The sequence below is a fragment of the Ranitomeya imitator genome, chromosome 4 (genome assembly GCF_032444005.1).
Source record: "Ranitomeya imitator isolate aRanImi1 chromosome 4, aRanImi1.pri, whole genome shotgun sequence".
In the NCBI taxonomy this organism is placed as follows: Eukaryota; Metazoa; Chordata; class Amphibia; order Anura; family Dendrobatidae; genus Ranitomeya; species Ranitomeya imitator.
In genome coordinates this window covers 40,988,629-41,276,986 of record NC_091285.1, presented here as the reverse complement: position 1 = coordinate 41,276,986, position 288,358 = coordinate 40,988,629, and the positions used below count along the sequence as shown (strand labels likewise).

The 288,358-nt window shown below is 42.1% G+C and overlaps 2 protein-coding genes across 2 annotated transcripts; both read right to left on the bottom strand.

Moving 5' to 3' along the window:
• Positions 1-20,913: 20,913 nt before the first annotated feature.
• On the bottom strand, positions 20,914-83,933 carry CSF1R (colony stimulating factor 1 receptor). Its single transcript, XM_069763588.1, has 21 exons — positions 83,714-83,933; positions 69,486-69,731; positions 67,714-68,001; positions 65,690-65,823; positions 64,851-65,016; positions 63,240-63,429; positions 62,220-62,335; positions 61,852-61,960; positions 53,606-53,784; positions 48,971-49,086; positions 39,706-39,832; positions 38,254-38,358; positions 36,061-36,171; positions 35,132-35,288; positions 34,601-34,680; positions 33,626-33,741; positions 32,972-33,094; positions 30,445-30,556; positions 29,794-29,893; positions 28,603-28,708; positions 20,914-26,561 (listed from the first exon to the last, which is right to left on the bottom strand). Exons 1-21 carry the CDS (start codon positions 83,760-83,762, stop codon positions 26,454-26,456), a joined length of 2,838 nt encoding a protein of 945 aa, XP_069619689.1. The 5' UTR covers positions 83,763-83,933; the 3' UTR covers positions 20,914-26,453.
• Positions 83,934-97,354: 13,421 nt separating this feature from the next.
• Positions 97,355-229,947, bottom strand: PDGFRB (platelet derived growth factor receptor beta). Its single transcript, XM_069763587.1, has 23 exons — positions 229,497-229,947; positions 158,264-158,327; positions 157,801-158,088; positions 156,805-157,071; positions 155,085-155,215; positions 153,876-154,041; positions 148,863-149,052; positions 146,719-146,834; positions 145,028-145,151; positions 143,337-143,557; positions 142,325-142,419; positions 137,757-137,889; positions 121,343-121,447; positions 121,143-121,253; positions 118,084-118,237; positions 116,374-116,537; positions 115,698-115,816; positions 115,342-115,464; positions 112,927-113,038; positions 110,760-110,859; positions 105,718-105,823; positions 105,329-105,558; positions 97,355-99,798 (listed from the first exon to the last, which is right to left on the bottom strand). Exons 2-23 carry the CDS (start codon positions 158,283-158,285, stop codon positions 99,654-99,656), a joined length of 3,222 nt encoding a protein of 1,073 aa, XP_069619688.1. The 5' UTR covers positions 158,286-158,327; positions 229,497-229,947; the 3' UTR covers positions 97,355-99,653.
• Positions 229,948-288,358: the final 58,411 nt, after the last annotated feature.

Genomic DNA, 288,358 nt, shown 5'->3' with positions numbered 1-288,358 from the left:
CACTAGGAGGCTCACCCTATGCAGACAGTTAGCTCCTCCTCAGTAGTGTACACCCCACCGAGTGGGGCCAAGCTGGTCAGTTTTGCTTAGTGTCAGTAGGAGGTGGACACGGATCTTTTACTAGTCCCAAATCTAACCTCAGTTTTCATCGTTTTTCCCTTTTCAGATGAATCTTCTTACCTCCTGGAGGGATACGGTGTGAACAGTCACACTGTACTCCCACGTAGAGACTATGGGGATGGCGTGTACGGCCACCCCGTATCCTCATATGTCTAGCCAGCAGGGCCTCAATCTGTAACACATGGAGAGTGTTTAGGTGATCCGAATATCGGTCCTGGCCCTCTGTCTCCTGCCCACCAGAGCCTGTCGGTTTCAGGAGGCATGGATGTCCACAACCCCATGAGGCTCGCCTGTCTAAGAATGTTCCTGACTACATCAGGAACGTAGAGGTACTTCCTTTTCCTTCCAGAGGTACTGAGAAAAAAAATTAAGGTTTTCTGTTTTCCCCCACCTCTTCCTCTGTCTTTTTCTTCATAGAGTCTGAGGGTTAGAATAGGCCTTTTAGTCTTATACCTCTTGGTTGGGTTTCCTTGTAAAGGGACCCAGAAGGGTAATTTAGACTTTTTTGGTCTGTCGGTGCCTGTGTGGGAATTACTTGAGGCAGGATCGGTGGGCACAGGGTTTTTTTCGCAGCATTTTTAGGCTCTGCGCCACCCCCAGCCTTAACGACTTTTTTTTGCTAATTTTGGCCCCGACTTCTATGCAGCCTAGTTGCTGCGGTTAGCTCCGCCTTCCTTCTTGGCTTTTTTGAGTGGGCTTTTCTCCCGCCCGTCGCAGGCACTCCTTCCTCCTTCAGTGTCGCGGAAGCTTTGCGCCTTTTTTAGTTTGAAGGCCATCCTCTTCCTCCCTATGGTCGGCATCTGCCGGCACCTGGACCCGAAAGGTGGCGCTTTCTCTAGGTAACACAGGCACTCCTCCTGCAGCCCCTCTTCTAAAGATGACATTACACTGGTCTAGGCAGAGAGGTGAGCTGCTACTACCCCTTTACTACTGCAGTGTTTGGGTCTGACTTCCATTTGTTAAAGACTGTATCCTCCAGCAGTGTCTGCTGTGGCTCATTGGACAAAAAAGCTGATCACAAAATGCAGGCTCAAGGGTTTGAACCCAGGAGAACGACAGAGAGTAGAATTTAGTCTCCCTCTGATCCCAAGCTTGCTGCTCTGCCTTCAGGAGAGATGACCGGACAGGATTTACTTCAGAAGAAAAGATTTTAGCGTGCACTCAGTCTGAATAACTATGAGGTGCTGGTGTAACAGACCAGAAGGACGAAATATAGATTAATTAAAGTTCACCGCACACTCTTGTGGATTATCTTTCACAATAGTATAAATTTTATTATATGAACAATCAGGGAGCATAACAGAAATATGCAGTGGAAGCGATAATTAGAGATGTTTCAGCTCCACCGGAGCCTTAATCACATAATCGCTTAGTCCAATGTCAAGTAAAGGGAAAGGATGCAGTGTGAAGGGATAAAATCCCTGTAATGCTACACAAGACCTCTATCACCGTTCCATGGTGATACAGCACGCACTGGGATAACGATTTCTAGCTAGCCTCTGTTTTTTGGCTCCCTATGATTTTTCCCATAATAAAATTGATACTGTTGTGAAAGATAATCCACAAGAGTGTGCAGTGAACTTTAATTAATCTAGGATATACTTCAGGACAGACTTCGCGGTGCAGCTTACTACACGGCTGGACGTGGGACTGTTATTCTGCCTAATGCCGTCAGGTATCCAGACCTATACCGCAGCACAGAATTGTCTCTACTATACCCTTTCTCCCGGGTTTCTCTTCACGGTGAGTCAGTCGCTGGATACTGAGAGCTGATTGCAGCACACCTACGAGGTACAGTACGGTAGATTGAAACTCATCTTTTCAGTGCATTAGACGTGTCTTGGGTTGACTACCTCAGTGGTACTGGTGTCCAGTATCATATTCAGGCGAGTCAGAAGCACTCTCTTTAACGTTCAATTGCAGCAGTACTCTATCCACTATTCAGGATTTAGAGGCTGCACCTTCTAGGTACATTTAGTCGATATCTGCCGTCTTTCCAGTGATTCAGACAAGCCTGGGGTTGATTGCTGCATCAGTCCCGGTATTCTGTCCCATTGTCAAGTGAGTTAGAAACCCCCTCTATCATTTGCAGCATCTGCCTATGCTCCCTTCTATTCACCACTCAGTGAATCAGAGGTGCCTGGTATTCATCACCTCTGACTGGCTGCAGCAGCGGTATTAGTCCGCTTTCAGGTTAGTCAGATGCACCTTCTACTACGTGTCTCGTGGTCATTAACATCTGTGGTCTTTTTACAGTGAGAGAGACATTCTACCATGTACCACATGGTTGTTCACAGCGGCAGCATAAGTGGCCAGTCCACTTTGAGGTAGGTCAGACACGCAGGTGTCAAGTACCGGATGACCAGCCGTTTTCTTTCGGCCATGCACTGGGCCCTGATTGCGTTCGCTCCCCAGGTGCCTTTCCTCACCATCTGGTTATTCGGGCCTACCGCTAACTATCCAGTAGGTCAGTTTACAGTGCTGTCCTCAGGCTGTCATCACTATCCAGTGCGTTACACCTACCATACATGATTTACCAGTTGCAGTTTATACCTTCTGGCTATCTCTTGCTGAGTCAGATCCTATATATACCATGATTCTCATGACTGTTCACTGCAAGATCCTAGAGGCTCTTTCCTACAGACACCAGATAAAGCCTTGAGCACAAGAGTCCATCAGCTCCTGGATTTGATTTCCGAACAGTGCAGGAACAAGTTCCCCCCTCTGACTGGTATTGGATCTTACTCTGCGCAAGTATCGACCAGTGTACGAAGGCTGCTCCAGGCCTGGATCCGATGAGCGTTACGATAACAGGTTTCTTCCTTCGGCAAGCATCGTATCCTTATCAGTATTTTGATAACTACATTTTCACCGTTATCTTCGGTTGTGTTGTGACTCATACCTAGGGTCCACTCACTAGGATCCTCACCCCCGGTCCCAGATGGTTGACAGGCAAGGGATTGTCTCTTCAGACGGTTCTTTTTCTGAGCCGTTTGTTGATGAAACAGAGCCTACATCACTCTGAAGAGATCCAGGGTACTACATGAGGTTCCCTTCAGTATGGATTCAGCGTTTTGCTCTCCAGCATGTTCTTTCAAGTCTTTCCTTGTTATTTCAATTTAACTATTCCCGTCGTGCTAGTGATCCGCAGCATCCAAACTTCGGTTCCTCCAGTCAAGGCTTAAATACGATCTACGCAGGGAATCCTTTTATTTGCACCTTTCTTCGGAGAAAGAGATTTTATGGTAAGAATCCCAAATCTTTTTTTCCTTTAAGAGAAGATTCACTTCCTCAGGTGCTCTTCTTCATTTCTTCATCATGACATAGGAAAATTTCACCTTTCAGCATGGATCCTGAAAGGCAAATCTTAAGATCTATAGGTCTTTCAGACCAGATGATATCTATTATCCAGGCGAGCGGGAAACCAGTCACCTTGGCTATATCATTTGCTTCCTCCCTGCCCAGGAGCTGTGGTATGATCAGACCATGTTCCTGCACGGTCAGACACATGTATTACACAGTACACAGCAGGGGCACATTTATAAGATTATCTCGGCACAGGAACACTTTTTTTTTTTTAAAACACATCCAATTGCGGAAATTACTATTCAAAGATCTATTCATTAAAATGTTAATTTAAATGAAGTTTGTTCCTGGGAAAACTCATTTAAAGGATCATCATCTCTTAGGACAGAGAATTATTATAGTGGAATAAAGAACACAATCCACACCAGCGCTTTGGTATAAAACTATATGTCTCTTATTTACAATATTTACACTATATAAAAGATATATAAAAAAATATTCATAGAATTTATATAAATAAAAATAAATACATAAATATAATATAAAAGTCACTAAATCTAAAAATAACATTGAATGGTGGAAATTATGCATAAATGCTACAGGCAGAAGGAAATTAGCTGTCGATGTTCCTGTCGGGTGGAAGTATCGCCATAGATGGTAACGGCATTTGGAAATTAACCGTAGATGAAGGTGGCAGGTGGAAACTAGCCGTAGATGGTACTGGCTGCTGGAAATCAGCCATATATGGTATTAGTAGGTGGATAATAGGGGTAGATGTTACTGGCAGATTGAAATTAGTCCGTACATGGCACTGACAGGTGGAAATTAGCCGTAGATGGTATTGACAGGTGGAAATTAGCCATAGATGGTATGGGCAGATAGAAAGAAGCGGTAGATGCTACTGGCAGGTGGATATTAGGGGTAGATGTTCCTGTTAGGTGAAAATTCACTGTATATGGTACTGGCAGGAGGAAATTAGACGTATATAGTATTGGCAGGTAGAAATTAGCTGTAGATGCTACTGGCAGGTGTAAATTAAGCGTGGATGGTACTGGCAGGTGGATATTAGTGGTAGATGTTCCTATCAAATGGAAATTAGCCATAGACGCTCCTGTCAGATGGAAATTAGACATAGATGGTACCAGTAGGTCGAAATTAGTCGTAGACGGTCTGGCAGGTAGAAATTATTTGTAGATGGTACGGGCAGGTGGAAGTTAACCTTAGATGGTACTGGCAGATGGAGATTAGCCTTTGATGGTACTGGCAGGTGGAAATTAGCTGTAAATGGTACTGGCAGGTGGAAATTAGCTGTAGATGGTACTGTTAGGTGGAAGTTAGCCTTAGATGGTACTGGCAGGTGGAAGTTAGCCATAGATGTTCCTGTCAGATGGAAATTAGCCATAGATGGTACCAGTAGGTCGAAATTAGCCATACATGGCACTGGCAGGTGGAAATTAAACGTGGATGGTACCTGCAGGTGGATATTAGTGATAGATGTTCCTGTCAGGTGGAAAATAGCCGTAGATGTTCCTGTCAGAAGGAAATTAGCTGTAGATGGTACCAGAAGGTCGAAATTAGACATAGATGGTACTGGCAGGTGAAAATTAGCAGTAGATGGTACTGGTAGGTGGTAATTTGCCGTAGATGGTACCGGCAGGTGGAAATTAGTTGTAGATGTTACTGGCATGTGGATATTAGTGGTAGATGTTCCTAGCAAGTGGAAATTAGCCATAGATGGTAACGGCAGCTGGAAATTAGCGGAAGATCTTACTGGTAGGTGGAAATTAGCCATGCATGGTACTGGCAGGTGGAAATTAGTCGTAGATGGTACTGGCAGTTGGAAATAAGCCGTAGATGGTACTGGCATGTGGAAATTAGCCGTAGATGGTACCGGCAGGTTGAAATCAGCCATATATGGTGCTGGTAGGTGGAAATTAGCCATAGTTTGAACTGCCAGGTGGATATTCGCCTTAGATGGTACTGGCAGGTGGAAATTAGCTGTAGATGGTGCTGGCAGGTGGAAATTAGATGTTGATGGTACTGGCAGGTGGAAATTAGCTGTAAATGATACTGTCGGGTAGACATTAGCTGTAGATGGTACTGGCAAATGGAAATTAGCAGTAAATGTTATTAGCAGGTGGCAATTAGCCGTAAATGATACTGGCAAATTGAAATTAGCCGTAGATGGTACTGTGAGGTGGAAATTAGCCGTAGATGGTACTGGCAAATGGAAATTTGTAGTAGATGATACTGGCAGGTGGCAATGAGCCATAGATTGTACTGGCAAATGTAAATTGGAAATTAACTGTAAATGGTACTGGCATGTGAAAATTAGCCGTAGATGGTACCTGCAAATGGAAATTAGCAGTGGAAATTAGGCTTTAGTGGAGCTGGTGGACAATAGGTATAGATGGAACTTGCTGATGGATGTATTAAAATATAGATCTCTTATTTATAACATATACAAAACAAATATGGGGGGACAATACAAATATCTCGCTGAGGATCTGTTTATACCAAGGAAGGTGACGGGCACAAGGGGGCATTCTTTGCGTCTGGAGGAGAGAAGGTTTTTCCACCAACATAGAAGAGGATTCTTTACTGTTAGGGCAGTGAGAATCTGGAATTGCTTGCCTGAGGAGGTGGTGATGGCGAACTCAGTCGAGGGGTTCAAGAGAGGCCTGGATGTCTTCCTGGAGCAGAACAATATTGTATCATACAATTATTAGGTTCTGTAGAAGGACGTAGATCTGGGTATTTATTTATTATGATGGAATATAGGCTGAACTGGATGGACAAATGTCTTTTTTCGGCCTTACTAACTATGTTACTATGTTACTATACATAGAAAAAGTATAAATACATTTTAAAAAATAACAATAATTCTAACTGTAAAAATAAATGTTCAAACATTAGTATAAAAATAACGCTGGTAATATGGAGGGTGGCCGGCAGTTGCTCTTGGTGTTTAATGGCAGCTTGTAGGAGTTGTTAATTGCAGGTGATCATGGCTGGTGGTCATAGCTGGTTGTGATGATTTTATGGGGTAGTCACCACCTAGAACAAGAAAACCTAAAAAGAAAAACAAAGTTTAGTGAAATCTTCATTCCTTTCAGATATATAATGATGGTTCTTTGTATCATTCCTGGCCATTGGGATGTGTCGGCCTTTGTTACGATATGTAGCATGTCATTATCTTACGTGTTTCCCAATCACTCGTTCTTCTATAGACTCATTCTGTTCATATTGCTGTTCATACTGTGAATATTTTGATGCAACTACTTTCCCCAATTATTTATCAGTCTAAAAGTTCTGAGGTGGTGTGATCCCCTTTGCCTTCCCCTGCACAGGAATTACATCATCGGCGCTCTGTGTTACCGTATTACTATTTGCTCTCTTTTGATCTTTTCTTGGTGGACGGCTTGCTGGTCTTATCAGTTCTTCCCTTTCAGTTGTTAATTTTTCGATTTTCTGCCCTGAAAATGAAAAAAAAAAATCCTGCCGTTCTACATGTGTAACGGACAAGAAATAAGATCTTGAGATTAGGTAATAGCGTGAGGCTGGTTCCATCACTCATTGTAACTCACTGGTCAGTTTCTCTGAGCTCCTCACATTTTCTTGATAGCTCCATAAGCGTTATTTCTCATCTCTATTTAGATTAGTCAATGAATACATTAGGGTTAGGTGTACACTTGGCTCAGGAGTAGCCAATCACTTTCAGTCATGGGTCTGACATCAGCAAATGGGCATGAAACTATCTTTTAAGTGACCGTCATGTTGGTGGCACCATTGTTATACATAGTGCATGCATGGAGCATCTTTGGTGTCCTGCACTCTTGAATGTTGTGAGGCAACTTGATACAACTTGTAGTAGACAAATGAGCCAATAACAATAAGCCTAATCGTAGCTTAGTGCAATATATTCTGGACTGAATTCGAGCTATAGCCATTTACAATGAGGGACATTAACAATATAGATGATAGCTGGACCCTCATTGTGCGCTGTCGTTGACTGATAGGGCCAATAATGCCATATCCCAAAAGATATGAGTTAGGGCAATGACTCTCACTGTGAGGGACAAAACGCTCGGACTGAAGGGACATATCGTAAATGAGATGATGCTCTTCTTATGCATTTTCATTTTCCATGGAAATATACCCACTGATATATTATATGGATAGTTACACGATCAGTCCAAAGTTGTCCGATATACTATGGAAGCAGGATCACAGAGACGATAAATTGTCTGCATAAGGGGCATTAATTAATTGTGATCTTGCCTTTAATGCTGGTATAGTATGGTGGGGTGAGGACATTCGGATCAGAAATGATCTATCCTTTCACCACAGACAGTAACTGCCTTGTTGATCTACTTGAGTGTCTGATAGTTATTAGTGGACACCGACATACTCGCCTATAGGATTATTGTGGCTTAGGTGCTTTAACACTAGATCCTGTACACACATGTGTTTTAGGATGATGTTTTAGGGTTTTTTACGATAGTCTCCAATATTGTAAGAGTTTAATGATCGTCTTAAAGGAGTTGTCCATTCAAAACCGATAAGTCTGCAGTCAGTCTGTGTGACTGCAGACTTATGAATCCCCACAGTATATACACTTTGCACTGCAGGGATTCACCAGTTTCAGACCTAGAAATGGGTGGTATGTAGGAGTTATACATGCCAGTGGGCACTCGTATTTAGCCGAGGCCCCACCCCGGCCAGTGATGCAGACGGCCAGTGGGCGTGTCATACTAGAGGGCATGACCTCTCTTCATACACTTGTCCAGTGACGTGGACAGCCAGCAGGCATGTCCGACTAGAGGGCACGGCCCTGCTCCATACAAGTGTATGGAGAGCGAAGCCGTGCCCACTGGCCAGGGGAATGTATAGCTCATTTATACCCTCCGTTCCCAGGTCTAAAACTGGCGAATCCCCGGAGCATGTAGTGTATGCGCTTGCGGGATTCATAACAAAAAATATATTCATGACAAAAAGTATATTGACTTAGAGGCATTTTAGGGAGCGTTGTTGCTTTTATGTTCACAATCTATGAGGCCTAAGAGATGTAGGAACCGAAAATTTTTATTAATGTATGTATCAGTCATCTCCTGAGTGGCATATTGTGGAATCAGGACTGGTAGTACTCTAGTGCACTAATTGTCTATTTACTGAGGTTGTTTAACCCCTTAATGACCGCCAATACGCCTTTTAACTGACCTGAGATATAAGAGCATAGCCTCCCCATACAGGTGACAATCCAGCAGCTGTCGGCTGTCCACTATAGCCAACAACTTGCTGCATCAGCCACGATCAGTGTTTGCACCATCCATATCTGTTTAACCCCTTAGATGCTGCTGTCAATAGTGACTACATCATTATAAATGGCTAACAGAGTGTGGGGGCTTCCTATTTATCCCAATTGGTGCCCTCAGATCTTGATTTTGTGGTCCTGATGTTTGCCATGGCAATTCATGACCAAATAGTGGCCTTAGAGTCTGACGGCTGTAGTAATCTGTTCAGAAGTTAGAGACATTTAGGTGGTAAAAATGCACATTTTCATTTCTGTCATGCCACTTTGCATTAATTCCTGTAAAGCACCTGAAGGGTTAATAAACTACCTGACTGCAGTTTTCAATATGTCAGGGGGTGCTGTTTTTAAAATGGTATCACGTTTGGGGGTTTCCCAATATGAGACCCCTAAAGTCACTTCAAACATGGATAAGTCCCTAAAAAAATACATTTTGTAAATTTCCTTGAAAAAAATGAAAAATTGCTGCTACATTTTTAATCCTCCTAAAATGCTAACAAAATAAAATAACATTTTACAAATGGTGATGCTGTAAAGCCGACATGTGGGAAATGTTATTTATTATGGTTTGCTGTGATATGGCCATCTGGATTAAAGGGATAATCATTCAAAGTTGGAAAATTGCTAATTTTTTAACATTTTTCTCAAATTTTTGATATTTTTTATAAATAAACACAAAACATATTGACATAAATTTACCATTATCATAAAGTATAATGTGTCACGAAAAAAAAAATCTCAAAATCACTGGGATTTGTTGAAGCGCTGCAGAGTTATTACCATATAAAGTGACACTGGTCAGATTTCAAAAATTTGGCTCCGTCACTAAGGGGTTAATGTTGTAATGATTAAAAGTAAAATTTTACCCCTTACTGTGTAACGAACAAGAAAAAAGATAAGATTAAGTTATAGAGTGAGGCTGGTATCATCACTGAGTGTTAAGGTACCGTCACACTCAGCGACGCTGCAGCGATATAGACAACGAGCCGATCGCTGCAGCGTCGCTGTTTAGGTCGCTGTAGAGACGTCAAACACGGCAACTCCAGAACGATGCAGGAGCGATCCAGTGACATAACGGCGACTCACTTATCGTTCTCGATGGTTGTTAGCTCCATGTAAAACATTGATGGCATCGTTGCTTTTGATGTCAAACACGACGATACACGCCGACCTGACAACCAAATAAAGTTCTGGCCTTCTAGCTCCGACCAGCGATGGCACAGCGGGATCCAGATCGCTGCTGCGTGGCAAACACAACGAGATCGCTATCCAGGACGCTGCAACGTCACGGATCGTTGTCGTTCTCGTTGCAAAGTTGCTGAGTGTGAAGGTACCTTAAGTCACTAGTTAGGTATTCTTTTCTCCTCAAATTGTCTTGATAGTTCCACAAGCCCAAGCGATCCGTCAGCCTCATCTCTATTTAGAATAGACAATGGATGCACTGTGAGATTTTGCACTTTATATATAAAAAGACAAGACTCCTTCTATCCCTGATACATGGACATAAAAGTAAGTGAAACATCAGGTACAGGACAATGCAAATGGTGACTTCCGTTGTGTACAGTCTGCAGTCTACTTCTGTATCAGGCTCTCCGATCTCAGGGAGTACAGTGACCTGTTCTAGGATGTATGTTAGTTCTCTTTCCTACTGTAGATATGTTGGTTCACTATCACGAATAGCTAATAGTGGAGAAAATGGGGAATATTAGAATTATCTGTTTAGGAAACTATAGCAGCTGATTTGGCGTTTTCATTTTACCTTGGACTTTCCTCCAAAAGATTTTCTCCCCTTATCAATCAGTTTTATCTATTTGACTAGGAATATTGGTGGTAATAAATATTAGCAAATATCTGTTAATCAGCACTTGTCAGGCTGCTCTTATACCATATTAAAGGGAATGTGGCGCTGAATTCATTCTGCACAAACCACGTGCAGCATGAGTCAGCCTGCGCAATTCCATCCAGGTATGTTTTTCTCTATAAATGCTGAGGTGTTTCAGAGAAAACATAGTGTGAAGATCCGTCCATCACTTCCACAGTAAACAGTCAGCGCGCTGAATTTTCAGAATGGGCAAAGCAAAAATTGGAACAGGACCCTCCTATTACACAGTACGTTATGTTCAGTGATGAGGCAAACTTTTTTGGGTGGGCCATTTATATGGATACACCTAAATAACATGGAAATGGTGACAGTTTTCTTGCATAGGGTGTCTTGCATTGATATCTGCTGCAATGACCCGAGTACTGCGTTCACCAGACATCAACACCATTCCTATCCGCTCCTCACGTGTTAACCTCTGCGACATGTCAATGGCTGTAAACAAAGAGAAACTTGTAAATAACTCATGAAAGAATAAAGTTATGTTAAAACCAAGCACACCATTATTTTCCTTGTGAAATTTTCAATAAGTTTGATGTGTCAAATGACCCTCTTCCCTTTGGAAACAATAAAGTTGGATCCTAAATGGCCGATTTCAAAATGGCCGACATGGTCACCACCCATCTTGAAAAGTTTTCTCCCTCCCATATACTAATGTGCCACAAACAGAAAGTTGATATCACTAACCATTCCCATTTTATTTAGGTGTATCCGTATACATGGCCCACCCTGTACATCAGCCTTATCAGGGCTAAGATTAAATATTGCATGCAGTTTATATCATGAAATCTGGTGACAGATCTGTTTTAGTGAGTTGGATGTATTGAACTTGCTGTTCTTCGCCGCCTGCATCTGCTCACATGCCAGTTCTTCTAATATATCTGTCTCCATACATGTTTGACAATATATTTATTTATTGTAAAGTGGCAGCTGGACAGGTAGTCGACAGGAGGTATGTGTCCCCGAGGTGCCAAGCCTCAGTGATGTAGGACCTGGAGAAGCAGGCTCCAGCACACAAAGTTCTAAAACGTGTTTTTATTGGCCCAAATTATGGGTCTAGGTTTTACGAGCAGCTGAAAACAGCCGGGGGGATCGGCTGCTCACTAACCTCTCCAAGACACGGACAGGTGGTTTATTAATTGTCCATAAACCGTCTGGTTAACAAAATAAAACAGCCTCTTCTGGGTACAAAAAGATATAACAGAACAAAATTGGAAAATAACCAGTCCACATAACACACAGGCTCACCCATTTAAATGTACACTCAGACACCAGCAGGTTCTGAGCAGCATATACAAGGCCTCGCTGTGCACACACAGACCAAGTGAGACAGCACAAGCTGCCCCTGTTTTTTTTGGTTTTTCCTCCTTGCTACCTGTCTGACTTTATGTAATATATGTACTTGATTTTTTACTGATGATGTTTAAATAAAATTTGTCTGCTTTTAACTTCCTCTTTGGTTTATGGTTGCTCCGTTTTCCTTTGTTTTTTTTCATAGATAATTCTCGCCCAGATATCCCTAGAATCTTAGACTTTTTATAGGCAGGATTTAATAAGGGGCTAAGACCAAGCACGTTAAAAGTTCAGGTATCGACCTTGAGTGTCTTCTTTGATTTTCAGTCAGTACCTCCGTGGGATCTGAATTTACTGCTTATTGCCCAATGCAAATCACCCTACGAACCTAACGGAGATATAAGCATTAGCAAACTTTCTTTTAAAACAGCATTTTTAGTGGCTATCGCCTCCACTGAAAGAATAGGGGAAATTCAAGCCTTATCTATCCAGGATCCGTACCTTCAAGTTTTAGAGGAGCGTATAGTGCTCAGATTTGATCCAGCATTTATTGCTAAGGTGGTTTCTACTCCAAACATGAATCGGGAGGTTATCCTGTCCTCGTTTTGTCAACATCCCAAAGATCGGAATGAGCAGCTTTTTCACTCTTTAGTAGTGTTGAGCATTCCGATACCGCAAGTATCGGGTATCGGCCGATACTTGCGGTATCGGAATTCCGATACCGAGATCCGATACTTTTGTGATATCGGGTATCAGTATCGGATCAATAGGGATGTGTAAAATAAAGAATTAAAATAAAAAATATTGATATGCTCACCTCTCCGGCGGCCCCTGGACATCACGCTGCTAACCGGGAGGCTTCTTTGTTTAAAATGCGTGCCTTTAGGACCTGCAAATGACGTCCCGGCTTCTGATTGGTCGCGTGCCACCCATGTGACTGGCACGCGACCAATCAGAAGCCGTGACGTCATTCGCAGGTCCTCAATTCCTAGAATTAGGAGTTTAGTGAATGAGAATGACGTCGCGGCTTCTGATTGGTCGCGTGCCGCCCATGTGACCGGCACGCGACCAATCAGAAGCCGCGACGTCATTCTCATTAAAAAAAAAAAAACTAATTCTAGGAATTAAGGACCTGTGAATGACGTCGCGGCTTCTGATTGGTCGCGTGCCGGTCACATGGGCGGCACGCGACCAATCAGAAGCCGGGACGTCATTCGCAGGTCCTAAAGGCGCGCATTTTAAACAAAGAAGCCGGCCGGTTACCAGCGTGATGTCCAGGGGCCGCCGGAGAGGTGAGCATATCAATATTTTTTATTTTAATTCTTTATTTTACACATCCCTATGGATCCCAGGGCCTGAAGGAGAGTTTCCTCTCTTTCAGACCCTGGGAACCATGAGAATACCTTCCGATACTTGATGTCCCATTGACTTGTATTGGTATCGGATATCAGTATCGGCGATATCCGATATTTTTCGGGTATCGGCCGATACTATCCGATACCGATACTTTCAAGTATCGGACGGTATCGCTCAACACTACTCTTTAGATGTTAGACAGGCAGTCCTGTCCTTCCTGGAGGCAGGACACCAACCTTTTCATTCAGTAAAGAAGTAAAAATATAGGAAAGGAAGCATCAAAAGCCTATTCATCAGAAAGTTAGATCTCCTCCTGAGGTCATAAAAGCTCATTCAAGGTCCACCTCCTGGGAAGAGAGAGTGGGGGCTTTTGTAGATCAGATTTGCAGGGCAGCAACTTGGTCCATCCTGGGCACTTTATGTAGACACTATAAATTGTTATGTCAGCAGACTGTCTTTGATAGGAAGGTACTCCGGGCAGTTGTCTTGGCCTAATACCATGCTCTGGTATTCTCCATTGTGCTGTCAGGAGGTATGTACTGGAAAAAGGGGATTAGTCCTACCAGTTATGTTTCCAGGAGTCAATCCTGACAGCACGGTTATTTTCCCTCTCTTAAGAATTTCTAATGCTCATCCGATTTAACATTTGTATGGGAAGATTCAATAAAATAGCGTTGTATCCATCCTGGTGGGATACTTGGAAAAGACACTAAGGGGCAGAGTAGGAGGGGCCTTTCAACCTTTCGTGTATTTCCTGTCCTTCTAAGGATAAGAAGGACTACCTCCATTGTACTGTTAGGATGAATTCATGGAAGTATAATTACTGGTAGGACTATTCCCAATTTTCTGCCTAGTTTCTCGAATGACATGGAAATTGACTTGGATTGTAACTTGTCTACAGACTTTCCTGCATTAATCTCAGTGCTCCAAAATAAAAATGACTTTTGATGGTCAAGTTTTCTCCAAATACCGGTGTACGTGACTTGACATCTTTGAAGAACTGCAAATGCCTGAGCTCCAGAAACGTTCCCCACTTTGTGCTATTCTGCGTGACAGCTTAAGCGGAGAAAGATGTCCAACAAACTTTATCGCAGACCAGAAGGCTACATCAAGCGTTAAGAAGTAGTGTCCTCCTGAATCTTAGGAAGAGCCAGTCTTACTTCCAGCTGACACCCAAACATCCACTAAGGTTTTTTCCAGGTCACCACCTGACAGCACCATGGAGGACGTCCTTCTTATACACAGTGGGACAGGAAACACGAGAGTTTAAAAGGACCCTCCCCCTTCCACCCTTCAGTGTTTTTTCCTGTCCCACTGTGGATAGGAACGACAAGAGATCGTGTCCCTACAGAGCGTGCGGATCGGGGGGGCTCAGCCTCTTCCTTCCCATGGCCGAAACTCTGTATCGCCGACACCCAATTTATTGGGTCCCTCAGCGACGCCGGTGTAGCGCTGCTCCTGGCTAAAAAGGTCGCTTCCCCCTGGTGGGGGCTCTCGACCTTGGATGGCTACCCCAAGCGTACCTGCGTGGATCTCTGCAGGGTGGTCCCTTTGCAGACAGTCCGGAGGAGGGGCAGGTACGGCAGAGCACTCCGGACTCCACGTGTCCAGGCCGGAAGGAGTCGGCGGTAAGCGCACATTGGACTTCCGGTTTACCGCTGCCGCGTCACTTCCGGGTTGCGGCGGCAGCAGGGGGGCGGCTTTCCTCATCGCTCCTGTAGGAGCACCGGAACACAAGCAAAGGATAAAAGGTAAGTGAGATTAGCGCTAGGCACCGCAGCCAAAATGGATTCAGGCTCCATACCAGCGGTCAGCATAGAGACTACGGGGAAGCAGGATTCCATTGCACATGTGAGTCCTCATTTAAAGGTGCACTTCGTATAATCCTATTAAAGGTACTAGTGGTGGTCCCTTTATATATTCCAGGGGCGTCCTTCATCTGGGGATAAGAAGACTGGTAAAACCAGGAGAGGCCCTATATGTGCCTCAAAACTTAATGCCTTATGTCAGAAGCCTCTGTGCGAGCCCTGCACCGCCCGCATTGTAGGAGAGGAACAGGCCTCTCTAATAACAAACATGAGAGCGATGGTTAGAGAAAAAGTGCAGGCTTCTATATCTAACCTATCTACCACCCAGCAGTTCCAGCCTGAGGTCCAGGATCTCCGCAGGTCTAGGAAGAGACAGAGAGAGTCAGATTCATCTTCTGACAACAGTCAATCAGAATCTGACATAGAGGAAGAAGTGTGTGGAGATTCCCCTCAGAAGGGGAAAAAGTATCTTTTTTTCTTCCAATGATATTGACGAACTACTGGGAGCGGTCAGACAGACTATGCAGGTTGAGGAACCTTCGACCTCTCTTTCCGTGCAGGACGAGATGTTCGGGGGACTTCGGTCACAGACTTCAAAAGTCTTTCCAGTTAATGCACACATTCGGTAAGTCCGAGTTCAGCCTCGGCTTTGCTCAGAATTTGCAGTTTTTGACCCCTCCTTCACCTCTTCCCGCAGTTCAATGATTTTGGAAGAGTGGGAGGAGGCAGAGAAGAGGATATCAATACCGAGAGACTTTAGGCTCCGTCTTCCCTTTGACCATGAAGAAGTCAAAGACTGGGAGGATGTACCGAAGATTGACATCCCATTAGCGAAAGTATCTAAGAGAACTGCCATACCATTTGAGGACTCCTCAAACTTAAAGGAGCCCATGGACAGAAAGGCAGATGGACTTCTTAAAAAAGCTTGGGAAAGTTCGGCCGCGGTGATCCGCACAAATATTGCGGCGACATCCGTGGCAAGAGCTATGCATCTGTGGGTTGATGATTTAAAGGATCAATTGTCAGCCAAAACTTCTAGGGAGTCTATCATTAGTGCTATTCCCTTACTTAAACTAGCCACAGGGTTTCCTGCAGATGCTACGGCAGAATCTGTCAGGTTCACAGCCAGAGGGCAATCGCTATCTAATGCAGCCCGTAGGGCCATTTGGTTAAAAAGCTGGTCGGGGGATGTTCCCTCTAAGAACAAACTATGTTCCATTCCCTTTTCGGGTGGCCGAGTTTTTGGCCCTGTATTGGATGACATTCTGGAAAAAGCTTCTGATGAAAAGAAGGGGTTTCCAGAAGAGAAAAAGAAAAAATTCCAGCCCTTTCGTAGACCCTATTACAGTCAGAGATCAGACTATAGGGGTAAGGGTAAACAAGGGAGATGGAGTTACCAGAAAGGGGGGGATAATAGGAACCGAAATAGAGATCCAGGTCCCTCAAATCCTAGAGCTGAGTTCCGGAGAAAGTGACGCCACCAGAATAGGGGGTCGGTTGTTGAATTACCTGAGGGAATGGGAAAAAATTACCTCAAATCCGTGGGTCCTTCAGGTTATATCTCGGGGCTACAGGATAGAGTTCGTATCTCATCCCCCAGAAAGATTTTTCATCTCCAACGCCCGTCTCTCTTTAGTCTCCCCAATGTGGTCAGACATTCAGGATCTCCTCCGGATGGAGGCAATAACTCCCGTACCTCCTCACCAAAGGGGAACAGGTCACTACTCGGGTCTTTTCTCTATAATAAAACCATCAGGAGAATCCCGAACTATCATAAACCTCAAACCACTAAACAAATGGCTATCGTACAAAAGATTCAAGATGGAGTCCATTCGATCCACAATTCCCCTATTAGGGAAGGATGTGGTAATGTGCACTTTGGATCTAAAAAGTGCATACTATCACGTTCCAATTTCCTTGCAACATCAAAAATTCCTAAGATTTGCGATAGAGAAAGACGGTTCAGTCTTACACTATCAGTTCCATTGCCTTCCGTTTGGTCTAGCATCAGCTCCAAGAGTTTTTACAAAGCTCATAATAGAGATCGTATCTTTTTTAAGGAAACAAGATATCATTATAATACCATATCTAGACGATTTCCTGTTAGTGGCAGACTCAGTATCCCAACTCAACATCGATTCTCAGTTAGTGATCTCCACACTGCAGAAACTAGGTTGGGTGGTAAACTGGGAGAAATCACACTTAACCCCAAAATCAAGACGTCAGTTTCTGGGGATAATTCTAGACTCAAACATCAGGAAGTCCTTTCTTCTTGACATAAGGCGGTCAGATTTGGTAAAGAAGATTCGACAGTTTGCAAGAGCTCGGGTGACAATACGAGATGCAATGAAGATCCTAGGCCTGATGACAGCCTGTATCCCATGTGTCAGCTGGAGCCAATTCCATTCTCGTCAATTACAGAGAGCGGTTCTAACAACATGGGACAGAAGACAGTCTTCGTTGGACAGACAGTTTGTCCTATCCTATCGAGTCAGGGAATCCCTGCGATGGTGGATGGTGTCAGAGAACCTTCAGGTGGGGGTCCCATGGATCCAGACCCCAGCAGTCACGGTAACCACGGACGCAAGTCAACAAGGTTGGGGCGGCCAGGTACTCGGAAGATATTACCAGGGACAGTGGAATTCGGAAGAGAGCAACAATTCCTCAAACCACAGAGAGCTACAGGCGGTTTGAAAGGTTCTGTGTGCAGCCCGGTCCCTGTTAAGAAACAAACATCTGAAGATCTTATCGGACAACACGACGGAGGTAGCTTTTCTTCGCCATCAAGGGGGCCCGAGACATCCGAAATTACAACGTCTGGCGGATCAGATCTTCAAATGGGCAGAAAGTTCGGTGCTTTCAATTTCAGCAGTCCACTTAGAAGGCTCAAAGAACCAGGTTGCGGATTTTCTAAGCAGAGAAAAACTATCACCCATAGAGTGGGAATTGAACAGCGCAATTTTCGATACCCTGTGTCAGCGCTGGGGAACCCCGTCCGTGGATCTTTTTGCGACCAGAAGAAATACAAAGATAAGGACCTTCTTCTCCCTAAATCCCCAGGAAAATCCAGCAGCGGTGGATGCCCTTTCTCAGTCGTGGAGCTCGGGTCTGCTATATGCTTTTCCCCCTCTCGCATTAGTACCAAGAGTACTCAGGAAAATTTGCGAGGACAAAGCTCGAGTGATCCTGGTGGTCCCCTTCTGGGCCGGAAGGAGCTGGTTTCCTCTTCTGAAGAAGCTGGCAGTGGACAGTCCTTACCATCTTCCAGTCAGGGGGGACTTGCTGTCTCAAGGTCCGATCCTCCATCAGAACCCAGGAAAGTTGCGGTTAACAGCTTGGATCCTGAGCGGCAGATCCTAAGTGCAAGAGGCCTTTCAGAAGGAGTAATTTCGATTCTACAAGCAAGTAGGAAACCGGTGACTTCAGCAATATACCTCAGGACATGGAGGAAATTCTGCAGTTTTTGTGGAGACACAACAATCGATGTTGATCACCCTAACATACCCAAGATTCTTGATTTCCTACAGCAGGGGTTTAGTATCGGGCTCAAACCAAGTACCTTGAGGGTTCAAATTGCAGCCCTCAGTGTATTTTATGACTCTTCCCTTGCCGCCCACCCTTGGATTGCTCGTTTTTCTAGAGCAGTCTCGAGGCTGAAGCCTCCAATCAGAAAATCTGTGCCCCCATGGGACCTAAATTTAGTCCTTAATGTTCTATGCAAAGAGCCCTTTGATATAAACAAGGATATAAATATCGCTAATCTGTCCCTAAAAGCAGTGTTTTTAGTAGCTATTACATCAGCCAAAAGATTGGGGGAGCTTCAGGCCCTTTCCATCAAAAACCCTTATCTACAGATATTTGACGATAGGTTGGGTTTGAGGCTTGACCCAGGGTTTCTTCCCAAAGTAGCCTCTGTATCAAACATTAACCAAGAGGTCGTTCTTCCGTCTTTTTGCCAATCTCCTAAAAACCAAAAAGAAGCCTTCTTCCATAACTTAGATGTCAGGGAGACGATACTGAAATACTTGGACATGACTAGGGCCTGGAGACAAGATAGTAATCTCTTTGTCCTGTACGGGGGTCCTAATAGGGGAAAAAAGGCATCAAAATCCACTATTGCCAGGTGGATTAGATCCACTATTTCCACGGCCTATCAGATACAGGGAAAAGATCCTCCAGATAGCCTTAAGGCTCATTCATCTAGGGCTATGGCCACATCTTGGGCCGAAAAAGGGGGGGCCTCAGTAGATCAGATTTGTAATGCAGCATCTTGGTCTAACATTAGCACTTTTTCAAAACACTACAAATTAGATGTAGTTTCTTCTCAGTTAGCCTTTGGCAGGAAAGTGCTTCAGGCGGTAGTCCCACCCTAGGTCTAGGAAGTTTCCTTTGGTACTTCTCCATGGTGCTGTCAGGTGGTGACCTGGAAAACGGTAATTAATCTTACCGATAATTGTATTTCCAGGAATCCATCCTGACAGCACGGATAGTTCCCTCCCTAATGTAAACATGTATCATACTTATGTGAAGTAACATTGATGTTGATCTTGTTATGTTCAAAATAAATTTTTCTGTTTGCATCCATCCAGATGTGTTACTTTGGAAAACCACTGAAGGGTGGAAGGGGGAGGGTCCTTTTAAACTCTCGTGTTTCCTGTCCCACTGTGTATAAGAAGGACGTCCTCCATGGTGCTGTCAGGATGGATTCCTGGAAATACAATTATCGGTAAGATTAATTACCGTTTTTTCCTTCCAATGAAAGGCCAACAAGGAGTTGTAGATAGGTGAAGAACCTGATGGCTTCACAAACAAAATGTACATCCATAAGAGCAAGATCCAAGATCTGTTACCAAAGATCCAAGTGGGCACATTCATGAAAAGTGAATATAAAAAATAAATGTTTGCTCTGTATATGACCTGGACATCAGAACTGAATTATGAAAATTCCTTAGATTGGTCTAGCCAGAAGGCCAGGCAAAAATAGGGGTGTTCTTTACCCTCACCACTGCAGGAAAAGATACTGGTTGGCTGGATGATATCTCTTAAATACAGCTTTGGGAGGGAGGTATTGACTTTCATTGAAGCGATGTATGGATTGTTCAATTGCCTAAACTGAGACAATAATGTCCCACACTCATAATGTGACTCAGCAGTGTGTATGTGCATGCTCCTGCTGAGATGGTGTTCTGAGGAATCTCTCCACACGTGGATCAGGGCTTTGTGAGCTGCAGGGCAGTTTGTGGTGCTACTTTTTGGAGTTAGATGTTCTGATAAATAATGTCCCAGAAATTGTCATTGGATTCATGATGATGATCCCTTTTCCTTGCACTATTTTCACAGATCTACAACCAGAGTCACTAAAGTCTTTTAACCACTTTTTACGTCATGTAAGTGATGTACACATAGTGTGTAGCCCAAGAAGAGCTCGCAGAGTACACCCAAGTTTATCTATTGGGCTTTGATATCGGATGGAAGCCAAAAAAGTCTATTTGGGCTGAATTATTCTATAGGGCAGGATAGAGAAGACGAAAAATAGCACAAAGTACAGTATAGACGCCTTTACAATTGGACTCTACAGATGACATATCCAGTCATTGGAATACATTACAGTCTTCCATTGTAAGTTACCGTCTAGAGCTTTTCTAGGCGTACAAGTATATGTCAAAAAGAGAGCAATAGCATGGTATGAACATGGCCAAATTTATACTTTTCCTCTCTTTTAGGTCATTTCTAGCTTTGACTAAAAATGACAGTCCCATTACTGTGCTAAATAAGGTATTATTTCTTACAGTCCAACGGTCCCACATTTGCATGTTAAATTAAATTAGTCGACATTCATATACATTTTGTAAATGAAGAATTTATTTTGAATAAAAGTAATACTGTTATTGGCTTCTTACAAGTCTTATACAGTTATACAAGCACAATCTTAATTATATTCGTTACAAAAAGGAACATAAATTAATAATAAACTTTAGCTGAACTCAAATTCAAATTCCATGAGTTACTGCTAGGAAAAAAAGCAAAAATATGGTGTTATGGTCACTGTATAGTGAGAGGGGTTCTCCCCGTGTACATGTTTTTAACCCATAAACTGTTCTTTACTTACTTTCCCCAGGTCTAGTGCTGCCCCAGTTTCTGTTGCTTGGCTGTAACGATGATGTCCCGTTCACAGCGCTGCAGCCAATCGATAAGTTCAGCCAATGCAGATAGCACAAGCTGATGAGCTAAGTGATTGGCCGTTGCACTGTTGATGTGATGTCACTGCTGAAGTTGATCCTCGGGGATTGGGACAGCAGCGGAGAGGCGGCGCTAGACCTGGGAAGGGTAAATAAGGCTCAGATTGTTATTTTACATATCTCTAAGCCTATGGGCATAAAATAAGTGAAAATGGACAACATTTTAAAAGGGACAAGCCCATTTTCAGAGCAGTCAGATTAGTGATGACCAGGGTACATGTTTACACCTACAGGTATGAAATGTTATTTCATGGAAGGCTGTAATTCTAGGGTAACTGAGCAGTACCAGGAGAGGCCACACAGTTTTAATTTGCCTTATATGTTGATAATGCTATTAGGTTGCGATCATTAGAGGGTTGTTCTCATTATGAATCTTCAGAACGCCGCTCCCCACTTGTCATGGACACTCTGCACTCCTTATTAAAAGTTTGGGCTGACAGCATGGATCCTACAGTCCGACCAGTTTCAGAGCAAAACTTGCAAGTTCTGTAGCAAAGACCCTTGAAAAGCGAGCTCTGACCACTGCTGATAGACTCCAAAGGTAGGTCTTAACCTTTGCAACAAGCTGTACACCATAAAATAAAAAATCCCCCTGTTCCCGAGGACAGAGAGAATTTTTAGTATGAGGGTTTTTGCAAAATTGCTTGGTTTTACAAGCACTTTGCAATTTTACCCATTTATGATGATGAGACAACCCCTTTAAAGACACGTTTTCTCATTGTAGACACCCCCTTTAATCCAACAGGCATTGCACACCCCATGCAGCATATAGATTTACTAGGATAAGGTTCATCAGGATATGCTTCTCCACTACAAAGGCTGCTGGAGGTTCCCGCTGTATGACAGATAGTGGCCAATTATACGAACGGTCTTCCATGGAATACTTGGATGTTTTGGGTTCACCAGAACAAGAGCCTTTCCTTGCCAGTGGCTCTCTGATTAGGCTCATGGAGTAGGGCATAAAGACAATGGTTGTCCTCATTGGACAACTTAATTACAGGAATTTATAACCACTCTTGGTTTATGCAATGTCATGCTGTAGCTACGGTCACTTGTTGGCTATTGTGATGTTGTGTTGGAGGACACAAGATCATTACATGACAGCAGGAACCAGAGGGTGCAACCCCATTCTGTGTTCCATATTCAGCCATTAGAGAGGCTGTCCAAGGAGGCCATTGTGAATAATGGTAGCTGCAAGGAAACTAAGTGGTCATTATCTGTCTCCTCCCTAATTCTCTCCTCCCTGTCGCCTCCCTAATTCTACAAATGGAAGCAAAAAATGTGATGTTGTTTGGTAGGCTCGGTGTAGCATTATTAATGAAGATAATTAGAATGTAGAATTATCCCTTTTTATTGATTCTACCAGTTAACACTCGTCTAATACTAATTACAACTACGCGTAATAAAAAGTTAGAAGCTCCAAGCTGATTGTCATGACTATATATGTAGCTGTTAGTAAGGAAATACAATCAAATGTGAAATTAAAAGGGACAGCTGATCCTTTACGAACATTCTATCAATAGGGGGCAGGGCTGATCTTAGGATAAAGGGTGACCACTTTGGTATCTTCTATTGACCCCCACATTCCGTATGGTTAACCAAATAGTCCCCAAAGAATATAGTCACACAGTCCTCAAATAACAACATTGTCACAAGGTGGTCTGTTTAGAAAGTTGACAAATTTAATATTATTCAATGGCTGTCAATAGCCTAGTGCGCAAAAAGTGGGAATTGATTTGCAAGTTTTAGGAGCCCAAAACCACCAGTTGCTCCTCTTTCAGAGGTGACATAGGATAAGCTATGTGAAAATTCAAAGATGTACTTCCCTATGGCTGAACGTGAGAGGAGGATTTTCCATTGTTGGCCCTCATTCCCCAACTATAGTATAGGGGAACCTACCTACAAATACCATCTATCCCTCTGGAGGACCAGGCATGCCCTCAACCAAGGGACACCATGAAAATTATTTGGGACTTCTTACGTATAAATGATTAGGATCCACTGTGACTTCAGTTTTTTATTGTGAGATTCTTCTAACACAAAAGGGTTGTCGTAACTGGACTCACCCTTTAAATTTATTAAAAAGTTAAACCCATAACAAATCCTGACCGTTACGTGACATTTTATTAAAGGTTTGATAATCTCATTCATGTTGGAATTACGTTTTGACATAATACTATGCGAACTTATGCTTAGTTTCTCTATATGAATATACATAGGATATATGTAATAATACTGTAGGCGCTACAGAAGTAATATATGATCACTTAGCTTTGTACTGATAACTGCTGCCTTAAACATCCCAATATGACATATACCAAGATAGCTTATAATGAATGGTTTACTCTTGTATAAAATTCCCTTTTCATCCAAATAAGGAATTTAAGCACATATAGTAATTCAGTCTAGCTGTAATATATTAGTATTTTTCAGAATCATTATTCACAACCTGATTATCTCCAAATAAGAAAAATGTGTCCAAGGAAACCCCTACAACTAACGCATCCCTACTCTAAAGAAGACAACTAGGGATATAGGTGACCCAACATCTGACATGGTTGAAAGACCCTTTCCAAATGTTATAAAAGTGGGGAACCCGGCTACAAATTTTACATTTAGGACCAAATTTCACCTCCAACCTTTACCATCTTCTGGGGAACCCCTATCCATTTTTTAAGGTTCACGAGGTTGATTATGAGCCACTGTGACTGCTTCCGTTTGGAAACTGTGTAAGGATAGGTAAAAGTTAATACAAATCAGCAAAGCAATCTTGGCAGGACTAGAAGATCTAATGTGTATGAAATACACTGCTCAAAAAAGTAAAGGGAACACTCAAATAACACATCAAAGCTCAAAATGAATGAAATATTCTCATTGAATACTTTGTTCTGTACAAAGTTGAATGTTCTGACAACAAAATCACACAAAAATAATCAATGGAAATCAAATTTATTAACCAATGGAGGCCTGGATTTGGAATGATACTCAAAATCAAAGTAGAAAATCAAATTACAGGCTGATCCAACTTCAGTGGAAATGCCTCACAACAAGGAAATGATGCTCAATAGTGTGTGTGTGGCCTCCACGCCACGTGCCCGTAAGACCTACATACAATGCCTGGGCATGCTCCTGATGAGGCAGTGGATGGTCTCCTGAGGGATCTCCTCCCAGACCTGGACTAAAACATCCGCCAACTCCTGGACAATCTGTGTTGCAACATGACATTGGTGGATGGAGCGAGACATGATGTTCTAGATGTGTTAAATCGGATTCAGGCCTGGGGAATGGGCGGGCTAGTCCATCGCTTCAATGCCTTCATCTTGCAGGATTTGCTGACACACTCCAGCCACATGAGGTCTGGCATTGTCCTGCATTAGGAGGAACCTAGAGTCAACCGCACCAGCATATGGTCTCCCAAGGGGTCTGAGGATCTCATCTCTGTACCTAATGGCAATCAGGCTACCTCTGGCAAGCACATGGAGAACTGTGCGACCCTCCAAAGAAATGCCATCCACACCATTACTGACCCACTGCAAACAGGTCATGCTGAAAGATGTTGCAGGCAGCAGATCGCTCTCTACGGCATCTCCAGACTCTGTCACGTCTGTCACATGTGCTCAGTGTGAACCTGCTTTCATCTGTGAAGAGCACAGGGCGCCAGTGGCGAATCTGTCAATCCTGGTGTTCTGTGGCAAATGCCAAGCATCCTGCACAGTGTTGGGCTGTGAGCACAACCCCCATCTGTGGATGTCGGGCACTCAGACCATCCTAACCGTTTGTGCAGACATATGCACATTTGTGGCCTGCTGGAGGTCACTTTGCAGGGCTCTGGCAGTGCTTCTGTTCCTCCTTGCACAAAGGCTGAGGTAGCGGTCCTGCTGCTGGGTTGTTGCCTTCCTACGGCCCACTCCACATCTCCTGGTGTACTGGCCTGTCTTCTGGTATCGCCTCCAGCCTCTGCACACTACGCTGACAGACACAGCAAAGCTTGCCACAGCTCACATTGATGTGCCATCCTGGATGAGCTGCACTATCTGAGCCACTTGTGTGGGTTGTAGAGTATGTTTCATGCTACCACGAGGGTGAAAGCACAACCAACATTCAAAAGTGACCAAAACATCAGCCAGAAAGCATTGGTACTGAAATGTGGTCTGTTGTCCCCACCTGCAGAACCACTCCTTTATTGAGGGTGTCTTGATAATTGCCAATAATTTCCATCTGTTGTCTATTCCATTTGCACAACAGCATGTGAAATTGATTGTCAATCAGTGTTGCTTCCTAAGTGGACAGTTTGATTTCACAGAAGTTTGATTTACTTGGAGTTATATTCTGTTGTTTAAGTGTTCCTTTTTTTTTTTTGAGCAGTGTATTTAGCCGTCATTTGTTCGGCATATGTTGAGGGTGAAATAAAGATTGGGCATGATGACTTTTAACAAGCTTGATAGTATTTTCTCTTGGCAGAGATATCTTAAACTGAACTCAGGAGTTTGTTAGGAATACCTGTCTATTAGAGATGAGCGCACCCAAGCTGTAAACTTTGGGGTACGTACCAGACACATCCACGGGCTGCTCATGTCTACTGTTGATCAATTAAGTGCTAATCAAGAGTGTGGCAAAAATAACTTTTACAGATGTGATATCAATAAGCCACACACGGTTTCAATGTAGGAACCCTACTGTTAATGCAAACTCAGATGGCGTGCAACTTGTATAACTTGTAGTTAAGAAACAAATATAATGCTGTAAATATCTGCTTTTCCAATTACAAATGTCAAAAGTAAAAAAATATATATTTGGTAAAAACAAAAGTGCCCTCCTTTCTCTGTTTTTGTCACATTTTGTTTTCTTGATTCCCTAGTGGATACTAATAATTTCTGCAGAGATGCTGGTCAGTTGAGGGTTGTCAGTAGTTCATCAAATATTTGGTGAATCCTTCCATATCTGCTTTTCCAGTGCTACCATGTTAATGCTACTTTTACCAATCTCCCTATAATTCTGATAATAGAGAGATTGTTTTACGTCTTAGCTTAATAACTATGAAAATAATGCCCCAATGAATATTTCAGATAATTAATTGTGGCGGTCCTTCCATATAATTCCAACGCTACTACACATCGGAATAGTTTTGTCAAAGTCTCCGATTAGCAGAACTGGTAGTTGTTTCCTTTCATGAGAGGCTGCAGGGAATCGGCACACTTTGTATCTGCACAATCCTCTTCTTGCTGCCCTTGAAGGATGTTTGCATAATCCTTTAAGATAAAAAAACAAAGTTGTAAATGTGTTGTGAAATGTGAAAAGATATGGCAACCAGTCAGAAGATATATTTCAGTAATGGCATTTTGTTACTTTATGATTTTGGTGGTGTGACCTCTGGTATCTCAACTTATCTCCTCAATGTAGGGCAATACAGAGGACTACTTGGAGTGAAGAGCACCCAGTTGCTAAAATCTCAATGGAGGTCCACTGGTTCCCACTATCATCATATATCAGTGTTCCCCAAGTTCGGTCCTCAAGAGCCACCAACGGGTCATGTTTTCAGGATTTCCTTAGTAATGTCCAGGTGAGAACTCCATGATCTAGACAGGCAACAATTCCATCACCTGGGCCATACTAAGGAAATCCTAAAAACACGACCTGTTGGTGGCTCTTGAGGACTGGAGTTATGGAACACTGCTATATTTGAAGCCTGAAGTATGTTGCCCCGGGCAGCCCCTTTTCAATCTAAGACTCTTCTACTGGAGGTTAAAGGGCTTTCCCTTTACAGTGTCCATAAGTAGATCGAACATTTCTTATAGAGGTTGTCCAGGGTTAGAAAAACAATGTTACTTTCTAGAATGCATGACATCTGTCCTTAGTTTGCAGCTCATGGATGGACAAGGTGGAGCCGTAATACCATTCCTAGTTAGCGATAACTAAATCCACTCTAAGGATCCTGGTCCACCGGCCGGATCATTATTCCATAGATGAGAGCCCTGCCCAAACCGCCTCCTACTTGCCAGCATCCCTGACTCCACTTTTGATTAGCCAGCCTGGTGTGATGTAATCGCTGCAGAGTGACACCCACACGATGTGGCACCAGGCCAGCTAATCAAAAAAGGAGCAGTCAACAGGAGGAGTTTCGCAGCTGCAGACTACTAACCCAGCAGCAGGGCACATGTGTATCTGTTTTTTGGAAGATAGCAGCCATGTTTTTGAACCCTGGACAAGTTTTATCACCCAGTAGGAACCAGAATGTGAGTCTTTCTAAGACTACAATGTACATACGACAGCACATTTGGGTCTTTGACATCTCAATGACAGCAAGTGCAAGCAATTACATGGGTGTTTTCCATTCTGTTAGCACATACATTCTTGGGGTCCATTTACACTGGCTGATAATCAGGAATGAGCATTCATATGAATTCTCCTTACCTACCGTATTGGCCAATCAAACCACAGGCTAATAATCACATGATGAACGAGCAAATAACTGGTTTGTTAGATGAAATTATGTTTAGGATTCATTCACACTTGCTTATAAATTGATCACATTCTCATCCATGAGAGTGGGACGATTTTTTTTCTCACCTGTATTTTATGTTATGTCCGTATACAATCAGTATTTTTAACTTGCCAGCTATTAATGTTTTACGGGACCATTTACAGTTTCTTAAGCTGCAGAATTGTAATGTATCCTTAAAAATCTGATTCCATACTGATGGTCCGTATGGCATGCAATTTGTTTCTTGCATTGTCCGATTTCCGGAGTGAAATCGCAGCATGCCGAATATCACTGAGAAAAAAACATGCAGATCTGCACTGGCTCATTATAACATTGGTCCGAGTGCAATCCGATTTTTTTTTTTTTTAATCGGATTGCATTTGTCCAATTTATACGCGAGTGTGAGCTTAAACCAGTGGTCCCCAACTCCAGGCCTCGAGGGCCGCCAACAGTGCAGGTTTTCAGGATTTCCTTAGTATTGCACAGGGGTTGGAATCACCACCGATGCAATACTAAAGAAATCCTGAAAACCTGCACTGTTGGCGGCCCTCGAGGCCTGGAGTTGGGGACCCCTGGCTTAAACATTATTATTCTCGACGGCAAAACATCCTGTGTGAAAAGGACATGTGTTGCCAAGAATGATGATATTCTGTGTGCACAGAAAAATTGTATTAATGATCTTTCTATGAGCATGGAAGTGCGGTTGGCCTGTTTAAACAAGTTGTCAAACGACTATTTATTCGACTTGCATGTAGTCAGTCGTCAGTCTGCTCAAGACTTATTGTTGGCCTGTTTAAATGTGACCTTACCTGGTTTGTGAGTAAATTCATTTGTCTGTTGATGAGATCACTGATCTGGTTAAAGGTTGGTCGACGAGTAGGCTCCAAGTCCCAGCATTCTTTCATTAGGCGATATCTAAGATTGTCAAAGTGAATATATCATCAACAACTGCCATATTACTTAGAGCGGTTGTCCAATGAACAAAGTACATTTGATTCAATAAATCTTGGAAAAAAATTAAGTTCCACAATCTAAAATAAAAAAGTAGTTACACGTGTATGCTGTGTACCCTGTAATGGCTGGTACAACTCCTATTGGGTTACTTTTGCTATGTGTTCTTTGCCTCTGGCTGTATTAAGATATTGATGACCCATCTTTATATCTGGCTCTGTAGTCTGTGTATTTCTGGCCACTACTTGACCTAGAACAAGCAGATTGGTCGGGTGGCTAAACTAGGGATAGTTCATAAATATCTTAGTCCTTTCCACAGAAATGTTTGACTAAGACCTCTTTCACACTTCCATTGGGCTGACGGACGTTGTGAAAGTTTTGCATGACGTGGGCAGCGGGTGCAGTTTTTTGACGCACCCGCTGCCCATTCTGCAGTCCGGGGAGGACGGGGCGGAGTTTTGCCGCACATGCGCGGTCGAAAATGGCGGATGCGACAGACAAAACACATTACATTAAACTTTTTTTGTGACGACTGTCTGCTAAAACACGACTGATCCGTCGCACGATGGACGCGACGTGTGGCCATCCGTCGCGCTCCGTCGCTAATACAAGTCTATGGGCAAAAAACGCATCCTGCGAGCACATTTGCAGGATCCGTTTTTTGCCCACAACGACGGATTGTGACGGATGCCAAATGACGGAAGTGTGGCCTAAGACTGTGCTACGTGTGAATTTGTAGAGATGGGCAGCCCACCTAATCTAAGAGTATGGGCATCTGTAAGCCAGACACTGCGCACTACATCCATGTGACTGGCGTCCTAAACAAGTCTTATCCATGTGCAATTCTAACACTAAGCAACCAACTCCTCCATGAATTGGTAGGAGTACGAGTGGTTGTTTGATCAGTTTGTGTCTTGGTGTTGATAAGTCTGGCTGCCATTTTTCTGTGATTTTTTTGAATTGTATGTCCTTTTTGTTGAGTTGGCTTGAGTTTACTGCTTTATGTTATTTAGGCACCGATGTATTAGCTAGATCTTACTCTCACTTACAAGTCCAGGGGAGCATAATCTGGGCAGTCCATCTTGCATCCATCTTTTATCATCTTGTAGAATTTTCGGTTGACAATAACCCCAGGATATGGACTCCTGCCTGTAAGAAAGAAGCAGCAGTTTATAAAATAGGGTATTATGAAAGGTATTGATTGTCGAAAAAATTATCAAAACTAAAAAGTCATGTCAAACAACAAAACGCAAATGTGTAATTCGCACTATTTGTGACTATAGAATTACCAGATGTCCACATCTTCTATCAAAGGTACGTGACTCATGCAGTCACATAGGACGCATCACTTGTTTTAGGTGAAACATTAGGGGCTGACATGAATCCCGATGGCATGGGCACCTAGAGCTTTTACCCCAGACCTCACCTTTTATGCCGAAACCTATGCAAAGGCAGCTACGCAGTGTTTACAGTTACATCCCATAGGTTATTGATTTCACAGGGTTATTTTGGCACCATATGGCACATCTTATGTTAGGGCATCCGTAGATGGTAATGCACAGGACTTGTATAAACTCGGGTTGTACTGTGGATAATCAGGCCCACTTCTGGTACTCTATACAAGTCACACTCAAGGCCATTGTTTGACTTTTCAAATATTCAGCTGTCAACGGAGTTGGTCTTCAATGATCTAGACTCACCAAGAGAAAAGATCTCCCACAGAAGGATTCCATAGGACCAAACATCACTTTGCACTGTGTAGATACAATCAAAGATGCTCTCGGGGGCCATCCACTTCACTGGGAGTCGAGCCTTGAAGAAAAAAACAATTTTTTAAATTGTACATTAAAATAGCACTGAATTGTGCCTTGGGTTGAATATTATAATGGTCTATATTAAGGCAGTCTGAGTGCTAACATTTGCTCCATCCCTTACGGCAGCACATGGAGGCTGTGCAGCTACCACAAATGGGTAGTAAAGGTTTGACGCATGCAGCTGGCTAACCACGTGGATGCATCCTCACTTGGTACATGAACACCTTTAATGCATTTGTACTATTCTACATATTTAATTTTGTAAAATAGGGAAATTTGCCACATAATAGAAAACTAGAATTAGTGGTAAACAATCAGTGTGAAGTGAAACTGTTGACTCCATTGTAATAAGATACCAAGGATGCAATAGTTCCAGTAATGCAGTATCGAGCTTAGAGCGCACGTACGCTTTCAGTGTTGCTGGCACAAGGAACACATTGTTCCTCTTGGAGTCTGCACATTTAGGAGACATCGAAAGCAGTTTTTCTAAACTGAAAATTATCAACAAATAAGTAATCGCTGATCGTGAACTAGGCCTAAGAATCAGGAGTCGTTATATGTGAAACATTACCTTATGTATGAAGAAGTGTTGTCCAACAACCAACATTTATCATCTATCTACTGCTTCATTTACAGTTGAGTGTCATCGGTGGTGTGTCCATTTCTCCTGTATACTGGGAATAAAGCCTTGGCCACACATGCCCACTACTACCCCATTCACACTTTTGTGTTTCTATGGAAGCGGTAATGTTTGACCGCTAAAATTGGTGTGAATCGATTTGCAGGGCCCAGTCCATCGTCCACATCAGTAATTTGTATCTACTGGACGCAAGCCATGAGAACCACCTTTCATCTGATGGCATCTTTAGCTCCCTTTTCATTAATCGGTGTGGCGCAATGTCATTGTTGTGGCATGATGCACAAGTGACATTGCCCCAGGCCGGCTAATCAAGGGAAGAGCCATAGGTGCCAACAGATTCTCGGGGGTCCCTATCCAGCTGCTGATGTCGCTGATGGACCAGGTCATGCAAATTGATTCACACCATCTCCAGTTACCACTGCTCCCATAAATTATAATCAAGTGCACACTACCACTATGTTCACACTGGAGATACAGGACTGCAGTTGACATAAGGGTTCATGAAACTCGGTCCGAGCATGGTCCGCGATTCATGGACTGTTTGTAGGTCTCTTGACCTGAGCTCAATATCCTCAGAGTTGCCATGTTCAGGTCGGGAGACATGCTGACAGTCCATGCATTGTAGCTCGTACTTGACGTTTGCATGTGCCCTGATCGGTGGGAATCTGGAGGTTTGGCACTATTTTTTTAAAAAAGGATATAATTAAAATAACACTCTTCCCGCCAGAGGAGAGTGGTGTATGGTGGGGGATTAAAAAGTAATTAATTTGGGGAGTAGGGTGGGAAAGTTTCCATAGGTGGAGAGGGGATATAGAGAATGGAGGCGTGCACATAGATATTTTTCTTTTTGCATATGTAAAATATGATGCATGTAAAGGTTGCAGTGAATGCAAACGTACGTATATTGTGAGCTCCTTTATAGCTAAAAAATAATTACAAATTTGGAAATTATTTAATCATGTACGCTGTGCATGAAAGTTTTATTTGGACATTACATAGCAGGATTATTCAATATTTATGTCGGATATATGGCTCCATTTCTTGGGCATGATTTGATAATATAGAAGTCTGGGCAACATATTAGGCTACTTTCACACTGGCGTTTTTTGCCAGACGTCGCAATGCGTCGTTTATGGCAAAAAAAGCATCCTGCAAAGTTGTTTGCAGGATGCGTTTTTGCCCCATAGATTAACATTAGCGACGCATTGCGACGCTTTGCCACACGTCGCAACCGTCGTGCGACAGTTGCGCCGTGTTGTGGCGCACCGCAGGGAGCAAAAAATGTTACATGTTTTTTGCTCCTGATGGACCGCTTTTTCCGACCGCGCAAGCGCGGCCGGAACTCCGCCCCCACCTCCCCGCACCTCACAATGGGGCAGCGGATGCGCCGGAGAAATGAATCCGCTGCACCCGTTGTGCAGTGCGTCAAACGCTAGCGTCGGAATCTCTGCCCGACGCATTGCGACGGGGAGATTCCGACGCTAGTGTGAAAGTAGCCTTAAGAGAGTAAACTGTATAAACTTTGAATGCTTTTATGCAGAATGCACAATAATGTAAATTACTATATGGAAAAAAAGGCAAAAAAAATTCCACTTGGGTTTTTTTTTTTTACCATAAATGTCAGGCATACATTTTAATCCACCCATAGGGTCCAAGTACAATTTCATGTACAAGCCACGTATCAAAAGGTTGTAAACTCTTTTGACTGTGTGTAGTTAGGCATCTATTTAAGAATATTCACTATTATTTGGGGGAGAAATATGGAAGACTTACATTGCCTTTGACAACATAGTTGCTGTCATTCTCGATGTCCCTGGCCAGGCCAAAGTCACAGATCTTGGCAAGGCGTCCATGAGTTATTAATACATTTCTCGCAGCAACGTCTCTGTGAATGCACTAAATGGTATGTAAGAAATATTAGTACATGGCCAATATAATACATCAATGAATCAACAGTGCATATAAAAATTCCAACTGTATTGCATTGTAGACCACTTTGCTGCCATTAATGCTAGAGATGTCCAGTCTGTCACCAGATTTTGAAGGCAAATTAGATCTTTACTTGAGTTGTCAAACTTCGAGGACTTTTTTTTTTTTTTACTTAAATGCATGTATTTTGGGATGAAAATAATTTTTGCAATTGGATTAGGTTAAAAATTTTCCACCATTTGCCTTCTGTAGCCTCTGTGTTGCACCGTCTATTGCTGGCTGCAGAATAAGTTAACCGACAATCCATCAGTCAGCCCACTAGGACAGTCTAACAGAAAGTAGTAACTCTTTTACCTGTCTTTTTCTGAGCTGATTTATGGCCACAGGCTACATCAAAGCAAAATAGTGCAAAATTCTTAATGATACCCAATGGAAAAATGATTTTTGAGGGCGCAAAAAACAAGTCCACGTGATAGCGGTGGATAAATGGTGACTTACATTTTTAGAGGCCAAGAATGACATTCCTTGTGCTACTTGGAGTGAAAAGTTTAGAAGGTCATGCAGGTCCAGTGGTAAATGATCATCCATGTCTTCTTCTACTACCAGTGGGTTCTCTAAAACACAATATAATCCCATAGTCGAAAAGGAAGAAATCACAAAAAATCAAGAAGTTCTTAAAGCATTTTTTTAATTTTCACACCCAGAGTGGTGTGACTAATGTATGTTTTCTGCCTGTAGTTAAATTATTACCAGTTGCCGTCTTCTGCTGTTCTCAGTGCAGCTCTAGTCATCTTCTCCAGGTTGTTACCTGTCGAATCGCTCCAGTGTTTGCTTTGCTGCACGGACTGGTGGTCACTTCTCGGTGTAAGTCCATGAGAGCCAGAACGGGGCCCTCATAGACTTACATTTTGAGCTTGTGACCATTACCTCCAGTCGGTCAGAAGCTGCAGTGACTGGTGGAACAGGACCAAAGCGGTGTTGGAAAGAGTAGCAGACGGCGCCTGAGAAGTATTTCACTACTGGAAGGAATCGAGCATTACTGATACCACTCTGGCAGTTAGGCACCACTTCTGATTTTTTTTAATCTAACAGATGCATCGATAATAGATCAAGACGTGGCTGGTAAGTGTGAGACTAAGTGCAGGGAACTGCACCAATCCAGTGGTAAAGTAAAAAAAGATGCCAGGCTAGTGCTTTAAGGATACAGAAGAACCCTAAGAAAGTGACTATATTCAACCTTTAGGTACCATACAGGACATAATTTAAGACTTTTGTTGAGTCCACATTGGGCTTGAACCCTACGTTCCGTGCAAACACCAGCAAAACTAATGGCACTTGCACAAAACATTTCCATTGGGCTCCATTCACATTGCAGGTGTCAAAACAGTGTCAATTGGGCATTCTTAGGGTCACTGAAATTATTATTAGTGTAAAAGTTGACTATAAGGTAATAAGTAAGCCCCCATGACATACCTGGTGCAGTCCCCATGTTGGTAGAGATTGGTTTCATATCAATATAATTGTCTTTGCATTTACTTCCTAGTCCACTGTCACTGGAAATATAATATCAATCTTCAATATATGTATATTTTTACCTAGTCACCACTAGATTAGACTTCATTACTATTATACAGTTGGACTGACTCTCAGGAGAACCAGGAATCTTCCAGAGGTCAAGAGCTCTAAGACAACAAATTTCCCTAAGGGTCTGACCCATTTTATAGTTGACTTTGCAGTCGATTTTATACCACTATGATGTATTTCTTATGGGTTGATTCACAAATAAAATATAAGATCTTATTGATGAAAAGAATCTTCTCATCTGGTAAACCCAAAAAACCTCTGATGCCGCACATAAAGTCACTGACTTCATTTCTAGATAACTTCAATTTAATTGGTGGATCTAGTAAAAGGTAACCTTAAAAACATAAAGGCTTTCCAAATCCAATGAAGCCACAATCTATGCATTTGGCCTGTGATGATTGGTGGTAAAAATGGATTTACCTTCCCAAATACTTTCTGTCTACCGCCATATTTTTGTAGTCTCCAGAAGAATTTGCAAGACCGGCTGTAAAGTTATTGTTCATGATTTCTGCTTTTCTCCTTAAAAAATTCAACAGGTCTCCGTGCTGACAATATTCTGTGATCACCAAAATTGGGCCTGAAAAAAAACACAAAAAAAAAAAACATTTTAGGCAATAATCTTATAGGTAATAAGGCTTATTGACGTTAAAGGTATATAATTTTGTGAGTTTGCTGATATTCAATTTATTCAGGCTTCATGGTGAGCTCTTAACCTGGCACCATCTGTATTGAATTTTGGAAAAAAAAATCATTGACATGTGCATTTATGTTTTTTGCAAATATGTTTTCCAGGAAAAATGGCCCAAAATGTTAGATAAGTCATTTTTCTGTATTGAAGAGGAAGGAAAGAAATGCAGCATGCCCGATCCTTTACTCACCCCCTAGGCAATTAACAACCTAAAGAGCTGTCCATCAGTGGGTTATTTCCATCTCCCAAAAAATAAACATCTAGTCTTGGTTGTGTGCACATTTTCACGGTGGAGTCAGCACAGAATGGTAAAGTCAGGAGAGATAGTTGGAGAGTTAGGCGCTTGAGTTATTGGCTGATGGTCAACTTTAGGTCTCGTTTCGACAGGCAATGTGCTGTCACGGAGGACAATGGACCACACATGGAAACCACACTGACCAATGTTAGCCTAGATGCTAGTGCATATGAGCAATTTTCTACACTGACCTTAGGTCTGGGTGGAAAAATTTGCAGACCATTTTTGCACCCAGAATATTGCATGCAATGGCAGGCAGTTCCTATACCTGTTCACTATGCAGACAGGTGCACCTCTAGAGCGGCACATGGTGCCTGTATTGAGGATAAAGTACATATGATTTAAGAAAGTATAGAAGCCACTCACCTCCACTTGTACAAGCACCCAGAAGGTTCACAATGTTTCCATGATGGCCCAAGTGGCTGAGAATTTTAAGCTCCGACATCAATGCTTCCTTCTCGTCTGTGTGGGCACTGGCTACATAAATGGAAAAAAAAACTCTATAGTAAGTGACTAAAGATATTTATTGTTTGTAAAATTTTGTCCCGTAAGAGGATGTCCATACAAACATTTCTCCTAGACCATGACCAATACATTGTGTGCAGAATTATTAGGCAAGTTGTATTTTAGAGAATTATTTTTGTTATTGATCAACAACTATGTCCTCAATCAACCCAAAAGACTCATAAATATCAAAGCTTAATATTTTTGGAAGTTGGAGTGGTTTTTTTTTAGATTTGGCTATCTTAGGAGGATATCTGTTTGTGCAGGTAACTATTACTAAGCAGAATTATTAGGCAACTGAATATAAACCAAATATATTTCCATCTCACTTGTTTATTTTCACCAGGTAAACCAATATAACTGCCAAAATTTGGAAATAAACATTTCTGACATGCAAAAATAGAACCCCCAAAAATTAGTGACCAATATAGCCCCCTTTCTCTATGATGACACTCAACAGCCTTCATCCATAGATTCTGTCAGTTGCTTGATCTGTTTACAATCAACATTGCGTGCAGCAGCCACCACAGCCTCCAGACACTGTTCCGAGAGGTGGACTGTTTTCCCTCCCTGTAGATCTCACATTTTATGAGGGACCACAGGTGAACAAGGGGGCCATGTCATTATTTATTCTTTGAAACCTTTAATGGTAAGCCACACTGTGGAGTAGTTGGAGGCATGTGATGGAGCATTATCCTGCATGAAAATCATGTTTTTATTGAACAATACCAACTTCTTCCTGTACCACTGCTTGAAGAAGTCTTCCAGAAACTGGCAGTAGGTCTGGGAGTTGAGCTTCACTCCGTCCTCAACCCGAAAAGGTCCCACAAGTTCATCTTTGATGATACCAGCCCATACCAGTACCCCACCACCACCTTGCTGGCGTCGGAGTGGAGCTCTCTGCCCTTTACTGATCCAGCCTCTGGCCCATCAAGAGTCACTCTCATTTCATCAGTCCATAAAACCTTTGAAAAGTCAGTCTTAAGATATTTCTTGGCCCAGTCTTGACGTTTTATCTTGTTTCTTGTTCAAAGGTGGTCATTTTTCAGCCTTCCTTACCTTGACCATGTCCCTGAGTATCGCACACTTTGTGCTTTTTGTTACTCCAGTAATGTTGCAGCTCTGAAATATGGCAAAACTGGTGGCAAACGGCATCTTGGCAGCTTCACGCTTGATTTTCCTCAATTCATGGGCAGTTATTTTGCACCTTTTTTGCCCAACACACTTCTTGCGACCCTGTTGGCTATTTGCCATGAAACGCTTGATTGTTCGGTGATCACGCTTCAAAAGTTTGGCAATTTGAAAACTGCTGCATCCCTCTGCAAGACATCTCACAATTTTGGACTTTTCAGAGCCCGTCAAATCTCTCTTCTGACCCATTTTGCCAAAGGAAAGGAAGTTGCCTAATAATTAAGCACACCTTATATAGGGTTTTGGTGTCATTAGACAACACCCCTCCTCATTACAGAGATGCACATCACCTGATTTACTAAATTGGTAGTTGGCTCTCAAGCCTGAACAGCTTGGACTAGGACAACATGTATAAAAAGTATCATGTGATCAAAATGCAACTTCCCTAATAATTCTGCACACAGTGTAGTTCTGAATACTAAATCCTCATATTTTTGCTGCAGAAAAGGTCACCCAATACATCATCCATCCAAACAACCAACTTGCCATTACTTCCAGAACATCTAGTTGACTCTCCGAAAAAATAAAAAAAAGGGAGAGCTACAGAACTTCTGAAAGAGTTGACAAATAACAGGAATCATCTCATAAAGCAGCGCTTTTAGAAGATTTAATGTGCCTGGTACTTGGATGCTCCATCATCAAATGGACTCTTCGGCATAGACGCACATTCAAGGAGTAGAAAATGGTAGCATGACCTAGAGAAGATGAGTTATTCTGCCAAAAATATTGCGTCAGACATTTGGCAGTTATGGTGTATGTACCGTAATTTTGGGGACTACACTTTTGTATATTTGCCTTGCTTCTACTGAAAGTTTCATAGAGGTTGGAGATTAGATAAAGACAAGCTTGAGAAAGTTTACTAACGTTTTAACATTTTCACAGCGACTCTGAGGGCTGAGTCATCTTTCCCCATCCCAAAAGCTGTTGCTTCCATCACCTTTCCGAATGCACCTGCTCCGATCGTCTTTCCTGTTTGTGAAATGAAACATTTTAACTTTCAACTTTTTCGATGACTGCACAAGTTCTCCTTTATGAAAACCACAAGAAAGCAAGCAAAGCACAAATGTGTGGCAACACTTGTCTGCTAAGCAGGAAATGAAAGGAGATCTAACGTAGATCTGTTACTAGACAGTGCCAGAGGCCATGGAGGAAGTGGTAATAGGGAGCCATATGGGAAGAATCTACTGAGTAGATGGGATTTTATGCAGCTGTCAACTCAGGCGTAGTCTGACGTGGGCGACTTCTAAAAAGTTGACCATATGTATCTCGCTGTTAGTTGAGGACATAGGAAGGTCTGGTGAAGATATAGGTTCCGCAAATGAACCTGCCTCCTGTTTGAAATACTGCCCTTGCGCAGTTCATGTTGTGATCTTTGGGGAAAAAAATTTAACTACAGCAAAATGGCACCAGCGGCGGCGCATGTGCAGTAGCATCTATCGGCAAACAATAGAGGCCACTGCGCATGCGCTACCACTGGTGCCATTTTGCTGTAGTTAATTCTTATTTTTCTAAGCCCATAATATAAACTGTACAAGCGCAGTATTTAAAATAGGCGTAAAATAAGAGTCATTTAAGCCCATATGAATTAATATGAGAAGAACAGAGCACCAAAAAAAAAGATCCACCAGCAGGCCGCCCCAAAGCGCCGGTCAGCCGGAAAGCAGAGCGGTGACGTCACCGCTCTGCTTTCCGGCCGCTGTGCTCACAGCCAGACCAGAGAAGCAGAGCGCCGAGGACAGACAGCGGTAGATAAGTATGTAGCGGTTGTTTTTTTTACTTTAACGATGGTAACCAGGGTAAACATCGGGTTACTAAGCGCGGCCCTGCGCTTAGTTACCCGATGTTTACCCTGGTTACCAGTGAAGACATCGCTGAATCGGTGTCACACACGCCGATTCAGCGATGTCAGCGGGGAGTCCAGCGACGAAATAAAGTTCTGGACTTTCTTCCCCGACCAGCGACAGCACAGCAGGGGCCTGATCGCTGCTGCCTGTCACACTGGACGATATCGCTAGCGAGGACGCTGCAACGTCACGGATCGCTAGCGATATCGTCTAGTGTGACGGTACCTTAACTGTCGTTAAATTTTGTTTCTTAAATCAATAGTGCACGTGAAAATAAGCAACTGTGTATTATATCTTATCAGATAAAATCTCTTCGTCCTCTGCCAGAATTGATCAGCCATTATCAAAATTCTCAATTCTGAGATAAAATCTGTTTTCAGTGAAGACGACTTTCCCATTACTGAGATAAAAGATTACAAGACATTTGTTGGTCATTGTTTTCTAGAAGTACGACCCGTCATGGGTTACATACCAAACTGCAGATTGGCTCTTGGAAACTCCCATCTCTCATTGTATGGCAGTTGGGTTGGGTCAATGCATATGTACTGATTGCCATCAGACATCTGGACCATCTGCCAGCGGACCTCATATTTTGGTTTCTGTAATGAATAAAATCAAAATAATTTCCTCTTTAGCTTTCCTGCTGAATAAATACAGCTATAATGCCCTTAAAGTGAATTCCACAATGTAGATTTTAGGTTCAAATTGATGTGCCAATTTCCTAAAATATCTTGATAGCTTTAAAGGGAACCTGTCATGTAAAAAAAATGCTATTAACCTTTAGATATGGGGTGGATCTGCAAGTTAATAGAGTCCTGAAGATCCCTGGACACCACGCTAACAGCCCAGTTGCCGGGGGGGGAAATGAACTTTATTCCTCCCGGCAGCCTTGGGCTTTCAGTCACAGGGGTGGCGTTGGCATGGCAACAGTCACTACTCAGTGTATAGAGAGCGACGGCTGTAACTACGCCCCCCACACTGACTGATAGCCGGCTCTAATGCAGTGACTGAAGCCACACGAGCCGTGCCTCTATGACTAAAAGCTGGAGGCTGCTGGGAAGAATAAAGTTCATTTCCTCCCAACAGCCTCATATCTGCAGGTTATTTATTTTTTTACATGACAGGTTCCCTTTAAATGATGACATGATAGTATACTGCAGCTTAAGAGCTTACTGCATACTGTCCTATTTCTTAATTGATTGGCTGCATCGGTCACATGTGTCAACACTTCTCTGGAGGTGGATCAACAGAGACAGGTGGGCAACCCAGGAAAGTAGTGAATCTTGATGACGAGCAAAGGTGCTGGGATAAGATGTTATCCGACCATGCTCGGATGCTAACCGAGTGATTTCAGGGTGCTCGAAAAATATGTTCGAGTCCCCGCGGCTGCATGTCTCGTAGCTGTTCGACAGCCACATGCAGGGATTGTCTAACAAGGAGCTACAATGACACGGACAGGCTAAGCAGCAATGCCTGTGGACAAGAGTGATGATGACTTTGGAAGAATCCAGCCGTATTTATTAAATGGTGTACAGCCTCCTTATAATTACATGCTACAGACTTACACAACCTTTTTTTCACTTTTTGCTATGCATTTCTGATTTTTGAGTACTGACATTTCCCTTTGTTTCTGTTCCTATGTTCATAACCAGTACGCTGATTTTTTTTTTCTCTGTAGCTGCAGAACAAACGCTTGGCTGAGATTTCTCAACAGTTCTGACGATAGGCTTCCTGTTTGGGTTCTGACCACACTTTTTTGGCTTCTTTTACGTAAATATAACTGTAGCGCGCAACTGTATAGTAAGATCACAGGTATCCATATTTCCTACTAACAGAAAAAGAAAACTATTGGAAATCAGGTCTCTTTGCTCCGACATTCTGCTGAAGTTCTAGTGGATTCCTACTCAAGAGAATAGGAGCTGATCTGCAGTACCCGGCAGCGGCTGCTACACAAGCTCCATCCAATGTTTACGACCCGCCACCACTAGAGCTGATGAAGATTGCCTTGCGCAGGCGTGTACTACGGAGGACATAGAATTATCTTCAATCCAATATTGCGGCCAGCATGCAGTCAGCGGGTAAGGAAAGGGTGAATCAAACATCCGAAAACTCTACCCATATGACCGAAAACCGGTCGCGCCAAATTCAGGTGACAGGTTCCCTTTAAAATTTCACTCACCGCCATCTATCCTTACCCTAATCTTGATAGATTGTATGGATCTGAGTGTAGGCAGACTATGGGGGGAGATTCTCTATATGTTGATTGGTTCTTTGTGGGGGCAGGTTCTATGTACAGGCTGGCTCCCTAAATCAAAGGGGTTTTCAACGTTTAGAATAATGGACCGATCAAAAAGTAGTAAACAAATGGAGATGGCACTCACGCATACTCGGCCTAGCACCAGCTCCCCACTCTGTATTTTGGTCATGATGCTGACATCACAACTACAGTGCACATCACTGCTGCAACCAATCACTGAGCGCGCCAGCCTGTGCCGTCAACAACAGCTGAGATCAGTTATTGGCAGCAGCGGTGATGCGCACTGTAGTGTGACTTAACCCTTCAGCCAAAATACTGACACTGGAGCAGTGGTGGGGATGCAGTGCTGGACCGAGGGAAGGTGAGTACTATCTAATTGGCTGGGGTTCAAATTTCTAAAAGTGTAAGATCTGACAATTCACATGGGAAGTGTTTTTTTTTTGTTTTTTTTAAGAGTCTCCTTTTGAAATTTAGTGCATAAGACCAAATCTTACTTAATCTTAATGTTATCTTAAGCAGGTGGATCTTGCAATCCTCTATTTTTTTGTCATATATATAATCACTGAAACATTCAGGTTTGAGTGCATTTAATCCCAAATTATTTATCCTCTTGCTAAACCAGGGCTCGTACGTGTCCAAAAATACAGCTTTGGCCTGCTGTATGTCCTCACTCTTTGGAACTGCTCAAAAGGCTTCTCTGCGTTCAATAGTCCATTTTTGCTCCCCAACAATAGGTTGATCACAGCTAGACCACCAGTGATCTGCTATAATTTCCTGCAGCGCCACCCCAGGAAAAATTAAGCATTACACTGTGACAACAGACACATACATTATCCTGTCCTAGTCTTATTCAAGAATATCAGACTCCCCTCCTGTCTAAAATCACTTCTTATGGACAATAATAGGTAACATTCGAACCCATGGAAAATACAGTTAGGGCCAGAAATATTTGGACAGTGACACAATTTTCGCGAGTTGGGCTCTGCATGCCACCACATTGGATTTGAAATGAAACCTCTACAACAGAATTCAAGTGCAGATTGTAACGTTTAATTTGAAGGGTTGAACAAAAATAGCTGATAGAAAATGTAGGAATTGTACACATTTCTTTACAAACACTCCACATTTTAGGAGGTCAAAAGTAATTGGACAAATAAACATAACCCAAACAAAATATTTTTATTTTCAATATTTTGTTGCAAATCCTTTGGAGGCAATCACTGCCTTAAGTCTGGAACCCATGGACATCACCAAACGCTGGGTTTCCTCCTTCTTAATGCTTTGCCAGGCCTTTACAGCCGCAGCCTTCAGGTCTTGCTTGTTTGTGGGTCTTTCCGTCTTAAGTCTGGATTTGAGCAAGTGAAATGCATGCTCAATTGGGTTTAGATCTGGAGATTGACTTGGCCATTGCAGAATGTTCCACTTTTTGGCACTCATGAACTCCTGGGTAGCTTTGGCTGTATGCTTGGGGTCATTGTCCATCTGTACTATGAAGCGCCGTCCAATCAACTTTGCAGCATTTGGCTGAATCTGGGCTGAAAGTATATCCCGGTACACTTCAGAATTCATCTGGCTACTCTTGTCTGCTCTTATGTCATCAATAAACACAAGTGACCCAGTGCCATTGAAAGCCATGCATGCCCATGCCATCACGTTGCCTCCACCATGTTTTACAGAGGATGTGGTGTGCCTTGGATCATGTGCCGTTCCCTTTCTTCTCCAAACTTTTTTCTTCCCATCATTCTGGTACAGGTTGATCTTTGTCTCATCTGTCCATAGAATACTTTTCCAGAACTGAGCTGGCTTCTTGAGGTGTTTTTCTGCAAATTTAACTCTGGCCTGTCTATTTTTGGTATTGATGAATGGTTTGCATCTAGATGTGAACCCTTTGTATTTACTGTCATGGAGTCTTCTCTTTACTGTTGACTTAGAGACAGATACACCTACTTCACTGAGAGTGTTCTGGACTTCAGTTGATGTTGTGAACGGGTTCTTCTTCACCAAATTAAGTATGCGGCGATCATCCACCACTGTTGTCATCCGTGGACGCCCAGGCCTTTTTGAGTTCCCAAGCTCACCAGTCAATTCCTTTTTTCTCAGAATGTACCCAACTGTTGATTTTGCTACTCCAAGCATGTCTGCTATCTCTCTGATGGATTTTTTCTTTTTTTTCAGCCTCAGGATGTTCTGCTTCACCTCAATTGAGAGTTCCTTTGACCGCATGTTGTCTGCTCACAGCAACAGCTTCCAAATGCAAAACCACACACCTGGAATCCACCCCTGACCTTTTAACTACTTCATTGATTACAGGTTAACGAGGGAGACGCCTTCAGAGTTAATTGCAGCCCTTAGAGTCCATTGTCCAATTACTTTTGGTCCCTTGAAAAAGAGGACGCTATGCATTACAGAGCTATGATTCCTAAACCCTTTCTCCGATTTGGATGTGGAAACTATCATATTGCAGCTGGGAGTGTGCACTTTCAGCCCATATTATATATATAATTGTATTTCTGAACATGTTTTTGTAAACAGCTAAAATAACAAAACTTGTGTCACTGTCCAAATATTTCTGGCCCTAATTGTATACACAAGATACATTTTAGTTTACATATGATGTTGATTGTGAGGATGGAGAAACTATAAAAGGACAATTTTTCTCACATATAAAAGGTAGCTCATCAGCAATATTCTAATTGTCTTATTTCATCCCAGATTGGTTACATTGATGCACATTCCCTCCTATTTATTATTGGCAGCTGTCTGGTATGATCTCCAGTCTGACAACCATTTCAGTACATGCTCTCATCTGCAGAAAGGAAGTCCGTTTCTGACTTCTGGTGAACTACACAATGACATCATCAACTATCAAATACCTATTGACATTTCTCAGACAACTTGCCACACCAAGATCTGCTTTGTCACTTTGTATGACCTCCATGTAGCTAAAGATATTATTTCTTCTTTGTATATGAGGACAATGATATACTGTGCATTGTAGTACCAAGATATCCATACAATGATTAGTTGCATGGTTATAAAACACAACTGGCTCACTCTGTGTATATTTAAAAGCTGTGGTGAACAGAGTCATCTGTGTATTTTTATAAGACCTGACAGAGAAACCTATCACAAGCAGGAGGCATGGGAGACAGGCTGAAGCTGCATAATATGGGATATACTGAGATTCTACAGTATAATCAGGAGACAGCGGTTCTAGGTAGCAGGTCAGGGGCAAGTATACCATTGGTGCAACCTTGGCAGCGGCACAGGAGCCCAGGAAATAAGGGGGCCCGCATCCACATCCAAATCAGGTGAAATTGTGGACTATGATGGGCTTTTGGACTGCAAAGGACCCATGTATTGTTCTTGCACGTGAGCCCTATTCTGTCTGTGCCTGATCCAGTCGCAAATGCATTAATGGCTGTCATAAAATAAGAACAAGAGCAATGTGATGAGACCATGACTCCCTCTGCAAAACCAGAGGCATCATGGGAAATGTAGGTTGCATTAGGAAAACCATATAAGTGAGCAGGAAGAAATCTAGATGGCAAACAACCCAGAAATGGCTTTTTAAATAAAACTGATTTACGCAATGCATACACCGGAGCCTTTACATTAATCTTTAAAGAATATGTCTAATCAAAAAATGTCTTTCCTAATTATGTAAGTAATGTAGCATAGTGTATTAAAACGCTTACCGATCATCGCCTTCCCCAGTTTCCAGCACTGCTCCTGTCCTCTTCTAGCTCACATGACTTGAAATCAAACTAGCCGGGTCACACAGGAGTTCAGATCTGGACCAAAAGTCACTTTCTCAATGTAAAACCATGGGGTATTCTTCTGAGTCTCATACACTCACATTGGAAAAGCAGAACTGCTCCATAAACTGTAAACCAGCAAAGGTGAACAGAGGTAGTGTAGGCTAGAAGAGGACCAGAGTAAGACTGGAAACTGGGAAAGATGGCGACTAGTGATGAGCAAGTGTGCTCGTTACTTGAGTTCTCCAAGCATGCTCGAGTGTTCCCTGAGTATTTTGGGCGTTCACAGAGATTATGTTCGAGTCGCCGCAGCTGCATGATTTGCGGCTGCTAGACAGCCTGAACACATATGGGGATTGCCTGTTTGTTACAGAATCCCCACATGTATTCAAGCTGTCTAGCAGCAGCAAATCATGCAGCTGCAGCGACTCAAACATAATATACGAGCACCCCCAAAATACTCCGAGAACACTCGAGCATGCTCGGAAATCTCGAGTAATGAGCACACTCGCTGATCACTAATGGTGTTCTGCCCATTAATGTTCAGTAAGCCAATTCACAATGTAGTACCAGTTGTCACCATTAGAGGTCATTAGGTACACATTTATCCTGTTCCTGTATTCAGGAACATTTCGCTTTAAGCCCTGTGTTCTGACTAGAACTGCCCCCCTAGTTTCCCGGGCAAGAGTAGCCATTTTTCCCCAGACCTTGAGTCTTACACATGTGTTCCTGGCTCTCTTCCTGCAGATCATAGCTCCTGATAAGCAGATTCCGGTGTATTTGCATGTGTGTGTTATGTAAGAATCAGTATATGCAGCCACCGTGCAATGTACTGTGTAGTTAGGTATATTGTGCAATGTATCCTGCACTTTATTATAATGCCCTTGCACTGCTTACAGATAGATTGCATTTCTGTACAGAGCAGAACAGTGTTGCAGCATGTATTTGGCTTAGATAGATATAACTGCATTCCTGTGTTGTAATGTTACTGTGCAGCCTCTGTAATGTGAGTAAGGCTATGTGCACACGTATAGGTTTTTTTGCGTTTTTTTCGCGTTTTTTCGTGCTAAAAACGCTATAAAAACTAATTAAAAACGCATACATTATGCATTCTATCATTTAGAATGCATTCTGCATGTTTTGTGCACATGGATGCGTTTTTTTCCGCGAAAAAAAACGCATCGCGGTAAAAAAATGAGCATGTTCATTATTTTTGCGGATTTTCTGCGTTTTTCCCGCAATTCTATGCATTTGGGAAAAACACACAAAAAACGCACCAAAAACGCGTCAAAATCGCGGTAAAAACGCATGCGGATTTCTGGCAGAAATGTCCGGTTTTTGTCAGGAAAATTTCTGCAAGAAATCCTGACGTGTGCACATACCCTTACTGATATAATTGCACTCTGTATCATGCTTTTGTCTCTGTTATCTGCCAGTACTGATACACTGTTTATTCCCTTTGTAGTTTTTTACCCATTATCGTCCACTGTTCGTCATCTCAATAAATATAGACTTAAGAATTCATACAGTCTGTTTATTGGGAAGTGGATGAGGTTTAGCTGTATGCTGAAATCCACATGGCACCATACGTGGAGGAAGGCAGAACAAAAGGCAACCTGTAAATATTTTAATACATTTACATTACGTTCCATACATAATTAGAAAGGATTAGGGGGAAAAAATGTTGCTGAGACTCCTTGTGTAATAATAGTCTATATGGCACTATGTAGGCAAAAATATTGGCTGAAGTTCTGCTTTAACTTTGCACTGGCTTCCCCAATCTTGATAGCGGGGCTTTTGGGTTATTTCTTCTCAGAATAAGCATAGCAGTGTTTTCTTTTTTTGCTTTCACTTATTAAGCTTTTGTATAAAATGTATTAAAATATTCTGAAATAATATATATTACAGTTATATGTAATTCATTACATAGGGTATGTGGCACAACGACTTATTCAGGCAAGCACTCTCTGTTACCTGTCTTTTGAGTATTGCATCAGGTCTCTAAAGGCTCTATGTGCTTAAAAGAAATGACCTGACCATTCTTATGGCTGTTCACTATTTTATACGCACATGTAATAGAATTATTGAAAACTCATCTAAAAGATATTGTGTGCACATACACTTGGAAATACAGCTGTCTGTCTACGTACTGTGAGAGCAGGATTTATATTGATCTATCCTGACTCCATCTTTGTTTCTTTATACATGCATCTCTTTACTTGCAAGAGCAAGTCTATGATCAGATAAGGGGGTCTTAAGCTGGCGTCACACATAACGATATCGTTAACGATATCGTTGCAACGTCACGCTTTTGGTAACGTAGCAACGATCCCGCTAACGATCTCGTTATGTGTGACAGCGACCAACGATCAGGCCCCTGCTGGGAGATCGTTGGTCGTTGGGGAATGATCAGGACCATTTTTTTGGTTGCAGATCACCCGCTGTCATCGCTGGATCGGCGTGTGTGACGCCGATCCAGCGATGTGTTCACTGGTAACCAGGGTAAATATCGGGTTACTAAGCGCAGGGCCGTGCTTAGTAACCTGATATTTACCCTGGTTACCATTGTAAAAGTTAAAAAAAACAAAACACTACATACTCACATTCTGATGTCTGTCACGTCCCCCGGCGTCCACAGGGTTAAAACTGCTTTCGGCAGGAGCGCCGGCCGTAAAGCAGAGCACAGCGGTGACGTCACCGCTGTTACTGCCGGTGCTGACACAGTGCAGGGAAACTCTCGGCAGCAGCGCGTGCATTAGCAGCACTTTTGCCGAAAGCAGTTTTAACCCTGTGGACGCCGGCGGGGGATGTGACAGACATCAGAATGTGAGTATGTAGTGTTTTTTTTTTACTTTTACAATGGTAACCAGGGTAAATATCGGGTTACTAAGCGCAGCCCTGCACTTAGTAACCCAATGTTTACCCTGGTTACCCAGGTGCTGCAGGGGGACTTCGGCATCGTTGAAGACAGTTCCAACGATGCCGAAGTCGTTCCCCTGATCGTTGGTCGCTGGAGAGAGCTGTCTGTGTGACCGCTCCCCAGCGACCACACAACGACTTACCAACGATCACAGCCAGGTCGTATCGCTGGTCGTGATCGTTGGTAAATCGTTTAGTGTAATGGTACCTTTAGGAATGTGTTTGTCTAATGGACTTAGAGAAAAACATAGCAAAGTGGGAGAAACAAAACTAAGTAAGAAACACACCTAGACTCTTCTGATGGATGTAGGCAGAATTAACTTTAACCAATGAGATGTATGTATGCTAATGCCAGCACATATTTAGAAATGAGCTAAGCCAATTATATTGCTACAATGAATGTCCAAGAAATGTCTACATAAATGAGTGACTGATGGTGTAATAAAGAGAGATTTGCTTTGATGCTCAGAGTATCAGCGTGACTCTTCCGTGCACATATTTGAATTTTACAATTTAATTTGGAGCAGACACAACGTCTCAGAATGTCCCACATTATGTGGCGACGACAGTACCCATATGATATGATGTCTCTATTTGCCTTATCAATCCCTTCTATCCCAATCTCACAGATATCATGGATCTCTCCTAATTAGCAAGTCACTAGAAGCTCCTTACTCCATTCCTCAGAGTTCTCATATTGCTTTTTAGAAATATTCTGTCTCTTATGAGTATTCCATGGGACCCATCTTTTACAACTACATTATTTATCATCATAAAAAGGCAGAACACCGGCAGTTACATACCTGCTTGTACTTGTAAAAGAAGAATGCTGAAAGCAAGAGGAAGAAGACTCCAAAAACTGCCACCGCTATCATCATAGGGCTGAATTGTTGGGGCTCAGTCCTGCTCTGACTCAGCGCTGGAAACAATGGGAAAATGACCAAAAATGAAATCATATTTAAAAATGTGATAATTAAATCACGTTATTGTATCTTCTACCATAAAGAGGAGGAGGTCATCCTTCAAAATTATTGTTGTCTGTTTTTTTGCAGACCCCCGAATCCCTGAAGTTCCATATTATAATAACCAAAAGGACATTTATTAACCCCTTGAGCCCCAAGGGTGGTTTGCACGTTAATGACCGGGCCAATTTTTAAAATTCTGACCACTGTCCCTTTATGAGGTTATAACTCTGGAACGCTTCAACGGATACTGATGATTCTGACATTGTTTTCTCGAGACATATTGTACTTCATGATAGTGGTAAAATTTAATTAATATTGTGAAGAAAAAAAACCATTTGGTGAAAATTTTTAAATTTTCAAAATTTGAATTTTTATGCCCTAAAATCACAGAGATATGTCACACTTAATACTTAATAAGTAACATTTCCCACATGTCTACTTTACATCAGCACAATTTTGGAACCACATTTTTTTTTTTGTTAGGGAATTATAAGGGTTAAAAGTTGACCAGCAATTTCTCATTTTTACAACACCATTCTTTTTAGGGACCACATCACAATTGAAGTCATTTTGAGGGGTCTATATGATAGAAAATAACCAAGTATGACACCATTCTAAAAACTGCACCCCTCAAGGTGCTCAAAACCGCATTCTAGAAGTTTATTAACCCTTCAGATGTTTCACAGGAATTTTTGGAATGTTTATAAAAAGATGAACATTTAACTTTTTTTCACAAAAAATTTACGTCAGCTCCAATTTGTTTTATTTTACCAAGGGTAAATGGACCATAAGGGTATGTGCACACGATGCAGATTTAGTGCAGAATTGGTGCAGAACTGCAGCAGATTTTTCTGCTGCAGAAACGCTGCAGAACTGCACTGTGATTTACAGTACAATGTAAATCAATGTGAAAAGAAAAAAGCTGTGCACATGGTGCAGAAAAATCTGCGCAGAAACACTGCAGATTTCAAAGAAGTGCACGTCGCTTCTTTTGTGCAGTTCTGCAGCGTTTCTGCAGCAGATTTTTCTGCACCATGTGCACAGCTTTTTTCTTTTCACATTGATTTACATTGTACTGCACAGAAACTGCATAGAATCTGCACAGAAACTGCACAGAAACTGCACAGAAACTGCATAGAAACTGCGCAGAAACTGCATAGAAACTGCATAGAAACTGCACAGAAACTGCATCAAATCTGCAGATGCAGATTTAGTGCAGAAAATTCTGCACCACATTTCCTGCGTGTGCACATAGCCTAAAAGTTATTGTACAATTTGTTCCGAGTACGCCGATACCCCATATGTGGGGGTAAACCACTGTTTGGGCGCATGGGAGAGCTCGGAAGGAAAGGAGCGCCGTTTGACTTTTCAATGCAAAATTGACTGGAATTGAGATGGGACGCCATGTTGCGTTTGGAGAGCGACTGATGTTTTCTGTTGTTTTTTTGCAGGACGAGTTGTCATTTTTATTGGTCCCATTTTCGGGCACATGACATTTTTTGATCGCTTTTTATTCCGATTTTTGTGAGGCAGAATGACCAAAAACCAGCAATTCATGAATTTCTTTTGGGGAAGGGGCGTTTATACCGTTCCACATTTGGTAAAATTGATAAAGCAGTTTTATTCTTCGGGTCAGAACGATTACAGCGATACCTCATTTATATAATTTTTTTATGTTTTGGCGCTTTTATAAGATAAAAACTATTTTATAGAAAAAATAATTATTTTTGCTTTATTCTGACGACTCTAACTTTTTTATTTTTTTCGCTGATGATGCTTTTGTCGGGACAAGATGACGTTTTCAGCGGTACCATGGTTATTTATATCCGTCTTTTTGATCGCGTGTTATTCCACTTTTTGTTTGGCTGTATGATAATAAAGCGTTGTTTTTTGCCTTGTTTTTTTTTTTACAGCGTTCACTGAAGGGGTTAACTAGTGGGACAGTTTTATAGGTCGGGTCATTATGGACGCGGCGATACTAAACATGTGTACTTTTTTTATTATTTAGATAAAGAAATGTATTTATGGGAACAATATTTTTTTTTATTTAGGAATTTTTTTATTTTTTTACACATCTAAATATTTTTTTTTTAACTTTATAACGTTGTCCCATGGGGGGACATCACACTATAGTGTCAGATCGCTGATCTGAAACTTTGCACAGCACTGTGTCATATCAGCCATCTGAACAGCAGGGCTGCAGGCTTAACGGTGCTTGTAAGCCACCTCCCTGCAAGACCCGAAAGTAGCCCCGCTGCCATTTTGGATCCGGGGCCTGAAAGGAGGAGACGCTCGGTACAAGGTGAGCACATTGCCTTGTACCGAGGGTCTCAGGGAAGCACACAGGGAGCCCCCTCCCTGCGCGATGCTTCCCTATGCCCCCGAAACGCTGCAATCATGTTTGATCGCAGTGCTTCGGGGGTTAATGTGCCAGGAGCAGTCCGTGACCACTCCTGGCACATAGTGTCAGATGTCAGCTGCGATAGTCAGCCCGTGAGCACGGCCGATTGCATATGACGTACTATCTTGTCACTGGGAATTAAGTCCCAGGTCACCTCGACAGGATAGTACGTCATATGGGGATTAAGGGGCTAAAGGGCTTTTCACAGCAGATACAGTATATTACCAAAGTGAGTACACCCCTCACATTTTTGTAAATATTTTATATCTTTTCATGGGACAACACTGAATTTCTGACACTTTGATACAATGCAAAGTAGTCAATGTACAGCTTGTATAACACTATAAATTTGGTGCTCTCTAAATAGCTCAACACACAGCCAGTAGTGTCTAAACCACCAGTAACAAAAGTGAGCACTGTGGCCAAGATCAGACAGCAGTTTAACAAGAACGGTTCCACTCAGAGCAGGCCTCGCCATGGTCAACTAAAGAAGTTGAGTGCGTGTGCTCAGCGTCATATCCAGAGTTCGTCTTTTCAAAATAGACATTTGATTGCTGCCAGCATTGCTGCAGAGGATAAAGGGGTGGGGGGTCCGCCTGTCAGTGCTCACATGATACGCCGCACACTGCAGCAAATTGCATGGCTGTTGTCCCACAAGGAAGCCTCTTCTAAAGATGATGCACAAGAAAACCAGCAAACAGTTGCTGAAGACAAGCAGACTTAGGACATGAATTACTGAAACCATGTCCATGGTCTGATGAGACCAACATAAACTTATTTGGTTCAGATGGTATCAAGCGTGTATGGTGGCAACCAGGTGAGGAGTACAAAGACAAGTGTGTCCTGCCTACAGTCAATCATGGTGGTGGAATGGTCATGGTTTGGGGCTGAATGCTGCCGGCTGTGGGGAGCTACAGTTCATTGAGGGAACCATGAATGCCAACACGTACTGTGATATATAGAAGCAGAGCATGATCACCTCCCTTCATAAACTGGGCCACAGTGCAATGTGATAACGACCCCAAGACCACCACTGCCTTGCTAAAGAAATGGAGGGTAAAGGTGCTGGACTGGCCAAGCATGTCTCCAGACCTAAACCCTATCGCGCATCTGTGAGAAATCCTCAAATGGAAAGCGGAGGAGCGCGAGGTCTGTATCATCCACCAGCTCCGTGATGTCGTCATGGAGGAGTGGAAGAGGATTCCAGGGGCGACCTGTGAAGCTCTAGCTAACTCCGTGCCCAGGAGAGATAAGGCAGTGCTTGAAAATAATGGTGGCCACACAAAATATTCACCATTTAGGGGTGTGCTCATTTTTGTTGCCAGCGGTTTAGACACTAATGGCTGTGTGAGTTATTTAGAGGGCACACCAAATTTACACTGTTATACAAGCTGTACTGACTCAAAATTGTAATTAAATACTTTAAAAATGTGAGGGGTGTACTCACTTTTGTGATATATTGTATAAACCCTTTTAAAATGTGGCTTATTTTACTGTGACAAGTCGCACTTAGCCCATCATTTCCAGTGTTAGAGAAAATCCAAAGGAAGACGATCTTATCAATCCGATGTTTTTCAGGTGGATACCGCTTGAAAAAGCGCTCAGAAAATGCTCCATTGATAGAACATATACATGTCTATGCAAAAACGTTGTGTTATTAAATTTTTCAGGCTTTTGATCATCTTTTAACCCCATCAGGTTTCAAAAGATTCTATGTGGCTAAAAGAAGTGACCTGTCCATTCTTCCGGTGACTTCTGCTTGGAAGACACTATATACTTTATATCTTTTTTTAGTGTTTCCCTGGTGTTTTTGCTTCATGATTTTTTAGTGTTTTTTTCATTGTTGCTTGAAGAAAAAAAAAACATTAAAAAAAGATGATTCAAAGACGACCAGAAAAATGCTTAAAAAAGCACTCATGAAATGACAAAAAAGGCGTAAAAAAAGACAAACAAATGCCGACATGTCCCGAAGTTTCTTCCTCTTAAAAAATTTGAGTTCATCTGAGTTTAAAAGATGTCATAGACACATAAAAAATTGACCAAGAGACGTGTGACTATAGGTTACGACTTACTTGGCTGAATATTTGTGAATAACATCTTTGCAGATGTGGTCCCGGCATTGTTAGTAGCTGTACAGAAAATAGTGATATTACTGGGAATGTCACTCGGCCTCATGACACTGATCACTTGATTTTCCTGTATATCCTGGGACTGCTCGCCTCTTAAGGGAACTTTTTCTTCATCTGAGCAACTAGAAAAGAACGAAATTTGCTGGAAAAGGTGAATAGATATTCATTCGCCACGTTAGAAACCTAACTCCAGTCAGGCACTGGAGTAAGATTTGTGGTGTCATAAAATTAGCCTCCACCCCTGCTGTGCCCCGTTTTGTAGAACTCGGAGATGTTAGCGTGAAAACACCAAAATTGCAAAACTTAGACAACTCCGAATTGCGCCTAAAGTCTCCTACTTTGCAAAACGTTTATGCCAGAATTCTGGTATAAGAGCTTTGATGAATCAAGCCCTAGATTTTTTTCAACCTTTGAACACTGTTCATAGTCACTTATTCTGCTATTAGAGAGCAAATGGTAAAGAAATGAAAATCAAAATAAATAGAAAAAAGTTGGCTAACTTTTCATGATAAAACGATTTTTTATTTTTAAAGACCTCTTTAAGTACTTAGATTAAAGCAAATCTGTCAATATAAGCTACATACAATAATAAATAGATATCTTAGACTTGACGAGGCGGGTGTACTTACTTTGAAAATGTATGTAAAATAACTGTGTAATCCTCTTTTAAAGTTTATCCCCTGATACAAAAATTTGCCTTTTATTCTTAAAAAGGTTTTGTTAATAACAGGGTTATACGGCCATTCTGATATGGATTTTCCAAGAAATTGCACCAATTTCAAAATGTCTAAGATCCATTTAATAATGTACAGTTTACAGTTTGTAATTGTGAAATCTGGGGACAGATCAACTTTAATATATAATAGAAGTATAGTGAAGCATAAACTCCAAATGTTCCAGATCTATAATGTTACTCAGCACCGTCCTGCTTGTGCCCTATGTGTTCTGCATTGGATCCTAAAATGAAATACCAACTTATGTTGAATGTGGAAATATACAGCCTAATGTGGATCCACATACCCTGATATATATATGATGTACAGCACTGAGGGGCAGTTTGCCTGGGCAAAAGTAATTACTTTGAGCTCAGTCGGTAATAGCTATTTGAGCAGTGGATGGCAATCTTTATAATATTGCATCATATACATCTCATCTCATATGTCTGCTGAGTGTACTTTACTGTTTTCTTGTACTTTGCTCAGTGTACTTCACTGTTTTCTTGTATTTTGCTCAGTGTACTTTACTGTTTTCTTGTACTTTGCTCAGTGTACTTTACTGTTTTCTTGTACTTTGCTCAGTCTACTTTACTGTTTTCTTGTACTTTGCTCAGTGTACTTTACTGTTTTCTTGTACTTTGCTCAGTGTACTTTACTGTTTTCTTGCACTTTACTCAGTGTACTTTTTTTTTTCTATCGCTTCATTGGGGGACACAGGAACCATGGGTGTATGCTGCTGCCACTAGGAGGCTGACACTATGCAAATAAAAAAGTTAGCTCCTCCGCAGTGTACACCCCACCAACAGGAAGTAGGATATTCAGTTTAGCTTAGTGTCAGTAGGAGGTGGACACGGGTGTTTCATTAGACCCATATCTATCTCAGTGTGCGTCGTTCCTTTTCAGGTACCACAGAGGGATACAGTGTGAATATTCACTACTGTACTCCCACATACAGATTGTGAGTACGGCGTGTACTGCCACCCCATATCCTCATACGTCTAGTCGGCAGGACCCCAGCCCCTAACACAGAAGCGTGTTGAGGTGATCCAATTGTCGGTCCTGCCTCTGTCTCCCACCCACTCGCCCACCAGAGCCTGTTGGTTTGAGGAGACGTGGATGTCCCACAACGCTGGATTATCGGACAACTGACCTTTCTTGGATGGGGAGGTACTTTCTCTCTCCCCCCAGGTGCAGCGAAGAAGATAAGAAGATCAAAGAAAAAAGACTAATTTTTCCTTTATTTTAATAGTGACCACGCCTCTCCCCCCATGCTCTGGCGGTCATCAGAAGTAATCTAGGTCCTGGCTTCTCCCAGGCCTAGCTGCGGAGTTGGGCATTAGGGACCTTTCCCACCTTAAATTTTGGGGGTATTAGGGGCTCCAGGCATTCTTTTGCAACATTTTTAGATCCTCCGCACTGCTCCCCCATGCTCCGGTGGTCACCAGCAGTAATCTAGCTCCCGGCTTCACTCGGGCCTAGCTGCAGCGCTGGCTCCACCCGCCTTCTTCCTGCTCTTTGGGCGGGCTTTTTTCCCGGCCGTTCCTCAGTTCTTCCTGGCCTGTGTAGTTTGGCACACCTGGCCTGCTATAGCCCCACCCCCCTCGGCTTTATCTCTCTGCCTCTGAGCCAGGGCCATCTTTAGCCTCCTGAACCCGGCGCTTGGCTCTGCCCCTCTTCCAGGCCTGTCAGTCTCCTTATACAGAGTGGGGGTTTTCAGCGTGCATCCCTGTAACGCGCACTTTTATCCTCCGGAGCCAGGGCATCCTTTCACGGCCACCATTTTCCGCCTCCTGGGACCAAATGGTGCCTTTTCTGTGGGACCTTCCTCTTCCAGCTGTCCTACAGCCTGTAAGCTGAAAACAGGAAAACTACTGTGAGTAGCTGCGCTGCAGAATTATCTCTGTATCTTCACTCTAACCTTCTGGCACCTGCTAGTGCACAAGCCAGGCACAGCGAAATAAAGCTGAGGCACAGCACTATCTGCAGGCTCAATGGTGAGAGTAGCCATCAACCCAACGGGGATGGCATAATATCTGCTCTAGAGCAGTGCAGTGACTGGGGTAATAAATGCTCTAGAGCAGAAAATGCAGTCACTGGTGTATTATTTGCTCATCAGCCGTGCAGTCACCGGTGTATTATGTGCTCTTCAGCCGTGCAGTCACCGGTGTATTATGTGCTCTTCAGCCGTGCAGTCACTGGTGCATTAAGTGCTCTTAATCCATGCAGTCAGCAGCATTGGGTATGGCGGTGCACCCCACGCTGCCGTCATCTGTATCCTTGCCCGCTCTGCGCCCTCCATAGGGAGATGGGCATTAGAAATCCTGCAGTATGCTGTTTGCCCTGAAGAATGTTTGACTTGCACGTTTTCCGCTACATCACACTGCTGTTGCGTGTTTCCCCTAGTACATGTCTGTGCCTTGGTTTCAGCAGAGCAAGGTTCAGCCATTACTCTAAACACAATGATTCTAGAGCTCTGGCATATAGCAGAGAGGGGAGCTGCTCCTTCCTCTTCACTTCTGTAGTGTTGAGACCAACCTCCAGCTGGGTAAAGTCTGCATTCTCCATCATGGCCTGCTGTGGCTCAGTGGGCAAAGAAGCTGAACACAAATCGCAGGCCCAAGGCTCTGAACCCAAGTGCACAACAGAGTAGAGTTTAGTCTCCCTCTGTTTCCACGCCTACTGTTCTTCACTCAGGAGAGAAGACAGATTAGGACAGGCTTCATGGTGCAGCTTACTACACGAGACTGTTATTCTGCCTAATGCCGTCAGGTACCCAGACCTAGACCGCAACACAGAATCTGCTCTCTCCGATACCCTTCTCCAGGGTTCTCTCCATGCTGATTCAGTCGCAGGTACTGAGAGCCGATCATAGCAGCACTCTATCTGCCATCCAGGTTCCACAAGCACCACCTTCCAGGTACTGTACGGTATTTTGAAACTCGTATTTTCACCAAATTAGATGTGTCTTGGATTGACCGCTGCAGTGCTACTGGCGTTCTGTACTGTATTCAGTGGTTTAGACGTGCCCGAGGTGGATTGCTGCATTGGTCCTGCTAATCTGCCCCAGAGTCAGGTGAGTCAGAAACGTCCTCTATCACATACCTCAGGGTCTTTTGCAGCATCTGCCTAGGCTCCCCTCTAGACACCACTCAGAGAGAGGTGCCCGGTATTCATCACTTCTGGTTGGCTGCCACAGCGGTTACAGTGCGCTTTCAGGTGAGTCAGAGGTGCACCTTCAGCTGCGTGGCCAATAACATCTGTAGTCTATTAACAGCTGAACAGAAGTTCTACTACGTACCACAGGATGGATCTCCGTACCACAGGGTGGATCTCAGCGGCAACATAAGTGGCCAGTCCACTTTCAGGTAGGTCGGACACGCTGGTGTCAGGTACCGGATGGTCGCAGTTTTTTCTTCAGCCACGCACTTAATTGCGTGTTGTTCCCCAGGGGCCTTTCCACACCATCTGGTTATTCGGGCCTACCACTAACTATCCAGTAGGTCAGTTACAGTGCTGTCCTCAGGCTATCTGCACTATTCAGTGCATTACTCCTATCATAAATGATTTACAGTTTATACGTTCTGGCTGTCTCTTACGGAGTCAGAGCCCATATAATATCTTTACTCTCATGATTGTTCACTGCACTATCCTAGGGGTGTTTGAGCTACCTCAGTACCAGAGCTCCTTATTCATTTGTCATTACTTACCTTTTCTTTCTTACAGACACTGGATAAAGCCTTGAGCAGCTCTGGGATTTTATTGCTGTTTGTGGCAGGAACGAATTCTCCCTCCTTGGACAGGAATTGGATCTTACTCTGCGCAAGCATCGCCCAGTGTAGAAGGCTGCTCCAGGCCTGGATCCAATGAAGAGTTTTGTGATAACACGTTTCTTCCTTCAGCAGGGTTTGTATCTTTTTCACTGTTATCCTCGTTTGTGTGGTGTCTTATACTTAGGTAAGTAGATCCACACACTACAGTCCTCTCCCCGTTCCAGAGGGTCCAGGAAGGATAGGTTCTCCCATGTCGTCATAGGGAAGGATCTTCCTTTTGTCAGTCAAGTTTTCTTCGGGGGCCTGTGTACTCGTTCCTAGGGCCAACTTTCCAGGTTTTCCCTTTGTCCTCCTCCTTCATCTGCTCATATTCTATTGTGCCTCCCAATGCCCATCTAGACAACTTTTTCCATAGTCCCTTATAACCATCTTCATCCCTGTATGCTTAAGTTTAGCTTCCTGATTGATCTGAGTCTGCGGAGTCGTCCGGTAGTCTACGTTCTATATGCTTAGACGGGCAAGAGGTTGCCTCTTCAAACGGTTCTCCTTTTCTGAGCCATTTTGTTGATGTAACAGGGCCTGCATCGCTGGGTTTAGATAATAATAATAATAATAATAATAATAATCTTTATTTATATAGCGCCAACATATTCCGCAGCGCTTTACAGTTTAACAGTTTCAAACACAAAAGTCATAAGTAACAACGTTAACAATACAATAATTAAAGCAAAATAACGACCCTGCTCGTGAGAGCTTACAGTCTACAATGAGGTGGGGGAGATACAAAGTACAGGTGTGTATTTACAATGATGTATTTACAATCATGGTCCAGCCATCTTCAGGAGGTGGGAGGTAGATGGGGATAGTGAATGGGCTACACACACACACACAAACATAAAATGATTTTGATTAGTGAACGTGATAGGCCGCTCTGAACAAATGTGTTTTGAGCGAGCGCCTAAAACTATGCAAATTATGGATGGTCCTAATATCTTGGAGTAGAGCATTCCAGAGGATAGGCGCAGCACGGGAGAAGTCTTGGAGTCGGGAGTGGGAGGTACGGATTAGTGCAGAGGTTAATCGAAAGTCATTTGCAGAGCGCAGTGGTCTGTTAGGCTGATAGACAGAAATGAGGGAGGAGATGTAAAGGGGTGCTGCACTGTGGAGAGCTTTGTGGGTGAGAACAAGTACTTTGAATTGTATCCTGTAATGAATGGGTAGCCAGTGTAACGACTTGCGAAGAGCGGACGCGTCCGAGTAACGATCCACCCGAGGTCCCCTTCAGTACGTCCTCAGCTTTTTCCTCTCTAGCAGGTTCACAGCACCTTACTCTCAAGTGTTTCCTTGTCAATTCAATTTAATGGTCTTTCCTTGTCATTTTCTGGGAATCCTTAGTCCAGCCGTTTCCAAAGAGGGAAGCATCTCGGTTTTCTATATTCCCTCTCTCCTGAGTTCACTGCGAACTGGACCACTTCTGCGTCTATGGACCCTCTGGTTTCCAGATTTTCCACCAATTCAGTCCTCCTCTCCCAGAGAGAGCATCCCTCAAGGATACCAACGGCGGACTAATAGTCCTTGGCAAGGTCAACCTTGAAGTGTCCACCGTTACATTGTGCCCTGCCTTTGTCTCCACCTGGGCAGCAAAGTTTATAGATACATGGGCTAAGCGGCTCCATCTGGGCTTTTTTTCTGGAGTCCTATCGGAGGAAATGGCTGTCGTCGCGGACCAATTTACTCTTGCAGGGAAGTACATGATATCCGCCTCCTCGGATGCCGCTGCAGGTGCTACTTGGACATATAGCAATATTGTGGCCATCCAAAGGACTATTTCACTTAAGGCGTGGCAGGCGAACTAATCCTCATAGAAGTTCCTCGCCAACTTGTCTTTCCAGGGTTCCCGTCGGTTTGGCTCCAAGTTGAACCAAATTATTAAGGAGGTCACCGGAGGGACAAGCTCTCTTCTTCCTCAGACTAACCCTCATCGTTCTCCTGGTGTGTTTTTTTTCCTCAGCGTGACTTGACGGGATCTAACGGAGGAGTCCATCCTTGTCTTTCAGGAAGAAATCTCTTCATTCAGTAATTGCTTCCTGGGAACCACATGTGTTTTCCTTTGTCCTATGGAAGCCTTTATCCAGGTCGTCTTTTCTTCAGGACATCGGAGATTCCTGCTTTTTTGTGAGGGGCAGGTCCATTTTCATTTCATAACTTACCCTTCGTGCTCCCAAACACTCCCAGAGTCTTGCAGAGTCTGTGGCAGCAGTTTTGCACATTCTGTGAATCACAGGTTCAGTGCTCTTCCCTTACCTTGCCGAGGTTCTCCATGGCTCTGTCCATCATTCTTGATCCCCTTCCTTTCGTCCGGCTCGGACTCATCCTTTGTAGCGTTCTCATCAGGCTACCTGGCCAGGGCAACGTGCTTCTATCCAGCTAAGGCTGCCCCTCCCCTTTTACAGTATACCGGCTCGGCATAGAGAGGCCCCCGGCCTCCATGTCAACGAATGCTCGCTAAATCCAGTCAGCAATTTTTAGGTTTACCAGGTCAGAGCAGAGCTCCTTCTTCCGGGTTTAAGGCGCCCTCTACCCAGGCAATGGGCGCCTCCTGGCATTTCACATAGGACCTCCGCCCTGCACTTCTAGAGAGCGATGATCGGTCCTCCACATATTCACAAAAAAAAAATTCAGAGTCCATGCCTGGCTTCGGCGTATGCCGACTTAGGTAGAAAGATCTTGCAGGCGATGGTGGTGATTTTCTCCTATCTGATTGGCATTGACTGCTGTTCCCTCACCAGGGACTGCTTTGGGATGTCCCATGGTTTCCTGTGTCCCCCAATGAAGCGATAGAGAAAACAGGATTTTTGGTTGCTTACCGTAAAATCTGTTTCTCGGAGCCTTCATTGGGGGACACAGCACCCTCCCAAGTTGAACAGGTCTGTTTATTGTGTTATATTGTTAAAGTTTGAGTTTTCTTTCTCTTTTATATGTTGCTTCTCCTACTGCTTTCTCACTAACTGAATATCCTACTTCCTGTTGGTGGGGTGTACACTGCGGAGGAAGAGCTAACTTTTTTTTTTGCATGGTGTCAGCCTCCTAGTGGCAGCAGTATACACCCATGGTTTCCTGTGTCCCCCAATGAAGGCTCCGAGAAACAGGTTTTATGGTAAGCAACCAAAAATCCTGTTTTTTTGTGCTTTTCTATTTTCCTACTCTTCTGTTTTCTTGTACTTTTCTGTTTTCTTGTGCTTTGCTCAGTGTACTTTTCTGCTTTCTTGTGCTTTGCTCAGTGAACTTTTCTGTTTTCCTGTTCTTTGCTCAGTGTACTCTTTTGTTTTATTGTACTTTTCTGTTTTCCTGTACTTTGCTCAGTGTACTTTTCTGTTTTTTTTTGTGCTTTGCTCAGTGTACTTTTTTGTTTTTCTGTACTTTGCTCAGTGTACTTTACTGTTTTCTTGTGTTTTTCTGTTTTCCTGTACTTTGTTCAGTGTACTTTTCTGCTTTCTTGTACTTTTCTGTTTTCCTGTGCTTTGCTCTGTGTACTTTTCTGTTTTCCTGTAGTTTGCACAGTGTACTTTTCTGTTTTCTTGTACTTTGCTTGGAGTACTTTTCTGTCCCTCTGTGGCTTTCACAGAAATACTGATATGTTTACTGCTTTATGACTTTAAATAAATCTATTCAATTGACATTTCAATACTTTTTAAGTTCTCACCTCATATCAAAGCATTGAAACCATTCAATGGTTGGTAATTTATACCCCTGGGATATGCATCTTATTTCCTGGGTACCATTTACAGTATTGATGTCAACAATTGGAGGACCTGGAACACATAAGTAGCAGATGAGTACAGCATTGAGCCTCATTCCGTATATAACAGGCAGAGGGAAAACTAGATGGGTAGGGGTCTGATATATTTGGCAAAATTGTGCCAGCTTGGGTTATAATAATATTGTACTCTTCTGTACAGCCTTTTGAGTGAACAAAGAGGTTGTCGGGAGCTGGACCACCCCTGATCCATAGTATGTGTAAGTGGGATATTACATATAAAAAGCATTGTATAGGATACAATAAGAACTTACTGTACAGCAAGATTTCGAAGGACAAGGAAGCGCTGGCTTCTGAATTGTTTATGAAGAACGTGTATGTACCACTCTCCTTTTCATTCAGGCGATTCAGAGTCAGGATACATCTACGTCTAAAAAAAATACAAAAATTGTAAAATCGCACATTTTGTTTTCAAGGAGGAAGGTAATGCCAAACCTCCTCTGCTTCTGCTATGTATAATATTGCACATCCATAAAGCCATTATGGCAGCACATGGAGGCTTATGGCTGCATAATCTAGAGCAACATGACCCTTGTGTGCTGCCATGTGGTGCGTCTGTACAGCACATTATTATAAGGAGTTTATCCACATAAAGCCATACTTTACTTCTAGGAACAAATACCTTTGTAATATAGTATCAGATGTAAAGGGCCATATATTATATATCTGCATGTAAGGCATTCTCTTTTTGCTTTATACTTTGGAAACAAATTAAAATTGGTTTCGTTTCGGGAAAATCTGGAAGATGTCTAAAAGAAGAGGACACATCTCCCAGACTTTTGGAAGAACCAGAAATTCTTCTAGGTGTCATGTCCATTGTAAATAATCACTTTTCCACATTTAAGAGGTCCTTTTCGCTCATAGGCGCTGGCATTGACAACTTTCCTACATGGTGGCTGGGGCCAGAATGTTACCTATGATACCACCTAGGAGATCTCCAATGTTATCTGGGGTCTGTATTTGTTCATAGGGTCTAGTTTTGATCTCTATTTCTTTAGGGGAAGTGTGGAGTTTATTTATTGTGTCTATTCAGGGGTCTTTACTTCTTTAAATGGATTGGTCTTGGGTCTGTAATAGTTTAGGGGATCTAGCTAGGGTTCTGTATGTGTTTAGGAGGACATTATATTTTTTTTGGGGGGGTCTCATCTTGGTCAGTTTTGTGCAGTGCTGTCTTCTTGAAATCTCCCTTGTGTCAATTCTCAAAAGTCATCAAGTTTGTCATCAGGTTGGTCATCAAAACTTCACGATCATATCATTGTGCATTGGACACTAACCTGTAAGGTTCCTTGTCCTCACATTTTGATAGAGGACTAACATTCTTTATATTGCCGGTATTGTTGTGTAGCCATTTCCAGGACAGTTGAATTGGGTAAGCTTCGATATCTACTATGAGTTGTATAGTGCCACCCTTAAATAATGTGTGACTTCTGTTCTGTGATGATGAAACATTCACAAAGGCTTTTTCTGGAAAAAAAGAATATGGTTGTTTTTATTGACAGAATCAGAAGAACTGGCCTTTAGGTATTATCAGTACTGTTAATATTTAGGTGGGGTCTTATAGGCCTCTCCTCTTGGGCTTAAAGAACATTAGATTTACTTCTAGGCCCTGGGAACATGTGGCTGCTAAAGTTAAATTCTACATATGTACTGAACATTCTGACTTTCATGTTAATTGGTATCTTTATATGCTAAATAGGTACTCAGATCTATGGGACTGAGAGGACACATCAGTTTTGGGAAGGCTGCAGATAATGCCAGATGTTTTCAGGAGACTACTTCAATGAACTACTTAATTTTGTAAGAAGAGATATTTGAAAGCCAAACATAAATGGGCTTTCTCATAAAACATATATCACCAATCCACCGAACAGAAGATTAATGAGAACCTTTCAACTGATTCATGCTGCCCGAATCATGAATCAGAGCTTGACTGCATGGTTGACTGGTCTATCCCAATACACACACTGGTGGGAACTGTCAATCAACTAGGGTAGTGTGGGGAGAAGCCTCCCAGCTGGGGACTATAGTCAGAGATGAGACTAGTCCAGCGCTGACCCTGGCTGGCTTCTCCACTCAATGCTCTAGTTGATTGACACGTCGCTACCATGTGTTTACATTGAGAAGGACCTGACAATTACTTGGAGTGGTGCTGGGAGAAACCGGCCCTGGGAAAGTGGCACCAAACTAGTCCAGTCTCCTGGCAGGATCTTCAAATTGGAGCATTTTAGTGAAAAATATACCTGCCTTCAATTTTTTTTAGCAAAGTTCTGATTCATGCTGCTTGTGGTTTTGGCAGAATGAACCAGCTGACATGTTCCCTTTAATGTAGGAATTTAAATTCTGGAATCTTCAGAAATCCTGAGAATAGGGGTGCCAAAGTCTCCTATGTAAATGGAGTGGTAGTGTACATATGTGACTATTGCTCCATTCCTTATTCTTGACCCCAAATCCAATGGCCAGTACATATATCTGGGATCACGCATGTACACAACCACTTCAGTCACGTGAGGAACTTTGAAATCGCCATCTTCAGGATTGATGGAGATCCCAAAATCCCTTTCCTGCTGGTATAGCTTGTACATGTTGTCAATACGACAACACCTTCAACGTGTGACCTCGGTAGGTGGATTCTAAGATGCTAGACAGTATTAGATGTAACCCTCCGTCTAGGAATGGCTTTTTAATTTTTAAACTTATAGGTTGCCTTCACGTATCAAATTGTATATACAGTATGTTCCTCAACTATGTTTACATGGGGGATATAAGAATGGAGCCCATATGTGAAAGTGAAGGTTTCCTTTGTCCATCACTGTCTGTAGGATCCATGTCCCACGCGTACAATGTGATGTGTGTCTTCTGTGTGATAGTAACTCTTGTCCCAGTACCTATAACTTGGAGGCTTGCTGAAGTACTGTTAGATCCCCCATCGTTTTGAGCACTGCAGGTGTAGTTCCCGCTGTCTTTGAATGTCACGTTTGCAATAGTTAGATTGGAAGTTTTAGTCCAAACATCATCTACAGTATCAATATCTCCTGGTTGTCTTTGGGTAATCTATAAAATAAAACATTTTTATTACAAATATCATTTTTTTTCTCTGAATTTAGGCAAAATAGTACAGTCTTAAATAGAATATAATTATTTAGTCACCTATATAGCGCTATCATATTCCACAGCGCTTTACAGTCGGCATCATCATTTTCCCCATTGGGGCTCACAATCTACATTCCCTATCAGTATGTCTTTGGAGTGTGGGAGGAAATCAGAGAACCTGGAGGAAACCCCCGTAAACACGAGAAAACATACAAACTCCTTGCAGATGTTGTCCTTGGTAGGATTTGAATCCAGGACTCCAGTGTTGCAAGGCTGCAGTGCTAACCACTGAGCCACCCCACGCTGCCTATTTTTCACTGGAGTAAGATGAACCACATTTATTAATTCTTGCTAAACTTGGCAATTTAACATTCGGTTGAAAAAGACTGGCACTTTAGCTAAATCCTGCGCAATTTTCTCACCACTTTTAAGAAAATGCCAAGAAGAAGAAAACAGTAAGCAAAATAATATTAACAAAAATAAACATATTCGTGCAAAAATTGCATGTGCCAAAATCTGTGATGACTTTGTGATATAAAAATGGCAAAAATAGGCACTGCTTATTGCCTCTGTATATTGCTTATCTAAAAAATTCCATAATGTAGAAAAATAACATCGCCTGGGGTGTACTTACCTTTGCTGTGTTGTGCACCCATGTGATGAGAGTTGACTTAACGTTACTAGTTGCAATGCAGGTCACAATGAAGTCTTCACCTTGAATTCTGATATTTTCATGGGATCTCAGAAAAACTGAAGGTATGATCGGCTCTAAACAGAAAGAAAACTGAAGGTCTGATCTCGTCTAAACATAAAGCTTTTGGAATCATTTAAATAGCTCCGTGGGAGACATGGTGGGCTTCTAAGGCTAGGGAATGATAGGCGATATTGGATCCCTCTGACCTCAAAACTTCATAGAAATTTACAAAATTTACAGCTATTTCAGTTTGGGTCACAATCCCGGGTGAAGTTGCTTTAAGGCTAAATTTTCCAAACTCATGATTCTGAAAGTCAATATGGTCCGAAAATTGAGAACTCAGCCTATACTATGCATTTCACTTTGTACAAACCATACATCAAGAATTCAGATATGAAAATTGCAGAAATTCATTATTCATTCATTATTCAACTATTTGTAGTTTTGCTTAGTGGCCCTCATCTGCCTGGCACAAACAAGTATATGTATATAGGCACCATTAAAGAAAATCCATCACTTGCCATAAATAATTTGTTTTTAGCGGATGTAAATGCCGCTGTTCTGCTGAATCTGTCATTGTTTTTCTTTTGTCTCTACGCCTCACCATTCCTGAGATATGACCCCCTCTTCGTTGTATTTAAATCTAGCCATTTGAGTCGAGAGGGTGTGGTCTTCAGCTTTTCTCTGTGGGTGTTTTCTTGATGACCACACCCAGTTACTTAAAGAGACTACATTTACATAGAGGAAATAGATGGCCATATCTCAGGAGTGGAGAGGAGCAGGAACAAAATAAAAACAACACCGGATTCAGGAGAACAGCAGCTTTTACACCAGGTTAAAACAAATTCAGTTTATGGTAAATTATAGATCTCCTTTAAAGGGCTTCTCCAGCTCCTCTCACCTCCTGATGTGAAAGACTTGTGCTGTGCCGGCCAGATTGCATGTCCTACACATTAGGATGCACATGTACACTCTCTGCCAGCATTGTACGCATCCTGAGAGACACTTGGTGACAGCATCTCTCGCCTGACAATGTGGCAGTGAGAGGCATCGGAGAACCCTTTTAATATCATATGATGAATCATTTTGGTTCTTTATGCAGTTAAATCATTTCCATCTATTATCCACAAGTAAATGAGTGAAGAAAAGGATTTTTTTTTTTACAAGATTTCAAGAGAATGCTACAGAGATGAATGTGTCTCCTATATATTGCATTTCATTAAGGGAGCTGTCCCCTAGTTATAGGTCTAAGCTTAAAGGGGTCAGGGTGGTTAAGAAATTAATAAAAACCTATACTCACCTCCTGCAAAGACTCCACTCCTTCTCATAATGTGCATTGATCTCCACCAGTCTCATGGCATCAACTTCCAGAGAAAGGGTTATATGACCGCTGCAGACAATCAGTAGCACTAGTGATGAGCGAGTGTGCTCGTTACTCGAGATTTCTGAGCATGCTCGGGTGTTCTCCGAGTATCTTGAGCGTGCTCAGAAATTTAGTTTTTGTCCCCTCAGCTGTATGATTTGCGGCTATTAGACAGCCTGAACACATGCAGGGATTGCCTGTTTGTTGGGGAATCTCCACATGTATTCAGGTTGTCTAGCAGCCGCAAATCATGCAGTTGCGGGAACACAAACTAAATCTCTGAGCACGCTCAAGATACTCGGAGAACATCCGAGCATGCTCGGAAATCTCGAGTAACGAGCATACTCGCTCATCACTAGTAGCCACTGATCATTTGAGGCTGTAGCTATTGATTGACTTCAGTAACCATGTGATGTCCCCTGTTAGATGTTGATGCCAGGAGACCAAGTCTCAGGAGCGGTACAGATCTCTGAGGTGAGTAGTTTTATTTTTCATTGTTTGGCTCCACCCTGGACACATTAAGTTTAACTTTTAAAGTATTCTAGAACCCCTTTAAATTAATCACTGTAATTAAATTTTTGGACTATTTATATTTTTTTACTTTTCCTGACGTAAATCTTCACTCGGTTGCTGTTCTTTGTAGTGCCGTTCACTTCGGCATTACATGTAAATATATTTCCATTAAGATCTAGCTGAACATCCCAGATTGTAAATCCTTTCTTGGCGTCAAATGATATATTTAGTTTTTTTTCAAAATTAGTTGTTGGCACAAAGGAAACAGCCGAGTCTGGAACTGAAGGATCTGTTAACAGACATGGAATAAGGACATCCTGCCCTTCATAAAGATTTATATGGTATCCATGTAGGGCATTCCAATAGTTGGATGGATCTGTGAAATGAAGAGAAAACATGAATGATATTTAAATGTGTTATATGTAAGAAATGGGACTACGTGTCCGAATATAAAAATGTTTTTTTGTTCTAATTTCATACAACCCCTTTGAATGAAAACTCTAATTGCTACATAATTTTACATGGACTCATCCCCATGTGGTTTGAAGCATCACTCCAGTGTTTTTTTTCTAGCTCAGGGCTGGAGTGGTGCCACTAATGTCATTTCCTCCACCCAAGTTATATACTTACCAGCCGCTGTCTTCAGCTCTTCTTGGCGCCACTCCGGTCTTGTTCCGCTATCTTGTGACCACAATTTGTGACTTTCCAGATGTCAGAGGTAGTGGTCACAGGCTTTCAGTCATAGATGCATGGCCAGCACAGTTTCTGTCATCGCCCAGTATATAGCGGCTGTAACCATGCACCGACACTGACAGTCGGCCTAGCAGTGCATCAGTTTAAAGCCGGCTGTCAGTCAGTGCCGGGGCGTGGTTGCAGTCACTGCTCACTACGTACTAAGCGGTAAGCGAAGCCACGCCTCTATGACTGAAAGCCAGATGCTGGTGGTATGATTACTGTAAAGTTCATTTCTCCTGGTAGCCGGGGCTTTCAGTGCAGCGTCCAGGCAGCTTTGGAATGCTATTAACCTGCAGTTTAACCCCATATGTACAAGTTAATATCATTTGGGGACATGACGGGTTCCCTTTAAAGCTCCTGGTTGCAATATTTGTACCCAGTTCCCAAACCATCGTGCGGTCTATGTTTATTACTGATAAAGGGATCACCGGGTTTATCATGTACCAGGTTCTACAGTAGTTGTAAGTGCTTCCTCCTCACCCCCTATTGATATGCCCATGCTTAGCACTTATTACTTACATTGCCTTCATTTGTCTATCTTTGTGTAAACTGGATTACATCTTCTATAGGTTAGGCAATAAAATTGCCGATTGCTGAGAGCCTTGTATAAGACAACCAATTATAATGAGAGCCCTGTTCTTGACTATTGCTTTCAGTCCCATAAACATTAAATGGAGAGGTGGTGCCTATTAGGTTCATGTTCGAGTTGGAACTTCCATTGATCATTGGTGGAGAGAAGAAAAGTTGCAATCTTGATGCAAACACTTTGCTGTTCTCATGTGTAATCATACTTGCCAACTTTTGCAGCGCTCATCAAGAAGTTAGAAACCTTTTTTCACAATTAGACCCTCATTCTTAACCACTACATGTGCGTTTGGATGATGGAGCTCTGTCTAATAATGGAGAACTGGCATTATGAACATGAAGCCTTCATGAAGCATGGAGCTCAGGAGGCTTTGCCAGTACCTTGGGGTTTTGCCAACTCTTCTGCGAGGATTGGAAGACTTTAGGAGAGTTGTCAAATATCTACATAATGCCACCAGTATATATCTCAGTTTAGCTGAATTAAATAAATATTTTTTTCCTAATAGAGAGAGTATTATATTCTCAGTTGAACACTTTTACCTTTCACGAAGAGATGCACTGATGCACTTTCTGTAGAGTTGGACGAATCGTACACACATGTGTAGCTTCTCGTATCTTTATATGTAGCTTTTGCAATTTCAATTACATCATCGTTATTATTATTGTTTTCCTTTCCTTGAATAATCCATTTCACAGTTCCATTTCCAATGCATTTTAAATTGATGCGACTGCCAGGTTCTATAACTTTTTCACTCCCAGCTGGTACAAAGTCTTGGTTTTTTGAACCTGTGCAAACAAAGAGACATTATATAAAAGGTGCATAATGATGGGCAGCATGGTGGCTTAGTGGATTGCACTATTACTTTGCAGTGCTGAGGTCTTGGGTAGAGATGGTAGTATTGATTTGTAGGACTTTGGTCCATCAGCCAGATCAGATATCTGTGACCACTGGACAAGAGGCCTGTGAGTCTTCTTACCTTCCAGCATTCTCGGATCCTCTGTTGATTAGCCTGACTGACGCGATGTTGTGTGCATATCACACGGCAATGATGACTTTGTGTCGACTAATCAAAAGTAGAACCGGGAATGTCGGGAGGTAAAGAGATTCATATCCAGCAGTCCGATAGCCCAGAGAACGTTAATCCATTTTCCATCTCTAATCCTGGATTCAAATCCCACCACGGACAACATCTACATAGAGTTTGTATGTTCTCTCCATGTTTGTGTGGGTTTCCTCAAGGTTCTTTGATTTCCTGCCACACTCCAAAGACATACTGATAGGGAATCTAGATTGTGAGCCCCCAATGAGGACAGTGATGACAATATGTTGGTGCTATATAAATAATATTGAATATTGCAGTTCTGTTCAATCCAAAGGAGGTGAAATGGTTTCAGTCTTGTAGGAACCTGGGGTAGAATTACCTTACAATTGTTTCCTTTCTAACTTGTTGATTATGTTGCCGAGTGTGACGCTAGTCGCTACTCACGGACCTACCGTGAGGCAAGATAGTCAAGAGGTTCGTGGTCAGTAACAAGAGGGTTCGTAATAGACAAAGGGAATAAACAAAAGCATAGTCAAGTAACAGCCCGAGGTCAGAGTATCAAGTAGGTAGCAGATGAAGACAAAGGGGTAAGTCAAGCGGAAAGTCAAAAAGGTAATCCTAGGTCGGCAACGGAGATCAGAATACAACTTTGAGTGCAGAGCAAGCACACACCTCTTGAGAAAAGCTACAATCAGCAATGGTCTGACAATTGTCAAAGTGCTAAATAGTCCTGTAATTACCTAGAACAGAGGACATGTGAAGGATATCCCACAGACCTAGCCCGATAGGACAGCAGAGCTGTTACTCAATACACAAACACCACTGCTTCAGACTTGGCAGCAGACCCCCCAATCACAATCCTGACTGCTCAGCCAGTCCTCAATCCATCCCATAGGGCAGCAGAGTTGACATTCACAGCATCCCTGGGACACTACAAATGGTGGAATCGTGACACTGAGATTGGGATTGAAGGCAGAGCCTGATGAATGTTACTGGAGACCCCCAAGGTAAAAAAAATTGTTAAGGATTCCTTTCCAATCTCTGGCACCCAGATTTTATTTAAGGTTATGGTCAGACAGCAATTGATGCTCTCATGTGCGAGAATCGGGCCAATTATGTTAACGTCACTCAGATCCAAGTGTGATCCAATTTTCTCACATGAGAGAATCTTATCACAGGTGCGAAGAAGACTAAGAACTTAACCATTTTCTGAGTCCACGGAAATCGGACTGCATTCAGAGGACAAGTGCAGTCCGATATGTTACTTGTCTGGGTGCTAATGGTCTGATTATTGGATGCAGTGACAGTAGGCCGCGATTATTTTCTCATGCACTGGTCGGGCACTGCCCTATTGTAGAACATTGGGCTGAGTGCTATCCAATATAACATCAGGTAGCACCCGGCCGTGTTATACGCTCATGTGAAGGAACCCTAGCACTCAGTATAGAAGGGTCCTTACCTGTGAAGTGATTTCTAAACTTACCAGTTTTGTTCGGACAAATCCAGTGCCGCCGGCTACAGGCATAAGACATGGTAGTTTTGATATATGCTTTATATTCAATTAATTATTCTTTTATATAAAAAAAAATTGTATGGCAAGAGCAGCAAAATAAATGCATTTTATGGCAGATTAAAAGAACAGGGTATATGATTGAAAGACTTATAGCATTGAAATCTAAGAAAGGGGAAAAGAAAAGTGGGGTGCAATAGGCACCACGGTAAGGTTTTTTTACATTTAGTCATACAGTACTGTACAAAAGTTTTAGGCAGAATCCTTTCAAAAATTGAAGCATTAATAGTTTATTTTTTTTGTCAATTAAGAAAATGCAAAAAAATGAACTAAAGAGAAATCTAAATCATGTTAGTCTTTGGTGTCACTGCTCATTGCCTTTAAAACAGCATCAAAGCATCAGTTTTTCTAGCTGTGCTTGCGCACAATTTTTGAAGGAAAATTGAGGTTATTCCAAATATCTTGGGAGAACTTCAATAAGCATAAACGGCCAAAAATGCACAACAGAGGACACAATGACTCCATCTGCGCTAGTATGGTCAATGTCCCTGTCGGCGAATACACCCAAATCCCATTTTGGGTTCCCACGTGAGCCTGACGGGGCCACAGAACGTAGGTGAAAACGTATTGTGAAAGGGTCCTTGGTTGTCGCTCAATTCCCCCGAATGGGACAGAGACACGAAGATCTAAAAGTTTATGGCAACATCAGAGTGTCGCACATTGTAAAGTTTTCTGTCCTACTTAGGTCTCGTAGTGTTACACGTCAGACGATATTTTGCAACATTTACAAGAAAAAAACCACAACTTCTGAGAAGAAGCATTTTTGATAATTCAGCAGAAAACCTCCTACTGGTAGAGATAAGGAAGTGAAACTTGAGGGGCAACGTAAAAGTGGAGAGAAATGGTGCGTGTACTGCGAGGACACGTCGTAAAGCTCAGGAAACATGTTGCATAAGGAAAATGGTTTTCTTCCCTCTTGCATGAACACCCACATATTTACTGGTTGACTTCTTCTTTCACATTGTTGATACTGATGTTTTAGTGTTAGGTCTTAAGTCCTAGCACATGTAGACCTCGAAGTATCTCAATCCCTTCAACTGACTTGTTATGTATTTTTTGGCATATTTGCTTTGATCAGCTTTTTTATCAATGTACCTGAGTAAACAAAAGTCACATAAATAAAAACAATGATGCCACGATTAGCCATAAGCCTCATCAAAGCCCAATTCCAACATTAGAAGATGTCAAATCGTGCACCATCTCGAACCATTTGATCTAATTTTGTTTTGAAATCATTTTATTTTTCTTAATAAAATTACATTTTTCGATATACCTTGTTAGGCTATACGAATGTCGTCAGGGGCAGATTAAGAGTAGCCAGGGCTATGGGGAGCTTAGAAGGCTCATGACATGTCACATTATCCCCTTGATAGATCGTGTGATAAGTGATGAGATTAACACACAGGAGCTCTGGGATACATCTATAGAAGCTAAGCAAGAAAGATGTCGGCGCATACATAACATAGCGCTGTACATAATAGAGCAGGGACAAACACATACTGAACGTAGCAAACCATATACATCAACTTAAAGGGATCAAATGAACCACTGTGTGGGAAGGTGACAAATTTTTACTTAGAAGATGAGTGGCAGATCATTCAGAATAGAACTGAAAACCCAAAAGGAGAACACCGAACATATGATCAAAGAAAGATCTGGAATGTAAGTCAGAAGGATAACATACCGTATCTTTATCACACAGTATATGGGATATAGTGGCACTTGCATAAAGAAAACAAAATATTATTTATATAGCCAGCGTCGGACTGGAGCACCTTGGGCCCACCAGAGAAAATCATTCTTGGGGCCCACTATGTAGTTACATAGAAATAAATACAAAACCACCAATTGTGCGGTAAAACACGCTAATATAAGGGTATAATATAAGGTAGTTCACATCTTAATGATATAGCAGGGGTTGGGGTAGCCCCCTCATAGAATATAATGCAGCCCCCTCATAGAATATAAAGTAGCCCCCTTCATACAATATGAAGTAGCCCTCCTTATAGAATATAATGTAGCCCCTCATAGAATATAATGCAGCCCCACCATAGAATATAATGTAGCCACCTCATAGGGTATAATACAGCCCCACCCACAGAATATAATGTAGCCCCCTCAGGGTATAATGCAATCCCCTAATAAGGTATAATGCAGCCCCCCATAGAATATAATGTAGACCCCTCATACGGTATAATGCAGCCCCCTCATAGGCTATAATGCAGCCCCTTCATAAGGTATAATGCAGCCCCCTTCATATAATATACCTCATATAATATAATGCAGCCCACTCATAGGGTATAATGCAGCCCCCTCATAGGGTATAATGCAGCCCACCCCCACAGAATATAATGCAGCCCCCTCATAGCTCCCTCATTAGGTATAATGCAGTCCCCCTCCTAGGGTATAATACAGCTCCCTCAGAGTATAATGTAGACCCCAGGAAGAATCTTGGCATTTTGAACCTTTACTAAATATGGTGAAGTAGGGTTGTTTAAGTTTTGTGCCACTTTTACTTTCAAAACTTTAGTGACTCATTTTCACCTCCAACCATCAATGCACAGGATGTACATGTGAAAAGGGTAATGAGGTCACATATGGCAGGGCCGCTTCCAGGTTTTCGTGGGTCCCAGGCGAAAGATTCTCAGTGGTCCCCTTTAACACATACCATGATTCATTATGCACAGATGAAATATAGGTATAGTACAATGCCAAAGGTTTCACTCACTTCTTACATTACAAGAGTGATATCTATTGTAAATTTTACAATAGCTCAGAAACTGGCGAGTCCTCACAGTGCACAGTGCATGTCTTGGGGGTATTTAAACTTCAGCAGTCACACAGAGTGACAGCAGACTTTTCATTATAGATCGGATAGTATAGTCCTCCATACAGTATTATGGGCACCACATAGTCCTCCATACAGTATTATGGGCACAACAGAGTCCTCCATACAGTATAATGGGCCCCATATATTACTCCATACAGTATAATGGTTCCATACATTACTCCATACAGTATAAAATGGGCCCCATATATTACTCCATATAGTATAATGGGCCTCATATATTGCTCCATACCGGATTATGGGCCTCATATATTGCTCCATTCTGTAAAATGGATCCCATATATTGCTCCATACAGTATTATGGGCCCCATATAATGCTTTATGCAGAATAATGGGCACCATATGTTGCTCCATACAGAATAATAAGCCCCATTATACAGTATTGTTCCGTACAGTATAAAGGCCCCATATATATTACTCCGAACAGTATAATCTGCCCCATATAATGCTCAATAAAATATATTGTTCCATACAGTATATAATGGCCCCATATATTGTTCCATACAGTATAATGGCACCAATATTTCTCCATGAAGTATATAATGACCACATATATTACTTCATACAGTGTATAATGGCCCCATATAATGTTCCATTCAGCACATAGTGGCCCCATATATTACTCCATACAGTATAACGGTCCCATATATTGCTCCATACAGTATATAATGGTATCATATATTACTTCATACAGCATAATGGGCCCCATATATTGCTCCATACAGTATAATAGGCCCCATATATTGTTCCATATAGTATTATGGGCCCCATATATGCTTCGTACAGAATAATGGGCCCCATATATTGCTCCAAACGGTATAGTGGGTCCCATATATTGCACCATGCAGTATTATGGGCCCCATATAATGCTCTATACAGAATAATGTTCCCCATATATTGCTCCATACAGAATAATGAGCCCCATATATAGTATTGCTCAATACAGTATAAAGGCCCTCAGATTGCTCCATACAGAATAATGGTTCCCATATATTGCTCCATACAGAATAATGGGCCCCTTATACAGTATTGCTTAATACATTATAAAGGCCCCCATATATTGTTTCATACAATATAATGTGCCCCATGTAATGCTCCATACAGGATATTGTTACATGCAGTATATAATGGCTCCATATATTGCTCCCTACAGTATATAATGGCCCCATTTATTAATTTATACAATATATAATGGCCCCATATAATATTCTATAAAGTATATAATGGCCCCATATATTGCTCAATATTGTATGTTGGCCCCAAATAATGCTCGATTCATAAAAAAACTAAATAATAAAATATCTCTCCTCGTTGCTCCTGTCTCCGCTGCTTCAGTCTCTTCACCATCTTCTGGTTCTCCGTACTGCTCAGCATAGAGGGTGCACTATAGTGATGTCATCAAGCCCTCTGCCCAGAGACGTCACAGAGTCAGAAGGCAGTGAAGAGACCGAAGCAGCGGAGACTGAGGAGAGGTGAGTACTTTGGGGGGTGTTCTCCTCCAACTCATGGCCATCATAGCATGCCGTGTTCCCAACTGCGAGTGGGCCCCCCCATTCGTCCAGGGCCCCGGAACTTGCTCTGGTGCTCCGGGTGGTGTCGGTGGCCCTGATAGGGGGACACCTATTTATAGATGAAGCTCATGCTTCTTTGTCAAAATGGTCTTGTAAGTAGACATGTGTGAGGGACACACATGTCTACTTAGCAAAGATTGTTCATGTGACTATTGGGCATTATTTATTTTTTTATTTATTGGTAAATGTAAAGCAGGAAATTGAATGCAACGCACAGGAATCTCAAGGCAGGATCGATCAATAACCAGTTTCATTCTTTCAAATACAGCAGAGATTCACAGTAATGAGGAGACAGTTAATATCAAACAGTGCGAACAGCAAAGAAACATTAAGCAATACAATTAGAATAACAAGGAAAGTCTCTCAAGAATTGTGCTAATGTTCTTTATATAAGGGTGGTACTCCCATTGTTGGGCGTTGCCACATTAGCTCTTTCTGCAACAATTGCCCTAGCAGAGGTATCCGGGTTTTCCCACTAGGCTGCATGTCCTCCTAACAAATTCTAACCCAGGCCGACCCCTGCATCATATGTTATGGCTGGAAGTGACGGCTCTGGTTACTCGTATCGACCATCTGTAACCGCAGCCGTCCTACTCTGGTTGACGTCTCCTCGTGGATCCTTGGTGCTTAACTCTCGAAGGGTGTGGTCTGGCCTCTGTAATTTGACTGGCGTGGGGTGAAGGTTCTGGTCTGATCCAGCGCAGCCTAGTCTCTGGACCTTAACTGGCATAGTTGGGTCTCTCGGTCTTGTCTGGCGGTGACCAGCACCCTGCTGGTGCATGCATTCCTCTGTGGCCTGTCACACTTTCTTCAGCATCGTCTCTGGCCCTTGTCTGCACTGCTCCTCTCCTTGGTGCCAAATCCTCCTGCGATTTGGCGCTCAGGGCTTTTTGTCATACAAGTCACCTGACCAGGTAGCATACAAGAACTAGCTCCCCTTGCAATTTTTCTGGTGCCAATTGGTTCTACCTGTTTTCATCCAACCAGCAGATGTCACATCATGCAGGGACTCTTCAGAGGCACCCACGCTTCCTCTTACATATTGAATGAACACCTGCAATGTTTCTTGATGCCATAACACACCAATGCAGCATCATAAACTAAAAAAGGGGCTAAAGATGGGAAGTAAAGCAATGTGGCTGACACTACATGGAGTGTATTAGAAAATGACAGTGATGAGTCAGTAGACTGTTGGGTGTTGGCCACAGGGAGCTGACTCAAACAAGCCAAATCAGAGGCTGGTCAGCGGAAGGAAGCGCCATAGAGAACCAAGGAGTATGCAGTACGGAGTGGCAGATATTAAGGTGACTAAGTGAATAAAGAACTGGCCACAGAGAGAGTAGGGCCTAACGAATTCTATTATCAAAGATGGTGTTACTCTTGGATTCCTCTAGCTTTCCTTTAACTTGGCTGTATACTGTTTGTAATTTATACACCTTGTACTATTATTTTACTGGCTCAGCTCCCCTCTTGTGGGTAGGATATCAGCCTGTCAACTGATGGAACAACATTGACCTAAAGCCATGCCTATGACATTTGTGGGAGCTTTCTTGACGATCTGCCAATGTTGAATAGGTTCCACTTGCTAAAACACTCTGGTGAGAGAGAATTGAGTGGTTGTCCAGCTCTGCGGTGTCACTCCATAATAGAAGGCAGAACTAGCTCTCCACACTTTGGAGGGAGAGGCAAGGAATGTGGTACTGCTGTTTTTTGAAGAAAAGGGGAAGAACTTTGACCATATATCCCTATATCATATATCCCTATATTTTTTTTTCTGCACCCTCACGATACTCACACCCTGTGGTATGACATCAGTCGTTTTATCAGCGTCTATATGGCATGATGGCTCCAACACACTTCCAGCTTGTGTTCGTCCAGGCGTCCCTCGGATACCAGGGAGATGTGGCTATGTTGCTCGGAGCTGATCGGATAACTCAGGGGTGCCCCTGGCTTTCATTGCTGTGATGTCACTCCTGGCTACTGATGTGCATATGTCAGCCTCCAGCATGGAACATGATGCTCACCTGCGGCATAGAGTACGTTTACATTGCTTACGTTCCTGTGTGCGACACCTCCTCCATCCTGATTGATTGTTACAGTCACCGGTAATCAATTTTTTATCTAAATCTGTGTATATATATATATTGTGTGTACTAATAAACCCTTAACACCTTCCCGGATGAAGCTGTAGCTAACAGCGATATGCATGGTGTGTCTGGGTGCTGACCTGACTCATGGGCTGTTATTGGTGATATCACTTACTCACTTGCTTGCATCCTGGCTATTACCGTATTTTGCTCACCTTGGGGTATTACACCTTGGGACCATTTCTGAATTGCATCGACCCTGGTCCTTAGGGTTGTACTTGCCCTTAGGGTGATCAGCTATGTGGGTGGCCGCCTTAGGTGAACTTTTCTCTGGAGGGACAATATGTGTGTAAGCCATACTTAGTTATTATACTGTATTTCATTAATGATACAGTCTTATAGGATACTAGTACTGTCTTTTATACTAATATATCATGCAAATTTATCAGTTAGTGGTCTACATCTATTACTGCCAGCATTGTATTATCCCTGTATTTTGATAGGTACATATGATGTATGTAACATGCCGTGACATCATGTTTATTGCAATAAGAGACTTTGAGATATGCATTTTGTGACATAGACTGCATTCTCTTCTTCTTTGACTATTTTGTCGGCCCATTGTTTGCAACTTTTTTGTGTATTTCAAGTCTTGCACCTGTATTTTATGTTTTTTTTCATGATGACTGTATATTAATAAAGCTTTGAAATGTTTTGGGTGTGTACATCACTCTTGTATTTCTATTCTTTTCTCTTGTTGACCTGTGACCAGATGTCCCAAATCAATCCAAAAACTTGGAAACAGTAGTGGTGGATGTTCTGATTTTATCTGCACCTTTAAAAAGTAATGAAAAACTGTACTTCTTCAACTGTGATGCCATTTCCTTGATCTACCATCTGTTTCGGGGAAGACACATTAATCTGCCTCCTTGCCGGGCTGACGTAAAGAGAAAGTGGGCAATCCTAGGTGATTGGTCACCAACTACCTAGATGCTATGGGCGTTGTGCCCCCTCGCCACTGCTGGCAGTGTGGCCCACTTGGTCACTTGAAAGTACGGTACATCTGAAGACCAACCTTGGAAAGGTTACAAGACTCCTAAATGAAGCAAACTACCAGGTGGTTTGAATAGATGCTACTTAACAGAATGATTTGCAAGATTGCTCCTTCACTCAAAAGAGGAAAGAGTAGTGGTCATTGACCTAAAACAAAAAAAAAGAGTCATTTTTTTCAGAACAGAGTTAAAAATCATTTTTGTAATTGGCTGTCATTAAAACATTTTGGACCTTTGTCTCGTCCAATTCAAATCCTCACATTAGAAAACTGCTTTTCTATTGGAGAAGATTAATAGATAGATGTGGTCATATGCTCCTCCACCGGCAGCCATTGCATGGACTGGTGGAGTGGAGAGATGATTTTACCCATGAATTGAGAGTAAAAGATTAGCTGAGGAGGAGAAAGAAACAGATTTTTCTGATAAGATATATTGCACAATTTCTTACTTTCATCTGTACTACTAAATTATGAAATAATAATTTAAACATCAGTTACTCTTTAAATGGAAACTACAGAAGGAATCAGGGAGTGCAGAACAGTGAGTGGCAGACTGTCAATTAACCTTAGGTAAATTGTGTATATGTACAGGCGAGGTAGCGGAACGATCCTAAGAGGAAAAACTGAGGCAGAGTCAAGCAAACCTCCAGAGAAACGTCCAGTGGTCGTATTGTTTAGAGACTCTGTTACTATTGGATTACAATTTACAAAGATCTTGTTGCTTTTAGATAATATCCCCTGTAACATTGCATTACCAATATTTGTCCCATCACAGTTCAATAACTGATAAAATTGTATTAAAATAATATACAAGATACATATAACTGCATGTGACCAAGGCCTGTGTGGTGTTTTGATTTTGTAATTGGTTCTAGTAAGTCTTAAGAAATATCACATTTCTACACCTTATCTTGATTGATTTTGTAATGTTTCTGACATCTGTGTAGTTTCGAGGCATTTCTAAAAATTCCGTGACTGTCAAAAACTCTGTTCTGATTCCTCCAAATGATAGACAAGATTTATTTAATTGGAGGACATATCATTGGTTGAACCTGGGGCCCAAGAAGTAAACCGGCCACTACCAACTCCAAAGCATTTGGAATTGTGCATTGTGATGAACTACTGGACTGCAAAGGGTCCATATACTTCTCTGGCACAGAAAACATCTTTTGTATGTGTCCCTCACTGATCTTTCCTATGTGTCCTAAAAGTTGCATGAGGTTCCTCTTAACTCCAAGCAAGCCATCCAACAGAAGCCAGTCAACGCAAGATCATTTAGAAAAAGGTGTTACCATCTAACTACTGTTTATGGGGACTTTTCTCAAAAATAGTGAACATTTCCTATTTTTTTGAAGAAATAAATGAGGCTTACCTCTATTTTGTCAGGCTAGGTTGAGACATTTCTACCCTACCATTACCCAAAGGTTTGGTGGGCCCCAAAAATTGCCTGCTTTTAAGTAGTCAACCTTAGTTAATTATTAGTTGGTTTCAATGGTGCCAACAGGATTTGATCAATCGAATATGTATAAAGGCAACACAACTGGCCATTGGTATTTGATTTTGAAGGCACGAATCACCCTATGTTGGATCCGGGGGCAGATTTATCATTGGTGCAACCTGTGTGGCCGCACAGGGGCCCAAGTGATAAAGGGGTCCACTACCACCTCCAAACCATCTGTACTTGTGCATTATGATGCACTATTGGGCTGCACAGGGCCCATATATTGTTCTTGCCCAGGGGCCCTCTACTGTCTCTGTCCACTAGTGTGTTGAATAATGCTTTAAGTGGCGATCCATTGGTGTCTTATTCTTATGGTGTGCTGTCATATATAACCTTATCAATCATTAGTCCATAGAAACAAGTTTTAGAATATTTGGTGCTCAGAACCACTGCCATATGTTATCTAAATAATACACCTATACAGCACCTTAACATTACAAGAATAGTGCCGTAGAGTACATAAATTACAATTCCAAAAAATATCTATACAAATCTCAAATAAAACCAACTCACTGCCCAAATATCAGTTCCATATAAATTTTAATCTAATATTAGTGTTCTACTCTTTTCCATTGACTTTTCAAGCTGGACTTGATTGACTTGATTGACTGATCTCCACCTATTTGTGTATAGAGCTCATTGAGGCTGGAATATTCGCGATAGTAGCCCCTTATCTCTGTTCTCAAATAATTTGAAAAAGTATGGGCCCCTGTCAGGAGGAGTGGAACTGTACCAATGACAGGTTCCCATGTGAATATGATATTATTAATCTGAGCTTCTGCAATGATGTTAATAATTTTCATTATTATTATTAGTAGTAGCCACCATATTAATTGTCCAAGGAAGGATCAGAGAAAACGTTTGGGCGTGACTGGTTGAAGATGTCACGGCAGGAATATGAGGAGGGTCTTGCGGAATATAGTATTAATATATGCCATATTAAAATATTATTCCAACATAAATAATTGAATAAACATTGAATGTTAATCAGGGAAAAGGGGCAAAAAACATCTAAAAAGTGCAACGCGTTTCAGTGTCTTACATCAGGCAGGCGTGATGCCGAAACGTGTTGTAGCCGTTGTTTTTGAGCAAATGCCAATGAAATTTTCCCTCTTTAATTTTCAAACTGTTATCAGATTAATCCTGAAAATGTATTTAATATGATGTAACTCAAAGTAGTGAATATGTATTGGGTGATTATAACCTGGAATTTTTTTTTTTAGGAATAAATAATATTAATACACATCTCCATGCTGACTTATCTTACTGCACTGTCTGTAAAATTTTTGAAATAAAGATATCATAAATTTTGATGAATGGGGGACAAATGCGGAGACCCACCACAATTACTAAAATGAAGGAGCAGAAGAGCTCAGCTAATCCCTTTATGGGGGTTGTCTTTTCATAATGAACTGTTTGTTTTTTGTTTGTTTGTTTTTTATTTTAAAGCCCAAGTGAAGCCCAGCTTCGAAATGTAACAGGAGAAATTAAGACTTATATGTTGGCTATTAATCCGTTCTGTTCTGTGGTGTAAGTGCTGAATTTGGTTAAGACTCAACTCTATTACACCCAGATGCTCTATTAGAACATATAGAAAAAAACATTCCAAAATCTAGAATATCACAATTTTTATGGGTTGAGTCAAAAATAACCTATTCATTCTCTTGATTTCTGTATATATCCTGTGTATAACGATAACTATGAAGATTATTAATATCTATGATACTAATAACGGACGTCTATATGTTCTGTATAGATGACGGGTGGACCTCAGCAACTCTTCCACCAGGCAAACATTGTTATAGACCATGTACCTACCAACTGGTATCCACAGTTGGGCTGACCTACCAGTGTTCCAATGTTTTTGCCTAGAGGTCCAGCCAGAGTCAACTCATTACGAAGCTGATTTGGAGCTCAACATGTGGTGCTATGGCCAATTCTTAAGGGTCGACGCACGTATAAAATCTTTTTTATATGTGTGATCACAACATTGTCGCTATCTGATACTGTTGTCATCCAGTAGTCTTTTATATAATACAGATTTATATGCTAGGTACTTTGTGAAAGGTTCTCACATACAACACCTCATTATTCCTCTTTTAAATTCTCTCTTCTTCATTATTGCTCTTAAATCCAATGTTAATATTAGATTCAATCCCAAATTGCCTTGGACTGGCAACCAGGACATGAAACAGTTTTTGTACAGTGATCCAATTTTGCAATTTTCTTCTTATCTCCTTGTTTCATTTTATTTCTTTTAGTATTCCAGTACATTCCAGTATGTAGGACTAAGGACATACACTGGAGTCAAAGGATGCTTAAAATCGGGAATTCTTCCTTTTTCGTATGGGCTTTTGGATAAAATATATTGGCTGCTTCTTAGGGAGCATCCACACATCCATGTGATGTTATTTTTTTCTCGGACAAGACATGGACCCATAGAGTTTAATTGCTCCTACGGGTGGCCGAATAAATTGGGCTGAGATTGGACCACCATGCTCAGACTGGCTGGAGGTCTCCCGACACTAGTGTGCAGCTTCATATATTTCTAGACAGCTGTCAGGCTTAGGTCAAGAGAGACGCGGCCAGTCCGAGCATAGCAGTCTGATCTCAGTCCGATTTATTTGGCCATCTGACTATGCCCTTACACTCATCCATTATGTGCCCATCTGTGAGACTCAGATCACATCCTATTCTCATCCGTTTTGCGGATCAGTCTCAGCCATTAAAGTCTACAGAGATCTGTTGGACATGGACGTAAAACGGGAGACATACTTTGACGTTCAGAATTCTATCCGGGTTGAATCCATTGTTAAGAGTCAATGGATAAATAAAAGTTCAGAAAGTCTTCCTTCTTTGGTTTTTAAAAAAGAACAAGAAAAAAAATGCAACAAGGATGACACTTGAGAAAAAAATGGTCCATTTCTCACAGATGGTAAAATTCCCATGGATGTGTGAATGCAGCCTTAGCCTCAGCTCAAACTCCTGCTTGAAGTCGATTGTTAATGGGGTCGCCACAGTCTTTTTTTCAAGCAAGTAAAATAAAAAAAAAAAGAAGTAATAAAAAGAAAATAAACAAAATTGTTCAGTAACTCACCATTTCTGACACTAATTAAGATCAGCAGGGTCAGTGCCGCTGCCCCCATAATGCTCCAGTAATGGGTCAGCAGTAGGCATCCGAGGTTCACATGCAGACACTAGTCCTGGCTTGGAAGGAAGATTGCACTGACAATTCCGAAAAGCACTATTAGAATTTGAGAATTTGTCTGGGAACTTCTCTTTTCTATATTGCTCACCAGAGATGTGGAAATTGTGTCTCTGAATTCTGAAGTCAACTTCTAGAAACCATGAAGAAGGAGGAAGAAGAGAGCAAAGTGCACATCAACATACAGAGCAAACACTGCACTTTTTGTCCTCTCTTACGTGTCCGAAAGGCTCATATCATTCCTTACTGAATTTGTGTTACTTGGCTATGGTTTTGTTCCAAGACATTATTTTGTGGTACATTATGAAAGTATTAAGATATGCCATCAAATTTCCAATTTAATGGACCCTGACTGATTCGTACCCACATATAACAAAGCGCCATTTTACTTCCTTTCATCCCAGCTGAGCTTCAATGTTGGCTACTCATAGTCAGTGGCTGCCCATACAGTTGGATAGAAAAAGTCAAGTGGAACTGGCACTGCTCCTACGTTCCGGCAATACATTGAGGTCACGGCATTGGGCCACTGCCAAATAGACATTGATATCATGTACTAACGATATTTGCCAAAAATGTCTACAATGACACTACTCCTTTAAACATGGTGTAATTAAAGAGGTGGCTTACGAAGATAAAAAGTCAAGGGGAAATCTCCACTCATGCCTGCAGATAAAAAAGAAATTGGTAAGAAAGGAGAGAATTGAATACAAATCTAAGAGAGGAAAGGAGGATGAAACATGGCACGAGGTGAGACCAATAACACCTTAGCTTCTCATACTTTTCATATGACACAGAGACAACATTTTATGGACCACTTCATGCAGTATGTTAGGCCTAAAGAACATTTTTCTAGCCAACATTCACATGCTAAAGGCCAAATATGAGCACTTGACAATAGTTGAACCAGTGGAGTAAACTAAACAATATGCCCTCGTATTGCTGCATTTTCCGGGAACTTGACCAACAATCCTTTCAGAAGATATATGGGCAATATTTCATGAGGGAATTTTTTGAAGTCAGTTTTGCTTGTGGTTGTGTTGCCGTTATATATCAAAGTGTCGTACAATATTTGACACATTTCACACATCTTTATATTGCACTTTTGTCTACAGCAGTTTCCCCATCTTTTATGGGATTCCCTACAGCTAATTTTTGAGATTTTCATAAAAATTGGAGTTCATTAATTGAACTTAGACACATGAGCTTCGCTTTGCATTTTTGTTAATAATATCGTGCAACAAAATTTACATTTCGACGACAGGCAAACTAATTGCAATTTTTTTGCCAACCATGGAGATAATAAATATTTGGGAATATACCCCAAAATGTAGCCAAAATTTTGTAAATCTTATTGCATGAAATATAGCCTTGGTTATCTTTTTTCCCAAATAATTGGGGACCCTGAAATAGTGTAGGCTGGCCCTCTTACAATGTAGGGACTACTGTAGGGGACTCTCATGAAGTGTGAGCTCCATTATACAGTGTAGGAGCGAATGTGGGGGCCATTGTGCAGTAATGCAGTGTCAGGGCTACTGGGGTCATTATATTGTGTTTTGGGGAGCTGTACGGACATCATACTATGTATAGGGTAGCTGTGGTGGTATCATACTTTGTATAGGGGTACTGTGGATCCATAATAATGTATATAAGGGACCTGTGCGCCCACCATACTGTGTATATGGAAGCTGTGAGGGCATTATATTGTGTATAGAGGAGCTGTTGGCCCGCCATACTGTGTATAGCGGAGCAATGGGGACATCATACTGTGTATAGTGAAGCTGTAGGCCCACCATACTTTGTATAGAGAATCTGTGGGGGCATTATATTGTGTATAGGAGAGCTGTGGCGCACCATACTGTGTATAGGGAAGTTGTGGGGGCATTATATTTTGTATAGGGGAGCTGTGAGACCATCATACTAAGTAAAGCGAAGCTGTGGGCGCCCACCATACTGTGTATAGTGAAGCTGTGGGGGAATTATATTGTGCATAGGGGAGCTGTGGGCCCATCATACTATATATAGGGGAGCTATTGGCCCATTATACTGTGTATAGGGGAGCTGTGGGCACATTATACTGTGTATAGAGGAGCTGTAAATTCGGGGTCTCAGAGGACATTAATAAATGTTATTTGGGCACTTAAGAAGCATTATTGTTATAGGGGCACTCATGTCATTGTGACCGTCAAAGGTGGACACAGGGCATTATTACTTTATAGGGGCAAAATGTGAACACTATTTTTAGGGCATTTGCAAAGCGTATTAAAATTTTCTAGGGGGCAATTTTACCACCTAGAAGGCATAAAAGAGGTATTATTACTATATAAAGAGCACAGTAATGGGCATTACTATGTTTGGCTGTAGGAAGAGCATTGTTACTGTGCCACACAGCAGGTCCAGTAATAGGGACACAAATGACAGCGACTCAGCACTGGGTTGAGCAGTTTGTGGTAAAAGATGGGACACTGCAGGAAATTTGAGAAGTCAAATGTTTCTTTGTTGTATTCTCTGTAGACGAATCATGACTGGAAGAAGTTGTCATGTCGGTCTGGGCCAGATGGAAAAGATGGGAAATGGCAATTACTCCATCAGAAAGAATGTCTTCTGCAAGTCACCATTTGTAACTGCACTGTAACCCCTTGTATGTCCTGCAGAACTGGTATCTTCTATTATATGGTCACCATACGGCGGTAATATTGATGTTGGTCATTGTGTAGAGATTTATTTTCAGTAACAGCGCAGTCATCTGCTGAGGTTCTCCTGTACCCACAATTAGGGTGTGCCACCATAGTTGTAATCAGGGTAAGGCTGGGTTCACATTGCGTTAATGGCAATGCGCTGACAGCATCCGTTACATAGCGGCACTAACGCTATGTAACGGATGCGTTAGCGCACCCATTAACTGTCATTATGTAACGCATCGCTAACGCATGTTATAATCGGCATGCGTTAGTGATGTGCCGTCATTCTGTGACGGACCCTCGGACGCAGTCTGCGTCGTTTTCGGGTCCTTCACCGCTAGCAAGATCGCATAAACGCGATCTTTTTCGGCACTTCCGTTAACGCAGTCCGTTTAACGTATGCGTTGAACGGACTGCACTAACGCAATGTGAACCTAGCCTAACCAGTTTGGGGCCCACTCAGATGTTTTGTCACCCCTTGAGCTCAATTTCTAGCTACGTCTCTGAGAATATTATATGGTAAAATGAACAGTATCATTCAAAACTACAATTTGTCCTGTGAAATGGCTCCACACTGTGATCCTAAACGTCATCCTCCATTATCCTTTTGCTAATGTTCATGGAAGGGGGACGAAATGAATGACATGATACACATGTGAGCAGATCCTGCCCACAGAACCTGCTGATTGTATACTAGGTTTTCATGTCAAGTTTCAGCAGTGTTAAAAATTAGGAAATATCAACACTTATCATTATTATTTTTCATATTTTACTCAATTAAAAACAAATGATAATATTTTAAAAAAAATTAAACCATTAATACTTTTTTCAATTGTGGAAAACATTTATTTTAAGGGAAATCTTACAAGCAGCAATGTCCTTGCCTGTAAAGCCTTTTTGATGCAAAGCAATCACTACTCCACGTGTTTGTTAGGAGGTAAGTGTGGTTAGCAGAAGAAGGCAATGATTTCAAGCCCCAGCCCTCTTATACAGGAACCTGCCTGCTCTAATTCAATCAGCATGACAGAGTGATATCAGCTGACTTGTCCTTGTTAACACTTTCTCCTGAGCCAATGAAAAGATCACTGAAATGATGTAAGCAGGTCATTTTGTAGTAGGGCTGAAATTCAGTGTAAATTGGATTTTTTTTGGATTAAGTTAATTTTCATGGTAAGGAATGACTTTGCAGTGTTTTGCAATTCACCTGATCACTCTTTATAGGAATCTGGAGAGCTACTATTAAAATGAAGCAGCAAAATTTGATTTTGGCCGCAACGGTAACACTGTGATGACAAAGTATTCTTTTTCCCAACATAAATATACTAATTAGCATATAAAATATCTTTCTGACTGATAGGGAGATGACTGCAAAAAAAAGCAAAACCCTACCTAGAGCAAACATTCAGATTGGTTCCCCTAGGGAACATGCCCCCTTAAAAACACCAAGTTCCTGGGTAACTCTTTTGCTTCCACTGATTCTCAGAATTAAAAGTGGTACTTGTGAACGGCGCTGGTCTTTTTACTGGCACAGACCGATTACAGACCACTCTTGCTGGAGATTCAGCTGCCTCTGCTAATGCGAAGGGGCGGGACTTCCAAGGTCATTATGATTGACAGCTGGCTCCCCCCAGTTAGGCAGCGGGGATCCGGCTGTAAATCAGAATGACCTTGGATGTTCCGTCCTGTCAACAGATCAGAGCGGAAAAGAAGCCTTCGATCTGTAGACATGATGACGTCAGCAGAGGCTTTTGAATTTGACAAAGGGGCTTCTACACATTTGCTCTTAGGATTGTCAGGGATCCCAAAGATTAGACTACCCACCAATCATGACTGAACAGCACATGCTATCAATTGTTTATATTCTTTTATGAAAGTTTTATAGTTACAGTTCTTGTGTTTTTTGCCTTTTTGTTACTTTTTGTTGTTGGACTTGCATCCATTTATCAACAACACTGTAAGTGCTCTAACTATAGAGTAATTAATGGGAACAATAATTCTCTGCATTTTCCAAAAATCTAAATGCATAAATTCATAATAAGCGGTGTCCTTTTTGGCACACAGTAATATTTTTGTTATTTTATGTTCTTTAGAGGTCGACATGCCCCAGGAGTTGGTAGAAATACAATTTCGTTACTTATACATTAACTTTTCATGCTGTTTTCTAGAACTAAACCGCATTGCACATTAATAGTGCATTATGTCCTTTATTATAAAACTTTTGCAGAATATTTTCTATACATTTGATAAGCATCTTGGTGCAGACATGAAACAATATACAACGTGGACGGTAGCAACAATGAAGGGCACAAAATCATTTTTTTTTTGCAATATGTTGTTACATGAAGTTCATATACAAAATATACAAAGATATATCAGTAGCGAACAATATTATTATGGCTCGTGGATTTCCGTTTAGTATTTTGAACGTGAGGGCTGATAAAAAAAATATGTATAATTTTCCAATCGCCTTATTATTAGAAATGGAAACAATAAATACATGTAAGGCTTCATTCAGACGTAAATTTTCTCTTGCATGTGTTCCATCCACGTTTTTCAAGGATAGAACACGCACCCATTATAGTCTATGGTGTTGTTTATATGTTCGTTTTTTTTGGCAGACCAAGTGTTCACTAAAAAAAAGTGACGTCCATTTTTGATCCAAGTTACAGATCAAACTCACCCATTTAAATTAATGGATCTGTGAAAATTAAAGTAGACTGTGCCGGATGCCATCCATGTGTCATCCTAGTGATTAATGGCTGGGAGAAGTTTGACCATTTTATTTATTTTTTTTTGCCTAAAAGAAAATTAGATGCTATTCTGAGGGTAAAGATGATTACATAGAATGAGGTTCCCCCAGAAAAATTACAAGTATATAATACAGAATTTTAAGACCATATGTCAGTTGTGGATGTGTATGATAATGGCAAACCTTCTTCTGCACCAATTATCGAATGGCTTCTATGGAGCTCAGGTTCAAGTTTGGGTACAATTCTGGTACCCAAACCGAACTTTAGACTAAAGTATGGTCGAACGCGACCATCCACGGGTCCGCTCATCTCGAATACTACCTTATGTTTTAGTAACATAGTAACATAGTAACATAGTTAGTAAGGCCGAAAAAAGACATTTGTCCATCCAGTTCAGCCTATATTCCATTATAATAAATACCCAGATCTACGTCCTTCTACAGAACCTAATAATTGTATGATACAATATTGTTCTGCTCCAGGAAGACATCCAGGCCTCTCTTGAACCCCTCGACTGAGTTCGCCATCACCACCTCCTCAGGCAAGCAATTCCAGATTCTCACTGCCCTAACAGTAAAGAATCCTCTTCTATGTTGGTGGAAAAACCTTCTCTCCTCCAGACGCAAAGAATGCCCCCTTGTGCCCGTCACCTTCCTTGGTATAAACAGATCCTCAGCGAGATATTTGTATTGTCCCCTTATATACTTATACATGGTTATTAGATCGCCCCTCAGTCGTCTTTTTTCTAGACTAAATAATCCTAATTTCGCTAATCTATCTGGGTATTGTAGTTCTCCCATCCCCTTTATTAATTTTGTTGCCCTCCTTTGTACTCTCTCTAGTTCCATTATATCCTTCCTGAGCACCGGTGCCCAAAACTGGACACAGTACTCCATGTGCGGTCTAACTAGGGATTTGTACAGAGGCAGTATAATGCTCTCATCATGTGTATCCAGACCTCTTTTAATGCACCCCATGATCCTGTTTGCCTTGGCAGCTGCTGCCTGGCACTGGCTGCTCCAGGTAAGTTTATCATTAACTAGGATCCCCAAGTCCTTCTCCCTGTCAGATTTACCCAGTGGTTTCCCATTCAGTGTGTAATGGTGATATTGATTCCCTCTTCCCATGTGTATAACCTTACATTTATCATTGTTAAACCTCATCTGCCACCTTTCAGCCCAAGTTTCCAACTTATCCAGATCCATCTGTAGCAGAATACTATCTTCTCTTGTATTAACTGCTTTACATAGTTTTGTATCATCTGCAAATATTGATATTTTACTGTGTAAACCTTCTACCAGATCATTAATGAATATGTTGAAGAGAACAGGTCCCAATACTGACCCCTGCGGTACCCCACTGGTCACAGCGACCCAGTTAGAGACTATACCATTTATAACCACCCTCTGCTTTCTATCACTAAGCCAGTTACTAACCCATTTACACACATTTTCCCCCAGACCAAGCATTCTCATTTTGTGTACCAACCTCTTGTGCGGCACGGTATCAAACGCTTTGGAAAAATCGAGATATACCACGTCCAATGACTCACCGTGGTCCAGCCTGTAGCTTACCTCTTCATAAAAACTGATTAGATTGGTTTGACAGGAGCGATTTCTCATAAACCCATGCTGATATGGAGTTAAACAGTTATTCTCATTGAGATAATCCAGAATAACATCCCTCAGAAACCCTTCAAATATTTTACCAACAATAGAGGTTAGACTTACTGGCCTATAATTTCCAGGTTCACTTTTAGAGCCCTTTTTGAATATTGGCACCACATTTGCTATGCGCCAGTCCTGCGGAACAGACCCTGTCGCTATAGAGTCACTAAAAATAAGAAATAATGGTTTATCTATTACATTACTTAGTTCTCTTAGTACTCGTGGGTGTATGCCATCCGGACCCGGAGATTTATCTATTTTAATCTTATTTAGCCGGTTTCGCACCTCTTCTTGGGTTAGATTGGTGACCCTTAATATAGGGTTTTCATTGTTTCTTGGGATTTCACCTAGCATTTCATTTTCCACCGTGAATACCGTGGAGAAGAAGGTGTTTAATATGTTAGCTTTTTCCTCGTCATCTACAACCATTCTTTCCTCACTATTTTTTAAGGGGCCTACATTTTCAGTTTTTATTCTTTTATTATTGATATAGTTGAAGAACAGTTTGGGATTAGTTTTACTCTCCTTAGCAATGTGCTTCTCTGTTTCCTTTTTGGCAGCTTTAATTAGTTTTTTAGATAAAGTATTTTTCTCCCTATAGTTTTTTAGAGCTTCAATGGTGCCATCCTGCTTTAGTAGTGCAAATGCTTTCTTTTTACTGTTAATTGCCTGTCTTACTTCTTTGTTTAGCCACATTGGGTTTTTCCTATTTCTAGTCCTTTTATTCCCACAAGGTATAAACCGCTTACACTGCCTATTTAGGATGTTCTTAAACATTTCCCATTTATTATCTGTATTCTTATTTCTGAGGATATTGTCCCAGTCTACCAGATTAAGGGCATCTCTAAGCTGGTCAAACTTTGCCTTCCTAAAGTTCAATGTTTTTGTGACTCCCTGACAAGTCCCCCTAGTGAAAGACAGGTGAAACTGCACAATATTGTGGTCGCTATTTCCTAAATGCCCGACCACCTGCAGATTTGTTATTCTGTCAGGTCTATTAGATAGTATTAGGTCTAAAAGTGCTGCTCCTCTGGTTGGATTCTGCACCAATTGTGAAAGATAATTTTTCTTGGTTATTAGCAGAAACCTGTTGCCTTTATGGGTTTCACAGGTTTCTGTTTCCCAGTTAATATCCGGGTAGTTAAAGTCCCCCATAACCAGGACCTCATTATGGGTTGCAGCTTCATCTATCTGCTTTAGAAGTAGACTTTCCATGCTTTCTGTTATATTTGGGGGTTTGTAACAGACCCCAATGAGAATTTTGTTACCATTTTTCCCTCCATGAATTTCAACCCATATGGACTCGACATCCTCATTCCCTTCGCTAATATCCTCCCTTAAAGTGGACTTTAGACAAGACTTTACATAGAGACAAACCCCTCCTCCTCTCCGATTTTTACGATCCTTTCTAAACAGACTGTAACCCTGTAAGTTAACTGCCCAGTCATAGCTTTCATCTAACCATGTCTCGGTTATTCCCACTATGTCAAAGTTACCTGTAGATATTTCTGCTTCTAGTTCTTCCATCTTGTTTGTCAGGCTTCTGGCGTTTGCGAGCATGCAGTTCAGAGGATTTTGTTTTGTTCCAATCTCCTCACTGTGGATTGTTTTAGAAATGTTCTTACCTCCCTTCTGAGTATGTTTTCCTGGGTCGTCTTTGTTCGAGTCTAATGTTTTTCTTCCCGTCCCCTCTTCTTCTAGTTTAACGCCCTCCTGATGAGTGTAGCGAGTCTTCTGGCGAATGTGTGTTTCCCAGGTTTGTTGAGGTGTAGTCCGTCTCTGGCGAGGAGTCCATCATACCAGTAATTCACACCGTGGTCCAGGAATCCAAATCCTTGTTGTCTGCACCATCGTCTTAGCCAGTTGTTTGCATCAAGGATCCTGTTCCATCTCCTGGTGCCATGCCCGTCTACTGGAAGGATAGAAGAAAAAACTACCTGTGCATCCAGTTCCTTTACTTTCTTCCCCAACTCTTCAAAGTCCTTGCAGATTGTCGGTAGGTCCTTCCTTGCCGTGTCATTGGTGCCAACATGTATCAGAAGAAATGGGTGGACGTCCTTGGAGCTGAAGAGCTTTGGTATCCTATCGGTCACATCCTTGATCATCGCACCTGGAAGGCAGCATACTTCTCTTGCAGTTATGTCCGGTCTGCAGATGGCTGCTTCGGTGCCTCTCAGTAGTGAGTCTCCCACCACCACCACTCTTCGTTGCTTCTTGGCTGTACTTTTTGCTGTCACTTGTTGCTGTGTGCCCTTTTCTTTTTTGCTTGCTGGTATTGCTTCATTCTTAGGTGTGCCATCTTCATCCTCTACAAAGATTTGATATCGGTTCTTCAGTTGTGTGGTTGGTGATTTCTCCATGGTCTTCTTGCTTCTTTTGGTCACATGCTTCCACTCATCTGCTTTTGGAGGTTCTCTGACACTTTTTGCACCTTCTGTGACCAGTAGAGTCATATACTTCTAATAATACAGTAGAGTCATATACTTCTAATAATAAATAATAGATTATGCAACATCATTTTTTAAGAACTCTGTGTTGTGCAGTTCTTATGTTATTCCCCTTGGAAATGTATTATTAAATTGACAAATATGTGCTGCTATTGGCCTGGTCAGTGTACACATTACCACATTGTCCAATTAATTCTGACTTTATAAGGACACACCCAATTAACAAGGAGACTGGCAGCTTCAATCAGGTGTCAATCAATTTATATGTTTCCATGAGGAATAACAGAGGAACAGCACAGTGAATGTTCTAAGAAAAGATGCTCCATAATTGTTATTTAATGGAAAATGCAAGTATTTTCGAAAATAGACATGACAAGAGACTAATAAGAGCATTCCCATTATTACTGAGTACCATTCTCCACATTTTCTACATACCTTCATTATACACATATATATATACATATGTTTAAATAATGTAGAGTTATATGTATATACAGTATATGTATGAAGATAGTCAGAGTATGAAGATAAGGTATGTTCAGACCTCACATTTCCAATAAAAGGGAATCTGTCAGTAGGATCAACCCTTCTAAGCCGTCTATATGGGCATGTAGGTCATAGAAAGGTGAATAAAATGAGACCTTGATATCTGTGACCCGATGTCTTATTCCAGAGAAATCCTCATTTTTCTTAATATGTAAATGAGCTGTTAAGATCTATGGTCCGGACATAGATCTCCCTGAGAATCTGCCTCCAGAGCTTATAAGATCTCCCTGAGAATCTGCCTCCAGAGCTTATAAGATCTCCCTGAGAATCTGCCTCCAGAGCTTATAAGATCGTTACCACATGTAATGACTGACAGTCCGCACTCCTGATCTACATGTTTCACACTGGTAACGACCTTATTCAATTAAAATAAGCTTTGGAGACAGATTCTCGGGAAGATCTATGTTCGACCCATAGATCTTACCAGCTCATTTACATATTAAGAAAATTGTGGATTTCTCTGAAATAATACATCGGATCACAGATATGAAGGTATCATTTTTTTTCAACTTTTTATCACCTTCACATCCATATAGATGACTTAGGAGGGTTGATCCTACTGACTGATTCCCTTTAATGTCCTAATTTTTCTAGCTTTTTGTTACAGTTTTTTTCATTAAAAATGATAAAATATTTCCTGACATCAAAAGAAAACAACAACATTGCCCTAAATTCTACTAAATCCTACCCAATAACACTTTTTGATTAAATTGATAGAACATCATTCATTGTTATTTTGTTATTTTATTTTTTTTTTCCTTTTATTGGACTTTTATAATTGTAATCAATGGCAACTATTTAATATCAATTTCATCATTTTTTTTATGAAAATGTACTTTTCTCATTAGATTACAAGATGTGCGATCAGGACAGATAAGAATCAAAAGAAACAAACGATGTAATAGTCTAATTATACTAAAGTAATATAGATTATAGATGTCAGTATTTCAATGAGCTATTAAAAAATGTAATAATATACGTAAAATGTATGGGTAAAAAACGCCTAATATAAGAATATTCCCGATCCCCAGACATTGTGGCTTATTGCACAATATTTTTGCTTGTACGACACATTGAGCAATAGTTACTCTATTCTAAACTAAAAAAATATTGCCACATGTATTCTTCCCTTTTTTATTCTAACCTTGTCGTTTGTGCAAAGATCGTGTAGAATCAGAACTATAGATTTGTATTATTTTTGCACTTTTTTGCACTTTGTATTATTTTTGCACTTTTTATTTTTGTATGAATTTTTGCAAATATGATGAATGATGATATCGTTTTAGAAAATGCTATAGAAAAAAATACATAATATAAAAAAATATAGTTAGACATATACAAAATAACAAAAATATATAAACTTTCATTTTGTCATAGTGCCATTAACGACTGACGATATCATGGGTCTGTATAAAAAAAAGGGCTAGAAATCAAAAGTAATGCAAAGAAAACATCGAGGAGCTGCCTGAAGTAACCCATCAAATCACTGTGCTAGAAAAATGTCGGTTGCGATCTCTTCTTGCTCATGGCCCTAGGTCTCTTTCGGCGCCATGTAACCTCCCAGTTGTACATCCCAGAGATTTCATATGGCACCTCTTAATTTTTACAATACTATCTTATGTCTTCCATTACATTTCATGCCTTCGAGTTTTTTCTTTCCCCAATTTTATAAGAATTAAAGGGCTTGTCCAGACTTAAAAGGAACCTGTCACCAGTTTTTATCAATATAAAGTAAGGCTAAGATCTTTCAGTGCTTTTTTACAGCATTCTGATATGTTATATATGTGCCCAATCTGCTCTGTAAGCCACAACAAATAGCTTTTATTATACCCACAGAGGCGCGGTTCGGTCCAATGGGCGTCTACGGTCTTGATCCGGCGCCTCCTCTCTTTCTCCGATCGCCGTCCTACTTCCCTGCTGCATGTGGATGACGCATCCTACATCATCCACACAGCGTCCCCATCACGCTCCTGCACCCTCTCTATGCCCTGACGATTGCAGAGCACAGTACTGTAGTTTACAAGTACGGGGAAAGGCCATAGAGCGCCGATGACCCGTTGGTAAAGCCAGCTCATACAAAGAGCAAAGAGAATGCGTCTAAGCAGCAGTGCAATGGAGGATACTGTGTGGATGACGTCGAATGTGTCATCCAGATGAAGTAGGGAAGGAGGAAAGCGATCTAAAGAAGAGAGGAGGCACCGGATCAAGATCAGAGATGACCACTGGACTGGACCACACCGTCTGTTTTTTTTGCTTTGCAAAGCGGATTGGAGACATATACTGTATATACAGCATTGTAGAATGTTGTAACATTCCGACTAGACTGTATCCAGCCTCACTCAACACACTTGCATTGAGCGAGGTTGCACATGTCTAGTCGGTATGTGACCGCATGTATTCAAATAACACAAATATTTGTGATCACGCGTCCACCGCTGACTTAAGACCGGACATCCCTTTTAAGGTATGTTTCATCGGTTGTTGGATTGTATAGTGTTCTCCCTTAGAATAATTTCTCTTTTTGTTGACTAACTACTAATATAATGCAATTTGATGGGCCATACAGAGCCATATGGATACCTAGTATCAAGCGGCAAGGACTCTCCATACATGGACCTACTAGTGATGAGCGAATATACTCGTTACTCGAGATTTCCCGAGCACGCTCGGGGGTCCTCCGAGTATTTTTTAGTGCTCGGAGATTTAGTTTTTCTTGCCGCAGCTGAATGATTTACGTCTGTTATCCAGCATAAGTACATGTGGGGGTTGCCTGGTTGCTAGGGAATCCCCACATGTAATCAAGCTGGCTAACCAATGTAAATCATTCAGCTGCGGCAATAAAAACTAAATCTCCGAGCACTAAAAAATACTCGGAGGACCCCCGAGCGTGCTCGAGAAATTTCGAGTAACGAGTATATTCGCTCATCACTAGTACCTACACATGGCTTTGTAGCTACTGGGGCAGGTTGCAGGGATACCAGCTGAACTTGTGCCCTGGTGCCTCAGAGACCCAAAGACCCCTTGCTAAATAAGAAGACATCTTTCTTATACATAGCACCTGGTAGATGGTGGCTCCCTTACAGATTTAGTATTGTTGCCCATAAACTTTAAGTGTTGCCTGGGGTTCTTCTATGTGAATGTGAACTAACTCCTCAAATTTTTTTGTTTCCACTGTTAAAAAAAGCAAACAAACAAAAAAAAGGACCAGAAGCTGGTAATTGAAGATCTACAATGTGCACATAGGGTAAAATAGGTAACTCTGATTTCCTTCCGAGTGCAAAAATGCTCTTGATTATAATCATTGATTGACGATGCAACTCAAAACTATTCTGAGAGTTGTCAGGTTATTTTCCACAGTTTTCGTTACATTTTTAAAGGAAGTTAGGAGGGTATGCAGAAATTGTGACTCACTGAAGGAACATACAGATCTTTACCAGAAAATAACGTGATTCATATTGATTGTATGTATTAGTGTACAACAGGCGTATAGAACTCTAAATTCATTTATGAGACATTTTATTCAAGGGGTTTACCATTTTCAAATGTTATTGTACCATAAAGCAAAAAGACTGTTACTCACCCTCCTCTGGTCCAGCGCTGCCTCTTGGCTGCGGCTCCAGTCTTTGTTGATTGACTGCAGCCAATCACTAAGCACGTTAATCCCAAAGATGCCAAGCCCAGCGATTGACTGCAGTGCTGTAGTCATTATATCACTGCTACAGCTGATCAACAAAGACTGGAGCAGCATCAGAGAGGCAGCACTAGACCAGTGGAGGGTGAGGAACGTCCATTTTTTATTTTAGACCTCTGAGGATCTTCTCAACCTAATGTGGACGCATTGTATAGTACCATGCATTTCACCAGTGAAAGCTATAGGATCTGAAGAAGTTGCTGTCCTACAAATATGGGGTTCAAGGTCCACATCCCAGATTAGGGATACGGATGTCATAATCTTATAGAATATTGATCGTCTCCCCTTGCTATCCATATGATATATGGTTTGTACCGTCCAGAATCTATAGGCATTTGATTAGGTGGTACCAGGTAGATATACGGTAACTGATAGCATATGGTTACAATGTTGATACAATGTAGATATTTCTCACATATTTTTATGACCTTAATATATTTTTCGGTATAAGCATAGTATAAAATGTAAGCAAATGTAGTAAAAGTTACAATGTGAATGCATTAAACATATAAGTAAAAAAAAATCTAGAGATAGCACAGCATAGCCCCAAAAGTCAGTCACAGACAGACAAAAGGCTTGGCTTGTCCCTTAATTATCACCTCCCATTTATACTTCTTTTCGGTAGACGGTCCAGCCGTCACCATACCATTATATTCCCTAAATTGGATTGTAAATATAGTGCTGAGTGTGTAAAAAAAACAACAAAAAACGTCATTGATACATATAGGGGAACTGGCCCTGGGGTAATAAAAGTCTTGGGCTTCTAACCAACCGTCATATACAAATACGAGGCAGGTTATAAAGGTACAGATGGTATACCTAAACTTCAACCCATCTAAGAGTTCATGCAGATGTCCGTGGATCTCAGTCTGATTACGGACCGCAATTCAAGGACTTTCCACAGGTCTCCTGACCCGAGCGTGACAGTCTCATAGAAATGTATGAAGTTGCTACACCTTGGTCAGAAACTCGCATCCAGTCCATTGCATTGGGTTCAGTGATCGGACCAAGATCCATAGACGTCTGCATGAGCCCTTACTCAGAGGCGGTGTTCCCTTCTGACCTTGGTTTAAAGGGAACCTGTCACCTGAATTTGGCGGGACTGGTTTTGGGTCATATGGGCGGAGTTTTTGGGTGTTTGATTCACCCTTTCCTTACCCGCTGGCTGCATGCTGGCTGCAATATTGGTTTGAAGTTCATTTTCTGTCCTCCATAGTACACGCCTGCACAAGGCAAGATTGCTTTGCGCAGGCGTGTACTATGGAGGACAGAGAATGAACTTCAATCCAATATTGCAGCCAGCATGCAGCCAGCGGGTAAGGAAAGGGTGAATCAAACACCCAAAAACTCCGCCCATATGACCCAAAACCAGTCCCGCCAAATTCAGGTGACAGAGTCCCTTTAAAATTTCAGTTGGTCAGTCCACCCCTGTCTGTAGCTCCATTTATAATTGGTAGCCATCGCTCTGCTTTAAAGATAGAGTCCATTTTGGATTCAGGGGCAAATAAAGTGATGATTGCTAAAGTCTTCTGAACAACCTAGATATTCGTAGCCACCATGCTACAAATGTGCAACTCTTTTGCTACAATGGAAACACTAGTCCAACCTTAGATGGGCTTATAAAAAGCTAAATGGATCAATGCTGTCCTGGTAATTTTGGCGCACATTGACCAGTCTTTGGTTTCTTGCCCAAAAATGGTTTAGTTGAGTTTGGACATCTGATGAAAGGTCTTCGAAACGTTGTTCTTCTTATGGTCTTCTCCAGATGTGTCTGCATAAAACTGCTATTCATCTATTATATATTGCACTTAGCTCTTAATATGTTTTATAACAGCAGTTTTTGAGTTTTGTTTTGTTATGGCTCTTTGGATGTGTCTCTGAAATTGATAGGAAGCTTGCTTAGGATTTATCAAGCCTTGAATAGATCTTACTGCTTGATGATATTTTTGGTCTTCGCAGACACATTGAAGTCTGATATTATTGCATAGAGTTGGAATATCTATTCCATTTATGGTGCCATGATGCATAATTAGGTCCTTGCTGTTGATATGTTCTACAGGAAGCTTTCCTCTACGTCGTGCACGTGCTCAGCTTGTTGGACATCACTCTGGGCTTCGCTCTCCAGCTCTTGATTCGGCTGCTCCAGAGGACTGTCACAGGAAATTGTAGAAGATGTGTTGCCTTCTTGCAGTGTAGAGCTGAATATTAAAAACATACAACTTACATTAGACCTCTGTTTCCAAAATACCTGACCTATTACATTTTTATAATGTATTTGTCATGAATATTAAAGTGGTCCGCTCACTTACGCCTCACCACATCGTCAGATATCTGCCTGGTTGCTTGTGTGATCTACGGGTATTGCACACCTGCCATATTTTAATAAATAGGACAAGTTCATGGTACCTGCCTCTGGCTTCCATAACTGGGCAGATATATGTACACATGACATCTTTGGCCTAGCTTAACTCCTAATCACGCTACCCCTATAAATTGGTTGTCCAGCTCAAAAAAAGTATTTTATTGTATTTAAAGGAGTTGTCCGGCCTTAGACTACAAGTCTGTAGTCACACTATCTAACTGAGACTTATAGCCTAGACAAGAGCAACTGAAGACTTGTAAATGCTCACATTGCCAGCACTGTGTGCTGTAATACTCATTTGCTGGCGCTGCGAGAGGCGTGAACGTGTCCGTAGATATGTGATTTGTATACATGCAGTCACATGCCGACTAGACGGGTGTGGCCTCACTCAATGCAAGTGTATGGAGCGAGACTGAAAACTGTCTAGTAGGACTGTGACTGGACATACTGTATGTAAATCACATACTTGCGGCTACTTGACAGCCCACCTACGGCATCGGCACCAGAAAATTCCTACAACTCGCAAACTGCCCGATGTGAGGATTCACAAGTCTGCAATCACATATCCTACAAGACTGCAGTCACTCTAAGGCCGGACAACACTTTTACATTCCAAATAGATAAAACATACATAATTTATTAAAAAAAGCTGCCCGTATGTCAAGATGGGGGTCAAAAGAAATCAGGAGGTGGATCGGCAAAGACCTAAGAATGGTGATGTTGTGTCAACTTCAGGGTGATTTTTCATTTGAAATTATTAGTAATTTTTAAGGATAACACATTAAAACTATTTTCTAGCTGAACAAACCCTTTAATGTTTGATGATATGGTACAACCCTTTTCTGTGGCATTGTAATAGGATAAAGTGAGCCTTGGCCAAACAGTGTTAGAATAAAAAATAAACGTTTGGATTGTTAATGCAGAAGTAGGGATCGCCAATAATGGCTATATGTACTTTGTCAGATAATGATTGAAGATTGCATTGTTCAAATGGAATCTCTCAAAAGAAAATAATATACAGTACAGACCAAAAGTTTGGACACACCTTCTCATTTAAAGATTTTTCTGTATTTTCATAACTGAAAAATGTACATTCACACTGAAGGCATCAAAACTATGAATTAACACATGTGGAATTATATACTTAACAAAAAAGTGTGAAACAACTGAAATTATGTCTTATATTCTAGGTTCTTCAAAGTAGCCACCTTTTGCTTTGATGACTGCTTTGCACACTCTTGGCATTCTCTTGATGAGCTTCAAGAGGTAGTCACCGGGAATTGTCTTCCAACAATCTTGAAGGAGTTCCCAGAGATTCTTAGCACTTGTTGGCCCTTTTGCCTTCACTCTGCGGTCCAGCTCACCCCAAACCATCTCGATTGGGTTCAGGTCTGGTGACTATGGAGGCCAGGTCATCTGGCGTAGCACCCCATCACTCTCCTTCTTGGTCAAATAGCCCTTACACAGCCTGGAGGTGTGTTTGGGGTCATTGTCCTGTTGAAAAATAAATGATGGTCCAACTAAACGCAAACCGGATGGAATAGCATGCCGCTGGAAGATGCTGTGGTAGCCATGCTGGTTCAGTACGCCTTCAATTTTGAATAAATCCCAAACAGTGTCACCAGCAAAGCACCCCCACACCATCACACCTCCTCCTCCATGCTTCACGGTGGGAACCAGGCATGTAGAGTCCATCTGTGCACGTTTTCTGCGTCGCACAAAGACACGGTAGATGGAACCAAAGATCTCAAATTTGGACTCATCAGACCAAAGCACAGATTTCCACTGGTCTAATGTCCATTCCTTGTGTTCTTTAGCCCAAACAAGTCTCTTCTGCTTGTTGCCTGTCCTTAGCAGTGGTTTCCTAGCAGCTATTTTACCATGAAGGCCTGCTGCACAAAGTCTCCTCTTAACAGTTGTTGTAGAGATGTGTCTGCTGCTAGAACTGTGTGGCATTGTCCTGGTCTCTAATCTGAGCTGCTGTTAACCTGCGATTTCTGAGGCTGGTGATTCGGATAAACTTCTCCTCAGAAGCAGAGGTGACTCTTGGTCTTCCTTTCCTGGGGCGGTCCTCATGTGAGCCAATTTATTTGTAGCGCTTGATGTTTTTTGCCACTGCACTTGGGGACACTTTTAAAGTTTTCCCAATTTTTCTGACTGTCTGACCTTTATTTCTTAAAGTAATGATGGCCACTCGTTTTTCTTTACTTAGCTGCTTTTTTCTTGCCATAATACAAATTCTAACAGTCTATTCAGTAGGACTATCAGCTGTGTATCCACCAGACTTCTGCACAACACAACTGATGGTCCCAACCCCATTTATAAGGCAAGAAATTCCACTTATTAAACCTGACAGGGCACACCTGTGAAGTGAAAACCATTTCTGGTGACTACCTCTTGAAGCTCATCAAGAGAATGCCAAGAGTATGCAAAGCAGTCATCAAAGCAAAAGGTGGCTACTTTGAAGAACCTAGAATATAAGACATAATTTCATTTGTTTCACACTTTATTGTTAAGTATATAATTCCACATGTGTTAATTCATAGTTTTGATGCCTTCAGTGTGAATGTACAATTTTCATAGTCATGAAAATACAGAAAAATCTTTAAATGAGAAGGTGTGTCCAAACTTTTGGTCTGTACTGTAATTTGAATTTTTTATTATATATATGTTTTATACAGTAGACTGACATTTCCAGATTTCTATAGCACACTTGTGAGCTTTGCTGTGTAGCCTGGGACAGAATGAGCAGCAACTCATCATTAGAGGATGAAGGATTTAATAATAAATGACAGCTCTAATGTACTGATGGGCACCTAAATAAGGTAAGATAGTAACAATAACAACACTATGCGCACAGATAAATACGGCTTTGCTTTTGTGCTGTCTCCTCTGTCTTCCCTTCACTCTGTGTGTGAAGGAGCTGTATTTTTTGTTTTCTCTGATACTGTGCTAGTCTATGGATCCTTTTCTGTCCATTAAGTTGTGATCACAAGGAAATTTTTTATGTAGTTTTTAATGCGGATTCTGCACCAAATACCACGTGAAAATAAATGTTTTCAAGTCCGCTGAACAACGAGCTTTCTATTTATTTGAATGACAAAATGGGCCACTAGTGTATATGTCATTTTTTTTTTTCTGCTCATTTTTTAACATGCTGAAAAAAAAGTGAATTCTTTGGTTGCTTTCTGCATGTAAATTGTGGAAAAACATGTTTTTTTCATAGTTTTTATTGTGGTTTTTGATGCTGTTTTTGGAAGTTCTTTTCAGTGTAAACATGTCAAAAACCGCATCATATTCATTCACCCCATATTAGAGCATGTTCACGTGAGTTTTTTATGTGGATTTTGAAGATGATCCACTTCAAAAATCAACAAAAAAGACCCTTCTAAGAGTATGTGAAGCCCCCTTCACATGTCAGTATCTCTAGAACATGTGGTGACAGTTTTCACATAAACTGGAGACATTATACACGTAGACAAATTATGATCTTTGTGGCTGCGCACATGTTCTTGCGTTTACATGGACCGTGTATTCCTGTGACCTACATGTGGACACGTCGTATTTATTCCAGCAGCAAAAAAATCAATATGTCCCGCATTCGTGCACACGGATGTCAAAGTGTGTCGTCGCTGTAAGACCTTCCAGAATAGAATGCAGAATAAAAATGACAGATGTTGAGGTGTTAGATGTGCAAAGACATAGATAGATAGATAGATAGATAGATAGATAGATAGATAGATAGATAGATAGATAGATAGATAGATAGATAGATAAATATGGGATAGATAGATAGATAGATAGAGAGATAGATGATAGATAGATAGATAGATAGATAGATAGATAGATAGATAGATAGATAGATAGATGATAGATGATAGATAGATAGATAGATAGATAGATAGATAGATAGATAGATAGATAGATGATAGATAGATAGATAGATAGATAGATAGATAGATGATAGATAGATAGATAGATAGATAGATAGATAGATAGAGAGATAGATGATAGATAGATAGATAGATGATAGATGATAGATAGATAGATAGATAGATAGATAGATAGATAGATAGATAGATAGATAATAGATAGATAGATGATAGATAATCGATAGATAGATAGATAGATAGATAGATAGATAGATAGATAGATAGATAGATAATAGATAGATAGATGATAGATAATAGATAGATAGATAGATAGATAGATAGATAGATGATAGATAATCGATAGATAGATAGATAGATAGATAGATAGATAGATAGATAGATAATAGATAGATAGATGATAGATAGATGGATAGATAGATAGATAGATAATAGATAGATAGATGATAGATAATCGATAGATAGATAGATAATAGATAGATGATAGATAATAGATAGATAGATAGATAGATAGATAATAGATAGATAGATGATAGATAATCGATAGATAGATAGATAGATAGATAGATAGATAGATAATAGATAGATGATAGATAGATAGATAGATAATAGATAGATAGATGATAGATAATAGATAGATAGATAGATAGATAGATAGATAGATAGATGAATAGATAGATAGATAGATAGATAGATGATAGATAATCGATAGATAGATAGATGATAGATAGATAGATAGATAGATAGATATGGTGTAGATAGAAAGATATCCGTGAGATATATAATTAGTGCCATGCATGTGTAGTTTACAATACATGTATTTAGCAAAATACTGAATAAATAAATTATAATAATTGGCATGTGGTCCCACCTATTTTTAATACCCAGCTAAGGGAAAGCAGACAACTGTGATATAGTTTTATTATGCAGGGTAGGGCCCAATATTAGCCTCATAGCTGATATTTTAATAACCAGCAAAGGGAAAGCAGACAGCTACAAGCTGATATAAATAACCTGAGAAGGTCCATGGAGATTGGCTCCTTCCCAGCCTAATAAGGCTAGCCCTCAGCTGACCCAGAATAGGCACATCCATTAGATGGGCCAATTCTGGCTCTTAGCCTCGGCTTTTCCCAATTGTCCTGGTGCGGTGGCAATCAGAGTAATTGGATTGTGGGGTTGATGTCAGCAGCTAGGACACACACACTCACAGAAAAGTCCTTTATTTATAGAAATCCTTAACCATGGAAATTCCCAGTCTATTAAAATCAGATATCAGCTGATATTAATAGGCTGAGAAACTCCATGGTTATTGGGCCCTTTCCAGCATAATACCAGTTCACAGCTATCAGCTTTCCCTTAGCTGGTTATTAAAAATAGGGAGGACCCTACCCCAGTTTTTTTTAAATTAAATACAGTAAACTACGCACACATTGCACGATTTAATTCTAAAATGCCATTCCTAAAAGTCTACTTTACCTTGGTCGGCTCTCTGTGTTCTCATTCATCGCATTATCGGAGTCTTCGGGCTTGGGGTCGGGTAGAGGGATAATGTAATCACTGTCATTTGGTTGGACAGCCGAGTATAGAATATTGGAGATGCTTTCTCCCTCGTAGACAGGGTTATTTATTTTAGTTGCTCGGGGCCTCACTCGTACCACAGCGGGGTGATCACTTCTTAAAAATTCTTCATTCACTTGTTTGTATCGCTGTAAATTAAAGGAAAAAAAATTACTTTGTTTCCAATTTCTATTCATGCTTTTGCTATGTTTTGCATATTTTACCCTTTTATACCCTTGATAACAGTTCCATGTTCACTGTAGGAATCGGTCTTGTGGAGATTATAGGAATTGAAATGAACAATATACCTGTTTGTAGCCATCGACTAAAAGGTTTCCTGTGAGGGTCACCAAGTTGGAAAAAGTTGGCCTCTTCTCAAACTTTTCATCCCAGCATTTCTGCATAATATCATAGCTGCAAAGAAAAAAGTTTAGGTTACTTTTTAAAGGGGGCCTGTCACCAGATCCAAAGTGACCAGGCTTTGCTCGTATTTTCTTCCCCTTGCTCCCCTGTGTTTCCAGATTTTTTTTTTTTTTTTAAATCTGCTATACGGTTCCAGAGATATGGACCTTTTTTTTATTTGTTTCTAATTTTTATGGTCTTTACGAGGAGGCGTGGCTCACATGGAGATACTAAAGACCCCGCCCTCCGGAAGTCCTAGAGCCACGCCCACTTAGTAAAGTCCATAAAAATTAGCACTAAATGAAAAGTTGAATATCTTTGGAACAGTATGGCAGATTAAAAAAAAACACTGGGATACTCAGAGGAGCAGCAGGAATAAAATCAGAGCAAAAACTGGACACATAACCTGGGGACAGGCCCTCTTTAAATAGCTTATAGAACAAGATTGTGCTATACAGTGTAGGTATAGAATGTACGAAGGAAATATTTATGAAATCCTAGCTCGAATTACTACTAAATCAATTAAAATAATTTAAATTATCAATGTTTTTCAAAGTGTATTAACCAGATGTTCCCGTGTGCCAATGCAAAATTAGGAACAGGGCCTCCATTCAAGCAATAATATTAGATGTTTTCTTATACTATCTGGCAGAGAATCTTTTCGGCAAGACCCAGTCACAAATTTTATGACCAGACGCTCTATAGCTACTTCCAAGGTAGTACCATTCTTGTAAGTTGCACTTGAAAGGGTAATCCGGTCAAAATGAAATTCTGAATTTTAATACATTTTATGAAGAAAGGACGTGTGCTAATCTCTTTATAGGTCATGGTTCAGAGAGAAGTTCTGCACAAATTCTTGTCACTTAGTAGATAAGATTTTGGCTACCAGAACTGGGTCAGCGTTCTCTACAGGAAAATGATGGTCTGTCTTTATGTTAAAGGGAACCTGTCACCCCCCTGGCGTTTTTTAACTAAAAGAGCCACCTTGTGCAGCACTAATGCTGCATTCTGTCAAGGTGGCTCTTTTATTTGGGGTCCCTTCCAATGCTGCAATATTGTTTTTTCTAATTTGCCCGCCATACCTGTAGTCTGTCCAGGGGGGCATGTCTTTTCCGCCCGGACACAAACGCCTCCCAGCCATGGCACCGCCTCCTGTACCTTCATTAACGTCCCCGGTGCCTGCGCTGTAAGTTCCCATCATGTGATGTGAGTCGAAGGGCAGCGGAAACTGCGCATGCCTGAAAAAGGAACTTACACCGCAGGTGCCGGGGACATTAATGAAGGCACAGGAGGCGGCGCCCGGAGGGGCTGAGTGATGGCTGGGAGGTGTTTGCGTCCGGGGAGAAAAGACATGCCCCCCGGACAGACTACAGGTATGGCGGGCAAATTAGAAAAACGAATATTGCAGGGTTGGAAGGGACCCCAAATAAAAGAGCCACCTTTTTAGTGCTGCACAAAGTGGATCTTTTAGTTAAAAACGCCAGGTGGGGGGGTGGCAGGTTCCCTTTAAGCACTCCTTTGCCAGATGGTCATTTTGACTCCACTTCCCTTTTAAAGTTGATCCAATTTCCACTTTATGTCTAGTTCTTATTCTTCTCTTTCTTTTCAATTAGAGAGATTTCTTATATTTGTTTTTCTGATTATTTTTTACTTCCCTAATTTTTATTTTATTATTTTAATCACAAAATTAAAGCTTTGGACAAACGTTTAGCACTGTTGACTTGCTGTTGAATTGCTGTTGACTTGCTTAAATAGTATCCCATTGCATCAGTATTCCACTTTAGATAATGTATCGACTATCCACTGAATAGGTAATAATTCTTAGATGGGTGTGGGGTCCACACGGTCATCCCCCCAGGCACAAGACCGCCCCCAGGAAGAGATGTATGGAGCACAGTGCTAGTGACATAGACTTTGAATGGTGTGCAGAGCACATGCATGACCGGCTGTTATATTCCACTCCTGATAGCTACGGTATAGTAGCCGGAAGGAAGCAGACCGAATACTGGATGTAATGATTTATAAATATGCTCTCTAATTTCCTCTCTTTGGGCCAGCAATATCATTTCTCATCTCTAATACTTAATATCAAACACGCACTTATATCGACTTCCCACCCTGTCCCTAGAACAGTGTTCGCCAACTCCAGTCCTCTTGTGCCACCAACAGATCATGTTTTCAGGATTTCCTAAGTATCGTACAAATTAGTTATCCCCTATGTCATATTAAGGAAATCCTGAAAACATAATCTGTTGGTGGCTCAAGAGGACTGGCGTTGGGGAACATTGCCCTAAAAAGTGACTATACATTTTGCATGCACAGTCAATTTCTTTGCTGATCTTTGTTCTTCTTTTGCCTCCTCTGCTTTTAGTGTTCAGGTTCTCTTCAAGAGCAGCGGTAAGTCTAAATTAATGCTGAGGGATGGACTCTCGCTGATGACGTCAATGCTTTGCCCAGCCTTACTGTGTTTTCCAACCTGCAGCTTTACTCTTGGGAGAATAGTTGTTTCGGTTAAGCATTGAAGTGGATAACACTATGCAGATCACTACTGTGCCAAAACCAAAGCTGCAGGGGTAAATGAATGCTCATCACGGATGGACGTAAAGGTGACCTATCAGGTCTCCCATGCCCTACAACCCAGCAACATACATACAGTGGGGAAAATAAGTGTTTGATACTCTGCTGATTTTGCAAGTGTTCCCACCTACAAAGAATGGAGAGGTCTGTAATTTTAATGGTAGGTACACTTCAACTGTGAGAGACAGAATCTAAAAATCAAAACCAGAAAAACACGTTGTATGATCATTGAATAATTAAATTGCATTTTATTGCATGAAATAAGTATTTGATCACCTACCAACAAGCAAGAATTCTGGCTCTTACAGACCTGTTAGTTTTTCTTCAAGGAGCCTCCTACTCTGCACTCATTACTTGTATTAATTGCTCTTGTTTGAACTCGTTACCTGTATAACAGACACCTGTCCACACACTCAATCACACTCCAACGTCTCCACCATGGCCAAGACCAAAGAGCTGTCTAAGGACATTAGGGACAAAATGGTAGACCTGCACAAGGCTGAGATTGGCTACAGGACAATAGGCAAGCACTTTGGTGAGAAGGCAACATTTGTGCAAGATCTCGCCCCATGAGGTAAGGATGATTCTGAGAAAGGTCAGGTATCGTCCCAGAACAACACGAGAGAATTGGGTCAATAACCTGAAGAAATCTGGGACCACAGTCTCAAACATTACCGTAAGTAACACTTTACGCCGTCATGGATTAAAATCGTGCAGAGCACGGAAGTTCCCCCTGCTCAACCCAGCACATGTCAGGCCCATTTGAAGATCACCAATTACCATCTGGATGATCCAGAGGAGACATGGGAGAAGGTCATGTAGTCAGATGAGACCAACATAGAACTTTTTTGGTATCAACTCCACTCGCTGTGTTTGGAGGAAGAAGTAGGATGAGTACAACCACAAGAACACCATCCCAACCGTGAAGCATGGTGGGGAAAACATCATAGTTTGGGGGTGCTTTTCTGCAAAGTGGACAGGATGACTGCTTCGTATTGAAGGGAGAATGGATGGAGTCATGTATCGAGAGATTTTGGCTAACCTCCTTCCCTCAGTAATAGCATTGAAGATGTGTCATGGCTGGGCCTCCCATGACAATGACCCAAAACACACAGCCAGGAATGCCACCGTAAAAAGCATTTCAAGGTCCTGGAGTGACCTTGCCAGTTTCCAGGCCTGAACCCAACAGAAAATCTTTGGAGGGAGCTGAAATTCAATGTTGCCCAGCGATATCCTTGAAACCTGAAAGATCTGGAGAAGATCTGTATGGAGGAGTGGGCCAAAATCCCTGCTATAGTATGTGCAAACTTGGTCAAGAACTACAGGGAATGTCTGACCTCTGTAATTGCAAACAAAGATTTCTGTAACCAAATATTAAGTTCTGTTTCTCTATTGTAGCAAATACTTATTTCATGCAATGAAATGCAAATTAATTATGTAAAAATCATACAATGTGATTTTCTGGATTTTTTTGAAGACTCTGTCTCTCACAGTTGTAGTGTACCTACGATAAAAATGACAGACCTCTCTATTCTTTGCAGGTGAGAAAACTTGCAAAAAATAAAATTATTATTTTCCCCACTGTATAAATGATGAAATTCCCTGCCTAGCCAACCCTGTATAATGCTATTCACTGAAATCCTCCCCTTTTTCCAGGCCAGCTCATGCAAATGATATTATCACACCCACAGGGCTGTCATAACATGGAAAGAGAGGTGACTAGACTGGGGAAACTAACACCCCATTGGCTAGTCAAAGTCCTAATTAACATTCGAAAAGTGGAAGTTAAAAACTACTTTCTTTAAACATAGATTTCAGTGAATAGAATTGTACAGTTATGTTAATGCTGCTTGGTTGGAAGGCATGGGAGACCTGACAGGTTCCCTTTAAGCTCATGTCCAACCCTTAGCACATGAAAGGCAGGAGAGGTGTGGTTGAGACTTACATTTCGGGTCCCCTTGCAGCGGCCATGCTGGATTAAAAATGGCCCCAATGCCAGGAGCAGAGGAAGAGGCAATGAGAGAAGACCGGAGGTCAGCCGGTATAGTGACTATGCATGCAAAATGTATCGTGACTGGCGAAGGACAGGATGGAGGGTCACTTTAAGGGTTAATTTCATAGGAAGCCAATTAATTTATCAGCATGTTTTTAGCATGTAAGAATAAACAATATTATGTAGGAATCCTACACAACCACATGAGAACAATCAGACTTGGCTGGATGGATTCAATCTCAAGACCCCAGTGCTGGTCATCGTTTTCGATGTATGATACCTTTGTATTTGTTTGCTTTTTCAAAGCAGTTTTTATTGTTTGTTTTTTTATGTCAAAAATTATTAAAATAACTGTAAACTAAATCTGTTGTAACTTACACTTCTTCTGAGGCGTACGATGGTTTTGACATCCGATAGCCTCGCTTTATGGCATTGTAGAACTGTTCATTCATCGCCAATTCCGGGTATGGTGTGCCACCTATCGGGATGGATAACATTTGTATAATATGTATGTACACTTACACATAAATTTATCATAGATGCATATAATGTTTTACATGGAAATTGTGGTAGATTAACAACCAAATGGAATAAGGAGATTGTATAGGGGGAAATCACAGTGAACATGTAACTACGCTATATGTTACTTGGGTAAAAAATCTTTTCCAACACCTTAATGGAACATCCATTCATTTCAAACCATTGACTGATATCTTAAGAAGAGAAAGTCCAGGCCTCCATTACTTCTTTTGCTAAAAGTGTAATTTCTCTGGGAAGGAAAATCCTGCAGTTTCTTATTACCCAATTGGAAAAGGGAGAAACCCACTAGAGCTTTGCTCTGAAGCTATATGGTCTACTTATGTGGTGTGCCTACTTTTGAGCTCATTGTTGTCAGTTACAGCTGTGTAATACACAATTTTTACTGTTTGGGGCACTGGTGAGATATTAAACACTTTCTAGTTATTCCATAGATCATAGCTGATTGCTGGAGGTCCAAACAGCAGGAGACTGTTGGATACAAATTTTTTCATGCCTCAGGGTTCATACTTATAGGTGAGCTAATGATGTATGAGCACTAGTGTTATAGATTCCCAGATCATCTATAATAGTGCCATGAAAGCAGTGTGTTTGAAAACATGTCCTAGCTAGCTGAACTTAATAAAAGGTGTTCGGATATATCCTCCTGCCCAATCTGGTGGGTCAGATATAGAGGCAACCTTCAGACAAGCATCATGCTCAGATCAAATTTGGATACTTGCATAATAGTTGCAGGGTGTCAGATGGTTGACTCCGGAACTGTCCCATTCCGCGTGCATTTGAGACTTTCCTTGCCTGAAGTAAGATCTGGTGGGAGTATATGTCTACATAATCACTTTGAAGTCAAGGACATCCATCTAGGCTTGTTGGTCTTAATTTGAAACCAATGGAAATCCAGAACAGTAGTATTTCGAGAATGTTTTTCTGAGTGTTTCAATTAACAATTTGTCAAGATTCCACCATTCACTGTGTCCTAAGGACGCTGTGAGTGACAGCTCAATTGCCCAATCTGGCGAGGGCTCCTCCAGGTGTCACCAGTTTAGGGTGATAACCTGGCTATTTAGCTAAGGAGTCAGAAGTCAAATGCCAGGAGAGTACATCAAAAACAAAAGGGGTATGACAACAGAATAGTCAAAGGCAAAGTCTGGGGTCAGGCAACAAAGATTAGAACACTGAGCACAGAGCAAACACACCAAGAAGCAAGGCTATGGTTGGCAATGGTCTGACCATGGCCAGCCAGCTAAATAGCCAGGTAATCATTCTGAATGGGTGACCCTTGGAGGAAACCTCACAGACCTCACCATATTGGGCAGCTGAGCTGTCACTCACAATACTGACGCCCCTGCTTCTGATTGGGTTACTAGGCTGTCACTCACAATACTGACAGCCCAGCACACCCCTGATCTTATAGGGTGGCTGAGCTGTCACTCACAGCGTCTTTAGGAGACCATGAGTGATGAAATCGTGACACAATTGTTAGCTAAGTATGCAATTAATGGTTAATTGAGTTTGGAAGTTATCCCTTATTCATGGAAAGGTGACAATTTCCTGATTGCTAGGGATCCATCCTCTGGAACACCCACCGATCCCAAGAATAGGGGCTTTGAAGAGCCCTGGGTTAACTGAGCATTGGTTGATCAAGTGCACTGACACATCATTCATTCTTATAGGAATGCCGAAGACCAACCAAGCACTGCACTTGACTATCTCCAGTAGTCCCATTAAGAATGAATAGTGAGGAGGTGGGCATCATCGACCACCACTTCAATCACATGGGGCTCTTCCTCAGGATCAGTGAGGGTTACAGAGATCAGACCACCAGTGATCGGGAAGTTATCCCCTATCCCAATATTTTCCAATTTGAGAATATCCCTTTAAGTTTCAGGCTCCTTTTGTTCGCACTATGAGTAAAAAGTTTTACTGTGACTATCATATAACTAAATCCCATTAGTGCCCTAACCCAGGTATTTTGACATTGCCCCTAATTTGTCATCAACATTTCTCATACCCAATGTGAATATTTCCCAAAGAAGGATTCCAAAGGACCAGACATCGCTGAGAGTTGTGTACAGATTGTTAAAAATGCTTTCAGGTGCCATCCACTTCAGAGGAAGGAAAGTCTACAATGAACGAAAAAGATTTCAGTAATTCTTAAACCTTATTATAGGTCATAATTTACACATGATAGATATTGCAAAACAGAAGTTCGGTCAATGGGAAAGTTTCTTGTTGGTTCTAAAGTAAATATATTGGATAACTGTGTCTATAAAAGTTGCGTCGTTTCAAGTACAACAAGATGTTGTGTTTGATATGAAGCATGAGAATCTAAGCATGGTTCTTATTCTAAGGCCGGTCTTACGAGTCCAACATTCACAATCTAAGTATGGACTGTGATGTCAGGATCAGCTGCAGGTCTCCTGTCCCAAAACTCAACATAAGGTTGATCAATGTGGCTCAGGAGATCATTATTATTATTATTATTTATTATTATAGCGCCATTTATTCCAAGACGCTTTACATGTGAGGAGGAGTATACATGATAAAAACAAGTACAATAATCTTAAACAATACAAGTCACAACTGGTACATGAGGAGAGAGGACCCTGCCCGTGAAGGCTCACAGTCTACAAGGGATGGGTGAGGATACAGTAGGTGAGGATAGAGCTGGTCGTGCAGTGGTTTGGTCGATCGGTGGTTACTGCAGATTGTAGGCTGCAAATTGGTTTGCGATGACCGGACTAACCTGTGTTTCTATGTTCTTTATTGTCTTTATAACAGAATGGACTAACATGGACCATGATTATCAGAGGAACTCACTGGAAGACATGTCATCAATAAGTGCCTAGTACACATATTTCTCAACTCAGAGACAGGAACAACATATCCACCGATGTGACTAGTATCTCTAGAATCTAATGCAACATGGGAAGACCTCACAATTTAGCTTGTGCCATACCATAGTGATTTGGGCTAGGGGACAATGGAGATATTGGGTCTTCTGCAAGTTAAAAATCATAGCAAAATAGTAAAAAATCAAATTTTCACAATATAGTAAAAGCTGAGATTACTTTTGAGTCACAGTAAACCTGTGGTAGTACCATAACTTTCAGATGGTCAATGCTGATGGTATAATCCTGGCCTTAGTCTTATAAGATGTGTGCATGTGTCCAAGAAATACACATTTGTTGAGACGATATGTTGCAATGAAACACAGAAACTTTTATTTTAAACTTTATTGCACAATTGGTGCCATATACTTCTGCTTAGGAAAGTTTCATACATGTGGGAGGTAAACTAGAATACAATATATAAGACAAAATCTATAGATTCAAAGTTCAAAGAAAATGATGTATCTCATTAAGAAAATAGTATCCTTCTATTATTCTGTGAAGAAGTAATCACCTGCTTCCAGGACCATATATTTTAGGATTTGGTTTAGAATTTTAACACTAAATATTAGTAGAGATAATAGACCATTAATTAACCAAATAAATTTATGCCAAATACTTGGCAAAAATTAGAGAGATTTCCATTGCTATTTATTTTTTGGAAAATCTAATTTATATTGAAGTCTCTTCAATTACTGTAGGTAAACTGTCTACTTCGGATTATTCTGATCTCAAGGCCAAAGATCCATGGCCATTGATTACGGGATAATTACGAGGCAAGAAGACATTTTTGACAGGTTATCTCATAAAGACAACCCTTCTAAGGATGGACATCATTGAGATGGTCAGTAGTTTGGAACCCCCTTCTATGTCTGGCAGAACCAGACATTTTTGATTGGCTATCAAGTAATACTTTTCGTAAATGCTTGAGTTCCACATAAAGAACAATTCTGAATCATCCTTTTTTACCATTCCCCTTATATTCTCTGAAATATTTTGGAATAAACTGACAGCTAGGTAGTCCTATTCTGCTTGATAAAGAGGTCCACCGCAAAGATTGGACAGGTTCAGTCTGTGTAGATTCACGCCCCCAAGGGGCAACAAAGTTGGCAAAATATTCACAAGTTTTAGTGAAGAATAACAAGAATGGCCTAATACTGAGAAGTGAGAAAAATATATTTTAATATTGTAATTTCATGAAGAATACAATTATTTATTAAAATGGACAAATCGGGGTTTGTGAAAGATCCTCTTAAAAAGTGAAACTCTTCTAAAAAATATAAACTTCAGATCACCGTTTAAAAACATGGCTGATAAGTCACAACCCTGAATTTCCTCCGTCTAGTGGAGCCTTAGTATTTTTGGTCATGTTTAGTAGAAGGAGTAGTCATGGGTTTTCGAACATGCGAGGGAGAAAACGAGATCTAAATCTCAATGCTGTGTTATGGTGTTTCTTAATAAAGAAGTTATGAATAATTTAACAACTATTTTCTTGAGAAAATGAGAAATTGCTCTATGAAAATAGAAAAACTTACGTTGCCTTTGGATATGTAGTTGGAGTCCCTCACGATGTCTCTGGCTAACCCAAAGTCACAAATTTTCACTAGTTTTCCCTCACAGATCAATACGTTCCTTGCGGCCAAATCTCGGTGAACACACTGTGGATTAAGACATATTAGAATTCGATAAGCAAACAGACCTAGCAAACACGTGTGGATTTGCCTCCAGTCCAAGTGGTGCCAGATGGGATTTGAGATAGATGCAAATACCAGAGGTATAACCCGCGTCTATCGGGCTTTTATGACATACCCTATTGATATGTGATTAAAGTCCAAGATGGCAATGAATTAGTTCACTGCAACATTGTGAAATATTTTTTCTATTGACTTACATTTTTAGATGCAAGAAAGTCCATTCCATTTGCAACTTGGTAGCTGAATCCAATTAAATCAGTAAAGCTGAGGACCGGTGATTCATTGATTACAGTAGAATAGCTTGTTCTTTCTGGAGCTTTGGAATTAGAAAAAAGAAAATAAATGTTACTTGGGCTATAAACATGACATATCTTGAAGGATATTCCTTTCAAAATGCCCTGTATATTTGTCTGCTCGGGATTCTCCTCTATTAGCCAAATTGCAGGGGAATAAAGTAGATCTTTTTCTAGAAGGCCAAGCCCAGAATCTGTAACATGTGACTTTGAAATGTATGTCTGGCCATAGTTTACCCTGCTGGTAATGGGATTATTTTTTTTTGTTTAATTGAACCTGGGTGAATTAAGTAGTATATGAACCAGCAATTAAAAAGGGCTTGTGAAGCAGAAGCAGCTCCTTAAATTAATTATTACTTAAAAGAAAAGCTACAACCAAAGACTGAGTCTGGGGATACGCATTCATGAATGATGGTCGAACCCACCAGTGGGACCAGATAATGGTGTTGCTAGTCTTGGAAAAAATAGACCATTTCTTCCAATCCTGTAGCTCTCCCTTATATGTTTGTGCACTGGTTTTAAACTTTTGAGATATATTCTAAAAATCTGAATTGATTGTTGTCCTTAATGTGATACTGACCAGAATTGGAGTAATGTCCTAGTTCATAGGTGGTTCCATAGTTGCAAGGTTCTATCTCAGCATATTTGATTTCATCCTTAAGGTCAAGCATTGGCACATAGTAAATGTCGTCCTTGCTCATGTCCATGTAACCACCATCACTTTCTACTGAAACTGAGATGTGACTGAAAAGAAAAGATGAGAGATCAGAATACTGAGAGTAGGAAGAAAGTTAGCTTGGGTGTGGTTGACACATCAGCTGGCGGCTTATCTCAGGAAGAACAATGCAAGTGGCAGTCCGCAATTCGACATGTGGCATTGACCATCAGTCGGCTGGCACCCACATACACATTAGACTGTCAGATGAACCTGTCGACATTGGCCGGTCGGCCAACACAAGTCTAAGCTTTAGATTTGGACTTTTATTGGTGGAAACAAGGATCCAGAAAGGTAATTATTTTTGCTATTCAAGCTCTTTGTTTCCGTTAAAAATGAACTGCACCAAATATATGTCCCAACTGATTATCTCTCCTTACCTTCGCTCTTAGAGTGACATATCCTGAAATGAATGGAAGAAGACAACAACTGTAGATGGATATGGTATATGTACATATATGTGTTCCAGCCTCCGGCTGTGAAGTGAATTGCACCCTCCCAAGGTTTTTGGCAACATGTTCGATTAATGTATTGTATTTGGATTGTGAGAAATTGTAGTCCTTCACAAAATTTGCAGAAAAATATGATCAGGTGCATCTGTATGAGACACTTTCAGACAAGCTGATCGTAGATGGTCATGGTTAAAAATTATTTATGGCAGGTCTTAGGAGTTGTCTGCCTTTGATGGGGAAGGTCTAATGGTGTAATTTATTGACTATGAGGCATTCTGGTTTTTTTTTCCTAGTGTTCTAATTTTTATTTGGTCCAAAGAAGGTTAATATTCTAAGAACCTGATATATAATCTAATAAACATTTTAATACTATTTTTGTATAACCACAAAAATGTAAACGTTGTTCTGAACTGGTTAGGCCATACGGTCATTTTTATGCTGGAACTAACAAATCAGGATGTTTAATGAAGCGCTCCTCCTCTTCCTCCCATTAAAGTTTTTATCCCCTTAATATATTGCAGTCATCATATTATACAGCACTGTGTACTTACACACTATGACATCATGTGATTAAAAACTGACTAGCTTAATCCTTCTAATCTCTATGTAGAAACAGGAGGTTAATTTTCCCTGTATGAGTCATAAGTTTCTGCAAAAGTCCCTGACAGAGGGGGAATCAGAGCAGCTGGGTCAGGAGTTGAAGAGGGGAATGATAAATGCAGGGGAAAGAGACTTCCTGTTTCTACATAGAGCAGATAAAAGAGAAGAATTAGCTGGGTAGAAGCGCAAAATGAGCAATTGTAAGTACACAGTGCTATATGATATGATGACTGCAATATATTAAGAGGATAAAAACATTGATGGAAGTGCGTCTTTAAGTCAAGCCCCCAACCACTTGGAATGCCAAAAACTGTCCCAGAACACCCACTTCTGGACAGGATATACATAAATACTAACCCTTTCTGGCCCAGTGGAACTGGGAAATCCAGGGTTAGTTAGCAACTAAGAGATATGTTACAAATGAAAAACTCAAAATGTGTCCACTAGTCTTCCATTCATTTCACACATGCAAAGTTTTCCAGGGTCAAAGCCAATGTGTACAGTTTACGAACATAGGTTCTACCTTGACAACCTTTCCCCCGTGGAGGCATTACTGTAGACTTCGTTTTCCTTCCGGCTCCTTTCAGCATAGTATTGGAGAAAGGTATGCTTGTTTTTATGTAGATAATCCACAAGATCTCCGTATCGGCAATATTCTGTAACTATATATATAGGCCCTAATAAAAAAAAATGTAAAAGTTATAATCTAGAAGACATAGTTTGAGTGTTTTTAGCTTTAGATGATGAAGATGTTTTCTCCAAATAAATGTAGTCTGTCCTCATTTTGGTTCAGGGTGCCGGAAGCACAGCATAGAAAAGGACACCCCAGCTCACTATGTGTTATGAAGCCTTACTGAGCGTTCATATCAGGGAGCTTGTTAGGAATAGCTGTCGGCCGAAAGATTGTTTGCCTGACACCTATTAGTTATGTATGGCAATCTTAAAAGTGTTCTCCATGAATGGAAGAAAAAAAGAAAAATAACAGAAATGTAAATTCAAATATATTCTTAATTACTTTTAATTAGCAAATCACAATTTTGTTGTCAAAAGAATAAGTACTCTAAAATGGCTGCCATCTTGTTACATCTGGTTGAAACCAGTCATAGAATGTTAATAGGACAGGAACGTGTGCAGTAGGAAACTGTTGACCTTGAGATAGCTTGACAGCGAATGGCATAAAGTGTCCCCAGGTCACAGTAGTTATTTGAAGACAATGTGGACAGCAGTGTGAGCAGCCCCTTCTTACATCAGCACCCTTGGTATCTCCAGAAATGGGTCAGATAGACAGAGTGTACAGCAGTATGAGCAGCTCCTTCTTACCTCAACACCACTGGTATCTCCAGAATTAGATCAGACATGATGGACAGCAGAATTAGACCTGACAGAGATGAGCCACGGTGTGAGCAGCCTCTTCTTACATCAGCAACACTGGTATTTCCAGTATTAGATCAGATAGACAGGGTGGACAGCAGTGTGAGAGGACCCCTTTTACCTCAACACCACTGGTATCTCCAGAATTAGATCAGACAGGACGGACAGCAGAATTAGACCTGACAGAGATGAGCCACGGTGTGAGCAGCCTCTTCTTACATCAGCAACACTGGTATTTCCAGTATTAGATCAGATAGACAGGGTGGACAGCAGTGTGAGAGGACCCCTTTTACCTCACACCACTGGTATCTCCAGAATTAGATTAGATAGACATGGTGGACAGCAGTGTGAACAGTCTATTCTTACCTCAGCACTCATGGTATCTCCAGTATTAGATCAGATAGACAGGGTGGACAGCAGTGTAAGCAGCTTCTTCTTACCTCAGCATCCGTTGTATCTCCAGAATTAGATCAGATAGACAAGGTGGACAGTAGTGTAAGCAGCATCTTCTTACCTCAGCATCCGTTGTATCTCCAGAATTAGATCAGATAGACAGAGTGGTCAACAGTGTGAGCAGGCTCTTCTTACTTCAGTAACCCCGGTAAATCCAGAATTAGATCAGATAGACAGGATCTACAGCAGTGTGAACAGTCTCTTCTTACGTCAGCGCTTCTGGCATCTCCAGTATTAGAACAGAGGTGGACAGAAGTGTGACAGCGTCTTTCCTCAGCACCACTGGTACTTCCAGTATAAGATCAGACAGACAGGGTGGACAGCAGTGTGAGGAATCTCTTCTTATCTCAGCACCCCTGGTATCTCCAGAATTAGATCAGATAGACAGGGTGGACAGCAGTGTGAGGAATCTCTTCTTATCTCAGCAACCCTGGTATCTACACAATTAGATCACATAGACAGAGAGGACAGCAGTGTGAACAGCCTCTTCTCACCTCTGCACTTTTGGTATCTCCAGTATTAGATAAGAGGTGGACAGAAGTGTTGCCAGCTTCTTCTTATCTCAACACCACTGGTAAGGGTACCGTCACACTATACGATTTACCTACGATCACGACCAGCGATATGACCTGGCCGTGATCGTAGGTAAATCGTAGTGTGGTCGCTGGGGAGCTGTCACACAGACCGCTCTCCAGCGACCAAGATGCCGAGGTCCCTGGGTAACCAGGGTAAACATGGGGTAACTAAGCGCAGGACCGCGCTTAGTTACCCGATGTTTACCCTGGTTACAAGCGTTAAACTAAAAAAAAACAAACAGCACATACTTACATTCTGGTGTCCGTCAGGTCCCTTGCAGTCTGGTTCCCGCACTCAGTGACTGCCGGCCGTAAAGTGAAAGTGAAAGCACAGCCGCTGTGCTCTGCTTTCACTTTACGGCCGGCAGTCACAGTGCTGGAAGCAGACTGCAAGGGACCTGACGGACACCAGAATGTAAGTATGTGCTGTTTGTTTTTTTTTAGTTTAACGCTTGTAACCAGGGTAAACATCGGGTAACTAAGCGCGGTCCTGCGCTTAGTTACCCGATGTTTACCCTGGTTACAAGCGAACGCATCGCTGGATCGCATCGCTAGATCGCTAGATCGGTGTCACACACACCGATCTAGCGATGACAGCGGGAGATCCAGCGATGAAAGAAAGTTCTAAACGATCTGCTACGACGTACGATTCTCAGCAGGATCCCTGATCGCTGCTGCGTGTCAGACACAGCGAAATCGTAACGATATCGCTGGAACGTCACGAATCGTACAGTCGTAGCGATCGAAATGTTATAGTGTGACGGTACCCTAAGTCAAGTATTAGATCAGAATATCCCCTCTTTAGCATAGCTCCCTACCCATGAAGAATGGGCGGGAGCTTCCTACTCACGAAGAATGGGCGGGAGCTTCCTACCCAAGAAGAATGGGCGGGAGCTTCCTACTCACGAAGAATGGGCGGGAGCTTCCTACTCACGAAGAATGGGCGGGAGCTTCCTACTCACGAAGAATGGGCGGGAGCTTCCTACTCACAGGCTCCTGCTCTACTAACACAGTCGGACAGGTTCTATCAGTGTAACAAGATGGCTTCCATTTTAATCTACTATAGGGATTACCTCCCTACATAAAACTAGTACTTTTTGCTAAGTAAAAGCGTTTAGGAATTTATTGATAATGATATTTTATTTTATCAGCTGACATTTCAACAATGCAAACCTAGATTTACCTGCTTTGGTGCAAGCAGCCAACAAATTGACAATATTTAAGTGCGGTCCCAGATGGCTCATAATCTTCAGTTCTGACATTAGTGCCTGTTTCTCGCTGCTCCGAGCAGTGGCTGCGAGAAAAATGGAATATACAAAAAAAAAATTTTAAAATAATTTTTAAAAATCTATAATCCCAGCCATAAAATTTTATAACACTCACATTTCAGCATTTTTACAGCTACTTTTGTGGTTGACTGAGCGTGTCCTAATCCGTGAGCCGTAGCTTCTACAACTCTGCCAAATGCTCCAGAGCCAAGTGTTCGGCCTGAAAATAAAAAGAAACTGAATTATTATGACAACTGCATATTTTATGATAACACTTCTTGTATAAATGTCTGTATATTTGTGTTTTGGGCTTAACCAGTTCCAGACTAACGAGTATTTATAGCAAAATGAGAACTGTGCCGTCACTGGATTCTTCGCCGGGGGTGTACACAGAAATCACAGAGCGCTCAGTATGGGGCCTACTTCACACTGACAAAGTTAACATCAACCATTCAATTTTATTCCCAAAATTCTGATTATTATTTTTGTTTTTAAAGATTTATTTATAAAACTATTTTTCTGACTTGATCAATTATGTAGTATCAGCTGGATGCAGCCACCACTAGAGGGAGCCAGCCTATCTCCTGTGGGAACAAAGGGTTAGGCATGTTAAATTCAACATGCCTAATCCTTCCATTACCAATATCTAAGATGGGGTGGTGAGGGAAGAGTCAGAACATCGTTACATACATTAGACGGGCTGGGCCGATGGTAATTAAGAGGGTCATGAGGGTGAAAACAAGTTAATACTTATCCACAGGATAGGAGACAACTTGTTAAACAGTTGGGATTTGGTTGCTGCGACCCAAAGAGAATGAATGGAGACATCTTGTGACAACGGATTAAAATTCTCTGTCGGGGCTTCCAGTTCCAGGTCCTAGTGGTGGGACACTCACCGTCTGTGCAAAAGGTGCAAATTGTCTCTTCAGAGAGGAAGAGGGCTAGAACTCTAGCTCCACCTATTGGAAGCAGACGATATTGACTTTTAGGATCGCTGCTTCCAATAGGTGGCGCTAGAGTTTTAGTCCTGTTCCACTCTGAAGAGACAATTTACTTATTTCATCTCCCAGAGGAGCATGCATGGCCTATAAGTCTCCTCACACTGACATGACAGGCATGGCTCTCATTTTTATGGGTAGAACATAATTTGGAAAATTATTTCGGAAAATAAGAGACCTGGCACAGAAGACCGGAACGTAATATTAATAGACATTAGATACAAAAAATAGTTAAGGACTTATATCTCTACTTTGACTTTTAAGAGTAATTGCCCTATATTTATTCCACGTATTCAGCTGGTTAAAGAAAAGTGCTGAATTTTTCCTACACTTTTCTATGGAAACTTTGCCGAAACGAGACCTTACACAGTTCACTGACTGTCGGGGCGTTTGCCTTTTTTGCGAAATAATAAGAAAAATGTATTGGAAGGAATAAAATGCAATTAATGAATGAGCGCAATGGACCAATGCCGGCAACCAGAGGGCATGAAGAAAAGATGCGGTCCAATATAATGATTACAATACATCAGGCAGGACACGTGGATGCGTAATGACAGCGATGAAGTGCCATTGTCTACGCTCGCACCATTAACATTGGAAAGGATGACATTCGGGCTGAACGCAATATGTTCTTATAAAGGGGTAATGATCTGCACATGGAAATGCAATGGTGGCCATCACAGGGAAATCGAAGAAAACAAGATTCAGACAAATGTAGTCAAGTTTTAGAGAATATGCCCTATTGTGACTTTTGGAATATGGGTAGATCAGTGTTCCCCAAGTCCGGTCCTCAAGAGCCACCAACAGGTCATGTTTTCAGGATTTCCTTAGTATTGCACAGGTGATGGAATTAATGCCTGTGCAGGTGATGCAATTATCGCCTGTGCAATACTAAGGAAATCCTGAAAACATGACCTGTTGGTGGCTCTTGTGGACCGGACTTGGGGAACTCTGGGGTAGATGGATCTGTGTAGGCCATAAACCCCGGGCACACACCCACACAAGCTCTTACCACATAGTCCTTATACAGAGCATAGTCTAGGCTTTCTCGAAAGTTCTTTTTGACCCCTCTATCTCTATGAATGTTGGCCAAGGCAAGGTGGTTTGTCGGTGTTCTTCATGCCCTAGTTAGGCCTCCAGCTACTGCCCTGTATTATCATTTACAGCTAAATTCTCATATACTTTACATACCCTCAACCTTCTTGAGGACTCAAAAATATTGTATCTTCTGGGCTTCATTATCCAATTTCTCTGCTTACAATGTGAGGCCGTAATGGGCCCTACCGTAAAACGGAGGCCGACATGCCTGGGTTTGGGGCGGGAAATGAAGTCAATAAGCGGATTAGGTACAGGAAGGGTTAAGAAAAGGGGGGTGACATCAAAGTTGGCCGGACTAAGTGGGAGGAGGGGGGATTTTATAAGGTGACGACCTTTAGAGGGGGAGCAGCCATTATAGGCACAGCCCAAAGGGAAGCAATCTCCCACCCATCTCTCCTGCCTTTATTATTGGGCACTTTTCGATGTGGGATTTGGATCTGGAAATGGGGACAATATTGTATGAATTGTCATTTTGTGATCTTTCAATCTTTATGCCACAGTAGTGTGGCTGGGGGAAGGGGTCCTCAAAGATGGTGGATGTGGTTAATGGCGGATATCATAAAAGGATCTCAACCCCCCCAAGTGGACTTCATTAAGTGGTGGCGGGTAGTGTAAGTCCAAAGATAAGGGCTAAAAAAGGCCCATGGGAAATGGACTATATTAAAAGCCAGGGCTGTTAATCTCTTCATGACGTATGCCATACATCTTTCTCGGCAGATGATGGTTGATTTAGTTAGCCATCATGTGCCTTTAAAAGCTGCGAGTGGATCAGAGCTCCACCGCGACTGTTAACTTGTTATATACCGCTGTCAATCTCTGACAGCTGCATATAACACGCGCAAGCAGAGGGCTTGGAAAATGGCGACAAAATAAAAGGTTTTTTTTTTAACAATTTCCAACTTTATTTTTTTCAATGGGAAGAGGGTCATGTGACACATCAAACTTATTGAGAATTTCACAAGAAAAACAATGGTGTGCTTGGTTTTAACGTAACTTTATGCTTTCATGAGTTATTTACAAGTTTATGACCACTTATAAAATGTGTTCAAAGTGCTGCCTATTGTGTTGGATTGTCAATGCAACCCTCTTCTCCCACTCTTGACACACTGATAGCAACACCGCAGAAGGAATGCTAGCACAGGCTTCCAGTATCCGTTGTTTCAGATGCTGCACATCTCGTATCTTCACAGCATAGACCACCACATTATGGGTGTCAGGTCCGAGCATTCCTACATGAACAGTTTCCAGGAAAGTGGATTGGTCGTCGTGGGCCAGTTGAATGGCCACCAAGGTCTCCCGATCTGACCCCCTTAGACTTTTATCTTTGGGGTCATCTGAAGGCTATTGCCTATACTGTGTAGATACGAGATGTGCAGCATCTGAAACAACGGATACTTGAAGCCTGTGCTAGCATTTCTTCTGCGGTGTTGCTATCAATGTGTCAAGAGTGGGAGAAGAGGGTCGCATTGACAATCCAACACAATGGGCAGCACTTTGAACACATTTTATAAGTGGTCATAAACTTGTAAATAACTCATGAAAGATTAAAGCTACGTTAAAACCAAGCACACCATTGTTTTTCTTGTCAAATTCTCAATAAGTTTGATGTCACATGACCCTCCTCCCATTGAAAAAAATAAAGTTGGATCCAAAATGGCCGACTCCAAAATGGCCGCCATGGTCACCACCCCTCCCATATACTAATATGCCACAAACAGAAAGCTAATATCACTAACCATTCCCATTGTATTTAGGTGTATCCATATAAATGGCCCACTCTGTATATTGCAAACTGGCAGAACTGCAGCGCAGCACAATATTGGAGATCATCATTGCTTAGTGAGCAGTGACACCTACAGGTGGAAATCAAATATACACAAAGGCTGGGAATAAAAGAGAAGCTAAGAAAAATAGTTTCAAATACCTTATTAGGGAGTTCACTGAGTCGAAGGGCTCACACCAGCGTATAACACGGCCGAGTGCTACCCTATGCTCCACCAGATAGTGCTCGGCACAGTGTTATATTATGGGGCAGTGCAGATCTGCAATTGGCAGAGAGACTCGGCTCACATGCTCCTATACAAGACTGTGGGTGCGTGTGGAATATCGGACTGCAGTCGGATGATATCTGAGTACAGTTCGATTTTCGCAGCCTCACAGAATGAAAAAGATGGAGAAATTTTTTTCTCCATCTTCTCATTTGAGACACTCTGATCTCACTCTGGTCATGATCTAGTCACACTCTGGTCGCACTCTGATCACACTCTGGTCACACTCTTATCACACTCTGATCGTACTCTGGTCAAATTCTGTCACGCTCTGATCACATTCTGGTCACACTCTGATCACACTCTGGTCACGATCTGGTCACACTGGTCACACTCTGGTCGTATTCTGATCACACTCTGGTCGTACTCTGGTCGTACTCTGGTCACACTCTGGTCACATTCTGGTCACACTCTGATCACATTATGGTCACACTCTGATCACACTCTGGTCACATTCTGTCACACTCTGATCACATTCTGGTCGTACTCTGGTCACATTCTGTCACACTCTGATCACATTCTGGTCACACTCTGATTACACCCTGGTCGTACTCTGATCACACTCTGGTCACGATCTGGTCACACTATGGTCACACTCTGGTCGTACTCTGATCACACTGGTCACACTCGGTCACACTCTGGTCACACTCGATCACATTCTGATCACACTCTGGTCGTACTCTGGTCACACTCAGTCACACTCTGATCACATTCTGGTCACACTCTGATCACATTCTGGTCATACTCTGATCACACTGGTCATATTCTGGTCACACTGTGATCACACTCTGGTCATACTCTGATTACACTCTGATCATACTCTGGTCATGATCTGGTCACACTCTGGTTACACTCTGATCACACTCTGGTCACACTCTGATCACACTCTGGTCATACTCAGATGACACTCTGGTCACACTCTGGTCATGATCTGGTCACACTCTGATCACACTCTAGTCACACTCTGGTCATGATCTGGTCACACTCTGGTCGTACTCTGATCACACTCTGGTTGTACTCTGGTAACACTCTGGTCGTAGTCTGGTCACACTCAGTCACACTCTGATCACACTCTGATCACACTCTGGTCACACTCTGGTCACACTCTGGTCACACTCGGTCACACTCTGATCACATTCTGGTCATACTCTGATCACACTCTGGTCATGATCTGGTCACACTCTGATCACATTCTGGTCACACTCTGATCACATTCTGGTCCTACTCTGGTGCACTCTGATCACACTGGTCACATTCTGGTCACACTCTGATCACATTCTGGTCACACTCGGTCACGCTCTGATCACATTCTGGTCACACTCTGATCATACTCTGGTCATACTCTAATCACACTCTGATCACACTGGTCACATTCTGGTCACACTGTGATCACACTCTGGTCATACTCTGATTACACTCTGATCACACTCTGGTTGTACTCTGATCACACTCTGGTCATGATCTGGTCACACTCTGGTCACACTCTGATCACACTCTGGTCACACTCGGTCACACTCGGTCACACTCTGATCACATTCTGGTCATACTCTGATCACAATCTGGTTGTACTCTGATCACACTCTGGTCATGATTTGGTCACACTCTGATCACACTCTGGTCACACTCGGTCACACTCTGATCACACTCTGGTCATACTCTGATCACACTCTGGTTGTACTCTGATCACACTCTGGTCATGATCTGGTCACACTCGGTCACACTCTGATCACATTCTGGTCACACTCAGATCACATTCTGGTCGTACTCTGGTCGCTCTCTGATCACACTGGTCACATCCAGATCACACTGTGATCACACTCTGATCACACTCTGGTCATACTCTGACTACACTCTGATCACACTCTGGTCATACTCTGACTACACTCTGATCACACTCTGGTTGTACTCTGATCACACTCTGATGACACTGGTCACATTCTGGTCACACTGTGGATCACATTCTGATCACACTGTGGTCTTACTCTGATTACATTGCACTGTGATCACACTCTGATCACACTTTGGTTGTACTCGGATTACACTCTGGTCACACTCTGATCACACTCTGGTCGTACTCTGTTTACACTCTGATCACACTCTGATCACAATTTGGTCGTACTCTGTTTACACTCTGATCACATGCTGGTCACACTAAGATCATATGCTGCTCACAGCCTGATCACATTCTGATCACACTCTGGTCTTAAGGTACCGTCACATTAAGCGACGCTGCAGCGATATAGACAACGAGCCGATCGCTGCAGCGTCGCTGTTTAGGTCGCTAGGAGACATCAAACACTGTAACAGCAGAACGATGCAGGAGCGATCCAGTGACTCACTTATCGTTCTCGCTGGTTGTTCGCTCCATGGAAAAACATTGCAGGCATCGTTGCTTTTGCTGTCAAACATGACGAATCACGCCGACCTGACGACCAAATAAAGTTCCGGACTTTCAGCGACGACCAGCGATGTCACAGCGGGATCCTGATCGCTGCTGCATGTCAAACACAACGAGATCGCTATCCAGGACGCTGCAACGTCACGGATCGTTGTCGTTCTCGTTGGCAAGTTGCTTAATGTGACGATACCTATACTCTGGCCAGAGTGTTTGATCAGAGTGTCATTTGCATAATTTACCCGATTGTCTTTGATGAGAGATTCTATGGCCACCTGCCCTTATGAAGATCAATGTTTGCTTTTTATGTTGTCTATGACCTTAACATTACAGTGTACAATCATTATTGTTATTTAAATGCATGGGCTAAAATAATATTTTGTAATTGGGTTTTATTACACATGTTGCCCCCTTTGCCTTCTGCAGCCTGTGTGTTGCACTTTCCATCGTTGGCTGAGAATCCATCAGGGAGCTTGTTCTGAGGGTCTAATAGGAGAGCTCGGAAAACTTTTATCTGTCTTTTTCCTCTCAGCTGATTTATGAGCACAAACCACATCAAAGTTGAATGTGCAGAAAAACAATGAACCTGTAAAACTTAAAAGATGCAATATTTTTCATGAAAACTTAGTTTAAAAAATTATTTTTGGTTTCAAATACATGAATTTAAGAAAAAAACAAAAGGACAATTAAAGGGGTTGTTCACTATATGTCCAAAGGAGGAGACAGTGAGGCCATAACAACCCCACTTGAGCCCCGGGAATGCGAGTGCTGACACCGCTGGAACGGCACCGGCACGGGAGGTGAGTATAGGTGTCACGATCCATTTTTGGATCTGTGGCAGATTAAAACTTTTTTCCTTTCTAGCCATCGGGGGTTAATGTTTTTTTCTCAGTTGCCTGCTGGTGTAATTGCATTGTTGCTGGGTCAGCTGATGTGGGTGGTGACCACTCCCACATCCTTTAAAAGGTCACCTGATGCACCAGCTGTTAGTTCATTCTGCAGCGGCCTTGTTGGGAGAAGGAGCTTTCTGGGAGCAGTGGTTCCACAGCTGTGTTGGAGTTATCTGGTGTCGTTATCTTTAATACCTTGTCCCTTTCAGTGTCTGTCTTACCTTACCTTGTGTTGTCTTAGTGCAGCGGTGGAACCGGTGTTCTCACTTGCCAATACCCTACTTAGGGATAGGAGCAGGGCGAGTGAGGGTTTAGGTATCCTGGTCGGTGACGGGTTGAAAGAACCCATATAGGGATGTTAGTGAGAGCAGGGCACATCCTCAGGTGAGCGCAGGAGGTGTCCATTCCCCGTTTCCTACCGACAGGGCTCACCGTTAAAGTTTCTCTGGTGTCCCCTGGTGCGTTGTGCCGTCTGGTGACGACCAATCGTGAGGTCGTGTCACACCGCTTCAGTAACATTGTGACAATAGGCGTAATTATTTTATTGGAGCCAAACGTGGGGAATGACAAGGGCTGGTCCTATTAGTGGGCAACTCCTTTAAGGTTTCTAACTAAAGGAGTGTAGGGATCCTCCTTAAAATGTATAGATGTAGAAAAATTTTAAGAAGTTGTCCACTACTTGGACAACTTTTGTCATACCCCACACTTGGTCCCCATAAAATAATATAGTCTACACTCATCTCCCGTGCTGGTGCCGTTCCCACGGTGTTGACGTTTTGTCTCCCGGAGCTCCCGTGTGGTTGTTGTAACACGTTACCCCAGCGCCCAATCAGGGCTGGCGTCACTGTCCCCGCCTCCTGTAGAACTGAGCAGGAACAGGAAGTTCGAGATCAACTGCAGCCTGGACTTCCTCTTCATGCTCGATGTTTCTGAAGTCGGAGACAGTGAGGATAGTGCTGATTGGGCGCCGCCATCAGATGTAACAACAGCAGCACCAGAGCCCTGAGACCACAAGTACCGACACAGAGGGGACGGCACTGGCACGGGAGATGAGCATAGGCTTTAATATTTTATGAGGATCAAACATTTGGAAAATGTCATCACAATGTGCTATTATAATTCTGAATTTTTCAATTGGTGTGCTGCCTCCAGTTTTTCTATCTATCTATCTATCTATCTATCTATCTATCTATCTATCTATCTATCTATCTATCTATCTACAGCTCTGTCATGGGCAGCCCAATCTCCAGACCTGGACCCCATTGAAAACCTCTGGAATGTAATCAAGAGGATGATGGATAGTCACAAGCCATCAAACAAAGAAGAACTGCTAACATTTTTGCGCCAGAAGCCGTGTGGAAGACTGGTGGAAAGCATGCCAAGACGCATGAAAGCTGTGATTAATAATCATGGTTATTCCACAAAATAAATATCTATCTATTATCTATCTACTAATATCTATCTATTATCTAAATATCTATCTATCATCTATATATCTATTATCTATTTATCTTCTATCTATTATCTATCTATCTATCTACCTATCTATCTATCTATCTATCTATCTATCTATCATCTATCTATCTATCTATCTATCTATCTATCTATCTATCTATCTATCTATCTATCTATCTATCTATTATCTATTTATCTTCTATCTATTATCTATCTATCTATCTATCTATCTACCTATCTATCTATCTATCTATCTATCTATCTATCTATCTATCATCTATCTATCTATCTATTTATCTATCTATCTATCTATCATCTATCTATCTATCTATCTATTTATCTATCTATCTATCTATCTCTCTATCTATCATCTATATATCTATTATCTATTTATCTTCTATCTATTTATCTATCTATCTATCTATCTATCTATCTATCTATCTATCTATCTATCATCTATCTATCTATCTATCTATCATCTATCTATCTATCTATCTATTTATCTATCTATCTATCTATCTCTCTATCTATCATCTATATATCTATTATCTATTTATCTTCTATCTATTTATCTATCTATCTATCTATCTATCTATCTATCTATCTATCTATCTATCTATCTATCTATCTATCATCTATCTATCTATCTATCTATCATCTATCTATCTATCTATCTATTTATCTATCATCTATCTATCTATCTATCTATCTATCTATCTATCTATCATCTATCTATCTATCATCTATCTATCTATCTATCTATCTATCTATCTATCTATCTATCTATCTATCTATCTATCTATCTATCTATCTATCTTATGTGGTACACTATGACTCTATTACCATACATTATACTTTACACATATGGCGTTTCCTGTGAAATGTAACACTCAGAGCTATCGCTGATCTGGGGTTTTGGAGCAATGGTCGTGTGCAGATCTCGTCTGGATGTGATATTAAGTGATGACAAGTGTGGCCAACGTGTGAAGTGAAATATATGCACAGGAGTTGGTTGTTATATGTATATTCTGTGCTCATTCAACCTATAAAATCTAATAGGGTAGGCTCTAAATATAGATATACGTTCATAGAAATGTAAGCAGTCATGGACAAAATTGTTGGCACCTTGAAATTGTTCCAGAAAATGATTCTAATTACACGTGCTTAGTTATACAGATGTTTATTTCCTTTGAGTGTATTGAAACAAACGAAAAAAAAAACAGAAAAAAGGCAAATTGGACATAATTTCACACAAAACTCCAAAAATGGGCCGGACAAAACTGTTTGCACCCTCAAGTTAATATTTGATTGCAGGCCCTTTGGAATAAAAAATTGCAATCCATCACTTCCTATAACCATCAACAAGCTTCGTAAAACTCTGAACTGGCATTTTAGACTGATCTTCTTTTGCAAACTGCTCCAAGTCTCTCATATTTGAAGGCGCCTTCTCCCAACAGCAATTTTAAGATCTCTCCACAGGTGTTTAATGGGATTAAGATACGAACTCATTGCTGGCCACTTCCATTTCTGTATGCTTCTTGAAGTTTGTTTGGGGTCACTGTCCTGCAGGGGCTTTCTGACACTGGGCACTACATTGAGACCCAAAATCCTTTGGTAATCTTCAGATTTCATGATGCCTTGCACACAGTCAAGGCACCCAGAGCTATACACAGGAAAACAACCCCCAAAAATCTTTGAACCTCCACCATATTTGACTGTAGGTAATGTGTTTTTTCTTTGCTCGTTTCTCTGTTTTCGGTAAACAGTAGAATGATGTGCTTTACCAAAAAGCTCTATCTTGGTCTCATCTGTGAATGAAACGCTTTTACAGAAGGATTGTGGCCGCACTCATGTACAAACTGTAGTCTAGAGTTTTTATGTCTCTGTGTCAGAAGTGGGGTTTTCCTGGGCCATAGCATTTCATTTCACTCAAATATCAATGGATAGATCTCGCTGACACTGATGCACCCTGAGCCTGCAGGATGGCTTGAAATTATTTGAAACTTGATAGTAGCTGCTTATCTACCATCTGGACAATCCTGCGTTGATACTTTTCATCAATTTTCTATGCCGTCCACGTGCAGGGAGACTACCTGGAGTGCCAAGGGTTTTAAACATCTTGATTTCTGTTCTCCATTTTTAGTGTGGCACACTCAGACACAATGCAAAGATTGAATAAACATCTCCCCTTTTTATCTGGTTTCAGGTGTGATTTTCATATTGCCCACACCTGTTACTTGCCACAGGTGAGTTTGAATAAGCATCACATGCTTAAAACAAAGTTGTTTACTCACAATTTTGGAAAGGTGCCAAAATTTGTCATGCCCAATTTTTGGGGTTGTGTGTGAAATTATGTCCAATTTGCCTTTTTTTCAGTTTTTTTGTGTTGTTCCATTACACAAAGGAAAATAAATGTGTATATAACAAAATGCGCAATTGCAATATTTTTTTGTTGAGATAAATACTTCATTTTCTTGAACAATTTCAAGGGTGGCAACACTTTTGGCTATTACTGTATCCATATACTGAATATGAAACAGGTTACTGAGTTAAATCCCTTTGCAAAGGCTATGGTCACCCTGAAGCTACGCCTCATCAGTGATATCGTTTTTCGGGATTGGATTGATCTATGCTGTACTGAGCATGCTTCAGTTGACAATTCTGACGCATGGTTGGAAGGTATTGCTGGGATTTGTTATTATACGTCAGACTCTGCAATACCTAAGTCAAGAGGTTAAAAGGAATCTGTCACCTGCTTTTTTCTACCCAATCTGAAATCAGCAAAATGTAGGGGCAGAGATCCTGATTCCAGTGATGTATCACTTAATATGGGCTGCTTGCCACAGATTTGATAAAATCACTGTTTTGCTGCAGATCTACCAGTCCTCTGAATGCTGAGCCCTGTGTAACCCCGCACCACTGATTGCCGGCTTTCTGTGTACACTATGCATAGGCAGAAAACTGCCAATCAGAGGCTGGGGGCGGGGTCGGACTACCTGATAGCAGGTATACTAGTCCTCTAGTGATAATCTCCTGCTGATAAAACACTAATTTTATGAAAACTAGAGCAAGCAGCTCAGTAAGTGACAAATCACTGGAGTCAGGGTCTCTGTCTCTACATTATGCAAATCTTAGACTAGGTGGCAAAAACCTATAGAGATATTCCTTTTAATACATATGGTTTTCCAATTCTTGCAGTCCGGCACTTGGTTCCAGCATACATTTGGTTCCTCTACTATATGAAGAGCACAGAATTATGAGACCCCTCTGATTACAAAGCAAATGATATATGTTATCGTTATTTATTTGGGGCCGTCTTTTTCAAGGTTCTCTACTATCAGTTGTATATACTTGATGACTGTCTGGTAAAATGACTCCACGTAATAGAACTTTTTTGTGCTTTTTCATGTTTGGCTTTACTCATTATGTGCTATTATAACTGTTAAATTCCATATTTATGGGCAGCAATCATTTACAAATGTTTTCCATTATCATGTAATACCCATTGTCACCACATGGGGACATAATTTGCCTTTCCATTCTCTTCTATTAGAAATGCCGGCACTTGGTGATAATGATAACTGGCTGCCTTTATTATACTATCTCCATCTCGCTGAACATAAAGGAGGACATTTGCATTCTCAGTCTACACTTCTACGCCGTCTCTGCGTCGATTGGCAGTAAAGTATAATTGGCAGCCTGCAGCAAAGTCACTAATGAGCGGGTAACAACTTGTAGAGAGCTGAGATTCCGGAACAGAGGTGGTGGTGACAGCTTTATTTTTTTTTTGACAATAATAAGAAATGAATATATAATGTACTGTTAAACCTGGCAGCACTGAATAGAGTCAGGTGATTGCAGTTATTTGGCATAAGTGTAGTATTGGCAATAGGCGACGGGCACAGTTATAAAAAAAAAAGTAATGAAATGCGTTAGCATGTCTATAAAAACGAGAGGCGATAAGGATCAGATCATGTACAATAGTCATGAATGGTAATAGAGCGGAAGTGTCTGTTATTTCAGAGTCTTAAAGAGGTTATTCTTCACCTGGGTAACAGATTCACTTTATTGCCCGGTTCCTATATTTAAAAGAGTTTCTCCCCAAATCATAATGCGGTCATAGTCTTCTGTACACACAGAATTTATCACGTGTGTCAATACAACTTGTTTTTAATCTACACTAACTTGCATCTATAACCCCTGTAATAATAACTTATTACAGGGGTTATAATTAATAACTCTGCTGCAGCTAATATTTTCAGTTGAGCATGCTCAGATGCACCTAATGACCCTGCCTAATAAAACATCTGACAGCCGGGCTTTAAACACAGCTCGGCTAAGCTATGCTGAAGATCACACTGATAACACCTACAGATTGACCTAATGACTCTGCCTATTTCATGAAAAACAGATGCATCTAATGACCCTGCCTAATAAAACTTCTGACAGCCGGGCTTTAAACACAGCTTGGTTAAACTATGCTGAAGATCACACTGATAACAGCTACAGATTGACCTAATGACTCTGCCTATTTCATGAAAAACAGATGCATCTAATGACCCTGCCTAATAAAATATCTGACAGTTTGGTTTTAAGCACAGCTCGGCTAAGCTATGCTGAAGATCACAATCATAATAGCTACAGTTTGACCTGATGACTCTGTCTATTTCATGAAAAACATATGCACCTAATGACCCTGCCTAATAAAACATCTGACAGCCGGGCTTTAAGCACAGCTCGGCTAAGCTATGCTGAAGATCACAATGATAATAGCTACAGTTTGACCTGATGACTCTGTCTATTTCATGAAAAACAGATGTCTCTAATGACCCTGCCTACTAAAATATCTGACAGTTTGGTTTTAAGCACAGCTCAGCTAAGCTATGCTGAAGATCACAATCATAATAGCTACAGCTTGACCTAATGACTCTGTCTATTTCATAAAAAACAGATGCACCTAGTGAACTTGCCTAATAAAACATCTGACAGCCAGGCTTTAAACATAGCTCGGCTAAGCTATGCTGAAGATCATAATCATAATAGCTACAATTTGACACAATGACTCTGTCTATTTCATGAAAAACAAATGCATCTAATGACCCTGCCTAAAAAAACATCAGACCGCCGGGCTTTAAGCACAGCTCGGCTAAGCTATGCTGAAGATCACAATGATAATGGCTACAGTTTGACCTAATGACTCTGTCTATTTCATGAAAAACAAATGCACCTAATGACCCTGCCTAACAAAAAATTCTGACAGCCGGGCTTTAAACACAGGTCGGCTAAGCTAGGCTGAAGATCACAATGATAACAGCTACAGTTTTACCTAATGAATCTGTCTATTTCATGAAAAACATCCATCTATCCTCACCCTCCTCTTCCTTGATTGACAGCCTTGGCTTTACAGCACCAGAAAACGGTTGATATAGATAGAAAACAAGTAGGTGGAAAGCTGCACTGAGTTGTTTAACCACGTGAAGAGTGCACTGAGCACCTGTGCTTGGTTTGAACAGTCTCATTTAAAATAATAATCACTGATTTTAACATGATATATTTGCAGGCAGTATTATCAATAGCAAAAAAGTAATGTAGAATATGATAAACGTATATTTTTACCTTACAGTTATAGCACACATATGCTTAGCTACGCTGACATTTACTGTGTGAACTAGGTGGGAGATTATTCCAGCGCCATATGTTTTTTAATCACATTTGTATAAATGCTAATATTGTATAACAGCACAGATGTTTCTGCCTTTTGGAGGCGATGTTGTGGCCTACATAGATAGGAGCTGGTACCTTCATGGTCCACTAGGAACCAGCAGTATTTGTCTTATCTCTGGTCATGTCGTATAAGAGCATGGTATGATCAGAGCCTTGGGGTACTTGGATCAGTGGCTGAAAAGGGCCCCTGTGTGCGGACAATATTTGGGCCCTTCACAGCCCAATAGCTCATCATAATACACCATTACACCTGCTTTAAAGGTGAAAATGGGCCCCATATTTTTTGGGGGTTGCACCAATGATATGTCCTCCCCTGACTTAGATATTACTTATTTTGATAGAGCAACAGAATACACAGGAGAAAGGAGGACATAGGATAGGAAAGAGTTAAGGAAAGAACTAGCCCAGTGGGTGGGAGCTAGTGTTAATAAAAGGGTAGCAGATAGTAAAGTGCAGTGTCATGGCCAGGTTTAGGTGCAGTGGGCTGCTAGAGGCAGCATGTATCAATCGTTCGAGGCAGTGGGAGGCCATGTCGATATCCCTGAAGGACATTCCGGTAATGTCTGTGGTCTAGGGCTCAGGCTAGGTACCAAGGAGCTGGCCTGGTCTTCTGAAATATTGAGGTCGGTGGACGTGGAATTATGTGGGAGGCAGATGGCCGGTCCCGAGACTGATGGAGTCAGTGGGCTTAAGGATAGTCCAGGACAAACGACTGACAGGGTTGAACTGTACTAAGGAAGGAAGAAACATGAAATGCTGTGCCCTACCCCACTTGTCACCACCTGATGAATGTGAACTGACCAGTAAACGTTTGCCTGATGTAAAGAACTTGGTGTCCCCTGAACTGTGTGCGGCGGCTCCTGAGGACAGAAACCTGGAGGCAGTGGAGGCCTGACAGTATGCTGGGGCTGGAACAACGTCTGTAAAGTGCCAGAGCGTAACCGGACAGCAGCTCGGTCATGACTACCGCTTTGGCGCACTTTATAGAGGTGCAACATTGCGCCCGCATGGTTCGCTGCTAAGACATGAACATCCTTGGAACAAGGGGACTAATAGAGCTCTCCTAAGTCCTGTTCCATTGTTTTTTAAAGGGTGATTCCGATCTTCATAATTGATATTTTCAGATAGGGCTTGAAAAAACAAGCACTTTTGCCAATTACTACTCATCCCAAATTTTCAGGCTTTCTTGAGATATTGACACTTTTCTACCTTTTTACAGCTTGTCGGCTAAGAGACGTCAGTCTGCTGTCATCTAGCTTGTTACCACTGCACTGAAGCCGGCAGGGATTAGGAGGAAACAACGTACTCCAGTGATCCTGCTTCAAAACAGCCCTTACAAACCCAACAGAAAAAGAGCTATCTGTCTATGAAGATGGGAATAACGCTTTATCTTGAGGATATTTGGATCGCTGAGCTAATAATGTTTTGGTTTCATTAACTATAAGATCCAGAAAACCATGAATTTAAAGTTGAAGGCCATGATGCTTCAAAGACCCTTTGGGATTGGTCAATCTCATTGACTACCATATCCAACGAAATACGTGTCCTATGTTTTATTAGGAAATTGTTATTTGTGGATTCCTTTGATTACTAAATTTAACAAGAGTTAAACCATAGAAGTAGATGACCTTCTTCATGATAAGGGTCATCTGTATGTTGAATGTGTGTCCAAGGTCTCCAGTGTACAAATAAATGTCATACAGCAATATCATGACCATAAAAAGACAAATTAAAAGATAAATTATCCCATCCAATAGTCTTATATCAGTTTTGACATGGCTCAAATTCATAAATGGGCTGTAAAATCCACACAACATCTCCAATTGGTCAAACATGTACCTTATGTGTTGTTGTTTGACCTAAGACCCAGAAAAGGTAAGACCCATTCCATCCAGCATGCAATGTAAGCTTCGGCAATTACCTAGAACTAGTTTGTCTCTCGAAATTTCCCAGCTTGAGTCATATGGAAGCTGTAGAGGATCCACGTAGATGTACTCATGTCCATCAGGGCTGATCGATTCAATCACCTTCCACCGAATTTCATATCGTGGTTTCTGCAGATTTAATAAGAAGTAAGCAATCTTTCATGTGAAATTTGGAAGTCATGATTGTGATTATTGGCATCACAAGTTGCTAGTCATGACTCATGATCATTGACATGACAACTTGCTGGTCATGATCATTGCCATCATAACTTATAGAGTTTTCGATAGTTTATCGGAATTGGAATTTGAGAAGGTTAAGCGATTGGCCCATATTTCTTTCTGTCTGGAGAAGGAATTAAACATATTTTCCTTTATGTTGCACCAACAAACAAATTATCTCTTTTTTAAAAAACGTTCTGCTGCTTTCCATAGTTTTGCAGACCCTCCTTTTTAATGGCATCCGTCAGAATATTTGGGGGTGTTTGTTGGGTAGACTACTCTACTGCCACTTACACAGAAGAACAATTTATGCAATTTATGGTTCTTGGCTTATTTGATGCTTCAGTTTTTTTTTGCCAAGAATAAAATGAGATCCAAATGGGAAAAGATTATATTCGAAGACCTAGAAATGTGGGCAAACAATGTGTCACAACTACCGGTGTGTAACTATGATATATTCAGGTATACATAGACCACAGACAGCAAACTAAAAAAAGACAAAAAAAATCCATGAATAAAATTTTTACTACTTTTCATTATCTACTATATAATTGTCTAAGGGTCACTTCCGTCTGTCTGTCTGTCACGGATATTCATTGGTCGCAGCCTCTGTCTGTCATGGAAATCCAAGTCACTGATTGGTCTCGCCAGCTGCCTGTCATGGCTGCCGCGACCAATCAGCGACGGCCACAGTCCGATTAGTCCCTCCCTACTCCCCTGCAGTCAGTGCCCGACACCCGCTCGATACTCCCCGCAGTCAGCGCCCGCTCCATACTCCCCTCCAGTCACCACTCACACAGGGTTAATGCCAGCGGTAACGGACCGTGTTATGCCGCGGGTAACTCACTCCGTTACCGCCGCTATTAACCCTGTGTGACAAAGTTTTTACTATTGATGCTGCCTATGCAGCATCAATAGTAAAAACATATAATGTTAAAAATAATTAAAAAAACAAAAAACCTGCTATTCTCACCTTCCGTAGTCCGGCGATGCGCTCGCGCCTGCCGCCAGCTTCCAGTCCCAGAGATGCATTGCGAAATTACCCAGAAGACTTAGGGTACCGTCACACAGTGGCATTTTGATCGCTACGACCGCACGATCCGTGACGCTCCAGCATTGTAACAATATCGCTCCAGCGTCGTAGACTGCTGTCACACTTTGCAATGTACGACGCTGAAGCGATAATTTCATGACGTATGTGCGATGTAGAAGCCGTTGGTTACTATGCGCACATCGTATACAATATCGTGCACACCTTTGTTACACCATGCGATCATGCCGCCACAGCGGGACACTAGACGACGAAAGAAAGTTTCAAACGATCTGCTACGACGTACGATTCTCAGCGGGGTCCCTGATCGCAGGAGCGTGTCAGACACAGCGAGATCGCTGGAACGTCACGGATATATCGCTGGAACGTCACGAATCGTGCCGTCGTAGCGATCAAAATGCCACTGTGTGACGGTACCCTTAGTGGTCTCGCGAGACAGCTAAGTGATCTGGGTAATTTTGCAATGCATCCTGGGAACGCAAGATGGCGGCAGCCGCGTGCGCATCGCCAGAGGTTCACTGGATCTACGCTGGATCCCACCGGGTGAGTATATAACTATTTTTTATTTTAATTATTTTTTTTAACAGGGATATGGTGCCCACACTGCTATATACTACGTGGGCTGTGTTAGATACTGCGTGGCTGCTATATACTACCTGGCCAGTGTTAGATACTATGTGGGCTGTGTTCTATACTGCGTGGGCTGCGTTATATACTGCATGGCTGCTATATACTACGTGGGCTGCGTTATATACTACATGGCTGCTATATACTACCTGGCCAGTGTTAGATTCTATGTGGGCTGTGTTCTATACTGCGTGGGCTGCGTCATATACTACATGGCTGCTATATACTACGTGGGCAGTGTTATATACTACGTGGCTGTGTTCTATACTGCGTGCTATATACTACGTGGCCACTGTTAGATACTATGTGGGCTGTGCTATATATTATGTGGGCTGTGTTATATATTACATGGCAAGTGTTACATACTACGTGGGCTGTGTTATATACTGCGTGGCTGCTATATACTGTGTGGGCTGTGTTATTTACTGCGTGGCCTATATTAACACATCGGGTATTCTACAATATGTATGTATGTATATAGCAGCCACATGGTATATACCACAGGCCACGTAGTACTCCTATATACTACGTGGCCTGTGCTATATACTATGGGGCTGCTATATACATACATACATATTCTAGAATACCGATGCGTTAGAATCGGGCCACCATCTAGTTTTCTAATATGAGACTAAAAACTTGTGGACAAAGCACTTTAAAGGGATGGCAAATATCCAGTGCCACAATTTCCTAAGGGTTTTCCAAGATCTAAACCCTCAGGAGAAACCTTATAGTAGCACTGAAACAGTTCATTGACTGGGATCATCCAGGACTTTATAATCCCTAAGAATCTGTCTGTAAGATTACTCACCCACCCTCCAAAACCTCATACTATATATGGACATGCAGGTCTTTGAAAGCTAAGTACATAGACACCTTTATATCTTCTATCTATTGCTGCATTTCCAAGAAATGAGTGTTTTAATTCATATTCAGATGAGGCATTACGTGCTCAGGGCGTGACGGTGCACTTACCAAGCCTCTGCCTCGTGAAGTTGTTTCCCCTTCCCCAGCATTAGAACCCTTAGTTTGATTCATACCTCATTATGTGACATCTAGCATTGAATTTAGACAGTAATTTATCAATCAATATAATGATGGGAAGAGGTAGCAGTGGACCAGGAAGTACTCTGCCGTACCAAGAGCACTCAACGCTTCATTGGCATGTTAATGAAAATCCTGTTTTATCGGGAATGCAGCAACAGATAGAAGATGTAAAGGTGTCAATGGATTTACATTTCAAAGACCTGCATGCCCATATATATGTGGTTTGGAGAGTTGATCTTACTGACAGAATCCCTTTAATCCTTTCAGTGACTAGTCCAAAATGGGCTTCAGCATTAACTCATTTTCTGTACTAGACCCATCATTATTTAGGCATTGTTTGGAAGCGTTATTTGTAATTAAATGACAGTATCTAGGCAATGAATGGTGATATTTTGTGTGCATTGTTTTGAAGTATTATTTTTCATTTCATGGCAGTATTATTTGGGCTTTTTACAGAGATATTATTTGTCTTGTATGGCAGTATTACGGTATTTGGACAATGACTGGTGATATTTTCTAGGCATTGTATAGAAGTATTATTTATCATTGCATGAATGGTAGCACTATTTGGGTATCATATGGAAGTATTATTTATCTTTTCAGGGCAGTATTATTTGGGTAATGAATAGTGGTATTGTGTGGGCATCATATGAAAGTATTATTTGTCTTGCATGGCAGTATTTTGTGGGCAATGAATGGTGATTTTGTGTTGGCATCATATGAAAATATTATTTGGTTTGTATGGCAGTATTATTAGTCATTGCATGAATGGCGGTATTGTGTAGGCATTGCATGGAAGTATTATTTTTCTTTGTATGGCAATATTACTTGGGTAATGAATGGTGGTATTGTTTGGGCATTGTATGGATGTGTTGCTTGTCATTGTGGTAAAATATTTCTGCAATAATATGGCAGTATCTTGGTAATGAATGGTGGTATTGTGTGAGCATTTTTTAGAAGTATTATTTGTCAGTGCATGACAGTAATGTTTGTATTGGGCATTGTATAGCAGTGTTATATGACACTATGTGACAGTATTATTTGAGCAATGAATAGTGGTATTAGGTGGAAGTGTCGTTGTATGGCGGTATTAGGTACAGAATAATGATATTGTGTATCCATTGTATGGAAGTACTGTATATGTCATAGTATGACAATAATTATGCAATAAATAGTGGTATTGTGTAGACCTTGTATTGAAGTATTATTTGTCATTATATGGCAGTGAATGTCCATATAGAGACATTGTTAGAAGTGTTATTTGTCATTGCACGGCAGTTGTATTTGGGCAATAAATAATGATATTATGTGGGTACAGTATGGAAGTATCATTTGTCATTATTGTTGGGCAATCAATGGCGGTATTGTATGGATACTATATTTGGGTAAAAACATACATACAACATAAATGATCATATATACACTGAATTTTATGGCCACCTTGTTGGTGGGGTCAGAGATGCTTCACTACTTGTCGCCCAGGGGCCCATTTTCCATTAAACCTGCCCTGCCAGTAGAGGAAAAATTTGAGATCTAGTATTAAAATGTTCACTGAACTAATATAATATCTTGATAAAAAAAAACCTTCATCAACATATAAAACTAATACAATACACATACCTTTCGCCAGAGAACAATCAGGATTATAAGGAAAATTAAAAACAGCACGACCAAAGCCAGAACAGCAGAGATTAGCATGACTTTAAAGGTTAAATCTGGAACAAATATAACAAATATACATATAATAAGAAAAGTATAAAAAATAATCACAGTTTACAGTAATGTTTATTTTTTACCCAAATGCAATTAAATATAAGATTATGCGCCTCTACTGTAAATTATAGGAATGTTAGAAGTCACCGGGCATATCCATGACCAGACAAAATCGGGAAACCAGAGGCTAAGTAGTTTTATCCCGGTCACAGAACTCCAAGGTGACTTCTAATATTCTTATAGTAGCGGTACATTTTCTCCTGCATGATATAGACATATTTTTTTCACCTCAATTCATATAATTTTGGCAATAAACTTTTAAAGGATCTTTGTTTTCCTGTACATTGCTGGCTGCCGCATGAGTTAACTGAGAATCTGTCAGTGAGCTCATTCTAATGGATAGTTTGCAATCTTTTCCAGAGCTCTTTTTATGACCTGATAAAAGTGCAGCTCAACTTTGATGTGGCCTGTGCTCACGAATCAGAAGAAAGGAGTTCAGATAAAGACAGATAAAAGAGTTACAAACTCCTCAGAAGATGCTCCATGACAGATACTGTGATTTGTCCTGATGAAGAAGTTTAAACTTTGAAATGCTTTGACTATTAAACGTCCTTCTTTAGATTCCTGTCTTCTCATCGTCCTCGACAACAGCGCAGGTTAATCAATTTGTGTTCCGTTAGCCACTCCTAACATTTCTACTATGCCTCTCATGGATATCTTCCTTTTTTCAGCCTCTTGATGGTATGTTTCACTTAAATTGAGAGCTAATGTGACCACATGTTGTGGGTTCACAGCAACAGCTTCCAAAATGCAAATGCCAAACCTGGAATCAGCTCCAGACCTTATATTTCTGAACCTAACTGTAAGTACAAGTTTTATTTCCCCTTATATGTTCCCATGAAAATAGTGACATACTCACAGTGAGGTACAAGTGTCACATCTCTGTGATGTTCAACTCCGAGGTCATTTTCCCCGGCGCAACGCACTGAGAGCGAATCTCCCACACTCCGGATATGTAGGACACTCTTAACTTCATACGTTCCGTATTCTGGCTGAGTATACGTGGTGTTCATATCAAACTCCATCTGTGATGCTATGTGGTCCAGGGGCTTCCACAGCTCCCAACTTTTACTGCTACATCTGAGGGTGTAAAAGGACGGGGAAAAAATAAATAGGACAACTTGTATGTCTTTTTCCCAGCTTTTTAAAACATACAGTGTCAATATAAGGGGCGCTCATGTTCTTATATTACGGTGTCCAATACTTTTTAAATATTTCATTTTAATTTGACCTCTCCTTTTAATCAGTAGTTTGAAAAAGTTATAAAATCTAATTTTTCAAAATACTTTTTCATTTTTTTTTTTTGAAAATTTGATCTTATTACTTTTTAAAACTATTTACTAAAAGTAGAAGTGAAATTAAAATTAAGGGTTTTTTTTCCTCAACCGTATCAAAAGTTTACCCCGGGCCCTATTCAAAATGTTCAAAGTATTTATTTTTATTGAGAGTTTAAAAATGATCTGCTACTAGGTGAAAAGTGGGCAGTTTTTGCTTTTATTTTTCCTTCTTTTGCCCAGAGTATTCTGTTTTGTTAGATTCGCTACATGGTTCCAGACACATGGGTTTTTTAATTTAGTGCTAATTCTTATGGTCTCCATATGGGGTGTGGTTCACATGATCATTGGGGGGAGTGTCTTTAGGCTTCTTTACTATAAAATTCTCAGAAATGGCCCTGTCACGACTGTTGTCGGGTGTCCTGGGACCAGGGATTCCTTCCCTGTCCCTAATGCTAGGGGCACCCTAGCTCGCCCTGATTACTTCTGATGGTGAAGACACTGGGGCCACGTACCTTGCCTTAGCTTCTGACTCTGCCCTCAGTCTGTACCCCTCCCCCAGCCAGGGAAGAGGAGAGTAGTAGTGTACCATAATACACCAACTAGACTAACAAGGTAATACGAAAAGGGGTAATCGAAAATACTAATCTTACAAATATACTCACACATATAAGAGAGTTATACACTGGGAAGTGGAGGATGGGGTGAAACCAAAGCAGGAGCAGGAGGGGAATTAGCGTACACCCAAAACATAGCAACAGTCTCAGATAAATCCACAAGGTGCCTTCTCAAACAACAACCACAAACCACCATCTCCTAACCATGCAGCATATGCTAGCTCTGACAATGAGTGCTAGCCAGGGCCCAGATTATATAGGAGATGGGAGTGGCTAACAGTGAACAGCTGAGAGCCTTAATGAAGGAAAGCTTCCAAGAGCTCTCAACTGAGCAGATTAACCCCTGCAGTGCTAAAACAAACCTTAACCTTTTAATATGAAGGTGAAGTGCTTCTAAACAGTGCAAGAGTAGGAGAAATCAGACTCTGCAGCCTCCTGGCTCCTCTCTGTTGCGGTAAACTCGTGACAGCCCCATTGGAAAAGACCATAAAAAAATGGTGCTGAGATGAGACCATCTGACCCCACCCTAGTAACTACAGCCAAAGCTACCACACGCTCCTTTAAAAACCCATAATGCTTTGCCTTCTGCAGTAATGCAGCACTGCAGTTATGCAGCTTGTATGGCGAAATATCAACAAGACCAATGAACTAAGACTTACCTTTTTATTTCACTGCAGAAGAACCAGGTGATGTTTGGCATTGGCATACCTTTGCCCACGCATGTCACTAACTGTCCACCATTTGCTGGATGAGTGTCAATTATTTCCTGAATTTCAACTGGAACTAAAAATGTAGAGAAAGTTTTTTTTTTTTTTTTTCATTTACCAGTTTCTCTTTTTGGAATTGCAAAAAATTCAAAACATGAAAAATGAAAGTAGTGTTTGTAAATAGGAAAGCTAATTCGCTATTTAAAACGTAACCGTCATTTTAAATTATTTCATAAATCAATAGTGAAAATAAACTTTATAATATATCTTATCAGAGAAATCTGCGTCTTTCGCTCCTGGATTAATCTTTAATTCTCAATTCATGGGTTAAATCTGTCACAGCTGTACTCAAAAAAGACTGAGATAAGGAGATGACAGTTGGTGCTTTTAAAATTCTATGGAGAAGGGAGGAGGAGGGAGGAGCTAGAGGCCGACACAGACACATTCTGCTGCAAATTCTCATGAAATGACAGTTACATTCCGCCATAGAACTTTATGAGCACCAACTGATATCTCCTATCTTACTAATGGGAAATATAGATTCACTAAATACAGATTTTTACCATGAATGAAAGATCATTCCAGGAGGAGAAAGAAGCGAATTTCTGTAATAAGATATGTTATATAGTTTCTTATTTTCACGTGTACTATTGAGTTATGATAATAAATGAAAAATGATAATTACTCTCCTATTCTGCAGTGCTCAATACTGTAATGGTAAAATGCTGGTGGCCAGACATTAAAGGGGTTGTCTTGCTTGGGGGTACAAGAATAACCTCTTGGCTTACAAATACTGATGTAAAATACTGACCAAATACTGCTAGTGTGACGGCAGCCTAAGAAAAAAAAAAAAACCATCACCCGAGAAACAGAGGTTTTCCAAAACTGGAAAAAATAAAAAATAAAATAAATAAATAAAATAAATAAATAAAAAAAAATTCCATAAAAAATCCAGAGAAAATACAACCCGAAAGGCATGAAAAAATGTAACACAGCAATGTGAATGAAAACATAAAAAAATAAGCTTACTCAAATATGATGAAAAAAAATGCTGCATCCTGAAAGACAAAATCTGCAGAACCTTAAAGGAGTTAAAGAGGTGTCCACTACTTTATCATTGATAACCTATCCTTAGGATGGGTCATCAATGTCTAGTCAAGGTCTGACATCCGGCGCCCCTGACAATAAGCTTTTCTTGGTGTTGGCGGAAATGCTCAATTCCGGAGCTGCTCCATCATCTGTGTAGTGGCCGCGGCCGGGTACTGCACATCCTATTCAAATCAATAGAAGGGGAATGTGCAGTACCCGGCCGCGGCCACAATCATAAGATGGAGCACTTCCGCAATTGAGCACTTTCGGCAGGCAGCCGCCACTGTCACTGAGAACAGCTGATTGGCGGGAGTGGCGGGAGACTGGCCCTGTCCGATCAGACATTGATGACCTACCCTAAGAATTGGTCATCAATGATTAAGTAGTGGACAACCTCTTTAACTTGATAATTGAGGCGGTATCATATATTTGATTGGCCGATATATGCCTAACATTAATTACTAATTGCAAGTGATCACCATTGACATGAATCCAAATATTTAACCCATTTTATAATAAAAAAAAGTAAGAAGCATAAATAATATAAAGCTCACCATTAATTTGAAGGTCAAAAGAAATTGTTTGAACATCGTCTTCGTTCTGTACCCGGATTGTGTAGTTACCGCCATCTTTTTCTTTCACTCTCACAATGTTCAAAACACTGGCGTACCTGGAAATATAGTCTGTCAGTCCTTGTCCTATCGCCAGTAAATACAATGATGTATAAAGAGAGATTGAAATGAAAACACAAGGTGAAAAATGACCAGATTTTGCTGCTGTTCCCCTTGCTATGCCATTTTTCAAAAAATCCACCGCAGGGTTCCAGAGATATGGGCCTTTTTATTCAGTGCTACCTTTATCTTTAAAAGGGGGCGTTACAGAGCATGCCTACAGACACGCCCCAGAGGAGCCTAAAGACACGCCCCAGAAGAGCCTAAAGACACGCCCCAGAGGAGGCTACAGACATACCCCAGAGGAGCCTAAAGACACGCCCCAGAGGAGCCTACAGACACACCCCAGAGGAGCCTACAGACACGCCCCAGAGGAGCCTACAGACACACCCCAGAGGAGCCTAAAGACACGCCCCAGAGGAGGCTACAGACATGCCCCAGAGGAGCCTAAAGACACGCCCCAGAGGAGCCTACAGACACACCCCAGAGGAGCCTACAGACACGCCCCAGAGGAGTCTACAGACACACCCCAGAGGAGCCTAAAGACACGCCCCAGGGGAGCCTACAGACACACCCCAGAGGAGCCTAAAGGCACGCCCCAGAGGAGCCTACAGACACACCCCAGAGGAGCCTACAGACACACCCCAGAGAAGCCTAAACACACGCCCCAGAGGAGCCTACTGACACGCCCCAGAGGAGCCTACAGACATGCCCCAGAGGAGCCTACAGACACACCCCAGAGGAGCCTAAAGACACGCCCCCAGGGAAGCCTAAAGACACGCCCCAGAGGAGCCTACAGACACGCCCCAGAGGAGCCTACAGACACACCCCAGAGGAGCCTAAAGACACACCCCAGAGGATCCCGTGAGCATTGCCCACTTGTTAAGACCTTAAAAATTCCCACAAATAAAAAGACTCATATCTCTGGTAAGATACAGCTTTTTTTTTTTTTGTTAAACCATCACATTCAGGGGAGCATTTTAATGTGTATAACAATAGTTGTATTTATGTATTCATTCATTGCCATGTGCTGATGCATTTTGCTAGTATGTTAAAGGGCACTTGTCATCTTGGAAATGCTATGTTTTTTAAGGGCTGCAAGTTATAGAGAGGTAGAATCAAAGTAGTTTGATATATAGGTTTGTGAAAAAGATTTGGCATAAATTCCTGCCAAATCCCTTTAAATCCATGCCCTTTCAGATCTTAGGAGTCCAGTGGGCGGTCCTATAATTCAGTTACAGCTATTTTTTAAACTCACACAGCCCTACGGGGAAGGCTGTCAATTATTGCCTGATATTGGCCACTGGATCCCCAAGCCCAAAATGATCAAGAATTTATATCAATAAATTACAAGTCATATTGAACCTTTCCCCCCCAAACCTATATATCAATGTTCTCAGCTTCCTCTGCTCTGTTCCATGCTGCCCGCTGATTGAACAACATGTTCCATGTGACAAGCTCTTTCCAAAGCAGATCTATCTTCAGATATCACAATGCAAACTGCATGTATAATTAACTAGAACTCTTAGACCAGATGACACTGGTGTGCTTACTTTCAAAATCCATGCCAAGATGATTGATTGTATAGTCCTCAAATTAAAAAGTGGATTTTAATGTTAGGCAGAGAAATTTTCACAATGGGCTATACAGCCATTCTGACATGCATTTTTTTTATAAGTAAATACACCAGCCTCATCAGGTTTAAGACATTTGCTTCAAAAAGTGCCCTATGTTATTTATTTGTGCTATTGATTTTTACTTACTTGCAGCAGGGTATGTGCTCATTTTCTTTTTGGCTTAGGTTTATACAGTATTAGTTTGCTCAATTCCAACACATGCCAGAAATGGCGCTGCCTGGATTGAAAACTGACATTAATATCTAAAGATCCAAGGAGTAACGTGTTTCATTGTGGAGATTGACATGTCAAGGTGAGGAGACTTTTAAGCCTTGCAATGCTCCTCTTGGAAATATGTCCTCTTCCTCTCTCATTTTTTTCCGAATATTCTAAAAGTATGGAAACACTTACTTGTTCTCAGAAGTGTTCTTATTTGCGACAGTAATTTGGCTCTTGGTATCTCCTGTTAGCGAGGCGCCATTTTTCAGCCATTCGATGGTAGGTGGAGGATAGGCTTCGATTTGCACCTCAAGTGTCATACTCTGGTGCAAGTTGGCTGTTATCTCTGTTTCTTCGGTGACGAGTGTCACAAAACCTTTTTCTAATCGAATAAATAAATACAAAGGATTTCAGTGTTAAGTTCCAGGCGGCATTATTTCGACGAGCAAATTCCCATTCAATTAAACACAGCAATATTAATGATATTTATCCAGGCAGTTACAACCATGTTCTTATGAGAACAATGATGGAAGCTGTACCACTAATAAGATCAAACTTTCCTCCGCTGTTCCGATTTTGCCACGACAATTGCAGAAAAGACATAAAAAAAGGAGCAGATAACCCCAAAGTGTCTGTTTTGGGGGCATTCTCAGGGTGGGACTTAAAGTGTAAACATCATTTTAATTTTTATTTCAGAAATCAATAGTACATATGACAATAAGCAACTTTGTGATATATCTCATCAGAGAAATCTACTACTTAGTCCCCCTGGACTGATTTTCACTCCCAATTCATGGTAAAATCTGTATTCAATAAAGACAGATATTCCCATTACTGAGATAGGAGATGACACCCGGTGCTCATAAGATTCTATGGAGAGGGGAGGAGCTAGAGGCAAATACAGACACCTGGTGCTCATAAGGTTCTATGGAGAGGGGAGGAGTTAGAGGCAAATACAGACACCTGGTGCTCATAAGGTTCTATGGAGAGGGGAGGAGTTAGAGGCAAATACAGACACCTGGTGCTCATAAGGTTCTATGGAGAGGGGAGGAGTTAGAGGCAAATACAGACACCTGGTGCTCATAAGGTTCTATGGAGAGGGGAGGAGTTAGAGGCAAATACAGACACCTGGTGCTCATAAGATTCTATGGAGAGGGGAGGAGTTAGAAGCAAATACAGACACCTGGTGCTCATAAGGTTCTATGGAGAGGGGAGGAGTTAGAGGCAAATACAGACACCTGGTGCTCATAAGGTTCTATGGAGAGGGGAGGAGTTAGAGGCAAATACAGACACCTGGTGCTCATAAGGTTCTATGGAGAGGGGAGGAGTTAGAGGCAAATACAGACACCTGGTGCTCATAAGATTCTATGGAGAAGGGAGGAGTTAGAGGCAAATACAGACACCTGGTGCTCATAAGGTTCTATGGAGAGGGGAGGAGTTAGAGGCAAATACAGACACCTGGTGCTCATAAGGTTCTATGGAGAGGGGAGGAGTTAGAGGCAAATACAGACACCTGGTGCTCATAAGGTTCTATGGAGAGGGGAGGAGTTAGAGGCAAATACAGACACCTGGTGCTCATAAGGTTCTATGGAGAGGGGAGGAGTTAGAGGCAAATACAGACACCTGGTGCTCATAAGGTTCTATGGAGAGGGGAGGAGTTAGAGGCAAATACAGACACCTGGTGCTCATAAGATTCTATGGAGAGGGGAGGAGTTAGAAGCAAATACAGACACCTGGTGCTCATAAGGTTCTATGGAGAGGGGAGGAGTTAGAGGCAAATACAGACACCTGGTGCTCATAAGGTTCTATGGAGAGGGGAGGAGTTAGAGGCAAATACAGACACCTGGTGCTCATAAGATTCTATGGAGAGGGGAGGAGTTAGAGGCAAATACAGACACCTGGTGCTCATAAGGTTCTATGGAGAGGGGAGGAGTTAGAGGCAAATACAGACACCTGGTGCTCATAAGGTTCTATGGAGAGGGGAGGAGTTAGAGGCAAATACAGACACCTGGTGCTCATAAGGTTCTATGGAGAAGGTAGGGAGCAGTAGTAGGGAAGGTCTAGAGGTCAATGGGTGGGCCATGACTAGGTTCTCCTACCAATATCATTCCACGTAATGGGAACTTTTAAAGCCCCCTGACTGTACCTAAATGCTACCATAGCGGTGCGCTGGCCAATTTCTTTATTTTCATAAAGTGTTTGCTTTAATAGAACATCATTCTGTCGAGAACGAACTTTTCAAATTAAGAAATGTGTGGATATCATCCTCGCTGCTGTATAAAGGAAGGTCCAGGCGTATTGAAAATAGGGAATGGTGGTTTATTCTCAACGCGTTTCAAAGTCACTAAGACTTCTTCCCCAGGAGACGCTATAACCTGAGGAAATCTTAGTGACTTCGAAACGCGTTGAGAATAAACCACCATTCCTTATTATCAATACGCCTGGACCTTCCTTTATACAGCAGCGCGGATGATATTCACACATTTCTTAATTTGAACGCCCTGATGTGGTCCCTGTTCTGACCAGTGGATCTGCTGCTGCCGGCAACTCTGAGGAGTTTTCATGTCATAATTCTAAGAAGCATCCGGGGGGTGTAAACTCATTTTATATCTTGAACTCTCCATCGGACAAGACCCTATTTGCGTCCTTGTCTCCTGCAGTATTTCTTGTTGAGAATGAACTTTTATCCTGCAGCAACGCAAACATTTATGAGGCAGGATAAGTCCGGCAGACATCTGTCACCCATAACTAGTCCTGTTTTGGACCTTCTAATATCACATGTCTGGTCCCTGGTTGACCGTCTGAATACAATACTTGTGGTAGGACGTCATGCACATGGAGGCATGATGAGAAGATCTGAGGCAGGACTAGTCCGGAGGAAGAGACGTCCCAGTGGACTATCCTGCCTCATTAGCATTTGTGATGCTGTAAAATTATGACTGAAAAATTGTCTCTTAAAACACCTTATTAGAATGGAGAAATTGGCATGTATACTGGTAAAGTAGCGGTTGGAACCTGTCACCTTTATATGGTTGAAATGTTGGTGTTTCTCCTTGCCTCTTCCCTCTAAATAAATCTAGTCTTTTATAGCCAACTGGGAGTGGTCTTGAATAAGATGAACACAGAGAGGAGTTGAGCACCACACCCACTTGGCTAACAAGATGAGATGTACATACAGGGGAGTGACCGCCATATCACGAGGAAGGAGAGGCTGAGGAACAAGAAGGAAAACAATGGCAGATTCAGGAGATCAGCGGCATTTACACAAGATACAAATCATAATTTTTGGCAAGTGACATGTCCTCTTTTAGTATGAATAAGTACCCCGAATAAGAGTTTGGACAAGTAGAGGTAGTTTGGTGTCCTGGAAATATGGCTCCTGAATGTATGTCATGTGTGGACATATTGTCATGCCTTTGGCGCTCATGTCCCACATTAAAGGGAACCTGTCACCTGAATTTGGCGGGTCCTTTTTTGGGTCATATGGGCGGTGTTTTCGGGTCTTTTATTAACCCCTTTTTTCCCGCTGGCCGCACGCTTGTCGCGAAATTGACTTGCCGTTGATTCGCTTTCCTCCCTAGTTAACGCGTGCGCAAAGCAATCTTGCCTTGCGCACGTGCAGTATGCTTTGCCCAACTGTGGGCAAAGTCGAAAACCATTAGGGCGCATGCGCCGGTGCACTATGTCCCGGAACACAGCAAAATACTTCCGGGACAAGCATACTGCACGTGCGCAAGGCAAGATTGCTTTGCGCATGCGTTAACTAGGGAGGAAAGCGAATCAACAGCAATTTCGCGACAAGCGTGCGGCCAGCGGGAAAAAAGGGGTTAATAAAAGACCCGAAAATACCGCCCATAAGACCTAAAAAAGGATCCGCCAAATTCAGGTGACAGGTTCCCTTTAAGATTCCTACTACGTACTCTCATTTAAAGCTTTGGCCCCATACAGAGCACACTCACAGACCTCCATCTAAATAAAAAAATATGTCCCAGAAAAAGAAAAAAAAAGAACGGCACTAGGTAAGGCGATATTCGATGGATGGTAGGACAAAATGCTGCACAAGCCGATATCTCACGTGACCATGAAGCGGTGGTGGTTTCAACTCGCACTGCGGTTCTCAACCAAAAAGTAATCCATAATGAGAAATATGAAGAAAAAGAAATAGTGGCACTCACCAAGCGATGCCTTTAAAAGTCCTTTTATTCTCCCACTTAGTGGGGTGAGGACATACCTCTAGGGCTTTGGGTGTACACGAAGGTGCAAGGAGCAAACAGGACGACACCCGTTTCGTGTGACACCTGGTCCCGTTGAAGCGCAGTCGGCGCAAAACGGCCATCGTACTTTTTACTTCTTGCACCTTTGTGTACACCCGCCGCCCTAGGGGTATGTCTTTTTCTTTTTCTTCATATTTCTCAAAAAAATATGTCACACACTTGCTCCTCAGCATGCAGTGATACTATCATGCCAGCAATTTTGCTCTGCTGGTTGTGAGAGCTAGAATGGAGATGTTAGAAACTGAAGAACAATGAGCCCACCTACATTTATCGCATGGGCGCTCCTTATGTTCTGTCTCCGCCCCTGAGGAACTGAAGAACAATGAGCCCACCTACATTTATCGCATGGGCGCTCCTTATGTTCTGTCTCCGCCCCTGAGGAACTGAAGAACAATGAGCCCACCTACATTTATCACATGGACGCTCCTTATGTTCTGTCTCCGCCCCTGAGGAACTGAAGGAAACCCGAGGGCTTAGTAATCGATTGAGCTTGGATTCTTGACATTTTGAGCTAACTTCTTCACATCTTGGTTGCAAACTCTTAATATTAGAACGTTTAGAAAGTAAAATGCCAAAATAAGTGTGACCATGTCTTCTGCGTAGGACTAAGAATGGTCACGTGGGTCAGGACGTGGATAGTTGTCTATTATCTTTTTGAAGAATTAATATTGAACTCGCCATGACAAGGCTTTCATGAATGTTCCCCAAAGCAGTTCACATACACGGACATTCCCCCGCACACTTTCAGCCCAATTTTCCTATGACTTCTAGATTTCTAATGAATCTCTACAACAAAATATCATTTTTATTGGGTGAAAAGCCCCTACGCAGCCATACCATTACTTTCATATATAATGAGGTGCTGGCAGGGTCGCTTTAGATGTTTTCCACCCCCCCCCCCCCCGATGAACTGCAAGAAAGTACTTCATACCTATAACGTCTACGGACACACTTTGTATTTCGTAGTTTCCTTGTATCGTCTCCTCCACCATACAGGTGTAATTCCCCGCGTCCTCCACATTGGCTTTTAGTATTGTCAGATGGGAAGTGACGGATCGCACTCCCATGATATTCACGATCGTGTGTGGCCTCTGGGTCTGTCATTGGAAAAAGAAGTGTAGGATGATATCGCAAAGACGAGGCCGTCATGGCGGACAGGGAGGAATAATGGTCACATAATCCATGCACAATAGATTTGGGATTTACAGAGATGAGCAAAAGGGGAACAATGTCAGAACTTTTGGCTTTGAGGCTCCATATCTCACCATCCACTACTGCTTCGAAGGCGAGACTACCATCATTTTATAAGTAATCATCATGGATATCTCATACATAACCATATGATTAGTCATGTCGCTGCATTGTTACTCTTTTGCTCCTAAAAATCTAAATTAGATTAGAGGTTGCTTGCATGAAGCTTATTGAATGTTGTTGATACATTAAAGGGAATCTGTCAGCAGGTATTTACTATGTAATCAGAGAGCAGCGTGATGTAGGGACAGAGAGCCTGATTCCAGCGATGTGTCACTTGCTAGGCTGTGTTTTGCTGTTTCAATACAATCAGCGTTTTATCAGCAGGAGATTATAGCTACAGGGCGAGGTGTCTTGTGCCTCCTGATCCAACCACATCCCCAGCACTGATTAGCAGCTTTCTGTCAATATACAGTGTACACAGAAAGCAGCCAATCAGTGATGTGGGCGGGGTTATACAGCTCAGCATTCCGAGCTCTGCTAGATCTGCAGCAGAGAAAACTGCGATTCTACCACAACTGCTGCACCCAGTAAACTAAGTGATGCATCCCTGGAATCAGGGTCTCTGCCCCTACACCATGCTGCTGTCGGATTACATTGTGAAAACCTGCTGACAGATTCCCTTTAAACTTATGCTCCCTAGCTCCCTCTAGTGGATGCCGCAGACAGCTAGGACTTTATCACTTAACTTTGGGGGCAATTCTATATCGGACGTAAGCCGATGTTAATGAGTCCACTATCTCTACATATAAGATTGAGACTGTACCAGAAAAATGGAAAAGAAAAAGTAAAAAACTAATTAGTACAGAACTGTAGGTGTTCCATTTTAAGTAACATTCAAAATTATTCTATTCTGTACGGACTGAAGTATTGATGTGATTATACGCACCTGGATACCTGGGAAGTACCAGGTAAAGTTTATAATTTCATTTTCAACCACTGTGCAGAAAATGGTGATATTTTCTCCCTTCTTTACTATACTGTTTGACGCATTCACAGTCAAGTGGAGGTCATCTGACACTAAAGAAAAAAGAAAAAAAAAGACTGACTTGAAAAAACTGTATAATAGACACTGTCGAACACAAAGTAAAAAAGTATAGGACCAAAATAACACATTTCAGCACTAAAATTTACAGTACATGCATTCACCACTAGATGGAGCAAGTGAGCTTCCTGCACAGTGTCGTAGACTGAACTCAATAATAACATGGTGCCCTTAGCTCTGAAGCTCCCTCTGGTGGTGGTTAGAGGAAAAATTAATTTTATTAAAGGGAATTTGTCAGCTGGTTATTTCAATGTTAACTGAGAACAGCATGATGTAGGGGCAGAGACCCTGATTCCAGTGATGTATCATTTGATTTGCTGTAGGCTGTAATTTTAATAAAATCACTGTTTTCTCTGAGGCAGATCTAGCAGTGCTTAGTAGGCTGAGCTCTGTATAACCTCGCCTACACCACTGATTGCAGCTTTCTGTCTGTACTGTGCAGAGGCACAATCAGTGGTGAGGACGTGGTTATACAGAACAGAAGGACTGCATGGCACAAGACACCTAGTCCTGAAATGATAATCTTCTGATAAAACACTGATTGTGTTGAAACAACAACACACAGTCCAGTAAGTGATACATCGCTGGAATCAGGGTTTCAGCCCCTACATCATGCTGCTCAGATTCCATAGCAAAAAAAAAACTGCTGACAGAATCCCTTCAATGGCTAAGTTTGACAATTCTTTCTAGAAAACTGGCAGAAGTCACAGTAATCTATGGTTGCAGTGATGAACATAAAAAATTAGTACGACTATTAACAATTAGAATGGGCTCCATATTCTTAGGCTCCTTTGTTGGCAGCTCAATAATCCATCCTTCCAATTAATGTGCATGAACTCTTGTTAAAAAAAAAAAACAATTGTAAAAGAAGCGGAAAGGAAGCCATCACTACTATCCGACTGTTCATTTTGGCATTTCGTATTGGCCCTTTAATGAAGTTTGGTTTGGCTCCACCCAGTGGCGTAACGTGGGATGCCAACGCTATGGGCAAAGCAAATCTTGCGCCCCCTAAGTAATAATGTCCACTGAGTGTCCCCTTAAATCAAATAATGCCTCCTTAGTGCCACCTTAAACAGTAATCCTGCCCTCTGACTGCTCCTCCCAAAAGAAATAATGCTATTTATGCTCTAACCCTGCTGTTCCTGCAATAAAAAAATAAGGTTTGTACTCATCTAATCTGAGTGAGTATTGTCCCCCGTCCACAAACCGGCATATGGGGCACAATGCAGAGCCATCATTGCAGCGCCTGTTTACACCTACACAGTGGCAATCACCTGGTGATTGGAGGAACCCAGCTAGAAGTATGGCGCGCTTGCAGCGCCCGTTGGTGCTAACAACGTCACTCTTTAGTGGGGCAAAAATGAAAAACAAAAAGAAAGTAGTACTTTCTTTTTTTTCTGTCGAAATGTTGCACCCCTAAGAATTTTGCATTCGCGACAACTGCCTCCGTGTCCCCCCCCCCCAGTCCCTATGCTACGCCACACCATTTTCTCAGCCTCTTTAACGCATTTTTTAAATCCTTATAATAAATATATCTTTTGGGGGGTATAATAAAGGCTCTTACCTTGTATGCTGTAGATATGATATAGATCCGAGTGAACGTCAATGCCATCCATTGAAGCTTTACAATAATAATTTGTATCCTCGAAATGGCCGGTGAAACCTTCCTTGCTGTCGTAAGGATATGGAATCTCAATGTCATTATCCTTCTCGTGAAGCGTCACGGATATGTTGGGGTTGGTGACACGGCAGGGGATGGTGGTTCTGCTCTTCACGGGGACAAACAGGAACTTATCGTTTTCTTTTATGGGCAAAAACACCACATTCGGATCTTGGCGATAAAGAAATAAAACAGACGTGATACAAGAAACTGCTGAAAAAGGAATGCGGTCATTTTAGAAGAAAGGAAAAGTTCGCTAACGACTATCTGCTGAGGAAATGGCATCTGAAAGGGTTATTCCCAAAATCACAAGTTGTCCCCCATCTATCTCATATCACAGGATAGGGTATAATTTGGTGGTCTGACCCTAAAACCAATTGTCTATGGGACTGTCGGAGAATACAGAGCAACGCTGGAATCGTAGACCGTGAACGGAGCATCTCCATTGCAGTGCCCCTTTTTTGGGGATCCAGAACCACATTCTAAGGATCGCTGTGGTTCCCAGTGGTCAGAGCAGCAATGATCAACACGTTATACCCTATCTTGTATGATGGCAACTGGAATGGTTTTGGGCCGGAAAATACATCTAGAGAAGTGATCTATGTTTGATTGCCGAGACCCTCACAGATCTCGAGAAAAGGACACCCAAATTCCCATGTGTGAATGTAGCAGTAGTGGTCATGCCCGAGCACCGCTTCATTGACACATCCACACCGCTGCTTCCATAAACTCATAGAAGTCAATGGAATTGTGTAACCAGAGCCCCATTTTTTTAGTGGTCGATAACTTATCCGGACAGTCTCCTTCTTGGCTAGGTGGCTAACTATTTGACAATGGCCCAGTTTTATCACCATGTTAGGGTATCGACATTCGAGTACACATCAATGGAAATCCTCTTACCAGGTACAAATATGTAGAGAGATTGCAGCTCATACTGGATGGAAGAGTCGTGCACACAGGTGTACCGCCCGGTGTTCTGCCCGGTCACATTCTGGAGGATGAGGGTATTGGTGAACGTGTCGCCATTGAATTTCAGCAGGGAGTCAACGACATGATCGTCATGTTTCCAAGCGATGATGGTGGCGGCGGAACAACTCGTTGAAAAATTGCTGAATAGACTGAGGATAATTTCCGACTCACTCTGGGTGGTGTCCTGCGATAAAGCCGTCCATGAGAGAACGAGCAATCCTACACAGAGAAGATCCATTACCTATCACATTAATATACTCGGCCGATAAGGAAATACAGAAATATTCACCACATTACACATTAGATCTCAATAACCATCAATAGCATTAGCACGGAATTAATTATCACGATATTGGAAACTGTAGGGTTGTTTTTAGTCCATTCCCAATCGTACCTGTGATTAGTTGTAGGTTCATCGTGTACGGTGCTCAGGAGGAAGGGATTCCAGCTGTATTACCCTGTGCAGAGGCAGAAAGAAAAAATATATAAGATGTGGATACATAGTAAGAAAAATGCGTAACTTGTTAGCTGTAAAGATGGGGTTTAGAAAGATGGCTATCTAGATGGAAAGGAAGGGCCAAATGATAAATGGATACCATAGATAGATATGTAAAGATGTAGGGAGTGGAGCCAGAGGGTTGGCCGGAGGGTCAATGGCTCCCGATAAAAAGACTTCAACGTGACATGATGAACTTCTTAAAAACAAGTGAAAATGTAATCTAAGAGGATTAATGCTTGTAATATTGTGACTTTCTTCTGGAGATGAGTGAATTGATCTTGGTTCAGCTCCCGTGGCCGCTGGATGAGAATCCTACAAACCACGTCCTACCTGCCAGGATCCCTAGCTCCTCTTTTGATTATCGGTGCTGTCATGACGTCGTTGTTACGATGTGACTCACAAACGACGTTGTGCCAGTCCGGCTAATCAAAAGAGGAGTCGTAAACGCCGGCAGCAAGGAGTCGGTCCGGAGGGCTCCTGTCCGGAGGCCACGAAATACTGATCTGGCCGCTAAACCAGGATTCCGAGAATCAATTTGCTCATTTCTATTCCCTTAGTTACAGACAGACATGGCTTTTCCCTGGTGACGTGCAGTGACTGGCCGGTTTCTTCTCGGTTATTCACTATATACTGTACCCACTATTCAAAAGAGGAGCCGTATATTCCGGCAAGTAGGAGACTTTCCCGAGGCCATAGAATACTGACCTGGCCACTGAACCCAGTGAATTGATTTTCTCATCTCTACTTTCTTACAGACAGACCTGGCTTTTCCCTGGTGACGTGCAGTTCGCCAACTTGTGTCGCTGCCCGTTTTCTTCTGTCAGTCACCACATACTGTACCCAGAGAGGTTTACTTTTCTCAGTGTTTTTTTTTTTTGTGGCAGGCACAATGTACAACACAGACCCTCTTCTTCCCAGCTTCAGAGAGTCCGAATAGGTCTCTTCCCATCCTTTAATGAGTCTGGTTTGCGGCCCTCAGGTATTGCCCTATAGTTATTCTCTGTCTATTCTCTCAGATTACCGTCAGGCAGATCCCTACTCGTGTTACTCAGCTGCCAAAACTTAGCTTTATAGCAGATAAAATAACTTTTTGGGGATTAGTGATAATCGAGTGTTAAAATGCTCGGTATTCGAATCGATCAGGTCGGATGCTCGGGTGGGTTCAATCCGAATAATGAGTATAATGTAAGTCAATGGGAAACTCAAAAAATTGCTGAATGAGGGATAGTGTGGGGGAGTCTTTATTCAAACAAAAAATTTTTTTCTGCGTATATGATTTTCTTTTTGAATTATGGTGTTAGTAACCGGGGGTGTCTGATAGACACCTCTCCATTACTAACCCCTGGGCTTGATGTCAGCTGACATTACACACCGAACATCAACCCCCAAAATATTACCCCGATTGCAACCACTTCAAATGGGAAGAGTCGGGCAAAGCGCCATTAGATGTGCCAATTCAGGGGCGACTGAGGGCTGGTTTTTTGAGGCTGGAAAGGGCAAAATAAACATGGACTTTCCCAGCCTGATAATATCACTGCACTCCAGGATGGGGGCATTGTTACAAAAAGGGGCAAGGAAGAGGGACATTATTACATATAGGGTCCCAGGATGGAGGACATTATTACAGAAGGGCCTAGGACGGTGGACATTATTACAGTTGGGGCCCAAGATGGTGGACATTATTACAGATAGGGGCCCACAATGGGACTCATTATAACAAATAGGGGCCTAGGATGGGGGACATTATTACCGTTAGGGGCCTAGGATGGGGGACATTATTACCGAAGGGCCCAGGATGGGGGACATTATTACAGAAGGGCCCAGGATGGCGGACATTATTACATTAGGGCCTAGGATGGTGGACATTATTACAGATAGGGGCCCAGGATGGAGGAGATTATTACCGATAGGGGCCCAGGATGGGGGACATTATAACAAATAGGGCCTAGGATGGGGGACATTATTAACGTTAGGGGCCTAGGATGGGGGACATTATTACAGAAGGGCCCAGGATGGGGGACATTATTACAGAAGGGCCCAGGATGGCGGACATTATTACAGAAGGGCCTAGGATGGTGGACATTATTACAGATAGGGGCCCAGGATGGAGGAGATAATTACCGATAGGGGCCCAGGATGGGGGACATTATAACAAATCGGGGCCTAGGATGGGGGACATTATTACCGTTAGGGGCCTAGGATAGGGGACATTATTACAGATAGAGGCCCAGGATGGAGGAGATTATTACCGATAGGGGCCCAGGATGGGGGACATTATAACAAATAGGGGCCTAGGATGGGGGACATTATTAACGTTAGGGGCCTAGGATAGGGGACATTATTACAGATAGGGGCCCAAGATGGTGGACATTATTACAGATAGGGGCCTAGCATGGTGGACATTATTACCGATAGGGGCCCAGGATGGGGGACATTATTACCGAGAGGTGCCAGGATGGGGGACATCATTACTTGGAGGATGAACATGTATGTGATTGTAGAATCTAGAATGCTACAAAAGGCCCATGCATCTAATATGGAGGTGTTGACCCAGGTCCAAATTTTGCACTGGGGCCAATGGGACGCTAGTTATACCACTGTACATAAATAGAAAGATAGATGATTCATAGATGAAACATTCTGTACATAGATAATAGATAGGTGTAAGAAAAATTAATGATAAATAGATATTATAACAATAAATAGATACAACGTAGATAGATAGATAATAAATGGATAGATAATACATAGATAGTTATTAGATAGATAATAGATAGATGACGACAACATCATACATGATGTAGCAGGATAGATATTTATGCGATAGACAATCAATAACATAGATGACTGATAATATATATATATATATATATATATATATATATATGGACAAGCTTCATTGTTGATAGGCGCCACGTTCCTCCCATGACTTCACCTCCAGGACTTATAAGGAGATGTTTTTTCCCCAGTTATATGTCGCCATATATTTAATAGCTTCGTATTTCTCCCCCTTACGACTCTGTGCAGTACACATTCCTGTTGTGAGTGTTTCTTGTAACACAATGGTCTATTTCAATGTCTTTTCCCACACAATCCCCTCACAGAACTGCTTTTTCTCTACATAATGATCACTTTCGTTGTCCGCGCAAATATTTGAGAGACTGGAATGAAACAAAAGTATAAAAGACTGAACAAGTTGTTAGAGGAAGGGAAAAAACAAGGATCCCAAGGAGGTATTTACAAAAGACAGCAGAACACCGTCACACCGGGGAAGAGTCGTTTATTTTCTCACATCAGAAAATGGAGGATACAACCTGAACTAACATTGTTGATGACGCTCCTGTAGGACACCAATGGAGATGAGGGACATCACTTCTATTACACAATATTTCTCATTCTATGAAACAAGGTTGTTAATTTTTAGCATTATTACCGCATTTATATTGAGGTTTCACTAGATGGGATGAGGTCAGAGAAGCCAAACATACCAGAATTGACCACTTTTACCAGGTCATGTGGACATCATACATGGTGGTGCTCTCCTTCCTCTTTCCCCTTGAGAGCTACACTGGACTCAGTCCATCTCTATATTTCATGATATGAATTTCTACCATGTAATTATCCACAGGTTGGAACATATATTACTTTCCTTGACCAAAAAAAGAATTAGAAAAACCAGACCTACATCAATCAGATGATCAATGACCAGGTTTCCTCAAGAAACGGTCCGTTTTATGGTTAACAGTCCTTTTTATGGTTATGGTCTCTTTACTTCCTTCTCTTTAAATTTCATTTACTGTCCCAGGTTGGAGTGAATAAATAGATTTAGGATTGCGGAGGAAGATAGAAGCAGAGGAGGGTTGACACATTGACCAATTCATGAACGTTAGGCTTCCCGGCAATTGTGCAAATGCAAACTGGAAACTAGTTATGTTCAGATCAGTAAAGGAATCTCAATTCTAAGCTGACCCAACGATGGTATACTGTATATATATATATATATATATATATATATATAAAGCAAAAAACAAGGCAGCACTCCATATAATCAGTATTTAAGGTTAAATACTGATTATATGGAGTGCTGCCTCGTTTTTTGCTTTATATCGAATTATTTGGATACATGGACTGCTATCCTGGGGCCCTGCACCTGAAGATAAGTTGCCATTGTGCTGTTCCCTTTCTTTCATATATATACATATATATATATATATGTATATATATATATATATATATATATATATACCACCTCTAATGGGTGAACTTGACTAATTCAACCCCGTTGTGACCAGCTGAAACCAGTAATGCAGTCACCGGCAACAGGATTAGTCATAGGGCAAAGATCAAAGCTTGAATAGAACAAAAAAGAAAAAAGGTGGAACGCACCGTCCAATTAAAACAGTCCTTTATTTAATCCATAAAACAGGTACAGTGGGAGTGGAGCGGATACCTTCTGTGGACGATGGCCGTTTCGCGCTGTTTGCATTTCAGCGGATTCCAAGAACACCAACCCCACAGTGAAACACGCTGTTTTTTTCTAATTTGCTGGAGTGATTTGCTCTCGTTTATTGACTTTACTATTTGTTTCTTATTCCCTATATGCTTTGCTCCACTTTTTAACTTATCTTTATTTTTAAATCTTTTTTGTATTTTTCCTCGACAACTTTGCTTATCCAGACGCTTTAGACAAATTCATGTGATTTTTACCAAATGTCACACTTTTCAGGCGCATCTCACTCCAATTCCCACCTGGAATTAACTTTCTCAGGCAGTGTTCAGTTTGTTGCATTTTTAGACAACTTTTTAAAGAATTTGCGACATTTGTCTCAAAAATTGGTAAAAGACAAAATTACAAAATTAAAGAGCATTTTTTACTTTGCACCAAATTTTTGAACCGTGTACGTCATTTTTAAGAATTTGGTGCCAAAAAGGTCAGCGCAATCCACAAGACAAAAAATAAATAAATAAAAAAATTACTTAAAGAAATCACAATTGGGATTTTTTTCTATAAACTAACTGTTAGGGGTTGAGTTCCTGCCTCTGCACAGGGGGAATCTCGGGCCATCTCCGCTGCGGTCTCCCATTCTTCTCCTGCCACAGTGGAGCCTGCTCAGCAGAGACGTCGATCCCAGCGTCTCGCTCAGTCTGACTCTGTGCTAAGAGTTACTGCTGCGTTTCCTGCTTCTCCCATTGAAGTCAGTGCTGGGCAGCAGCGAGCGGACGCTTCTGGGGCTAAGTCCTGCTTTTCACATTCTGAGCATGCCCAGAGTAAGATCTCTCAGTGAAGATCGAGGGTCACATGATCAGATACTGCAGCTAAGGTCCTTGTAGCTGCTAGGACTAAATCCTGCTTTGCACTCTGAGCATGCCCAGGGCGAGATCTCTCAGTGGAGATCCAGGGTCACATGCTCAGGTGCTGCAGCACTCCATTGGTCCTTCTTTGTAAGGTCCTAAACATGCTGCAACTATTTAAGGCTCGCATGGCCGCACGGCCATGCGCTAGTATCAAGTCATATGTGCTTTGCGCCAGTGTGGTTATGCATAAGTGTATTCAGGGACCCGGCTGAAATAAGCCCCTAGAATACCGGCACCTCCGGTGAGGAGATTGTATGAGAGTGTTCAGGGACCCGGCTGAAATAAGCCCCTAGAATACCGGCACCTCCGGTGAGGAGATTGTATGAGAGTGTTCAGGGACCCGGCTGAAATAAGCCCCTAGAATACCGGCTTCTCCGGTGAGGAGATTGCATGTTGTATAACCACAGACTGCTATCAGCTTGGCAGTAAGCTTGTGCTCCTGTGAGGCTAACAGGGCGCAGTGCTTTCCTCTCGCGGCTGCTCTGTGAGGTAACAGAGCTAGTCTATACCGCCAAACAGTGCCACCATTCACTAGCAGCAGGTTCTCCCTGCACGGTGGACCCCGGGCTGCGAACGCACCATTTATAATAAATATCTATTTCTACTCGGTGCGTTCCGCTAGCCCTAACACTAACATTCCTAAAACAACCAAATGTGGAATATGCTTGTCTTCTTGTGACAGCGGTGTCATTTTTTATTTTAGCTTCTACTCTTAAGCGACTGTGCTTTTTCATATCTTTATGTCTTGGCTGCCGCTGACATTATTTACACAGTTCTTAACCCTGTTTTATACAAGGTCACTTTTTGGCCGCATATATAATCAAAGTGCAAATTGCCTCTGCAGAAAAAAAGACGACTTGAACTCTATAGCGCCATATGTTGGAAGTAGCGATTCTACAAGTTACAATCAACCCTTTAACGAGTCATGAAATATAACTTAGGATAAAAGCCAAAACATAATCTTAATTTCAATATAACTATTTGTAAATATTATCTAAGAAATTTGAGTGCTTCACGTTCCTGAGGAAAGATTTCCTGTACATATAACATTATCAATTGCCTCATTTTTTTTTTTTGCCAAAAAAACGCAAAAAACTCACAAATCCACCAGTTTGTCCCTTAATTTCGGGCATTAATTCTATAACAGCAAATCTATCTCACTATATAGATCTTTTTTTGAAACCACATGGTGGTGCGATCATCATCCTACATACGGGATTCATCTCACCTTATCACAGAATTAAACCAACTAGTTCCCCCACCTAGTTGCTCCTTTTTCAACCTAGATGTCGCTCATGGTATTCAAACATCAAACGCGAATTGGTTGTAAAGTTGGTAGGACATTACTTGAACCTGGACAATTCTAGGTCCAGTAATCAAGTGGACTTCCAATTACGGAGTATATAATTTGTTTTGGAACACAACGTGTTCTCATTTGGGGCGGTGTCCTGTCAGCAGCTGAGGGGCTGTGCTATGGGTACTCGTTTCGCACCTAGTTATGCCAATTTGTTCCTGGGAATTTTGAGTCTCTTCATATAGCTCAACCCCCACTCCCTATTGACCACATCCACTTTTACAAAAGGTACATTGACGATCTCTTCATTTTATGAACAGGAACTCCCCATGAGGTTGAACTGTTCATCAATCAACTCAACAGCAATCCCTGGGGTCTTGAACTTTCCTTTTCCACAACCAAAATTTAATTTTTGGATTTGGAGAGTTCAAAGAGGGAACAGAGTAAGGATATCACAAATACAGATTTTAAGAATGTTGAAGTCAACTTTCTTTTTAGAGTTTTCTAGCGGGTATTATCCTAAATGGATAAGGAATATTCTATATGGACACAATAGATGCATTAGGAAAAATTGTACACATGATATAGATTTTAAAGAAAAAGCTTTAGCCTTACAAAACAGACTTGAGAAGAAAAACAGATTCTCAATTATGCATACAGACGCACAAAAATAAAGTAAACAAACAGATTGCCTTTATGGAGGGAAAAGTAAAAAAATTAAAAGGAATGAACCCGAATTAGATATGAAAATCAAATAAAGGTTTAGATTCTCGTCTTCCTGGCATTGTTCACCATGTCTGCAATATTTTGTGCTTCCCATTGTCAGTCACTAGTCCTGGCATCAGCGGGCCCTAGATTCAGCTGACACAGCTCCAGCCGACAGAGACCTTTCACAAGAATATTTGCGTTGTGCCTCACTTGCATTGTGCCTCACTTGCACAGTGTGAACAGGTGACTAACAGCTCACAGTTCACCAATGCAGTCTATGATCTATCTGCACTAGGAGAGCTCTTTCTTCTCTTCTTTTTTTTGATTGATGAGGATGTGACACCTGGCACCCCAAGCGACCAGCTTTTCCCGGTGCCGGACGGGGCTTGAAGTGCTCAGTAGCAGAGCTGTTCCCTAAGATCAGCAACAGGAGCCTGGTTGATACTCTGAGAGGATCTTGCAGAAACTGTAATGATCACAGTATCCTCTGATCTCTGCAGTTTAAGCTGATAACAGCAATCGTGGCTAAAAATGAAAACTATTTTAAAGTGATTTTATTGTCCAAAATTAGCAGCATAAAAAAAAACTATATAAATTTATAGGTCCCAACAAAAAGGCCCAAAATATCTGCAGAGTTTAAAGGACAAACCTACAGGCATTTTTTTTTCCTTCTAGGACTTTTTAGTTATTTTTTCCTGTACCAAGTGCTTTCCTTTCAAGGCCACCTACAGACTTGTGCCTACTGAAACTATGGATAAAATGGTATCTGAGTGAATTAATGACACCAACTTCCGTACAAATGAAGGCAAGGAAATTGGTTGACCACTAATTGGTGTCTACGATTGCATCATTACACTATGTTCACACAGAGTTTTTTTTTAGGCGTTATTAAAGCGATTCCTCTTTAAAATCCTCCTGAAAAACAAACGCTTCAAAAATTCTTAAAATATTTTTTATGTCTATGAGAAATCCACATTGCTGTTAATATGGGGAGCGTGACACTAGTCACTACTCACATACAAGCCGTAAGGCTGAGTATTCGAGAGGTCAGAAGTCAGATACCAAAAGAGAACTTCGTAAACTAAGGAGAAAGACATAGGCATCGGTCCAAGGTCAGAATTCCAGGAAGGTAGCGGATCAAGACAAAGTGGCTAGGCAAATGGATGGTCAGAGGCAAGGTCCAAGGTCAGGCAGCAATAGATCAGAAACAGAGCACAGAAATACCAGGCACACAAACACCACCGAGCTAAGGCTATGACTGGCAGCAATCAGATACAGCCCGACAGCTATATAGCCAGGTAATAACCCAGGACGGGAGACACCAGAAGAAAACCCAGCATGCCCTGGCCCTAAATTGATGACTGGACTCTCACTCACTGCATCAAAAGATGTAATGAGTGCTGGAATAATGACATGGAGTTTTTTGAGAGTTTCTTTTCCTGAAAAAATAAAAAAAAAGAAAACATCTGGAGGAAAAAAAAGTGTATGTCACTGCATTGAACTGGATCTTCCCAGAATCTGTTCTAGGCACTGTCCAATCAAAAGGCTCTTATGTTCCAGGTGTTTTTTTTTTATAGAAAAAGATTCTAGCAATTTTTTTTTCATATCCCGATCTAAATTTTTACCCTGTCCACTGGGCATTATTTAGACTACTACTTCCTGTCCTTTCAAGAATAGTTTACAGGAGTTTTTTTTACCATCAGAAGCAGGAATACCATGAAAGGTAGCACCTCTATACACAGTTGATAACACAGTAGTGGATGTCACAGCTCAATCTTCTCCCCTCTCCGTTCAGAATGACTTTTTCACATTTTTATTAGATATTAGATACGTAAATACACAAAAGAGAGAGATGGAGTCTAACCATTGTAGCTACGTACATGTGTTGTTTCCTGAAACAGCAGGCAGTTAGAGTCTAAGAAAGCCCTACTGGACAGTATCAAAACTGCTAAATTTCTATTTTTTTTTTATTTTTAATACATATTGTGATATGGAAAAAAAATGGCAATAATTTTTAAAATATATATTTAACACAATCATTTTTATCCATAAGTCATTTTCTGATGAAAACATCTTCAGGAGATGTTTCGCGCAATGAAAAACTTCTCCAAAAATTCCTGAAAAAAGCTTTTCCTGAATTAATTTCTGCTTGAAAAACTTGTTGCACTTGTCCTCCTCAAAAACCTCAGCACTAATATAGCCTTACCATGCTTTAAGAGATTATCTTAGCTGGCTCTGTCATGTTATAAAAAGAACATTTTCTGAATTATATCTTTTGACTGTCTGGAAACAAGACTGATAACTTAATCGCCAGACCGTCATGAATATTTAGTCTACAGTTTCCTTCATTCAGTAAGATGTATTTACAAGGTCTTTCACTATTTGTCATCATTCACTGTTTTTTTTCTCATCAGTTTTGCTCTCTCCCTACTGGGTCGTTGCCTCCCACCACAGCACCATGTGGTCTGAGACCCTTTTATCTACTTAAATCCAAACAGATTTTTTTGGCTGGATCATCCTGTAATTGCAACATCCCGTCCTTGAGGTCTCCAGGCTCTCATGACATGGAATTTATTTGTAGGGGCTGATTAGCATCATTTTTTTTCCAGTCTCCCACACCATAACGTAGTCTATGTACCACCGGGCTTTAAGGTCTCCAGAGACTGTAAACATCTAATGAAAAAAAGCAGAGTCTTCCATATGAATCCAAGAGGGAGCGTAATCCCGAGAGAGTCACACAAGTCAAACACAAATACACATGAAAAATTAGTTGCTAAAATCTGTCTCTTGGAAAAACATTTTTCTGTTGTTTTAACCGGGGGGCCCAAATATGATGATTGTGCCATTAAATGAGCTGTAATAACAAAGGACATTAAAAAAGGAAGCAGTTAATGGAGTTTGCAGTCAACCATGGGCGATATCAATGCCACTTTATGTCATAATGACAAAGCAAATAAATGCAATGGAAGGCGTTTAGCAAAAATGTAAACAAAAACAGTTCGTACTTGGAAGTCAAGGGCACAAATAGAGGATGGAGAGTCACATTGCAAAATCAAAATAGGGCCCCGTTCTTGACATCATGGGTACGATGAATAAAAAGTACTGTAAGCAAAGCAAAATAAGCACTTTAAGGGGTTGGTCAAAGAAAGCAAGTTATCATCTATCCACAAAATAAGTGATAGCCTGTTGATCGATGGGTGACTGACCAATGGGACAAGCACCAATTGTTAGATCGAGGAACTTCTATCAGCGATGGGGAGCTTTTATCCCCATTAGAAACTGGGGTGGCAGGTCAATCGGGATGATGTCAGCAGTCAAGCCTTGTCGGTAGAGCAGAGCAGAAGAAGATCTGCTCTGTTGACATGAAGCAGCTGAATCGCTGGCAGGAGCAGTCAGTGACCACTCTGAGCAGGCGCAGGGTAGAACAGGAAGGTAATTGCCTCTGTTAGCAACTTCTTGCCTGTTTTTTGCTTCCACTATGGACTTAAAAACTAACTCCTTTAAGTTTCCGAGTCCCTATAAGTGCCTCTAGAGAACATTGAAAATTTTAACATGATGCATCCAGAGTTTCATAGCTCGGTTTGAGGATTTAATTTGGTGACCTGTTGCTGCGTGGTCAGTTCCTCTGTTTGCTGAGCTATTGCTCTTTCTTCCCTGTCCAAATGCTAATTTTTGTTGTCTTTGTTTTTCTTTCTTGGTTTGCTCCTCTCCAAGGGTTTCTCATTTTCCAGTTTTGGTTTGCGCTTAGTTTAGACTTCCCAAATGGGGCACCTACCTCCAACCAGCTAAAGAAAATCAGAGGATCAGTGATATTTTCTGTAGACGGTCTTTGTGCAACCATCTCAAAATGTAATGATAGGCGGACAAATTACAGTGGATTTGACATTGCTGGATTGACTGGTCTCCGGGAAGCTGGCACTAACTCATCCACAAAATGAGACTCAACAGGGGTATGTTCCTCGGAGTAATTAGGATGATTGAAATGAACAGACTGATAAGAGGATTGATGTCAGGAACAACTGTTAATGAGTTCAGATGAAGAAAAATTCTTCTGGACGCCAGCCAGTGAAGGGCAACGTCAAATTTATAGCTGCAAGTTAAGATAATTAGCACTTGAGAAGATCTCTCTTTTATGTTATAATCCTAAAATCCTCCTGAAGTAGTTTATGTGAGTGGCACTTGTTTGTGGCCAGTACTACGACCAATGAGTACCGTAGTTCAGTTCATCTTCCCACTTACTTCTTTTCCATCTATCTCTGCCCACCTCTGGCTCCTGTAAAGCCTAGCGTGTCAATCATGGAAGAGAAGGGAGGAAATAGATGGAAAACATGTAGATGGGAAGATGCTGTGAATCTTCTGGCCACAACAATTGTTGACCTTGGTTTGAAAAGCCATTTTGTGCTGTCAGACCTCTTGAAAGCATTGGTGACATAGCCATCATCCCACTTTATAAACTATTCTCTACAACATTGAAATTTTGAAATTACGTCAAGAAGGAAAAGTTATGGAATTATTGATATGACAGTATCGGTAGACATTTTAATGATATGCAAATGGTAAAATACAATGTTAACAACATTTTCACATCTCGATTTATTCAGTGTTAACTATGAGCGCCAGACACAGAAATCACGCACTTACATGCCTTGGCATGTAATAGTTGTCTAAGGAATGTTCCATGATGCTGAAAGCACTTGGAAAAATCATCAAAATCAGCTGCTGGCAGCTCCCTGTGCAATTGCCGACCAATGACATGCCAAATATGTCTATTAGTGAGTTAAGAATACTAGTAAGGTCTTTCATGATGGCAGCATAGCAATGAGAAGAGCAAATGAAGGCATACATTTTTTTGTCACATCTATAATAGTAAGTAAAGCAAAAGGTTTCTTTACATGCTTGTAAATCACCTTAGAGATGGAAAAATATCATGAATATTCTGAAAATGTCAGTGTCTCCTAGTGCTATTACTTATGTCTTAAACAAACATCAGTATGATGTATATGTAAGAAACACTTAAAATAAAAATATGCATAACATAAATAATCCAATACAAATATATATAGATGGGAATGTTATATACATATATCATGGCCAAAAGTGTTGGCACTCTTGAAATTGTTCCATAAAATGAAGTATTTCACCCAGAAAATTATTGCAGTTACATATTTTGTTATACACATGTTTATGTCCTTTGTGTGTATTCGAACAACACTAAAAAAGCAGAGAAAAAGGCAAATTGGATATAATTTTGCCAAAAAAACAGAAGAATAGGCTTGACAAAATTGTTGGCACCCTCAGCTTAATATTTGGTTGCACACCCTTTGGAGCAAATAACCGCAATCAATTGCTTTCTATAACTATCAACAAGCTTCTTACACCTCTCAACTGTAATTTTGGACCACTCTTCTTTCGCAATCTGCGCAAGGTCTCTTATATTTCAAGGGTGAATTCTCCAAACAACAATTTTAAGATCTCTCCACAGGTGTTCAACGGAATTTATATCCAGACTCGTTGCTGGCAACTTCAGAGCTCTCCAGTGCTTTGTTTCCATCAATTTCTGGGTGCTTCTTGAAGTATGTTTGGGGTCATCCTCCTGCTGGAAGACCCATGACCTAGTATGCAACCCAGCTTTCTAACACTGGGACCTACATTGCTACCCAAAATACTTTGATAATCTTCAGATCTCATTATGGCTTGTACACAGTCAAGACACTCAGTGCCAGAGGCAGCAAAACAACCCCAAAATATCTTTGAACCGCCACCATATCTAACTGTAGGTAATGTGTTTTTTTTTTGTAGGCCTCATTCCATTTTCAGTAAAAAGTAGAATGATGTGCTTTTCCAAAAAGCTTTATCTTAGTTTAATCTGACTACCAGATGCTTTCAAAGAAGAATTTTGGTTTACTTACGTACATTTTGGTAAACTGCAGTCTAGCTTTTTATTTCTCTGTGTCAGCAGTGGGGTCCTCTTTGGTCTCCTGCCTTAGCATTTTGTTGAAATGACGACAGATAGTTTGCGCTCACACTGATGCACCCTTGAATATCTTTGGAACTGCTTATCCATTATCGGGACTATCCTGCATTCCAACTTTTCATCAATTTTCTCTGCTATCCACATACCGGTAGATTAGCTACAGTGCCATGAGTTGTAAACTTATTGATATGGTGCACACCGTGGACAAAGGGACATCACAATCTCTGGAGACGTACTTGTAAACTTGAGATTGTTGATACTATTCAATAATTTTGGTTCTCAAGTCCTCAGACAGTTCTCTTCTCCTCTTTCTGTTCTCCATCCTTAGTATGGCACACAATTCCAGATTAAGTCAACTATTCCCCTTTCTATCTGGTGTCAGGTGTGATTTTCATATTGTCCACACCTGTTACTTGCCACAGGTAAGTTTGAATGAGCATCACATACTTGAAACAAAGGTCTTTACTCACAATTTTGTCCTGACCATTTTTGAGGTTTTGTTTGAAATTATGTCCAATTTGCCATTTTCCTCTATTTTTTGTGTTGTTCCAATACACACAAAGGAAATAAATCTGTGTATAACAAAACGTTTAATTGCAATAATTTTCTGGGCAAAATACTGGAACATTTTCTGGAACAATTTCAAGGGTGCCAACACTTTTGACCATGACTGTATAAGAGAGGACTACATTATGAAAGACAAAAAAGAGGACACCGCTCTCACCGCCACCAACTGTTCCTAATCAGTGGTGACACCAAGAGATTAAAGCTTTGTCTCTGGAATTTGTGTCAGTGGAAAACAATTTTGTCTTCTTAGTAATAACCAACCACATAGAAAATATAATATCACCATCACAGCACTCAAGTTTGATATATGCTTCCTAGCAAGGAAAATATAATATAAGACATTCGACGCTTGATGCAAAAGACGGAATTTACAGTGCCTTGCCCTGTGAATTTTTCCACATTTCTTCATGTTACACCCACAAAACTAAAAGTTTTTTTTATTGTGATTTTATATGAAATACCATCACAAAGTAGCAAAAATTTGTAAAGTGTAAAGGAAATTATACATGGTTTTCTAAATATTTTAAAAATATAAAGCTGAAAATTATAACATGCATTTGTATAAAGTCCCTGTAGTCCAATAGCCAGAAATAAAATCGTGAGTGACCACTTGCCTCCAGAAGTTACAAAATTAGTGAATTGAGTCCATCTGTGTGTAATTATAAGAATAGTGGCAGGTGCACCACTAGAATGTAAGCAAGTATATAATGAGGTAACAGGGTGCTACATTAGGCATGAAAGCAGCAAATATAATCAAAGAAGAAAAAGAGCCAAAAAGAACGTGCACACCTGCTACAAAATATATAGCAAAATATAGAATACATTTTATTACAAGCAAAGACACCATACAAATATAAAATCAATTAAAAAACTGTACCTAAGTGCAAAGGCTTCAGAGGTTTGTTTGAGAATATCAGGGACAAAACAACATCATGAAAAACCAAGGAGCACACCAAACAGGTCAGGGATAATGTTGTGGAGAAGAGTAAAGCCGGGTTAGGTTATCAAAAAAGATCATTTAAGCTTTGACCACCTCACAGAGCCCTGTTCATGCGATCATCCAAAAATGGAAGGAGTAAGTCACAACTGCTTAATCTGTAGGCAAATAAGAGTAACTTTAACCTTCACTAGTGATGAACGAATATACTCATTACTCGAGATTTCTCGAGCACGCTCGGGGGTCCTCCGGGTATTTTTTAGTGCTCGGAGATTTAGTTTTTCTTGTCGCAGCTGAGTGTTTTACATCTGATAGCCAGCATAAGTACATGTGGGGGTTGCCTGGTTGCTAGGGAATCCCCACATGTACTTATGCTGGCTAACAGATGTAAATCATTTAGCTGCGGCAAGAAAAACTAAAACTCAGAGCAATAAAAAATACTCGGAGGACCCCGAGCATACTCGAGAAATCTCGAGTAACGAGTATATTCGCTCATCACTAATCTTCACGTGACATGTTGGAACAGTATTGGAAAAACAAGCCTGATTACTCTCTAATGTCACACTGGTCCACTTTAGTGGAGATGACCGGCTATTTCAAAACCCAACCAATAAGCGGGTTGTGGCACTGTTTATGGGTGAAAGCAGCCATGCTATTCTAATTCTGTACAATGCCTTTGAGTTACTCTTACCTCATTCTCTATTTTTGCCTCCAGTGTTTAGTGTCCCATATTGCATAGAACGTCCCTTGCTGGATCAAATTCACCCAACACTCGAGACAAATGTAGGGAATGAGGTAAGAGTAACATTATACTCAAAGGCATTGTACAGAATTAAAAAAAACACAAGGACCTAGTTTGGAGATAAACCTTTACCATGAAGACATTACAGAAAGAGTCCTTCACTTGGAGCTCCTTCTACATACCTAAGTGGTGAGCCTAGCAAGGGCTCTGTGGACCTGGCTCTTCCTTGTAACACATGGACAGCCATCGATCTGAACGACTGTCATCTAAAACTAACAACATGTCAGCCTTCTCCTGGGTTTATATGGTTACCGGCAGGGGGTTTCTGAAGTTTGACCCATCTAAGACAATATTTTTAACTACACATTTTTAATTGCTTTTTTAACATCTTTATAAAGGGTAAACCACAAGTTTAGATCAGACTTTTAAAATTCAGTGAGTAAAGAGTTGACTCAAAGGGCTGGCGTGCACGTGGTATTTTCAGTCTGGTGGGGCTAATTGGTAGCAGAACATCTTGAGTAGCTCCATCCAAGACTACGCTCCTCACAGGAGCTAATCGGGATCACACATATAAACAGGACCGATCATTACCCGTGTGAATGTAGCCTAAACAGTGTGGGAAAAGACGATGGAGCACAAGATCAGGGCAAACATTTCTCCAATGAAAAGTGGGTTTGTCCGAGCCCGCGTCTTATGTTTGTCTTACAGTGGCAGATTTGATAAAGAAGATCCCGTTGGCTTTGAACATGGGCTCCAGTTTGTATTTCTAGCAGAGAAGGAAAATTATTGGCAGACGTTTGGGTCTTTGATGTGTTTATCTCCAGCACGTTATGGCAGACAGGCTTTGCATGGAGTTATATGCTGGAATAATTACTTGGGATAGATGAGAGGGATGACATGGGAAAGTGGTTAAGGGTAATATTACAGCCTCTAAGAACGTGTGGCTTGTTTCGCAGATGTACCAAGTCCCTGACCATTTCCTGCATACCATATGTTATATTCTGCCTGGAAAATGAAAATGTTGTTTTTCAGACTCTCTGCATTTCATTACTTGCAGTGGCAAGAATGGGAAAAAAATGAAAATAATTTTGGTTTGATTTGTTTACAGAGAGAAAGAAAAAACTGCTGTCGGATACATATGGCCAAGTTTGGCAGGACAGATGGAAGATCCTTTCCCTGGGAAAAAATATCTCTTGCTACTTTCATACTTTTCTTCTATGATAATTTCCTTTCTCTCCTGTCTCTTTCCAGTTGTCTCTCTTCAATTCATCATCTTTCTATAACAGTCAAGTAATGACAGATACAGAATTTTTATTTCTTTTGGCGGATAATATTCTAAATGTGCATGGTAGCCTTTAGCCTGGGTGAAAGACCCACCCAAGCATCCTGGTCCGGTGATTGCAAAAACTCTTTCTTTTTTTTTATGAGACTTTCTCAGGGAAATTGGGTGGCATCCTGGTGCTGATTGGAGGTAAAATCAAAATTTGTAAATGGAACCCTATGTTATGTAATTTCCCTTATATAATCTACAATCATCAAAGCAGATGGCAGAAGAGGGCATGATTTTAAAAACCCTCTAATTAAAAAAGATCTAATAATAAATAAAAAAAGAGGAAAAAAAAAAGAAATAAATGAATCTGGGTCAAGCAAAGCTTTTGAAGGGAATGTGTCATCAGAAAATGACATATTTTAAATTAAGTTTTTGTGTTACATATATTTTTAAAAAAATCTTTGCCAATGTTTTTTTTAAACCATGATTTTTATTAAAAAGCTACCGTATATACTCGAGTATAAGCCGAGATTTTCAGCCCAAAATTTTGGGCTGAAAGTGCCCCTCTCGGCTTATACTCGAGTCACGGTGGGCGGCAGGGTCGGCGGGTGAGGGGGGGAGGGCGCTGAGGCATACTTACCTAGTCCCAGCGATCCTGACGCTCCCTCTGCCTGTCCCACGGTCTTCGGGTGCTGCAGCTCTTCCCCTGTTCAGCGGTCATGTGGGACCGCTCATTAGAGAAATGAATATGGACTCCACTCCCATAGGGGTGGAGCCGCATATTCATTTCTCTAATCAGCGGTGCCGGTGACCGCTGATAGAGGAAGAGGCTGCGGCACCGAAGACCGTGTGACAGGCAGAGGGAGCGGGACGCCGGGAGCAGGTAAGTATGTCATATTCACCTGTCCGCGTTCCACACGCCGGGCGCCGCTCTGTCTTCACGTCCTCTTGCACTGACTGTTCAGGTCAGAGGGTGCGATGATGCATATACTGTGCGCGCCGCCCTCTGACTGAACAGTCAGTGCGGAGAGACGCCAGGACGAGACGCCGGGAGCTGCAAGCAAGAGAGGTGAGTATGGCATTTTTTTTTTATTGCAGCAGCAGCAATGGCACAGCTTTCTATGGCACAGCTATGGGGCAATAATGAACAGTGCAGAGCACCTATGGGGCAATAATGAACGGTGCAGAGCACTATATGGCACAGCTATGGGGCAATAATAAACGGTGCAGAGCACTATATGGCACAGCTATGGGGCAATAATGAACGGTGCAGAGCACTATATGGCACAGTTATGGGGCAATACTGAACGGTGGAGAGCACTATATGGCAGCTATGGGGCAATAATGAACGGTGCAGAGCACTATATGGCAGCTATGGGGCAATAATGAACGGTGCAGAGCACTATATGGCACAGCTATGGGGCAATAATAAACGGTGCAGAGCACTATATGGCACAGCTATGGGGCAATAATGAACGGCGCAGAGCACTATATGGCACAGCTATGGGGCAACAATGAATGGCGCAGAGCACTATATGGCACATCTATGGGGCAATAATGAACGGTATGGAGCATCTATATGGCACAGCTATGGGGCAATAATGAATGGTGCAGAGCACTATATGGCACAGCTTTCTATGGTACATCTATGGGGCAATAATGAATGGTGCAGAGCACTATATGGCACAGCTATGGGGCCATAATGAACGGTATGGAGCATCTATTTTTATTTTTGAAATTCACCGGTAGCTGCTGCATTTTCCACCCTAGGCTTATACTCGAGTCAATAAGTTTTCCCAGTTTTTTGTGGCAAAATTAGGGGGTCGGCTTATACTTGGGTCGGCTTATACTCGAGTATATACGGTAAATTAGTAGTCTTGCAATTTTCACACAGGCCACTGGGGTTGTTTTAGATTTATACTTCCTGTCTTTTTATGAATGGTTTACAGCAGTTTCATTATCATCAGAGGCAGGTACAGTGGCTGATAACACTTCTATACGTAGCTGAAAATGCAGGTCCCTGTCTTTAGTGTAGGCTCAGGAACTGAGGTTTCACCTTTTCCAGCAGATGATGGCTGTGTCACATGTCACATAGCCATAATCTGCCTGTACTGTAACAGCAGCAAGTGGAGTGAGATCTGCACGCTGTGGTCAACCACTTAAAATCAGCCGTCAATCTCTACAGTGGCATTAACAACATGCGCCGTTCCACACTCCCATCAGCCTCCCATGAAACCGTAGCTGAATGTCAGAGGCATGCTGAAAAAACTCGTGCCTGAATCAAAACATCTTACCTACCCCAAAATGGTATCAATAAAAACATCAGCTGACCACACAAAAAATATGCCTTCACACAACCTCAACATAAAAATAAAAACATTGGAGGATATTTGTGACACTTCCTTTGAAAAACTGGTGTCTTGCATGTACAGTCATACAATCTTGTCATACAGGCGTGCGTACATGGCTACCATCACCACTCGGCAGCTGAAATCATGCTCTAGTTTATTGATTGACAGCTGCCAGTTCCAAGGCATGTTTACAGTCACCACTGAGTGGTGTCAGCGGGGAGGGTATCTCTAACGGCGTGAATGACTGAAAGCCGGGGACACCCAAGAGTAGCTAAACTTTGGCACACCTTTTAATATTTTTTAGGCCCTTAAAAGTTTTTTGTAGATAGATGGGAGTCCTGTCCTGAGACCCTCACTGATTACTCCAAAGACTGATACGAAGTGTACAGCATAGGAGGCAGAAGAACACAGCTCCTTCCTTACTGTGTGCTCTGTAGACTTTATATTGAATCTGTCGTAGGCATGGTGCACGTGCTCAGGCAAAAGATGTATGCTTCCACCTCTCAACCAGCCTTTTCAGCAATCGGTGGTGGTCTCGGTCTTAAGAAACAGACTTCCACCAATCTTGAATGAATTTAAGGTTCCAAAAAAATATAACAACAAATGGACCAAAGTTTAGTTACTCTTTAACCATGAAGCTCTGAGCTTGGCTCAGTAGTAGACTTGTCACTCACCAGTGCGTGGAACAAGAAGTCTTTGGTCCAGTGAAAATAAGTTTCACCTATTCAAAGGATGGGTGATGATGACCTGTTGATCAATGGGGGTACGACAGATAGGACCCACCCTAATTGGCGGAATGGAGAACATTTATCCCCCATAGAATGGAGTGTGCATGCTTCAACTGCGCTCTATTGATTCCATATAGGGCTGCTGAAAAAAGCTGAGTGTAGCGCTCGACAGCGCCATAGGGAGTGAATGGAGTGCAGGTCAAGCATGCACACTATCGCTTCATTCTAATGAGGATAAGAGTTCTCAATTCTGCCAATTAGGGTGGGTACCATCAGTCGGAACCCATTGATCAACAGGTCATCATCCATCCCATTCTGCGCATGCTCAACCAACACTCTTTTCATTTTCATTTTGGCACTGAATGGAGCGGCAGTCGGGTGGTCCATTTTGTAACAAAGATTAAACTTCTCCTTTGGGGATAAAAATTCCCATTTCTGACAAGTGAGTGCAGGTTCTAGTATTAGGAACCCTCACTCATCATAAAGTTATGACTTATCCCGAGGATTTTATTTTAATATTATTATACATTTTTATAGCGCCATTTATTCCATGGCGCTTTACACGTGAATACGGGGCAAATATAGACAAATACATTAAACATGAGCAAATAACAAGGCACACGGGTACATAACACCATACACCATTCCACCGAAACTGCCCTAACTAAAGTCACCAATGACCTCTTAACCGCCAAGAGCAAGCGACACTACTCTATCCTTCTCCTCCTCGACCTGTCGGCTGCCTTTGACACAGTGGACCATTCTCTATTATTACAGACCCTCTCATCCCTTAGCATCGCAGACTTGGCCCTATCCTGGATCTCATCATACCTAACAGACCGGACATTCAGCGTCTCCCACTCACACACCACCTCCTCACCTCGCCCTCTATCTGTCGGAGTCCCACAAGGTTCAGTCCTTGGGCCCTTGCTCTTCTCCATTTACACCTTTGGCCTGGGACAGCTCATAGAATCTCATGGCTTTCAGTATTATCTCTATGCTGATGACACACAGATCTACATCTCTGGACCAGATATCACCTCCCTTCTAACCAGAATCCCTCAATGTCTGTCTGCTATTTCATCCTTCTTCTCCGCTAGATTTCTGAAACTTAACATGGACAAAACAGAATTCATCATCTTTCCCCCTTCTCACGCGACCCCCCCCCAACGAACCTATCCATTACAGTAAATGGCTGCCCACTCTCCCCAGTCCCACAAGCTCGCTGCCTCGGGGTAATCCTTGACGCTGATCTCTCCTTCAAACCACATATCCAAGCCCTTTCCACTTCCTGCCGACTTCAACTCAAAAATATTTCACGAATCCGTTCATTCCTCAACCATGAATCTGCAAAAACCCTAGTCCATGGCCTCATCATCTCTCGCCTTGACTACTGCAACCTCCTGCTCTGTGGCCTCCCCTCTAACACTCTCGCACCCCTCCAATCTATTCTAAACTCTGCTGCCCGACTAATCCACCTGTCACCCCGCTATTCCCCGGCCTCTCCCCTCTGTCAATCCCTTCACTGGCTCCCCATTACCCAGAGACTCCACCACAAAGCTCTAACCATGACGTACAAAGCCATCCACAACCTGTCTCCTCCATACATCTGTGACCTTGTCTCCCGGTACTTACCTACCCGCAACCTCCGATCCTCACAAGATCTCCTACTCTACTCCCCTCTTATCTCCTCTTCCCACAATCGCATACAAGATTTCTCTCGCGTATCACCCCTACTCTGGAACCCTCTACCACAACACATCAGACTCTCGCCTACCATCGAAACCTTCAAAAAGAACCTGAAGACCCACCTCTTCAGACAAGCCTACAACCTGCAGTAACCACCGATCAACCAAACCGCTGCATGACCATCTCTACCCTCACCTACTGTATCCTCACCCATCCCTTGTAGATTGTGAGCCTTCGCGGGCAGGGTCCTCATTCCTCCTGTACCAGTTATGACTTGTATTGTTTAAGATTATTGTACTTGTTTTTATTATGTATACCCCTCCTCACATGTAAAGCGCCATGGAATAAATGGCGCTATAACAATAAATAATAATAATAATAATAACATAAGGAGGGAGGAACCTGCCCGCGAGGGCTCACAGTCTGCAGGGGATGGGTGATGAAACACTAGGTGAGGGTAGGGCAGGTTGTGCGGAGGTTCAGTAAGTTCAGGATCACTGCAGGCTGTAGGCTTGTCGGAAGAGGTGAGTCTTCAGGTTCATTTTGAAGGTTTCTATGGTAGGCGAGAGTCTGATGTGTTGGGGTAGAGAGTTCCAGAGTATGGGGGAAGCACGGGAGAAGTCTTGGATGCGGTTGTGGGAAGAAGAGATGAGAGGGGAGTAGAGAAGGAGATCTTGTGAGGATTGGAGGTTGCGTGTAGGTAGGTACCAGGAGACCATGTCACAGATGTATGGAGGAGACAGGTTGTGGATGGCTTTGTATGTCATTGTGAGGGTTTTGAACTGGAGTCTCTGGGCGATAGGAAGCCAGTGAAGGGCTTGACATAGGGGAGAGGCTGGAGAATGGCGGGGAGACAGGTAGATTAGTCGGGCAGCAGAGTGTAGGATGGATTGGAGTGGTACCAGAGTGCTAGAGGGGAGTCCAGAGAGTAGGAGGTTGCAGTAGTCTAGGCGGGAGATGATAAGGGCATGCACTAGCATTTTTGCGGTGTCGCGGTCAAGGAAAGCACGGATCCGGGAAATATTTTTGAGTTTAAGATGGCAGGAGGAGGCAAGGGCTTGGATATGTGGCTTGAAAGAGAGGGCAGAGTCGAGGATCACCCCGAGGCACCGGGCGTGTGGGACTGGGGAAAGTGAGAAGCCATTGACATTGATGGATAGGTCTGGTGGAGGGGTAGAGTGAGATGGGGGAAAGATGATGAATTCTGTTTTGTCCATGTTCAGTTGTAGAAAGCGAGCAGAAAAGAAGGCAGAAATAGCAGACTGACAGTGCGGGATTTTGGTAAGTAAGGAGGTGAGGTCAGTCCGGATAGGTAGATCTGCGTGTCATCAGCGTAGAGATGGTACTGCATACCGTGGGATTCGATGAGCTATCCCAGGCCGAAAGTGTAGATGGAGAAGAGTAGCGGTCCTAAAACAGAGAGAGTGAGGAGGTGGTGTGGGGGAGGGAGACACTGAATGTTCGGTCTGTCAGATATGATGAGATCCAGGAAAGGGCCAAGTTTGTGATGCCAAGAGATGAGAGGATTTGTAGCAGAAGGGAGTGGTCCACAGTGTCGAAGGCAGAAGACAGGTCCAGGAGAAGGAGGACAGAGTAGTGTCGCTTGCTCCTGGCAGCTAGTAGGTCATTGGTGACTTTAGTTAGGGCAGTTTCAGTTGAATGATGGGAACGGAAGCCAGATTGTAACCAATCAAAGAGGGAGCAGGAGGAGAGGTGGGAGGACAGTTCAAGATGGACGTGTTGCTCCAGCAATTTGGAGGCATAAGGGATAGAGGATAGATGATAACTTTTTTTCACTGGACAAACCTCTTCTATGGGTGGCCTAAACTTCTACTTTAGGTTGGGTTGTAATACATACATTCTCATATTTGATTGTTGACTTGTCACTTACTATTTATGGAAGTATTTAGGGTTATATTTCATGGAATTCTACATTTATGGACATTTGTAGAATGAGGGTGAGAACATAAGCTCCTGCTGTTACAAGAACCGGGTCAGTGTCCATTCCTTAAACTAATGATATACAGCCCTGTAGTATGTGAAGTTCACAGGGTCTCAGGGAGTCGTCATCCCATCAGACAGCGCACATGGGGCCCAATGGCAACGTCCTTTCTAAACAGTGGTAAAATAAAACATCTGTTTGGCAAATCTCCAGCCGTAAAAATAGCTTTTCTTCAGCGAGTCACTGATCTTTTGCCCTGACAACTGTCGGTATCCTGCTCAAGAGATACAAATAGTGATTTACATTAAATATGAAAAGTGTTAGACTATTCTGTGGGAAAATAGAATTCCTCAGGGTCTGACGGCTGATTCCTAAAAATAGAGAAAAACCCGTAAAACCCGATTTTTAGCATACATATAATCTCCAGTACTAAGTTTTCCAGGAAATGGTTCCTATGAAAATTTGAGCAGCCATACACTGTGTATATAGTAGAGCGGCCTATGTGCAGTGAACCGCGTAGTATGAGGTGTAAAAAATGTAGTGAAGATCTAGAGACTTTATTAGACTTGAACAAAGAAGATCCAGGAAAACATACTCAGAAGGGAGGTAAGAACATTTCTAAAACAATCCACAGCGAGGAGATTGGAACAAAACAAAATCCTCTAAACTGCATGCTCGCAAACGCCAGAAGCCTGACAAACAAGATGGAAGAACTAGAAGCAGAAATATCTACAGGTAACTTTGACATAGTGGGAATAACCGAGACATGGTTAGATGAAAGCTATGACTGGGCAGTTAACTTACAGGGTTACAGTCTGTTTAGAAAGGATCGTAAAAATCGGAGAGGAGGAGGGGTTTGTCTCTATGTAAAGTCTTGTCTAAAGTCCACTTTAAGGGAGGATATTAGCGAAGGAAATGAGGATGTCGAGTCCATATGGGTCGAAATTCATGGAGGGAAAAATGGTAACAAAATTCTCATTGGGGTCTGTTACAAACCCCCAAATATAACAGAAACCATGGAAAGTCTACTTCTAAAGCAGATAGATGAAGCTGCAACCCATAATGAGGTCCTGGTTATGGGGGACTTTAACTACCCGGATATTAACTGGGAAACAGAAACCTGTGAAACCCATAAAGGCAACAGGTTTCTGCTAATAACCACGAAAAATTATCTTTCACAATTGGTGCAGAATCCAACCAGAGGAGCAGCACTTTTAGACCTAATACTATCTAATAGACCTGACAGAATAACAAATCTGCAGGTGGTTGGGCATCTAGGAAATAGCGACCACAATATTGTACAGTTTCACCTGTCTTTCACTAGGGGGACTTGTCAGGGAGTCACAAAAACACTGAACTTTAGGAAGGCAAAGTTTGACCAGCTTAGAGATGCCCTTAATCTGGTAGACTGGGACAATATCCTCAGAAATAAGAATACAGATAATAAATGGGAAATGTTTAAGAACATCCTAAATAGGCAGTGTAAGCGGTTTATACCTTGTGGGAATAAAAGGACTAGAAATAGGAAAAACCCAATGTGGCTAAACAAAGAAGTAAGACAGGCAATTAACAGTAAAAAGAAAGCATTTGCACTACTAAAGCAGGATGGCACCATTGAAGCTCTAAAAAACTATAGGGAGAAAAATACTTTATCTAAAAAACTAATTAAAGCTGCCAAAAAGGAAACAGAGAAGCACATTGCTAAGGAGAGTAAAACTAATCCCAAACTGTTCTTCAACTATATCAATAGTAAAAGAATAAAAACTGAAAATGTAGGCCCCTTAAAAAATAGTGAGGAAAGAATGGTTGTAGATGACGAGGAAAAAGCTAACATATTAAACACCTTCTTCTCCACGGTATTCACGGTGGAAAATGAAATGCTAGGTGAAATCCCAAGAAACAATGAAAACCCTATATTAAGGGTCACCAATCTAACCCAAGAAGAGGTGCGAAACCGGCTAAATAAGATTAAAATAGATAAATCTCCGGGTCCGGATGGCATACACCCACGAGTACTAAGAGAACTAAGTAATGTAATAGATAAACCATTATTTCTTATTTTTAGGGACTCTATAGCGACAGGGTCTGTTCCGCAGGACTGGCGCATAGCAAATGTGGTGCCAATATTCAAAAAGGGCTCTAAAAGTGAACCTGGAAATTATAGGCCAGTAAGTCTAACCTCTATTGTTGGTAAAATATTTGAAGGGTTTCTGAGGGATGTTATTCTGGATTATCTCAATGAGAATAACTGTTTAACTCCATATCAGCATGGGTTTATGAGAAATCGCTCCTGTCAAACCAATCTAATCAGTTTTTATGGAGAGGTAAGCTATAGGCTGGACCACGGTGAGTCATTGGACGTGGTATATCTCGATTTTTCCAAAGCGTTTGATACCGTGCCGCACAAGAGGTTGGTACACAAAATGAGAATGCTTGGTCTGGGGGAAAATGTGTGTAAATGGGTTAGTAACTGGCTTAGTGATAGAAAGCAGAGGGTGGTTATAAATGGTATAGTCTCTAACTGGGTCGCTGTGACCAGTGGGGTACCGCAGGGGTCGGTATTGGGACCTGTTCTCTTCAACATATTCATTAATGATCTGGTAGAAGGTTTACACAGTAAAATATCGATATTTGCAGATGATACAAAACTATGTAAAGCAGTTAATACAAGAGAAGATAGTATTCTGCTACAGATGGATCTGGATAAGTTGGAAACTTGGGCTGAAAGGTGGCAGATGAGGTTTAACAATGATAAATGTAAGGTTATACACATGGGAAGGAATCAATGTCACCATTACACACTGAATGGGAAAACGCTGGGTAAATCTGACAGGGAGAAGGACTTGGGGATCCTAGTTAATGATAAACTTACCTGGAGCAGCCAGTGCCAGGCAGCAGCTGCCAAGGCAAACAGGATCATGGGGTGCATTAAAAGAGGTCTGGATACACATGATGAGAGCATTATACTGCCTCTGTACAAATCCCTAGTTAGACCGCACATGGAGTACTGTGTCCAGTTTTGGGCACCGGTGCTCAGGAAGGATGTAATGGAACTAGAGAGAGTACAAAGGAGGGCAACAAAATTAATAAAGGGGATGGGAGAACTACAATACCCAGATAGATTAGCGAAATTAGGATTATTTAGTCTGGAAAAAAGACGACTGAGGGGCGATCTAATAACCATGTATAAGTATATAAGGGGACAATACAAATATCTCGCTGAGGATCTGTTTATACCAAGGAAGGTGACGGGCACAAGGGGGCATTCTTTGCGTCTGGAGGAGAGAAGGTTTTTCCACCAACATAGAAGAGGATTCTTTACTGTTAGGGCAGTGAGAATCTGGAATTGCTTGCCTGAGGAGGTGGTGATGGCGAACTCAGTCGAGGGGTTCAAGAGAGGCCTGGATGTCTTCCTGGAGCAGAACAATATTGTATCATACAATTAGGTTCTGTAGAAGGACGTAGATCTGGGGATTTATTATGATGGAATATAGGCTGAACTGGATGGACAAATGTCTTTTTTCGGCCTTACTAACTATGTTACTATGTTACTATGTTAGAGACGTGCCAGTGTGCTTGCTTTTTGCTTATGCTGATCAAGCAGTTCTTTTTCCATCAACAGGAGCATATGTTTCCTCTGAGAATGAGATTAATAAAATAATAGCGAAAATGGAGACACGGTTCCTTGCAACCAATCACATTCAAATTCTAACATTTCTAATGTCTTTTTGAAAATAAGAGCTGGAATCTGATTGGTTACGATGGTTCTAAGCTAATACTAAGCACCCTCAGTTCTGCTTTGCAATAGTTTTCATAATGCCCCCCCACTTTATTATGACCCCATATGTGACACATCGTTTTTGTGGTTTACCCATTTACCCACTTGGTTAATCAGTGTATGGAATTGTTATTTGGCCATTATTATCACTATATGAGCACTGTATGGAGGTATTTATCTCAGCATTTTATGGCACCACTACTTAGACATATTATTTTTTAGATGAATGGTGGGGATAGCACTATATAAGCAATGGTCAGTGGCATAACTTGAACCTCCTGGTCTCCAATGTGAAGTCTCCAAGAGCTCCGCCAACTATCACAGGTGTACTGTTACGCATCTGCCCGACTCGGCAGGCATTCATCACCTTCTCCTATGGTTCCTGCTCTCTGCTGTGTTCTACGCTGGGTTTTACAATGACGTGCTCACATGTGATTATCTGCCTAGGCCTATAAAAGGACCACCAAAAGGACACCTGTGTCTCTGTATTAAGACTCTTAGTTTTACTGTGTCCTGTCTGCCTGTGGCCTCCACTGCTTCTAGTTTTTGCTTTTAGTACCTGCCTACTGATTCAACACCCGGGATCAGTGTGACCACCCGGATCTGGGCTTAAAGAATCCACCTCACAAGGTGGGCCCTTTAACATCTTCTGCTGGCCCTCTCAAAACAGGCCAAAGGGACTTTTTAGGTCACTGCAGCTCAAGGTCAGCAAGTGGCTAAAACTCCTGAACCCTCACTGTAGGTAAGGTCTATTTATCTGAGTGGGTACAACATATGTGGCCACTGGACAGGAGCTTTGAGAGCCGCCTGTTACCTCCTGGCATTTTGATTTGTTGGCAGGGCATAGTGTCACATGTACTATATGCTTCAATTAAGACATCACACCAGGTTGGCTAATTAAAAGAAGAGCATTGATTGCCATTTGGTAAGGCATGATTCTTAGAGCTCCCATTCGAATGCCACAGATGACTGAAATAGCTGATGGATTGATTTAATTCATGCCAACTCTATCCATCCATTTCTCATCCAACTGCCACAGATTACTGACATGGCTGATGGACCGGGTTGTGTGACTCAGTTCATACCAACTCTACTATCTATTTGTAGCATGGACTGATTAAACTCTGTTTTTTCACCATTTGACTTTGGTGTGCTACTCCAATTTTGGGGATTTTTATACAAAATGTTTTGGTGATAGCCTTGTGGACGTTGCACCCATCTTCGCATGAGAAAATGCTGCTTTTATTTTTCTCTTTATAGCTATCAAATCCTATTCAGCAGTGTAGTTCAGCAGTTTATCATCAGTCACATCAATCGCTGTCCCTATTAGGGCTGTAAATGTAATATCCTGATTGCAACAACACGCAGACACACATGGGCCAACATCATAGGAAACCAGTTAAAGGGGCTCTCTAGGAATAGAAAAGAAAGGAATAAGTAAAGGAAATGTCATTCTAAATAAATTTCTAACTACTTGTAAGTATCAAATCATTATAACTTTGATTAGGTAGTTAATTATGACATGGTGGGGATATCTGAAACGTGGCTGGATAAGAGCCATGACTGGGCTGTTAACTTGCAGGGCTATAGGCTGTTCAGAAATGACCGTACAGATAAGCGAGGGGTAGGGGTGTGTCTATATGTAAAATCATCCTTAAAACCCATCCTGCTTGATAATATAGGCAAATCTAATGAAAATGTAGAGTCCCTGTGGGTGGAGATAAGGGGAGGGGGAAAAATAATAAATTACTGATAGGGGTTTGTTATAAATCTCCAAAAATAATGGAAGCAATGGAGAATATCCTCGTAAAGCAAATAGATGAAGCTGCGACTCAAGGAGAAGTCATTATTATGGGGGACTTCAACTACCTTGAAATAGATTGGGGAACAGAAACCTGCAGTTCCAGCAAAGGTAATCAGTTTTTGACAATTATGAGAGACAATTATCTTTCACAACTGGTTCAGGACCCAACAAGAAGGGGGGCACTGCTAGACCTAATATTAACCAACAGGCCAGACCGCATATCAAATATAAGGGTTGGGGGTCACTTGGGTAATAGCGATCACAAAATAATAAGTTTTCATGTATCCTTTAATAAGATGTGTAGTAGAGGGGTTACAAGGACACTAAACTTCAGGAGGGCAAATTTCCAACGGATGAGAGAGGATCTCGGTGCAATTAACTGGGACGATATACTGAGACATAAAAATACACAAAGAAAATGGGAGACATTTATTAGCATCCTGGATAGGACCTGTGCACAGTATATACCGTATGGGAATAAACATACTAGAAATAGGAGGAAACCAATATGGCTAAATAGAGCTGTAAGGGGCGCAATAAGTGACAAAAAGAAAGCATTTAGAGAATTAAAGGAAGTAGGTAGTGAGGAGGCATTAACCCCTTTACCCCCAAGGGTGGTTTGCACGTTAATGACCAGGCCAATTTTTACAATTCTGACCACTGTCCCTTTATGAGGTTATAACTCCGAAACGCTTCAACGGATCCTGGTGATTCTGACATTGTTTTCTCGTGACATATTGTACTTCATGATAGTGGTAAAATTTCTTTGATAGTACCTGCGTTTATTTGTGAAAAAAACGGAAATTTGGCGAAAATTTTGAAAATTTTGCAATTTTCAAACTTTGAATTTTTATGCAATTAAATCACAGAGATATGTCACACAAAATACTTAATAAGTAACATTTCCCACATGTCTCCTTTACATCAGCATAATTTTGGAACCAATTTTTTTTTTTGTTAGGGAGTTATAAGGGTTAAAAGTTGACCAGCAATTTCTCATTTTTACAACACCATTTTTTTTTAGGGACCACGTCTCATTTGAAGTCATTTTGAGGGGTCTATATGATAGAAAATGCCCAAGTGTGACACCATTCTAAAAACTGCACCCCTCAAGGTGCTCAAAACCACATTCAAGAAGTTTATTAACCCTTCAGGTGTTTAATAGGAATTTTTGGAATGTTTAAATAAAAATGAACATTTAACTTTTTTACACAAAAAATTTACTTCAGCTCCAATTTGTTTTATTTTACCAAGGGTAACAGGAGAAATTGGACCCAAAAAGTTGTTGTCCAATTTGTCCTGAGTACGCTGATACCCCATATGTGGCAGTAAACCACTGTTTGGGCGCATGGGAGAGCTCGGAAGGGAAGGAGCGCTATTTGACTTTTCAATGCAAACTTGACAGGAATTGAGATGGGACGCCATGTTGCGTTTGGAGAGCCACTGATGTGCCTAAACATTGAAACCCCCCACAAGTGACACCATTTTGGAAAGTAGACCCCCTAAGGAACTTATCTGGATGTGTGGTGAGCACTTTGACCCACCAAGTGCTTCACAGAAGTTTATAATGCAGAACCGTAAAAATAAAAAATCATATTTTTTCACAAAAATTATATTTTTGCCCCCAATTTTTTATTTTTCCAAGGGTAAGAGAAGAAATTGGACCTCAAAAGTTGTTGTCCAATTTGTCCTGAGTACGCTGATACCCCATATGTGGCAGTAAACCACTGTTTGGGCGCATGGGAGAGCTCGGAAGGGAAGGAGCGCAGTTTGACTTTTCAATGCAAAATTGACAGAAATTGAGATGGGACGCCATGTTGCGTTTGGAGAGCCACTGATGTGCCTAAACATTGAAACCCCCCACAAGTGACACCATTTTGGAAAGTAGACCCCCTAAGGAACTTATCTAGAGGTGTGGTGAGCACTTTGACCCACCAAGTGCTTCACAGAAGTTTATAATGCAGAACCGTAAAAATAAAAAATCATATTTTTTCACAAAAATTATATTTTTGCCCCCAATTTTTTATTTTTCCAAGGGTAAGAGAAGAAATTGGACCTCAAAAGTTGTTGTCCAATTTGTCCCGAGTACGCTGATACCCCATATGTGGCAGTAAACCACTGTTTGGGCGCATGGGAGAGCTCGGAAGGGAAGGAGCGCCGTTTGACTTTTCAATGCAAAATTGACAGGAATTGAGATGGGACGCCATGTTGCGTTTGGAGAGCCACTGATGTGCCTAAACATTGAAACCCCCCACAAGTGACACCATTTTGGAAAGTAGACCCCCTAAGGAACTTATCTGGATGTGTGGTGAGCACTTTGACCCACCAAGGGCTTCACAGAAGTTTATAATGCAGAGCCATAAAAATAAAACAAAATTTTTTTCCCACAAAAATTATTTTTTAGCCCCCAGTTTTGTATTTTCTCTAGGGTAAGAGGAGAAATTGGACCACAAAAGTTGTTGTCCAATTTGTCCTGAGTACGCTGATACCCCATATGTGGGGGGGAACCACCGTTTGGGCGCATGGGAGGGTTCGGAAGGGAAGGAGCGCCATTTGGAATGCAGACTTAGATGGAATGGTCTGCAGGCGTCACATTGCGTTTGCAGAGCCCCTAATGTACCTAAACAGTAGAAACCCCCCACAAGTGACACCATTTTGGAAAGTAGACCCCCTAAGGAACTTATCTAGATGTGTTGTGAGAACTTTGAACCCCCAAGTGTTTCACTACAGTTTATAACGCAGAGCCGTGAAAATAAAAAATCTTTTTGTTTTCCCACAAAAATTATTTTTTAGCCCCCAGTTTTGTATTTTCCCAAGGGTAACAGGAGAAATTGGTCCACAAAAGTTGTTGTCCAATTTGTCCTGAGTACGCTGATACCCGATATGTGGGGGGGAACCACCGTTTGGGCGCATGGGAGGGCTCGGAAGGGAAGGAGCATCATTTGGAATGCAGACTTAGATGGATTGGTCTGCAGGCGTCACATTGCGTTTGCAGAGCCCCTAATGTACCTAAACAGTAGAAACCCCCCACAAGTGACCCCATATTGGAAACTAGACCCCTCAATGAACTTATCTAGATGTGTTGTGAGAACTTTGAACCCCCAAGTGTTTCACTACAGTTTATAACGCAGAGCCGTGAAAATAAAAAATCTTTTTGTTTTCCCACAAAAATTATTTTTTAGCCCCCAGTTTTGTATTTTCCCAAGGGTAACAGGAGAAATTGGTCCACAAAAGTTGTTGTCCAATTTGTCCTGAGTACGCTGATACCCGATATGTGGGGGGGAACCACCGTTTGGGCGCATGGGAGGGCTCGGAAGGGAAGGAGCATCATTTGGAATGCAGACTTAGATGGATTGGTCTGCAGGCGTCACATTGCGTTTGCAGAGCCCCTAATGTACCTAAACAGTAGAAACCCCCCACAAGTGACCCCATATTGGAAACTAGACCCCTCAATGAACTTATCTAGATGTGTTGTGAGAACTTTGAACCCCCAAGTGTTTCACTACAGTTTATAACGCAGAGCCGTGAAAATAAAAAATCTTTTTGTTTTCCCACAAAAATTGTTTTTTAGCCCCCAGTTTTGTATTTTCCCAAGGGTAACAGGAGAAATTGGTCCACAAAAGTTGTTGTCCAATTTGTCCTGAGTACGCTGATACCCCATATGTTGGGGTAAACCCCTGTTTGGGCACACAGGAGAGCTCGGAAGGGAAGGAGCACTGTTTTACTTTTTCAACGCAGAATTGGCTGGAATTGAGATCGGACGCCATGTCGTGTTTGGAGAGCCCCTGATGTGCCGAAACAGTGGAAACCCCCCAATTATAACTGAAACCCTAATCTAAACACACCCCTAACCCTAATTCCAACGGTAACCCTAACCACACCTCTAACCCTGACACACCCCTAACCCTAATCCCAACCCTATTCCCAACTGTAAATGTAATCTAAACCCTAACCCTAACTTTAGCCCCAACCCAAACTGTAGCCCCAACCCTAACCCTAGCCCTAACCCTAACCCTAGCCCTAATCCTAGCCCTAACCCTAGCCCTAACCCTAGCCCTAACCCTAGCCCTAACCCTAGCCCTAACCCTAGCCCTAACCCTAGCCCTAACCCTAGCCCTAACCCTAGCCCTAACCCTAGCCCTAACCCTAGCCCTAACCCTAACCCTAGCCCTAACCCTAGCCCTAACCCTAGCCCTAACCCTAGCCCTAGCCCTAACCCTAGCCCTAATGGGAAAATGGAAATAAATACATTTTTTTTTATTTTTCCCTAACTAAGGGGGTGATGAAGGGGGGTTTGATTTACTTTTATAGCGAGTTTTTTAGCGGATTTTTATGATTGGCAGCCGTCACACACTGAAAGACCCTTTTTATTGCAAAAAATATTTTTTGCAATACCACATTTTGAGAGCTATAATTTTTCCATATTTTGGTCCACAGAGTCATGTGAGGTCTTGTTTTTTGCGGGACGAGTTGACGTTTTTATTGAAAACATTTTTGGGCACGTGACATTTTTTTATCGCTTTTTATTCCGATTTTTGTGAGGAAGAATGACCAAAAGCCAGCTATTCATGAATTTCTATTGGGGGAGGCGTTTATACCGTTCCGCGTTTGGTAAAATTGATAAATCAGTTTTATTCTTCGGGTCAGTACGATTACAGCGATACCTCATTTATATCATTTTTTTATGGTTTGGTGCTTTTATACGATAAAAACTATTTTACAGAAAAAATAATTATTTTTGCATCGCTTTATTCTCAGGACTATAACTTTTTTATTTTTTTGCTGATGATGCTGTATGGCGGCTCTTTTTTTGCGGGACAATATGACGCTTTCAGCGGTACCATGGTTATTTATATCTGTCCTTTTGATCGCGTGTTATTCCACTTTTTGTTCGGCGGTATGATAATAAAGCGTTGTTTTTTGCCTCGTTTTTTTTTTTTTTTTCTTACGGTGTTTACTGAAGGGGTTAACTAGTGGGCCAGTTTTATAGGTCGGGCCGTTACGGACGCGGCGATACTAAATATGTGTACTTTTATTGTTTTTTTTTTTTTATTTAGATGAAGAAATGTATTTATGGGAATAATATTTTTTTTTTTTTTTCATTATTTTGGAATATTTTTTTTTATTTTTTTTACACATTTGGAAATTTTTTTTTTTACTTTTTTACTTTGTCCCAGGGGGGGACATCACAGATCAGTGATCTGACAGTTTGCACAGCACTCTGTCAGATCACTGATCTGATAGGAGTGCAGGCTGCTTCACAGTGCCTGCTCTGAGCAGGCTCTGTGAAGCCACCTCCCTCCCTGCAGGACCCGGATCCGCGGCCATCTTGGATCCGGGGCTCGAGCAGGGAGGGAGGTGAGGAGACCCTCGCAGCAACGCGATCACATCGCGTTGCTGCGGGGGGCTCAGGGAAGCCCGCAGGGAGCCCCCTCCCTGCGCGGTGCTTCCCTGTACCGCCGGCACATCGCGATCATCTTTGATCGCGGTGTGCCAGGGGTTAATGTGCCGGGGGCGGTCCGTGACCGCTCCTGGCACATAGTGCCGGATGTCAGCTGCGATAAGCAGCTGACACCCGGCCGCGATCGGCCGCGCTCCCCCCGTGAGCGCGGCCGATCGGCTATGACGTACTATCCCGTCCAGGGTCAGATAAGCCCAGGGCACCTCGACGGGATAGTACGTCTAAGGTCACAGAGGGGTTAAATAAATACAGAAAATTAAATAAATTCTGTAAAAAGCAAATAAAGGCAGCAAAGATTGAGACAGAGAGACTCATTGCCAGAGAGAGTAAAAATAATCCCAAAATATTCTTTAACTATGTAAATAGTAAGAAACTAGAAAATGATAGTGTTGGCCCCCAAATAGTCTGGGTGAAATGGTGGATGAGGATGAGGAAAAAGCCAATATGCTAAATGACTTTTTTTCATCAGTATTTACACAAGGAAATCCCATGGCAGACAATATGATCAGTGATAACAAAAATTCCCCATTAAATGTCACCTGCTTTACTCAGCAGGAAGTACAGCGGCGTCTAAAAGTCACTAAAATTGACAAATCTCCGGGCCCGGATGGGATCCACCCCCGAGTACTGCAGGAATTACTGTACCTATCCGGTATTGCCGCGGGGTCTCTTCGGGCCGGAGGCCGGTACATGAATCTTCCGTCGGAAATGGAGCATGCGTATAGTGCACTTCAGGCGCCATTTTGTAAGTTACGCATCCAGGGATGAGGATTGTGGCCCAGGAGGGTTGTGGCGCTGGAATGGGCGCCTGCGCAATCCGCATCAGAATATATATTCTAAATATATATATATCTATCTATCAAATATGTCAGCTGAGCAATCCAGCCACTTTCTACTGAATATATATAAAAAATACGTCAGTGCAGCAAGCCAGTGATTTTTTACTGCACATGACAGAATGGGGGCGCAGGATGGGAGCAGCACATTACAGAATGGGAGCACAGAATGGGTGCAGAACAAGACAGAATGGGGGTGCAGGATGGGAGCAGCATATTACAGAATGGGGGCGCAGGATGGGAGCAGCACATGACAGAATGGGGGCGCAGAATGGGTGCAGCACATGACAGAATGGGGGCACAGGAGGGGAGCATCACATGACAGAATGGGGGCGCAGGATGGGAGCAGCCCATGACAGAATGGGGATGCAGAATGGGAGCAGCACATGACAGGATGAGGGTGCAGGATGGGAGCAGCACATGACAGAATGGGGGTGCAGGATGAGAGTACCGCATGACAGGATGGGGGCACAGGATGGGAGCACCACCTGACAGGATTGGGGCGCAGGATGGGAGCACATGACAGGATGAGGGTACAGGAAGAGAGTAGCACATGACAAGATGGAGGATCACAAAACAGGATGAGGGCGCAGGATGGGGCTGCACATGACAGGAAGGGGGCGCAGGATGGGAGCAGCATTTGACAGGATGGGGGCGCAAGATGGTAGCAGCACATGGCAAGATTAGGGCGCAGGATGGAAGCAGCACATACCAGGATGGAGACCATATAGCAATATAAATGCTCGCCACCTGGGAGTAGAATGGGTTCAATAGCTAGTACTGGATATATCAGGGGTGCGGAGGTAAGAAGAGGCTGCTCACACAGCTTCCCACCTTGTTTATATGATCTAATACTGAAGACACCGGAGTGCTGAGGCAAGAAGAGGCTGCTCTCACTGCTATCCACCTTGTCTATCTGACCTAATACTGGATATACCAGGGTGCTGAGGTAAGAAGAGGCTGCTCACACTGCTGTCCACGCTGTCTATCTGATCTAATACTGGAGATACCAGAGGAGCTGAGGTAAGAAGAAGCTGCTCACACTGCTGTCCACGCTGTCTATCTAATCTAATACTGGAGATACCAGAGGAGCTGAGGTAAGAAGAGGCTGTTCACATTGCTATTCACCCTGTCTATATGATCTAATATTGGAGATACCAGGGCTGCTGTCTGTATCACCAGAGATACCTACTGCACATGCACACTGGGACACATCCTGACATACTTGAACAGGTTGTCAGCGCAGTAAGGGCTGTGGCCGTTTTAATTTTACAGTGATTACCGCCCTAGACAAATGTGATATGTTAAATAAAAGTATTTAGGAATTTAAAATAAGATTTCCTTTAGTTATTTAAAGGAAACCTGTCTGAAACGTTCACACCCTGAAACCGTTTATATATTCCAAAGACATACTGATAGGGACTCTAGATTGTGAGCCTCATCGGGGACAGCGATGATAATGTGTGCAAAACTGTAAAGCGCTGCGGAATATGTTAGCGCTATATAAAAATAAAGATTATTATTATTATATCTGTGGAGCCCTTTTAAAGATAAGCAAGTTGATTTCTTTATGACCTCAAAGTGATTCTCCAGCAATGGGAAATCGCATTCTGAAGTTCTGTATGTGTCTTCAATTGCACTGGGATGTGACGATACACTAACAGCTCCTCACCCTCTGTCCTCGTTCAGACATCAGTATTTTTCGCGAAAGTACAAAAATGGTCAAAAAGTGTCATCAGTGTTTTGGATCAATGTGTCCTCAGTGTTTGGTCTGGTCCCGTACTTTGCAATGTTAAATGCAGACAGCACATAGAATGCACACATATGCAATTCATTTGTTGTCTATATTTTTCACGAACCCATAGACTTGTATTGGCACCATCAGTCATACCATAAAACAATGGAAGCCTCCGTATTTTGTACAGACATACAGTCCATGAAAAAAACATGGAGATGAGAACAGCCTCATAGGCTATAATAAGTATGTGTCGAATTCATGAAAAAACGGACAAAACCCGTACGTGCAACATAGATGTCTGAATGAGGCCTTATGCTGTGACAGGTTGTTGGAATTTACAGCAGTATTAAAAGATATCTTTCTAGTGTCACCTATTGGAAGAAGCTATGTTGTCAGTTATTGCCCGAGTCTTTAAAGAGCCTTTCAAAGTTGACTTATATCCATAGTCATGTTGCAAGGCTCCTTAAAGGGTAAGACACTGACTCAAGAGTTCCTCACTCCAATAGGTGGCATGATAGGGATGCATCTTTCTCTGTTCTGGGAGAGATTTTGAGATACCTAGAGTCGGGAACTGTACTTTCAACAAACTTTGCATATATAAATCGTACAAGTGAATATAAGAAACTTTGTAATATATCTTTGCAGAGAAATTGGCTTCCTTCTTCACTTATAAATTACTTATTCCTCTCTCCTGTGCTTTCTGAAATTGTTATGTGGCGCCCCAGGGTCCTGGTCGTCGCAGTAGTATTGCTTTCCTCCCAGGGAGAGTGATGCTACGTTCAGAGGCAAGGAAGGATAGCTGCATCCAGGTATCACAAACATGCAACACATTTCACACTCCAGGCCGCCAGGGGGAGCTTCTGATCCTATTTACTAGGTGACTCCCCATATATATATAACTGGTAGTCTGTAGGGACAGTTAGTTAGTTCCAAGCAGGAGTCAGTTCCTGACATCCGCCTGAGGAGGACAGAGGGTCTACGGAGCTGTGCATGCCCTCAGAGCTGCAGCTCCCAGAAAGAGACATTTTGAAGGCAGAATTGTATTGCAGTGAGCGTGAAAGAAAGCAAAGGAGAGGATACCAGAAGGGGACCAGCCCCGAACAGGCTGCCTCCATCTGAGGCGCAGAATGCTGGTAGCTGGAACACTGAGGTAGTAAGGACCTCTGTGCCTTACTTCAGAGACCGGCAGGACAGCTATTGCAGGTTACCTGTACGCACCTACACCCAGGAGGCACGGTGACACCCCACAGAGCCGGGTTATCTAAGAGACCCTATAAACAGGCTCAAGTCACCAGTTATACGGGTTTTGTCCTATCCTATACGGGGGACAGAGAGAGAGACACTACATCTGTGAGGACCTTGTTTGAAACTTATGCAGTAAGGGACTACACCACTACAGCGCAAGGGAAGGCTATTAATTTCCACCTGGACAAGGGAACTCTGGACTTGCCTCTGAACCGGCCGGACTCTGCCTGCCCTGTGGTCTGGTGCCCTGGACTGTGGATGCTGAAGTCTTCAGTAAAGGTAAAGAGACTGCAACCTTGTGTCCTCGTTCTTCACTGTGCCATTCACCATCCACCATCTACACACCGGGAAGCCCTAGGGATATGCTTCACCTGTGGGAAGGTATACGATCTAGCTGCCATAACATCACCCCAGCGTACCCCTTATAGCTGTGTCGGTCACCCTGACCGAATACCACAGGTGGCGTCACGAACATAAACTTTGTTCCCTTTAAAGACCTTTCCCTTTTACACGGACGTCCCAGGGCCACGAACCAGGTTAGCCACCGTGACATCCCCCTGTGAAACAGCAGGACCTGGTACCGAGTAACCCCTTTGCCATTGCGGGGCTCACCAGTTATCCACTCTGAATAAACAGCTCAACTCAATGAGCAAGACAGACTGCCAGTTCAATGTGGTGTCAGGTTATAGAGCCTATTATACTCTATCGAGAGAGGTAGAGGAAGTGGAGTGAGGAGCATGGTGAGGAAACAGGTATAGGGAAACACAGAAATAGGTTACTAAGCCATTAAACCTCACTGCAGAGCCTGAATCACATCCCACAGGACAGTTCTGCTGCCTTTCTGTGTGCTAAAAAATGATTGAGGTATCCCTCTCTGTATGCTGTGCAGTGTATGGGAGACATCAAAGAAACTAATCTTCTCCCACCAGCTTAGCGTCAATTGCAAGTTAAGAGATAGAGCATGCAGGTGGGAAAAACTGATGAAGGATGTAGGTCATACAATGGCCAGAAATAGTATTGAGTCTCATGTGTCTCATCCAGGACTTAAAGATTGATTGTCTATCCTTCGGATAGGACATTAATCTTTGGATGATGGGGCTTGTGACACCCGGTTCCCCCGCCAATCAGCTGTTCCCGTCGGCGTCCACTATACAGTTGACAGAAGAGCTTCTTAGCTGAGTAGTTCCAGCCACTTTCGACATCGGGAACAACTGATTGGCGGGGTGCCAGGTGTCGCACCCCTACTGTTCAGATCAGTGGTCCCCAACTCCAGGCCTCGAGGACCGCCAACAGTGCAGGTTTTTAGGATTTCCTTAGTATTGCACAGGGGTTGGAATCATCACCTGTGCAGATGATCACATTACCACCAATGCAATACTAAAGAAATCCTGAAAACCTGCACTGTTGGCGGCCCTCGAGGCCTGGAGTTGGGGACCCCTGGTTCAGACATTGATGAACTATCCTAAAGATTGGCCATCAATGTTAAAAGTCCGAACAACCCCTTTAACATATTGTATAATACAGTGAAAACACCTTTAATCTAGTAATACAGAAATATATGGTTTTCAGCAACTTTTTTGCTGTATTCTTCAATGGTCATTTGATCTTGCCAAAAATGTGATAATCCGGTATCTATGAGGACCGGATATTTCTTTGTGTAATCATAAGGTTAGTAGTGAGCAGTCTTTAATTTGTGACAGGATACAGAGATAGACTTGTTCCATAATTAAAAATCATCTTTACTGCAGCAATTAAAGAAAACATCTTGTGGCGTGGGAGGGACCCTCTTCTCCTGCAGACTTTTGGATAGAATGTCTAACTCATTCCACAAGGATGATTAACTGGGAACATAATAACTAACAAATGAGACTCAGAGATAGGTCACTGCCCATCAGGGAATAGTCTGTAGGGTCTACATGGTTTCTGAAAATTAAAATTAAAAGGAAACACAGAAAAATAACATGTGGAGTTGAGGCACAAAAAGTGTACATTTTACTCACAACTCTGACTCCTGCGACACCCAAAAAAGAGAAATCATTGTTAAATATTCTTAATAATAATGTTTCTTGGCGTCAGTTAGATCATTACTTGCAAATATTACATGGTTTGTGGCAGCTCTTAGCCACTCCATCTACCCACTCCCAAGGGTTGCCCCGGCCTTTATCCTTTAACTCCTGTACACAGATCTGGATTTACACAGGGGCCTCTGAGTTGATGACAGCGTAGGCTAGTTGAGCAAGTCGCGACTAGAAGGGTCGTCACGTGTCATCATTACCAAGAATCCAAAGTCAGGGACAGAATTGGAAAATAAGCGGGTGGTCAGAAAATGAGCTGAGGTTATATAACAGAATAATCGAAATAGCACTACTGAAGCAAAGAACAGGGATGTCGACCAGGTAAGCTGAACTTAGTAACTGGCAGTGTGGAACAGGGACACAAGAATCTTCCTAAAGCAAATAATACTCCTAAATTACTTTGAAAACAAATAATGTCTCTTGAGTTCCCCCTTTAGGAAGCATTAATGCCCCCTTTGATCCACCCTCTGCAAAAAAATGAAGTTTAGGATCTAGGTTTACAGCAACCTGTGGCCTAAAGGAGGGAAAGTGTGGGGCAAGAAACCACTAGGTCCAACTGTTCACAGCGTCGATCCAGAGCAAAAGTCGTGAGCACATGCACTGATAATCATCTTGGCGCTTTCAACACCTGGACCCGTTGAAGCGCAAGGAGTAAGCGAAACGGCCATCGTCCACCATTGTAACCGACTCCCCGACTCCCACAATTTTAATCTTGAGGAACTGAATAAACGAGATTTTTATCGGTAAGCAGAGTGCCACCTCTTCACTTCTTTTTTTTGGATTGCTTTCAACACCATTTCTGAGGGGCTCAAAATTTTAGAAGAGCTTACTTTTTTTCTTTTGAAATTGGGCACCTTTATTGACAATGTGCTTCACATATTCGATATTGAGTTTGAATAGGGTTTATTCTCCAGTTACGACTGTAGCAGTATACTGAATTGTGTAGGTTCGTTGTGTAGGAGTGACTGATGAGGGTGTGCAGAACTCTACAGTTTGAACGTCCCTGACTGGATTTCTTGCCTTCCCCTCCATTTTTGTTAACCTTTTCCTTTGAGGGTAAGGTGTATAAGCTGATGTACTTGTTCTGTTAAATTCAACACCAAAAACTAAACAAAGCGTCACAGTGAAATTCTTGACCTGGCGTCACCCAAAGTCTGAATCAGGTCTCCAAAAAACCTCACTGTTTACACATGGAAAAATAAAATGGATGTTGTCCTCGCCATGGTAACCACAGGACACTAGGGATTCGGGGGGGATGGAAAGGTTTACAGAATTAGCATTTTTATATGTGTACGATCAGTTCCACCGTAATGGAAGACAAAGGATTACCTGGCTGTTTGCGGAGCCCTAATTACGCAATTATTTTTATGGCCCTTTCTTGGGTTGCTCGGTAACAAACATTTCAGCTGCTAATGAGTGCGGTACAGTCGGACATATCAGATAACTATATGGCAGCAAAAGTATTTAGAGGAATATTTTTCTGAGAAATGGAAAATGCCTGTGTGAAAAGGGAACACTTATCTCCTAAATGTTCTTCCAAACTATGTTAAGGGCCAAAGCAAACTTTTCTGTTGTAGGTCAAAGGGACACATTTTATGAAATACCGCGCCGGCGCCCCCTAGGGAGTCAATTCTTGGGAAGCAAAATTCAATTAGAGTAGGGTGATTTTCACAATAGATCAATTGTTTAACTCCTTCCCGACCAGGTCATTTTCTCTTTCTGTTTTTTGTTTTTGTGCACTTTAATTTAATTCCTTGTGGTTAATGACGCCATTCATTTTACAATTTAATGAACTAAAAAAAAGTTTAAAAAATACAGGAGTGGTGAAATAGCGCAAAAAAAAAAAATACCGTCTTGCAATAGATTTAGGGGTTTTGTTTCTACTAGCGTTTATTGTACTGTAAAATAGGTGCTGGCAACACGATTCTATAGGTCAACACAATTTCATTGAAACCCAATTTGTATAGTGCTTTTTTTTATTGAGTCGTTAAAAAAAATTTGGGAATTCGTAAAAAAAAAAAAATTGCTTTTGTTTCCAATTTCCTAGATGTTTTCATTTTTTTTATTGATTGAACTTGGTTTTTTTTGCATGTAGGTAGATACGACGTTTTGATAATATTTTTATTGGATTTTTTGGAGTGTTAACCCCTTACCGGCATCGGACGTACTATACCGTCCGATGCCGGCTCCCCTGCTTTGATGCAGGGCTCCGCGGTGAGCCCGCACCAAAGCCGGGACATGTCAGCTGTTTTGAACAGCTGACATGTGCCCGTAATAGGCGCGGGCAGAATCGCGATCTGCCCGCACCTATTAACTAGTTAAATGCCGCTGTCAAACGCAGACAGCGGCATTTAACTACCGCTTCCGGCCGGGCGGCCGGAAATGACGTTATCGCCGACCCCCGTCACATGTCCGGGGGTCGGCGATGCGTCTCCATTGTAGCCATAGAGGTCCTAGAGACCTCTATGGTTACTGATTGCCCGTCGCTGTGAGCGCCACCCTGTGGTCGGCGCTCACAGCACACGTGCAATTCTGCTACATAGCAGCGATCAGCAGATCGCTGCTATGTAGCAGAGCCGATCGGCTTGTGCCTGCTTCTAGCCTCTCATGGAGGCTATTGAAGCATGGCAAAAGTTAAAAAAAAAAGTTTAAAAAAATGTGAATAAAATAAAAAAAACATAAAAGTTTAAATCACCCCCCTTTCGCCCCAATCAAAATAAATCAATAAAAAAAATATCAAATCTACGCATATTTGGTATCGCCGCGCTCAGAATTGCCCGATCTATCAAATAAAAAAAAGTATTAACCTGATCGCTAAACAGCGTAGCGGGAAAAAAACTCGAAACGCCAGAATTACGTTTTTTTGGTCGCCGCGACATTGCATTAAAATGCAATAACGGGCGATCAAAAGAACGTATCTGCACCAAAATGCTATCATTAAAAACGTCATCTCGGCACGCAAAAAATAAGCCCTCAACCGACCCCAGATCACGAAAAATGGAGACGCTACGAGTATCGGAAAATGGCGCAATTTTTTTTTTTTTTTTTTTAGCAAAGTTTGGAATTTTTTTTCACCACTTAGATAAAAAATAACCTAGTCATGTTTGGTGTCTATGAACTCGTAATGACCTGGAGAATCATAATGGCAGGTCATTTTTAGCATTTAGTGAACCTAGCAAAAAAGCCAAACAAAAAACCAATGTGGGATTGCACTTTTTTTGCAATTTCACCGCACTTGGAATTTTTTTCCCGTTTTCTAGTACACGACATGCTAAAACCAATGATGTCGTTCAAAAGTACAACTCGTCCCGCAAAAAATAAGCCCTCACATGGCCAAATTGACGGAAAAATAAAAAAGTTATGGCTCTGGGAAGGAGGGGAGCGAAAAACGAACACGGAAAAACGAAAAATCCCCTGGTCATGAAGGGGTTAATGCGACCAAAAATCGAAATTCTGGCTTTTCAATTTTTTATTTATCTTTTGGTATTTAGTCATCAGGTTAATTAATTTTATATTTTGAAAGACCAGACTTTTAACGTGATACCATTTATTTTTTCATTTCTTTATTTTTAAAGGGGAAAAGAGGGATCATTTCAATTTTTTCGATATCTTTAGATATTTAATTATTTTTCTTTATCTTGTAGTCTTGGAGACTTGAATCTGTGATCATCCGATCGCTTGTACTATATTCTGTATTATTAGGGTAGTGCGCTATTTACAGTACTAAAAATATGGTTTCCAATGCACCATCATGACCAGGCTCGGACTGGCCCACGGGAGGACAGGAGAATCCTCCGGTGGGCTGCTGTGCAGGATGAGCAGTACTTGGCACAATACACTTGATTCACCATATACAGGCAGAGGCAACATCTCATTAATTTAACAATCAACCCAGTTTATTGCAATGGAATCTTGTAAATGAAGATAAAGTCATATTTGCAAGTTGCTGTGTATCGAGATCTTTGGGGTTCAGAAAGCTATTTTCATGCTGCACATGCATCGACGCCATTTGGAACATTTTCTGAAAGAGAATGTATGATCAAAAAATAGCCTATTGTTTAAATTACTGTTTTCTTTGTTAGATTTTTTTTTTCACGATATAACTATCTGTATTAAAAAAAAAAATTCTTGAAATTGTAGCCATTGGGGCTAAAATAGGCTCATACTTCCTGTTCTGTTCAGAAAACTTTTCAGTAGTCTCATTATCATCATAGGCATGACTACGATGACAGGCAAAGTAATGACTTCGTACACAGCTGATAACACTATTTACAACAGGCGATGTCACAGCTCACTTCCTCCACCTTTGCACACGCTCATTTGATGCTTCAATACAAAAGATAGTGTCTGAGCCAGTCTATTGCTTCTAATGTACATGTGTATTTACCGAAAAAGGAAGTGTGAGCCTACAATAGCCCCAGTGGCCACCGTGAAAATTGCAACACTAATATTGTTTTTTTTTTTTTTTAAATATCTAAAAAAAATACATTAAATATAAAAATATGATTTAAAGAGTACCGTACGTCATTTTCTAATGATTCATTCTCTTATAGTATAAATTAATTTTGGATTGTATAGTCTGGTGTCTAGTTAATTTTAGGGTACTCGGACACTAAGTAAGTTGGAAAGATGTGTGGCCTATACAAAAGAGCCTGTAAATAAGTGGCCTTTGGTGATTTTAAGCTCAATTTCGAAATAATGTTCATTTACTAGTTGACGTCTGTTTAAGAGGTTTTTCGGAGAATCTACTAATGAAAACATAAGTCCTCGATATTAGATTGTTGCGCGAATGACACTCTTGGCACCTCCTCGATCATTTTTTTTTACTCAGTACACTGGAAATTGAACAGCGCCATACATTGTCTAGTGGTCATAAATTGTATTGCAAGCTGTTTTGCGAATGGGAGAATATTCCCCCTACAGTGACCATAATATAACATGGCAGCCATTTAAATTAATAGATTATATGGAAAGGCCAGATCTACCACAACTTGAGATCCTGACACCCAGCCCTGGCTCATAGAGAGGAGGTTTGTGTGTGGAAATCATAATAAGAATTGCTTTTGTGAGCCAACCCTCTTAATGTTATACACAGAGATATGTTATCTGTTGCATCATGTACTAGGACAGGCGATATCCACAGCCTAATGAAGGTAAATGATCTCATTACCTGCACATTACTGAGATTTCACAACATATTGCGCATAGTGCACGCGTTAACGAGGATGGAAAGTCCGGTAGTTGCTGAGTCACCGGCCTAAGAGCAGGTAATGAGCCACATCAGAGCATGAACTGTGTGTTCTTCATAAAAAAAAACTGAGCAAGAACCTCCAGGACTTTGATCTAGTCTAGAGGTAGATGGGTTAAGCCTTGGCGTGTGCCCAATCACCAGTTTTCTTAATGCTTTGTCCAGATGGGCGAAGCTTTCTTACCCCTACGAAATTCAGGACCGAGGGCTTTGATCCTATGGAAAATCAGCTTTCATTGCTTGTTTGAAGTTTGTGTTCACCGAATCATGTGCACATTGTAGAATCAGTAACGTTGTGTGTGGCCTTCACGAGAAGTATTGCCTAAGATGTCTTCAAGATGAGTAGAAGGTATGCTTGAGTTGTGTAAACCCAATAAAGTGGTGATTGGTCATGGCGGGTATTTTTAGCTAAATGCCTAATTAGATGGGTCGAATTTGCCCCTTAACCCCTCATCGTCAAAGCCACTTTTGGCCTGTAGCACACACTATTTTTCACCCCTTTCTAATTGTGGCGTTCCAGGGTCCAAAAATGTTTCTTTATTTCTTTCAGCAAAATATTCATGTGAGGTCTTGTTTTTTTCGGGACGAGTTGTATTTGTCAGCGGCATCATTTTGGGGTACATACAACTTATTACCAAAATGTTATTAACTCTTTATGGGAAGGCATACACACAAAACAGCAATTCTGCCATTGTTATTTTTTTTTCATTTAAAATTATACGCCATTTGGGGCGCTGCAAAAAATCAGGTGTTAACTTTATTCTGTTGGTCAGCGTGATTTTTTTTTATGATGAATGATTTTTTTAATTATTTTTGTATAATTGATACATAAAAAAAATCATGTGTTTTTGTGTCGCTGTATTCTGTGAGAGCAATACGTTTCATCATTGTCATCAACGGAGCTGTATGAGAGCGTATTATTTGCATGACAATCTGTAGTTTTCATTATTGCCATTTTGAGGGACATGTGAATTTTTGATTACCTTTTGTTGTATTTTTTGGGATGCAAAATTAACAAAAAACAGCAATTCTACAATTAGTTATTTTTTAAACACCATTCACTGTCAGATGCACCGTAATTGTTAAATTTATTCTGTAGGTCAATACAAAACCAAATTTAATTTTTTTTTCTGTTTTGATACTTTTGCACAAGAACTGGATTGAAAAAAAATTATATATTTTTTTTTACCATATTCGGACACACCATAATTGTATTATTTTTCCATAGATGGAGCTATAATAGGGGTTGTTTTTCACGGGGCAAGATGTACTTTTTTTATCACTTTTATTTTTTTTCTTGTAGGCCTGAACAAATAACATTAAATCTGCAATTGTTTTCACATTTTTTTTTTACAGAGTTCATCGAGGAGTTTAATTGACATGTTAACTTTATTCTGCAGGTCGATACCATTACAATGATACCTAATTTATACCATTTTTATGTTTCACTACTTTTCACAAGAAAATTCATTTAAAAATGAAAATGCTTTTAGTTTTGGTTGTCATATAGTAAGAGCCCTAACTTTTTTCATTTTTCTGTCTTCAAGCCTGTAAGAGTTTTTTTTTTTATCTAACAAGATGTAATTTTTATTCTTACCATTTTTAGTACATATGCAACCTTTTGCGATCACTTTATATTTAATTTTTTTTTACCCGGGATGAACAAAAACAGCAATTATGGCATAGTTTTTCACTTTTTTTAAACGACATTCACTGTACGGGATGAAAACGTAGCTTTATAGTATGAATGTGGCAGTACCATATATGTATTGCATTTGTGTGTTTGTGGGTTTCAACAAATAGACAATTGTTTTTATTTTTTAAGCTGTGATTTGGCGTTCTTTTAATTTTTTCATTTTTGGTAGCACTTGGGAACATTTTTTTCTTTAATGCTTACTAGTCCAACAAGGGGTCTTGAACATGCGATCCTTTGATCTCATGGATAACACTTTGACCAACCTATATAGTACAGTGCATTATCTAACCTGTCTGACTGACTGTTAGCCTATCAGGCCTTGCCCCCAGAAGGCTCGGATTGGCTGAGGGATATAGTAGACACGGAAGTTATTGTTAGGCTTCTGGTTGCCAAAGCATCCCATCGCCACCCCTCAATCACGCTGCAGGTGTGCTGATGGGTAGACAGGAGTATGGATAGTGGTATCTGAGACATTAAAAGTATGGGATTGGAACTAGCTCTGGTCCCAGCACATACAGCAGGAGATCAGTTGTATATAATAGCTGGCTCCTGTTGTACATGGCACTGGCACAACGCATGTGCCATCACTTAGACATAACTGTACAACCAATTGTGGCAAATCACCTTCAAACTGGACATACAGTTATTTCTCTCCAATTATCTATATACAAGACAATCTGCACTCGTTTATGGTCCTCTTTATGTAGGTGAACAAAAATTATATGGGGAAGAACAATTGTCCATATGAATATTTTTGCTGTGATCCTCTGTATAAGAAAACACTGTCTGCTGTGTTAATCTATACAGTCAATCAGTAGACGCTTACTGGTCATAGAATCATAGAATGTTAGAGTTGGAAGGGACCTCCAGGGTCATCATGTCTAAGAATGCAGGATTCATTAAACCATCTCAGACAGATGTCTGTCCAGCCTCTGTTTGAAGACTTCCATTGAAGGAGAACTCACCACCTCTCGTGGCAGCCTGTTCCACTCACTGATCATCCTCCCTGACGATGCATAGCTCTGGTAAAGCACATGTGTATGAGTTAGAACAGTAAGGGTATCTGTTTCTTGGAGGGGTTCCAACACACCTGAAATATTGCTCAAAAATTGCTTGACAGACTTTTCCTATTCATTTCCATTGTAAATCCACTTTGCTGGTCATCTGTTCAAATTTTGAGTTCTTTTTTTTTCCATTTTAGGTTTTGAAAAAAGTTTGGTGGTTAAAAAGAAAGTGTATGTCACTTCTTTGAAGCTGCTCCAAAATAGGCACTGTCCAGTCAAAAGGGTGAAAAAAACACTTTAGGAAAAAAGAAACTCTTTCATAATGCTTCAAAAATGCTTCAAAATCACTTTAGGAGATGAAAAACCACAAAAATTGAGCACTTCCTGAAGCGGTTTCAAGTAGAAGGGTATGTGCAACAGGCGACTTTTTCATTATGCTCATTTTATGGGGCGCCTGTGCTAAAAAAGGGCAACATATAATGAACATAACGCACAGCAATGTAAAGACGACACTGCTGTGCACATGTACCGCCTTATGATATTTGTTTTAACCTCTTCAGGGCTCGGAAACCAGTATAGAGTGAAAGCCCCTAGCAATACTGCCTCAGGAACAGGATCTCCGACCTTTTCCTGAAGCGCTTTTGCCTGGGAAAAGTCGCTGTTTGCACATGGAGAGTATGTGCACACACATAGAGAGTTTTTTGATGAATTTTTGGAGCAGAGACCAGTAATGTGCACACAACATCTTTTTCTGAAAAAAAGTGCTTCAAAACCGCCTTAAAAATGGATATAATGCACAGCCATGTCTAAACGACATTGATGTGCTCATGTCCAGTCTTTTGTTACTTCTTTTAAGCACTTCAAGGTTCAGAAACCCTAGTAACATGTTCATTCTCCAGGTAGCTTCTGGTTGGATGCCACCACTCTTTAATGGAAGATACAGGGAAAAGACGTTGTAGGCGACAGTCACTAAAACAAGAGCAGAAGTACTGGCAGTGTGTCTTAATCCTGAAGCGACTTTGTGAAAGAAAACTTTCTGCTCAGTTTCTGCTTCAAAAACTCAGTGTGAACATACCTGAAATTTTGTAGATTTTTAATGGCCATAAAAAACCCAGTGTGACCATAACCTAAGAGGTCCAAAAGTTGGTGTGGGGCCTGACTTGAGTAGCAGAGACCCTGAGAGCCAACAGAGGTTGAGATTGAAGACCGCTACTATTTCCTGGTGATAGGCTTTGTACGTTGGGCCTGCTGGAGGAAGCGCATCCATGAACATTTGCCCAGAAAGTAGTCAATGGTTACAGATGGCTCCATGGTAACTACCAACAGTATGGTGATGACAGATGGTGCCAGACAAATACATGGTCAGGGTGGCTTCTGTAGAGGAAACAGTAATATTTGGCGGTAATTCAAATGGGTGGTTGTATGTAATGCATGGATTGGTTGGATCAGCGAGAGGGAGGTCTTTACTGCCTAGATTACCTAAGGGCAAATAGGCAAGTGTTGTCTTGATGGGAGAAATCATGCTTGAAACTTGCAAAAAAATAGTGTTGTCTTCGGAATGTGAAAATGTATTTTTCTGCCAGGAATATTAAGAACCGTATAATACTGGATTCAGACTTTTTCTGACCTCGAGAAGAACTGTAGACAGGAGACATTTGATAATAATACAATGTGCATAAATTTACAAGTATTTGTAAGTAAAAATGTGGTCGAGTAGACTTTATGTCAAATTATGACTGAACTATAATTTGATTGACCAGTGCACATTTGTTAGGAGATTAAAAGACAAATGACCCAATTCATAAGGACCGATGTGTGCACGCAAGTGTTAATGAAAGAAGCACTGGAGTACAATGGCCTGAAAGGCATGAGCCTCTTAATGAATTAAGCACATCTTAAAACTACCTTGCACCTCCGGGAAGAAATATTTCTCCACCCAGGAGCTGGAGTATATTTCTGGCTTCGTCATGGCCTTCCCATCCCATCTCTGCCATCTTTGCTGGAACTGGCCAGGATTGACATGGAAATGTCCAAATTTTGCAAAATTTTAAGGAGTTTTATGCTTTGACGAATTAGGTGCATGCGTGGCTACTGCTCCATTCCAACGGGAGCATTTCAGAGCCACATTCTCTGGATCTGTGGAGGGATCCTGGCATTTGGACCCTCACAAAACACGATAACTACATGATAGGTGATAACATCGATGGCTATTATGCAGGAGAAAGAGACATTGGAGCCGCTCACGTGACAACAGGGGGAACTCGGTCAATTTTACAAGTCCAAACACACTATGCATATACATTTTGGTGCCCGTACTGTTTTTCCATATGATGTTTATCTTCATGAAAGAAATGTCATTGGATTTTTTTCACTAAAATTTATTCCTTTCACCTCCCAACATAATTCTTCTCTACTAAGGTTCTTGTCTCCACTTTCAACATTGTACTTCTAGCCCTTGATGGCATCACTTTGTTTAGCAAACTCAGATCAATTTTAGTATCCATAGCAAAAAGAAATGGTGGTTCTGCCTTTTTCCTGGCCCTGATTTACAAAAACCCACAAGCAATCATATTTTTTAGTAAAAATAAGACAGTGTGTCTCGCCAGTTAAAACAATTTCTACATGAATGTAACGATTTAACGGTGCCAGCCAAGGAACTTCACCAATATGAAGATTGCAGGCACGGAAAATGGAGGCATCAAAAATGTATTAAGACAAGTCCAAACATCTCAGATGATAGTCAGAAGCTGCTTTGGCGGTCTTGCATTATGAAAACAAGCAGTCACTTGGCCCAGGAAGGATTCTGGGGTATTACACGGAATCGTGCTGTCTGAACGCTCTACTTCAGACGCGAGTCCTGTTTGCCGTGTTTGTGTTCGTTGGCACCGACTCTGCTGGATGTGTGAATATGTTTATTATTTGTCTCTGAGCCATGTATATGAACAAGCGCTTGTTTTGCCCTGGTTTTTAAGGACACAGTTTTATGTCACGTGGTTTTAAAGACGTATTTACTTTCTAAAAGAGGAGATGACATGACGGAATATCTCAGTAAGGCTAAATGCTTATAAAGGGTAACTCTTACTAGCATAGTTTATATATATATGCTGGTTGTGTCCCTGATTCTCATAGAAACATGCACTTTATGATTGGTAGAGGGGCTTATTTATTGTAAAAAAAGGGTGGGGGCAATAGGTGGCTGCCAGACATCCCATGAGTCACTTACCTCCCTAGACAACAGAGATAGAGTTATTCAGCACTAAGTAGATTTTGTTTTTACTATGAACCTAAGAACTAAAACAGGCAGGTAGTTGCGAACTGCCTGCCTGTTGTGTCTGGTACCGATCTCTGCCGGCATAGAGCAACCACATACCGGCTCCTGCGGCTTCCACTGACGTCACATCAACAATAAGCATGACATCAGCATTCACGCGCCGTCAACAGAGTTGCCTGGAAGAATAAGAGCTTCTCTGTTGATGTGGAGGAGAAGAATTGCTGGCAAGTGCGGTCATTGACCGCTCTAAGCCGATGTAACAGGCCATAGTATACTCCAATTCCAGACTATACCTGGCATTAAATCGGCCTAGTCTTGATTATACCCCAGGTATATTATGGCCTAGGCCAATTTATACCCTGAGATAAGGGGAATCGGCTGTCAATCGGTATGACTTTGACAGTGACGACCCATTTACAGAACAGACCCAAAGAGGAAAAGCTGTTCTGTTGACTTGAGGTTAAATGAAACAGAAGTGGTACATGACCACTCTGAGTCGGCAGAGATCGGAGACAAGCAGAACACGCCGGTTAGCCTACTTGCCTGAAAGTTCTTAACCCTATACGGGAAAAAAAGCAAAGTCATTTAATTATGTACCTAATGTTCATTGTTGCACTTCAAACTTGTACAACTTGACCCGTTAATCCATAAGAAATAAGGACCCCAGTTCTCATGATTGGTGGGGATTCCAGTGGTCGTACTCCTTTAGGTTGCTTAGTACTGATGAGCGAGTGTGCTCTTATATTGTGTCATCCAGACCTGCTCAGGTGTTATCAGAGTATCTCGGGCGTGCTCGAGTAATATATTCGAGTCCCCGCGACTGCATGTTTTGCGCCTGTTATAGACAGCAGCAAGACATGCAGGATTGCCTGTTGATTAGACACGCGAGACATGCAGCCGCGGGGACTTGAACATATTACTCGAGCACGAGATACTTGGATAACACTCAAGCATGCTTGAATAACACGATATTTGAGAACGCTCGCTCATCACTATTGCTTAGCTATTTTTCCGCTTTCATTTTTTTCCACCCTTCTTCCAAGAGCCATAACTTTTTAATTTTTTCGTCCACATAGCTATATGTTTTTTTGTGGGATGAGTTGTACTTTTGAGTAACAGCATTAATTCTATCATGTGATAGCAGGAAAAAATTCGAAGTGCTTTGAAGTTGCGGGAAAAAAAAGTTTTGCTTTTTTTTATTTACCGTGTTCACTATACGGTAAAACTGACCATGGAATGTGATTCTCCAGGTCAATATGTCTGTGCAAATACCAAACAAATATATGTATATATTTTATTTTTATGGTGAAAAAAATCTTTGCTTTTATCACCATCGTCCATGACCCGTAATGTTTTCAGTTTTCAGGGTATGGGCCTTATTTTTTGCGCCCTGAGCTGACGTTTGTACTGATACCGTTTTAGAGTACAGATGATATTTTGACCTCCTTTTTTTGCATTTTATAGCAATGTTGCAATGATCAAAGAAATGTAATTCTGATGTTTTGATTTTTCTTTTCATTACGCCGTTTACTGATCGGATTAATTTACTTATATTTTGATAGATCAGACTTTTATGAATACAGTGATACCAAATATGTGTAATATTTTGTAATCGTTTTATTTTTATTGGGATGAGTATGGAGTTGAACAGACTGCACTATGGGTCTGTAATAAGACACAAAATTAATTGTTAATTCCCTATCTGAACATACTGAGGGTGAAACCACACGTGTTGGCCGGCCACACGCGGCTGGAACCTTGCCCATCCAAAAGGCAGTTTGCAACAGTTTGTAGAAAAGAGTCTCGGAAAATATGTGTGTCTAAATAGAGTTGTAAATCATAAATTACCATTCTGAAGCTGCCTGCATCCCACCAGTGATTGGCTGAAGCACTCACATGGCCCTTTGATTGAAAGTCATTGCTGTAGCAGGAAGTAAAGATTGGCGAGGGTCTGAGCAGCATCAGAATAGGAGCAGTGGAGGAATATCTGGACAATTTGTCAAAAATTTGTACTCCCCCGGCAATCCCTTTAAACTTGTCAATTCAGGCATGTTACTATGTATACCTTCTCTCGCACTCACTGTAAATTCACATGATCATATTTTGGGTTTTGACAAGATTTTTCCGAAACTGAAGCAAGATGCAGCTTTGACTCAGTTTTGGAAAAATTGTGGCAAGAAGTCAATTCATGAACAAGACATGGTAATCTGCCCATAGATTTTCAGACATTTCAAGCAGAAAGTTGGTTAGATAAATGGGGCCTCTACCTATAATATAGATCTGTTCTTGGTAGCCTGGAAGCTCTTAATAGATCTTCCACTGACATGTCTTGTATAAGCTACTCCGCTTAGCAGGTCCCAGGGGAACTCTTGTCTTCACTATTTAATACCTATACAAAAATCTGGACTTACACAGAGTACCCTGGGTGGTGTACATGGAGTGGCCACTGGCCAATGGAGCGATCTGGCAGAAAGAAACATCATTAAGCAGGAGGTCAAAGTCAAGAATACGTCAACAGAAATACAAGTCAAGGTCAGGAAGTAAACACCAAGAGATTCAGGATACAAGGCCTACACTGTTGTGAATTCTGTGGCAGAGCTCCCTCCTGTGGTCACAAGTGGTACTTCGGCTGATTCTCTCTGTGAGCTTCCGTTGGTGGAGGAAAGTGGTACTGCGGCTTCTGAGTTTCCTTCCTCAGGTGATGTGGTGAAGTCGTTAGGTGCTGCTCTATTTGACTCCACCTGGTGATTTGATCCTGGCCTCCAGTCAATGTTCTAGTATTGGACCTGTTTCCTCCTGGATCGTTCCTGTGGCCTGCTGCTCTGCATAGCTAAGTTCCGCTTTGCTATTTTGTTTGCTGTTTTTTCTGTCCAGCTTGTCTATTTGTTTTTTCCTGCTTGCTGGAAGCTCTGGGACGCAGAGGGTGTACCTCCGTGCCGTTAGTTCGGTACGGAGGGTCTTTTTGCCCCCTTTGCGTGGTTTTTGTAGGGTTTTGTGTTGACCGCAAAGTTACCTTTCCTATCCTCGCTCTGTTCAGAAAGTCGGGAGTCACTTTGCTAAATTTATTTCATCTCTACGTTTGTCTTTTCATCTTAACTCACAGTCATTATATGTGGGGGCTGCCTTTTCCTTTGGGGTATTTCTCTGAGGCAAGGTAGGATTATTTTCTATCTTCAGGCTAGCTAGTTTCTCAGGCTGTGCCGAGTTGCATAGGGAGCGTTAGGCGCAATCCACGGCTGCCTCTAGTGTGGTTGGAGAGGATTAGGGATTGAAGTCAGTAGAGTTCCCACGTCTCAGAGCTCGTTCTATGTTTTTGGGTTATTGTCAGGTCACTGTATGTGTTCTGACCTCTATGTCCATTGTGGTACTGAATTACCTTATCATAACACTACACAAAGAAACAAACGAGGGAAGTAACAAACTATAACTGGCAGCTGTTTTGGACGTAAATGGGGAGTGACCCTAGTTCACAGCAGAGAACTGATTACAACAGATACAGCACCCTGTAGTAAGACATAGACTCCCTGTATGGGTGATAGGACAAGTCCCAGCCAGACTAATATAAAACTGGACAGTGCCTTCATCCCCCAATGCCATCTGTAGGCAAGCGTGGCACCACCTAACAGGACAGGTCATAAGAGACGTTTCATCATGGATGTAACACTACCACCTTGAGCCTGAAGGATCCTTCACTATTGCTTATTTCAGAATGGTTTAGTAAGTTATATTATTTTGCCGTGGAAATATTATGTAACAGTATGCCACAGTCTCAGCCTCTTGTTAGAGACAAGTTGCCACCCACACCAGCATAAACTTGGCCCTATACCAACATTGACCCAACACTGATGGGATTGCAGAGATGAGTAATTACAGTTGTATTTTAATGGTGTTCTGTGGTCATGTTGTAAGAGAAGAAGATTAGCATTTCATTCATTCACTACTGGAGCCAGTCACACGTCACGGACTCGGCACCGGCAGAAGGTAATCGGAAGAAAGCAACAAGCGTTGAATTTTGAACTGTAGCCAGAATCCATCAAAGCCCCGGACAACTGTGCGTAGACGTCGGAGCTGACTGTCCTATTTCCACCACAACATCTGTTATCTGGAGATCTAGAATAACCGCGGTCCGGGCACAGATAGCATTCTTATCCATTCACAATCATAAAGCTATGATAAGCCTCCAGGTCGATTTCACGGCTGCTTTTTTTAGTCACCCCGAACTCTTTATTCATCTTTGCTTCTTCTTAGAGGATGACACATCCATGCTAGTAACTCTAGGATTTTAAGGGTCGACTCATTCCCTTGATACTGGTCACACACAACTCCTTGCCAAAAAAGAGTGATATGGAAACCTGTACATATTCTGTCATGGTGTGTGACCTCTGGCAGCACCACAATTTGGTTGTTTTCCTAATAGCTGTCAGCATAATATCTTAAAGGGGTTGTCTACTACTTTTATATTAAAATCTGGTACAGAGTGGTGTCCTGCTACCACGGACTCCGCTGCCTTCTTGGCTTTCAGGGAGCATCAAGTGACCACTTCTGCCAATCAAGGGTCATTATTTGGCTGCAGCGGTCACATTCTATCGCAACTGAAAGCAAGCACTGTTTTATTTTTGCTCAGAAGGAATGTGATTGCCGCAGCCATTCAGTGACTGCTGATTGGCTGCAGCAGTCACTGATATGCCTGTATCCATTTTCTTTGTTGTTACATCACCCTATGATAGATTTTATAATAAAAAATTTGGACCACACAATGGCTTTAATCTTCATGGTTAAAGGAATAGTCACTACTAGGACACCCCCTTCTCAATCCCTGTTACCCCCCAGTAAGATAAGAACACTTATACTCACCTCCAATGCCAGTGTCTGCACTGGCTCTCCAAGAGATCCTACGGCCAATCAGCACTGGCTTCACTCTCCCCACATATCACATGCACCATGGTGTAGGGGCTGATAGCTTGATGCCAGCGATATGTTACACACTAGGCTGTTTTGCTGTTTTAAGTTAATGAGTGTTTTATTAGCCGGAGATTATCACTAGCGGGCTAGCTAACCCTCCTGGTCTAACCACTCCCCCACTACTGATTAGCAGCTCTCTCTCACTATTTGATATACACTGCCAATCAGTGGTGTGTGTGCATGCGTGGGGTTATATACAGCTAAGATCCGCTATATCTGCAGCTGAGAAAATTGTGGCTCTACCATAACTACTGCACCCAGTAAACCAAGTGGTACATCACTGGAATCAGAATCTATGTCTTTACATCATGCTGTTGTCAGACTACATAGCACAAACTTTCCGACAAATCCTTTTGATTGATTTGCAGGACCCTAGTTCAGCGGCTACGCCAATAGTCTGTGGCCACCGTCCTTGAGTCCTTGTAACAAGTTCTTCCTGCCTTTCCTGAGTATGAAGCTCAGCCTCAGGCATGCATCATGCCGCAAAGATGACGTTGCACCAGGCCAACAAAATCAGAAGAAGCCCCGGGAATCCAGATAGGTAAGAGGTGGTTCTCAGGACTCCTGTCCAGCAGCCCTAGACTTCTGATGTGACCTCAGGACCAAGGTTCTGAGAATCTGTAATTTCTAGGTATGCTGCAGTTTTAGTTTCCTCTCAGTAGCCGGTGGTGGGAATACATCTCATTTTGCTTTAGAAATCTATGAGTTCTGATTACGCCCATACTGATAACTTGCCCTATGTAGCTGCAATTTTCAACTGTCCTCTCGTAAGTAGAAGCTTCTCAAAACCAGGAAGATAATTATTAGGCACAATGATCTCCATGCACAAACTGCAAACCCACAAATAAGAAGTCCAGATGGTCCATTTAGTAGAAGGAGTTGTATGACCTATGGTCAGCCTAAATCGGACCTGTCACTGCTGAAGTAATAGGCACAATTATGTCCATTATATGACTTCCAAAGTACCAATCAGACGGCTACAAGAAGTGAACCAAATTAACCCCATAGAAACGACTCTCTTCCTGTTTGTAGTGAGTCCCCGCAGCTGGGAAATGTGACCCCTGGAAACTCGGAAGGCACTTTAGACATAATGTCAAGGCTGAGTAGCTATGTGTTAAATTAATCTGTGACTTTCAGATTACTGGCTCCTTCCAGTGATGATATAAGAGGGATATAAGTCCAAGTCTGCGAATGAAGTAAATGGTAACATCACTCGCCAGGATCCATCTCCGCACTCCATTTAGGAGCAGTGGTCGTAAGAGGAACCCCAAGGAAAATAGAAGCCAATAAAATATACATGTATACATCCCCCACCCCCCATTAGTACCCTATGGAGTACCATAATAATGACTATCAATTCAGAGGACGAGACAATCACCTTAAAGGGAACCCATCAGGTCTCACAACTGGCCATCGTAAGGGTAAATTAGCCTATTACTGTGTTACACCAGTCTGATGTCCTACATAAAGGTTTCTTTATTATAACTTAAGTTTGGACTGCACGGAAATTTTGGCAGTGACGCACATCAATGCTACTGCTATATCGTAAATAATGCAAATTAATAGAGTTTGCAATTTAATCCCTAGAGTATGACAACCCCGACATGAAAGTCACAAAAAATCCAACTGGTTTAGAATTTTTATGACTTGTTATAGCCTAGGAGTCACAATGAGATGCCATTCACCTGCTTTACGAGTGATTTCTGGCTTTGTCAAGACTAAATTCACCGTGTAGCCCCAGCCTTAGCAAGCATTAGTCTGCAAGAACTTCACTTCACCCTGACTAGTCCAACCACACTTCCTATGGTCAATCCCCCTCTGAAAATGATTGACATTGTTTCCACATGCACAGGACATCTGCTCCGAGCATCCCTAACTGAGCATACAAAGCCACGTTTGGTGAACTGTCCATGGCTTTAGCGTCACAAGTCCAGGAGGCCATAGTGACTCGGTGCTGGAATGGGGTGCACCGCGAGGAAAGATGTCACAGGCTACCTGGGCATGTAGAGATGAAGCTGGGGATAGTCACTTGGCTTTAATGAGCATGCACAGGAAGTGATGATCTGAGCAGATGTCGCATGCATGTGGAGTGCTGGAATGAAGTGTACAAGTGTCAATCGCGTCCAAAAGGGTTTGACTACAGAAACTGAAGCTGGACTAGTCTGGGGAAGCAATGGCCCTTTGGACTAGTCCTGACTAATTAGCATATAATGAGCTGCACTTTTAAAATTGCTTTTGGCAATAAAGAAATGTTTGTATGGGCATCATTGATACATGTCACTCATATGGAGCCTGTATCTCTTTGTGGACAGAGACAATGCTTGCTCCACAGTTGTGAGTAAATTTATGATGGCTCTGCATCAAGCTTTTAAATTCTGGAAAGTTTCTGTTTCAAAGGCAAAACCTTTAAATAATCATTGCTTTGGCTCACATATGGGATGTTAAAAACAGGGGAACTCCAAAGTTCCAGGAAAATAAGTTTTCTAGGCAGAACGTCATTTTGGCATTTTATGTGAAAAAGGTTTAGACTAAGCTAAATCAGATACATCGATGATGCCACGAGCAGGAAGTGAGACGTGTTGCTTTTCTAACCGTTTAACCCCTTTTTCCTATAAGTAGGTGTTATTACGGGTTCACAGTGCATAGGATGTTTCCTTCTGGTTTGTTTGTTTTTTTCACATTTAATTTAAAGAAAATTTCCTACTAAAATAGAAAACAATCCATGATTTTTATTTTCAAAATTATTTACATTATTTTATGGGGGGGACTGGATGAATCTCTTTAACCATCAGCTTTTTAAAATATTTTACATGGTGCAACAATATTTAGACTGGCCTTGACATCAGGACAAGAACCACTCAGCGCCTTGTACCTTGATGATGTCATCAGATCTTGGAAAAATTCATAGACTACCTTCTCATGGATATTACTTACTCCACACTGGAAATTACATACATCCTGTGTTTATATCTTTCCTTTTTTCTAATTTGTGGCTCATGCCTGATTTTTACTCATGTCTTATCATTGTGTAATCACACACTATACATTGTGCATTCAGTTTTATTCATGTCCCTGTATCCTACATGAGTGAAAACCATAAAGGGTATATACACTGTGTGCAGAATTATTAGGCAAGTTGTATTTTAGAGGATTATTTTAATTATTGATCAACAACTATGTTCTCAATCAACCCAAAAGACTCAGAAATATCAAAGCTTAATATTTTTGGAAGTTGGAGTGTTTTTTTTTTTAGATTTGGCTATCTTAGGAGGATATCTGTTTGTGCAGGTAACTATTACTGTGCAGAATTATTAGGCAACTTAATAAAAACCAAATATATTCCCATCTCACTTGTTTATTTTCACCAGGTAACCAATGTAACTGCACAAAATTTAGAAATAAACATTTCTGACATGTAAAAACAAAACCCCCAAAAATTAGTGACCAATATAGTCACCTTTCTTTATGATGACACTCGGCAGCCTCCATCCATAGATTCTGTCAGTTGCTTGATCTGTTTACGACCAACATTGCGTGCAGCAGCCACCACAGCCTCCCAGACACTGGTCCGAGAGGAGGACTGTTTTCTCTCCCTGTAGATCTCACATTTTATGAGGGACCACAGGTTCTCTATGGGGTTCAAATCAGGTGAACAAGGGGGCCATGTCATTATTTTTTCTTCTTTGAGATCTTTACTGGCCAGCCACGCTGTGGAGTAGTTGGAGGCATGTGATGGAGCATTGTCCTGCATGAAAATCATGTTTTTCTTGAGTGATACCGACTTTTTCCTGTACCACTGCTTGAAGAAGTTGTCTTCCAGAAACTGGCAGTAGGTTTGGGAGCTGAGCTTCACTCCATCCTCAACCCGAAAAGGTCCCACAAGTTCATCTTTGACGATCCCAGCCCATACCAGTCCCCCACCTCCACCTTGCTGGCGTCTGAGTCGGAGTGGAGCTCTCTGCCCTTTACTGATCCAGCCTCTGGCCCATCCATCTGGCCCATCAAGAGTCACTCTCATTTCATTAGTCCATAAAACCTTTGAAAAGTCAGTCTTAAGATATTTCTTGGCCCAGTCTTGACGTTTTATCTTATGTTTCTTGCTCAAAGGAGGTCGTTTTTCAGACTTCCTTAACTTGGCCATGTCACTGAGTATCACACACCTTATGCTTTTTGTTACTCCAGTAACGTTGCTCTGAAATATGGCAAAACTGGTGGCAAATGGCATCTAGGCAGCTTCATGCTTGATTTTCCTCAATTCATGGGCAGTTATTTTGCGCCTTTTTTGCCCAACACGCTTGCGATCCTGTTGGCTATTTGCCATAAAATGCTTGATTGTTCGGTGATCACGCTTCAAAAGTTTGGCAAATTCAAGACTGCTGCATCCTTCTGCAAGACATCTCACAATTTTGGACTTTTCAGAGCCCGTCAAATCTCTCTTCTGACTCATTTTGCCAAAGAAAAGGAAGTTGCCTAATAATTAAGCACACCTTATATACGGTTTTGATGTCATTAGACAACACCCCTCCTCATTACAGAGATGCACATCACCTGATTTATTTAATTGGTAGTTGGCTCTCAAACCTGAACAAACGTGATCAAAATACAACTTGCCTAATAATTCTGCACACAGTGTAGATGTTCATGCAGTATTGCTATTGTAATCCCACAGGATTATACCACAGACAATAAATAAATTAGTCCCGCACTATACAATTTAAAAGGGGTGGAAAACGCATATAGGCTAATAAAGATAAAAATTCTAATTTTTTAGGTGTCAAATTCTGGTCAAGGCCCTTATCTCTTGGCCAGTGGGTATAGTCTCAATAAAGAAGGTCGCACACTCTAAAGCACCTGTTCTCTCCTGAAGTACACACATTGTAATTCTTCATGTTCACAGTGGGGGCATTACAGTAAAATTGAAACTGTTGATAGGTGATAACTTACTTATCGGTGGGGGTCCAATTACTGAAACTGTCACCGATCGTCATAATAGTGAAATTTTTACCCCCGACAGTCTAAGGGTACCGTCACACAGTGGCATTTTGATCGCTACGACGGCACGATTCGTGACGTTCCAGCGATATACTTACGATCTCGCTGTGTCTGACACGCTCCTGCGATCAGGGACCCCGCTGAGAATCGTACGTCGCAGCAGATCGTTTGAAACTTTCTTTCGTCGTCTAGTGTCCCGCTGTGGCGGCATGATCGCATGGTGTAACAAAGGTGTGCACGATATTGTATACGATGTGCGCATAGTAACCAACGGCTTCTACATCGTAAATATGTCATGAAATTATCGCTCCAGCGTCGTGCATTGCAAAGTGTGACCGCAGTCTACGACGCTGGAGCGATATTGGAGCGATGCTGGAGCATCACGGATCGTCCCGTCGTAGCGACCAAAGTGCCACTGTGAGACGGTACCTTAAGGGTAACGTTTGTTTTTGTGGATAGTGACACACCGGTCCTGGCATGCCAAATTAAGGAGGCTTATTCACCTTACAATGCTCCTTGAAATTAAATATGCAAATTGCCTCATCAGAGAGTAAGGGTACCGTCACACAGTCCCATTTCGATCGCTACGACGGTACGATTCGTGACGTTCCAGCGATATCCATACGATATCGCTGTGTCTGACACGCAGCAGCGATCAGGGATCCTGCTGAGAATCGTACGTCGTAGCAGATCGTATGGAACATTCTTTCGTCGCTGGATCTCCCGCTGGCATCGCTAGATTGGTGTGTGTGACACCGATCTAGCGATGCGTTCGCTTGTAACCAGGGTAAACATCGGGTTACTAAGCGCAGGACCGCGCTTAGTAACCCGATGTTTACCCTGGTTACAAGCGTAAATGTAAAAAAAAAAAACAACACATACTTACATTTTGGTGTCCGTCAGGTCCCTTGCCGTCTGCTTCCCTCTGCTTCCCGCACTCACTGACTGCCGGCCGTAAAGTGAAAGCAGAGCACAGCGGTGACGTGTGCTGTGCTTTCACTTTCACTTTACGGCCGGCAGTGAGTGCGGGAAGCAGAGGGAAGCAGACGGCAAGGGACCTGACGGACACCAGAATGTAAGTATGTGCTGTTTGGTTTTTTTTACGCTGGTAACCAGGGTAAACATCGGGTTACTAAGCGCGGTCCTGCGCTTAGTAACCCGATGTTTACCCTGGTTACCTGGGGACCTCGGCATCGTTGGTCGCTGGAGAGCTGTCTGTGTGACAGCTCTCCAGCGACCACACTACGATTTACCTACGATCACGGCCAGGTCGTATCGCTGGTCGTGATCGTAGGTAAATCGTATAGTGTGACGGTACCCTAAGAGGACAAGAACTCTATACACTTGTTGGAAGCAGAAATCCTGCAAATCACTATCGACACTTTAACAGGCCTTGCAATACGACTTAGAATAAAAAGCAAATCAGAATCTTAATTTGCAGACAGTGTTTTGGGCTATTGCCCCTCGTCAGTGCCACGTATGAGATCTGATTTGGCAAGATGACGCTATAAAATTGTAGTCCTCTTCCTCTCTGGAGACTGCAGCTCCATTCTATTGGGGATAAAAGTACTCTGTTCGGCTGATGGGTTCAGATCACAACAGTTGGACCTCCACCAATCAACAAGTGATCCCTGTAGGTTTCCCTAAAGATTACAGTAGATTGCTGGGGGTATGCTTATTGACATGGGGAACTTCTAACAAGTATGGATTCAGATGTGCCACTCGTGCAGCTATTCGGGTGCACATGGCCAGTGGAGAAGGGGGGCTCAGTGTGGAAAGTCTGTGGCAACTCCTTTGTTGATCGCACTAAAACATGGTGCAATGTTCTGTTTTGTTTTTTTACTCAGGACATTGATTTCTGTTCTCTCTCATCTTCTGTGACTTAGGCATGCCCTCCTATCATCTTTGCACCCAGCAGATGCACTTATATATAGGTAAGTAGTTGTTGTTTTTTGTTGCTTAGTCTTAGCAGGGATTCAAACTCAGGACCTCCAGAATGGCTGTCAGAAACATGAATAGTGAGACACAGAATAAGGGAATTTTATCACATAAAGATTAGTGATGAGCGAGTATACTCGTTGCTCGGGTTTTTCCGAGCACGCTCGGGTGACCTTCGAGTATTTGTTATTGCTCGGAGATATAGTTTTCATCACCTCAGTTGCATGATTTACGGCTTCCAGATACGCTGAATACATGTGGGAATTCCCTAACAAACAGGCATTCCTCACATGTATTCAGCGTATCTGGAAGCCGTAAATCATGCAACTGAGGCGATGAAAACTATATCTCCGAGCAATAACAAATACTCGGAGATCACCCGAGCAACGAGTATACTCGCTCATCAGTAATAAAGATCTGAATGTTCTTCTTTACAGGCATAACGTACAGGTACATAGAGATACTAGTACATTAGGGGTAAAAAAAAAGCTGAAAAATTAAAATCACACTTTCATTTTATGAAATTACTAAAAATAATTAAAAAAAACAAACCATGTAGAATAATTGTATTTTTTAAAATAAACATCACCAGTACATGAAATGGACAAATTTGAAATATTTGTAGTTGCAGCAAATTATTTATAATGATTGCCCATTTTTTTCTCCGCCTAACCCATAACAAATTTAATAAAAGTATATGTTTTGCAAAATGCCATCTAAAAATGTCAGCTTGTCTCATAAAAAGCATAGTGAAGCTGATGTAAGAATAAAAAGTGAACGAGGAAAGGCGAAATAAATTAAAAAAATCTTCTATCTGAACAAGAAGTATTGGAGGGTCCAGAATATCAACGTTATCATTTGTAGGTATTCTAACATTGTAGTGGCATATCACAAATTGTGTTGCAACTGTGAACCCATTTATCAGTTGTAATCTGTGTGGGAACCTGGCGGCAAGTGATCAGTTCTCCTGCAGTGCCTCCACAGGTGAAATAAAGTATTACACAGCTCCCATTAAAATCTAGTGGACTGACAGTATAAGATAAGGACCCTATGTTAAAGCTAATAAACAATGATCCTGATGCTTGAACATGGATTCTCCCACTGTTAACTCAGAATTTCCTAATTGGATTCTTTAAAGAGAGTCTATCACCCCCAAAATGCTTACAAAACCACCTATACAAGTATGTAAAGGGCTATAAAACTCATACCTGTAATATTTTAGAGATTTAGTTGGCATAAATTAATATTTATTTTGTTTCCAAATGGCGGGGGGGGGGGGGGGGGGACTCAGTGTTCCATTAAGGTGGCCAAGAGGTCAGTGTTGCGCCCCCTAAATTTGCATACTGAGCACTCTCATATCTTGATTGACAGAACACTATATGAGCTGTTCCTGTACAATACCGAGCCCCATACAGAGGTGCAGAACGACTGACTGAGCGCAGCCCAGTCAATGGCAATCGGCGGCTGTACACCCCCCGCACGGATACTGCAGCCGCACTCACATAGTGTCATCGCTGACGCTCAATTCTGATCTGCGGAAATGTGAGTGTGGCTGCAGAGTGCACTGTCAATCACGATATGACAAAATGCTCATTATGCAAATTAATGGAGGGCGATGATGCAAGAAGCCTTGGCCACACCAAGGGGGCACTGAAGACTCCTCGTTTGCATACAAAATATATATATTATTTATGCCAACTGAGCCACTAAAAGCTATACTATATGTATGATTTTTACTGGGGCTACATCCCTGTAGAAATGGTTTAGTTTTCATTTTGGGGATAAACAGTTTTCGAAATTTTTTGAAGGACGTAGATCTGGGGATTTATTATGATGGAATATAGGCTGAACTGGATGGACAAATGTCTTTTTTCGGCCTTACTAACTATGTTACTATGTTACTATGTTACTATGAAATCAGACCTTAATTGTTGCCGTCAAGGCCATTGTGAAGTCCCGCAGCATTGACATCTAATTTAACCTGGCTTTCTCGTTTACATTCGTTCCAAAATAACTTTCTAATCTCCGTGATACGCCCCAAGTAGCTGCATACCATATAGTGGTATAGTTGTGGCTGGCTCTGCAGTTTCTTAAAGTGGATTTTCCCGCAAAGCGTAAAATTGGTATCTTATTAGGAAACCCAAAGTTAAAGAAGGAAACAAAGCATTTTAGTCATATTTTATATACATAAAGATGTTTCGACCTTTTTCTGTTTTTTTTTGCAGCCGCCATTTTTACAAACAATAATAGCAGGAAGTGCAGCCTTATTGGATGTAATTTTTGAATTATCCCTCCAAAAACTGTTAGTAGAGCTGCCACTCTATCAACGCATTAACAAAATGACCGATTTACCTTTAGTCTGAGAGGATAACAGTGATAATCAATATGGCTGTACTATCTGCAAAAATTGCCGCCGTAACCGAATCGAAAAAATGTTAATATTTTTTTAATTTATATTTAAAAAAAAATAATAATTTTTGCAGCTTTTCTAATTTACAATTTAATAAAATAATGGGCATTTTTTTACCTATTAGATAGAAATCGCCTTTAAATGTGAGTGAAGAGTTGCGATACTCTGAGCGGTCTTGTGATCAGTTGTTGGGATACGTTACAGCATAAACAAATGTCGGAATACCATTAACTAGGCTGGTATGTACCAACACTTGTTCAGTCTGAGCGCTGTTTGACGCCACTTTCCCAGGCCGCCATGTGTGTTATTTGTCACTGTCACTTCTAAAGTTGAAAAGTTTCAAAGTGGCCGAGTGATGACTGCTCCAGTTTTAGCAAATGCAAAAAGTAGTCAATAGTGATGAGCGAATATACTCGTCGCTCGGGTTTTCCTGAGCACGCTATGGTGGTCTCCCAAGTATTTGTTAGTGTTCGGAGATTAAGTTTTCATCGCCTCAGCTGAATGATTTACAGCTACTAGCCAGGCTGAGTACATGTGGGGGTTGCCTGGTTGCTAGGGAATCCCCACATGTAATCAAGCAGACTAGTAGCTGTAAATCATTCAGCTGAGGCGATGAAAACTTAATCTCTGAACACTAACAAATACTCGGAGATCACCCAAGCGTTCTCGGGAAAACCCGAGCAACGAGTATATTCGCTCATCACTAGTAGTCACCTGTAGTGGAAACATCCTTTACAAACTAATAATATATTGACTATTTGTTCTGAACAGATGCGTTTGTGATCCATTAATTCCCATATTAATTTTTTACCCCAGCGCTAACACCGTCCAAAATAAATTATCGCAAACCTCATAGAAACTTTTGGTAGAAAACTTTGGCCTGACACATAAGCCTGGACGACTGGATCTAGTTGTCTGGCAGTACTTGGCCCATGCATTCTTATCATGACATGATTGGTATTGGCGCCATGTGTGTGGCCCTTGGTTTCCTGCCATAGTCTGAAACATTAAAGGGGTTGTCTCAGATATTAATTTAATGGCCAAAAAGTGCAGAGGGGGTGAATAAATAATAAAATCAGTGACACTCACCCCTAGCCAGTATTGCCTCTCACTCGATCCTGACAGTCTTTGTGAACTGCCCTGCCTTGACTGCTGCAGCCAATCAGTGGTCTACCTGGTCCACTGAGGGCCCCTTTGCAGTCCCATAGTTCAATGACAGAAGCTCCTTGCTGCTTTGGAGATGAATGTGGGCCACCTTACTTCTTGGGCCTCAAAAGTTGCACCAATGATATGTCCGCCCCTAGATTGATAACCTTGCTATTATTGGTGATGGGGCCAGTGATTGTCTGCAGTGGTAAAATGTGTGTATGGTTCACACATCATTACTACAAGACTGTTGACACCAATATATTATTATTGCTGGAGTAGCAGAGGATTTACCAGAATTTTGGGGCCTTTTTTAAAAAAAATCATGGACAACCACTTTAGCCCAATGGATTATCAAACAGCTTGAGAAACTGGTAAATGGCTAACCTGCTTAGTTACAGAGCTGTGTACCATCAGGAGACTGTTTGCTGTGGGGTCTCTTCACCTTTATCAATATCTGCACATCTGTCACTCAGGACCCTCTAAATGCTGGGTGACCTTCCTTATGGGATCTCTGACGGCAGACATATTGGTTGTCAACCAACTTGTTGTGAAGGACAAATGTACCAGTATTTTTAGCTGATGAATTGTATACTGAACGATGATTTTCTTATATTATTGCATCTTAATGAAATTGTTTTCACATCGTGTCCTAGAAACACAGGCGCACGGCTTGTTGCAAGACCCTGGTCCAGCAGTCACGTCGGTATGGAGCCCCGCAAAACCTCCTACCCCTCGCGGCTTCCCTGGTGCCTCTTCCGATCAGTAGACTTTGCAATATAATGCATAATTACATCACAGGGGTTTACTAACCAGAACAGGCACTGGGGATGCCACAGGTTGTAGGGGATTCGCAGTGCTCTGATCTGGTGGCCATGGGTTACCGACACAAAGTGCTGGACCGGAATCTTTTTGCTCAACTCAACAGTTCAGATATCAGCACTCTCTTTTGACAAGCTGAGCTCCTGTTTTATCACAACATGATCAGAACGGGTTATCATTCAAAGGAAGTAAATATTAAGTATATATTATTATTATTATTATTATTATTAATTGATAGCAATCAGAGATCTTCACCGCCATGGCGATTTTATTTATAATTAATTTGTGACAATTAATTAATTCAGGGGTGGACAGAGACAGAAGAGGACTCCTGTGCAAGATAGGTATGTGAGTTCTTTGAAGTCCAATAGTTCTTCATTTGGAGATGGAAGCGGCACCTTTACCTTTTGGGCACCTATGCAGCTGCACTGAGCACAAATGGTATCTGCGCCCCCGAATTAAAGAGGTTGTCCATTACTTTTTGATTGATGACCTATCATTAGGATATTTTATTCTCTAAATCTGAGAGTTTCAGGGTTTGATCAGAGTGTGAATAGCATAATTGTCACAATTTTCTTGGTTGTGTGACCCAAAACTTAGAGTGGTCTTTTTCCAGAAAGTGTGTCTCTATTAATTGACCAAATATAATCATTAAATAAGTTGTCCACTATTTTTAAATTGATTTCCTATTCTAAAGGTACCGTCACACATAGCGACGCTGCAGCGATACCGACAACGATCCGGATCGCTGCAGCGTCGCTGTTTGGTCGCTGGAGAGCTGTCACACAGACAGCTCTCCAGCGACCAACGATCCCGAGGTCCCCGGTAACCAGGGTAAACATCGGGTAACTAAGCACAGGGCCGCGCTTAGTAACCCGATGTTTACCCTGGTTACCATCCTAAAAAGTAAAAAAACAGACGCTACATACTTACCTACAGCCGTCTGTCCTCGGCGCTCTGCTTCTCTGGTCTGGCTGTGAGCGCCGGGCAGCCAGAAAGCAGAGCGGTGACGTCACCGCTCTGCTTTCCGGCTGACCGACGCTCACAGCCAGAGCAGGAGGAGAGCAGAGCACAACGCTGGAGGACAGACGGCTGTAGGTAAGTATGTAGTGTTTGTTTTTTTACTTTTAGGATGGTAACCAGGGTAAACATCGGGTTACTAAGCGCGGCCCTGCGCTTAGTTACCCGATGTTTACCCTGGTTACCAGCGAAGACATCGCTGAATCGGTGTCACACACGCCGATTCAGCGATGTCAGCAGGAGTCCAGCGACTAAATAAAGTTCTGGACTTTCTTCCCCGACCAGCGACAGCACAGCAGGGGCCTGATCGCTGCTGCCTGTCACACTGGACGATATCGCTAGCGAGGACGCTGCAACGTCACGGATCGCTAGCGATATCGTCTAGTGTGACAGTACCTTTAGGATAGGTAATCAATATCTGATCGGCCGGGGTCAGACACCCAGCTGTTATCGGTGTTGATGGCCACTGGCTGGAAGTACTCACTTGCGGAGCTGGACGTTTTCTGGTAATGGCTGCCGCAGGGTACTACACATCCGCTTCCTATTCAAATCAATAGGAGGCAGATGAGCAATATCAAGCCTCTGCCACAACCAGATGATGGCCAGCTCCGCATATGAGAATTACCGGCCGCCAACACTGATAACAGTAGATTGGTGGGAGTGTCAGGTGTTGGACCCCGGCCGATCAGACATTGATGATCTATCCTATGCATAGGCCATCAAAGTAAAAGTAGTGGACAAACTCTTAATGATTATATTTGATCAATTAATAGAGACACACTTTCTGGAAAAAACTAATGTAAGTCTTGGGTCACACAACTGATTGTGACAATTACGTTATTCACCCTCTGATCAAACTTTGAAACTCTCAGATGTAGAGAAGGAAATTTCTCTATTTTCTCCTTTCTATCCCTCTGTGTAAATTGGACCGCACTCGGACATCATCAAAGTGTGGTCCAATTTTTTTGATGGACCCACTGACTTGCATGACACGATTTATAGATGCACATTGCTCATGCTGCGATTTTTCCCAGACAGACTTGTGCCCGTCCCCATAGAATAACATTGGTTTGAGTGCGATATTTTGCTTTGCTGGATTTCACTTGGATCGAACATACGGTGGTCTTCACAAGCCATTATTTGCAAACACATTCGTGTTATGCCTGTGAGCCATAGTAACACTTGATCTTGCAAGGAAACAGCTGTTTCACCTGCCGGACCATGCAGCCAATCATAAAATTTGTAGGTGAAACAAGATCAAATGATTGTGCCGGGGGGGAAAAAGTGGAAAGACTGCGGGGGCACATGTTATCAGCTGCCGGATTGCCGCTGTGTGTGAATGCCTCATCATTGGAGAGGTGGATAGAGACCCCCGAATATCATCCTTGGCACAACATGGTCAGTTAGATCGTCTTAGTAAACACCCACAGCTGACATCATATTATCCATCTACTATGGTATCAAACTGCTGACTGTTTTCATCTTCAACCTGTCAAAACCTTCTCTTCCCTAGCGGGATATCGCTTTGCTTTCTCAGACATTCAGGCATTTTCTTTCTACAAACACAGTAACCATTGCCAAAAAAGTTGTGAAATGCAATAATGTGTCTTTAAGGACAAAGTGAAGTTTTCAAGCAATCCGCGACAGTGACCTGGAGTGCGGCCATCGCTGCTTTCGTTACTTCACCGGCAACATTTTTTCTTGGGGTTTTAAAGCGGTTATTAACACACATCATCCCATAATAGTCAGATGGGCGGATGCCAGTTTGTGTCGAAATCTGGACTGCTGGGGTGGATCTCTGGGTCCGTTACTGAAAAGACGATATATGATGTATATGGTATGGATTTTATGTAGATCGGTCACTTTGTGCATTAGTAAATTAATACGACCTCCATCCCCATCCATCGGAGATACTTTGGGACCATACTCGTTACTCTTATGCTCTGTTAATCATCTTGACCTCCCCTCTGTCTGACGCGACCCATTAAATAATCAGTAAATATATTTTCCGCTCACACAACTTTCATTTTCATTCTAATAGGATCAAGTCGTTCACTTTCCCAAACAATGAAGTTGCCAAAAAGTTTTTTTCTAAAGCTACACATGCACGTACTTTCCAACTTACCCGGTAGCGTGATCGTCAGGCTCCTTTAAATCTCTGCAGAAGACATTCAGATACCCTTTTCTTGTTTTCCTTTTTTCTTTTCGGATTTTTTTTTTTCTTTCTCTGAAGCCTTCAAGTTAAACGCTGGAATGTTTCGCAAATTTTTCCATTGGTTTCAATAACGAAAGGATCCAGGAAAAGAAAGAAAGAAAAAAAAAAGAACTTTTGCCAAGTTGTTAACACAAAATGTGTTGTAGAATGGATTGAGCTGGGAGAAAGCCCGAGAGCATCTTAAAGTTCGGAAACTTTTACAAAACCTTTTTTTGCTTTTTTTTCCAAAATTTGTTTCTTTAAGCGAGTCAACAAAACGTAGTTTGAGAGTCAATGAAGTGTTTTCCTCAGAAGAAGGGAGAAGAAAAGTCAAAGAAAGAAACAGAGAAGTCAGAAGCTGTCTCCGCTCAGCTGGACTGTCTTATTCTTCTACTCCCCTTTTCTTTTTCTTGACTTTTTTTTTTTGACGAAGTGCCTCCCCCTCCTGCTCTCCCCTCAGTGTGAGGGTGACTGAGAGTCTGTTTCCAATTCTGCCTGATTTATCCCTGTCTGTCTTTCTGGTCTCAGGATATGAGGGGATGTTTAGAAAATCCACAAGTGATGCCAGCTGCTGACTCATGATTTCATTAAAGTCCGACTTGTATTATTTCTGACGTTACAAATTAAAATGAGAGCCCTCCATAGGGAAACCTTTACAATGCTTATATACGACTGGGGGCAATACTTTTTTCTTAGAGGGTACACCCAAAAATGTGCTAATTACATGGTACGCCACTGCCTTTATCAACTGTAATATACGGCCAAACCTGGGAGCAAGTGTTCAATTTTCCGGAGTTGCGGATTGAAATCAGTGGACCACCCGTGTAATACATAAAACATCAAGTCCTCCAGTGAGGGAAATGCTCTTTGTAGTCATTCTGAAGGCTAAAGCTAGAGACGCACCAGTGTATACTGTCTCACTAGAGAGGATTGGGTCAATTATCACTGGCTTCCTATTGTCCAGAGGCTCCAGTTCAGAACCCTAACTATGACATACAAAGCCATCCACAACCTGTCTCCTCCATACATCTGGGACATGGTCTCCTGGTAATTACCTACACGCAATCTTCGATCCTCTCAAGATCTCCTTCTCTACTCTCCTCTCATCTCTTCTTCCCATAACCGCATACAAGACTTCTCCCGTGCTTCCCCCCATACTCTGGAGCCCTCTACCCCAACACATCAGACTCTCGCCTACCACGGAAACTTTCAAAAGCAACCTGGAGACTCACCTCTTCCGACAAGCCTACAACTTATAGTGATCTTCAGTCTATTGAACCGCTGCACAACCAGCTCTACCCTCTCCTACTGTATCCTCACCCATCCTCTGCAGACTGTGAGCCCTCGCGGGCAGGGTCCTCTCTCCCTTTGTACTTGTGTTTGCCTTGGATTGCTCATGTTTATTGTACTTTTCTATGTATGCCCCTTTTTCACATGTAAAGCGCCATGGAATAAATGGCGCTATAAAAATTGATTATAATTTATTATTATTCTAATTACACTCTGATCAGTGTGTGATCATAGTGTGATCAGAGTGTAATCAGAGGGTGATCAGAGGGTGATTTTAGAGTGATCAGTGTGATTTTAGTCTGATTTTAGTGTGATTAGAGTGTAATTTAATGTAATCAGAGAATGGTCATAATGTGATCAGAGTGTAATGAGGAATCAGAGTGTGATCAGATAGTGATTTTAGTGTGATCATGTGATCAGAGTGTGATCAGAGTGTGATTTTATTGTAATCAGAGTGTGATTTTAGTGTGATTAGCGTGTGATTTAATGTATTCAGAGTATGATCATAATGCGGTCAGAGTGTAATCAGGAATCAGAGTGTGATCAGAGTGTGATTTTAGTGTGATCATGTGATCAGAGTGTGATTTTAGTGTAATCAGAGTGTGATTTTAGAGTGATCAGTGTGATTTTAGTCTGATTTTAGGGTGATTAGAGTGTGATTTAATGTAATCAAAGTATGATCATAATGTGATCAGAGTGTAATCAGGAATCAGAGAGATTTTAGTGTGATCAGAGATTAATCAGAGTGTGATGAAAGTGTGATTTTAGTGTGACCATGTGATCAGAGTTTGATTTTAGTGTGATCATGTGATCAGAGTGTGATTTTAGTGTGGTTAGAGTTCAACCAGAGGGGGATCAGAGTGTGATTTTAGTGGGATCAGAGTGTGATTTTAGTGGGATCAGAGTGTGATCACTGTGGGATTTTAGTGTAATCAGAGTGTGATTGGAGTGTGAGCAGAGTTTGATCCTAATGTGATCAGAGTGTGACTTTAGTGCAATCAGAGTGTGATCAGAGTATGATTTTAATGTGATCAGAGTGTGATTTTAGTGTGATTTTAGTGTGATTATAGTGTGATCAGAATGTGATCAGAGTGTGATCAGAGTGTGATTTTAGTTTAATCAGACTGTAATCAGAGTATGATCATAATGTGGGTACACTGTTATCAGCATGTTTAATGTAATCAGAGTGTGATTTTAGTGTGATCAGAGTATCATCAGAGTGTGATCATTGTGTGCTCCGATTCTCTCGGATGAGGAGAAAATGGAGAAAAAAAAATTCTCCATCTTCTCCTCTCTGTCAGTCCGTGGAAATTACACTGCACTCAGCTGTCATCCAAGTGCAGTATGATGGTTTGCATGGACTCATTGACTTACATGGCCAAGTGTGATCAGAATATTTAATCTAACTCAGGCATGCATCAATTATTTAATTAGGCCGTCTCGATCCAAAGAAACAATCTGACATATACAGGCCCCATAGAATAACATTAGTCTGAGTGCGACCCAATGTATTGTCGGATTGCAATTGGACAGAAAATACGGTTATGTGCACGAGCCCTGAGGCTGAGTTCAGATCTGTGTCATGAATTTTGTTTTCTGTTCCACTATAGGACCTGATCACTGAATTAAAGCTGTGACAGATCTAACACACAACAGATACCAGTACACCCAATGGACTCCATTAATTTATAATGAGATCTAACCGGTTCCAAGACATTTTGTGGGAAAGAATAATGATGAATCCTTATCAAATGTAACAGATACTCATAGCACAATAGAAGACCACAATTAATTCTCCTATGGGTACAACTAGCTTGATGTACAACCAACAATTATAATATTCACAGGACATATATAGTCAAAATAACAACATGGTCCCCCTTGCATAGTATAGGACAAAGTAAGAAGTAAACTCCCAATGAATTAATACCGTATACGAGTCACACAGACCGGAGTACCTTGGTCGGCGTGAACCTATCCGCTATGATGGAATTGAATATGAACCTGGATGTGGGTGAGCCAGAAACCGCTACTACTTTTTCATATACTGATGATGATGGTACAAGAATACTGTTGAGTCCAACGTTGGACTTTACCTTCCTAAATAAACCTACAGCTGATATGCTAAGGAGGAAATGGGAGAATGACCAGAGGAGACTTATTTCATATGATTTGCATGTTACCACATTGATTGAATATCATCGGGAACGTAGGATCCTTCATGGATGACGACCACTCTTAAGACCTACTTTATTGCCTAATAACCCACAATTTTGTCCAAAACTTGAATCTATCTTCAACAAATTTGCTTTTGACGTTATGTTGCTTAACATTGAATTTCTGCACACAGAGATGGACACACTTAAGAAGGATCTTTCTGAATTGGATAAACAGCTGACTGAACAACCTACAGTCCAGGAGTGATGTTCCCAAAAAAGTGAAATTGGATGAGAATCTTATTAAATAAAGAAATTATATTGAGCAGACTAAACATACTAAATGAATTGACAGATGATTTGAGCTTGAGACCCTCTACCTCTAACCAATTGTTAGGGGAAAAAAAAGGTGAACAGGTTGGCACATTGAGGAGACCCCGTAGAGGTGGCTGGAAACACAGGAGGAAGAGGTATAGCGCGAGAGCAGAGGACGACAAGACTTACCACATTGAAAACCTTGGACAATGTAGGGGAGACTGAAGAAAACCTGAACAAAAGAGATTCAGAGGTAAATATTTAGTCTACTTCATTGACTGACATCCAATTGGATGTATTATCTGAAGGACTTTAATTTTGTTTCGTTTTGTATAATTTTATCGCGCCTGCGCTCCCTGGCTTCTGCGCTCCACACCTCGATTTGCGCTCCCACCCATGCGCCTGCGCACCCCACGCTTCCGACTTCCTGCCGCCCTGTTCATAAGGGGCTCCGGCCCTCTGGTCCCCCACACACCTCCGCCGCAGATGCCAGCATTTCTCTATCTCCAGGTATATATGCCTGGTTCTCTCTTTTTGCTGCTGCACACTCTTTTGCCGCTATTTTACTACCTACATACTCACCCCCATGCCACTCTTCTCCTCAGCCCCCAACGGGACTACTTCACCCCTCAAGGGACCTGTGCCCTCCAGCCCTATTTCTACTGATTTAAGGTTAGTTTCCTCTCCAGACTGTCCACCACCGATAGGCTTTCTCTTTAGTATTGTAGTACTGTATGTGATTATATATGCTGCAGGGTGCTTCCTACTGTTGCGTCTGCTCCTGTTTTTTGTTCCCTCTTCTGATTAATATTTAATTGGTCTTTATACCCCTATATTATTGCTCTAGTATATCAGCCACTGTACCTCCACATGGCTGCCTCCAGGATGCATTCCACTCTCGCTGCCTTCTGCTAAGCTACTATTCCTTAATACCTCACCACCCCATCAGCATCCCAACCGTATACCCTGATGCCGTGCTCCGCTACTTCCTGTTGGTCCCCTGATGGATGCTGTCACCCCGTCATCCACTGCCCTGGGCCACTGAGCGCTTTCTGAGGGAACTTGCTGTTATAGTTATTTTGTTTATTATTGTACAGATTTTGTATATATTTTGTATATATTTTGTGTCCATGTCTCGTGATATTTTGTATTTTTTCTTATGTCTTCAGTAAGGTTTGAAAAAGACCCTGTGGGTCGAAACGTTACCTACGAAACACTGCGGTGATAACTTTTCTTCTGGTGTCTATAATAAAGCTCAACCAATACTCTGAAAATTCCTTTTTGAGTGCGACTGTTGCTATATAGGACTGTTAGGGAATCCCCACATGTATTCAGGCTGTCCAGCAGCCGCAAATCATGCAGCTGCATCGACACAAACTAAATCTCTGAGCACATCAAAATACTCGGAGACCACCCAAGCATGCTCAGAAAATCTGAGCAACGAGTATACTCGCTTATCACTAGTCATGACTTATGAACATTGTGCGTCACCTTGGCTACGATCATGTGGCTGTTGCCTTGGTGATGCCTGGCGATGCTAACCAGGAGTGTGCGCCACCCGCACACGTGCAGTGTGTCTGGATTGTGGTCATGTGACTGCTCTTGGATGACGCACACCAGCCAGCCATGTGATTGGATGCTGCGCATGCTTGAGCAATGGATGGAGGGTACGCTAGTGGTGATAGGGCCTTGGTTCCCATATCAGTACAGATGCCTTACATTGATAGGTAGATTATAGACACACCTGGATTATACCCCCCTGTTTGTGTTTTGGCGCGCTTGATATGAGCCCACAATTTTGATCTACGTAGGGGGTCAATTACATATTCATGGCCCTTTTGTACACAGATTGAATTTCTGTAACCTGACAATGATGATGCCATTCTTGGATTGGATGATCACCATAAGAGTTTGCAAACAATGATTGAGTGGCTTCTTCTGGGGGTTATTCTTATTCTCTTTATAATACATCAAGCTATTTATAAATGTCACTATGTGGATCTCTCTTCTTGTTATTGAAATTGTTGTACTTTATATGGGGGGTTTGGCCTGTATGGTGATTGGTACATAGTTGTAAACCACACTGTATAAGGCCTGTCCTGTGATAAAGGCCTACACTGGGTAGAAACGTTGTTTATTTGATGGTGGAAAAAAACACTTTTTGGGGGAGGAACTCAACACCTTGCAATGGACGCTGTCTATTTTCTTATATACAGACTGGAGCACTAACTTCACAATGTTAAAACAAAGTATCACATTTTATTAATGAATTCACTAAATTAACAAGTATAGTAAAAATTACAAAACTGATAAAAAGATACAACCTAGAAAAATGAGGGGTATTGTGAGTCAGTATTATTAAAAAAAACTCACAAAATAAATATTTTACTCAAATCAAAAACACAGTACATAATAGTACAGCACATTGACATGACTGAAAAGAATAGACCAAACTGGCCAAAGCTAATAGCAATAGTATACTTGATGTACAATTCCCTAATGAGGGGGTAAGAAACATCTGAGAAGTGGGGGTGTTTGCACTGACAGACACATTTAACTATACAATGATGTAAAGAGATATACCTACATGCAGTGATCTGATGGGTAATTATGATATGTGGTCCTAGCACCCCATAGCGCGTTTCACCCTTGCTTCATCAGGGGGCTTGTTATATTTGGAGCCAATGTGAGTATATATAGGGAAATGATTTAATCAGTTAACTAGTGATCATATCGAAATCTATTAGCATATGTCATATGTTGACCAATGCTGATGCCCTTTATGAAGTGTTATATGTGTAGCCTATCCCGTAATGGATATCTCAGGTGTAAAAATCAAGGCGACCAATCCGCATATCGATGACATTTTTCCCTAGTGACACTTACTTCCACCTCCATAAGTTGATTGGGCTGTTGCTGTGTAATGCACCACATATGTGGCGCATGCACAGATGGTACTTCGCCTTCTGAGATCCCCGCTCCACCGGGACACCGTCCGGAGCATGCGGTGTCTCCTGGGGAACCGTGTCCCTAAGATACACCACTTCTCAGGTGTTTCTTACCCCCTCATTAGGGAATTGTATATTTGCAGACATGTGTTATCAACTATGGAGTTTCCCTTTAAATCCAGTTGTTGTTTTAGCTCTATTTTATATAGAATCGTGACACCTCCTCTTGGTTACTTGAGATTTAGGGCGGTAGGAATGAGTTTCTTTCCTCTCAGTGCCATGTCATCTGTTGACATTATGGCTTTACTGTATGCAGATGACAAGTTCGGGAATTCTATAGCTTTATTTGTTAGCTGCTTCGAACAAGAGGATCTTTGTTGAAGTGAAAATATGTTCTGTACAGTGGAGCTCAACAATGACATTGCTGACTCAGTGGCGCATTGTTCTGGCTGCTGGATGGCACAGAGTGTAATTTGTCCTATGGTTTTACAAGAACTTCATATCTGACACCCCACTAGCTTTTCACGACCACAATAAGTGACATGGAGTCAGGGGAGTAATATTATAATATAGGGTCAGCAGTCGATTGTATTCTCACAAGAGGCACAGATTAATGACGGCTCACACCAACCTCAAAATAGCGGCCATGTGCCGTGACCGATGCCTGGTCACATTGTTATTTAGATATGTGCTAAATAAAGAACAAAGCAAAGATGACAGCTAAGACCATGTGTGAGCGTCTATGTAATAGAACCACAGAGGTGCTTTGTCACTTCACTTTAATTCTTTTGTTGTATTTTGTTTTTTTAGATTTTTATTTTATTTATATATATTTATTTTGTTATATACTATGCTAAAAAGGGTTGTCCAGTCCAAATCAACAAGTCTGCAGTCGCTCTGTGTGACTGCAGACTTATAAATCCCCCAGAGCAAAGGATTCACCGCTTTCTGAGCCAGAATCCGACAAGTGGGCACACCTCGTTCCATACACTTGTATTGAGCGAGGCCGCGCCCCAACTAAAGATGCCGCCGTCCAGTGGGTGTGGCCAACTAGAGGGCGCAGACTAGATCAGTACAAGTGTATGTAGCAATGCCGTGCCCACTGAAAGGGCTCTGTCCGGGAGTATGAATAATGCATACTTACCCTCTGGTGCCGATTCAGGGATGGGGCACTTACAGGGCTGCTTGCTGTTTTGACAAAACCCCTGTCTTATCAGTAGGAGATTATCACAAGCTGGTACCAGTAGCAATAGCAAGGCACGGGAGCACCATTGCAACCATCATAAGCACTCTCTACCCAAAACCCAGCATTGACGATTATAGAGCGACGTAATGAGTAAGACCCCGGATGGGTCGAAACGTCTGCCATATAATATATCAAAAAAACATTTTCTCCCCCTTGCTCCTCCCTTGTTTCACGCACTTGAATAAAATAACTTTTTGCATCACCTGAACCAAAGAGCGTATGGTGAAATCTTAATACGTTGACCATGGTTCAACTGACCCGCTCGCTACACCTAAAACATTCCTATAAGTGCCAGGAGGTAGGAGGCAGTTCTCAGGGTCATGGACTATTTAGAGGGCCTGAAACTCGATTCTCACCAACTCTAATTATTTGGTAAAATGAACACGGTCATTCAAAGCTACAACTCATTACACACTTAATAAACCGTAATGCGACTATGTTGATACTTAAATAAAAAGTTATGGCTCTTTTAAAAAGGGAAGAAAAAATAAGCAAAAGCTCGAAAGCAAAAATTGTCCAGATCCAGAAAGACAAACTTGACTTTTTTTTGTCCTTTTTTTTTACCTCTTTCAGACACTTCTATGACTGGAGAGATGGCCTTGTGTGTTTTTGGACCTTCCAAAAAGGTTGAGAGAGCGCGACTGTGTGACCATCGCTCCTTTTACAGCAGCTGTTGCACCAATCGGAATGGAGGTCCAAGGCACTCTCACTCTGGCTATACCATAAATATCTGTCATAAGTCTACCCTTTAAATGTGTTGGTTGCCGTGTACAGAAACTGCGATTATTGACTGCAGTATTTGGAAAAAGTAGCGGTATGTGCACACGGAGGCTTTTTCAGGTGGGTCCGTACCGTAACCCTCCTGAAAAAGCACAAAATAAACATTACAAAGAATGAACATATGCTTTTCAATGTAAAGGCAACTTGCTGTTTGTATATTCTGTCTTTTCAGCTTTGTTATCCACTTCCCGTTTCCAAAGACACCAAGCGGTTAAAAAAAGTGACCCGACCATTCTTCGGGAGGCTTTTCTGTGAAAGTCGCTCACTATTTTATACATACTGGTAAAAAGAAAAAATGCAGGCAGCCAAGCCACCGCAAAAAATTACCAAAAAGATGGAAAAAAATAAACCCCGGAGTTTTCCTGAAGCGTTTACTAAGTTTAAAAGACGTGGTGTGCACATACCCTACAAAGAAGGAGACAAGCCTGTTGGAATCCATGTTAGTTTAGCTGCTCCTATATGGAAAATCCCACGAGTTTTATCTAAAATGGTCTATGTGGATAGTTATTGTGAGCTGCCCATATACTGTAGCTCCATGCTTCTGCATGATTGATCTGATATTGACCAGGGCCAATGTCTTTATATGATGAAAGGAGACGGAACATGTACAGTAGCTTCTTGGAATGATGAAGAAGATTGGAATCCTGACACATAAATGTATATCAGCATAAACCAGCCAGAACTATTACATAAAGGAACATTTACTGTAAAGACAGTTTTTTGTCTATCCTACACCTACAAGAACATTTTGAAACATGGGTTTTTCCAGAAGTTTTAGAACGTTAGAACAGATCTGCAGGAAATTCTTCCCAATGCTCCTGCCATTTTACTTGAGTTTTGGACACTGTGTGAGATGATCAGTTAGGAAAGAATGCAGACACCGGCTACAGAGCCGGAAAGACAAAGGTATGAAAAATCTCTCCAGAAGAACATTAACATTATTCTATAATATTTTATGGACATTTTTTATAGTGATATCCAAGTTCAGTAAACTCCAGACTTGTAGACATGACTCCGATACAATGGCTGGTACTTTCATCATGTCACAATTTTTTTTCTAATGTTCCTTATATGACTAATCTGTGTTGAAAACATTTCTCACTTTCTTACAGTGAGGCCCAAGGACAGAAGAACAAGGTCCAGGCTGGTGCCTCCTAAGATTAAAGGGTTTTTTACTAGTGATGAGCGAGTACACACGTTGCTCGGGTTTTCCTGAGCACGCTCGGTTGGTCTCCGAGTATTTGCGACTGCTTGGAGATTTAGTTTTTGTCGATGCAGCTGCATGATTTACGGCTGCTAGCCAGCCTGAGAACATGTGGGGGTTGCCGGGTTTCTAGGGAATCCCCCATGTATTCAAGCTGTCTAGTAGCCGCAAATAATGCAGCTGCGGCAAGGAAAACTAAATCTTCGAACAGTCACAAATACTCGGAGACCACCCGAGCGTGCTCGGGAAAACCCGAGCAACGAGTACACTCGCTCATCACTATTTTCTACAGTTTTAGAAAAGTTGACCCCAAACATTTCCTGTAATGTAAAATAACTAGAGATGAGCGAGTATACTCGTTGCTCGGGTTTTTCCGAGCATGCTTGGGTGGTCTCCGAGTATTTGTGACTTCTTGGAGATTTCGTTTTTTGTTGACACAGCTGCATGATTTACAGCTGCTAGCCAGCCTGAGTACATGTGGGGGTTGCCTGGTTGCTATGGAATCCCCACATGTAATCAAGCTGTCTAGTAGCCACAAATCATGCAGCTATGGCAAGGAAAACTAAATCTCTGAGCAGTCACAAATACTCGGAGACCACCCGAGCATGCTCGGGAAAACCTGAGCAACGAGTATACTCGTTCATCACTAAAAATAACACAACCAGATAGTACTCACCCTCTCAGGATCCCCACTGCTGCTCCTCTCTCTTTGTTTTGGCTGTGGAGCACCTCACCACTGCAGCCAATCACTGAGCACTGAGAACTGCTGAAGAGGAGGAAGGTGAGTACTATCTAGCTTTTTAATTTTGTTGTCCACTTTTCTAAAAGTGGAAAAGTCCTTTAATGGAAGACCACATAAGTTGGAGGCATACAGTGGGTAATGTTAATGGATTATTAGGTGGGGACACGTTACGAGGTGGTAGTACTGTGGTACGTAGAGGGATTTAATGTGATGTGCGCTTACCACACTGGAAACAGAGGCATTATATATGAGAGAGACTGGCAGAAGGAGGTCAGACCATTAGTGAAACTGTGTCCCAACTAGTCCCACTATTGTTTTTTCAGACCCTATTTTCCTCCTGTGAGGGTAGAGCATATCTCTCATGGCAGCTGGCAGGAGGGGCATGAGAGAAAAGACGGTTATATCAGGCATTGATTACCTACCAGATGGTGATTGGTGTTGACAAATATTTGAAGTGGTACTGGGATTAGGTCTCTGAATGAAATTGTAAACAGGTCACATGCTGAAAAGAGCAAGGCGGGAGTAACCAACTTAACTGTTTATTTCCCTTACGTGGGAATGGGAAGGATTGGTTTAACAGGAGAATATGAAGTATACAATAGAGTAAATACAGTGTGAAATATACAATGCTGTTATCAGCACACTGTGATTCTTCTAGCAGGTTCTCTATATTATCTAGCTAATTGCTGATCCTGATAGTGTCCACAAGCATATAAAGTATTATCACAATGTTCCCCTTTCTTTCTTCTATGTCCTAGCAGGGGTCTATGGTTTTTCCTGCAAAGCCACAAGTGCTTGTAACAAAATCGAGTAATATTCTCTGGGCCTTTCTCACACTGACTGGTCCCTGTCCCATCTGCTGCGCTACCCCAGATTGCACCTTGTAAGCCAGTGCTGGGAGTAACGGCCAGGTCCACTCGCGCCTCCGATTAACCGACATGGACATTCATTTCCAGGTCAGGGTCCTCACCGGGTCTTCAGTTCTTGACCTGCGATAGTAGACTATGTCTATCGGGTATGGATGAACGAGGGCTAGATCCCAGGTCTTGACCGCTGCATACTGATTCTCGGATCTTCCCTGGTGCAGATCGGGACCTCAGGTTTGACTGGCATGGTCTGGTTCACGGACCTGGGCTAGAGTTGTCTGGACTCTATTCACAGTTACACCACAATCCACTGATTCAGGCTTCCTGACTCATTCTGGGATCTTGGAATTTCTCTGGACACACATCCTGCTCATTTCACCTAGTGCAGCCAAACTTCTTCCCACCTGGCTGCTTTGGCCTCTTATATCAGGGAACCGTGACATCAAGGCCACATGACTTGATGCTCCATCTAGACTCTTCCTCCCTGAAAATCTTCCTCTTTCTGTTAGTTCTGCAGTGTTCTGGTTGGGCAGCAAGTGGCAACTCCAGACACAAATGCCGCATTGTGCTGGGGAATATCATCTTTTGCTGCACACTCTGTTAGAAGATTATTAGAGCAACATTCGGTGGCGATGCCTTCACATCGCTGTCCTTGGTGCGGTTGAGGGCAGAGAGGAGAGGCTGATGCTGCAAGTTATTATTTGGTAGACTTCCAAAGACCCCTTCCTAGGGATATGGTAGTAACTGTGTACCATGATGTATATTGTTATGTAATAGGATTTTTTGTTACTTGTGTTGGTAAAATGACATTCAATAAAAAGGCTGCAGTGGCCATTTCATGCAAGTGACTCTTTGTTTGCTTTGTTATTTGTTCAGAAGGGAAGTATGGGGAATCTTAAAGGAGGCTAATAGAGGTGCTGAGTCAGACATTCCGTAGTCATATGGACCGGGTACGTCACTATTGGATTTCAATACACTGAAAAGCATACGAAGGAATACGTTTCAAATAAAAGCCATTGAACCTATATATGACATTTCTAAAGCTAGGCACCACAATCAATAAACTAAACACGATCAAAGAAATCAAGGGTCAGGACATTCAGAGATCCCAAGGCAGAGTCAGCAAACAGTCAAAATCCAAAACTACAAATCACAAATGGAGACTGGATCCAAAGACTTTTGTTGCTCAGATAAGATGTGGCAGTACAAAATAAGAAGGTTTCAGAGTGGTATCAACCAGCTGACATAGGCCTGTCCATTTCAGTTTCATTAGAGCTCTCATGGGCACCACTATGGAGAGACAGGTAAGGGTAACGTAAGGAGAGGGAAATCGACCACAGATCTTTACAATGTCCCTGGCAAAGTTGTCCTAACAAAACAGCAATAGAAACAGCTGATTGGTGCAAGTGCCATCAGATATTGATGACGTATCCCAAGGATAGGTCATCAATGTAAAAGTCCCGAACAACTTTTCTAAATAGTTTCCTGGGTACTAAGTAACATCATGCCAGCTGTGAGAGAATCATCAACTTCAGAATCCATATCTTCATCTTGGTGAACATTTCTTTAGTAATAGAAAATGTACAAGAAATTTTCACATATCTGCTAGCAGCAAGTTGTCTGGGGTCGAGGGTACGCAATAGTTGTTCTACCATTGACCTGTACAATGTGATCACATCCAGTGGTCTCGTCACCGGGGAATTTGGGGGATGTGGTTTTTCCTACATTATGACTCACTTTGTAGTATATCTATAAAAAATATATAAATACACAGTATAAAGGGCTGAAAAACGCATTCAGAATGGTTTAGTCACCAGTTATGGAACAAGCCCTAGCAAGATAGAATACATAGAGGTTACCGCATGTTCACTGAGGCTTCCATTTAATATTGAAGCAACAACATTGGGCCTAATGCTAAAAAGTAGTAAAAAATTGGTAAATATTAAAAAAATACATATAATGGCTATTTCTATATTTAAAAAAATGAAATAAAAAAACTCATATTATTATTATTATTATTATTATACATTTTTATGATATATGATATGTCTATATACACAGCTACACCACTTATAAAGATATGTTATACAGTGGAGTGAAAAAATACCATATTGTTGTTTTTCATTCACTGCCTCCCAAAAAAACTTAATAACAAAAAATCAAATGTACCGCAAAATGGTACCAATGATAACATCAGCTCGATGGGAACCTGTCATGTAAAATAATGCTGTTAACCTGCAGATATGGGGTTAATCTGCAGGTTAATAGAGTTCTGACATCATGCGGCACTGGCATTGAAAGCCTTTTTGTCAAGAGGAAATGAACTCCCCAGCAGCTTTCGGCTTTCAGTCATAGGGGTGGTGCTGGCGCGAGTTCAGTCACTGCTTTGTGAATAGAGATCGGCAGCTACAACAACGCCCCAGGCATTGACTGACAGTCGACTCTAATGCTGAGCTAGCGGTCAGCCAGTGCCAGAGGAGTGGCTATAGCTGCAGCTCTCTATACACAGAGCAGTGACTGAAACCGCGCCGGGGCCCCCAACGACTGAAAGCCAGAAGCTGCTGGGTAGCATAAAGTTTATTTCCTCCTGACAAGAGCAGTTTATTTTGAAGTGGTGATTTTCCTCATTGAACTGTCAAACATCTGGTCCTTGCCAACAAACATTGGTTACAGGTTTCAAGTGGCCAGCAGGGTCGTAGCGTCCCCACAGCACACAGTCCACACACCCAACCAGGACCTCCACCTTCATGTAACATATCAGGCGTAAGAGACGAGTACCTCACCTGCGATACAATGAATATACCAGCGCACTACTAATCACCCATATAAATCAGTAAGGGGTGCAAACGAGTGGTAATATAGTATAAGACCCACAAAAGAAAAAAGAGCCACTCGAAAATACTGCACACCACAAAATATAATTGAAAATATAACAAGGTAAACTTTTATTGGTATACAGATAAAAACATCTAAAAACAGTGAAAAACACCAAACTCCATACTAATCCCTGCAAATGACAGTAGCTAGAGAGAGCACATATCCTGCACACTGCATGAATAAAGCATCACATCAATAAGACAATAAAGACGCAGTATATGATGCAAGAAATACCCTATCTGATATAGCCCCATAAACACAATAAAACCTCAAACATGAGATATATGACAAATATATATACACTGCCTGAGGGGGCCAGAGTGAGAAAAGAAATATATATATAATACCTAACAATATGCTCACAGATATATCCGCCCACTAATAAGAGCAGCGATAAAGAGCCCAGGACCCATGTAAATAATACAATGTACAACTAGTAAAGACATGTAATTACCATGGACAAGGAGCAAGCATGAAGGTCCCAGGTCCAGCCATATAACTGGTACAGAGCATGTAAAAAAATGCCAGCAGAGGTAGATGAAAGGGCAAAAGGCAAGGAAAAGTGTGGAGAGACACCCCACGCGTATCGCCGTTACAGGGACGGCTTCGTCAGGGGAAGAGTGGTAAAACCGCTACCAAAGCAAGTTTAAATACCATATGGTATGATCAGGAATGAGCGAGGCGCACCTGGAGCCCGGAACCGGAAGTGACACAAAGTCCGGGCGGAAGAGCATGAAAGGGCAGACGTCTCTGCCAATACTGCACAATGCGCATGCGCCCGGATCCCCAACGCAGCGCATTGTGCATAGGTAGTAAAAATATAAACAGAAGTCCCCCAAAGAGGGAAAAAGGGGGAAAAAAGGTGGAAAAGGGGGGGCGGGCAGAGCAAACACCGAGAAAGGCACATGCATAAAAAGCGGGAGGAGCCAACCAAACCAATGCACACACATAGATATTAATAGGAAGACAGAATGTACTAGTCGTAAGGGGAAATAGTCCCCACAAGAAGTAATCAAACAACAGAATAAAGAAATCATTATAGCATAATGGTGTAATCTTTTATTCAAAAAAGAAAAAGAAAAAGAAAGAAAACATGTAAAGAAAAATAATAATAATGGAAAACCAAAATAAAAATAATGTATTCCTATTATAGCCAATATATATCTCCAAAAGGTAAGCCTATTTTTCTTAATGGTCCCATAGTACCAACAATAAGAATCCACAGATATCTAAAGTATAATATTAGTACTCCTAAATTCCTGGCCCCAAACGAACTGCCATCCAAATTTACATATAAAGATATTACAAGCCATGTATGAAAGAAGCTTGGTCCAGCTTGTATCCATGTGTCCAGGATCCTAGTCCAGAAGTAGAAAGGACCAAAATAGATAATGAGCTCCATAGTAAACGGGACCTAAAAAATGAATAACAGAAAACATATACGGTCAAAAATCAGTCATCCCAAGAAGCCAGTAAAATACAGGTCCTCATTGATACCAAGAGGAGCTGTAGAATGTAACAAAAAAATCCAGCGTGCTTCTACCTGTAAAAGTTTGCGCTCAAGTGATTCTCCTCTACCCGAACCTCGGACATGCTCTAGACCAACAATACTGGTCCCTGCGTGTCTACCTGCATGTTGTGTTAAAAAATGAGATGCCACTGTGGTAAGAGTTTTACCCCTACGGGAGTCAGCCGATGCAGTGTTGATCGTAGATAGATGCTTCTGAATACGTCGACGAAGCTCCTGAGACGTCTGTCCCACATATATACGTGGGCATGGGCAAATGATTGCATAAATGACGTTTGTAGTCTTGCAATTGATGTAAGATTTTAACCCGTGTGTGATGTGATCAGTAGGGTTACAAAAACAATCCCTTACTGGGCGCATATACTGGCAGACGTTACAATCTCCGCAGCGAAAGGAGCCCTTAAGCGAGATTCCCCGATTCAATCTTACCGTGGGCCTGATGTAATGACTTCTCGTAACAATGTCTCTCAAATTTGGTGCCCTCCTGGCCGTCATCAAGGGCCGCTCACTGACAATCTGTGATGTTACCAAATCCGTGGTTAGGATGCCCCAATGTTTTTGCAAAATGCTTCTTACCTTGGACCAGTGGGTGTTATATCCCGTAATGAAACGGACAAATTTATCTGGCGGCTTCTTTTTTGGCTCCAACAAAGAAACCTGCGACTGGTTATTGGCCCTCTGGTAAGCTTGTGACACACATCTCTTGGGGTATGTCCTCCTTTTAAATCTCATAGTAAGATCTCGTGCTTCTCTTTGAAAATCTTCATCGAGCGTACAATTTCTCCTGGTTCTAAGAAATTGCCCGACAGGGACCCCCCTTTTGGTATGGAATGGGTGGAAGCTGCGAAATTCCAATAGACTGTTGGTGGCTGTAGGCTTACGGTACAAGCAAGTTGACAAAAAGCCGTCCCGATTGACGACGTTAAGGTCCAGAAAGCTCACTGAGGAAGGGGAACATGAAAAGGTCAAAAAAATATTGAAAGGATTTTCATTGAGTGAATTTATAAAGGCCCCAACTTCCTCCTGGGAGCCTGACCAGATGAAAAACACATCGTCTATAAATCTGGACCAACAACGTACCTTAGACTTGTACCATGTGGAGTTATAGACAACAGTAGACTCCCAACACCCCGAAAAGATATTTGCAAGCGCCGGGGCACAGCGGGCCCCCATAGCCACGCCGGAAACTTGGAGATAGAAATTCCTGTCGAACAAGAAAAAATTGTGCTTAAGAATGAAATCAAGAAGATCAACAATGAAAGAGTCATGTAACCTGTCCGAATTCTGTTGTGAGTCGAGAAAGAAAAGAACAGCCTGCAAACCATGGTCGTGATCAATGTTTGAGTATAGAGACTCAACATCACATGTAACCATGATATCACCCTGATCCAGGGTGATACCTTGTAAAGATTTAATAAAGTGTGATGAGTCTCTAATGTATGAGGGGAGTTCCAAGGTGAAAGGCTGTAAAAAGAAATCGACATATGTACAAGCTCTCTCACAAAGACTCCCTATGCTCGAAACAATAGGGCGTCCAGGTGGTCTGTGGAGGTGTTTGTGCAACTTGGGCAACATATAAAATGTTGATGTGGTAGGATGTTTGACCCAAATGAAATCCCGTTCTCCCATGTTGATAATCCCTAATTCCAGGGCTCTGTCAATAAGTTTTCTCAATTTAACTGAAAAAGTGCCCGTAGGATCTGATGGGAGTTTACGGTAATATTTCACATTATCCAGTTGTCTATAGGCTTCTTGTACATAGAGGTCATGAGGCCAAAGAACAATATTACCCCCTTTGTCCGCCTCACGTATGATGAATTCCTTATTGGCCTTCAAGCCAAACAGGGCACGTCTCTCAGGCGGAGTAAGATTGTCAACCATGGGGATCCTTGCAGGTAATGTCTCAATGTCTTTTTTGGCCATCTCAAAAAATATTCTTATAGCAGGGACAATGGAAAAAGGAGGCGAAACAGATGATTTGTTCCTATGTGGAAACTTAGGCCTACCTGTATCCTCTTGTCCTTCCCCCAAAAGTTCCATGAGATCCTGGAATACATTTTGTTCCGTCTGGTCCAAGAAAGGAACAGCCTGTGGTTTGTTGTGAAGAACCTGTAGGATGATCTTTCTACAGAACAAAAAAAGATCTTTGATCAATGTGAATTTGTCCACCTGTTGAACCGGTGAAAACGATAAACCTTTAGACAAAACTGAAGTCTCATGTGCAGAAAGGACATATCTGGACAAATTGACAATCTGAAGAACATCCCCCTGACCATACTCACGGGAATTATCTGAATCAGAGATGTTTACTTGCGAAATTGCCTCCGTGGGTTGCGACGCGGAGGTCTGTGGTTGTAGCTCCTGGTGGTTTGAACAGACCCGCCTCCTACGTCCCCTCCTGGTCCTGGGTCGATGTCGCTGTCTGCTGAGGACAAAAAATCGCTCGAGGTATACACCTCCGTAGATGTCGCTGGTCTCTCGGTATTGGTGACCCTATGTCCTTGATTGAAACCCCGGCGTTTGTTACCTTGATGTGTCCAGGAAAAGGCTACCTTATTGTCAAAGCCAGCTTTGTCCCTTAAGAATTTAGAGCGTTTTTTGGACATAATTTCTTTGTCGTACTTATCAAGCAGGTCCTTAAGCCTGGCTCTAAATGGCTGGACCTGAGAGACCTCATCAAAATTTGTCAGTTTTGCTTCCAGATTTTTAATATCGGTTTTGACAGTTGTTAATAATTCTCTATCATGTGTAATAAGCAGGTTGATCAGGATACTAGAGCAACGTATCAGACCCTGTTCCCATAAAGAACGGAAAGTGGGAGATGGCTCCCAGGCAGGAAAAATAGAAACCCTCAGCCCTCTGGGAATGATGTTGAGTTTCAGGTACTCCTCGAGACACCGAATATTCCAGAGTAACCTAATGCCATGCTTTTGCGAGGCAATCAACTCCGTAGTTAAACCTAAGAAGTCTGAATCGCCTGAAGCGTTACTAGTCTCCAAAAAAGCATTAGAAGACGCGGCTCTCCATGCTGCCTCCCGTGTGTCCCAATCCATGAGCCCAAATACACCTCGCACAATACCTGATAAAAATAGGAAATCTCTATAATCGAAACTATAATTAAATATAAGCTAAGATAAGCTGTGTGCTGCTGGTCAGAACGGCAACCAAAGGGCGCCAAACAACAATAGCGATACAATGAATATACCAGCGCACTACTAATCACCCATATAAATCAGTAAGGGGTGCAAACGAGTGGTAATATAGTATAAGACCCACAAAAGAAAAAAGAGCCACTCAAAAATACTGCACACCACAAAATATAATTGAAAATATAACAAGGTAAACTTTTATTGGTATACAGATAAAAGCATCTAAAAACAGTGAAAAATAGCAAACTCCATACTAATCCCTGCAAATGACAGTAGCTAGAGAGAGCACATATCCTGCACACTGCATGAATAAAGCATCACATCAATAAGACAATAAAGACGCAGTATATGATGCAAGAAATACCCTATCTGATATAGCCCCATAAACACAATAAAACCTCAAACATGAGATATATGACAAATATATATACACTGCCTGAGGGGGCCAGAGTGAGAAAAGAAATATATATATAATACCTAACAATATGCTCACAGATATATCCGCCCACTAATAAGAGCAGCGATAAAGAGCCCAGGACCCATGTAAATAATACAATGTACAACTAGTAAAGACATGTAATTACCATGGACAAGGAGCAAGCATGAAGGTCCCAGGTCCAGCCATATAACTGGTACAGAGCATGTAAAAAAATGCCAGCAGAGGTAGATGAAAGGGCAAAAGGCAAGGAAAAGTGTGGAGAGACACCCCACGCGTATCGCCGTTACAGGGACGGCTTCGTCAGGGGAAGAGTGGTAAAACCGCTACCAAAGCAAGTTTAAATACCATATGGTATGATCATATTTTGTGGTGTGCAGTATTTTCGAGTGGCTCTTTTTTCTTTTGTGGGTCTTATACTATATTACCACTCGTTTGCACCCCTTACCGATTTATATGGGTGATTAGTAGTGCGCTGGTATATTCATTGTATCGCTATTGTTGTTTGGCGCCCTTTGGTTGCCGTTCTGACCAGCAGCACACAGCTTATCTTAGCTTATATTTAATTATAGTTTCGATTATAGAGATTTCCTATTTTTATCAGGTATTGTGTGAGGTGTATTTGGGCCCATGGATTGGGACACACGGGAGGCAGCATGGAGGGCCGCGTCTTCTAATGCTTTTTTGGAGACTAGTAACGCTTCAGGCGATTCAGACTTCTTAGGTTTAACTATGGAGTTGATTGCCTCGCAAAAGCATGGCATTAGGTTACTCTGGAATATTCGGTGTCTCGAGGAGTACCTGAAACTCAACATCATTCCCAGAGGTCTGAGGGTTTCTATTTTTCCTGCCTGGGAGCCATCTCCCACTTTCCGTTCTTTATGGGAACAGGGTCTGATACGTTGCTCTAGTATCCTGATCAACCTGCTTATTACACATGATAGAGAATTATTAACAACTGTCAAAACCGATATTAAAAATCTGGAAGCAAAACTGACAAATTTTGATGAGGTCTCTCAGGTCCAGCCATTTAGAGCCAGGCTTAAGGACCTGCTTGATAAGTACGACAAAGAAATTATGTCCAAAAAACGCTCTAAATTCTTAAGGGACAAAGCTGACTTTGACAATAAGGTAGCCTTTTCCTGGACACATCAAGGTAACAAACGCCGGGGTTTCAATCAAGGACATAGGGTCACCAATACCGAGAGACCAGCGACATCTACGGAGGTGTATACCTCGAGCGATTTTTTGTCCTCAGCAGACAGCGACATCGACCCAGGACCAGGAGGGGACGTAGGAGGCGGGTCTGTTCAAACCACCAGGAGCTACAACCACAGACCTCCGCGTCGCAACCCACGGAGGCAATTTCGCAAGTAAACATCTCTGATTCAGATAATTCCCGTGAGTATGGTCAGGGGGATGTTCTTCAGATTGTCAATTTGTCCAGATATGTCCTTTCTGCACATGAGACTTCAGTTTTGTCTAAAGGTTTATCGTTTTCACCGGTTCAACAGGTGGACAAATTCACATTGATCAAAGATCTTTTTTTGTTCTGTAGAAAGATCATCCTACAGGTTCTTCACAACAAACCACAGGCTGTTCCTTTCTTGGACCAGACGGAACAAAATGTATTCCAGGATCTCATGGAACTTTTGGGGGAAGGACAAGAGGATACAGGTAGGCCTAAGTTTCCACATAGGAACAAATCATCTGTTTCGCCTCCTTTTTCCATTGTCCCTGCTATAAGAATATTTTTTGAGATGGCCAAAAAAGACATTGAGACATTACCTGCAAGGATCCCCATGGTTGACAATCTTACTCCGCCTGAGAGACGTGCCTTGTTTGGCTTGAAGGCCAATAAGGAATTCATCATACGTGAGGCGGACAAAGGGGGTAATATTGTTCTTTGGCCTCATGACCTCTATGTACAAGAAGCCTATAGACAACTGGATAATGTGAAATATTACCGTAAACTCCCATCAGATCCTATGGGCACTTTTTCAGTTAAATTGAGAAAACTTATTGACAGAGCCCTGGAATTAGGGATTATCAACACGGGAGAACGGGATTTCATTTGGGTCAAACATCCTACCACATCAACATTTTATATGTTGCCCAAGTTGCACAAAGACCTCCACAGACCACCTGGACGCCCTATTGTTTCGAGCATAGGGAGTCTTTGTGAGAGAGCTTGTACATATGTCGATTTCTTTTTACAGCCTTTCACCTTGGAACTCCCCTCATACATTAGAGACTCATCACACTTTATTAAATCTTTACAAGGTATCACCCTGGATCAGGGTGATATCATGGTTACATGTGATGTTGAGTCTCTATACTCAAACATTGATCACGACCATGGTTTGCAGGCTGTTCTTTTCTTTCTTGACTCACAACAGAATTCGGACAGGTTACATGACTCTTTCATTGTTGATCTTCTTGATTTCATTCTTAAGCACAATTTTTTCTTGTTCGACAGGAATTTCTATCTCCAAGTTTCCGGCGTGGCTATGGGGGCCCGCTGTGCCCCGGCGCTTGCAAATATCTTTTTGGGGTGGTGGGAGTCTACTGTTGTCTATAACTCCACATGGTACAAGTCTAAGGTACGTTGTTGGTCCAGATTTATAGACGATGTGTTTTTCATCTGGTCAGGCTCCCAGGAGGAAGTTGGGGCCTTTATAAATTCACTCAATGAAAATCCTTTCAATATTTTTTTGACCTTTTCATGTTCCCCTTCCTCAGTGAGCTTTCTGGACCTTAACGTCGTCAATCGGGACGGCTTTTTGTCAACTTGCTTGTACCGTAAGCCTACAGCCACCAACAGTCTATTGGAATTTCGCAGCTTCCACCCATTCCATACCAAAAGGGGGGTCCCTGTCGGGCAATTTCTTAGAACCAGGAGAAATTGTACGCTCGATGAAGATTTTCAAAGAGAAGCACGAGATCTTACTATGAGATTTAAAAGGAGGACATACCCCAAGAGATGTGTGTCACAAGCTTACCAGAGGGCCAATAACCAGTCGCAGGTTTCTTTGTTGGAGCCAAAAAAGAAGCCGCCAGATAAATTTGTCCGTTTCATTACGGGATATAACACCCACTGGTCCAAGGTAAGAAGCATTTTGCAAAAACATTGGGGCATCCTAACCACGGATTTGGTAACATCACAGATTGTCAGTGAGCGGCCCTTGATGACGGCCAGGAGGGCACCAAATTTGAGAGACATTGTTACGAGAAGTCATTACATCAGGCCCACGGTAAGATTGAATCGGGGAATCTCGCTTAAGGGCTCCTTTCGCTGCGGAGATTGTAACGTCTGCCAGTATATGCGCCCAGTAAGGGATTGTTTTTGTAACCCTACTGATCACATCACACACGGGTTAAAATCTTACATCAATTGCAAGACTACAAACGTCATTTATGCAATCATTTGCCCATGCCCACGTATATATGTGGGACAGACGTCTCAGGAGCTTCGTCGACGTATTCAGAAGCATCTATCTACGATTAACACTGCATCGGCTGACTCCCGTAGGGGTAAAACTCTTACCACAGTGGCATCTCATTTTTTAACACAACATGCAGGTAGACACGCAGGGACCAGTATTGTTGGTCTAGAGCATGTCCGAGGTTCGGGTAGAGGAGAATCACTTGAGCGCAAACTTTTACAGGTAGAAGCACGCTGGATTTTTTTGTTACATTCTACAGCTCCTCTTGGTATCAATGAGGACCTGTTTTTTACTGGCTTCTTGGGATGACTGATTTTTGACCGTATATGTTTTCTGTTATTCATTTTTTAGGTCCCGTTTACTATGGAGCTCATTATCTATTTTGGTCCTTTCTACTTCTGGACTAGGATCCTGGACACATGGATACAAGCTGGACCAAGCTTCTTTCATACATGGCTTGTAATATCTTTATATGTAAATTTGGATGGCAGTTCGTTTGGGGCCAGGAATTTAGGAGTACTAATATTATACTTTAGATATCTGTGGATTCTTATTGTTGGTACTATGGGACCATTAAGAAAAATAGGCTTACCTTTTGGAGATATATATTGGCTATAATAGGAATACATTATTTTTATTTTGGTTTTCCATTATTATTATTTTTCTTTACATGTTTTCTTTCTTTTTCTTTTTTGAATAAAAGATTACACCATTATGCTATAATGATTTCTTTATTCTGTTGTTTGATTACTTCTTGTGGGGACTATTTCCCCTTACGACTAGTACATTCTGTCTTCCTATTAATATCTATGTGTGTGCATTGGTTTGGTTGGCTCCTCCCCGCTTTTTATGCATGTGCCTTTCTCGGTGTTTGCTCTGCCCGCCCCCCCTTTTCCACCTTTTTTCCCCCTTTTTCCCTCTTTGGGGGACTTCTGTTTATATTTTTACTATCTATGCACAATGCGCTGCGCTGGGGATCCGGGCGCATGCGCATTGTGCAGTACTGGCAGAGACGTCTGCCCTTTCATGCTCTTCCGCCCGGACTTTGTGTCACTTCCGGTTCCGGGCTCCAGGTGCGCCTCGCTCATTCCTGATCATACCATATGGTATTTAAACTTGCTTTGGTAGCGGTTTTACCACTCTTCCCCTGACGAAGCCGTCCCTGTAACGGCGATACGCGTGGGGTGTCTCTCCACACTTTTCCTTGCCTTTTGCCCTTTCATCTACCTCTGCTGGCATTTTTTTACATGCTCTGTACCAGTTATATGGCTGGACCTGGGGCCTTCATGCTTGCTCCTTGTCCATGGTAATTACATGTCTTTACTAGTTGTACATTGTATTATTTACATGGGTCCTGGGCTCTTTATCGCTGCTCTTATTAGTGGGCGGATATATCTGTGAGCATATTGTTAGGTATTATATATATATTTCTTTTCTCACTCTGGCCCCCTCAGGCAGTGTATATATATTTGTCATATATCTCATGTTTGAGGTTTTATTGTGTTTATGGGGCTATATCAGATAGGGTATTTCTTGCATCATATACTGCGTCTTTATTGTCTTATTGATGTGATGCTTTATTCATGCAGTGTGCAGGATATGTGCTCTCTCTAGCTACTGTCATTTGCAGGGATTAGTATGGAGTTTGGTATTTTTTACTGTTTTTAGATGTTTTTATCTGTATACCAATAAAAGTTTAGCTTGTTATTTTTTCTTTTGTGGGTCGAGTACCTCACCTGCGGCTACCCCACGTGCCACGTAACAAGCGTCTGACGCCCCTCATCGAGACCGGCGAGAACAACGCTGATCTTGATGAATCAGGACCTATCTTTTTTTAACAGAGTATATGTTGCTTTTAGAAAATACCACATGTCCCACAAAAAACATGTCCTCGTATAGCTACATATGCCTAGTAGGAATGTACCTGAAATGTTTTCTTCTGCAAGAAAAAAAAGAAAGAAAGCGTATCTCCATGAAAAATGCTAGTGTGAATACCAGTTGAGTGGTGAGATATGGGAGCAGCGCCCTGTACAATCCTGACCTCAGTTCCTTTTACACAAACACTATTGCAATTAATTCACAAGAACTCGGAAACGTCAGGCTTCAAATGACTCTACCATCAATCACCTCAACGGCTAATGTCCATCATCTGGTTAGGTGTTAACGTATATTGCTCACATGTGGAAAAAAAATCTCTAGCATGTTTGGATTCTCACATTTCCACCAAAATAATGTATTGAATATTAATAGGAATTAATTTTTCACACGTGGTGGCACTTTTGGGTTGAGATTTGGAGCTCCTTAAGGGCCTAGCAATTTTTCATTTTTGCACTTTTATTTTTCCCTTCCCTTCTTACAAGAGCTTTATCTTTTTTTTATTTTCCTCTACTGGCAAAAACCACGTGTGGTCTTGTTTTTTTTTTTTGCAGTACTAGTTGTACTTTTGAATGACACTATCTATTTTTTCATACAATTTACTGAAAAATGGGAAAAAAATTACAAATTAAATTAATTTCTGTAAAACTTCACAATTTACAGCTTAGTATTCCATGGTCACTGAGTGAGAGACCTATAAACCTACTACCTACTAACTTTTGATTATCTGTGAAGGAGTTGAGAAGTTATTGACACCGCCCTTGAAGATTTTACAGTGATATAATGCATTACCACGTTTGACATTTTGTTTTATCTTTTTTGTGTGTGGCCTTAGTTAGGGGTTGGGGTTAACTATTGGAGCTAACCCAGGATGGAGGCAGTTAAGTGGGCATAGGAAATGCAGTTTTCTTTTGTTAGGCAGATAGAGAAAAGTATTGAGAAGGAAAGGACCTATGGTCCTACAGTTCGCAGTCCAGCATTGTTTTATGGGTGTTGTGTGCGAAGAAGGGAGACCATAATTAGATAGCCGGTTCTGAAGGAATCACGGATTACATTATAGAATGATTCCTTATCACAGGTGAGTGGGGCCTACAGCAAACATAATTTATACCAGATAAAAAGCTAGAGTGTAGCTAGACTTGAGGATCATAGATGAGAAGATCTGGGCCGGGCTGTGACATGAGGTCCCCTATGGAGAACTGAAGATGCAGTGGCGCGACAAAGAGCGCATAGCTCATATCGAATGGACTTTGAAAATAGTAGTGAGGGATGGTAGTGACACACCTCAGCCAGGGAGGTCCTCACATGAAGAAAAGATGGAGATACCCATAGTGGTTTGCTGTTCTAAAGTAACGTGTAGCAGAAGTAATGCACCACCGTGAAGTTCCTGAATCTGGATTGTGCAGAAGATGTATTCTTTAAGAGTCATGACTGCTATCTGATGTATATACTTCTCATCGGTAGTTTAGTTTTGGACTCTGGTCATCCTCATTCATCTCTATTTCCATGTCAAGCATGCGGTCCAGCATGTCAAGCATTTCCAGTGGCATGCGGTCAGCAATGGCAAGTAGAGTAACAGGACACACACCCAGCCAGAATCCACATTTTCCTGTAGCATGAAGGCACGGATGCGACATGGTCATGGCCACCCAGCCTGTTAAATAACCATCCTAAATACACCAGGCCAGCTAATCTGAAGAGGTCGGCTAATCAAAAGAGAGGAGCCACAGATGCTTGCAGTTAGGACGGGGTTCGCAAGGGTTATGCAATACAGACTCGGAAGGGTCCCGTGAATTTATTTGCTCATCTCTACATTAATGGGTCTCAGAGACCTAGTTGAAATCCAGGTGACACCTATAGAAGCTACCATTGTCACTTGGTCCCTGGGACTCAATATTTTTTAGCTGTATGAGAACATATCAGTAATTTGTATGGCACTTGGTAGGTAGGTGACCCTCTACAGATGTTGCAAAGGGACTTCATAAAATGTCCCATTTGGATATCCTATGTGTGACCAACGACACAGTTCTGCAAACAATTATGTATGAGCTTCAACTTTGGTCGAGTCAGGTTAAAATTATGGGTTAAGTGTGAGGAAACAATGTATTTTCCCATAAAGCAGATTCCCAAAGCAGTGGACATGGAACCTATATGTGCTACAGTTGTGACCTTTTTCCATGAGAACCTTCTATGAGAACCACGTCTTTTTTTAAATTTTGCAGCAAACTTCACACTGAATAAGAACAACAGTGACATCCGCTCTCACCACTGCTCATGGCACATCTGGATTCATTTAATGGGGAAACCAGTTAACCCTTGGCAGGAGAGTGGCAGCAGCATCCTTTGAGGCCATGCATTTTTTCTTGTTAGGAGACAAGAAGTGTGGGAGAGATAAGAAGCACATATGGAATGCAGAAAGCTCAAGAACAAGATTCCTCTAAAGCGAGATTAGAGAGAAGGATCCCAGACATAACCTTGAGTCTATAAAGAAGGTGAAAGAGGACTGTGACACAGAACAGGACAGATGTCGGAAAAAGCTGAAGACTGAGGGCAGAGAGGGCCACAGATTCATAGGATGAGGTTTATGGTTCACAGCCTGTACTTCTAGATTTATGTTCGACCAGCAAAATTAATACTTATTATTATTATTATTTATATAGCACCATTGATTCTATGGTGCTGTACATGAGAAGGGGTTACATACAAATTACAGATATCACTTACAGAAAGCAAACTAACAATGACAGACTGATACAGAGGGGTGAGGACCCTGCTCTTGTGAGCTTACATTCTACAGGATGGTGGGGATGAGGACGATAGGTTGAGGGTTGCAGGAGCTCCGGTGTTGGTGAGGCGGTAGCTCCGGTAGTGGTGAGGAGGCAGCGGGGTCAGTGCAGGCTGTAGGCTTTCCTGAAGAGATGGGTTTTCAGGTTCTGTCTGAAGGATCCGAATCTGGTTGATAGTCGGACGTGTTGGGGCAAAGAATTCCAGAGGATGGGGGATATTCTGGAGAAGTCTTGGAGACGGTTGGGTGAGGAGCGAATAAGTGTGGAATAGCGAAGGAGGTCTTGGGAGGACCGGATATTAATTAAAAATGTAAAATGCTCGATCCACAATTCCTAGCAAATATAGATGAGTGGATCTTTTGAAATTCAAAATCACTAATTTCACTAAATTTTCTCCCAAAATTTGATAAGTGTGAATAAGCTCATGCGAATTTCAATACCAGAAAGCTAGTAATTGCTCAGAAAATGTACATGTCGGAGAGGAGAGAGAGTCCATCTCAGCCCTGATCCACATGCATGTCAATTGTCAAACGGTAAGGATTTTAATATTAGAGGTTAGAAATAGTGATGAGCGAATATACTCGTTGCTCGGGTGATCTCCGAGTATTTATGACTGCTCCGAGATTTAGTTTTCCTTGCCCCAGCTGGATGATTTACGGCTGCTAGCCAGGCTGAGTACATGTGGGGGTTGCCTGGTTGCTAGGGAATCCTCACATGTAATCAAGCTGTGTAGTAGCCACAAATCATCCAGCTGAGGCAAGGAAAACTAAATCTCTGAGCAGTCACAAATACTCGGAGATCACCGGAGCGTGCTTGGGGAAAACACGAGCAATGAGTATACTCGCTCATCACTAGTTAGGACCATCCCGATCAGGGTCACCGTGACGTGGTGGCTTTTGCATTTTTTTAATCAAAATTATGTTAACTATGTACCCTATATTATTTTCATGCACTATTGCTGTTTTTTCACTTACTGCAGAGTATATGCTTATTATGTCTCCATCTTGGGTTTTGTATGTTTAGTGGCAAATGTGAACATGCGCTTACATGCTGCATGCTCACCAACTTATATGCCAGTTCATTCCTTTGTTTTTTCACACTGTGCCTTTTCTGTGAGCTGGGTATTATATTCATGTGGTTCCCCATGGCTGCATGTCCATTATCCGTGTTCAGTCCTTCCCAGCACTTATCGACATGCATATCACTTGACAAACAGTAATTTTTTTAATATTAGAGGTTAGGACTGTCCCGATTGGTCACTGTGACGTGGTCGGATGGCTTTTGCATTTTTTTAATCAAAATCATGCTAAGTACTATTGATGAGCAAACCCGTGGATGTTCGGGTACCACGAGCTCAGCAGGACTTTTTAAAAAGTCCCGTTTGTGACACAAACTTGACCCCGGACCCCAAGTCCTATATAAGTCAATGGGGAACCAAACTTCCATACTGTTAGATGGCTGTAAAATGGTCAGAGTAAGGGCTAGGGGGCTGGAAAAGGAAGGAAAATGGAGGTAAGAGCAGAACAATTGAGCTGCAACAAATGTGAATAGGGAAATGACTTATAAGGGTTCTGTCACCATAGCAATCATGGTAAAATAGGAAGTAAATGAATAACATAAAAATGTTAACAGTGGAGAGACTGAGACTTGCTACTGTCAGTCCAGTTAAAAATGTCACCCTCATAGCATTGGGCACAGCACCCCCACAGAAGCTGATAAATTTCATCCACAGAGCATGGGGCGCAATACATCTATAGCTCCAAAATGTCAGATCCGTAAAGTACATTACAAAAAGCCACCAATGAAAAGCTGTTAGTATGATCTTTGTTCAAGTTAGCGGCCTGCCGCGAGGCTTAAGGTACCGTCACATTAAGCGACGCTGAAGCGATATAGACAAAGATGCCGATCGCTCCAGCGTCACTGTGTGGTCGCTGGAGAGCTGTCACACAGACAGCTCTCCAGCGACCAACGATGCCGAAGTCCCCGGGTAACCAGGGTAAACATCGGGTTACTAAGCGCAGGGCCGCGCTTAGTAACCCGATGTTTACCCTGGTTACCATTGTAAATGTAAAAAAAAAACAACACATACTCACATTCCGGTGCCTGTCACGTACCCGGCGTCCGCTTCCCTGCACTCCTCCTGCACCCTGTGTAAGCGCCGGCCATAAAGCAGAGTCGTGACGTCACCGCTGTGCTCTGCTTTACGGCCGGCCGGCGCTGACACAGGATGCAGGAGGAGTGCAGGGAAGCGGACGCCGGGGACGTGACAGGCACCGGAATGTATGTGTTGTTTTTTTTTTACATTTACAATGGTAACCAGGGTAAATATCAGGTTACTAAGCGCGGCACTTCCCCTTGATAAAGCAACTAATGATTTAAGCGAAACCCGCGTCGGGGGTCTCTGTATCCTGGTTCCAGTCCGGTGTGCCTGTCAGCCCATCTTACCTGCGGTAAGCGCCACATTTTACATGCCTAACATGAGTGACCGGGTGTCACTTCACCGCATTTATTTTCTAAGTGGTTGCTTGCGGCTCTGCACTTTACTAGCCTGCTGATCTTATCAGACAGGTGGATATCTTGGGCTCCGCACACCGGTGGGATACCTGTTTCCTTTCCATCCTCATGCACTGTGTACTTTAGTCTTTGTAAATATAATTTTGTTATGTATTGTCTTTATTATATGTGTATTTACACTTTGTATACTCAATAAACTTGCATACCTGTTATACTCCTTTTTGTTCTCCTTGTCTTCATCATTAGTATGGAGTGGGTTGCCTCTGTTGCGGGCTTGGGGTCTTTTACCATTATTGTGTGCTAGATAGTCCCCTCTTTTCTCTTCAAAACATGTGTTCTGGTTTTGTTGTAGTCATTACGAGTTTGCAGATATCAAACATGTCTAGGTTCTTTTTTATCTAAGTGGTGACCTTTTCATTAATACAATTTCCAGGTAGATATGATGTTTTGATCGCCTATTATTGCATTTTATTGCATCATTGTGGTGACCAAAAAAACGTAATTGTGGAGTTTTGATTTTTTTCTCATTGCATCATTTTCTCGTTTACCGATCGGATTAATTTACTTTATATTTTGATTGATCGGACATTCCTGAACGCAACAATACCAAACGTGTGTATTTTTTTAATTGTTTTATTTTGAATGGAGCAAAAGGGGGGTGATTAGAACTTTTATATTTTTTAAAACTTTTTTTTTTTTACTTGCTTCAATAGTTCTCTTAGGAGACTTCTATGTGTAGCAGAAATCATCATCTCCTATGAACGCCGGCCCAGAAGACCTGCAATGACAAGCATGGCTTTCTTCTGTAGACCCTCCGCTGTCATGCACCCTCATTGGTGCCCCATGATCATACATAAGAAAGCTAAAAAAAAAGTTCACCAAAACATTACATTATACATTTCTTATATATAGAAATGCACAACAAATGACAATCTACAATATACAATATTTTTGATGACTGGCACAAAAAAATGTCTGAATTGTTTTTTTCTCCTGAAATGCTACCATTTTGCCTACATAAAATTGTACAAATATATCAAATTATGTATTTCTGGAAAAAAAACTAAAATAAACGTATCATAAAATGATTTACAGTAATTTACAAAAATTAAAAACTTATAGGGGTAGTTAAAAAAAAAATTAGACTCGACCTGAGCTCTAAAGACTTTCTTAACGTGGTCTTTACAGAGTTTGAGAACTTACTGTCACCTTGACAGATCCTTACTAAAATCCCGGTTGTAGGAGAGACACCAAGAGCAGAAATCGGCAAACAAGAGTCGTCTGAAACACACATAGTCACAGAACATAAGATTATCCAAAGAGACAGGGTTGTGTGTTGAAGGAAAAGAATAATTGCTGTTAGCAGGCACAGAAGGGATCAGGATTTAGGACTTATGCACATGTGTGGAAGCAGAAATATCCAGGCAGGACAGAGACATGAGACAGAGCCAACCACAAAATAGATCAAAAGGAATAAAAATAAGGACAGAATCTGACATTTAAGAATGCAGGGATCCTCCGCTCCTGGTAGAAGGTGACTTCAGACTATGAGGCCTGCATCACACAGAAACTGTAACGAGGGGTGAACGGGAAGCACGCCAAGCCCCCGACCATTAAAATTTACGAGCACCTTACTAATCACTATGGATATAAAACACTTGTTTTAGGTAAAGCAAAAAAATTTACATTTGAGTGGTTCTCATTAGTTTTCTTTGATTTTCAGACCTTGAAAATTTGGCCAAGCCCATCCCCAGAAATGGTTGGTGAAATAATGAGTATGGAGCCCTCCCTATTCTTCACGACATCAAGTATCTGACATTTTAAATGTAAACATCCATATCTTATGTTCTCCCTGACTGTAGACTTGTACCCCAAGGCTGGACATCCTCCTTAATGAATCCAGGAGCCTCGCACTCCACTCTGCCCCTTCATCGAGACCAGCATGAATAATACCGGTCTTGATGAATCGGGGAGCCAATGCTATTGTAACACTCCAGGGTCCTGGTTGTTACAGTGGCATTGCTTTCCTCCTGGGGAGAGTGATGTCACGCTTGGAAGCGAAGGAAGATCTCTTTCATCAGGTAACCACAAAGCACAGAACATGTTCACACAAAAAGGCCAGAAAGGGGAGCCCTGATCCAGTTTATGGGTGGCTCCCCTAGATATATATTCTAGTTTGGAGGGAAAGACAGCCAGTGAGTCAGAGGAAGCCAGAGAGGAGCTTGTCATGGAACTTCAGCTAGGTGGAGCTGGTAGGATGGTAGGAGAGGAGTATAGCTGAGCAGACATGGGGGTCTGCAGCTCCTGGCAGGAAGACATGGAAGAGAGCAGTCAGAAGGACTGGAGGAGCCGTGTAGCCAAGAGGGTGCTGCAGCTCCTGGACAGAGATAACTCAGAAAGACAAACAGATTTGTAGTGAGCGTGCAGGAGAGCGAAGTACAGGCGAGGGATAACTGGGGAGGACAGCTGCAATTGAGCTATCTCCCTGCGAAGCGCAGATACTAGTAGCCGGAAGACTCAAGCAGAAACCGTCAGGACAGCTGAACTACACGTAGCCTGTCCGCCCTAATACCCAGGAGACACAGTGGCGCATAGAGCACGGGTCGTGATAGAGACCCTGTAAAAAGGCTCGAGCTACCTGTCATACGGGTTTGTGTCCCACCTTTATGGACGACAGAGAGAACTGTGAGGACCTTGCCAGAAGCCATAGGCAGTAAGGGACTACTACACCACCACGCTAATAAGAAGGCTTTTAACTCCACCTGGTAAAGGGGACTCTGAACTTGCTTCCAAGCCGCCCGGACCCTGCCTGTACCTGTGATCTGGTTCCCTGGACTGTGTCTGCCTGAAGTCTTCAGTAAACCAGGTAAAGAGACTGCAAACCTGTGTCCTCTGTTTCTTACTGCGCCACTCACCATCTTCATCTACACACTGGGAGCCCTGGGGACCTACTTCACCTGTGGGAAGTTATACCATCTAGCTGCCATAACATCACCTCAGGGGACCTCTTTTTATCAGCGTTGGTCCCTACTGACCGAATACCACAGGTCGCGTCACAAACTTTCATTGCTTTACCAATCCCTTTAAAGACTTTTCCCTTTAACATGGGCACCCAGGGCCACAGACTGGGTCACCGCCACCGTGACATCCCCCTTTAAGTACCGGACCCGGTACCGAGTACCCCACGGCCCTGGCGGGAGTTCGACTATTGTGCCATAGAGTCCACAATATGGTTCATGCTATGAGAAGAACTGGATACCAGAATTCACTTGCTAATTTTAGAGAGATTTGCTTTTCTGCATTTTTGTCCTTTATTACTTATATAAAACAGGAACAGTTTCCAAAACAGTGAAAAAAACAAATATTGTCTAAAATATAAAAGGTGGACTGCAATAACCGGTCACGGTGACATCTGTTTTCTTGCAATATTAGATCTGCTCTTATTTGTTTTTATGAGTTTTCATCTGTATTAAAATAATCCATCTTTTCCTTATCTTGTATTCTTAAAAAAATAGGATAAAAAGTAAATGGCAAAAATGCGAAAAGGACATCTATGGAAAAAGAAAAATCCATCCAAGACTTTAACTGTGTAAAAGTACTTCAAAGAAAAACAAACCCAAATGGAAACAGATGACAACAAAGACACAAATGACACATCAAACAGTGTAAAAATTAGACCTCCTCTGAACCTAAGAAAAAGATTACAAAATGAACTGAGGCACTGACAAAGTATTTTGAAGGCATTTTAGTCATGAACGTTAGAGGGGTTGTCTTTATCAGGAAAACCCTGTTTCACATACCCTATTAGGGAACATTAATCTGATAGAGGGGGCTTCTCGGCTCTGGACCCCATGCTTTCGCGTAATGCACATTGTTGCAAACCAGTAGTTTGATACTGTAATGGGTGGGGTGGCTGAGGGTCACATACCAATCACACTATCCTGGCTGGGTGTATGTGCTATACCTTAGTGATACGTCTCTGCAGACCACATGGTTGACATGCATTAATTTAAATGAGGGGGACCAGATGCCAAAAATAAACTTTTCGTTATTGAACAAGAAACTGAACTTCACGGTTCCACGTGACTGTACATTACTTCTGTTACATGTTACATTAACCAGCAAACGACTATGGGAACCTCCATCTTCCCTCCGTGTGAGGGCCTCAATGGCTACAACTCCTCACAACTATTCTCAAAGTCCATTAGAAGTAAACCACATGCTCCTTCGTGTGCAACTGTATCTTCAGTTCCCCATAGGAGAAGTCATACCCCAGCCTGACCAGCTTATCCTCTATGACCCTCAACCCTAGCTACACTTCCACATATCATCAAGTACAGATAATGTTTGCTGTAGGGCCACCACTTGCCTGAGCTAAGGATCCTCCTGCCACTTAATTATTGTTTACTTCGAAACATGCTATCTGTGTATGGTCTCCCTTCTTCACACACAACACCCTTTCAATTTAGGTCTGCTAACATTAGGACCATAGGTCCTTCACCTTTCACTACTCTTCCCTATCTGCCTAACAACAGGAAACTCAATTCCTTTTGCCCTCTTAACTCCTCCCTTTATGGGCTGATCCTAATAGTTACCCATGTCCACATGTTAGTAAAGTGCTGCAGGTCCCAAACTAGATAAAACAGCATATAAACCATGATAATGCTTTATATAAGACCAAGATCTTCAAGTTGTTGTGGACAGCTTCTCCATTCCTTTAAAGCATTATTTCACCTACACAAATATAGTATTGCCATACAACACACATATATAGTACCCACATATTGTGCACATACACAATATTGCACAGCCAGCATTGATCTATAATACACACATATTCACACATACAGGATACACATAACCATAAGACACTGCTCACATACCTACACTTTATGCACACGTTATACACATACATATCGCACACACATTACGCGCATATGAATATATGCACACTATGGTTGCACACATTACACATACATGCCTTTCCTCCAAAGCTATTACATCTCTGCTGTAGAGATGGAGCCCTGTTGAGTGGAGCCGGTTCCTTTCCTCTCTGTATTCTCCCTCTCTTCTGTCCAACCTGACATAACTGCTGTCTGGATCAAGTTACAACAGCCAAAAAGAAAAATTAAATGTTGTTGCCTGTGGTCTAAAGAGTCACGTTTCTCCTTGTGGATAGTGACATGCCTGACATGCCAGGGTAAGGGGACTTATAGGCCATACAATGAGAAATAATATTTTCAAATTGCCTCTTCAGAGTGGAAGAGGGCTTGAACTCTAGTGCCACCTATTGGACGTACCGTCTTCCTTTGCCCTTTCAACAGATTCCTGTCATGATCCCAATGGCAGGGGATCACAAAAGGACAAGCACAAAAACAAAACAAGCTCTAGGGTGATGGAACCTGAGCTGACCGCGATCCTGAACCTAAACACACAACTAGCAGTAGCCGGGGAACGTGCCTACGATGATTCCTAGACGTCTCGCGCCAGCCGAAGGATTAACTTCCCCTATTAGAAGAAACACAGACCTCACTTGCCTCCAGAGAAACACCCCACAGAAATAGCAGCCCCCCACATGTAATAACGGTGAAATGAGAGGAAAGCACATACGTAGTTATGAAAATAGAATCAGCAAAAATGAGGCCCGCTAAAGCTAGATAGCAGAGGATACAAAAGTGAACTGCGCGGTCAGCGAAAAACCCTTCAAAAAACCATCCTGAAATTACTTGAACTCATGTGCCAACTCATGGAACATGAGGAGTAATTTCAGCCCACTAGAGCAACCAGCAGCAAGGAATCACATATCTGCAAGCTGGACTAAGACAAAAATTAAGCAAAACGTGGAACAGGAAAATCAAAACTTAGCTTGTCCTGAAGATAACAGACGCAGGGAGCAGAGGTAAAAAGACACGCTGATTACATTGATAGCCGGCGAGGAAATGACAAAAAAGCCAGGTTAAATAGGAAACTCCCATAACCTGATGGAACAGGTGGACACCAGAGACCGCAGAGAACACAAGTCACCCAGTACCATCAGTAACCACCAGAGGGAGCCCAAAAACAGAACTCACAACAGTACCCCCCCCCTGAGGAGGGGTCACCGAACCCTCACGAGAACCACCAGGGCGACCAGGATGAGCCCTATGAAAAGCACGGACCAAATCGGCAGCATGAACATCAGAGGCAATCACCCAAGAATTATCCTCCTGACCATAACCCTTCCACTTGACCAAATACTGGAGTTTCTGTCTGGAAACACGAGAATCCAAGATCTTCTCCACAACATACTCCAATTCACCCTCCACCAGCACCGGAGCAGGAGGCTCAAGTGAAGGAACGACAGGTACCTCATACTTCCGCAACAACGACCGATGGAACACATTATGAATAGCAAACGATGCCGGGAGATCCAAACGAAACGACACAGGGTTAAGAATTTCCAAGATCCTATAGGGACCGATGAACCGAGGCTTGAACTTAGGAGAAGAGACCTTCATAGGAACAAAACGAGAAGACAACCACACCAAGTCCCCAACAAGAAGTCGAGGACCCACGCGGCGACGGCGATTAGCAAACTGCTGAGCCCTCTCCTGGGACAACTTCAAATTGTCCACCACATGACTCCAAATCCGATGCAAACTATCCACCACCATGTCCACTCCAGGACAATCAGAAGGCTCCACCTGACCAGAGGAAAAACGAGGATGAAACCCAGAATTACAAAAGAAAGGAGAAACCAAGGTAGCAGAACTAGCCCGATTATTAAGGGCAAACTCGGCAAGCGGCAAAAAGGAAACCCAGTCATCTTGATCAGCAGAAACAAAACACCTTAAATAAGTTTCTAAAGTCTGATTAGTTCGTTCCGTCTGGCCATTCGTCTGGGGATGGAATGCAGACGAAAAGGACAAATCAATGCCCATCTTAGCACAGAACGTCCGCCAAAATCTAGACACAAACTGGGATCCCCTGTCAGAAACGATGTTCTCCGGAATGCCATGCAAACGGACCACGTTTTGAAAAAACAGAGGGACCAACTCAGAGGAGGAAGGTAACTTAGGCAAGGGTACCAGATGAACCATCTTAGAAAAGCGTTCACACACAACCCATATGACGGACATTTTTTGAGAGACAGGGAGATCCGAAATAAAGTCCATGGAAATGTGCGTCCAAGGCCTCTTCGGGATAGGCAAAGGTGACAACAATCCACTGGCCCGAGAACAGCAAGGCTTAGCCCGAGCGCAAACTCCACAAGACTGCACGAAAGAACGCACATCCCTCGACAAGGAAGGCCACCAAAAAGACCTGGCCACCAAGTCTCTAGTACCAAATATTTCAGGATGACCTGCCAACACAGAAGAATGGACTTCGGAGATGACTCTACTGGTCCAATTATCCGGAACAAACAGTCTTTCCGGCGGACAACGATCAGGTTTATCCGCCTGAAACTCCTGCAAAGCACGTCGCAAGTCTGGGGAGACAGCCGACAAAATCACCCCATCCCTAAGGATACCAGTGGGCTCAGAATTTCCAGGGGAGTCAGGCACAAAACTCCTAGAAAGAGCATCCGCCTTCACATTCTTTGAACCTGGTAGGTATGAAACCACAAAATTGAAACGGGAGAAAAACAGTGACCAACGAGCCTGTCTAGGATTCAGACGCTTGGCAGACTCAAGGTACATCAGATTTTTGTGATCAGTCAAGACCACCACACGATGTCTAGCACCCTCAAGCCAATGACGCCACTCCTCAAATGCCCACTTCATGGCCAAAAGCTCCCGATTACCAACATCATAATTCCGTTCAGCGGGCGAAAATTTTCTAGAAAAGAACGCACATGGCTTCATCACTGAGCCATCGGAGCTTCTCTGTGACAAAACCGCCCCCGCTCCGATCTCGGAAGCATCAACCTCAACCTGAAAAGGAAGCGACGTATCTGGCTGACGCAACACAGGAGCAGAAGAAAACCGGCGCTTAAGTTCCTGAAAGGCCTCCACAGCCGCAGGAGACCAATCAGTAACATCAGCACCCTTTTTAGTCAAATCCGTCAAAGGCTTAACAACACTAGAAAAATTAGTTATGAAGCGACGATAAAAATTAGCAAAGCCCAAGAACTTCTGTAGACTCTTAAGAGATGTAGGCTGCGTCCAGTCACAAATAGCCTGAACCTTGACGGGATCCATCTCAATAGTAGAAGGGGAAAAATATACCCCAAAAAAGAAATCTTCTGGACTCCAAAGAGACATTTAGAACCCTTTACAAACAAAGAATTGGCCCGCAGGACCTGAAACACCTTCCTGACCTGCTGAACATGAGACTCCCAGTCATCAGAAAAAACCAAAACATCATCCAAATACACGATAATAAATTTATCCAGATATTCACGGAAAATATCGTGCATAAAAGACTGGAAGACAGAAGGAGCATTAGAAAGTCCAAAAGGCATCACCAAATACTCGAAATGGCCCTCAGGCGTATTAAATGCGGTTTTCCACTCATCACCCTGCCTTATCCGCACAAGATTATATGCACCCCGAAGATCAATCTTAGTGAACCATTTAGCCCCCTTAATGCGAGCGAACAAATCAGTCAACAATGGCAAAGGATACTGATATTTGACTGTAATCTTATTCAAAAGACGATAATCTATGCAAGGCCTCAAGGAACCATCTTTTTTGGCCACAAAAAAAAAACCTGCTCCCAAAGGGGACGAAGATGGACGGATATGTCCCTTTTCCAAGGACTCCTTAACATAATTCCGCATAGCAGTATGCTCTGGCACTGACAGATTGAACAAACGACCTTTAGGGAATTTACTGCCAGGAATCAAATCTATAGCACAATCGCAATCCCTGTGAGGAGGAAGCGAACTGAGCTTAGGCTCCTCATAAACCTCCCGATAATCAGACAAAAATACCGGGACCTCAGAAGGAGTAGATGAAGCGATAGAAATCGGAGATGCATCATCATGAACCCCCTGACATCCCCAGCTTAACACAGACATTGTTTTCCAGTCCAGGACTGGGTTATGAGTTTGTAACCATGGCAGACCAAGCACTAAGACATCATGTAAATTATACAGTACCAGGAAGCGAATCACCTCCTGATGAACGGGAGTCATACGCATGGTCACTTGTGTCCAGTACTGAGGTTTATTCATAGCCAAAGGTGTAGAGTCAATTCCTTTCAAAGGAATAGGAACTTCCAGAGGTTCCAGACTAAACCCACAGCGATTGGCAAATGACCAATCCATAAGACTCAGGGCAGCGCCTGAATCCACATAGGCATCGACGGAAATGGATGATAATGAACAAATCAGCGTCACAGACAGAATGAACTTAGACTGTAAAGTACCAATAGCAACAGACTTATCAACCTTTTTTGTGCGTTTAGAGCATGCTGATATAACATGAGCTGAATCACCACAATAAAAACACAATCCATTTTTCCGCCTATAATTTTGCCGTTCACTTCTGGACTGAATTCTATCACATTGCATTATCTCAGGTGCCTGTTCAGAAGACACCGCCAAATGGTGCACAGGTTTGCGCTCTCGTAAACGCCGATCAATCTGAATAGCCATAGTCATGGACTCATTCAGACCTGTAGGCGCCGGGAACCCCACCATAACATCTTTAATGGCCTCAGAAAGGCCATCTCTGAATTTTGCAGCCAGAGCGCACTCATTCCACTGAGTAAGCACCGACCATTTCCGAAATTTCTGACAATATATTTCTGCTTCATCTTGCCCCTGAGAGAGAGCCAATAAAGCTTTTTCAGCCTGAATCTCTAGGTTAGGTTCCTCATAGAGCAAACCCAATGCCAGAAAAAACGCATCCACATTGAGCAACGCAGGATCCCCTGGTGCCAATGCAAATGCCCAATTCTGAGGGTCACCCCGCAGGAAAGATATAACAATCTTGACCTGCTGAGCAGGGTCTCCAGAGGAGCGAGATTTCAAGGAAAGAAACAACTTGCAATTGTTCCTAAAATTCAGAAAACTAGATCTATCTCCAGAAAAAAACTCTGGGATAGGAATTCTAGGTTCAGACATAGGCGTATGTACAACAAAATCTTGTATATTTTGAACCTTAGCAGCAAGATTATTCAGGCTGGAAGCCAAACTCTGGACGTCCATGATAAACAGCTGAGGTCAGAGCCATTCAAGGATTAAGAGGAGGAAAGAAGCAGTCAAGCTGCAATTAAGGCTAGGCAGCAAACACTGAGGAGGGGAAAAAAAAAAAAAAAAAACTTCCTCAGACTACTTTTCCTCCTACTTCAGCCAAAATGATGACCAATTTTTTTTGGCCGGCTATACTGTCATGATCCCAATGGCAGGGGATCACAAAAGGACAAGCACAAAAACAAAACAAGCTCTAGGGTGATGGAACCTGAGCTGACCGCGATCCTGAACCTAAACACACAACTAGCAGTAGCCGGGGAACGTGCCTACGATGATTCCTAGACGTCTCGCGCCAGCCGAAGGATTAACTTCCCCTATTAGAAGAAACACAGACCTCACTTGCCTCCAGAGAAACACCCCACAGAAATAGCAGCCCCCCAATAGTAATAACGATGAAATGAGAGGAAAGCACATACGTAGTTATGAAAATAGAATCAGCAAAAATGAGGCCCGCTAAAGCTAGATAGCAGAGGATACAAAAGTGAACTGCGCGGTCAGCGAAAAACCCTTCAAAAAACCATCCTGAAATTACTTGAACTCATGTGCCAACTCATGGAACATGAGGAGTAATTTCAGCCCACTAGAGCAACCAGCAGCAAGGAATCACATATCTGCAAGCTGGACTAAGACAAAAATTAAGCAAAACGTGGAACAGGAAAATCAAAACTTAGCTTGTCCTGAAGATAACAGACGCAGGGAGCAGAGGAAAAAAGACACGCTGATTACATTGATAGCCGGCGAGGAAATGACAAAAAAGCCAGGTTAAATAGGAAACTCCCATAACCTGATGGAACAGGTGGACACCAGAGACCGCAGAGAACACAAGCCACCCAGTACCATCAGTAACCACCAGAGGGAGCCCAAAAACAGAACTCACAACAGATTCCTACCTAACTGTATACATATATGCTAGCCATCCACTATGTATTACCTGACTGTATGAGAGGCAACTACCCTGCTTGCTCCCCCCTAGTTTTGCTCCTTTACAAATATATAACCAGATACAGCATTTCTTGGTAATAATAATTGATCACTGGGGATTGGAGAGGTCAGAAACATTTAGGAATCATCCTGGAGTGCTTTAGGTCTTTGATATTTTTTATAAATTCTACACTTGTTTTTTTTTTACTTTGGGTACTTCTTCTATGTGTATTGGTTGTTGGATGATACATTTTTAGGCAAAACCTTTTTTTTCTGGCACATGGCACTTTATGTTTATTATATTACTAGATGGTGGCCCGATTCTAACGCATCGGGTATTCTAGAATATGTCCACTGTTATGAAAGGCAATTCAGTACTACAATGGACATAGCGGTCAGAGCACATACAGTGATCTGACAACAACCCAAAATCATAGAACGAGCTCTGAGACATGGGAACTCTGCAGACCGCAATCTCTAATCCTCTCCAAACAACACTAGAGGCAGCCGTGGATTGCGCCTAACTCTGCCTATGCAACTCGGCACAGCCTGAGAAACTAACTAGCCTGAAGATAGAAAATAAGCCTACCTTGCCTCAGAGAAATACCCCAAAGGAAAAGGCAGCCCCCCACATACAATGACCGTGAGTTAAGATGAAAAGACAAACGCAGAGATGAAATAGATTCAGCAAAGTGAGGCCCGACTTTCTTAACAGATCGAGGATAGAAACGGTAAATTTGCGGTCTACACAAAACCCTAAAGAAAACCACGCAAAGGGGGCAAAAAGACCCTCCGTACCGAACTAACGGCACGGAGGTACACCCTTTGCGTCCCAGAGCTTCCAGCAACAAAATAGACAAGCTGGACAGAAAAAATAGCAAACAAATAGCAAAGAAGAACTTAGCTATGCAGAGCAGCAGGCCACAGGAATGATCCAGGGAAAAGCAAGTCCAACACTGGAACATTGACAGGAAGCCAGGATCAAAGCATTAGGTGGAGTTAAGTAGAGAAGCACCTAACGACCTCACCAGATCACCTGAGGGAGGAAACTCAGAAGCCGCAGTACCACTTCCCTCCACCAACAGAAGCTCACAAAGAGAATCAGCCGAAGTACCACTTGTGACCACAGGAGGGAGCTCTGCCACAGAATTCACAACAGTCCACGTAATATATTGCACAGCCCACGTAGTATATTGCCCAGCCACGTAATATATTGCCCAGCCACGTAGTATATTGCCCAGCCACGTAATATATTGTCCAGCCACGTAGTATATTGCCCAGTCACGTAGTATATTGCCCAGCCACGTAGTATATTGCCCAGTCACGTAGTATATTGCCCAGCCACGTAGTATATTGCCCAGCCACGTAGTATATTGCACAGGCCACGTAGTATATTGCCCAGCCACGTAGTATATTGCCCAGCCACGTAGTATATTGCCCAGCCACGTAGTATATTGTCTAGCCACGTAGTATATTGCCCAGTCACGTAGTATATTGCCCAGCCACATAATATATTGCCCAGTCACGTAGTATATTGCCCAGTGACGTAGTATATTGCCCAGTGACGTAATATATTGGCCAGTCACGTAGTATATTGCCCAGCGACGTAGTATATTGCCCAGCCAAGTAGTATTTTGCCTAGTGACGTAGTATATTGCCCAGCCACGTAGTATATTGCCCAGCCACGTAGTATATTGCCCAGTGACGTAGTATATTGCCCAGTGACGTAGTATATTGCCCAGTGACATAGTATATTGCCCAGTGACGTAGTATATTGCCCAGCCATGTAGTATATTGCCCAGTTACGTAGTATATTGCCCAGTGACGTAGTATATTGCCTAGTGACATAGTATATTGCGCAGCCACGTAGTATATTGCCCAGTTACGTAGTATATTGCCCAGCCACGTAGTATATTGCCCAGCCACATAGTATATTGCCCAGTTACGTAGTATATTGCCCAGTTACGTAGTATACAGCACAGAGCCACAACATAGTATATTGCCCAGTGACGTAGTATATTGCCCAGTTACGTAGTATACAGCACAGAGCCACATATTATATTGCCCAGTTATGTAGTATATTGCCTAGTCACGTAGTATACAGCACAGAGCCGCGTAGTATATTGCCCAGTTACGTAGTATATTGCGCAGTCACGTAGTATATTGCCCAGTGACGTAGTATATTGCCCAGTGACGTAGTATATTGCCCAGCCACGTAGTATATTGCCCAGGGCACGTAGTATATTGCCCAGTGACGTAGTATATTGCCCAGCCACGTAGTATATTGCACAGCGAAGTAGTATACAGCACAGAGCCACGTAGTATATTGCTCAGCTACGTAGTATATTGCCCAGCCAGGTTTGTCACAGGTGAAAAAATAAAAAATAGACATATACTCACCTTTCCGAGGGAGCCCTTGTAGTCCACGGCAGGTGCCGGTCCCAGGGTTGGTATTATCGCAGGGCCTGTGATGACATCGCGGTCACATGACCGTGACGTCATAGCAGGTCCTTGTCACGCAGGCGCGCAGGGCCTGTGATGACGTCGCGGTCACATGACCGTGACGTCATAGCAGGTCCTTGTCACGCAGGCGCGCAGGGCCTGTGATGACGTCGCGGTCACATGACCGTGACGTCATGGCAGGTCCTTCTGCCACCGGAACCTGCAACGGAAGATGGCGGCTGGCGCGAGCTGCAACGGAGGGTGAGTGTAACATGTTTTTTTGTTTTTTTAATTATTTTTAACATTACATTTTTTACTATTGATGCCGCACAGGCAGCGTCAATAGTAAAAAGTTGGGGATGCACAGGGTTAATAGCGTCGGTAACGGAGTGCGTTACCCGCAGCATAACGTGGTCAGTTACTGCCGGCATTAACCCTTTGTTAGTGGTGACCGGAGGGGAGTATGCGGGCGACAGGAACTGACTGCGGGGAGTAAGGAGCGGCCATTTTCTTCCGGACTGTGCCCGTCGCTTATTGGTCGCGGCAGCCATGGCAGGCAGCTGGCGAGACCAATCAGCGAATGAATAACCGTGACAGAAGGACGGACAGACAGACAGACGTAAGTGACCCTTAGACAATTATACAGTAGATAAAACAGCTTTGCATTTTTTATCAAATAATTGTATTTCTTTACTGTCATGTTTTGGATGTTGATGAGCAAATCAGTTGGATGGAAATCAAATTTTTGTCTAATTTTATGAAATTCACAGATATCGGTGAATTCGAACAATTTACCATTTGATCTGTGCAAATATCCAAAAAATGGCAGCACATTACAGAAGCATGCATGATCAAAGACTGGAAACTCTCAGTGGCATCAGTTTGGACAAGGAAAAAAGTTCCCTATTTTTATGGACCGGATGTTTGGCAACCCTTCAGGTGGCCCAAACATATATCATGGGTGTACGCTCATCTGATAGTGAGAACATTTGGCAGCCCTTGATATTGAGTGGTGGGCAGTGAATGCAGAGTGAGAGATCCCCCCAACTCATTTCAAAAATGAAACTAGAAATTTTTGCCAGAGTGGGTCACGGCAGTTACCCTAGTTTGTTAGCAGCCAATCTAGATACCAACGCACAACCAATGGACAGGAGTGGTGCTGGAAGAAGCAGAAGAATGTTTTTCTAATCTAGTCCTGTCAATTTGCATAAAAATTTCACAGAAGAGATAGAGACTGAGCACTGTCCAAAATTTTTTACCATGCCCCTAACCACATCCATTAGCCACACTCAATTACCATTTCTCCCTACCCGGGCAGGAGGAGATGCTAGAATGGGCACGGTAGCAGTGAGGAACATTCAGCAGACGCACAGGACAGCGGGGCGTAGACCAAAATACGGGACTGTCCCGCTGGATCCAGGATGATTGGGACCTATAGAATTATTTTTGTTCATTCATTCATTCATTCATTCATAATTGTAGGAGCCAGAACCTTTTTATTTTTATATAAGCTTCTTTCTTTTTTGGGAAATTAGCATTAGTTTTTTTGCCAATCACATGTGTAAGGCCATGTTCACATGTAGCACAACTACCGCTTTTTTTCTGCTGCTTCATATCTGTATGTTTTCTATGCCTGTTATTTGCTGGTTTGTGATGATGTTTATATAAAAACTAGATGGAGGCAGGCATGCGGTGCTGTTGTTGCCTAATGGCATTCTGTGATAATCTAATGACTTTTGTATCAGGGGACTCATGTGCTTGACGCCTACACTTATATGCATTGTTTTTGTCCCAGCGATGCTGTTGCTCTTCAAGAGTCTCATTTGCCCTTTGTTGTCTTTGACGTTGTGCCTTTCCTGCTTTCCTTTCTTTGTCATTGGCGTACTTTTTAGGAGGAGCCATGTTGGCGTTGATATTTGCTTTTTAAAGGAGTTCATTTTAAAAATTGTCTGTTTCTGACTGTGTACCGAACATACCACAACCCCTGGGCAGGGGAGGAAGCAAAAGACAATACTGACATTACAGCAGGAGATCGCAGAGGATACATTTTGTGAGGTAATGTCGGTAATGACTGGCTTCCTCTGCCTGCAGACACGTCGCGCATCTGCCGCCGGGATCAGCTGAATGATTCACTGTACCTGAGCGTATCTTTGTGCAGGCAGATAGTGGTGATCACATTAAAACTGTGCATGCACTCTTCCTGTACAAAGATGGCGGCAGTCAGTGAATCAATGGGCTGATCCTGACGGCGGCGTTTTCACGACGGTGTTCCGCTGGTGGTACCGTGCAAGAGGCTGCGTGAGTGTGTAAGTGTGTAAGTGTGAGAGTGTGTGAGTGTGTGAATGTATGAGTGTGTGTGTGGTGTGTTAAGTGTAGAGTGTGTGTGTGTTGCGACGGTGTTCCGCTGGTGGTACTGCGCAATAGGTTGGTACCAGCAGCAGTTTCCATATTGAGACACCCATCACTTGGGTGTCCCAATATGGCGGTCGGTGAACTTCCTCCGTTTGGAATTCTTGGATACGGTGACATCTGGACAGCACAGAAAATTAAAACATTACAAGGCAATTGTATAAATAGAAACTTTCATGAAAAATGTCATAATTGTAGTTATTTTCACTATTTTGTAGAAATTTTATAGGAATAAAAACAATCTCTGACCTCTAGAAGACAGGCACGTAGAAATGCACTGGTATATAGATATGTATCAGGGTACGGGGTTATACAGAGCTCATGAATATGGTTGCGTCTCTGTATACCAGTACATTGAGCTTGTATTTAAGGGTTTGCTCACATCTGTGTACATAAAATTGCTCAGATTCTCAGCCTGAAATGTTGTCAAGTGTCATGCGTATGTCATTCCATACAAGATGTCATGCAAGTGCTATGTGAGTGTGCAAATTTTTAATAACCAGTAAAGGTTAAGCAGACAGCTGTGAGCTGATATTAATAGGCTGGGAAGCTCCATGCTTATTACCCCCTTCCCAGACTAATAAAATCAGAAAACAGCTGTCTGCATTTCCTTAGCTGGTTATTAAAAATAAAGGGGACCACACACCATTTTTTAAAAATTTATTTATTTGCTAAATACAAGTACAGAAAACTACACACTCAAAGCACTGATTAAAGATATCACTGACATCTTTCTATCGTTCTATACTATTGTGACGGTTCTGGCTGTGAATTTACTATACTTAGCTGATGAAAAGTCAAGTTTCCTTAGAGATGTGTGCGTAAAAATTGGACGGCACACGCATGGTCTGTGTGAGGTGTAATTTTCTTCTCGCGCCCATTGACTTACATTGGTGAGTCTTGGCCGTTATATGCGGACATACGGCATGCTGCGATTTTTTTTTCCTAAGTCCAATTTCAACTGAGGAAAAACTTGCAGCTGAACACTGCCTCATTGAGTAGCATTGGTGCAAGTGCAGTGCGATTTTTTTCTCACCGGATTTATATGCAGATGTACATGAACCCTAGCATACACTGCACTTTCAAGTACAGAAAATGCCCCCATTTGTCACAGTACAGCCAGTGGCTCATATGTTTTACTGCTGCCTACAAGGTTGCAGGCAGGGCCGGCATTAGGGGCAGGCAGACCAGGCAGCTGCCTAGGGCCCCCGCTCCCCCGCCGCCACCGCATTGAACTATACCGGCATCTGCCGGTACAGTTCAAAGCAATGATGGAGGAGAGAGCGTCAGCTGATGCTCCCACTTCCATCATTCCCCACTCTGCCTCTGACACTGCGGGTGTGCGATGACGCCATCGTGCACTCGCTGTGTGCCAGGCAGTGCAGCCGCTGGACAGAGGCAGAGAGCAGAGTGGGCACGATGAAAGGTGAGGAGTGTGTTCTTTTTTTTACTACAACAGTGAGTACTGGACTGTGGGGCCATTCTCGGGGGGGGGGGGGGAGATGCGGGCTGTGCTATATGCGGGCTGTGCTATATACTACGCAGGCTGTGTTATATACTATGGGGGTATATTATATTCTATGGGTGAGGCTGTGTTATATACTATGTGGCTGTGTTATATACTATGGGGGTACATTATACATTATATTCTATGGGAGAGGCTGTTTTATATACTATGGGGGTACATTATATTCTATGGGGGAGGCTGTGTTATACACTATGGGGGGCTGCATTATATTCTATGGGGGCTACATTATATACTATGGGGAGGTGGACTGTATTATATTCTATGGGGGCTACATTATATTCTATGGGGGGCTGTGTAAGATTTTATGAGGGAGGTTTGCATCATACTCTTTGATGGGGCTACATTATATTCTATGGTGAGGTGGTCTGTATTGTATTATATTCTATTTGAGGCTACATTATATTCTATGGGGGCTGTATTATATTTATATTCTATGAGGAGTGATTATATCATACTCTATGAGGGGGCTACATTATACTATATGAGGGGGCTGCATTATATTCTATGGGGGGGTTACATTATACTCTGTGGGGTGGTTGTATTATACTCTGTGGGGTGGCTGCATTATGCTCTATGGGGTGGCTGCATTATACTATATTGGGCTGCATTATACTGTATCGAGAACTATGGAGAATACATTATACTATATGAAGAACTATGGGGTGCATTATACTATGGGAAGTAAATTGTACTACATGGATGACTATGGCTGTGCATTCTACTATATGGAGCACTATGTGGAGTGAATTATACTATGTGGAGGACTGAGCAGTGTATTTTAATATATGGAGGACTATGAGGAGTGTATTATACTATATGGAGGACTATGGGGCACATTATATTATATGGAGGACTATGGGGTGTGCATTTTACAATATGGAGGACTGTGGTGCACATTATAATACATGGAGGACTATAGGGTGTATTATACTAAACAAGCAAAATGCTGCCTATTCATTGAGTGATTGGATTGTTTATGCCAGAACAAAAATCCTTGTTCTCAGCAGCACATCGCCGGTGTAAACTGTAGATGTGCTGCTGATAACATGATACTGTATGGTGATCTGTTAATGATCTATTAGTGATCATTCTGTCCCCATCATTCTTTCTCAGACAGTAGAAAGAGGCCGGTAAACAAGCGTTGAACGATTTCAATATTGTCGATCAAACTCATTTAGCGGCCTGAACTCAGCGCTTGTAAATACAACCAAAATGCTTCTGTGTGATGTGCAATATGTTAGCATTTGGGGCCCCATTTTAAACTTTGCCTAGGGCCCCACTTTGCTTAAAACCGGCCCTGGTTGCAGGTTGGAGGTTGGGTGGGTGCCAAGGGCCCACCAGTGATCAATTCCAGGGCCCCACTTTTCAGCTACATGCAAATGTGACATTATCCTAAATCACAAATTTATATAACAATCAACTGGGTAGATTTTTAAATAAATAAGGTGCTGCTCACATAAGAGGGTGATGGCCCACTATTGCACAGGGGCCCACCGGAGGATTCTCCTGGTCTCCTGTGGGCCAGTCCAAGCCTGCGACTAGAGGGGTGGGGAGTTTATTGAAATATCATTGACAAACAGGCATCTCTGATCAATTTTAAGGTTGTTACAGGGTTGAGTCCTAATTGTCCAGATTTGAGGCACTGAAATTTTGGTAACAATTGGCGCTCCTGATGTATCATAATACTACACTGTGAGTGTGTGTAACCAGATGTCATTGTCACTGGTTCTCATGAGATGCAAACCTTATAAGACTAGACAATCTCTGGAAATTATAACAGGCTGCAAAACACATGCTTGAGTCCCGAACAAAAGAAAAGCCAGAGGCCAGATAATATCTACGCATATATTCTGACTACTTGGGGAGGAAATCATCTGTTGACATCAGTGGGAAATTTTGGCCAAATAAGGTCTGAGATGTAACTTTGAAGTATAGAAAAATCTATCCTATGGCTCTAGATGTTCATGAACATTTCTGATTTATTAAAGAAATCCAGGAAAATCCCGACAACTCTTCGACCTGTTTTCTCAGTACAAATCCCATCACTGGTTTTACTGTATGTCTGTATATCCACACATGTTGTTTGGTAATCTGCCCGAAATATATATATATATATATATATATATATATATATATATATATATATATATATACATACAGTACAGACCAAAAGTTTGGACTCACCTTCTCATTTAAAGATTTTTCTGTATTTTCATGACTATGAAAATTGTACATTCACATTGAAAGCATCAAAACTATGAATTAACACATGTGGAATTATATACTTAACAAAAAAGTGAGAAACAACTGAAATTATGCCTCATATTCTAGGTTCTTCTAGCCACCTTTTGCTTTGAGTGCTTTGCACACTCTTGGCATTCTCTTGATGAGCTTCAAGAGGTAGTCACCAGGAATGGTTTTCACTTCACAGGTGTGCCCTGTTAAGTTTAATAAGTGGGATTTCTTGCCTTATAAATGGGGTTGGGTCCATCAGTTGTGTTGTGCAGAAGTCTGGTCTGGTCCTACTGAATAGACTGTGAGAATTTGTATAATGGCAAGAAAAAAGCAGATAAGTAAAGAAAAACGAGTGGCCATCATTACTTTAAGAAATGAAGGTCGGTCAGTCCGAAAAATTGGGAAAACTTTGAAAGTGTCCCCAAGTACAGTGGCAAAAACCATCAAGCGCTACAAAGAAACTGGCTCACATGAGGACCGCCCCAGGAAAGGATGACCAAGAGTCACCTCTGCTTCTGAGGATAAGTTTATCCGAGTCACCAGCCTCAGAAATCGCAGGTTAACAGCAGCTCAGATTAGAGACCAGGTCAATGCCACACAGAGTTCTAGCAGCAGACACATCTCTACAACAACTGTTAAGAGGAGACTTTCTGCAGCAGGCCTTCATGGTAAAATAGCTGCTAGGAAACCACTGCTAAGGACATGCAACAAGCAGAAGAGACTTGTGTGGTCTAAAGAACACAAGGAATGGACATTAGACCAGTGGAAATCTGTGCTTTGGTCTGATGAGTCCAAATTTGAGATCTTTGGTTCCAACCACCGTGTCTTTGTGTGATGCAGAAAAGGTGAACGGATGGACTCTATATGCCTGGTTCCCACCTCCAGGCTGTGTAAGGGCTATTTGACCAAGAAGGAGAGTGATGGGGTGCTACACCAGATGACCTGGCCTCCACAGTCATCAGACCTGAACCCAATCAAGATGGTTTGGGGTGAGCTGGACCGCAGAGTGAAGGTAAAAGGGCCAACAAGTGCTAAGCATCTCTGGGAACTCCTTCAAGATTGTTGGAAGACTACCTCTTGAAGCTCATCAAGAGAATGCCAAGAGTGTGCAAAGCAGTCATCAAAGCAAAAGGTGGCTACTTTGAAGAACCTAGAATATAAGACATAATTTCAGTTGTTTCACACTTTTTTGATAAATATATAATTCCACATGTGTTAATTCATAGTTTTGATGCGTTCAGTGTGAATGTACAATTTTCATAGTCATGAAAATACAGAAAAATCTATAAATGAGAAGATGTGTCCAAACTTTTGGTCTGTACTGTATATACATGGCTCAAAAAAATAAAGGGAACACTTAAACAACAAAATATAACTCCAAGTAAATCAAACTTCTGTGAAATCAAACTGTCCACTTAGGAAGCGACACTGATTGACAATCAATTTCACATGCTGTTGTGCAAATGGAATAGACAACAGACGGAAATTATTGGGAATTATCAAGACACACTCAATAAAGGAGTGGTTCTGTGTTGTGAACAGGTAATTCAGAACCACAATGGACCTTGAAATTCAGAGCACACAAGGTGACCTGACATTTACCAAAAACATAGGACAAGCTCTGAGACGTGGAAACTCTGCTGACCGCAATCCCTAATCCTAACACACCACACTAGAGGTAGCCGTGGATTGCGCCTAACGCTCCCTATGCAACTCGGCACAGCCTGAGAAACTAACTAGCCCTGAAGATAGAAAAATAAGCCTACCTTGCCTCGGAGAAATTCCCCAAAGGAAAAGGCAGCCCCCCACATATAATGACTGTGAGTAAAGATGAAATACAAACACAGAGATGAAATAGATTTAGCAAAGTGAGGCCCGACTTACTGAATAGACCGAGGATAGGAAAGATAGCTTTGCGGTCAACACAAAAACCTACAAACAACCACGCAGAGGGGCAAAAAGACCCTCCGCACCGACTAACGGTACGGAGGTGCTCCCTCTGCGTCTCAGAGCTTCCAGCAAGCAAGAAAAACCAATATAGCAAGCTGGACAGAAAATATAGCAAACAAAAATAACACAAGCAGAACTTAGCTTATGCAGGAAAGAGAGGCCACAGGAACGATCCAGGAGGAAGCAAGACCAATACTAGAACATTGACTGGAGGCCAGGATCAAAGCACGAGGTGGAGTTAAATAGAGCAGCACCTAACGACTTAACCTCAGCACCTGAGGAAGGAAACTCAGAAGCCGCAGTACCACTCTCATCCAACAAAGGAAGCTTATAGACAGAACCAGCCGCAGTACCACTCACGACCACAGGAGGGAGCTTGGCACAGAATTCACAACAGTTCTGCAGGTGGAGATCACAGACCACATCTCAGTACCAATGTTCTCTGGCTGATGTTTTGGTCACTTTTGAATGTTGGTTGTGCTTTCACACTCATTGTAGCATGAGACGGACTCTACAACCCCATTCAAGTGGCTCAGGTAGTGCAGCTCATCCAGGATGGCACATCAATGTGAGTTGTGGCAAGAAGGTTTGCTGTGTCTGTCAGGGTAGTGTCCATAGGCTGGAGGCGCTACGAGGAGATGTGAACGAGGCCTTAGGAGGGCAACAACCCCTACTTCAGCCTTTGTGCAAGGAGGAGAAGGAGGAGCCCTGCCAGAGCCCTGCAAAATGACCTCCAGCAGGCCACAAATGTGCATGTGTCTGCACAAACAGTTAGAAACTGACTCCATGAGGATGGTCTGAGTGCCCGATGTCCACACATGGGGTTGTGCTCACAGCCCAACACTGTGCAGGATGATTGGAATTTGCCAGAGAACACCACAATAGGCAAATGTTCCACTGGCGCCCTGTGCTCTTCACAGATTAAAGCAGGTTCACACTGAACACATGTGACAGACGTGACAGAGTCTGGAGATGCCGTGGAGAGCGATCTGCTGCCTGCAACGTCCTTCAGCATGACCGGTTTGGCAGTGGGTTAGTAATGGTGGAGGGCCGCATGGGCCTCCATGTGCTTGCCAGATGTAGCCTGACTGCCATTAAGTACTGAGATGAGATCCTCAGACCCCTTGTGAGACCATATGCTGGTGCGGTTGGCCCTGGGTTCCTCCTAATGCAGGACAATGCCAGACCTCATGTGGCTGGAGTGTGTCAGCAGTTCCTGGATAGAAATATATCTTGGTACCGTGTTAGTCAGTAGATAGAAAAATATTTAGAATTGAGTGTCCTTAGTGGTTGATACTTTTTAATGGCTAACTGAAAAGATGGTAACAAATTGCAAGCTTTCGAGACTACATACGTCTCTTCATCAGGCAAAGACTAAAACAAATTCTGAAGAATCACATATTTATGCCCAACATAGTATAGAAAAATACTATATATATATATATATATATATATATATATATATATATATATATATATATACTATACTATGTTGGGCATAAATATGTGATTCTTCAGAATTTGTTTTAGTCTTTGCCTGATGAAGAGACGTATGTAGTCTCGAAAGCTTGCAATTTGTTACCATCTTTTCAGTTAGCCATTAAAAGGTATCAACCACTGAGGACTCTTAATTCTAAATAATTTTCAGCAGTTCCTGCAAGATGAAGGCATTGAAGCGATGGAGTGGCCCGCCCATTCCCCAGACCTGAATCCAATTGAACACATTTGGGACATCATGTCTCGCACCATCCACCAACGTCACGTTGCACCACAGACTGTCCAGAAGTTGGCGGATGCTTTAGTCCAGGTCTGGGAGGAGATCCCACAAGAGACCATCTGCCTCCTCATCAGGAGCATGTCCAGGCGTTGTAGGGAGGTCATACACGCACGTGGAGGCCACACACACTACTGAGCATCTTTTCCTTTCTTGAGGCATTTCCACTTAAGTTGGATCAGCCTGTAACTTCATTTTCCACTTTGATTTTGAGCATCCTCCAGTCCTCCTTGGGATATTAGTTGTGATTTAATTTGTGTTGATCATTTTTAGGTTTTATTGTTCTCAACACATTCCACTATGTAATAAATAAAGATTTATAACTGGAATATTTCATTCAGTGACATCTAGGATGTGGGATTTTAGTGTTCCCTTTATCTTTTTTGAGCAGTGGATTTTTTAAGGGGAATTTATCACCAGGCTTTTGCTACCCCATCTGACAGCAGCATCTGAGGCAGAGATCCTGATTCCAGCGATGTTTCACTTACTGGGCTGTTTAATGCAGTTTTGATTAAAAAAAACTTCTGCTACAAATGTACTAGTTCTCTGAATGCTGAGCTCTGTACAACCCCACCCACACCACTGATTAGCAGGTGTGTACACTGTGCATAGGCAGAAAGCTGCCAATCATTGATGGGGGCTTGGTTATACAGAGCTCATGAATATGGAGGACTACATAACATCAGGAATACTAGTCCTTGTGTAATAATCTCCTGCTCATGCTTTTATCTAAAGTACAGCAAGCAGCACAGTAAGTGACACATCACAGGTGTAAACGTAAAACTGTGTGTATCTTTTTGAGGACTACACCCCCTTGGCTAAAGAAACAGTAATATTTCAGATACAAGATGCAAAAAGGAAGAGTATCTCAGGAATAGAGGTACAGAAACAACAAAAAAGCAGCACCATATTTTTGGGAAAAAAAGCAATTACACCTGAAATGAAAAATACACATGTATGGCACATGACAGGTTCTCTTTAATTTACCATATAGTATAATGTATAAAAAAACAAGGAGGCAAAAAAGGAAGTCCAACCATGGTACTCATTTAAAGGGAATCTGTCAACAGGCTTTTGCTATTGAATCAGAGAGCAGCAGGGGCTTAATGATCACAGTTGCAGAAGGTGAAACCACTATTGGGCCAATGCAGGAGGACCGATGACCCCTGCACCTACTTCAGTTGGATGTGTGGATCACCCCCAAGGGCCGTGGGGTACTCGGTACCGGGTCCTGCAGTTCACAGGGGGATGTCACGGTGGCTGACCCGGTCCGTGGCCCTGGGACGTCAGTGTAAAAGGGAAAGGTCTTTAAGGGGAATGTTCGTGACGCCATCTGTGGTATTCGGTCAGGGTGACCGATGCTGCTTTAAGGGGTCTGCTGGGGTGATGTTACGGCAGCTAGATGGTATACCTTCCCACAGGTGAAGTATGTCCCCAGGGCTTCCCGGTGTGTAGATGGTGGTATGGTGAGAGGCGCAGAGAAGAACGACGACACAATGTTGCAGTCTCTTTACCTTTACTGAAGACTTCAGCATCCACAGTCCAGGGCAACAGATCACAGGGCAGGCAGAGTCTGGCCGGTTTGGAGGCAAGTCCAGAGTTCCCTTATCCAGGTGGAAATCAGTAGCCTTCCCTTGGCTGTGGTGGTGTAGTCCTTACTGCCTATGGCTTCACATAAGGGTCTCACAAATGTGGTGTTCCTCTCTCTCTCTGTCCCCTGTAGTCGAATAGGACAAAACCCGTATGACTGGTGGCTTGAGGCTGTCTATAGGGACTCTAGCACGCCCCGGCCTCTGAGGGGTGGCACCATGCCTCCTGGGTGTAGGTGTGGACAGGTAACTTGCAATTAGCTGTCCTGCCGGTCTCTGGAGTAAAGCATAAAGGTCCTTACTCCCTCGGTGTTCTGGCTACCGGGATCCTGCGCCTCAGAAGGAGGCAGCCTGTGTAGGGCTGGTCCCCTTCTGGTATCCTCTCCTTTGCTCTGACTTCCTTCACGCTCGCTGCAATACAGTTCTGCCTTCTGAATGTCTCTTTTTGGGAGCTGCAGCTCTGAGGGCATGCACAGCTCTTTGGACCCTCTGTCCACCTCAGACTCTGGTCTGGAACTAACAGAACTCCTATCTGGAGCTCTGCCAGGAACTAACTCCTGTCTGGAACTGACTAACTTTCCCCACAGACTACCAGTTAAATATATATATGGGGAGTGACCTAATAAATAGGAGCAGAAGCTCCCTCTTTTGGTCTGGAGTGTGAAATGTGTTGCATGTTTGTGATACCTGGATGCAGTTATCCTTCTTTGCCTCCAAACGTAGCATCACTCTCCCCAAGAGGAAAGCAATACCTCTGCGACGACCAGGACCCTGGGGTGCCGCATGTGCATGAGGGCAGGGTTATATAGAGCTCAGCATTAATTAAAAAATGATTTTATTCAACAAATAAAACAGTGATTTTGTCAAAACTACAGCAAGCAGCTCGGTAAGTGATACATCACCGGAATCAGAGTCTCTGCCCCTTCATCATGTGGCTCTCAGATGGGAGGAAACAAAAAGCTGTTGACAGATTCCCTTTAAAAGACAGAGTAAAACGCATCTTCGAAAATCTGCGATTGAACAGTACAGAATCAATATTTGCACAGCTGGGTGGATGATGTAGGAGACAAAAGGGCCGGCGATTTTTGGGAGAGAAGAGGTATTGAGCTCAGACCTGTGTCACCCATAGGACCGGACCATGCTAACTAGCATACCACACGGGAGAATTTTGAAAGGTATTTTCATGGATCTGTGGGTGAGCATTGGGTTATACATAGATTGTTGGAGTGATGTGTGCGAGGACTTAAAGATGGTGTTTTTAGTTCTTATGGGGAAAACCTGGTTCCCTTTAAGTCCCCAGAACTTGAATGCACAGTTTTCTTCTTGCTGTTTGTGAGAAACTAATGAATGGCACAACCAAATTAGAGAGGAACAATTGTGTGCGTACCTGAATGGGTTGTGCTAACTGAGGCACAATACTAGGAGTAGTTTGCCCGAGATGCAGCTGACCTGGTGTCAGCTGATGGGACTACTATTCCCATAAGCCTATGCCTGTTGCTGCTAATAACAGAGAGAACAGGCATGGCTGATGGGAGTATTCATCAGCCGGCACCTGGGCTCTAAATAAATAATGAAAAAAACCTCGGTGTGGGTTCCACATGTATTTTTGATAATCAGCAAGGCAAAACTGACAGATGGGGGCTGCAATCCTCAGCTGTCAGCGTTAGCAAGGCTAATTATCAAAAATAGAGGGGTTCCCACGCCGTTTTTAAAATTATTAAATAAATAATTTAAAAAACAGCTTTGGGTCCTCCCCTTTTTTACAACCAGCCAAGCTAAAGCATTGTATTTATTTACAATACAACTAAAGGATTAGTAATGGACAGGCGTCTTATAGACGCCTGTCCATTACTAAGCCGTGAGCTTGATGTCACCGGACAATACAAAGGTAACATCAACTCCACAAATATGAACCCCACTTGCCACCACTACAGGGCAAGTGGGAATAGATGGGCCAAGCACCAGAATGTAACACCGCTGGGTTTATACCTAGTTTCTTCGGCGTTACTTTTGCATGTCTCTGCTTTAACCCTTGCTCCTCTCCCCCTAATGTGCAGGGATACTGTGGTCTGTTACCTGTATGGACGCTGCTCAGTTCCCTGCCACCGCTGCGTAGCTGTACATGTGCTGTGATGTCTTTGCTCTACTGCATGGCCACTTGCATGTGCGGTCCCTGGCTGCTGCTTGGAAGCTAGCCACGGCTTGCGAGGTCCTCTGCAGCTGGTGCATGACTTTCCACGTGTGTACAGGCTAGCAGTCGCTGCCAAGTGCCCTAAGCCACAGGTCCTGTGTTATCTGTGCTTTTATCAGGGTTTGAGTGTGCACCTGTGTTGCTTCCACAGCCTATTGCTGAGGAGCAGCTCCTATATAAACTTCCTCTTTGCTGCTGGGTGTGGCCAGAGCATTGCATTCTGTTTCTGTGTCTTGCCTTGTGAGTTAGGTATGCAGCTCCCGTTCTGTCTGCAGTCTGTTCTGGGAGAGCTGATACCTGTCTACCGCCTGCTCTGGGGGCAGAATACCCAGATCCATTAGTATCTTGTTTTGTCCGCCTGTTCTGGGGGCAGAGTACCCAGATCCGCCTATCCTGGAGGCTGCATATCCAGTACCTGATCCTGTCTGAACTGTGTCCTTTGTGTTATGTTCCTGATGTCCTACCTGTGTCCTGATGTCCTGCTTATGACCTGATGTCCTGCTTTTGTCCTGATGTCCTTCCTGTGTCTGATGTCCTAATTCCCTGGGCTGCCATGCCAGTGTCCCAGCCGATGACCTGGGCTACTACGCCAGTGTCCCAGATGTCCTGCCTGTGTCCTGATGTCCTGTCCTGTGTCAGGCGACGTGGAGGCGTCGGCTCGGCCACTTCTGCGGTCGCTGCCGTGACACAGAATTGGCACATCTAAGTAATGCACTTTTTCTAGGCGGCTGCGGGCTGCTATTTTTAGGCTAAGGGGGAAGTATCCATGGTTCATTACTAGCATGAGAATACTAGCCCCCAGTTGTCTGCTTTAGCTTGGCTGGTTGTCAAAAATAGGGGGGAACCCCACACACTCTTTTTTTTTTATTTAAATAATTAAAAAAAACAATATGGGGAGCCCTCTATTCTTGATAACCATCCTTGCTGAGGGTTGCAGCCCGCAGCTGTCAGTTTTGCCTGGCTGGTTCTCAAAAATACAGAGAAACCCACACCAGGTTTTTTATTTTATTTATGTATTTAGAGCGCAGGTGGCGAATGATGAATACTCCCAATAGCCGACACCTACTCTGTCTGTTAATAGCTGCAGCAGGCATAGGCTGATGGGAGCAGTAGTCCCATCAGCCGACACCAGTGACCAGAGGTGAACTTTTTACCTCCGATCACAGCTACAGCTCACGCTGTCATTTGACAGCATGGGAACAGCGGTTGTCTGACCAGCAGTAATGATCTTACCGCCGATCTGAAGCATTGTTTCCCACGCTCTAATGCACATGACAGCACGAGAAACACCTGGTGTTCAGGGTGTAGAACCCAAACAGTGACACGGACTTCCTGGTGAAATCATATTTGGTGTCCGAGCCCAAACAATAGGTGTTCGGTACGGACGCCAAACTTTACTGTTTGGGTTTGTACATC

Coding starts and splice junctions, on each gene's coding strand:
- PDGFRB (XM_069763587.1), bottom strand. CDS start 158,285: ATGAACCTACAACTAATCACAG. Junction 115,465..115,697: donor ACTTTCTTGCATCTAAAAAT/GTAAGTCAATAG, acceptor CTTAATCCACAG/TGTGTTCACCGAGATTTGGC. Junction 113,039..115,341: donor ACTACATATCCAAAGGCAAC/GTAAGTTTTTCT, acceptor CGTTCATTGTAG/ACTTTCCTTCCTCTGAAGTG.
- CSF1R (XM_069763588.1), bottom strand. CDS start 83,762: ATGGGGGCAGCGGCACTGACCCTGCTGATCTTAATTAGTGTCAGAAAT. Junction 39,833..48,970: donor TCTTTTACAAGTACAAGCAG/GTATGTAACTGC, acceptor TATTCATTACAG/AAACCAAAATATGAGGTCCG. Junction 38,359..39,705: donor AAGAGCCAATCTGCAGTTTG/GTATGTAACCCA, acceptor TTTCACAAACAG/GAAAGACGATCGGAGCAGGT.